The sequence below is a fragment of the Rhopalosiphum maidis genome, chromosome 1 (assembly GCF_003676215.2).
Source record: "Rhopalosiphum maidis isolate BTI-1 chromosome 1, ASM367621v3, whole genome shotgun sequence".
Lineage (NCBI taxonomy): Eukaryota > Metazoa > Arthropoda > Insecta > Hemiptera > Aphididae > Rhopalosiphum > Rhopalosiphum maidis.
Window position 1 is genome coordinate 46,045,717 of NC_040877.1, and position 273,239 is coordinate 46,318,955.

The 273,239-nt window shown below is 26.2% G+C and overlaps 18 protein-coding genes and 1 non-coding gene across 40 annotated transcripts; 11 read left to right on the forward strand and 8 right to left on the reverse strand.

Moving 5' to 3' along the window:
* Positions 1-15,876: 15,876 nt before the first annotated feature.
* Positions 15,877-38,334, reverse strand: LOC113550303 (hemocytin-like). The gene is made up of 51 exons (XM_026952031.1): positions 38,171-38,334; positions 36,562-36,609; positions 36,446-36,498; positions 34,516-34,588; positions 34,325-34,452; positions 34,079-34,244; positions 33,778-34,001; positions 33,110-33,307; positions 32,737-33,009; positions 32,533-32,681; positions 32,036-32,456; positions 31,712-31,952; positions 31,171-31,654; positions 30,524-30,926; positions 29,052-29,446; positions 28,584-28,762; positions 28,325-28,505; positions 26,624-26,745; positions 26,431-26,551; positions 26,222-26,365; positions 25,788-26,037; positions 25,566-25,685; positions 25,311-25,470; positions 24,933-25,248; positions 24,662-24,842; positions 24,527-24,592; positions 24,206-24,447; positions 23,679-24,121; positions 23,296-23,590; positions 23,038-23,233; positions 22,796-22,953; positions 22,565-22,723; positions 22,074-22,499; positions 21,116-21,998; positions 20,912-21,039; positions 20,705-20,830; positions 20,173-20,381; positions 19,799-20,004; positions 19,541-19,729; positions 19,311-19,441; positions 19,110-19,232; positions 18,744-19,047; positions 18,381-18,674; positions 17,947-18,315; positions 17,766-17,879; positions 17,474-17,686; positions 17,269-17,372; positions 16,891-17,205; positions 16,636-16,785; positions 16,281-16,557; positions 15,877-16,179 (listed from the first exon to the last, which is right to left on the reverse strand). Exons 1-51 carry the CDS (start codon positions 38,332-38,334, stop codon positions 15,998-16,000), a joined length of 11,496 nt encoding a protein of 3,831 aa, XP_026807832.1. The 3' UTR covers positions 15,877-15,997.
* Positions 38,335-47,007: 8,673 nt separating this feature from the next.
* Positions 47,008-47,091, reverse strand: Trnal-uaa. Its single transcript has one exon. It is a non-coding gene; the product is annotated as a tRNA-Leu (tRNA).
* A 901-nt stretch (positions 47,092-47,992) lies between these two features.
* LOC113550464 (mediator of RNA polymerase II transcription subunit 1) lies at positions 47,993-60,883 on the reverse strand. Of its 3 annotated transcripts, none has more exons than XM_026952295.1 (11): positions 60,835-60,883; positions 55,185-55,296; positions 54,906-55,048; positions 53,776-53,909; positions 53,526-53,661; positions 52,377-52,623; positions 52,091-52,283; positions 51,819-52,020; positions 51,158-51,335; positions 50,865-51,087; positions 48,273-50,805 (listed from the first exon to the last, which is right to left on the reverse strand). In XM_026952295.1, exons 2-11 carry the CDS (start codon positions 55,207-55,209, stop codon positions 48,273-48,275), a joined length of 4,014 nt encoding a protein of 1,337 aa, XP_026808096.1. In that variant the 5' UTR covers positions 55,210-55,296; positions 60,835-60,883. The 3 variants fall into 3 exon arrangements, with proteins under 3 accessions (XP_026808098.1, XP_026808096.1, XP_026808097.1); XM_026952296.1 differs by lacking the exon at positions 60,835-60,883 and adding an exon at positions 55,403-55,421; XM_026952297.1 differs by lacking the exon at positions 60,835-60,883 and having other exon boundaries at positions 47,993-50,805; positions 55,185-55,209.
* LOC113550465 (solute carrier family 2, facilitated glucose transporter member 1-like) lies at positions 55,321-73,304 on the forward strand. 2 transcript variants are annotated; one of them, XM_026952298.1, is made up of 12 exons: positions 55,321-56,038; positions 67,145-67,251; positions 67,385-67,489; positions 67,609-67,769; positions 70,406-70,530; positions 70,642-70,782; positions 70,913-71,050; positions 71,191-71,366; positions 72,366-72,584; positions 72,665-72,767; positions 72,837-73,005; positions 73,149-73,304. In XM_026952298.1, the coding sequence occupies exons 1-12, from the start codon at positions 55,990-55,992 to the stop codon at positions 73,204-73,206; spliced, it is 1,551 nt and encodes a 516-aa protein (XP_026808099.1). In that variant the 5' UTR covers positions 55,321-55,989; the 3' UTR covers positions 73,207-73,304. The 2 variants fall into 2 exon arrangements, with proteins under 2 accessions (XP_026808099.1, XP_026808100.1); XM_026952299.1 differs by having other exon boundaries at positions 70,466-70,530.
* Positions 56,075-63,251, forward strand: LOC113550467 (transmembrane protein 107-like). 2 transcript variants are annotated; one of them, XM_026952303.1, is made up of 5 exons: positions 56,075-56,185; positions 60,525-60,682; positions 61,634-61,701; positions 62,848-62,948; positions 63,033-63,251. In XM_026952303.1, exons 2-5 carry the CDS (start codon positions 60,590-60,592, stop codon positions 63,188-63,190), a joined length of 420 nt encoding a protein of 139 aa, XP_026808104.1. In that variant the 5' UTR covers positions 56,075-56,185; positions 60,525-60,589; the 3' UTR covers positions 63,191-63,251. The 2 variants fall into 2 exon arrangements, with proteins under 2 accessions (XP_026808104.1, XP_026808102.1); XM_026952301.1 differs by having other exon boundaries at positions 56,149-56,266.
* Positions 67,635-70,026, reverse strand: LOC113550466. The gene is made up of 4 exons (XM_026952300.1): positions 69,809-70,026; positions 69,451-69,706; positions 68,097-68,588; positions 67,635-68,005 (listed from the first exon to the last, which is right to left on the reverse strand). The coding sequence occupies exons 1-4, from the start codon at positions 70,024-70,026 to the stop codon at positions 67,823-67,825; spliced, it is 1,149 nt and encodes a 382-aa protein (XP_026808101.1). The 3' UTR covers positions 67,635-67,822.
* Positions 73,305-80,739: 7,435 nt separating the features above from the next.
* On the forward strand, positions 80,740-90,080 carry LOC113557423 (27 kDa hemolymph protein-like). 2 transcript variants are annotated; one of them, XM_026962934.1, is made up of 7 exons: positions 80,740-80,881; positions 81,499-81,559; positions 81,686-81,909; positions 88,406-88,527; positions 88,590-88,744; positions 88,893-89,043; positions 89,107-90,080. In XM_026962934.1, exons 2-7 carry the CDS (start codon positions 81,520-81,522, stop codon positions 89,339-89,341), a joined length of 927 nt encoding a protein of 308 aa, XP_026818735.1. In that variant the 5' UTR covers positions 80,740-80,881; positions 81,499-81,519; the 3' UTR covers positions 89,342-90,080. The 2 variants fall into 2 exon arrangements, with proteins under 2 accessions (XP_026818735.1, XP_026818744.1); XM_026962943.1 differs by having other exon boundaries at positions 80,785-80,871.
* Positions 90,081-96,334: 6,254 nt separating this feature from the next.
* LOC113561251 lies at positions 96,335-104,333 on the reverse strand. The gene is made up of 9 exons (XM_026967567.1): positions 104,234-104,333; positions 100,996-101,043; positions 100,634-100,798; positions 99,712-99,908; positions 99,077-99,197; positions 98,856-98,986; positions 98,649-98,780; positions 96,800-96,865; positions 96,335-96,516 (listed from the first exon to the last, which is right to left on the reverse strand). The coding sequence occupies exons 1-9, from the start codon at positions 104,331-104,333 to the stop codon at positions 96,346-96,348; spliced, it is 1,131 nt and encodes a 376-aa protein (XP_026823368.1). The 3' UTR covers positions 96,335-96,345.
* Positions 104,334-110,000: 5,667 nt separating this feature from the next.
* LOC113560802 (hippocampus abundant transcript 1 protein-like) lies at positions 110,001-124,375 on the reverse strand. 3 transcript variants are annotated; one of them, XM_026966884.1, is made up of 9 exons: positions 124,247-124,375; positions 123,941-124,052; positions 117,478-118,172; positions 114,601-114,967; positions 111,929-112,030; positions 111,686-111,823; positions 111,358-111,441; positions 111,114-111,270; positions 110,001-110,592 (listed from the first exon to the last, which is right to left on the reverse strand). In XM_026966884.1, exons 3-9 carry the CDS (start codon positions 118,066-118,068, stop codon positions 110,475-110,477), a joined length of 1,557 nt encoding a protein of 518 aa, XP_026822685.1. In that variant the 5' UTR covers positions 118,069-118,172; positions 123,941-124,052; positions 124,247-124,375; the 3' UTR covers positions 110,001-110,474. The 3 variants fall into 3 exon arrangements, with proteins under 3 accessions (XP_026822685.1, XP_026822686.1, XP_026822687.1); XM_026966885.1 differs by having other exon boundaries at positions 123,929-124,365; XM_026966886.1 differs by lacking the exons at positions 123,941-124,052; positions 124,247-124,375 and adding an exon at positions 118,316-118,364.
* Positions 124,376-124,542: 167 nt separating this feature from the next.
* On the forward strand, positions 124,543-147,250 carry LOC113560803. 5 transcript variants are annotated; one of them, XR_003406132.1, is made up of 9 exons: positions 134,454-134,569; positions 141,631-142,269; positions 142,911-143,298; positions 144,223-144,324; positions 144,438-144,575; positions 144,696-144,779; positions 144,901-145,057; positions 146,309-146,468; positions 146,721-146,861. XR_003406132.1 is itself a non-coding variant. In XM_026966888.1 (8 exons), the coding sequence occupies exons 2-8, from the start codon at positions 141,685-141,687 to the stop codon at positions 146,812-146,814; spliced, it is 1,548 nt and encodes a 515-aa protein (XP_026822689.1). In that variant the 5' UTR covers positions 124,543-124,692; positions 141,631-141,684; the 3' UTR covers positions 146,815-147,250. The 5 variants fall into 5 exon arrangements, 3 of the variants coding, with proteins under 3 accessions (XP_026822689.1, XP_026822690.1, XP_026822688.1); XR_003406133.1 differs by having other exon boundaries at positions 146,309-146,441; positions 146,721-146,831; XM_026966888.1 differs by lacking the exons at positions 134,454-134,569; positions 146,309-146,468 and adding an exon at positions 124,543-124,692 and having other exon boundaries at positions 146,721-147,250.
* Positions 147,251-152,855: 5,605 nt separating this feature from the next.
* On the reverse strand, positions 152,856-185,417 carry LOC113550313 (beta-galactosidase-like). 2 transcript variants are annotated; one of them, XM_026952051.1, is made up of 11 exons: positions 185,355-185,417; positions 185,034-185,200; positions 164,379-164,529; positions 162,476-162,539; positions 159,937-160,031; positions 158,593-158,788; positions 156,411-156,763; positions 155,375-155,638; positions 154,428-154,565; positions 154,158-154,370; positions 152,856-153,108 (listed from the first exon to the last, which is right to left on the reverse strand). In XM_026952051.1, the coding sequence occupies exons 1-11, from the start codon at positions 185,415-185,417 to the stop codon at positions 152,923-152,925; spliced, it is 1,890 nt and encodes a 629-aa protein (XP_026807852.1). In that variant the 3' UTR covers positions 152,856-152,922. The 2 variants fall into 2 exon arrangements, with proteins under 2 accessions (XP_026807852.1, XP_026807854.1); XM_026952053.1 differs by lacking the exons at positions 185,034-185,200; positions 185,355-185,417 and adding an exon at positions 171,257-171,375.
* Positions 169,755-179,717, forward strand: LOC113550311 (chorion peroxidase-like). Of its 7 annotated transcripts, none has more exons than XR_003405012.1 (15): positions 169,756-169,913; positions 173,567-173,696; positions 173,789-173,984; positions 174,053-174,244; positions 174,319-174,485; positions 174,798-174,993; positions 175,318-175,515; positions 175,576-175,708; positions 176,101-176,251; positions 176,317-176,493; positions 176,577-176,775; positions 177,902-178,004; positions 178,082-178,169; positions 179,199-179,352; positions 179,423-179,717. XR_003405012.1 is itself a non-coding variant. In XM_026952048.1 (14 exons), the coding sequence occupies exons 1-13, from the start codon at positions 169,864-169,866 to the stop codon at positions 178,140-178,142; spliced, it is 1,953 nt and encodes a 650-aa protein (XP_026807849.1). In that variant the 5' UTR covers positions 169,755-169,863; the 3' UTR covers positions 178,143-178,169; positions 179,439-179,717. The 7 variants fall into 7 exon arrangements, 5 of the variants coding, with proteins under 5 accessions (XP_026807849.1, XP_026807850.1, XP_026807848.1 ...); XR_003405011.1 differs by having other exon boundaries at positions 179,439-179,717; XM_026952048.1 differs by lacking the exon at positions 179,199-179,352 and having other exon boundaries at positions 169,755-169,913; positions 179,439-179,717.
* Positions 185,418-185,444: 27 nt separating the features above from the next.
* Positions 185,445-193,048, forward strand: LOC113550310 (peroxidase-like). The gene is made up of 13 exons (XM_026952045.1): positions 185,445-185,642; positions 186,589-186,707; positions 189,040-189,461; positions 189,956-190,150; positions 190,475-190,650; positions 190,866-191,061; positions 191,124-191,321; positions 191,562-191,694; positions 191,754-191,904; positions 191,999-192,178; positions 192,377-192,575; positions 192,671-192,773; positions 192,867-193,048. Exons 1-13 carry the CDS (start codon positions 185,607-185,609, stop codon positions 192,937-192,939), a joined length of 2,181 nt encoding a protein of 726 aa, XP_026807846.1. The 5' UTR covers positions 185,445-185,606; the 3' UTR covers positions 192,940-193,048.
* A 3,356-nt stretch (positions 193,049-196,404) lies between these two features.
* Positions 196,405-207,185, forward strand: LOC113549972 (peroxidase-like). Its single transcript, XM_026951524.1, has 13 exons — positions 196,405-196,602; positions 196,800-196,962; positions 200,340-200,535; positions 201,015-201,203; positions 201,310-201,488; positions 201,552-201,750; positions 203,653-203,853; positions 203,940-204,072; positions 204,688-204,844; positions 204,933-205,112; positions 205,192-205,390; positions 206,534-206,636; positions 206,700-207,185. Exons 1-13 carry the CDS (start codon positions 196,574-196,576, stop codon positions 206,785-206,787), a joined length of 2,016 nt encoding a protein of 671 aa, XP_026807325.1. The 5' UTR covers positions 196,405-196,573; the 3' UTR covers positions 206,788-207,185.
* Positions 207,186-210,572: 3,387 nt separating this feature from the next.
* LOC113549969 (peroxidase-like) lies at positions 210,573-217,640 on the forward strand. Of its 2 annotated transcripts, XM_026951522.1 has the most exons (13): positions 210,583-210,830; positions 210,952-211,114; positions 212,440-212,635; positions 213,162-213,350; positions 213,422-213,603; positions 214,133-214,334; positions 215,790-215,990; positions 216,086-216,218; positions 216,304-216,460; positions 216,615-216,836; positions 217,029-217,227; positions 217,291-217,393; positions 217,458-217,640. In XM_026951522.1, exons 1-13 carry the CDS (start codon positions 210,799-210,801, stop codon positions 217,546-217,548), a joined length of 2,070 nt encoding a protein of 689 aa, XP_026807323.1. In that variant the 5' UTR covers positions 210,583-210,798; the 3' UTR covers positions 217,549-217,640. The 2 variants fall into 2 exon arrangements, 1 of the variants encoding a protein (XP_026807323.1); XR_003404979.1 differs by lacking the exon at positions 217,458-217,640 and having other exon boundaries at positions 210,573-210,830; positions 217,099-217,227.
* A 1,296-nt stretch (positions 217,641-218,936) lies between these two features.
* On the forward strand, positions 218,937-224,251 carry LOC113549970 (peroxidase-like). The gene is made up of 13 exons (XM_026951523.1): positions 218,937-219,150; positions 219,307-219,472; positions 219,925-220,132; positions 220,309-220,497; positions 220,605-220,783; positions 220,842-221,043; positions 221,519-221,719; positions 222,552-222,684; positions 222,778-222,934; positions 223,030-223,209; positions 223,483-223,681; positions 223,752-223,854; positions 223,933-224,251. Exons 1-13 carry the CDS (start codon positions 219,119-219,121, stop codon positions 224,021-224,023), a joined length of 2,040 nt encoding a protein of 679 aa, XP_026807324.1. The 5' UTR covers positions 218,937-219,118; the 3' UTR covers positions 224,024-224,251.
* A 1,555-nt stretch (positions 224,252-225,806) lies between these two features.
* On the forward strand, positions 225,807-226,642 carry LOC113549974 (small nuclear ribonucleoprotein Sm D3). Its single transcript, XM_026951526.1, has 3 exons — positions 225,807-226,025; positions 226,120-226,306; positions 226,392-226,642. Exons 1-3 carry the CDS (start codon positions 225,900-225,902, stop codon positions 226,493-226,495), a joined length of 417 nt encoding a protein of 138 aa, XP_026807327.1. The 5' UTR covers positions 225,807-225,899; the 3' UTR covers positions 226,496-226,642.
* Positions 226,643-228,425: 1,783 nt separating this feature from the next.
* LOC113549973 (glyoxal reductase-like) lies at positions 228,426-232,195 on the forward strand. The gene is made up of 6 exons (XM_026951525.1): positions 228,426-228,719; positions 228,804-228,884; positions 229,206-229,313; positions 230,176-230,468; positions 231,155-231,362; positions 231,726-232,195. The coding sequence occupies exons 1-6, from the start codon at positions 228,647-228,649 to the stop codon at positions 231,866-231,868; spliced, it is 906 nt and encodes a 301-aa protein (XP_026807326.1). The 5' UTR covers positions 228,426-228,646; the 3' UTR covers positions 231,869-232,195.
* A 13,533-nt stretch (positions 232,196-245,728) lies between these two features.
* Positions 245,729-266,113, reverse strand: LOC113561202. 3 transcript variants are annotated; one of them, XM_026967493.1, is made up of 11 exons: positions 265,975-266,113; positions 254,016-254,083; positions 253,874-253,937; positions 253,683-253,775; positions 252,838-253,340; positions 252,009-252,185; positions 251,781-251,924; positions 250,006-250,269; positions 249,389-249,481; positions 248,106-248,301; positions 245,729-246,009 (listed from the first exon to the last, which is right to left on the reverse strand). In XM_026967493.1, the coding sequence occupies exons 2-11, from the start codon at positions 254,067-254,069 to the stop codon at positions 245,876-245,878; spliced, it is 1,722 nt and encodes a 573-aa protein (XP_026823294.1). In that variant the 5' UTR covers positions 254,070-254,083; positions 265,975-266,113; the 3' UTR covers positions 245,729-245,875. The 3 variants fall into 3 exon arrangements, with proteins under 3 accessions (XP_026823294.1, XP_026823293.1, XP_026823292.1); XM_026967492.1 differs by having other exon boundaries at positions 253,683-253,778; XM_026967491.1 differs by having other exon boundaries at positions 253,683-253,793.
* Positions 266,114-273,239: the final 7,126 nt, after the last annotated feature.

Consider the following 273,239-nt stretch of genomic DNA (forward strand, 5'->3'; position numbering starts at 1 on the left):
ACTACTTGCAATGCAGATACACAATTTGACTGCTGAACAACCGCGAGTAATATTTATAAAATATGTAGTTAAATTATAAACGACACGGTTTATTGTCTTCATTTGATTAGTGTACATAAAGCACAACCAGATATTTCATGAAATAACACCATTTCATACTTAAACGCTAACATATTATAGGTATTGTGCACGTGTGCGGTTTGGCTCGACTTTCCACCGCCGAGAATACAAAACGGCGTCGCGTGTGATGATATTATTAAATATACATATCATCATGTCATATATGAGTACTATTAACACTACGGATGTAATGTATCGCAATAATATTTTAAAGGCAACATAATATAGATAGCATCGCACATATAGGGGCTTTTGTGCAAAATATTCCTTCGGGAGTTCACGGGTGGATTAGTACTCTAATAATATATATATATATATGATATACCTACAATATGTACATTGTATATATTATTATATTATATTTTATTATGATATTATATTATATACATATAAACGCGGTCTGTGACCTAAATATTCTACACTACGGTTTGCTGTCGAGTTTTGACACGGCTTGCTTTGCACTATTTCGAGTTCGGTGAAAAACTATCGGCCACCGTGTGTGTGCTGTGTATTGTATAATATATAATATTATATTGTATGGGTACCGTAGTATATGGTCGCCTGTTGAAAACGACGGGAAAATTCACGTTTGCCGCTGAAGTGGAGGGGAAAACCCAATGGGTCACCGGGGGTTATTAATGACGTTCGTACTTGCATCGACCTTCATTTGTCAGGCCCGGCGCTGTGGCCCCAAATCGTTTTACTATTTTGGCGTTCCGGACCGTTCGTTTGGAAAACGTTTTGGCGCGCGTCAAACGCCACTGCTGTAGCAGCAGAACTATACGGCCATCGACCGCCATGGTAAACCTTTGAGAAACGGTTACTTCGATCATCATCGGGTATTTTCGGGACGTCGGCTTGTGCTTTTGTCGGCATTAATGTCGTCCCTTTCTCAAAAAATAAAAATTAAATCCTCAAAAATATTTTAGAAAGGAATGAAAATATGAACAAATAAAAATATATTTAAAAAAAAAAAACAATTATGAAATACAAATTTTACGCAATGAATTGTATCTTTCAAATATCACTTCTAAGACACCGATCAGTATCCCGAGAATTCACATCATACGGTTCAATGAGACGGGTAGATTAAATAATTTTTCGTCCCCGTGCTAAGTTAAATTTGCCAATCATAACTCTTAAAGAATTTCTGATAAATATTCGTGTATGTATTTACTTTTTTTATATTAACTAAATTTAAAAATCAACGATCTGATTCAAATACGGTTCAAATTTTAATCAAATAAAAATGGAAACTAACTTATATATAATATCACAAATGGAAAACATCTTAAGTAATTTTATTGTAAACTCTCATAATATACTAAGTTTTTTTTTTTTTTTTAATAATGATAGTTATTTTTCAATGTTCCTACCTATTTGTAAATGTTATTTATTTTGTAAATTAAGAGTTTTAAGTATTAAAAAATATATAAAATGCGTATTTTATATTAAAATGTATATAATAACCTCCGGAGTTTGATAAAATTGGTTATTCGGAAACTTGAGTCATAAGTACAATATGTATATAGTATATAGGTTTACAACAAATTATTATGCATTTATAAACATTTACTAATAATAATAGTATCTACGTGTTTTGATTTTCCACAAAAATCGTTTACATTTAATATTAAAACAATAATTAGTACAAAACAAAATTCCTAGGTCCCTGTTATGTAGTGGTAAAATTCACTAAACCCATTATGTTTTATATTTTCACCACTGATTTCTCACATAGGTTAGCTTATAATATAGTTATTTGGAGAAATCGGACTGTCGAAGAAATAATGTTTACGTGTTATTTTATTATTATATGACTTATAAATCAATGTCGTGCATACCCAAATATTATATCAACAATAGTATAAGATATCGTAATAATCTATCACTTAACAATATTGTACCCTACGACGTATCGGTAAAATTGTACATAATAATTTAGACGGATGACATTTCACGTAAATTAACACACACATCAAAATATTATATTGCGATATTGTTATAATATTATAATAGTAGACTAATATGATGGTAAATAGTAATCCGACTATCTACCAGAGTGGTCAAATTCATAACACGATTAACACAATTGCAACGTTTATTATTTTAACACATTATAATATTCACAGTAGATAAACTAATTTTATATCTCGTCAATGTGTCTTCAAAAAACGAACGTTAAATGTTTAACCTGACCTAACCTCATCACCGTGCGTTTGTGCACTTACATATTAATGGTGGTATAAAGATAAAAATAATTAAAACTTCTTGAAGCGATTTTCGTTTCTTTTATTCACATCGTTTAATAATATGAAAAGAAACACTTTTTACGTTCATTATAACCGTAATTAAAACTAAATTAGTCCATCATTTTGACACTTGAATAATAATCCTTTAATTCCCTGTATACGTATTCCTCATCTTAAATGTTGTTAAACTATATCTATATATATTTTTTTCAAATCAAATTAAAAACAAAAGTTTCATCCGTCTTCTTTCTTGTGAGTTGTGGTGATCGTAAATTTCCATCATAAATTAATTATAAATAAACAATTAGTGTCTCGTTTCCATCCCACCGTTGCGAAAGCCATGTAAAATATATTATTATATAGACTCATAAAAAATATAACAGATTTGTTAATGATTAGCGAGTAATCAACGTTTATATGATAATATAAGTATAACAATAAAACCGTTGGCAATTAGCAAGTCGTATAAACCAGTAAACGCTGTACCAAGACCAACTACGTATTTGTATTATAATTTTTAGGTTTATCGTTTAAATATACGTACAAAAACAGTGTGATACGGTATCTGATACTGATACAAAATAAAACGAAGTACACTTCGGTAAATTGCAATAATTTTCGATTTATAATTTAAATCAATGATACACCAACTGTCCGATAGAAATACGCGAAGCAAACTAATATTGGAAATATAAAAATCTTTTAAAATTTTTCTATTTTCAAATTATTTATTTATTTGAAAATAATAAAACGAGAGAAGTGAAACCGTTTAATAAAGTGTTCAAGTATTATAAATACTAAATAGTATATAATTATTATTTATTTGTTTATTGTTTAAATATACAGTGTTCACTTTTTTGTTGTTAGCCTTATAATGGGAAAAGATAAAAACGCTGTGGGCTAGTCTGTATACATTTTTTTTTTATATATATTGGGTGTCCCATAAAGTGCGCAACTTTTGAATCTGTCGCCATTTTTTAAATATTTTGTTTGCAGCCCTGTTTTTATCGTTTCTAGTATCTACTATTACTCCGATTTAATTTAAATATTGAATGTAAATATATAAAAATAAATACATTTTGATTGATACATAATTGTGTTATTAATTTTTTTAAAGTTGCGCACTTTATGGGACACCCTATAGTAAAGTTAAAGTATATAAGTAAAAACCCTAATCAACTTGTATATTATACAATACACTATCTCACCACATTATCAGAAATATTTTCTAGTTGAGTAAATATTATTAAAATAAAATATGTATTACCATCGAAAAGACTTATCATTTTAAGATCAATTTGAACAAAACATTCTCAACAGCCAAAATTTAGAAAAATACAGTTAATGTCAATTAATAATTTTTCTCTATACTTAATTCGCTATATTACTATAGATCACGGTGCTGTATGCAGTTTTTGTAGATATTGATATCATTTACAAATCAATAAACATATTGTTACAAGATGTATTCTGATTTCTACATTTCTAAATGTGGATCATTAATATAATTTATAACGTCAACTATTCGAATTTTGAGTAATTTTCGAAATTGTATTGTGTTTTTATTTAGGTTTGGTTAGATATTTCGTGAATTTATATTAAATTCATATAATAATTTTGTTGTACAACTAATGATATCTAATGTTGCATTAATATTTAATTAATATTGTTTACCTTGCTTGTTCAAAATACCAAAACAGAGATTTTATTTTTTGTATTATCCATAAATTCAAAAATGTTAAAAGAACGTAACGCATTTTTATTTTGTACAAATAAAACTATAGTTTGAGATATTTACACTGAGATATTTTACAGATAATGTTATGATACATACACTGTTTTATAGACATTGTATTTCAGGTGTTTTTCATAGTTGCGACAACGACGTCAGAAATTTAAAAAAAATCGATTGAAAAATATCATAATAGGAGTTTTTAGGTATGACAATATTATTATTCCCGTGAAGTATTTAACAATTTGCTATTGCACTAAGTTTAAAATGAAAAATCGGTTTCGGATTCCACTCACTGGCGTGTGATCATTAAACGGAACAACTTGAAACACCGTGTATAAAATATTCAGTATGAAGTGTTATATTGTTATGTTTGTGCAGTATGCACAGTACGAAAATATCTCAAAATAATTACGAAAAACAGCAGTCCTCAAAAGTACAAATACTATGATAATATTTGTATGATAGTAGGATATTATTACTTTTAGTTGTTGGGTTAATATAAAACACAGTATATGCGAACCCAAGATAAATCATAACGTAAACGTTTTATGTCCTCTCCCGTTTATTATGCATGAAATAGTTTTAATAAACGTTAATTTAGTGGTTTTCGCAAAGTTTTATCTGCTTACGGTTACAAAATTATCATTTTAAAAGAAGGAAAAAAAAACTTGAGATTTCACGTGTTTCCGATTTTCCACAACGTTTTACGACTAATGAATGCGAATATAATTTTCGTTTTCCTAATTGAATCATTGTTATGGTTGCTGTCGGTATTAATAAATAAATTAGTGCAGTTTCAAAGTGATGTCTCTAACAACCCGCGATATGTATTAATATTAATAATATTATTATATTGTCACATCAGCGGTGGACCTTGTAACAGCTGTAGTCTCTTTTTGAACTATTTTGATGTCAACGTCGTTTTAGGATTTACTGGTCTTTTTGTTCGAATTGAATTTTCCAATTCACCTTGGATGAACGCGTATTTCTCGGGACAAACTATATAATATTAGGATTATACCTCATGAATATTTTATCACGTTGGAGTGCTGAAAATTTAAATCGGTCAAGACCGGTGCTAATGAAAATTATATGCAAATTGTACACTATTGTTAGAATAAACAAATTAGCAGTCAAGGCATAATATTCCATAATCACTGACACTTGATGCCGATACGTTTTGCAAACGTGTATTCAAAGGAACTCACGTATTAGTCGTGCATTATAAAAGCTGTATACACTCACCAATATAATCGTAGGATTATATTATATTATTATTATTATTATTATTATAAAACTCAAGTAACAACTTTTAAATACCCAAAACTTTTCGGACAAACATTATTTACAGCTTTAAAATTAATCTGTAACCCATTGGAAACACATGGCATCACTATTTTTGAAGTTTGTTATTTATTTATATTCTTTTTGAAGTATTATACATCAAATATGCTATTCCCACAAATTCTAAGCACTTTGTACCAAGTTATATAAATATTTTATTTTTGATTATAACAATAAATATGGTATAATTTCAAAAAAATAATAATTATAAAATAAAACGTTTGCAGATTACATTATTGAAGACTGAATTTATGCAAATTAAAATAAATTTATCAAGAAAAGTAAATTATTTCAAAGGAAAATATAACATTATACAAACAAGCGGTAGATAACAAAAATTATATTTAAATATTTGAATAAAACGCTATCTTGAATTATCTAAAGTCTTTTGGTCTATTCACAAGAAAAAATTCCCATACAAAAATATCAAAGACCTTACACACTTAAAAAAAAAAAGAAAAAAAGTAATAAATTTATAAGATATGTATAATAATATATTACATTACAGTATTACAGTATTTCAAAAATGTTTAAATGAATATTTTCCTTGTTTTTAATTATTTCTCTATAATAATATGCCTTATGCAAATATATATAATATATATTGCAAATATAAGTATATCTCGTAATTTTCGGAAGACACTTTGTTAATACTGGTTTGGTTATCTTACTAAGTGATTAACGCGGCCTCTTTAAATTTACTTAAGTCGTGTATAAATGTAGAATATACACGTCAACTTATTTATTATTTGAATATGTTATTAATTTATTCATGTCGGCTTTACTATAAATACCCAATTGGTATTTTTTTTTTAACTCATCCATTAGTATATATAAATAAAATGTAATGGAAATTAAAAGATTATTCATTGGACTGCCATTACAAGGTTATTACATTAAGATAAATACACCCCAGCTGTTTTTTTTTTTTTTAGTGATACTTCTACTTAAATCCATGGAGGCGTATTAATTCAAAAATAATATAATAACAATAAATTATTCTTTGTACTGTTTACTTATTATTAGTCATCAATTTATCATTTTAGTCACAGCCAACGAGAAGATAGGTACGCGGTGATATCGAGAGATCCGGTTAGTCATGTTAAACTCCTATAATAATATTGTGACATGTAAACTACAATATATGTCCGTCCGTCGCGACTTTCGTTGACACGTAAGTTTAACGCAAAAGACATTATTTTAGACTCTTATAGGTATAGAGGTGTCAATGTGTCATTCGATATCTTTTTTTTCCGTTCCATTTGATTAAATTATCTGATTAAACCTGGGCTGTTATATCGAACGACCATCTTTTGTTTTTTGTCTCACGATAGTAGTCCGATGGTTCGTATGATATTTATACGCCTGTACCGTTTCAGTACTTATGTACTTTAATATAATGTATGTTTCAATACACTTTGGATTTAATCAGGTAAAATTGCTGAAATTGTTGATTACATAAACTTAATTATATTAAAACATTTTAATTAAATCATTAATGCAAGACATACAATGATCTAATAAAATACTTCACGATTTTACTATTGATACATTTACGTACAATAAATTATGATGTTAATAAATATTAAAACAGAAGAGGGGGATCGATAACTAATAGTTCTAGTTCTATACCAATACGTATTGAATTGCTGTAAGTGTAAGAATTTTATTATACAAAAAAAATAGTATTAAATAAAATGTTTTTACTCTTACAATATTTTATTGACTTTGATTTTGATGTCAACAATTACAGAACTATGATTAATTACATATTATAATGTTAGATTTAATATTAGAAAATTTCATTGCAAAATATTTTAGATTTTGTTAGTTGTATACTTGTATATAAATACATTTTTAAGTAACGAACTTTTTAAAAAAAAATGTGATCTACATAATATCAACATAGCTATACTTTTATAATACCAATAAAATATTGAAAATTTATATTATTTTTGAAATAGACATTTCAAAAAATATAATATTAAATTTTGCGTATTTACATAGTATAAAATGGTTACTAAAATAAAATATTCTAAAACAACACTCAAGAAATAAATAGCATTAAGAGTTTGAATTTTTACATACCTAATATGGTCATAAAAATACTACCATTTTTTAAAAAATAAATTCTAAGACATTTTTATTCATCAGATTGTTATTTGAAATAATAAAACGTCATGTTTCTTGTCTGTATGTCAACATATTTGTGGTTAATTATTCTATTGCAACCCAGACAGTCATAATTATTCCTAGCAGTGCCCTGCATCCCTACAGTATCCACAACCAAAAATGGTCTTTTACCTTTTAGAAATTAAAGAAACACCGAGGAATAAGAAATAGTATAGTTTATTTTTTTGCTCTATTCCATTCCGAATGTTGTTGTTAGGGCATTTTGAAGGCGGTAACCATTTGGGAAATTAGAGCGAACTACGAAAATGTATACTCAGCATTATTTATGGTCACTGATGAACCGCAACAATGATTAACGCTTCCAGTTGGTTAGGCCGCAAGGAGAGAAATGGAAATTTATAAATTCTCTTGGTGTCGTTTTTTAAATTATTATTATTATGATTGTTATTATTTTAATGATGTTTTCTCAATTAAACTACGGTAAGCACATTTACTATTAAATTACGTAATAAGTGTATACCCGTTTATATATTTTTATTTATTATTCAAGTTTAAAGGTATTTCAGTGCCACTAATATTATCAAATTTTATGTTTATTATATTATTTCTGTGAAAGTATATGTTTAGAGTAAAAAGTTTGATTGTTTAAATTAATAATTTTATCTAGCTGGTTGATCAATATTTTAGTAAAGAAAAAAGGTTATGGTTTTTATATTTTCAGAGGTAAGTACTTAAATAAATAATAAAAAAAAAAAACATTAATTTTTGTTACAAGTATACAATTTTTACAAAACTGATAAAATACAATTATCAAAATATGAATCTTGTTTTTTTAATATTATTATAAAGACTGTACGTAAAATAACTGTTTATCAAAAATTATAATCTATAGAGTGTAAACTATACTTTGTAGATCGAAAAATATTCTAATGTTTAACAATTGTTCAAATTATATTATATAATATGTAATATTAATATCGTGTTACAATTTCCGAACATACTATAGACACCTATTTGTTTTTATAGCATTAAAAAAAATTTTGTTTCAACTCGAAAGTAATATGTAAAATTCACTATTTGTTACAGCTGATTACATTATTTGAAACTTTGATTTTTAACAAATTATTTCCATTCTTAGTGTCCTACCAATCCTTTGTTACTTTACTAAAATGGTTATACGATAATAGCGTTATTTAGGCACAATGCGATTATATAACTACCAGCCGAGTTAAAAATATATAGTTATTTATACTTATTATACTGTTATTTTCGCAATAATAAGAGATAAGCGGGAAAAGTTTTGTATAAAAGTTGATCGAAATCTTAAAATGAAGGACTCGAGTAGTACTAGTGAAACTCCGTTAGAAAGTAAGTTTTTTTTCTTTCTGTTAAATTATTTAACGAAGTTCTCATGATTGTAAAACTAAAAAGCATGTTATATACTGATATCAATATTTAACGGAAAATTTATTTTTATTATTACGAAAACTATTCTCATTGCAACGATATCGCGTCAATACCTTTAACTATCTAACGCAAAAGTGGGTTTTGGGTGTTTGAGAATGTTCGGATAAAAATACGTAGTTCGTATGAGCACGATTTCAATAACCAATTTAAACTGGCTGTGTCGAGTAGTTGTCTTATTCAGGTACTTAGATAATTTATACATCCCAAATGTCCGTGATTATAAGATGTTCGAATTAGTTTATATTTATAGCCTTTTATTTCCAGTACATTTATCGTTGATTATACCTATTTATATAGTACATTGTGTAAATATACGCATGCATAAGGCATAAAATTCGTTTATTACGTTTGGTTTAAACATATCAATCGCCTTTACAAATTATTTTATTAAATTATAAAAGTACAAAAATTAAGCATTTGGTAGCAATTAGAAAAATCATTTGATTAATGATGAATACGAGTTTTCATTAATTAGAACTTTTAAATAAATAATACTTATTATTTACGATAGTTTAATTTAGAAAGTTAAAAATGCTTTTATAATTTACACAGAAATTAATGAAGAAAATTATTCAATTATTATTTTTCAAAATCTTCATTTTACCGCATATGTTTTTACATCCACGTTCGAGTAGACAAAAAAATCAAATTCAGATAACTTATGGTTAGGTGTTCATATGAGCTACAAAAATGTGCTCAAATAATCTATGGAAGTCTCAGTATAAAATGGTATCTGTTCTCAGACGAGCGACGCCATTGAATATTATGTCTAAATATCTAATATCACTGATTGAAATTACTGTCAATATTAATTAGTATAGTGTTTTGATATAACATATATTAATAACATCTGTTATGTACTAAAATATAGTAGAACGAAATATAACTTCAAACCCGGTTTGGTGCATCTAAACATGATTTCTAAGTTATTTATAAATAAATTATAAAATGACAAAAGCGCATTGAAACATGAAATTAATACTGCAAACACAGGCGCTTCAACTAAGGGTTCAATTTCAATTATTAGAATAGTTTGTCGTGTTTACAGGACCGTAAATAATAATACGAGTTTAGCTATTATTACTAATATTGGTTTTAATGGATTAATTGTAATTCCTCTCTAAAATTTTATTGTCTCAACAAATGTTACAATACGGTTTCGTGTAATAAAAATTTAACACGATTAAAGGAAATAAGATTTGCATGTTTTTAAGGAAAAATCTTTTGTATAAATTCATATTGAATCAAAGCAAAATACTTATATTATTATGATAATTGCAAAGAAAATTAAAAAAAAAAAAACATAAATAATGTTAAGTGAACAATCATGAGCACCCGGGGGGAAGATAGAAAATTTGCCACCCACATCCCCCTCTTGTACAAAAAAAAAAAATTGAAAATATTAACTTTTATTATTGATTACCTAAACGTTTCATTGCTATTTTGATTTAAGTATAGATTTTTTCATTGTGTGTTTTGCATTTGTTTTTTAATTTACAAATTTTCATTTTTTTCTTTTAACGTACATTTGTATTTGATATTATCATGTCCCTCCCTGATAAATTTCCAACGAGTGGCCCTGTTGGACAATCACATTTGTGAATAATAAAAAAATTATAACAATTTAAAAATATGATTTTAAAACGATTATTATCTCGCGGCGTTACTAATTTTTAACGAATTCTAAATTGAAATAGTTTTGAAAACTGAACTGTTTGAAACAAAATAAATAAAATTTGCTCCTATCTCAAAATTAGTTTAACAGCGCATTTTAGAACACGGACGAATAAATCAAAATATCATTACCATAATGTGCCCACTATAGCGTTAATCCTCATCTGCATTCGGAGAATAACTTGTCAACGATTTTCGTTTCCAAGTGTATGCTTTCCGCCATGTTCAAAGTAACATGTTCATTGGCTCAAGACAGACCTGCGTTATCCGCACTTTCGTGTCAATCATAATTTCACCATAGATGAGCTAAACCATTCAAATTATAATATCTCTCGCAGTTGAACTCATTACGTTTTTAACATGATGAGATACAATACTATTGAATGCGACACTGTAGCTAAAATAACGATTTTCGGTCAAAGTTATATCTTGGTCAAGTTGAACGTTTCAATTAAAATTTAAGTCATTACAATAAACAAACAATTTAATATACATAATAGTATAGGTATTATAAATATAATGTAATTATTAAAAGAACGCTATGTTCACGGTTAGGTATAATCATTTTTAATAATAATTTTAGAAGATTTACAATCGTAAACCGTATACATATATTTTAATAATATTCATTAAGAGCATTTTAAAAGTGGTGCCATGTCATTATAAACAATGGTTGTTGCGTGATTATGAGATTATAATATATATAAAAACGGTTTAGTGTGGAACAAACTTACGAGTACAATATTGACAGAATATTTACCATATTTTCACACTACATGAAAGAGAGCCTTTATCCGTGTTGTAGCATTTTAATATTTAACAAACTAAAAAATGAAAGAGTAAAAAAAAAATGTATGTTTAAAAATAGATGAATTGTATTGTGGTAAAGCTATCAAAAATAAAAAATCTACGACACAGATAAAGGTTTTCTCTGTGTATCATTGTGGACATTTGGTAAATTGACTGAAAACGGTTTTTGTGGATAAGTTATTATGAGTGGAGTCGCGTCTTTTTAATAATTGTGGAATGTTATAACATAGATATAGGTATATATATATATTAGGTGTCAACCAGTAAATAAAGGTAACGCAGCTACCACGAAATCCTAATAATATTTTACGAGACATAGCTATATATAATATACTATACACGATATTCTGCTTGCGAAGTGTATTGAAATATGACGTTTCAGACTGGTTTACTAAAATATATATCTACACAATATACGTACCAAAAATGAAACTACGACTTTGCGGTTTAAATGCTTTACGTGTCTAATACAATATTCCGATACAGACGGTACGGTATATGTTTATAATATATATATATATGTATAAATAAATTGATATTATGTATAGGTACCTATATTAGGTCGGTAAAATAATGAACATTAATGTGTAATAACGCGATTTCGCTTCCCCGCAATCCACCGAAAAACATCGCGACAGAGTATTTTGTCGTTGGCATAGATAACTATGGTACAATAAATGGCACGAATAACCAAACTCGGCCGAATATGATTTCAAATTTAAAACATATTTTAACTATTAAAAATATTAATATCGTTTCAAGTCTTACAAAACGTTATTATCATTCGTGTACACTACTGTATTGGGTACAGAGTATTATATAAGCATATAAATATAATGTAAACAATTGTAGAAATTTATTTTTATTGTTTCCGACTGCGTGTCACCATACATTGTCCGTACGTTTAACAGTTTTGATTGGACATTATTGGACCTATCGACACGCTTATACGACATATATCGCTTGTACTCGCTTATACCGTATGTTACATCAATAATTACGCTTTATACTTAACAACACCGAACACGCTCGCTCTATAACGTCTGCAACGCGAGATTACTATATATTATACAACCTGGGTAATTTTGTAAATAGGTTTTAATGTACATCATGATTTTTAAGTAAAAGTACGCTAGGTTATTAACGATAAGTGTATTTATATCGATATTTGTCGTAAATTTACGAATAATCGATGTAAAAGCTATTTAACCATTAAAATGACAAAAATGAAATAAGGTTAGTCTAATACCGATCGAGAACTCGACATAATCTCAAATAATTCTATTGATAGCGCGTGGTTTTATTAATTTGTTTGATCTTCTTAAACATGCGCTCAAGTTTTATTAAATATTGAGACTCCGGTTTAGCAAGTAGAACAAAATAATACGTCATATGTTATATATTTTTGCTGCATTTATTATGCACTAACGATGTTGACAGATCGACTGATATTATGCAGGTATATATAGTAAAATAAATGCGATTCTAGTGATTCTACTATTATTAATTAATGTAAATAACATATTAATTTTATATAATAAGAACGAATAATTGATTGGTATGTTGGTTACTACATAAAATCAATTACTGTCAATCCGACTACTCGTTTGTTTTAGATTACCTGAAATAGTAACAATAGGTAGTTAACAATATATACGACAATTGTTTTAAAATTAATTATTATCATAGGCGTGCGCACGTAAAACTTATCATGATTATAAAAGCTACAGATGTTATTGACTAGATAAATAAAATAATAAATAAATATTGCAATTATCTTAAAAATAGATTTTAGATCCAAATAATCAATGAAATATTACATATTTATATAACTTGGTAATAGTAATACCACTAATACCACTGATTAATATTATGTGATATAATGTAAGTAATGTTTATTTATGCATTATAATTTATTAAAATATGTACATGTCTTGTCATTTGTTAAGAAAGGGCCCAAATTAAGAAAAGGGTCCGAAAAAATTGTAGGCACCCCCGAAATTCAGGTCTGCGAACGCCTATAATTATTATGTATATAATAATCATTGGGTATATTATATTATATTTTATATGATTTTTGTATATATTATGCACAACGGTAATATGTAATATCATAGTTTTGTATAAATTCTTGACACAATGATTAATACAGCACACATTAATTTCAGCATATTATTTTTGATTTTTAGCTTGAATAAAAATCCAATTTTTTAATTAAAATTATTATTAATTTTTCACGTATTATATTTGAAATAAATATACCTATTGTATGTCCTTGAATAAATTATAATAATTCATAGATTTAGTTAATTAGGTATTTTTAACGTGAAAATATTTCTATTGAAAGTAAATTCATATGAGATAATGAAATAAATTCAAATAACCTTTAAAATGATTCAGTATATATTATGTATTTACTCAGTAGTCAGTAGAAACTTTATCAGCTGACAAATATGATTACTTTTTAATTATAAGTTAATGGTTTATAACACAGTACCCACTATAAAATTTGCTAAAGCTTAGAATATAAAAATAAAATGAATTTCTAAAAAAATTATAAAATAAATTATAGACGATATCGGTGTCGAAAATGTGTTACGATATCGATATCGTTGCCCATCAATAGTATTTAGAAAAAATTACCTGTCCTAAATCTAAAATACAGATTTTCAGACGTGTTCCATTTAAAACAAATTGTTACCTGTATGTATATATTTTCCAGGATACGTTTATATGTCTAGATGTTTATTAACGAAGTTTTTAAATCTCCAAAGTTCAAATTATGTTGACAACTTTTAAAATGAAATACATACTAAAAATTAATGTAGTAAAAAGCAATTCATTATAATTCTACAAATCTACAATATCATAAATTCCAATCAATTCCGACAGCTAACATAACTCATGAACCACTATAGTTGTCAAGCAAATCCATGAATATTGTACGGAGACATTGGAAACACAATATGCTGTTTTTTCTTTAAATAAATATAATTTCAAATCTTGAAATTAATTTTAATCTTCTTGATGCAACATTACGATAATAATATTTATTTTGTGTCTCAGTGGTATATAATATACTACATAACGCGCACCATTCTTGCATGCTAATGCATGTATACAAATTATTTGATCTGTTTGAAAAGACAATAAATATTGAATTATTACCACATATATTATACATACATTGTGGATTGAACATTATTATATTTTACTAATGCGTGTTCAATCGCATAAGACACATCCAATTTTAAATTATGCTACTTGAATATTGAGAATGATACTTATCAAAGTTATCGAATAAACAAAAATATATAGCATAGAAGTAATTTCTAGTTCGCTTAGAAATAAGTCTTTTATTTTTTATTAGATGTCTACAGTAATATTTTAAAACATTTTACATCAAACTAATAATTTATGATAAAAAAAAAAACTTATTTTTAATTTCTTATATTTTTTTGCAGTGGAACTGGGTTTTTATAAAATTATTCATTACAACTTATTTTATGCAGTTACTTTTTGATTCTCGATTTTAAAATTAAAAGTTAAAAACTATTGTAAAAATATATTTATAATCAAATACCTATAGATTTTCATGGTAACAAACTGAATTTTAGTGTAATTTATTAAACTAACAACAATTTAAATTCTATGTCAACCGTCCAAAATGTCTACGAAAGTTATGAGTTTCTATACAGTTTGTGAATTTGTGATCATTGCATATTTCCAAAAGAAATATATTTTAAGAATGCATAATATTATCTGAATAACCGGAAGATTCAAAAATAAACTTACTCAATTAAAAAGTGATCCAAAATATATATTATATTTAAACCAAAATTTAAAACTAAGCAGTTACGAAATTTTTCTAGAATAATACAATGATCATAAAAATTGTTTTTTGTTATACATATTTTAAATATCAATCTACAATTTTTCTAAACATTACCACTTTTAATTGCAAACTTACATTAAAACAATTAAAAAATATTTTTATGAGATATAAATGATATGATAAAGCAAAATGCAATTTATGACTTCGAAAAAAAAATGGTAATAAATATTGCTGACAAAATGATGATGCGCCATCAACATTTTACTCTTAATTAAAACTGTCTTAGTGTCCTTAATGTACAAGATAAGAAAAGTCAACAATTTCTTTATATCAAGTTTAATGAAACCTAATTTATACGATGTGTAATGTAGTGTACAGTGTACCTACACTATATTATATTCAAAGGAATGTGACAGATTAATTAATTTAGCTTATTTAAATTAATACATTGTAATATTAAAATTATGATAGTATTATAAATACAACCGTAAAAAAATGTACAAAAATAAAAAAGAAATGTCTTGTTTAATTATTTAGACATTAAAATAAATAAATGGCTTAAGTATTCGGTTAGGTACAAGCTCTAATAATAATTTTTCATTTAGTTGTTACGATTCAAGTATCGTTTTAAAGTTTTCTTGATTTTTTTATCGAAAAGCTCTCTCCGCCGCACGCTGTACAAGAACAAGCCGATGGTACTGACACAGGCTTGTTATACTGATAACCATCCTTGCACTTCAACACCACGGACAATTTATCGTAACGGATTGGCTGACAACATTGACATTTCGAATCGTGCCTTATTGTTTCTGAAAATATAAAATATGATCGTTTCCGTGTTAATATTTTACCATGCTTATGACACTGAACAGTCATGGAATCAAATTCGGTTGACCATCGAGACCCTCACTTTTATTGAAGTACGTGTACGAATCGCAAAGACCCCGACACTCCGTGAATCCAACTATGCCTTCAGTATTCATGCACGTGTCGTGGAATGGATTGTCTTCTATTACCAGACCGACTGTTTGATTGATGGGTAAGCTCTCTGGAGCACAAAGGCTATGGCTTTCTTTTTCAATAGCCCCTGTGGTGTTGCACTGTTCGCAACATCCGTCGTAATAAATTCTGTTTTCCGGACAGTCGCCGATATTCGGGCACGCGTGGTACGCCGGTATGATATTAAACTGAAAATTGTGTTTAATTTACGATATTATAATAAGTACCGAATTTTTTTTTTTTTTCATGATATACTGAACGCTTACTTCGTTGAATTCAGACTTTGAACAAAAGAACGATGTACAATTGTCATACGACCATGTGTCATTATCTGAATAGGTCTTATTTTGCATCACACAAAACTGTTGTATGCACGTTCCACAACAACTGTTTGTTGAAGGTGTATACGTCCACCCCTAGACAATTCACACAATAATCAATTACATTAAATTGCATATAATTTAATTATCATACGTATTATTTATCATTTATTTTTCTAACAGTCATAGAAGGTAATTTACCAGTGGGCACTCGGTGTTGCAACTTTTTATGGATTCGGTGATAAACGCTTCGCCATTGTTATCTAGTTTACAGCTCATAGATACGCAGGGATCAAATGAAGACCATTCGCTTCCGACATTATAAACCGTTCCATTAAAAATACACGACTCTTTCTTGTAACTTGGGCAACATTGACCATATTTTGTGTGTGATACTATCACGTAGTCGGAGCTTATTAACGGAGCAGCGCATTCAATTTTGTTACAAGTTCCTCGCGTAGACGTCATGTCGCAGTAACACGATCGGCAGGGACCGTCTTCCCAAGTATCGTTCAACTTAAAAACAAATGATTATAATTTTAATGTCTTACACATTATTTTTATTAACAAGAAATGTACCTGTTTTAAAACTACGGTTCTCTCGTTTTCAGAGCGCTTACGTTCTCCACCTTCCGTCGAGGCGATCCACTCATATTCGTAAATACATGTATTATTCGGCAATTCTAATTACAAAAAAAGCATTTAATAAAGTTTAGAAAATTATTTATTATTATATTCATAATTTATATTAATATAATATCAAGAATACAATAAATTCGCTTACCACACTTAAATTGTGGACAACAACTGTGATTATCAATAATAGATTGCTGGTAGTACATAGGACATGGTTTTGGTGTAGGACAAGTTTCTGGCGCACAGATAGCTTGGAATGAAGGACAACACCCTTGATTATTCATAACATTAACCATACCGGGTAAAAGTTCCACATCTTTGTCAGGTAAGCCCGAATAACATTCATCCTTAGGTTTGCATTCTAATAACGATTTGCATAATATACATTAATATAAATTAATGGCGATAAAAATAATACAACTATTACAGTCTATACATACCACAAATAAATCTCTTACAACCATTTGGAGTCAATTCCATTTTGACTACTTGATCTACTGCGCATACAGGCATCGCAATATCCGTACAGTTCTGAACGACATTTTCTTCTTGTACTAAACATAAACTCGTCTCGTTAAAAATAAAACTAAACGTTTATATACGATTATCGATTTTACTTACCACATTTATATTGTACACAACATTCGTCTGAGTTATCTTCATCCTTTACTGATTTGAAACCAGTTTGACAAATTGCAAACGATGATTGAGTGCATTGTTTTTTTTCACAGTGTACAGTTTTGGAACTTTTTGAACACGTGCACGTAGTGCATTTGTCAGCTAACCATGTATCTCCAACAAAATGATTTTCATTGTCACAAGGTTCACAGCGGTTTTCGTTTATACATATGCTATTATTAAATACTTGACCAGTTGGACATGTACACATTTCTGTAGGCAGATTCTTACACAATGTTTCCCCAGACCTTAAAGCTTTATAGTTATCACAGGTTTCTTCACATCCAGACGAACAAGCCTTATAGAATAATCCTAATAACATTCTCAATTAGACATCATAAATACATTAACTCTAATACGCAGGACTTTTTAATTACCTTTTGGACAAGAATAAGGACATAGGTTTGGAGATCTCCAATCTAAACAAACGCCAAACGATTGACATTCACGAACGTAAGCTTCTAACGAATGACAAAATGATCCTTCGTGGCCTTGACATAAAATGGAATGACATTTTTTCAAGTATAATTTAACATCGACAATAGCATGACATTGGCCAAATAATTTAGAATCCATTAACTTAAGACATGGATCTATATCTGGATTAGGAATAGTACACGTTTCTTCTTTTTCTTTTACTTCGGTTATGATGGCTTCACATTGTTCAAATTCTAATTAAAAAATAAAAAATTGCAATATATTAGTTTAATTTTATATGATTAATTTATGAACTTAATTACTAGTTCCATTTTCCTTCCAGCTTGTTACAAACTCATCAGCGTTTATCGGAATATTTCCATCTGGAGCTGCCATATCATCTGTAGAATCTCCATTACAGCTACCACACAGACCTTCAGTTTTATCATAGTATAAATGTGAAGGCATTTTTATTGAAAAACCTTGATTCATAGTCATGAATATAACTTCTAATTCAAGAATTGGAATACTAGCTGTCACAGATTTTCCAGGAGATTCTGTTATTGATAACCATTTATTTGTATATGGTATTTTACTGGCTTCATTCCCATCAACAATTGCTAATATCTATACTTGTTAAAAATATTTTTTTTAATTGTATACATTGACGTAATTAATTACAAAAATACCTTGGAAGCGTCCGCATTATAATATAAATGCAATTCATGAGCGGCATGGATGATAGTTAGATTTTGAACACAAACTCCATTTGAAAACAATGGATTAGAGCATTTTCCAGTAGTCTCTACAATCTAAAAAATAAAATGTATTTTTAAAATATATATGAATTAAATTAAATTAATAAATTATTAAATTTAAAAAAAACATACAGTAAACCCGGGTTTTAATGAATCATTTTCTTTTGTAGTTTTTACTAAAACATGGGAACAATTTTGTTTGTGAGTAAAGTCAACCTTATCAAATGTTGTATAATGACTAGTACCCGATCCTTCACATACACCTAAAAAAATATTAAAAATTAATATATATATATATATATATATATATATATATATATAATTTAACAAATTTTATTCAATTTCAATATTTGTATAGTTACAGTTTCTGCACTTAGATGGTTTTATACAAGACCCTAATTCTTTAATAAAACCTTCTGGACAATAACATCCCGGGAAACAAAAGCCAGGTAATTTTGGACATGGATCACTTTGAAGTAATGAATCACAAGTAGGCTCACACACTCTGTTGAAACATTCTTTGTACACCAGAGGCGCAGGACAGTTTACAGCTAGAAATAATAATATAATAAGCTGAGTATAATATTTCTATAATTTTCTAATTATGTATTTATAATTACGGCAATCGTGTAGTATACGCCAGTCAGAAAGTTCAACAGATGAATTTGTTATATAACATTGAGTAACTAATCCTGAAATTGCTTTGCATCTACATTCAGAAAATTCATTCACTGTGTTTTCAGAACATGTGCAAATGCTTTCTACACATTTCATCACAAAATCTTCAATATGCTCATTTTCACCACACTGGTTCAATGGTTCCGATCTAAAATATTTAATTAAATTAATATATATATTTTCATTTATTTAATAATTCATTATACTATATTCATTGGATTTATATTATTCATTAACTAAGGATATACCAAAAACATTTTGGCCAATGCATATCTTCTTATTAATATATTATAATTCGAATTAAATTATTATTTACCTAAATACATTACAAGCCTCGAGAGCCGCTTTTTGTATATGCAGTGGACATATTTTAGCTTCACATTGTACATTAGAATCAGCCCAAGAGTTTCCAAATTCTGGTGTAGTTGTAGCAATAACTCCATCACGCTTAAGCTTATCGTTTGCAGGGTTATTATCAAAAAATCCACAAAGACCGTCAACTCTTCCAGTATAATATGCATTGGCCTAATAGAAAATATTAAATTATAAAAAATTAAAAATCAATATAATTAATAATAAATTGATGTTGTGAAAAATATAAGATTATAATAAATATAAATAAAAGTAAGCTTAACCTATAAAATATCTTTGAATTAAAAAATACACTACAAGTCTAAACCTTCTATATAGAAAAAAAATAAAATTTTTAATTAATTAAGTAGATATACTCGATCATATTTAAATGTTATTTATTTTCTTTAACTCTATAATATGAGAAATGTCAAAAAACATCTGGTTCACTTCTTCACTTCATATTAATTATTAATCTACTGTGTATATTTTAATACCTTTATTTTAACTTGTCCATTGACTTGCCAAATAATATTAAAACCTAATGTACTGGCAAATATAATATAATCAGTTTGAACTTGTTTGACAGCAAATTGCGTAGCTTGACTTCCAATAACTTGAAGCTAAAATTATAAAAAAAAAATAGTTTAACTTATATTTTACAATACCTATACACTTTATCCACATATGAAATGAGATTTTACCTGATTAACAGTATAAGAATATCCATCATAAGTAGTTGTCATATTTGGGAAAAATTCAATAGTATGATTCAAATGATCTATCCACAAAGATATTTGACAAGCACCAATGTATGGACAACGACGGATTTCTGCAACATAATTTAAATTATTACGATAAAAATAAATAATGCATAATAAACACGTTGTTAAAATATTTATAATTACGTTTTATCATCCATTTTTTATGCACTCGATCTCTGACAACAATATGATCACAAATTTCATACTTGTATGTGACTCCGTCGAAGGTTTTAAATACTCTACCATCGATTTCACATTCACTTTCATCCAATGTATTCGAAACACATGTATAAACTGGACAAATGTCGTTGTCATTTGGCGTTATTTGTAAGAAATATCCCTCTTGGCATGTAATTGAAGGTGTATTACACTTAAATTGTTCTACTTGTGCTTCACAAATCCATTGTTTACATATTGGTTGTTGATTATCGTTTTTCACACCTCCACTTTTAACACCAAAATTAATACCTCCTTTACGCCGAATAGTTGTTCCTTTAGTACTAAAAAGTGGATCTTGATGGTTTCTTTTCACTGATGCTGCTAAATTAGTCATAGGATTAAACGGTGATGGCCATGGATCGTCTTCAATAATTTCTGGACTTCTTGTTTTTCGAGCAAATTTGATTGAATTGGTTTTCACTGATAATGTGTTTAAAATTTTTGCTATTTGTCCTTCTGGACATTTAATTTCAGGACATGGACCTTGCCCTCTTTTTTTTGGTGGAACAATTATTGGAATAGTTGTTTTAATTTCTTCTGTAACGGTTGGAGCTATAGTTGTTGTTGTCGTTGTTATTATTTCAGCTGACGTGGTAGTTTTTGTTGTTATTATTTTAGTTGGAGTGGTAGTAGTAGTTGTTGTAGTAGTTGTTAAGCAGTTAATTTCATCATCGGGGCAATCTTGAATCCCGTTGCACCAAAGAGATTCTTCAAGACATACATTAGATGTTGGACATAATTTTGTGCCATTTGTACATGGTTTACATTCGCATTTGCAACTGGATGTTGCAGTATTGGAAACCTCACCCTAAACATACAATAAGTTAAGCCAATTAAGGTATGCAATTAACTAAATTTAAATACTTAATGTGAGAGGACTTACTGGAGGACACGGACCACACACTTTTGGTGCACAGTCAGGCAATCCACCAAGAGTACATGTGCACTGTTGACAGTTTTCTAAATCGTACACTGTACCGACTTGGTATGTCATAATTCCTAGAACACATGGACATTCGGAACGTAGCCCACAATTCTCGCCATTCCACCACGTTTCTGATTGACAAGTGCAGTCATTATTTGTTAAGCCGGGACAAATATTACAGTTCGTGAGATGAATAGCCGGTTTTATTGTTGTCTGAATAATTGTTTCTTCGGTGGCGTAAGCTTCGAAGCATCCAAGAATTTCCAATCTCAATGCCGGCATATTGTACCATTTTTCCGGGTGAATTCTGATATAACGAGTTCTTATTGGAGTTTTGAAAAATACCGTATTTGGACTGTTCCCGTCAAAATTAGCTGAATAAATCTAAAAACAAAAATAAAAAGTTCATCGTAATACTAAATAAAGTTAACGCTAAATTTCATTAAGACCTGTTCAACTGAGTTGGAATCCAATATTTTATTCCAATTTATTAAATCATTGCTATACACAATTTTGTATGCTTCAATCCATGCTTCGCCCGTTTTGCTTTTTGAAGAAATACCTTTAGTTATAATACCAGTTATAATTCTAGGTTCCGTAAAATCTACCTGTATAATTATATAGTTAACATTTAATTAATTTATGTTTGAATTAATTAGCCAAATTTATATCAAATTTACTTGAATCCATTGGTTGGTTGAAGCTGTAAATGGTACCCATGCTGATTCACTCTTGAGTGACACATTTATAGCATTGAAATTTTCAAAAGTGGACGATGAAACCGATATCATATTGTTTAATAAGCCAGATTCGATTCCCATTGGATCGGAACAAATAGCTTTAAAAATTAATTATAAATAAATAAACTCAACATATTAGTCAGTGATGGCTGATAGTTTAAATAAATTTAAAATGTAATTACATTTGTTGGACGGCTTTATAGTTGATTGAATTTCATAACCAAGTGTAGTAGACGTAACTGGACATCCTAATAATGCGACTCGCATTGAAATATTATTGCGCCAGGTCATAGGTATAATTCGAACGTATTTTGCTTCAATAGGAGTAAAAAATATTTGTTTTTCTACTATGTTATGCGAATAAGGGCCTCGGAACACCTAAATTACGCAATATATATTATAAATATGATAATTATTTTATGAATAAAATTAAAAATTACTTCGGGTTGTCCATGATATGAAACGTGACTATAACTTATACCATCCAAGCTGTATGCTACATTGTAACTTGTTACGTATTCATCGGTTAGAGGACTACCAGATATCTCTACCCCATAAATTGTTTCCGGGTACCCTAAATAAATTTGCAAATATTCGTTTTCGGATGGCTTAGACGGTTTCCAATAACCATTTTCTTGTGAATATAACTGGGCGTACTGAGGTGCAGTAGTTTCGTCAAACCATGAACTAGCATCGAATGACAGTGGCTCTAAAGTGGCAGTTATCGGTTTGATTCTATAAAATCATATTGTGTTATATTGAATTAATTCTTTATATAAAGTAGTAGTATTATAATACAGTTTAAAATTAAATAAATATTTACCCATGTGAATCACAAATAACTATTGGCGGAGACACTGTAGAAGGTATAAAAATAATTTCTCTGGTTGTTGTTTTGTTATTTTTTACAGTAGATGATTCTTCTATCGGCAATGTAGTGGACTCAATCAAATAAGGACTAGAAGTACTAGTTTCAGGCCATTTAATTGTGCTTGTATACTCAGTTGTCGTTGTTGTCTTTGTTTCTGTTGTAGATAAAGGCTTTTCAGTGGTGTACTCATGCGAAACCGAAGTAGAATCATTATTAGTTGTTTTCGTGTATGATTTAGTGATTTCTTCAAGTACAGTAGTTTCATAATATTTTTGAGTTGTGAGCTCAATAGGTTCAGTAGATGGTTTATTTTGACAAGAAGAATCATCACAAATATAAGCGTTGTTTATACATTGGCATACAGTGCACCGATCTTCTTTGAAAACGCCACCGGGCTTGAAATAAAATGTATCATAAATAATTATTTATTTATTGATTTTTACAATCATATTTTATTTTTAAATAAGAGATTATCTAACCTTCACTTGAGTACCATTTCTAGAAAAGCAAGTGCAGTCACCTTTAGACACGCACGTGTTGTTGTCCCTCCACATGGATCCAACGGGACATGCTGTGTACTGTTCACTTTCTTTAACACAACCTCCAATACATGTTTGTGGATATACACATATATTTGTGTGTTTGAGTTGATTTTCAAATGAGTGGCACACTTGGTTACACATTACCTTGCAACCTTGCCATCTAAATCCGTCCAAACAAACTAAAAAGTGATAATAATGTTTAAAATAAACATTGGCCAATATTTTAAAAAAAGTTTAAAATAAATTTATCTATCTAACCTGTTTGAGTTTTATTGATTGTTCGATCCTCGTCAATAATAAGACCAAGATTTTCTTCTTCAGTGCCTTTACATATAAAATAATTAAATACCTAACCATGTTTTAGGTTTTACTAAAATGAATATTTATATTTACTTGATCCCTTATTACATTTACAATGTACACGAATCTCATAGTCATTACATTTACCATCACACACAAGTCCTTTTTTTATGCCACAGTCGACATTATTTATGGTATTTTTAATGCCTTTTATCACCTTTGACGGTCTGCATTGGATATTATCCATGTTATCATGCACACACATTCCCAGTGTCTATAATATAATATTGTAATTTGTAAATTATTAACGAAACTAGTGCATTTAGCAATCTCATATTTTCATTATTTATTATTAAGTTCTTACATTGTTTTTCAAGCCCACTTTTTCATCGTGTTCTATAGAAATCAGATCTTCAAATGTAGGCAAGTATTCAAATTTAGTTAAACTTTTGCTTTTTAATTGATTCACTTTTATCCAAGCGCTCCAACCGTTAGTACATAATACTTTGACTGTTTTATTAATATTTTGGTCTGATATTGGTTTACTAGTCGTAGTAGATGTATTAGTTGAAGTGGTTGTGGTGGTAGTTATATTGGGGAATTTAGTGGTCGTCGTAATTATTGTGGCTGGGGTAGAACAGGGTTGACCTTTACATATTTTCTTATTTCTTGAACAAAAGCTAAAATTAAAACAAAGAATGATTTATTTTCCATTAACAGAAATATATTTTTATAAACATACCATGAGTGACAGTTATCTTCAAAAACAATGTCACCTTCGTTAAATAAACGGTCAGAGCCTTCAATTTTACAAGGAATTTTGCATTTGCTTTTAGAAACACAAACATCAGATGTAGAATTAAGATAAACTTGACCAAATGGACAGTGATCCTTAGCACAACCTAAATATTAAGATTTTAGAATTATATAATTTATTATATAAAATATATAATCAAATTAATAAAATATCTATAGGTATACTGATCAAAATATTTACCTTCAATGCAAAATTTGTCGTCACATAATTCTGATGTTTGAGAAACATAGTCATCACACGATTCTCTAGAACATCGTGGTATGCAAGAATCATAAGTTGTACCATTTTCACATTGAATTGCTACACACAATATTATAATTTAGTATTTCTCTTAGGACTATTATATATATATATATATATCGTATAAAGTATAAACTATATCAATTATATTATTATATTTACGGCATAAGTCTTGAGATCTCCATTTTATGTAAACACCACGAATACTACATTCTTGAGCGTATGCTGCTATTGCTGTACACAAACATTCACAATCGCCTCCCTGATCACAAGCGCAAGTGTCAAAAATACACCTTTCTATATAATTGTCTATTGAAACATGTGAGTGACAAGGCTTGAATATAGAAGATTTAAGAACACTGCATTGATGAATTGCCCATTGTCTACGATGTGGATGTAACACACAAGCATCCTAAAATGTTAAATAAATATTACTCTCAAAAATGTATTAATTACATACATTACAAGTAAATAAAAATATTATTAATTATAAATGAAAACTACAAAATCCATATTATAGTCTAAAACTATGCGTATGTATTATCTTATGGAAAAATTTGTAAAGTTGCGATTAAAATGTTTTGAAAAACACTCACTCGTATTCCAGACGGTTGAGTACAGTGAGGCTGTAGCTTCCATGAATCCCCAAACAATAATGCTGATACTTCGGGTATACCCCCATAAGGTGTTTGGAAATCATCCATTTGATTGTCATTATAATTTCCACATAACCCTTTAACCTAAAAAAAAATGTTCTTATTTCAATATTATAGTGAGTAAACTTCTATTATTATGTTTATCTTACGTTAGTTTTCCATTTTTTGTCGAGTTGCAAATTAATTTTTGTACCTTTGTCCCAATATATTTGTATTCCCAAATCAGGAACTTCGACAACCACAAAATGTCCAACTTCTCTAACAATTATTCTAAAATATAAGATATATATTATAGATTAGATGAAATATTATTATTTGTAATTATTTTAATTTACTTTTCACCTTTTAGTATTGGAAAGAAATTGTTTATTTTTCAATTGTATAGATTCAACTTCATCGCCACTTCCAACCGTTAAAGTTATGGATTTTATACATGTTGCTCCTGTTGAACCACAAGGTACAACCTAAAAATATATTTTATTATAAGCTACTAAGAAAAAAAATGGTACTCATATAATGAAATAAAAACAAAACTAATAATAGTGTTGTTTATATTTCTATTTCCTCACTTAACTTTTTATAATTTCCTTATTCGCGAACAGTGTTTAAAATATTTTATAAAATAAAATAATTAAAATAATAATAACAGTTATATTTTATACACTATTATATTAAATTTATTTTTAATTCTAAGTAAAACATTTAGATTTATAAAAATAATAATATACAAATTTAATATTATGATTGTGTGTACAGTATATTTTTTATGTCAAAAGAATAACGCGGTCGATGGTGTTGGCAATCCCATCAAATATGTACCATTTCCTTTTCCGATATAACAATGTATACACACATAAATATAATATGTATTATAAATAATTTATTTTTTTAAATTTTACAACAATATTATTTTAGATTCAAAAAATACTTTTTTTTTATTGACAATATTATACTATATTAAGTTAACTTAAAATTTCGGTACGCGTAAAAAATTCTTAATAATAATTATAATTATTTTGGCAGTCTAAAAATAAATTGTATTTATTGTAATATATTATTATATTAATTTTTTCTGGTATACTGTGTTTATAGCAATAAGTAACATTCTAAAATTTTATTGAATTTTAAATCAATTTATTATATAATGGCTTTTAAACAAATAGTATTGTAAAATTATAAAATATAATATATATTATATTAATGATATCGAAATGTTTCTGATGAAATTGATCAATATCTCATTTAGTAGAAACGAAAACAAACTATACTTTTGTTGGACTTAGAAAGGTACTTACACTTTTTGTGAAAACATGAACTTGTATTGCCCAAGTTTTTAGTCGTTATACAAATATTCATGAGATAGAGAGAAATTTCTATCACGACAGTAGTTTAGTTAAATATAGTTATCAAATAGTTATTTTTTAAATTAATATAACAAAACATTTTATTATAAAACTGATTCTACACTACTAGTTTCTAAAAACAAGTCATATTTAACATATTTTTTATTTTAATTTCACAAATATTTAGATTATAATATTATTTCATCAAAAAATAAAGTAATTATAAATATATAAATAAATAATATGTATATTATATCATAATACATTATATCGATTGGTATAAGCACCTAAAACTATTGAAGATATTAGAAAGTTTGACCTAGAGATCACCGTATTAGTGAAAAATAAGATAATATTTTATGTTTTCAACTATAATAATCAATCAAATACATTAAAGTTACTAGGATATAATATCATGTATATTATATTTTATGTATATCTAAGAATAAAAGTAGTTTAAAAATAATAAATAAAAAAATATTTTGAACCATTAATTACTGATTTTCAACAGAGATCTAAATTCATTTTTTTTTTTAATTTGGAACTAGAATCAAAAAATTTAAATGAAATAATTTATTACAACTGACTTAATTGAAACGTAAAAAAAGTATTTATAATATTACTAGTAAAAATCTAATATAACTGTAGGTATAATAAGTACTAGAAATAAAAAAAAAAAAAAAACAAAAATACTACTCACTTCTATGGACGTCACAAAAGATTCATAACTAGTAAATGTTCCTTTAGATAAAATATATTCACATGCGCCTTGAAAGTCAAAATATCGAGAATCGAATGTTTGAAAATGTGAATCTCCCCAGACCGAACAAATTCCAGGACATTCGTTATTCGTACACTCCCATTTTCCCAAATTGCATTCGCTGTCAAATAATATTAATAATATTTAACATAAAAAAATACATTTCTAATTTTATTTTTTAATTAGTCAATGAACATACCATGTATTGCAACCTTGATAAAATGTATCATTGTTATTATAACTTTTACCACCGTGATGACATGGACATTCGTTTGGTAATACACATTCCTTTGTAAACGAATCAAGAATATACGGTTTTTTACAAACACATCCTGAATAACATATGGCTGGTGTTGATTGTGGAGGATCATGCATATTCTGTTACAGTCAAATATAAATAAGTTATTTAATTAGTTACGTCTTTTTTTATCTTTTTTGTTAAGCAACTTTCAATTATTCAATATTTACCTAACGTTAACTTATTTAATAGTAAATTAGTTATAATACACATATAAGTTAAATAAACAAGTTTTGTATAATAGGAAAGTTTCATTTAAATAAATCTATATACCATTTAACTTAATTTACTTTGAAGATTCGTTAAATAAAATGACTCATAAATAACTTTGGGAAAGTGGCTTATAATTAAATTATTGTACAATCTTACACGGCAAGTTATTGGTTCTGAAGGTTCGCATTCAGTAAATATCAAATGTTTTTGTCGACTGCACGAACTTTCCGATGTATCTTTCCACTTTGCTATTTCGTTTTTTTCAGCAGAACGACATTCCCATGCTGCACTTATGCACGTACAAAACTGTGACCCTTTGCCAGTAGTTTCGATTCTTTTTTGACCAGATTTAAATGTTTGACCATTATAATAACACGGGCATTCTGCAACGGGTATGCATTCACCGGAATCTGATAAGGTTAACCCCTTAGGACAATAACAGCCTTCAACGCAGTTGGACTTGCAAGTATTGATAGTGGAAATATCTTTACATGTCCGCTGGCAAGAATTACCACATGTATCATAATTTTGACCGGCTGGACATTGTACACCTTAAAATTTAGAATGATTAGTTAATATTATTATTATTAGATTATTAAAAAACATGTATTTGTGAGTACTCTATACGATGTGTAAAGTGATTTCGAATAATTTACGCCATAATTCATATTATGTTCTATACATAATACACATGTATACAAAATTATTTTATATTATTTTTAAAAAAAGTCTATTACATTTAACAATGACTAAACAAACATTCACCTAATTATGCAATATTTATTATCTTTTAATATTATTCTCCAATGTTTAAATCATTAGAATTACTTATAAATTATTTTTAAGTAAACTTTAAAAACTATACTCTCCGTACACACCTTCGATTTCATTAATACAAAAATGCATTCGGTTTCAAAAATAAATGCATTTTATTCATTGTATAATTAATTAGCATATTATTATGAGAAAAGTTTCAAAATAATACGTACATAAAAATAGCAAAAAAGATAAAAATTCACGAAAATTGAAAAAAATACACTGCAAACTTTTTTTATTTAAACTGTACTTCATGAAGTACGTTTATAGAATACATACTTAGCTATAAGACAAAATGCTAAAAAGTTTCTTTTTCAAGTTCAAGCTCTATCAATTGAATTTCGTAATACTTCCTTTTAAAATTAACTATAAAATGTAGTCCATGTAATAATTATGTATTTGCCTAGTGTTTTTATTTTGGCATTTTATAAATTATATCTATTTTATTCATATTATCGTTAATATATTTTATTTAATTATTAAATAATTAATACATAAATTTATGTATACAATTAATAATTTTTATCAATGTAATAAGATTTAAAAAAAAGGCTTACTAAATAAGTTTCTTTTTTAATACTAATTTACATGTACTTAAAAATTACATACTTAATTTTGTATTTTAATTATTTTTTTTTTTATTATTTCAAACAAATAAAAACGCATCAATCAATTATTAGACTAGACTTATTACTATACCTACAAAATACATATTAAAATTAATCTTCCCTATGAATAATTTTCCTCACATAAATTCGCCGTAATATTAATATTATATAATGGATATAAAATATAAACTATCAGATACATACCGCATTCTCTCACACCCCTTCTCCAATCTATGATCGTATTTTGGTGTGAACATTCAAGAGCATAAGAAGCTAATATTTGACAATAGCAACGTGAAAATTGACCAGGATGACAAGAACAAACATCGTAAAGACAATCATCGTAGTAAGGAATTGGGTCTACTTGAGTGTGACAATCTGAGAATAACTTTCCTGTGATATTGCTACAATAGCTTTCAGCTAAATGTTTATACTGTATATTTTCATCGCATGGATGAGCAGTTTTTATTACAGTTTCTAATTTGTTATTTGCACAACTCTCTTTTGTCTTCCACTTATTTGCAAAAGAAACGACGTTTGTCTCAATGTCCCCTTCGGGAGTAAACATATCATCTTTCTGGTTACCGTTATATGTACCACATAAGCCCTGTGATTAAAAAAAAAACCATAGTTGGTTAGTTTATAGATACTTATATTACTATATTCGTTTATAATTAATAGAATCATTGTTTAGAACTTTTTATTATAAATGTATAATCTAAATAAATATTCACAATAAAAATGTATGAAGTGGTACTTAATATTTTGAGGAGTTTATATAGATATTTGTCAATACAGAATCTTATCAAAATTTAGCATCGTTTCATATTATTTATCTGCAAAATGCGTACCTTAGTCTTTCCTTCGAGTTCTGGATCAGCATAAATATATGCACGAGTATCTCCGTCCCACCATACTTCAATACCATTTGTAATTATAATTTGAAGGAAAAATGTTGACTGTTCTCTAATGTAAGCTCTACCTTGTACATTTATCGGTAATTTTTCTACAATCTCACCATTAACGAAAACTATTTTTTCTTGGCCCAATTTAATAGTTGTGCTATTTCCGATTCGTATAGTAAGTGTTTTAGTGCAAGTTGCTTTTCCCGAAAAATTTGGTACTTCAAAACCGTGTTCCAACGACATTGTACCGTCACACGGGATATTTTCTGCTTCGATCGAAAACTCGGGCAATACAACGAGATAATATGAACAGGATCCCATAAAATTGAATTTCAGGCCGTCAAATGTCTTATAATGTGGATCTCCAATTGCATAACATTCTCCCCGGCATTTAGCACTGGTGCAACTCCACTCTCCGCCAATGCAAGTACTTAAAAATTAATTTAGTTAAGTAAAACGACAATGGAAACTAAACGTACCAACTCACCATTTGTTGCAATCTTTAGTGATTTCTTCCCCGGGTAGGTATATTTTATTTCTTAACTTACATGGACACTTTTCTTTGACTACGCATATACCATCGTTTAGAACAGTTCCAAATGGACAAACACATCCTTCCTCACAGTACGTGTTGACATTTTTTGTCTTTACTTCAGCTGCGATGGTGCATGTTTCTTGTACAACTGGTAAACACTGTGAATATACTTTTCCACTAGAACATCGGTAAGCTAAAAAAATTATAAACAGTATCAAAGTATTAATAAATAATAACTAAAATGTGTTATTCGTTCGACTATTAGTAATTACTAACGACATATATTATCATCTCTCCACGAAATCGTCGTTTCTTTTCCGAAACATTCCTCTGCAAAGATGACAATACTACTACATCCGCAATCAGCTCCATTTATCAGATGACATTGAATATAGTCCATTTTACATGCTTCAATATATGCTTTAACATTAAGATTTTTACTTGCACAAACGTTAAACCTATCATTTTTAATAGTAGAACAAAATTGTGTAGCTTTTTGCATAATTTCATAAGAAACATTTATGGTTTCTGTAATAGGTGATTCACATATTTCGTTCAGCCCATTCACTAGCCACTTGTTCGCAAAACTTGTAACACTATTATATGACAAATCGTTTGCCGATGTACCGTCCATTTTTCCACAGAGGCCATCAGTCGAATTCCATAACTCAACACCGGCGTCTATGATTAAAGCACCCTGAAATAAATGAAAACAAGTTATATTATAATATTATATAAATTATAATTCAAAAAATTAAATTGATTAAACTTACATTAGATTTCCACGTTATTTTTAAATTAGCAGTGCGTAAATTAATGAATACTGTTTGACCACTAATAATTTCAACACTTATATCTGATAACTCATTAGGTACGGCAAGTAGTTTACCATTATTTATTAACGAAACGACGTTATCGTCAGCTAAAATAAAAATGAATTGTTTATCGATACTATTATATTAAATCTATTATCTTACCATTTCTTTTTATTTGATACAGATTATCAACAATATAAACATTGATATAACTAATGATTCCCTGATCAAAACGTGCTTGAATATGAAATAAGTTGGTCTTAATATCACTAATTAGTGTATAGGTGCAATCACTTTGGAAACTATATATCTTTCCATCAAACGTCTTATAGTTTCCAAAACCCCAACGACTACAACTCCCCGGTCGACTTTTATGCGAATTAATTACTTCAACTTCGGTTTTAATAACATTTATTAATTTAGAAGGTTTTCCATCTGTATTAAAAATAAACACACAACATAAATTATTATTAAATATTACTTGAAATAAAATAAAATTAACTTTCCAATTTCTATCGTACAGAAATTAACTTACCAAATAAACACTGAGGTATGTGTTTTGGTTCATATTCTCCAGTTTTATACAGACAAGTATATTCGACTTCAGTTGTTTTAAATGGTTGAAGAACAGATCCTTGAGGGCATGAGAGTGTGCATACGTTTTTTTCCATATCATCAGAACATTTATAATTTCCATTAAAATTTAATTTTGTTACGTCACACGAACTTTCCGCTATAAATAAATACACGTAGGTTAGAAAATTGAACTGTGATTATTTGTTATGCTGAATTTTAAATAAATCCAGCATATTATATGCAAAGTAATAACAATATACTATTTTGCTAAAGTAGGGTAACATATTATTTTTACAAATTGCTACCGTAAGTGCCATTGCAGTTATTTCACTGTTTGGAACATAGTAAAGAGCCATTAAGAAAGGGGCCACCACATTCTTAGACGTGGTGAATCGAAATTATATAATAAATATTATTTAAGTTATATTAAATATCATATAATATTAAAATTATCTTACTCACGTAAAATATTTAAAAAAAATTTATTTTAAACTTTCGTTTAAAAAAAAAATGAATGGGTACTGCGATATACATATAAATATTTTATACATATTATGTAAAATAATAAAAATGTATTTATTATTTTTGTATTATTATTATATTCACTAAAAATACGAGAAAACTTACGGTATTGACATGTAGGGCCTCTAAAGTCAGTCGGACATTGACACTTCTGATATCCAATACAGTTACCACCGTTTAAACAAGGTGGATCACATACTGGTTTGCAGTCTGGAACTGTCGACCACTCGACTTTCCCGGGTATCCAAGACCCGTTTTTACAAAATACGTTTGTCACACTAGATGAATCTGGGAACTGATATCCATCAATACAGTTGATTGTACACGCACTGTATTGACGAATATTTTTAAAATTAGTTTCCAACTATACTCGTAAGCAATTAAAATTTCTTAGCATTATCCTTACTCTGAATTGCATTTCTTTTTTGAATTCATTGGTGTGTTGGGATAACCATGGCAGTACTTATGAACGATTAAATTTTGACAAGTCGGGCCATCGTAATTTTTCGGACAACTGCACTTGTTAGGTTTCTCACAAGTACCTCCATTTTCACAATATGGATTACAAACAGCTAAGCAAGTACACAATCCATTTAATGTTATTTTCTTATAAGCAATATTCCAATCATATGAAAAGCAATAGTTAACTTACGGAGACATATTGGCATAGCGAAAGAATTTGATCCTTTGACTTTGTATCTATTACCATCGCACACAAACGAAATTTTTGAAACGCCATTGGGAAATTTGTAACCTTCTACACAAGTAGCCTGGCAAATTCTTATTAAATATATTACAATTAGTTGGTACGGTTATGCAATTAAATTACTCTCTACAACTTACTTAGTTGTTGTAGAACATACGGAAATAGAGTTTTCAGGTGATTTAAAAGTTGCGATGCATGCTTCTTGATTTTCTATAATTCAGATATAAAATAACAATTATTCCAAAACTTAAGCTTAGGTATATGCTTTCATTTAAGTCAGAAATAGTATTTAATAATAATAGTTACGGTTACCAATAAAACCGACAAACCGATCTCGGTGTTAAAAAACAAGGTACACAATATGATAAAATGATATAAGATAAACATTAAATATACAGACAAATAAAATACTATCTGCTAACACTATACATTAAATTATTTTTAAAAACCACGTTTGTTTAAGCAAAGAACACTAATATCTAAAATAATTTTTTTGATTCAGTTTCATCTGAAATAAAAGTGACACAGTTCCACAGGTAACTTAAAAATATGTTATTATTACAACAGCTATATATAAAATAACTGTAATGCGTGTATTATAGTTTATATCATTGATTTTTTTCCAAATTCCAAATTTTTTATTTCTTTCTCAATAACATAATAATTATCATTATGATACACTATGATAAATAATTAGTGTTTAAATTGAAAATGAAAAATCATAGTAACATAATAAAAAATTATATAAAAATAAAAAAGAATAAGTAAATTATCTTGAAAAAAGCCGTTTGTCTCATTCTACTTATTTGATTCACGATTTATAGGTTGTTTTTTAATCAAATTTAAAAGCCTTAAAATAAACATTAAAAATTGAAATTGAAATTCAGTACGTTCAGTTATATTTTAAAAATCATAACTAAAACCCGCATTGTATTTTTATTTCATGGTATGATTAATGTGTATACATAATCATACTAAGCAAAAATACGTACTCAATTATATTGTTTAAATATTTATATAACTATGGTGTTATCTCTCTCATTTCTTAATGGAAAAATAAAATAAACATAGGTACTATTAAGATTCGCATTACGCGTAGGTTGCTACTTATTTATGAACTCGAAAATGTGTATCGCTACACATTCGCATTTTATTAAACCATCTTAAGCCTACAATTGTTGTTTTGAATTTGTGAACTAATTACCATTACTTGCTAGTCCTCGCGACCCATTTTACCGTATGGTCCTATTACAATATTACATTATATACTTAAATGTTTAGAGATAACATTTTTAATTCAATTTTATCATATATCATCTATTATATTTGAATTTTTAAACAAAAACAAATCTATACGAAAAGGCAAAAAGCCATGAAACATCGTGTTTCGGTATTTTATTTGATTAAAACCTTTATTCTTGAATTAGTTATGTACCTATATTGCCTATATATAACGCCGTACTACACAAAATAGTAACAAAACAATAGGAAAATATGACTCATCTTCCTTTGTTCATCACCACAGCACAACGTAGGAATAATAGTGCGTAAAGTTACTAAACATAAAAAAAGTAATAAGTCGTTAAGATGAGCTAAGCTCCCTGTAGTATTTAGAACATTTTTAAAATATTATAACTTCGCATAAATGAAATAGACAAAGACCATTTTACACAAATTATTAAGTGCATAATGAATAACCATGAAAAATATTAATCTCTTAAAAATATATATTTTTAAATTTGATAATCTTTTATTTTCTTAGAAAAAGTAAATTTTTTTATATCATTTGATAAATAATTTGTCTCAAATATCATACAAAACCTTAAAAATAAAAATATCCGTAAAAATGTTTTATACAAAATAATAAAATAACCATATTACTCGTATATTCAAATACATAATAAAAATAACCTGATTTCTATTAATTTAACGTCAAATTCATTACTAGTAATACTATCAAAAGACTCGTTATTATAACTCATAAATATAAAAATTGTAATTTTATAAATGTATACTCGTATTACATAATTTATTTTCAATTAACAACTATAATTTATAAGTACTGACCCTGTGTTTTGAGATTCGTGTTTTTCGTTGATTTAGTTCCGTAACTTGAAAATCTGAAATACAAAATATTCTGTTTGAAATTCATATTTACTAAAAATAACCTAACCAGAACTTACCTCGGCTGAAACTCAGAAGGGTTATTGGGATCATCGTTGACAAACGAGCTAGTTAACATAAAAATGAATAAAACAATAAAATAAATATATGTGTTTTTAATAATCTATGTATATTTTTTATAAAATAATAATTAAGTTACCAGAAAATTAAAAATTAAATAAAATATGACAACATTTTATTAATTTATATACATATTTTAAAACAATTTTTCATGGATAGTCATATAATTAACCATAAGTTATTTAGTTTTTGTTTTAAGTTGGATCAAGTCTTATTACTCAACGAATAAATTTTTGTTTTTACACTAGGCCAAATCTTACACATTTCAAATGTGTATCATAGATTTTTTTAGTAATACGTTCAAATATAACTCTTCATCTAAAAGTGAATGAATATTTTATATAACACTGAACAATGTTATCAAAAATCATAAACTAAAATTTGAACGAAAACTTTCTGGTATTAACGGTATTGTATCGACCGTGTATACATATTTAAATACATAATATGTGCATCTATGTAATATATATATATTACATTTACAGTGTACCATATTATAATATTACTAAAAATATGTTTTTTCGATTAACGAATTACTAATTCATAACATATTATGGATAATTTTACGCTATGCATTTTCCAAAACTCTTCATTACTATGATTTTGATAACATATGTGCATGTAGGTACAAGCACTGTCCGACATAATATCATTTAATCGTGTTTAGTAAACAATACAATATGTCAACAATGAATTTATAACTGTCTGTCATAGTCTATAGACTTTACGACCTGTTGTCCAAGTATTATAAATGTTTTATGAAATACCTCTAAGTAATGTACAATGTACATGTATTTTATCATGATTATCAAAACCCAGAATGCTTATGGTTTAATCATGTTTAACATATCTTATTTTATGTCTATTGTCTACTATAAATATCAACAAATTTCATTAAATAAAGCAATGTCTGTTAGTAGACTAATTTAAAATAGCCATATGAGTGTTTTATTTTGAATTATTAATTATTCTAACATTTATAACTTTCATGAATAAAAAAATAATGTAAATGTAAAATATTTTAAAATAAAAATAGCTAAACGCAATTTTATCATTGAGACAACAAATTACGACCTTATACATGGATTTATAATTAAGTACTTGTAGTATTTGTGTTGAAAATAACCACTGTATAATATGTAATATAGATGTCACAGAGTTTTATTTTGTATTGAATGAACCTTTTTCTACATATACCAGAAATATTTCAAAGCAAACTATAAAAGCTTTGATTATCGACATAATTTATATTATTCGTTTATTTTCTACGACTCTTCTAAATAGAAGGAAAAGTGAATACATTCTATTATACTTAAAGAATATATTATTTGACTTGAATATTTTCTTACAAAAATATTTTGCACCATATGAATTATTATTAGATTAATGGTCGGGAACTAATGTTAAAATTCTAACAACTCCATTAAAGTTCACGTTTACAATTGTTTTACCACATACCTACGACCAATTGTGAATAAACACGTTTTGAATGAGAAAAAATATCATTTTTTTGAAAAAAATAAAATATGGCAACTCTGATATACTCACGTCGAGTCGGCGGTGTCATCGGTCGAGTCGTCCAACAAATCGGTAGTGTACTTAACACGACTGCTGCTTTCATCACCTTGGGGCGATGACGCTCGGACGACCGTGGTCAGCAACAGGTAGCCAACGACCAGCCGCTGCAAGAGCTGTCTGAAGTTGACAGCCATCACACGTAATGTTAACTGCAGGTACTTTCGGCAACGATCGTCTTGATGTCGATTTGCGTTATAATGATAGTGATTGATACTATAATAATTGAATTAAATGTCGATGTCTGTTATGGAAAACAACGATACGTCTACGTGAACGCGAGAACGAAACGACAATGATTCGTAACTATGTTATCGGGGTGTAATATATACGTCATAAGACCATCAATTGTATGATATTGTAATATTATAATCGTGTCAATAGTGTGCATATTATTATCATTTATATTTGTCCGTATCGACGGACGCATTTGTGGGGGAAAAAAACCCGATGACACGCGGGAGTGGCGACCGTTTACATTGCGATGTTTCATATATTGTTATTGCATTCATTGATTGGTCAGTACATCCATTTTTTTTTTCGCTAAAAGATATTATCCGATACGCCGAACGTAGGAAAGTCCGTTTGCGTGGGTTTTTCGCGAACCAAAAGCGATAAAAATATTGCCAGTGCGTCGGCCGTGAACTAGTTAATATTTTTAAATAATACATATCATGTTAAATTATTGCGCCGTTTTTAGGAGCATCTCGACGGATATTCGACATCCGGGGACATGACGGCCCCGATTAACGCACAAAAACGTTAATAACTACTATAAACGATTACGTGGTACAAAGTACGGCCGCGATAACCGCATCCAACGAATACTACCTATGTAATGCGCACCTATATACGTATATTATCATGTTGTTTTAATACGATATCACTTGTATTCAAATTAATGTCACACGTAATATTATTATTATATTATCATTATTTTTTTTTTAAAAAAAAACCTCACATGCAAATATTGTAATTTAAAACGGTTTTGTTAAAGTTCCCAACCTATTTTATTCTACGCTTCTCTTGTAAATTTTCAAAAACCTTTCGTCTCCCTTTTAAATTAGAGTTTAGAAGATCTTTATTTTTGTTTTGTTGATACAAAATAAGTACCTTTATAATTTTATCCAACTAATGACATTTTATTTTAAAAATAAAATATAAATCAACTTAAAAATTAATAATATTATTTTTATATAAAATATTATAAGTATGATGTATTATAAATTATACTTCAAGTCCATTATCCGTTATCAGAGGCCAACAGATAACCATAGAATGGGGTCAGTTCAACCTGGTGATAAGAGTTCGTAAGTCGTAAGTCGTACAAATTTAAAGTTGAACCTATCAATATTAGATTACCTGCAAAGAGGTCAATCAATATAAATTAATACTCGTAAAATTCTTATCGATGGGATTAAATTATAATTTGCAATGTTACTAATTTATAGTAAAATGACAACAAATTTTTTAACAACAAAATTTTCATTATTTCATCATCATGACCTATATTTCTCCCATGTAGTATATTACCTTCTATAAGGGAATTTCCCCCCCCCCAACTGGTTAAGAACCACTGTATTAAACAATAGGTGTTATGTTTATAGATAGGTATGTCATATCATACTTTTTAAAGTTATTAAACAATCAGTTTTTATAGTACATCCTTAAATACCCAGTATGCTTAATATCGAGATAGTTCAAGTGTGGTACAATGGTACGTTCATACCTTACGATTCTTGATGAGCAGGGTTATTCGATTATCTCATACAATTACCTCATACTTACCGCGAATATTTCATTTTTTTTTTGCGCTCGCTCGTACAAGTCGTACATTTAAAAACGAAAATATCTCTTGATTTGTTATGCAACACCACCCCAAGTAAGCCTATAATAGTCAACTTAAGTAAATACATTTTTTAAGAATGATGGTCCAAAAACAGATTGGCAAAAATCATTTGTTATTAAATTACTGCTTCATGAAGTTGGCGATTGTACATATTTTACGCATTCGCACAATGGTTTATTTACCTATTATACACGGAATATAATATTTAAAAATTAAAAAAAAAAAGAATAAATATCAATATACAATCATGTACTGATAACACTATCCTATTGAGTTATTTAACATATTTACAACATCAGTGTCATAATTCAAAAACTAAATTTGACCGCTCGACTCTGATTGCACCATCGTTTTCAGCATAGAAAAAATTCATCAATGTGGTGGAAAAAAATTTAGAAAACTGCGAGGGCGCTAAACTAGATTTATACCAGAAAATTTCGTAAGGCTACTGTGAATGCGAATTCTGTTTCAGTATAAAATATAAATTCGTCTCGCTCAAAAACATTTTTGAAACATAGATAAATAAATGAAAAAATTAATTTAGATACATTTTTTTCTTCGATAGATAAATTATATGTTATGTGGCTCCCTTTTAAACAATATTATAAAATAAAAATAAATATTTGCATTGCGCACAGCGACAGCACGACCAGGAACACAGAAAATGTTACAACCGTCGTATGAAAAGACGACAAGGTTTTGGTGACGTCGGCGAGGGCACTGCAAAATCGTTTGAAATCGTTGTTCACAAGTCTGACACACCGTATGGCCAGCCGTCCCGAATTTGTATTTTATAACGATTTTATTACTGGCAGACAAAACGGCTGTTGACTACAACAACGCCTCGTCGTTCGAATTAGTCGGTAGGTACTATAATTAGAAACTACGCGAGCCAAACCTCGCTGACCGCAATCAGGCCGACGACACGTCATGAAAACTTTTTGATTAAGAATCGAACTCGTGACAGATCGCGGTTACCTGATTCCAAATATACCATAACCTAATATGCGATGTGTCCATAAAATGTATACCGTGGTACAGAGGCTAATAGCTCGTGGTGACCATAGTCATAGACGACTTACCTAATATGTTACTTGCAAACGATATAACCGCAATATTTTCAATTGGTTAGTCTTAAAGATAAACACCAACTTGTTTTTCCGTTGAAAATTATAATAATAATAATTATCATTATTATAGTTGTATTGTAGACGACCAAATCGCTAAAAATATATCTATGCCATCGCTAAGTCAGTCTGAGAAAAGCGCTGTCGTTGCTCGTGTAGATGTACGTGTGTTCTTCGGTTCTCGATTAAACCGCATTTTTTGTCACAGCTCGTGAATTCGTAACGATAAGATGTAATGTTGGTTAGTGTGACTACATATTTGAAAAACGTGCCTTTAAAACGGAATGTGTTTAATTTCTAACTCTATCACTTACCGATCCATCTAGTTCTAAACAAACTTATGAGGGTATCACTACAATAGCCTTAAGACTTATTACTTGTCTGCCACCAACTGCAGGTCGTATCTTGTATAATAAACGTGAGTAACCTTGTATTACGTGATATATTTAAAATAATAGTAACTACGGCATATGACCTTAGTATGGCCACCCACCTGTATTTTTAGGGAAAAGGGGGGAAGTTCTGATTCAGAAAAAATTTAATTTGACCTGGGAACAAGTAAATATCTACCTTTAAAATATACAATTTTTATCATTTAGCATCGCTTTAACACACAAAGTTATATGTCCACTATGTTTACGCTTGATTATTTATACCTATATTATTACAATATTACTTAATGTTATATTGTTTCAATTTATAAACACATACATTTCTCACATATGAAGACCTGAAGAATGGTTTCATAATTTTATTATTGTTATTGATAAAAAATTACAAAATTAACATAGTATAGTTTGACGTTGAATGTAATAACATTACAATAATATGTAACATAATATTATAATTAATTCTTATTATTATTGGTTTTCATATTTTTCGAATAGTCTTGTATAGTTTTGTTTCATAGAGTTAAATTGTCTTAAGGTCATAATAATTAATATCAAAAAGATGAGAGCAGTAGATAAGAGGTATTAACCATTATAGGTAGGTATATTAGTATTTATGAGTACACGAATTCCTAAATAGGTATTTAGTTATTTTCTCAAACATCGACCTAACATAAATATAATTCTCAAGACATAATATAAAGATTAATAAGTTAATGAGAATTTTGTAATCCGGTATTCAATCAAACACCGTATTCTATATAATATTATATGATATAATAAAGTTAATGATCCTTTGAAAGTTTGAAATCAGGCCATAGAAACTATTTAAATTCCAACTCGACATAATTTTATTGTAAGTATTATTGATGAGATTGAAATGTATAATTAATACGAATTTTAAATTTTACTAAAGGCGAAGAATGGATTATTGGTTTTATAATGATGCAAAAAGGATTTCATTAATAATTTTTATACATTTTTTTTTTTATATTAACTCAATAATTTAAAATTTTCCTAAAATTGAGTAAAAAATGTGTAGAAAGCAATAAATATAACTTCTGTTCTTATTAATATTTTTAAAATTAAGTTATATAGAATTATTTTTCTTCTATTATACTACCTAATACCTTTACACTTTTACTCAAAATAAAAAATTTAAGTAGTGGTTTCGTATTTTACAAAAAAAATCTGAGTGTGCCATTTGATAAGCCTATGTATTCATGAAAACAGATACGGCAGGACACCTCACAATTTATATACAGTCTTATAGAAGTATTATACATATATTTTGTTATTATAATAGCCGGTAGTTTATTAAATTGTGTACTTAATCGATCATTTGTGTAATCTTAAAATGTATAATTATATTTTATATTCTGTAAGATACTAATTAATTATACTGGACAATTAATTAAACGCTTTACAACTTGAGTTTTCAGTTAAAAATAATAATATACCTATTTTGTACTTAAATATATTTTAAACAAAATTACACAGTATAATGTAATTACTATATTTACTATATTATATAAATAGGTTAAACACTAAAATATTTTTACAATATTAATAAGTTATTGCATATTTTTTACATTCGTTTTTTTCCTTTTTTTATCGATAAATTTAATTAGATTTTTAAATACATATAATATAATATATGATATTGTAAAATACTTGATATTTTTAAATAGTCACAGAATTTTTTTTTTTATTTATCAAATTCCACAGAAAATAAAAGAAGATAACGTTATTTTAATAACATTTGTAATCGACAATTTTATAAATTGCTAAACCGGCGTTAAAATATTTATTAATTAATAATAATATAATATATTGATTTTATGCAATAGGAAATCCATATCAGTAAAACATAATGTTAAATTACATACACATACATAATATATATATAATAGCGATCGACCCACATGACACACATCTCTCGACAACCGTATTCGTAGTAGAGTATGTTATTATATACCGTTATCAATATTTGCAATAATAAAAAAATCCCCGTACCAAATACTTTTCAGGCGAATAACGATTTTTATATTTTTATCAAAATATTAAGGTTATAATAACAATAATGTAACACTTGTGTCCGTTCACGATAAATGATCAATAATACTTACAGATATTACCGAAAACGAACATTGTACATACTACATTTTAATACTAACAAGTAACAGACCACTTCCATAGTGACAGTATTTTTACAGTTTTTGTATCGTAATAGTTTCAACTAAATTTTTTAAACCATACATTTTCTAAAATATCCAATAAATATATTGCCATACGCTCATACAGTTACGTGTATTATTCAAGTATCTACATGCTGTTTTATTTTTAAAACAGTAATGATAGTTATTTAATTATTTTTTTTTTTTGTACTCCACAGAAAGTCACATAGGGATAAAAAAATGATAAGTAGATACTTGGTAAAATATTATTTCTTGTTTATTCAACATAATAATAATATATACAGGAAAATGAGCGCCATTTGGGAAGAAGCAGAGCATATACTTTGCAGACACCTCAATTATTTTTTTTTGTGTGTGCGTCTTATTTGCTTACCGTATAAAATTTACAAACGCATTGACGACCTATGTATAAAAGTTAGTAAAATATATGAAAATACATAGGTACAATATAATATGTACGGAGGTCATATTATATATTTATTATTAAAAGATATAGCTAATAGATAATATAAGAATAGATATTATTGTAGACCAGTGGTGGATTTAACGTCAAGCAAAATAAGCAGTTGCCTAGGGCGGCAAATGTATTCAAAAAAATAGTGATAGACAGCGCCGGATAGGCAAGATATCGGCCTACCGAGTTTTAGGATTTTAACCGGCCCTAAAAAAGTAAACGACCCATTTTTCAATAAGACAGACATCAATTCAGACTCAAATTTTAAGCGGCCCACCGAGTTCAATATAGGTAACTCGCTGGCCCTATCCGGGCCTGGTGATAGATTATATTTTAATATATATTGTATTGGTATACTATTTTCTTGAATAGAAGTAGAACAGTTTATGAACATATCCAATAATTATTGTTTAGTATCAGTCTTTATGGTTTATTTTATTAGTAGTTATGTATAAGTATTTAAAAATACGTTTTCTCGTTGATAAGTTTAATAGGGCAGGAAAATAAAATTTGTCTAGGGGCGGCAATTGATAAAAGCCATAGCCAACTTCTAACTTTCTAATTTTTTGAATTCGTTAAAATATTGAATATAATCTTTCAATCCCATATCATACACACTTAAAATATATGTATTTTCTAAAATAAATAAAAATAAGTGGCCTGCTTAAATTTTGAAAATTATAAGAAAAAACTCAAACTATTATTTTTACATACCTTCCACGGTTTCACATATAATTGAAATGTATGTAACAAAAATATTCGCAGATGACATAATGTTATAATATGTGATGCGTTGTAGTCGTTTATACATATATGCGAGTTTTAAATAAGATACGAAACGTTTAAATAGGCAACAGATTCATAGGTAAAACTGTAAAAGTATACTTTATAAGTAAGTTTTGAACTTGGTATAAGTTTAACCTCATCAATTTATAAAAAACAATATATATATAAAAAAGTATAAGACATCTTCGTTGAGCAAAGTATTACGATACTCGTGAAACACATTTAAATATTTTAAAAAATCTTACCTATGATGTATTTTTAAGTATTTTAACAGCAAATAAAAAAAAATCTTATTGAATTTTAACGATTTTACGTCGAATTATTGTATTTAGTTATTTCCGTATAAAAAACACACATGCACGTTATATATTATGCATGAATGCACAATACGTCTACACCTATATTATAACATATGTATTATGTATGAAGAGTCTCAAATTTCGAAGCAAAATAAATACTTAAAAAATTATATTATAATTGTTTGAAAAAAATATTATCTCAATACAACAAATCTTAGACAAAAATGCAACTATATAAAATATATTATATAATTTATATCTTATTAATTATTATTGTTATTATTTAATAATTATTTATCCTTTATACATTTGAAAACGATCATTTTTATGAAAAAATGTACATTTAAAATGTGCTAACACGCATACTATTATAATATTAAAACAAAATTATAATTAATTTTAAAAAAGAAAAAATTATAGATAACCACTTTGCTGTACATAGGTGCATTTGCACCTCGTCATTGAAAATAAATTACTATAAATGTATCTCTTAATACACGTGTTAAATTATTTAGAATATTAATACTTAATTATTAAGGAAATTAAAATTTTAAAATATTTAGAAAATTATATAATATAAGCATTTGGTGAAGAAAGATTTCAAGTTTCAACGGCTATTCGTTTTTGAATAAAATTACAATAAGTTACTAAATAAAAATCAATTTTTTCAATAACTCATTTTGTACAAAAATTATTATTTTTCTAATAATTAAAAAAAATATTGTACATTTTTTTACTTTTGGCCGTTAAAAGTACCAATAAAATTCACTTTTCTACCAGAAAAAATATTTAAATTTAAAATCTAGCTATTATTTTTAATACTCCGAAAAGGTATGAGGGACATAATCACACAAATAAAAAGCATTTACATATTCAAAAGCAAAGTAATATTGGTTTAATTAAAAACAAAATTAATCGAAATTAATACATATTAATAAATTATTATCTATAATTTTTATAACGGGTGATTTTACCCCAAGATTACTTACTCGAAAATATAAAAAAAAAGATTCACAAATGCATTTTGTGTATGTGGTGAGTGGGCCAAAAAGGAAAATAAATAATGCTCCGACATCCTCTTGAACAGGACTCGGAAAGACGGGAACGCATCAGAACACAGTTCCGGTTCGTCACTCGTTTAAATATAAAGCGTTCCACATTATTAAAAGTTCGATATCTTTAAACTTGGAAATATTATACATTAGAAAAACGGCAAATCGCACTTAATACTTATCAGTTATTGCCTATTGGCTATTACCAATATAGGTAATAAAATATTATTATTTATAATTCGTTAATGTCTCCGTATGGCCGCGTATAATATATAGTAGGCGGTATACCTAGTCGTAGTAGTTGGTTTATTCAAGGACCTTAAATCATAACTCTCTTGAAAAATAAAATTATTGACAAAACTCGATTTTAATACCCATCTTCAAAATATCAAAACTCTATGATTCATATATTTTTTTTATATATATATTTAATACACTATTTGAAGTTTTGTTTGTTAACGTTACCTTATAATATTATTTAATAACAATTTAAACTTTAACTTTTTTAGTATATTTGATTTAAATTGTTTTTACGAACAATAATAAAAATCAGTGTACAATATACATTAACGATTAAACAAAAATCAATGTTATGAAATAGTAAATACTGTGTGAGTAATAAAAAGAAAAAGAAAAAAAAGTAAAAAAATCGTGTTTGTCAGGTGTGGGGTTCGAACCCACGCTCCCGTTTGGGAACCAGAGCTTAAATCTGGCGCCTTAGACCGCTCGGCCAACCTGACTGATGAGAAGTTTGTGGTTTTCATATTTACTTAAAAATGTTTATACGATTATTTTTAAATTAAAAGAAAAATACATATAAAATAACTTTATTGATACAAAAAAAAATAATACAGCAAGTATTATGCTTTAAATTTGAAATAAATAACATTTAAAATACAAGTTTGAATATACCAAACATCTTAGTTTACATTATTACTTTATTATTGTATAAATGTATAATGTAATTACTGTGTTTAAATGTATTAAATCAGCGGTTCCAATTTTCTTAACCATTTAGTTGTGTTGACTACCCACTACCTAGACTACCAATTTTTTTAAAAAATGTTTGAGGCCCACTAATGACTAATACCACATCTATATACATGTATTTAAATATTATATATAATAATATTTTAAATATATAATGTGTTGGTAATGTTAATACTATGTGGTCCACAGCCCAATTTTACTCTGCCCGCGGCAAATGGGCTGGGAACCGCTGTATTTAACATTTTAAATTAAAAATAAATAAAATGCCTAATAAGTGTTCTAATAATCTATTAATTTTTTGTGTTTTTTAAATTTTTTTCTGATTAGCTTTTTTTAATCTCTTCTATTATATTTCACCCTTAAATCAAATATTTCAAAGAATTAAACTAAAATATCAACCACATTTATTGAACTGTTTAATTTAAAACAATAATAAAATATCTGAATGTACATACAATAGCAAGTAATTTAACTTAAGGTAAGGTTAATCAACTAAAACAAATTAAATAAATGGTTTAACTTTAACTCAAATATATTTGTTCTCAGAAGTTTTTGGAATTAAAATACAAAACATTTAATCACTTATATTCTTAATTTGGAATAATAAACATAATTATCACAATTTTTCAATAATATATAATTAAAGTTGACATTGTTTTTTTTATATAAAGTGTAAGTAACTTAATTTAAATAAAAATATTTAAATATAATATGCAAAAAAGGTAGTTAGGTAAAAGGACACTGATCAAAAAAATACAAAATTATTATGGACAATGATAACATAAGGAATACATAGTTGTATTCACCAAGAGATAAAATAAAATAAAGTATTGTACAGTATTTACATATTAATATATTAATAAATTGAAAGTTGATTATGTTTTTGAATACAAAAGCCAATCAGTTCAATTGGCTTTTGTATTATTGACAATCATTTACCAACACGCACAAATGCATCGTCAATGAGTTCTTCATCTGTAATAGAAGGTGACGCTGAATGTGGCGAAGGTACTAATAATGGTGATGGTACAGGAGATTTAAGAATATGTACAGATACAGAGGGTGTTGTTGCATATGTTGTCACAGGAGTAACAGGCTTTTGTTGATATACAGAGTTATTAGGTATTTCCTCTTTTTTTTGAGAATAGTCTTTACATTCTGACATTTCAACAGTTGTGTCAGCTTTCGGGGTATGGAAAGAGATTAAAGGCAAGTCAATTTTTAAACTACTCAAAGCAGATTCTTTTGGTTTAAGTCTTTCTTCAACCGTTGTAACTGTTATACCAGGTAATGAATTCAATCGCTCTGTTGTACTTTTTTTCTGACAAATATAATCACCCTGATTGTACTTTTTGTCCACATCACTTTTCTTGGCCAAATCCATGGGTTTAGAAGTATCGGTCTTTGTTTCAGTACATCTTTTTTCATCAGCGTTAGCTCGAGCAGAAAGTTTTGGAATTTGAAACTTACTTGTATCTAATTTATGCTTAATAATGCTCTCAACAGGATTAACTACTTTTAAAGATTCTTCATCTTTAGATGTTGGACTAGATTTTCTCATCTCAGCTCTAGCAAAAATAGACTTTTCGCTTCTTATTTTACCTGACCCAGACTTAACTTTAGTTACAGTCAAATTTGACTTATTTTTTGGTACACTAAATGATTGTTTAGATTGAGAAGAACTTGGGCCAGGTTTTGGGATTGAATAGGTAGTCTTTTTACTATTTAATCCACTGAAACTTCCAGATTTTGGTCCAGGTTTAGGAGAACCAGTCACTGAACTTTTTTGTTTTGACTCCTTTGTTCTTGTTTTATTTATTGTTATCTTCATTCCATCAGAGCTATGTTTTACCTGATAGGACTCAGGATTTTTCATATTTATATTAGTATTCAATGCTAATCCCTTATCAAAAGCTTTTGGAGTCGATTCTTTATTTTTAGGTACTTCAGAATCAACCGAATAATGTTGAGCAGTTTTGTCTTTAGACAAACGATCTATCACAGCACTTAACTTCCGGCATTTCATTTGAGCCTTATTTGAATCTGGAGGAATAGGAGTTCCAAGATCTTCAATATCACTTTTTTTAGAACTTGATTTTGAACTTTTAGGGCTTTGGCTCAGTGAAGAATTACTAGAAGCATAACTTCGTTTTTCTTTGTCCTTTGAAAATTCTTTACTTTTTTGCTTTGATTCACTTTTTGGACTATGAACAGACATTTTTAATGCAGACAAACTTGGTTTACCAGAGTTTGACTTAGGTGAAGTAACTGTATACTTATTAGAATTAGGCAACGATACACTACTAATAGATAAAGTAGGGGAAGTACTTTGTTTTAATTTTTGAGCTGTTGCCAACTTCATCATCATAGTACTTGAAGGTAACTGATTTGAAGCATAATCACTTGGCGATGATGACCGACTGGAATCTGACATTTTAAGAGATCCAGAGTGTTTTTTCAATTTCTCAGGTACATTGGTTTCAGTCTCCAATTTTCTCTTCCTTTTCTTTTCTATTTTACCTTCAATGTCTTTTTTATTTTTTTTAGACTTCTCTTCAGCTATAGTCTTAGCAGAAATCGGAGTTATAGTTATAGAGCTAGGTACATTTGGTATAGGTATAACTTCAATATTTGGCCTTCTGTCAACAGTAACTTGTGGTAATATTTGCGGAGAAGGAATAGAACTTAAATCGACAGCTGTTATACTAACTGAAGGCGATTGGTGTATTTTATCTGATTTAATGTCTTTTTTATCGTCATCTTTCATAGAAACTAATGCCACATCTTTGGCTGTCATTTTAATAAATTCTTGTACATCATTGAGATCATGAAGATCTGGACCATCATCATCAATTTCAAATAATGATTGGTTGGACTGTTCAACATCTTCATTAATAGCGTCAAATTCCCCAGACACAGTGGAACTACTTTTTTCAACTGAATCATCACTGGATGTTTCTATTATGACTTGACCTGTGTCTGGGGGAGGTTTTTCGTCTTCACCTTTTCCATTATCATCAGCTAATATGCTTATCAGTTCTTCGGTTTTAGTTGGAGAATTTTTTGGATCAGGTGGATCTTCTTGAAGGCTGGCATCCCTAAAAGACGACTGCTCTTTTTGTTCTTCTTGGTCTACATCCATTGGAAATTGATTAAAATCTATATCAGGCAAAAATGAAGGGTCTGAAATATATTGATCCAAATCCCTTTGAATCATAGATGCTGGAAAACAATCAAGAGAACTAGCTCCATCTAAAGGCTCAAGTTTGACATCTAGATCAGATGAAAAATCAGGACCTGCTGAAGGATCAGCAAAGTGTTGATTTAAATCAGAGTTATCTCCTAAATTGGTTGATCCTCCAGTACCAGATAAATTATTTTTAATGTTAGTTTCAAGGCTTTGTTGGTTTTCTCGTTCCCAGGTTTGGATAAGACTTCGCATAGTTATTGGAATTGAAAAACACCTAAAATAATTAAAATCAGTGAATTGTTTTCAAAATGGGTTCATTTTTTAACTACTAACCTTTGTAGTACTCTACTCGCAAATTCAGGTGAAGTTAAAACTGATTCGCCATTTGTTTCTGATGAAGACGTGTAAACCTGACATAGCAGTCTAGATATATCAGATAGATCAAATTCAGCAGTTGCTAAACTTTCTTCAATTGGATGTTCAAATGAGACAACTAAATGTTGCCAAGACATTTCTTCATACGCAGCAATTTCAAATACTGTTGTATTGAACATTTCTAAAAATTAATTAACTATTAATTAAAATCATTTATATTAACAAATAGAATAAAATGTTATAAAACTTACCCTGCTGACAATCGGGACGCACACATGAACGAATCAAACAATTGAACAATGCTTGTTGACGGAGATAAGCTATAATTCTAGTTACTTGAGATGGATGAGTAAATTTTATGTTTTGTATGAATACACCTTTTAAATTGGAATCGGTCAAAAAATAACAATGCTGTTGATCTGGTAATGTCTAATAGAAATAAAATAACAGTAATAAGTAATAGCAAATGTAAATATAATATTTTAATTAAAAAAAAAAATTAAATATTTAATAAATTAATTTGGTTATAATACAATAATAATCAATACACGTAGTTGATAAATAATTTAACTATTTCATGTTCATCTATTATGGACCTATTTTAACAAAACATTATGTTAGGTAACAGGCGCAAAGTATGGAAAGGAATATTCATTAAAGACATAAATTTATAGTTTTGTTGATAATTTCATTACTTTTTACTAGTTAAAAGATTTTAATTTTCAATGGCATTTCTCTATCTACTAACTTTAAAAGGACAAGTAGTAAATAAGTACTTATTTAGATACAAGAGCAAAATATAAAAAGAGGATGAGGTACTGTAGCAAACAATATTGTATTGTAAAATATTAAAATATTTTATGTATAAATAAAATTTAAAAGTGAATTATAATTAGTCTATTTTTAACTTACTACACTAAGAGGTTGTGAACTTGGTTCGATGATCATTCCCAGCAAAGATCTAGGTGGAGACATTTCTAAATCCATTTCAATTACAGATTTTATATTTTCAGCTAACTGAAGACAAATCGGCATTGGTTCGTTTAATCTCAATACAAATACTGCAGGAAGAGTAATACTATTTTGAACAGTAAATGGTACAAATATTGGTGAACTAAAAATAAAAATTTAAATATGATTATTAAATTTATGAATAATTAGTTGAAATAAATATATCAAAATACTTTATTCCAGTTGAACTTCTAGTAGCACTTAATAATGAAGTAGATTGAACATTAGTTGTGGTAGCTGCTTCAATACATACCGTGGCATAACAGCCAACATCAAGAGTTTCCTTGTCTAAATTCATCATAGTATTATTTTCTACATCCAACAAATCATATGGAGAAACAAAAAAAATTATTTTCATTGGGTGTCCTATAAAATTAAATTATAGTTTTATTAATTTTAATCAATTTAGTAATCCATACTTTATTGGTGTTGATTTATTTTATTATTTTATATAAATACCTCCTCTTCTAGGTTTAACTACTCCTAATGGAGTCTTATGTACCATTGATATTAAATCTTTATGGTAAGTGTAATGAACTTGGGCAAAAGTTTCTAAATCATCTTCTAGAGTTTGAAGAGCATTAAAAGCACGACACTTAACCATTTTATCTGCATTCAATTGATAAATAGATGCTAATCCTTCAAGTTGAGATGTAAAATCAGCAAAGTCGCACTTGGCAAGACTTTTTATCAGGTCAGCGCAACTCTATAAAACAAAAATATTTATTAAATTATTATTAAATGTACTTAATATATTATAAGTATTTATCAACATTAAAGGACATAACACAATATTTTTTCTCTAAAATTATTGTTGTAAACAGATAAAAAGATGATCTAAACAAAATTGCTTTTTTAAGCACAAAAATATACATAAAATAAAATACTAATAAAATTGATACCACAATTTAAAAAAAATGTACAAGATAAACAATTGTATGATGTCTAATGTAATCATGTCATACAGTATTTTATAATTCTCATAAACGGCATAAACCAATAAATAATGTGAAAAAATTAAAAACATAATTTCAATACCATTATTCTTATAATTTAAGAATTTTAAAACTAAAATGAATCATGATTTGTGTTGTGTACTCTAATATTAAGACATAATAATCATGTAGTAAATATATTAAAAATTAAATATTTATGTAGGCACAGACTTTCCATAATGGGTATTTGACTGCAGAAAATAAACATAAAAAGTATGGTATATTAAGTATAGGATTTAAATATAAAATTAAGGTTAAAAAAAGTTGATAGAAATTCATTGAGCAGTAGCAATCTTATGATTTTAATTTAAAATTTAAATAATAGCTAATAATTACATTATCGAATGGTAAAAGAGTATGTGTTGAATGTTTAATGAGAAAATAAACTGTATCATTTTTAAAATTTAATATTTGCACAAATTAATGCCAGAAATTTGTTCTTCACATCAAAATGTTAAGAAATCAGAATTTTATTATTTGTATTATTACATTTTACTTTAGTTCTGCTAACTTAATATTACATTCTATAAGAAACATAACAACTTTTATTAAATAAATATTTAATAGTATTAATATACTATTGAAGATGTACTAATAGTATCATAAATTGTACTTGTGGTTCTGATTTTCCATCGTGATGAATCTTTACATCTTTTACTCCTCCGTTATCTTCTAATATAATTTCTAAATAAAACATATCTGATGAAACGAATATGTCTTTACCAGAAGGTCCAACAGTGAACTTTAAACTAAAAAAAAAATAATATATACATAATATTAAATTCATAAATCTCTTGACTAACAGAATACTAACAATAAAATACCATAGAATATACATGACAATAATAAACAGTTAAAGTTACCCTAAATGCCTGCTGACACTATCCAAACGTTCAATCATGGTCTGCAGAGTAGTCACCTTGATATTTTGTTGTAATAGATCCAAAGATTTTTGAACAAGGCATTTTTCATTTGGGTCTACATTAATACGTTTTTCCTATGTAAAAAAGAAAAATAACATATATTAATTAGATTTATAAATTTGTTCAGTGACAAAATAAAGTATAAGCATAAATTTTATTTTAAGTACCGATTGGAAAATTAAATTACAAGATTATTAATCTAAAATACAGTCATAACATAGTTAATTTTCAATGACCATTCACTATAGGTAACTATCAATAATAAGTAGGTACTTAATGAGTTAAATTTTAGTTAAATAATTGTTTATTAATTTAATACATTTAAGATTTCAAACAATTATTAAATTATTTTTAAAACAGGTACGTCATTTATATGGTTAAAATAAAAGATTAAATTATATAAATATCTCATTACAAATTCCCACTGTAAAATTAAATTATATTATCAATTATTTAATTTTAGTTTAAGTATGAAATAAATTGCTTAAATAATAAATAGGTACTATGTTAAAAATAAATATAATTATTATAATATCAAATGAAACTTGCAGTTTATTAAATAGTTACAATGACTTTAATTAGGCGAGTATAGTTGTAATGTAATCACTCTTGAATAATAAGTATATTAGTGCAGTGTAATATTTTTGGGTAATATAAATTTAAATAATCATCATTAATAAGAACTAAATATGTATAGAATAATTAAATGTACAAACTGTAAGAACTCTTAACACTTTTTTCATACAATATTATAATATAGCCAATATAGGATAAAAAGAATCATATTATACATATTGTATGTATGATACACTTAAAAACATACCAATTATTTAAAAGTTTTTAAGTTAAGTTTAGATTTAACTTGATAAAAATGTTCACAGGTAATAGATCCCCAAATAAGATGTACTCTAGACCCCCGTTTCTATGAATCAGACCCTGACTGGCCTGACTCAAAAGACCCTAACAAAAATCATTGAATTTGTTCATAGACACAAAAACACTGTTAAGTAATCCATACTGGTGTAAAATTCAATCAAACATAAATACTTGATAACTATTTGTCAACTCACCAGTAAAGCCAGTTTGATGTTTTTAATAGAGTCCGTCAATGGTTTGTACTGGGATTGGAGCGCTTTGCTACGCAACTTTTCCATCATCAACTGCATTTGAAGTTTTCTCGATTTATCCTCCGATAACCCATTGTGCAACAGGACTGTGGCCGACATAAACACCAAATTATATATTATTTAATATCTCAAAATTTCCATACGTTCGTTATCGTCGACTGGCGTCTAGGCCACCGAGGTAACCGAAAAAATACTAACTAGAAATCTAGAATACGGTCTTACCTGCTGACTGTGTAGCGGCGTTCATGATCGTCGAAACTAGTTTCGAAGAGAAAGGGAATAGGTAATCGGCAAAATACTTCGACAAGCGAAACTGGGACACGATTTTCAGCAGCTGATAAATGTACAATAATAATAAATAACGTATTCGTAGAAAGTAATAAAATTGTATATGAGTTATGAGCGTATAGTTAAACACTTCAACACTAGTCACTACTCACTAGTAAAAATTAGTCTTGTACACTTGTACAGTTGTACTTCTTAATACTTGTATATAATATAAATATATATATATTATGGATTATTTTTTTTTTTTGTATTTCTTTTCGATAATATGATCTTTTTTATAACCTCAAACTCAATGTTTCTTACGAATGTAATTCTCCGGTACACCGAACCGAGCGCCCTCGTATGTAAACACTATTATCGCGTTTAGATTTATCAGCTTTTCGTTATCAATAATAATAATAATAACGAATAAAATTATAAAAAGGCAGTGGGTAAAATTCGATCGAGTCAAACTGGCAGGAGTGCTTAGGACTTGAGAGTTGAGACTGGATATCCTCAGCCACTTTAATTATTATTTGTTTTTAATATCTATATAGTTGCTTATCCAAATCTCTAAATAATCTAAACCGAAAACTTACTGTCCTCGGCAATTTCAAGTGACGCCATTATTTTACGATAACATTATCATAAAAACATACGCGTTTTTTTATTCGAATAACGAATTAATATAATTCACCGTGATTGACATAATAATATAGTGTTATTATGACATTTGTTTACTAATATTAGACAAGTTACCATGGCGACCCATAATAATATGAACAACGATGATCTACGAAGTCTATTAGGTAAAGTAATATTACATTTTCTGTTTGACTTAGTTCACGTATTTAACCATAATAGTGTTAAACAAAATAAAAGTTTTTCATAGATAGATAGCATATTTAAATATTTTACACTACCTACCTATATGGCTATGTATAATATATTTATAGGTAATGTAAAAAAATTCAAATTGAAACTTAATGTTTTATTAAAATTATTTTATTTTATTTGTACTTCAATGTGTTTTTCGAGTAAGTAACTTGTTTTATTGTGTTTACTGTTTATTGATTTATAATATATTATTTCATTTATTACGAACATTTGTAGCCACAGTGGCATCAATGAATTGTATATTTAATATTTACATAGACTCCTAGTGTTACGGAATGGAGTCGTAAGGGGTTACCCCGCAAAATGTTTGTCCACTAATCCGCTTGTCTAAACTTTAAATACGTATAACTCATTAACTATTCGCCCTAAATTCGATTTTTATGTATCATAATACTCAAAAAATTATTCTGCTTTGGAATATGAAATTAAAATTCTATGTTGTCTTTCAAAAAATTAAAAAACTTAAAAAAAATATTAGGATAAAAAATATTTAAAAATATAGTTTTTTAATAAAAACGTTGATTTTTAACAACTTTAAACTATGTAAAAAATGTTTTCAAAAACATGAATACTTTTTGAAATAATAAGTGGTTCATGATATTATAATGTATGCATTTTCAACAATTTTTCAAAATATATAGCCTATTGTTACATAAAAGTTGTACCTATTCATATAGCTATTAATTTTAGTGCTTCGCAAATAAGCATCTATTAGATAAAGTAATATATTGGTCTACAGACTACAGATATCTTTATATCTTTTTGATATTGTTTAAAAGAACGCTACACTCTCCGTCTTACAAACATTCAACTTAGCAAATTTACGTTCAATAAAATCAATTGTATGTTGTTAGTATTAATATTGTAGTGAGTTTATCTATTATCAAAGTTAAGGTAAGAACATTATCTGTGATCAGGGCGCTCAGGCGTTAGCTTTTTTCGATATTTTAATTTTTAAGTTATAGATATGAGCATTTTTAATTTGAAATATTTACAATACCTACTTATATCATGCTTAAAAATTAAAATATTGAAAAATGCCAACGTCTGAGCACAGGTAATGTTATTACTTATAATTTTGATCAAAGGAAAATTCACTGTAATATTAAAGATAACGACATACGATTGGTTCTACTGAACGCAAATTTACTATGTTGTACGCTTAACGTAAGACGGAGACAACATAATATGCAGGTGTATAATAGTGTCCTCTTAACATTGATTTAATATTTTTAAATAAATGCTATTACGCACGGTATATATAGGTACATTTTAATATTTCATACAGACACGCCTCAATTTTATATAAACAGATGTTTTAGGCTTTAAAAGTTGTTCGTATGTAACTCATAATACAAACATATATGACACAATGACACATGTTTACAGTATTAACTATATACTTTATAAACACTCATGTCACAATATCGTGCACATAGTATGGTTTTTGTCAAAATATTTGATATAGGTTCGGAAATGATAAAAATGTATACGTATGTATTGTGGGCCTAGTATCACTAGTAAGCTCGGAATTATATTTTTATAAATTGATAACTTAATATTAAATCTTTAATGAGTATTAGTAGATTAACTAAGAGGTTCCTAGTGTTCCTACAGTAAATTATGTTGTTTCTGCCTGCATATACATTAGCTGTTCTATATGTTTGTGACGTTTGTGTGCAAGTAGGATTATGATTTATGGAATCACATTTATTTAAATTTGTTTAAATGATTGTAATAATTATAACTTGCCTTTAATACCTTTATAAATTCTAATATAAAACTCATAATATAATACTTATAAAATATTATTCATGATGATGATGACATATAATGATAACAGAAAAATGTTAACCAATTTTTTTAATGAACATTATCATTAAAAATGTAAATTATTTGAAATTGGTTTTCACAACTGTAAGTTCTATATCATCATTAGAATATTACATTATAATATTTTAAATAATTCATTACTATATTTGTATATTGTATATATATATATATAATATATTTTCATTGCATTATTGTTTTCAACTATATTTCTTAATATATTATTCTAACTATAGTAATTTAGTTTTAAAACACCACCTTAAATTCGTAATTATATTTATATTATATTTAAAAATTAAAATAGTTGTGATAGAATTAAAAAACATGTGTAATATTTTTATTTTTATCCTAGATTTTCTAATAAATCCTTGTAATTTATTGATATGAGAATCAAAATTATGCAAGTATAAAAATCAATTCCTATATTCTATTATTATCACATAATATGTACATATTCGTGATTTGATGTAAGTTACTGTTAATAATATGGGGTAAATAATAAATATATTACAATTACATATTATTATCAAAACAAAAATTTTAAATTTTGTATTTACTCTGTTGACGTCAAAGTATTACTATCAAGTGACATTAGGTTACAAGGTTTTACATTTATTTTACTATAAAATGAGACCTAAAAGCAAAATATTCACATCGAATTTTATAATAAGATATGTTCTAAAATTAATTACATGATCAACATTTTACTTGGAGATTGTCTAAATGATTGATTTTTTAAGAAAATAAATAATTAAACTTGCAAATGTGTAAAGCAATAGTTATGCACGTATTATACTATCTTAGTACATAGTATTCCATTACATAACTATATTTATAAATAATATCACGATATTATTATTATATAAATTATTTAAAATAATCTAGGTCCAATGTATTTGTTTTACATATAGATATTATTTTTAAATTAGTTTTACTTCAAATGTAATAATATGTAGCAATTATATTCTTTATTTGTTGTTTTTATACTTAAATTTTATTATAAATGTAATCTTTCTGATATGATTTAAAATCGGTATAGCTACTCTCAACTGTCAATTTCAAAATTCCACTAAAATAATATTGGCTTAAAGATTATTAACGATTAGGTATTTGTATTTACATTTATGTTAAAATAAAAAAATAAAAACGAATATTAAAAATTGTTAAAATCGTGATTATAGCAATTAAAAATGGTCGGAAACCACTATTTTAAAAGCTTATTCGGGGGTGTGTATATCTTATTCAATAATAGTTTAAAAAAAAATACATAGGTATTTTAGGTGTGATACATTTATTTAACCTCCATAACTATACATTTCGAATATGATAAAAATGGACACATATACAATTGATATAATATGTCATACAGATATAAACTATGAACTATAAATGATTTTAATTAGCCCTACTACTTTAATTTATAACCTATTAAATTCTTTAAAACTGTTTCTGAATTATATGAAATCATATTTGAAAAATATTTTGAGTTTTTACTTTTTTAGTGCTGTTTACAGAAATATGAAATTTTCGTCTACACGATAAGTTGATAACATTTTTATTTACAAATAATAAACATTGATCATTATTATAGTTTATAGGGAAGGATTTTACTTAGGAAGTTGGATTATTGATGTGTTGGAAATAATTATAAGTTGAGAATATGCCACTGCACCACCAGAAATTGGACCCAATTTACGCCACTGCTGATAAAACATACAGTATTTTACCAACTTATAAATTAGTTTTGTTTAAATATATTAAAAATACTTTTCAAGATAACAGGAATAGTTATGTTTGTTGTGGTTGTTACCTTTGGATTGTATAATGGATCAAATTGGTAAATTGACTCCAACATTAAAACTAAAAAAACTAAGCATAAACTGCTGTTCGTAAATTTGTCATGTCATGTGATTGTAACAGTTGTAACACTTATACAAGTCAACGAATGCGATTGTTATATTTTCTAACGGTAATAAAATATTAAAAAATTAAAATACTACATAATTAGGTAAAATATTATAATTTATGTCAAAAATTTTTTGATGGAAGACCGTAATCAAATCAAATTTTATATTGGGGGGAGGAAGTGACACTTAACATACTCTCTTGATACGGCCTTATTCTGATGGCATATTATTATATTCTTTTCAAGTATTTTAAAATTACCACCGAGGAATAGTAGGTAATAGGTATAGTTTTCTCCTATAAATATAGTCTTGACTATATTTATGTATAGCCCCCTCCGAAAATAAATTCTATATAGACACGCCGCTGTATATTACACACACGCATCTATATTTGTCTTTTTATAAGTAGCTGACAATTACGTACAACGTTCTAGTGTGCCGAGTGACATTTATATAATATTATTACCTATCTATTCCCTATTGTATTTCCGTATTGGTGTCCGTGTTAAATGTTGTTTAGGTATTAAATACATTATAAGTAAAGTAAATAGTAATAGATGTCTACATTTCTTGTACACGTAGATTTTCAATATATAGGTGGCTAAGGAGATTTATAGACATTGTTAATTGATGTATTGAATAATTTGTTTTTGGTCTTTAGGGAAGCATAATATTGGATAAAACACGGTGAAACTAATTTATATAAAAATATATTATTGAGCCACAATGTCAACATTTTGTGCTGATGGTCTTATTCCAGCAAGATTTTTATGTCTTGTTGCTCATTTTATAATGCTAATCATGGCTTTAAACCATAGGGTAAGACATTTAATAAAACGTATTATCATCATTTTAGAAAATAATTATAATTTGTAACTAGCGTTGACTTGATGTCTTGATACCAAAATCCTTCATTAACTATACATAAACACAATTAATATTTCTACAAACCCTAAATTTAAGGTACTTACCCATCATCTTATTAGTTTTGTATGTTTCTGGTGTTTCCACATCGAATTATGATCAATCCAAGGTTTAAACATACTGTTTATTAATTTTATTATATTATTATTATTATTATTATACGTAAATACTGAAACCTACCGCGTTGTGCCCAACCACTGACGTATAGTACACCTTAGTGTATGACTGTTATAAGATATTATATCTATAATCAGATAAACTCGATTGGCGTAACTATTGACGTACATCGCAGCTCAGACAAAATAATTAAACTTTTTATTCAAGGTCTGCAAAATTAAAAATCACGAACATGACGTCATAAACCATTTACAAATTTTTTTTGGAAATCATAATTATATGACTTTTGAAATCTCACACTAATCTTGCTCTTTTGATTAGTAGTTTAAAATATAATAATATGTATAGATATGTAATAATAGTGTAATGTTTCGAAGTTATTTTATGTAACGACACACATGCTGTTGCTATTACCTCCAAGCCAATAGTTGAATTATATGTAAGCAACCATTTTTTTATGAAAATATACTCGTATTATATTATACAGATTACAGACACTTATTTTCGCGTGTAGATATGTGTTTTGGTGGCAATGCTTGTAACATTTTTAATTTAACACCGAAACATATCTAATAATCTGAAACCCATTCCTTAATCCGGTAATACGCAGGACTTCTCGTAGTTGTTTAGGTAATAATTTTGTCAACGCTACATTACTTAATTATAATTTGGCATCACGTGTAAAATAGTAACGGTTTAATGTAATTATGCATGGTTACAATTACTTAGGAGCAAAACGTAAAGGCCTGTCTACCATATGATTATGACAACTATCTTTACATGGAACAAGACAAAAGGTAAATTCAAAAAACTTATTGTACTTACCCAAAGACTAAAAGAGAATATTTGTTGACAATGTAGTTTGTTAATCTTTGTACCTATTGCGTTGATTAATGCGCTTTTTTGTATTGTATAATTTTTCACTATAAAGACATTAAAATATTTATTTTAATGAGTTTTTCGCGGTATTAGATCACGCCTCGTCATTATTCTGTGCTAGTTTGGTAAAAAATTGAACACAATTTATTATACATTAGGTAAAAAAATTATATACCTATGATTATATTGGTGCACCAGTAAAATAATTCTACTGAAAACAAACATTTGCATGCACTTCAATTATGTTTTGCACATAAAAAGACCTTCAATTATAAATATATTTTAAAATGTATTGAAACATAATCAAGTTATTCATTTTACGTTTTTTAAGTTGTAATTAATATCTAAACTGTAAGGAAATAAGTGTAACTATCGGTAATTTTTCATTCTATAATACATTTAAAATATACAGTAGGGTTTAAATAATCTAAAGACAAACTGATCTAAAAGATGCGGTAATCCAAACAGACTTGAAAATCACTATTATACTTATGAGTACAGACATATTTTTCTGTAAACCCGATACAATAATATAATCATTATAATAATTACGATTATAGTACATCATATGTGTACGTTCTAAGGATATATGATTGCATATTATGTTGATTACGTTTGTCAATTATACGTATGTCATACAACATAATATAATTATAATAATTGATTTAAAAATTAGGTTTTAATTTTAAATTTCAATAAAATTGGTTTTAATATAGTTATACCTATATAATTCTATCTAATCGGTAATCTGAAAAGGAGTTTTATATAATTTGCACCACCGTAGTTAGACAAAATTAGTATTTATATTTTGCACCAAAATTAGAATCTATGTATCTATTCAATTATTTTTTTCGATACCCTTGTTGATGGTTTTGTGGTAAACAAGTCTCGAAGACTTGAATGATATTATTAATTTTTATAAAATATTATTAAATTATTTAGTACGCACTTTTTTTTTCTTATTAAATGTCACTAACTTTACTTAAAATACGTTATATTGAATATAATAATGATTAAATAATAAAATGCTTGATTTTCTATGTTTTGATTCTTTACATCCATAGGTTGATGATTGGTTACACACTTTCAATTGGTTTCATTGGTATCGAAATGTTTGGATTTATGAGTGGTATAACCATGTTTTCTCCAACAAACGGTTTTATTTGTATCCTTTTCTTCGTATTTTGTGTATATTTTTAAATCGATAATACTCAAAAAATTTGTTTTTTCTTAACTTATCCGATCACAGCTATGATTTGTCATGGCGTAGCTACCGTGATGATGTTTTATTTTCTTCAAGACTTATGGAGTTGTGAGATGTTTTGGTCCGTATTTTTTTTATGCAGTATATTGCCGTGTTTGATCGAACTAATTATGATAAGCTATTCATTTATAATGAAAAAATGATGGCATATTTATAGACATTGTATTTAAGTTATTAATTTATAATAATATGTAAATTTTTATATGAAATGTGTTAATTAAAATATGACTTATCTTAAATTATTATTACTTTAGAAATATTATAAATATTCTATTAATAATATGTTAATGTTAGTGTATCTTTATTTTTTTTATTATTAACTTATAATATTAATTATTTAGTACATGATGAAAAATTAGTCAAAACCATAATATTTTGTTTTAATGCATCATTTTTTATATTAAGTACAAGTGTAAGATTTCTTGGATTCTTGGAATTATTTCAATTTAGAATAATGAAATATGGTTATTATTATTATTATTATAGTCATTCTTTCATTGTTAGGAATTAAAATTCATAATCGGACTGATGGTTGATTCATTGAATTGCGCACAGCATTTGTACTTGGTAGATAATTAAGACATTTTGAAATAATCCAAAGAATAGTTCACTTATTTAAATTATGATTTTTTTCTTCTACAAGTATATCTGTGTGTAATTCATTGGAAACAAAATCGTTGTATAATAAAATGTTTTTGAAATTATAGTTTAATTTCAGTTATAATAATTAAGTAGATAACATTTTCATTAAAATCGGTAACAATTATTACCTATTTTGTATTAATTTCGTCAATTCACAGGTTGGTTAATAAATAAATAAAAGTTAATATGAAATATATTAATAATGGATTAGTACTTATTCGAGGCCATGACCAAGAAATAAAACGTATTAAATTATTTTAATTATTTATTAACTAAATCATTATTTCTGTTATTATTTAATCCACTTCAATTGGCGTTCTTAAACAATAAGCATTAATCATTTCACGAAGACAGTAGTGTCAAATTCGTTGTCTTTTATATAGGTACTTTGTAACTGAATATATGGTTATCTGATTATTGACAACCATTGTTTCTTCACCAACATTTTTCTCAAATACCAAATAACTAGTTACTCTGATAATTGAATGTACGCTGTTATATCAACTTCAAGTCACATGTAAATGCGAATGTTACTGTAAATAAATTGTTCATTTATAACAACGTACATTTTGATAACTATTGTGTTATGATATTTTTTTTATCGCTTTGTTATAAACTATAAATACATAATATTAAAGTACATAAATATTTTATTGTTTTACTTATGGTATTGGTTTACCTTACGGCTAACTTAATAGGTACCTATAAAGGTACAAATTAAGTTTTAAAATTATTGTCTCAAATTTTTATACGTGGTTAAAAATCATTGGGGTATTTAGAATATCTTTGAAAGGGAAGATATGACTAAAATTGTAGAAGCCAAACGTCCCAGCATTTTATTATCTACTGATAAAGTGATAAATGGAAAAACAATTATTATCATATGAATATAAGATTTAAAAAAAGAGATCAAGGGGGGCGATAAATCTCTTTAATCCCCGTAAATATGTCATTGATGCAAAGTTAGAAGCTAATGAATCCTTCCAAAACAAATGTATTTTGTATATGCATTACATTTAGAGATAATCTCCGTTGACTTCTTTGTAACTTATACTTTCTCATTTAACAATGTTAGGTTTGTGAACTAGTCAGTGAAGTAAGTATATTGAATGTTTTATTAATATTTTCACTATTAACGATAAGTTATTCACTTTTAAATAATTTCCATTGACCATTTTCAACTATTTTTTATATATTAACCCCGTGTAAAATATGTTTACAATGATATATCATAGACATCTGTGTATAATCTCAAAGATAACATCTACGTTTTTCATCTCTAATATGTCAATCAGATGATTATAAAATTATAAAAATTACTTTACAAAATCAATACATCTTTGATAAGTATGTCAATAAACTAGTTTAAGTATTTCAGTATTTGGTACGTTTTCTTAAATAATTTTTTATATTTTAGAAAGATACGAGGATGATTGAATTTAATGAGCAATTTCATATTACATAGGAATAGGTAATTTTTAATATAAATTATCTAATGAAAATACAGTTAATAATTTTATTTTCTAATTAGTCATTGATCTACTTTTTAGATACCACTTATTATAACATAAAATATAAATCATCTATAATTATAATGTATTTTGTTCATGAACGTTTGTTTCAGTATGATTTCTAACATCATACAAAATATTAAGGTGATTATAAATGTATCATAAAAATTTTAAAAAAAAGATCAATAAAAATTGTTGTATTTTGACAAAATAAGCTTATACATAGATACATTTGCATGTATTTATATGTTATTATTGTATTATAATTAAATAAATAGTATTTATTTTAAATATTATGCGAATGACCTAATGTATATTGTAACTTACGACTTACCGCTTACATATTAATATATATTAAAATGTATATTTTCTACCTACAGTGTAAAAATATAAACACTTTAATTTGTCTTCATTGTGTACTCCAATACATTATTTGTATAAATAAATAATAAATATGTTTATTAATTTAATAATAAATTTGTAGAAAGGTATATATAGCCATATAGGTTATAGGTACTGGCGTACTATATGAATAATATGTACAATTTTATGTTTATTGAAGTATTTGATAATTTTGGAAATATTAATAAATATTTATAAGTTTCTATTTTTGTTTTATTTTTTACTTGATGGTTATTACTTAAATAATTGACATTTATTTAAGACAAAAACTGTAATGAGTAATACTTATGTAGTAATGCTTAGAAGCATTTTTATAAAATTTTGCATATTACCTGTATCAATGTTTATATTATAATGTAAATCTACTCTACTAGCTAATGGAACAATATAAGATAGATGAGTGTTGACTATGTACTTACGTCTTAAACTAACCTACGCCGTAAAAGCGTATTTCAACTTCAATGAGTTACGAGTGTGATCCTACAACCCAATGACGCACAGATGGATTACAAAGTAATGCAATTTCAGCATCTGTTCTCGAAGGGGGTGGGAGTAAATTACTAGTATCACATGGAAATCTACATAAATAATAATAATTAATTTATGTGAACTTTCGTCCATCAACACGATTTAATAATTTATTTAAATATTTAATCACAAAGACATAAAGTGTAAGCCATTTACACTATGTTATACATTTTCAATATAATTGGTAGAAACTTATAATATCTGTCATATTTTTTACTATTGCCAGCCGGAAAAAACCGACCATCTAACTGTTTAAGGTCTAGGGAGGTACTCAATATTTTATAAAATTTAATTTTAAATATGTAAATAAATGTCATATAAATATATTATATATTGAGGGCAGCTAAGTTTTTTTACATGTACAAAAATGGGTGATCGGATAGTTGAATAGTTTTGTTAGTATATTCTTAAGTTCGATCAGTGTAATTTTTGTAATCGATGTCCATATAATAATTAATTTCAATATTGTAGCTATACAGTATACATATTACATTTGCACTTAATGAATTTCCGTTTCAGTAAAATTGGTTCATTAAAACTAATACAAAATACAATTTAAAAAAAAATGAAAACGCTATAATATTTATAAATGGGTTATTTATTATAACATGTTCACGAAGAATTTAATATTATTATTATTATAAATTGTTTGACTATTTAATTACATTATTCATTGCTTAATTTTAAAAAAAATAACTTTAAATAACACCAATTTTAAAAATATACACCAGATAGGGTAAGTAAAAATATTATAAAATAAAAATAAATATTTTTGAAAAGTAAAAACATTTTCTGGAACTATAATGTGTAATAACTTAATATACATATGAATAAATTAATTAAACATTACATATAATATATTAGTATGTATATTATAACGATAGGTACTTACCCAATATTTGTTTATTTTAACACTATTTTTAAAATGATTTATTGTCACTATTAAATAGACAATAGTCCATTATGTTTATTAAACTATTTATGAAAAAAATCATGTATTAAACTACTTTTTAGGCACGTCTAATATGGAAAACAAAATGGTAGTAGACACGGATGATTATAATCAAAAAAAAGAACTAGATCCAAATTATTTATTAGATGATCGAGGACATATTAACAAAGTAATAAATATTTAATAATTAATAATTTACTTTTATATATATATATATATATATATGTGTGTATATTATAAATATGTGTGTGTATGTGTGTGCGTGTGTGTGTGACGTGTGTACTCATTTATTTTTGTTTTAGACAACTAAAATATCATGGATTCTAGTCGTAACAACAATAAGTACTAGTTTAGGCTGTTCAATTCCTGCCGGATACAATACCGGAGTTGTAAATTCCCCTGCAGAAGTTAGTATTCAAGTTTAATTGCACTTTTTAACATTTTTATTTTAGTTCTTATGTTCAATATTAAATTAGATAAGACAAAAATTATCAAACTATAATAACAAAACAATTGAAACTTATAGATATTGAAACAATGGTGCAACGAAACTATCATGGATCGCTATGCTGTACAATTTTCACCTGCTCAACTTGATGGTCTTTGGTCTATACTGGTTTCCGTATTCTTGATTGGTGGTATAATCGGTGGTGTAGCTGGTGGTAAATTAGCAAATGCATTAGGCAGGTTAGTTATTTTGAATATCGTATTTTTATAGTTGCGTAATATTACTCTGTCAATTAATTTTTATCCTGCTGTGGAGGTACGGATTTTCCAACTATAGGTGAAAGCATTATACTAGCACCATAACATCCTACCATGTTAACTACGTAATCCTCAAAGTTACTCTCTAATTTCCACAGTACACCATTGTTGTCAACATCTATATGTGTTATTGTACGGCAGTCTACACTTTTTTTTACCTAAAAATTAAAATTAATATTATCTTTGATACTAACAGTGATATATGATCGACATTATAAATAATGTAAACTACAACTGGTATAAATTTACTATTTTCATGTTTTCTTCTAAAAAACTTTCTTTTGTGTCCCAACTATATAAATGGTTCAATCCTTTTATTCGGAAATACATTACTGACCCATATGCAGAGCCTAAAACTACCATTTTGCAAGGTTTCCGTCCAACGTCGATTATACATTTCGGATTGATCCTTTTTTGTAGGTCCTTGGTACGTACTTTAAACATATCTGAGCTCGACAAATAGGTGAAATATATGAAATTGGAATTAAAATTTTCAATCAACACTAGGTAAAACACGTCTTCTGTAGAAAAATCTGTGCATGTTGTAGTAGAAGAATATGGCAATTTTACTCTGTAGCCTTCGTTACTTTGTACGTTCCACACAATAATTGAACGGGTACCTCCGTCTCCGATATAAATTATTGGTTTATCATTGTTTACATTATCATACTCGACGACTAGGTATTGTAGTCGACTTCGCATTCGACATATTAACGGTCTGAGTGGTATTCTATGTACTATCTATAATAATTAAAAAATAATAATTATCATTTTTTAAGCTTTGAGATTAAACTAAAAACTTGAATTGTAGTGTTACGTAAAAATGGCTTTGTAATATTTTTTTAGACATTTCGATAAGCAAATATTTAACATTTGAATAAGAGTGCAGTATAGGCATAATAGGTGTAATACGTTTACATAACATTACAAAACATTTATTTTTTTTACGTAAAAAATATATTTATTGATAGTAATAATGAAAGCAAACCGCATTGTATTGGTACTTAACGCTGATGTCATAGTATGTTGACATAAACAAAGAAAATAAATATGAGTGTAAAAATTGAAAGTGATATTTTTTATGAGTAAGATGTAAAAAATTGTAGCTGGTTATTCGTTATGCTCTATATTTGTGTAAGATTTAAATAATAATTATGAACTTGATTAAAATTATAATCACACAACATATTTTTAATATTGATTAAGATTGTGTTATGTAGCCTACGATAAATTAAAATACATTTATTTTTCTTCCAATCCTCAGATAAACCTTGATACATGATATAGATTTTATAAACATATTTGAATTAAACACTAACTAATCAGACAGTAACATGTTTTAATTTAATAATTAATTGTAATCATATAGATATTAAAATAATATAGGTAAACATTTCGATACTTTGTGGATTACTATAGAAGAATGTGGTGTTATTGAGGCCCATTATAATTACTAAAACCAATAACTTCAAAAAATTAAATCCCTTAAATAAGTTATCTTTTGAAACATTATGAACAGCGGGAGACCTATCGGCTATCCATAATATATTTAATATCTACAATAGAATAGTTAAATATTAGTGTATGTTATTTTGCGACCTACACGTCCATCTCCATAGTCAATCCCTAATATTTTAGCTTCGGATTCTCTCTTAGGGGTTTCTTCTAAGGTATTTACAATTCCTATATCCAACACCCAAACTATACCGTTTTGACCCATGTATATGTCTATGGCATTTACAATGGATTTATTTTCGTCTGTGGTGCTCTTCTCTAAACTAGGAAACGGTCGCACATAGTTGAAACATTGATCTTTATCGTATAGCGTTAATTGACTTAACGTGAATGGCACACCTTCCCTAAATCAATAGACTTTATAATTTATTTCAATATTAACATATCCTGCATAGTTTTCAATTTTTTCAATAGCATATTCAAAATATGTGAAAAATAAGTTTTACTTGTAACGTGGTGAAACCAAAATCACTTGATTTCCACAGATTTGAAACCTGGTGAAAATGATATTTTTTGGTATACATCGTTTTTCATGTAAATAATTGGCTTCCACTTTTTTATTTGGCCATTCAATATAATGTCCATTCAACATGTGTGGCTTAAAAATAGTTGTAACATTATTTACAATATTTTGAGAAAAAACATAGATATTGACATAACACATTATGAATAAACCAAAATAAAGTCTCATAATATTATCATTAATTTCAATATAAAGTACATGCTAATTGAACACATCGTATTTGTATATTTTGAATAATGTTATGATTACTTGGTGTTGCTTTGGTTACAAATCAGATTATATTAATCTGCAGATTAACTAACTTTTCAATCCTATATAGAATCCTAGAATCCTATATACATACTATATAATAATTATGGCACCTATTATAGGTACCTTATTATAATACATAATAGGTATTCTATAATTCTATATGATACATATATTGGTATTTTATATTCTGATATAAAAATTAGTATTTTGTAACCTTAATTGATAATAACAAACTACAGTAAACATGTAATATAATTTTTTTTTCCAGGAAAGGAACTTTACAAATTATATATCTGATTAATTTAGTATCTGGTATCATCTTTTTTAGCTCTAAATCATTAGATCGTGTAGAATTATTTTTCATTGCAAGACTTTTATCTGGTCTATCCGCTGGTAAGAATTATGATTAGTTGTTTTTAATATAATTTCGCATATTATATCAATATAATTTTAAATTGATTATAATACTTAATTTTCAACTAAAATATTAAATATTTGTTTTAGGCCTCACAATGGCAATGGTACCAATGTACTTATTAGAGTTATCGCCTTCCGATAAAAGTGGTGTATTTGGTGTGATGTTTACAGTAGGTTTGAACTTTGGTATGGTATTGTCTCAGTTTTTAGGCCTGGGAAATATTTTAGGTTGGTAAATATTTTGATTATTAAGATAATGAATTCAATGATATTATTTTATACTTTCTTGTAATGTATTCAGATTGCAATTAAAATATTAAAAAAATTAATAGACATACATTCATATTGTGTTTTTTAGGAAATGAATCGTCATGGCATTATTTATTTAGTCTATATGGATGTTTAGTATTATTAGCACTTCCTACTTTAAAATTTGTTCCCGAGAGTCCTAAATACTTATATACTGTACGCAATGAACATAACAAAGCATTATCAGGTATTACTTATATGATAATTTAAACATTAACAGAGCTATAAATTTATTATAAATATATTTAATAATTTAAGTTGTAAAATACTAAATATTTATTTTTTAAAACGTGAAACGTGATTTCATAAATTGTTCTTGATTTTTAGAATTAAGCAATTTAAGAGGAATGCCAATATCTGACATAAGTTGGGAATTAGAAAATTTGATCGTTTCTCCCGAAAGGTGGACGTTAAGAAGGGTTATCAATGAACCTTCTAGCCGTAAAGCCATTATAATAACCTGTATAATAATGTTGGGACAACAACTTTCTGGAATTAACGCAGTAATAATTTAATATTATATAAATATTAGTTCGACAAAGAGGAGAAAGATTTTGGTTCATTAATTCCCTTTTAGCGTTACAAAAATTTTCATTTTTCATCGCATTGTGACCTGCATTTTTTTAACCTAACTTTCCTTCAGCCCCCCCTTACTTAGAACTTCAGAAGTCAAGTTGTGCTAATAATTATTTAACATTTTAATATTTCTGTACTAAATGATATACTAACGTTTCTCGTGATAAATTAAATGTCTGTGGAATTACCCCTTTTTAAACCTCTTTAAACGTTAAATGTAAACGGCATAGATATTTTAACTCAACAGTTATTTATTTTGACCAAGTATAAAATACAAATCTGAAATTATAATCCTATCATAATGACAATTTTACTTTCTGTAATTAATTGCAACAATATAAATTTAAAAAAAACATAGATGTATAATGAGTCAATTATATTTAACATAAATATGCATTGAAAAGTAAAAAGTAGACTGTAATATTATAATATAATACTATGTATCTTGTAGAATATACTGACGTAAATTTTATTAAATTCGGTCGAAAACTATTTATTTTCTTAAGGTTTGTCTATGCCAGGTCTTTGATTACATATATATAGTTAATATCTGATCCTGCTATTATTTTGGTTTTTTTTTTTTTATTAAATTTAAAATATTGGTTTAAAATGATATTCAATTATAATAACTGGATACCTATTTAATTTTCTGTAATGAATGAAAACCTTATAAAGTTATAATTAATCAAAATAATATTCGTTTTTAGTGAGCCAAAAAGTACCTATGCGTGAAACCCCTTTTTAAAATGCAAAATTAAAAAAAATAACTGAGATGCTTATTCTCAGATAAGGATCAACCATGTACAAAATTTCAGAAACATGAGCGTGATCGACTTGGCTGTTGATCTCTTACACTCACACACACAAGCATTATTTTTTATTAAAACATAATATTGCATAATAACTGTATTTAAATAATTGTATAGGTGTTTTATTATTCTACGTCAATATTCAGAAATGCAGGCATGAGTACAGCTGATGCTCAATATGGAAATTTAGGTGCAGGAGTAATAAACTTTATTGTAACTATTCTATCAGCTACATTTATTGAAAAATTTGGACGCAAAACATTGCTACTATTTAGCAGTGCCATGTGTGTATTTATGCTCACAGCGTTAATGATTTCAATGCTTTTATCGTCTATTGTAAGAAGTAAAATTATACAAGTTATTGCCTTGATTATTCAATATTATATAATATCGATGTTTAAAATAAATGTGTTTAGGGTTCAATACCTGGAATATCTTATTTTTTGATAGTATTCGTAATTGGATATGTTTTATTCTATGGGTTTGGATTAGGACCAATACCATTCTTTGTTGGATCTGGTGAGTTGTATATAATATTTTATTCAAATTTTAAATATTACGAATAATAATCCGATTACTTCTTTTTAGAATTAACCGATGTTGGACCCAGACCTATCATAATGTCAGCAATGAGTGTTGCTAATTGGTCTGGAAATTTTTTAGTTGGACTTACATTTCCTTTCGTCAACCTTATTCTCAAACAGTACTCTTTTCTTCCATTCATCATGTTCACCATATTTTTAATTATATTTACATGGTTAGTATTTAAAATTAATTTGTATATATTATATCTATTATATCAAGTATTGGTTATATAAATTATGCATGTATTCATATTATATATATATATATATATATATGTTATAATAATATTATGTACAATTTATATAATCTGTACAGGAAAGTGGTTCCAGAAACCAAGCCATCTTTTGATCAACAGAGTATTGACAATGAATAAAACTAATAAAAGCCGAGATTTTATTAATAATGCTTAAATATTATATTAAAAGTTATTATTGACTGTGATTATTTATTATCTATAGAACGTATACAATAATACAATTGAATTTAACTAACGTAATATAAATTTATACGAAATTTGTTATGTTAATTTATTAAATGTTAGATTTATTTATTTAAGTTTAGACAATTTAGTACATATACTATATAGTTTAATACATAATTATTAAACAATATAATTACTAAGTACTATAATATGATGGATAATGATTATTTTAATAAATCTCCCTGAGCGGGCTGGGAACATACAATAATAATGCGCACGTCTGTACTCTCTACACCAAACTTACACTTTTTTTAATTACTTTAAAACCCACCTTTAAAGTATTGGTTTTTGAAAAAAAATTAATTAATGAACACTTGAGTCAGTAAAATGTTCATTTAAATTTTCCCTAGAATTTTTATGGTTTGAAAATTAAAAACATCTCCTATAAAAGTCAAAAGATAATTTTTTTTGAACTTCGCAGTAATATCTAGTTATTTTTAAAAACAAAAAAAAAAAATCAAGAATCATAATTGTTTGTTTATAACTGATGTAGTAAGTAAAGATAATTAACAGTTTTTAATGTTCAATAAATTGCATTTATATTTTAGTTGTCAATTATTGTCTAGCCTTAGATTATCATCTGAACGTATACTCATTAGTCATTATTTCATTTTTTATGGGATTAATTTATAAGAAGTACGTTAGTACGTATATTATCATTAATATTATAATATTATCTATACCTACTAGTTTTCATAATTTAATTATGCATTGAATTTATATATCTATTTTAAAGATTTAGAGATCTGACAAATAATAATATAAATTAAGAATAAACTTCATTGCCTTCAAACAAAATACTACAAGAATAATATACTTAAATAATAAAAGTATTTTTGTTTATTTTTCTATTAAACGTATTCTGTTTATATAGTATATAAATATTAAATATTTTTATTTATGTTAATTTATAAATGAATTTATTATATTTATTTATATGAATTTAATAATTCAAGTTCCTTGAAGACGCTACGCCTGGATATGTCGTCTCTGTCTTACAATAATAATTAATAAACATAACAAAAACATTTTTACTAAAAACTGTTTTACACAAACATAAATACAAAAAAAAGTTTTTATTGATTCAAAATCTATTATTTTTGTGTTTTTGAAACTTGAATAACTTTTTTGTAATTCTGTTATCTCAAAAATAAAACGATGTCGCGCAGTCCATAATCTCCTCTTTTTAGTATAAGAATTTGGTTGCTTAGAGGCTACAGCCCTTGCCCGCGTGAAATGGTTTTTATTATGTTGACGTTTGTAAGACTGAGACAACGGTGAAGTGTCCTCTTAACCCATTTAATTTTATAATTATTTCCATGTAATTTTGAAACTATACTTATTTAATATATTAATACTGTGTCATTGGACCTTTTAATATTATGTAATTAATGAATTATAATAAAATATTATACTATTTAAAAAAATGTTGTTAGTTAGTTATTATTTATTGATTTTATAATAATGTGTATCACCTTTTGGCGAAGTAAAAATGCTCAATTTTGAAGGTGGTTTCTGTTTTCAAGTTTGATTTAACTAGTAATTTTAGGTTAAAATAATTCCCAGTAATTTAGAAAATAATTAAGAAAAAATATTATAAAACAACACTGCAAAATGTTTCACAAAAGCAATTCTCGATAAAATCGATTTTATTCTTTTGTTATATTATTTAAGATTTAACTACATGAACAGTAGTAGAGACTCAAAATGTTTGCCAAATATTTATATTATTATTATTTGTGCTATTTATATTTTATATACTTGAAATATTTAGGTTTTTTCTATTTATGTATATGATATTTATCAGTAAAAAGCCTGACCCAAATTAGTTATCCTTACAACTATTTAAAAACATTGAAAAAAAATATTCACATTTTTTTTTAATAATTATTTGTAAGTACATTATATTTTGACAAGATCATCAGAATTACGAAAAAATTGCAATCTATATTGCAGCTAAAAATAAAGCTTGAAAATGTAACGGTTCATAAACAATGGGCACACATAATATACACTATTTAGTATATACATATACTTATACACTAAATTTGTAGATACTTTTTTATAGATATTTGAAGTTGGAATTTCGATGAAATTTAATATTTTAATATTTGAACGAAAGGAATGTTTTGTTATTTTTTATCTCACTATGATTTATATATAATATATTTATTATGAGATATTAATCATAAAATTAATATATTTCTGAACAGTTTTTACAACCTTTCTTTGCATAAATGCATTTTCTATAAAAAATTATTTATCTATAATTTACTGTATAGTGTTTACACAAATTACTTAAATTTGATTTCATAACAATCGTCAAGTATATAGTCAAAAATTGATCAATATCTCTCGAATAGTTAAATGTATTATTAATGTAATTGTAAATTAATAAAATAATTATAAATATCAACCAATGAGCATTACCAAAATATTAGCACTCGTGTGAATATTTATGTGTGTGTGAAGAATTGTTTTATAAAAATAGCTACCTTATAATATAAGAGTGTTATAAGTATATAGCCTTATTGTATATATTATTGTGAAGTAAGTTTAATAGTTACAAATGTACAATAGTGTCAACGCATGTTGAGCAAAAATGTCTAAAACGTAAAGCAAATTATATAAAACAATATCAAATGTTAAACGGGTTATGGAACATGATGGTATACAATAGTTTAGGAACATTGTAAAGTCAGAGGAACAAATTATACTGTTTAAGTACTGTGTTTATAATATGTACACCATATAGTTACATGTAGTTGGTTGGACGCACAGCAGTGGCCACCATAATTCTATTATAATTATAATCATAATATATAGGTCGATTTACTTGACGGCACCCTGGCATGTACTGAACACTAAACAGTAATATTAATTTACCCTTGAAAATGTTGTTGTACTACTATATATACATGCGGACATGATACATAATATGTATTTATTATAAAAAAATTAGGATATAAAATATACACGGAAATAATATTTTGTTTAAAAAAAACTAACGTCTTATTTAATGTCCTCACGTCTTATATAATGCCCTATATGCTATATATATATATATATACTAAATAGATGCATATAAAATATGTATATGATCCAAAACAATAATAATAAAAAAATCATTAACAAAATTTAAGCCTTTGTACTTAGATACCTCACATAAAATGGGGGTCTGTTATATTACTATTATATTAATACGGTTTAAATTTTAAAAAATAGCTTAAAGTTAATCTAAATATTTCAAAAATATCATTACTTATATTAAAATATAAAATATACGTAAAAATGTCAAATCCCCACAAATATATTTTCAACAAAACAACTAAAATCGTTATTCTTATTGTCTTAATATCAAATGTCATCAAAATTTAAACTTTATATGCTTCTAGAAACTGTTTTTATGTTTGTTTTTTTTTTTAAACAAAATGTCAGATTTTATATTTCATATTGAAGTTTTTATCATTTAAAAAAAAAAAAATAAAACTAAAAAAAATTCTAAATATCTATAATTTTCTTAAAATTAGTCTACGTTAAGGATTTTATTAAATATTGAAAATAATAATTTAAATAATATTATAATTTTTTAAGTTTTAACAATCAAGCGTATTGCTTTGAACTGGGTGTATTAAAATTAAAAAAACTTAAACTGTTTGATAAAAAATGGTGATTTACACGCGAATAATATCCAAGTTCAATAAAATTTAAACTTCAAACACTCATAAAAATATTTGTGGTATTACATTTGGTTTTTTTTTTTTTTTATAATTCTATTAAGCATATAACTTATGTGGAACTAACACAGGTATTTTCAAACCTTAGGTACGCATGTATGTATATTGAACTATAATAAAGTAGGTATAAAAAAAATTTTATTTATTTTTATTAGCAACAATACATCAAACATTATACATCTGCATAAAAAATTCAAAAGATATATAATATTATATTAAATGTATCATTATTTTCGTTATTTTATTATTAATAATTAATATGTATGACACGCTTCAAACTACTTTACAATACACGTGTTTTTCGATTTAGGTACATTGTTTAAATACGTACGTTCCGATGACATAATAGTCATAATATAATATAGTTAATCGCGTCATCACTCATCAGTCATATTAGAAGAATTACCATGGTAGGTGTATCATGCGATAAGGTTCGCATTTTTCGGATATAGCAATATCTAAATGGCTACATTTCATTGAGTATATACATTCCTTGATTATATTATAAATAAATAAATGTATCTAGGCACTTAAATAATTAAATTTATTACAAATAAAAAAGTTTCATTAAATAAAAGGTTTTAGTAAATATTAGCTAGTGTATATTTGTATGTTTTTTTTAGAGATTAAACTCTCTCAGAGGCTCAGGAGTCAGGAGTTACTAAAATTAACCTTTAAGGAGTCGAAATACTTAGCATTCAGCACCCCCAAGTACTTTGCTATAATAACTGTGCCAATGCACAGTACAAATTATATTGGAATATATTATGCATAAATGCATAATAATGAGTTATACCTGTTATCTATAAGTATTCAAGTAATATCATGTCTACGGTTGTCAGACGTTACTGCAATCGCGGGTCGTTATAGATATACTCGTTTGCTTTATTGAATTAGTAAAATTATTTATATGCAGTTAACCTTAATATACATTACCCTGTTTAACGGCTATCCTAACCTTGAGTTGGCTTCATATTCCATGGTCATAATAATACCAAGTACCTACCTATTTAGTATTTTTAGATAATAATATTATTCCCCGGTGTGGTGACATCTCAGACAAATTATATATATATTCAAATAAATAGTAAATGCAAGTTATTACTACTCCCTACTCTTTTTCTGTAAACAATGTATTATATTTTGTAACATCAGTTCGACTGGTTCGATGTTAGTCCAGTGATCAGCAACCTTTTTGGACTCTTGGGCCACATTCATTAATTAAAAACAGTTCGCGTGCGGGACAAAAATAAAAAATTTATATTTTTAAATTATTTACTATGAAAAAAAATACTGTTGAAGACCTTTAAATGATAAAATGATTAAAATATATATTAAAAAATTTTTTTTTTCTAAAATTTAAAACGGACCGTATCTATTTATACAATAGAGACGCGGGCCACCGGTTGCCGACCTCTGTGTTAGTTCAATAGGTATCATTTAATTCTATTTTTGCGATATTGACATTTATTTCCTGTCGCATTTTATTAATTAGCTTCCATATCGTAGGATGACTAGGATGCCAATACGTAAATCCCCAGCATCACAATGCACTACATCTAAGCATGATGGATACTTTAAAACTGTATATTATATAAATATATTTTATACATAATATATTTATTGATTAATTACAAAATGTCATTATAAATATATTTACCTCTGTTGGTAGTTAATGTACCAGAACATTTTTTCGATGTCTTCTGATTTCCATCTGATGCTATTTGTTAGTTTATGATGGATTGTATATGCAAATGCACCATAAATATTTTTTTTTATTAATTTTATACTATCCATTATATAATAAAGTATTGCTTTTAACTCTGCTATTGTTTATGACACGCGGTTAACAACAGTACTATTATGCTATATCGTATTAGGTACTAGAATACTATGTATTAGACAAGTACTATTAGTACTAATGTTATTAAATCTAATGTTATTTGTTAGTTTTATATGGAAATATCCTTAGTTGAGATTTGAGGTATCATTGTGTATAAGCATGTGTCTATAGTGTCTATAGAGCTATTAAAACATATTATTTAAAAAAATGACTATTTAATAATAAAACATATTTGTTTAGTAATTAACTAATTTTATTTTAATTTATTAATAATTAATATACATTTAAATGATTTTTTCCTAGTATAATTTATTATAATATGTAGGTATTTATTTAACAGTGATACCTACACTATTATAGTATACTTGTACAAACAAATATTACAAATACCCAAATCCTCTACATATACTAGCTGTACATAACAAGATAATATTATTATATTATGTGGATTACCCTTTACCCTCAACCCTGATACTTCAGTGTTCGATTTTTTTGATTTTTTTTTATCCATTAACTGTAGGTATTATAATTCGTAGTTCGTACCAATAATTTCAGAATTTGTACCTAAATATTTCCCCCTGAAAAATCAATTTTTTGGCTAGGACGCAATGTAATGTTATCCCAGCATACCGCCATATACGTCTATATGACTAAATAATGCATTTTATAAATATTTTTCTTTTTCATTAATTGTAATATAATTTGTAGATAACATTACTTTGTAATAAACACTATTGCACATTTGCACAATTATATTATATTTTATTTTGTGATGGACTATGGTACAAATATAAATCACCAAGTGGTCGAATATTACTATCGCAAAGTAACGAGAGCACACATTAGCAACATGGTAGTAATATTATAATACATAACTCTATGCCCCATATTATATCAATATCAATTGTATGCAAATATTTAAATATTATGTAATTATTTGTTTCCATGTTTGCATATATTATATAATTATATTACACGTAGATAGATACTTTTATTAAACATATCATAATGGTTGTACTTAGAGGTGCTTATGAAATAAACAATTTTTTTTTTAATAGATAAAATACCTACCTATACAAAAATATCATGCATTCATGCCCCCCCCCCCTTCACACGTATAACCAAATAATTACGCCACTGAATGATTAGTACACTGTACACCAGGGGCGGCCAAACGGTCGATCACGGGCAAACGATTTCAAAGTCGATCGTGTTAGAATTTATTTTTAAGCTACGCACACGAAAATTAATCATGGTGGTAGTAAAAAAAATTATCGATAAATGGAAGTCGATCCTCAAAGATGAACTATATTTTTAGTAGATCGCGGCCAAAAAAAGTTTGGCCGCCCCTGCTGTATACCATGAGGCAGGACGTCAGGACATTCACTGACTCACTAATAATCATATGCTCATGACTCATAACTCATTTCCGAATCCTGGGTACCAACTACCAATACTCGTACATACGTGATACGTCGTATTTGGCTGTAAGTTCACTAAGTTCTCTAATAGATTGGTCACCAAATATCAATCAACCAACAAGGATCAATGATGAAAAACGAATTAGGATTTAGGAATTAGGTATGCGTATACCTATATTATTATTTAACATTGACAAAATGTTATCAACAATCATCGACTATAATATTATATCAATATCACAAGATGACGTATTAATATGTGACATGATATTATAATATATTTAAATATTTTTAATTTATTCACATATCATACAGACCACTGGTGCACTAATCAGACATTTCTTATCTTATCACTTGTAGGAGTTATCAGTCGTTTTTTTATTCTTTAATCATTGTTCAATATTGTCATAATTAAGTGTAAGGTCTACTATACGGTTTACGAGTAAAGTCCTAACTTTATCAAGAGCATTATTATTGTGAATTGTGATTAATGTGATTGTTATTGAATGCTGATTTTATTTTCCTTACAACACAATTAGCAATAATTGAATAACGTGTAATATTAAGTAATAACAATAACAAATATTAATAATTCCGGATTGCGTCCACGGTCTGCGAAACACTTGACGTCTTGTATTAACGTTTTTCTCCTTTTCTCCTATTTAATAGCATTTATTATAGCACACGGTCGGTGTCCGTGTGCTATCCCCACTCCTCTAGAAACCTTTTTGACGCACATGAATTGGTTTATTATCGGCGGCGGTTTCCGGTTCACCTTGTGATTATTGTTGTAATAATAATAATGCAGTTTCGCCGTTTCGTGTACATACCTACCGACTAGTATATTAAATATATTTTTTCCCGTAGCTTTCCATTCGACAACGGTTGCCGACCGTGTCCTTTCCCTCTGCTATCCACCGTCGGTCGTGGCAGTCGCGGACAACGGCCAAACGCTCTTCACTGTTCACTTCGTAGTTCGTCAGTACCTGCACAAACGTCTCGTCGTGATCTACGTTGCTCGTTACGTTCGCGTCCGCTTTCGTATTTCATTATCGTGAAATCGTTTCTTTTTTTTTTTTTTTGTTCAATCCGCTTCCTCGTTGTATTATGCGAGTGTATCACAGTCACCGTCGCCAATCTTTCGAATAAACATAATTTTTTTACTTTTTTTTTTTTTATTAAGTTGATCACCACTGAACAAAACATGAACAAATTCGTTTTGCCGGCGCTATTCGTCTGTTTGGGTGAGTGTTCCGAATTCGCGTCATTGTGCCTTACTGTCATGAACTTATCTGTATAATATTATAATGTGCCTACTCGCTTTCCAATATTCTCGTTGTAATATGCCCTGTACCGTTTGTGTTTTTCAGTTATTGGCAACAACGTTAACTGGGGTGTCAGTGGAATCGAAGGGGACACGGATTTAAATGATTTACAAGACACCGTGAAAAAGAAGTTTGGCTCACTTGCTCCTGGTTTACCCAATTTGGATCAGTTTAATGAGTCCATACCTGCCTTAGACGAAGGTGAAAGAGTGTTGAAAGAAAAATGTTTAAAAAATAGCAATTCCAACGACTCTTATGAAATGACTGTGGTAAGCCTTTAGTATTGTTATTTTTTTACTTTTAATTCTTAAAATAGAAACATTAAAATATCTACTTTTATTGAAAATATAGAAGTGAATGAGTTATGTTCTTTGTACTAAAATGTGCTGTGTTAACTCTTATTGAAAATATTCATCGTTCGTTATAAAACTATTAAAAATATGTTTTACTAATTTTTTTTTATTAATCTTATGAAAATTGTAGATGCTACAAACTAGATTATCTTACTTGCATTAGGTTATAATTTAAAAGTTGATAACCCCTATAATCTATATAGGTACCTGCATTAATGATTTAATGTACCTTAATAAAAGATTCTTCATTTAATTTATAAACATTTTTAACATTTTTTAATTTAAATTTATTCTTATTTTTTTTTTTTTTTTTAAATACAATAAAGTTAAATGTGTTTGGACCCTCTGTATAATGACCTTATAACCTATTGCATATATTATGTAATATATGTACCTATGTAAATTTTTAAAAAAGTAACCTAACTGCTTATTAAGTGTATAAATAAATAAAATATTAACATATTTACAATATGGGTACCTTCTAAAAAGTAAAATAAAATAGTTGGATTTGATAATACTTAAAATTTAGGTAGGTACTTAATTTTTTTAACTAAATATTTTTAAATATTAATGTTATATTTAGTTATTGTTAATTATAAATATTTTTAAAATTAAAAATGGAGAAAGATTACCGCTCTGCTTTACAGTAGGTGTTGAGTACATCTCATCAGTGGTCATTGAATAAGTTACTGTCATGTATGAGTTAAGTTTGTACTCTTTGATAAATCATTGCATTTCATAAACAATTCTGAACAAAAGTATGTTTGTTAACCTATAAACTAATTATTAAGTATATACCATAACACTTTATGATAGGATTTATATTTATAATTTATATTAATATTAGAGAGAAACAACTTTTATTTTCAATTAAGCGAGCTGCTCACCATGTGAGTTGCCAGTAGATATAGTTATTTTTTTAGTATTAATGATATAGCATGTTGAATTAATTTTGGTCAAAAGTATTACATTTAAAAATATTGAAAATAAAATATAATAATATAGGTACCCACATAAAAATTTCAAGTCCTCACAGATAATATTTTTGCATTCTAACGAAATAAGTAAAAATTGTATTTTCTGTTTAAATATCTAATTTTGTCTTTTGAATTTGAAATGTCTATATAAAAAATAATCTTCTATATATTTTTAAACTTTTTTTATTTAGTGAAAAATGTTTAATCCATAGTTATATAACAAGGGATAATAGCATATGAAAATTTGCTATTAGAAACCATGCTCAAAATTTAAAATTAAAGCATTTTTATTGTTCCAAATGGTGATGACAGACTAAGAAAAAACACATTGTAAAATACTATTAATTGCTCAGAATCTAAAATATGTTTATTAAAACGACTTCTACGTGTGTCTAGCTATAAATTAGAATACATTTATTAGTAAATATTAAATAATTATTTATATAAATATATAGGTATACTAAATGTAGTTTATTTTATTTAAATTTGTAATATTAAGATAGCAACTTATATTATGATACAAAATTCCTATGTTTTGCTTTTTGTGTATTAGTTGCTTAATTATTTCATTAAATAAATCTAATAAAAATAATTTAATAAATATGTAATCCATCAGAAGTTGAACTATAAGTTTCATAATTTGTTGGTTAATATCTGATAGTCAATATTAATGTAGATAAAGTACCTCTACTAAGATATACTATTTTATAAAATAATCAATAATTCTGTGTTGAATACTCAATTTTTATGAGAACCATTGCAATTTAATTTGCTTAATCCTCCAATAATTAATCAAAATTAATAAATTTGTTTTAGTCATATATTCATAAATTATTAATAATTATAATTAGTCTTGTTTAGCCTATTGCTCAACACATTTTTTTAAGATCAGATTTAATTAAAAATGAAAATATTCAAGAAATATTAAATTATGAACCTATCTATATCTAAACATAGACATTTTTATAAAAATCATACAAAATTTTTAATCTAGGTACCTATAGATTAATTAAAATAATATAACTTAATTGTTTCTATAGGCATATTTGTCATTATTTGGTTAGTTAGTACTCAGAATAATCACAGAAAACAAGAAAAATAATGATTTACCACGATAATGCACTTATTTAAACTTATGGCTTGATATAATCTATATCCCATAATATTTAGAATTAAAAATAAATTCTCAGTGAACTTTACGTCAAGCTAATGTAAACAAAAAAATAATATATTTTATTAAATTATTGGTACCTACGTAAGTAGTGCTTAACAGCAAAACATTTATTTGTCTATCAGAATATAGTATAACCGCACTTTGTACTTCACAGTTTGTGACCTACAGTGTAGATCCTTACCATTTAAACTAAAAGTAAAGCAACATTACTTATTCTAAAAAATAATGATGAATACAATGTTCTGTGTCATAAAAATTTAGATTATTTATTTAGAATTAATTTTAAAATATTTAAAAAAATTAATTTATAGCTTTTTTACTGTTGCTTTATATAAATCTTAAGTATTTAGTGATTCCAAGTCCAAAGTTAAAAATTTTGCTATCTAAGTATTAATCAGGTATAAATATGAATAAATGTTTTGTAAATGGATTATAAAATGTACCTAGATGTACCTACTTATAATATTATATTTTACATTTAATTTTTCTTAACTAGTTCAACCATTTCCCATTCCTCCATTAAATTATATTTATTGCTGTTGTTACTATTAGGTATGTACTTGCTGAGCACAGATATATAAAATGAACTTGTATACATTTATTTGTATTACTCTTAGTAATACCTATGATAGGTTGAACTAATTTTTACCAAGAATATCTCATACCTATATCATATATTATTGTATTTAAGTAACTTATAAGTCAATACCAACATGGGTACTATAGAACCGTATAAGTATAAATGATTGCGATGTAAATAATGTAGAATTAATCCAGTATTTTAAAAATTTATTTGGGAATAGAAAAATATTTGATAATAATTAGTCAATAAGTTGTTTTAATAATAATTTTTGAATTACAGCAGTAAATAAAATCATTATTTTCACTTTATTGTAAAACCAATACATTCATTGATTTGCTCAGAATCTAAAATGACTATGTTATATTATGCCTACTTATAAAGATAGGTAATACATTCTATAATAACCTTGATGATTTTCAACAATTTTTACTCAAATTATTATTTGTGGCCTTCATTTTAACAGCATAAAAACATATAAATTGTCTGCTAGTGTAGACACTTAATATAATTATCACTGATCATGCTGTTAACAAAATTACCTATTACTGTAGGATTAAATTTTGGACACAATAGTCTGTGATACTTGAGAATACTTTTATGCAATCCATTCCTTATAGCTTCAAAACATATTTTGCATTATATTTTATCATAGTTGTAAAGTACACAACTCAGCAGGTAATGTGTTTATTAATAGGTAGCTCTTTATTATATGTGATGTGTCTGTTTATATACCAACATAGGTCATTGAATAATAAATAAATTCTTTGATTTAACACACATAGTAAATTATAAACAGCGAGAACAAAAAATCATTTTCTACACAATTTTTTTTCTTAACTAATATTTTTATGATCTACATATTTTTGTTATTGTGTAATATGCATATTTTGTTATTGTTTGTCTTAAGCAACATTTTCATCAGTAACGATTGATTTTTTTTTTACTGTTATAAATTATGACAACAATTACTTTTGAGTTTTGAGATTACAGAGAGCATTTTTAGTTTTATTAGCTAATAATATGTACAAACGGATTTTGGTATTTGAGAAGTCAGGAATGATATATAGTATGATGGCTTTATTTTCTTTGGTTTACAAATAAAAATCATTATGGATAGGTTTTAGATATTATAAAGAATAGATGATTTGGATATTAGATTATGGAACTAGCATTTTTTATTTAAATTCTTTTTTGTTTATAATGAGGTCTAAGTAAGACATGTATTGAATGTTATTCATAAATATTTACTTTTTTGTAGATTGAATATTTATATAGTATTTAAGGTTTTATTGGAACATTTTCATTCCTTAATAAAAATGTAATATACATTGATTAAGTTTCATTAACTTTGAAATACTTTTTTGTGTATCAATTAGCTAGGCAATATAAACGTGCCTGTAGGTTAATAATAAATTATAACAAAGTATTTAATAGCTTTAAAAAATAAAAATAATAATAATAAGCATTTTTGGTAATTCATTATGTATAGATTTCAATTAAGTAATTTAATATACTTTATGATTATGGTTAAAACTAGCATGTATTATTGTATATTGTTACTTAAATTATGTATATGATCTAGTTACTAAGTTCAAAGTATATTGTACCATAGATTAAATATAATTATTAAATCTTAAAATCTATGACTATACATTGGTCTGTTTATAATATTTTGTTTAATTGCATAATTATTATACACATATATTTTAATGAGATAGGTCAATTATATTTACACATCCTTAAGATTTCTGTATTTATGTAATTTTGTATTATGCAATTTAATAGAATATTTGTCATAACTGTGCAACATTATAATTTACAATAATAAAAATATAATATATTATTTTAGCACATCTCCTAGTTTTATTAAAATTACCTATAGCTTATAAATACAAATAACTAAACGATAAACACTTGAAGGTTATACTATTACAATACTAAGTTAAATAAACCATATTTATTTTGTGTTAAATTTGATTATAGACCTTCAATTCTCTTAATTGGACTGGATAAATTAAACATACATTTTATAATACCATTATCAATGCCATATTATTATATTGGATGAACATTTCATGATTTATATTTTTCTAAATATTATAAATATACATAATATACCATGTTTTATGTTAATTTTTCAAATATTATAATGACATTGAAAATGTAAATGTCAATAACATGGTTAATAAAATATCAATGTAGTTTTGATTAAATATTGTTTAATATATATTTAATCAGTTGGTGTATGTACATGTTACTTATACATTTTTTTTTCTTACAAAAAAATAAAAACAACATTATTAATAATAACAATTTATTGGAATTCTTATGAGTTTATGATATAAACTAAACATGCTTAACTTATTAAATATAGAAAACTATTATTACTGTACTAACAATGTTTTAACAATTTATATAATACATACCTACTTACATAATAATTAGATATCTTAAAATTTGTCTATTCAATTCTTTTATATTCAAAGAAATATATTATTCAATTAATAAATGTTTATCATATTCTTAAACAAGTTTACTTCAAGATGATTAAAGTAGCCCTGAATCACTCTAGATTCTATTATATTTTAACTAGAATTATAACTTATTTGTAGTCCAATTACAAAGTATCACATTTATTAAATTCAATTAAGCTTTAAGTATATATTTAACAAACATCCTGGTTAGGCTATTATTATTTTTAATTTTTTTTTTTACATATTTTGGTAAACATAGATTAAATTATTAATACTACTACTAACTACTATAAATAACAAAATTGAGTTTTTATCAACCAAAAAATTAAATAATTTTTTTCTTATATAAATTTTTCTTTCCTTTTTTGCTTTGTTTATCATCAAAGTCAGATTTTTCCAGAAAATAAGGTGGATTGTTAATTTTTAAAAAGATTTTTTTTACCATCTATCAAATAAAGTTTACAGAATAAAAATCAAATGTATTATACTTATAATGTTGTAATATGTGAATATTGATTAAACATTTTGCTTATTATTTTATATTTTTAATAGGTAATTTATACATTATATTTCCAAATACTTAAACACATTTTTCATATTAAGGTTATCAATAAATACATAAAATTACAAATGCTATTTGTCTAACTTAAATTCCAACTTTGAACTTTTAAATTATTACTAATAATACTTCAAATAATACTTATAATAAAACTAAAATATCTACTAATAATTTATTATATATATATATATATTAATATAAGTTTATAAGATTTTAATTTTTTTTATAAATACTTATTCTTAAAACCATATAATTATAAATTTTTAAGTGAACAATAAACCTTTTTATAACTTGTATATTATTATTAGTTCAGAGATATTGAAAATATTATTTGTATTGGATAAAAAAAAATCACTATTGCATTTATATATAAATATATATGATTACAATATGTTAAAAACAAATTGATATTTTATTGTTCCTTTTTGTGGTTAATAAAATATTTCAGAAATCATTATGGTAGACAGTGAACAAAATAATAATAATAATAATAATTAAACATTCGCTGATTTAAGTATTATAATTTTATTCTCTTTATTATTATAATTATTGTTATTCATTTATTTTTTTATTATTATTTAATAGTTGTAACTTTTTATAATATTTACACTATTAATATTTGAATAATTTAATTTTTGTTTTTAGGAGGCAAAGAAAGATTTTGAAGTTTGTGTAAAATCTCTAATTGATATTGCAGAAATAAAAAAAGAGATTAATGACGCCAAACCTAAAGGTGATCTTGATATGGTATTTAAGAAATATTGCAGGTGAGTGAAACGTAATAGATTAAAAGAGAATACAAGTTTATAAATTAATATTTATATTTTAGAAAGTCACCAGATTTTAAGGATTGTGTTTTAAACTTTACATCTACTATTGATGTATGCTTGGACGAAGGTGAAAAAGATAGCAAAAAAATTCTTCAGAGTGTCACGGAAGCTTTATTATCATTTGTGTGCCATGATGAGGGTGATCGTATAGCATGTAAGATATAGTTATTGATATATTATGTTTTTAAGAACTTGAATTAACTTTTTTATATACTTAATTAATTATTTCTTAAATTCATAACTGAATAGTAGTAGTTATTTTAATTTAAATAATAATGTGTTTTATACTTCTTTTTATTTAGTATTTTATTCAGAGGGCGGTCCAGATTGTATAATGGACAAAAAAGAAGCTATACAACACTGTCTAAATACATCATTTAGTAAGTATATGCCCAATGGCGAACCAAGCTTATCTAGCTTGCCAGCATTCAAATTTGAAGAAGATCAATGCAAGTATGTATCTTAATTAATATAATTTGTGATTAATTATTAACTAATGGTATTTTTATTTCACAGGAGTATGTCTGAGTTACAAGTGTGTGTAATTGCTGAATTAGAAAAATGTGGTGAACCAACACCTGCTAACATCATCGAATCATTGTTCGAGTTTGTACGTCGATCAACACCATGCTCAAAATTTCAGAGTGCTCAAACGCGTAAAAAATCTTCAGGTGTTTCGTTACATGCAACGATCTCTATTACAGCATTATGTAGTTTAACAATCCTGTTAGGTCGAATTGGATTCTACTAATGTTAGTAGTACTTACAGAATAATATAACAATTTTAAGTAAGGCTTAGAATCAAAATCCTTAATACATATTATATATTTAGATCTATGTTGAACTAAACTAAATTTATTTACTATTTATAAATATTAGACAGTAATATTTTTATTTTTGAATATTTGATTAATGAAGAATTAAGATGAATTATTGAAGAATACTCGGGCCCCCCCTTTTTTTACATATTTAATCTAAGAATAGTTAACTTGTACAAATCAATTTAAATAGTATACAAATGTTGATTAGTCAATGTATTTTTTTCAAAACTTTAAATATAATTTAAAACTGTTCAAATTGTATAGTTATATACTATATGGTTTTTAGTTGTCAATCAATATTTTTACATATTAAAATGGTATCAGAAAATACATGTAATTATGCCAATATAAAATAATATATTTTTTTAATGAAAACAATGTTAAAATATTTTGTAACATTATTTAGTTTTCAAAACCGTGGATTAGTTATTCTTAATTATTTAGAAGGTTGTAATGGCCTACAACTTTTATCTCAAACTGTTTGGTGTAAATTAATGGTCAATAAGTTTTGGTGTATAGAATAAAAGTATAACTTATTTTGTACACACTAACATAAGTGTGTATAAGAATTTTTTTAATTGTAATTTATGTTTTTTATGTTTACTATTTATTTTGTATGTATAACCCAAAATAAAAAATCATCTACTATTTAGTATTACCAATATAATATACTGCTTTGTTACCAACCTAAATATATAATATATTCAAAATATTCCTATTAAATACATTTTGAGTTAAATTAAGTTGTGTGATACAATCAATATTATTGTTAAATGTATTTTATTACAAATTATTAATCTCAAATACATATTGTTATGACAATACAATTTTGAGGTCTTTAGAGGATGTCTTACTGTCATGTATTGTCTTTATTTTACAAACGTATAATAAACCAAGTTTTTATTCATAATAATCTATTTAACTGTTATGACTTAATGAGCATTTTAAAAATGTAAGTTTTTGGAAATGTTAAAGTTCTCATTACTTTTTTCATTATTGAATTAATAGAAAAACCATAGGCACTAGATAATATTCTTACTTATGAATTTGGTTATAAGTCAATTCACTGCTGAATATAAATTATTTTTAAATTAAAGTTTTGTTCGTTATGTATTAGTAAAGTAAAGATAACTCATGCTGGTACAACATTATCTTGATATTTTAAACCTTTTGTTTGGCTAATTGAGCAATAAAAATAAATTACGTATCACTAAAGCCTGACAAAACCTTAATGTTAATAACATTGGTGCTAACAATAATGACGATGAATTCTAACAAACATATCAACACAATGATTTGTTTGTACTTTAGTGAGGTTTAATTTCTTTTACTCTATACTTTATAATCGGAAAAACAATCAAAATTTTAAGGAAATAAAGAGTATTTTTACACTAAACTAGTTGGTTTTTGACTAAATTGTTTAATTTATTTTGTTATAGTTCAAAAACAATAATAATTAATAACTACAAATATTTTAATTTTCACTTAGTGTTCATAGTGTTTATCCTATAATTTTGTATAGATAGATACAGTATGTCCCAAAAGTCCCGTATAACCTATAATATTTCCATAGAAAATCAATTTATTAAAATGTATTTTTTTTTACAATAATTAGTATGGAAATTCTCATTAAATATTTAAATGGCATAAGTTCAATTTTTTTTTAAAAATTATCAAAACAATTTTTTATGGAATTAAGTTATTTACATTTTCAGGATAGTCATTTTGCTGAACATAATTTTTAAAACAGTTTAAAAAAATAAAAATATTTAAATTGAATAAAAATTGACAACAATTGTTAGGCCAATAATGTTTTTGAATTCCTAAGAACAATAGTTAGTTATGTTAAGTACCTAGCAAAACAAAAATTGTGTGATTTAATCAAATTCTATTAGAAAGCTGATTTTTTTTTTAAGACAATTTGAAAGTATCTAATTATTAGTGAAGCTTTCAGTTATGATTAAAACATATCAATTCATAATAATTCAATAAAAATTAATTATTTATATTGCAATAATAAAATATTTATTTCAGCTTGACAATACTTATATATATATATATATATATATGTATATATCTATTTAAAGTTTATATTTTAATTTTTTAATTTTAGGTTAACTTCACGTTAATTATAATACTTAAAAAATAGGTAATTAGTTTCGCTGTTCAGCTTACCTAACGATTAAACACATCTATTGTTTATAGTATTGTTGTTTCTATATCAAGAAGGGCATCTCATGAAACGTATCTCGCCTGAAACAACGTTAATACGTGAGTGACAAAGTAATTACGCTAGTAATAACATTAAATTATAAAGCCTCCATTCCGGTTAAAAAACCGAGCAGGTAGCGCTAAGTTTCGTCAGGAGCTGCAAAAAACAAGACGTTTCCTAAGGGCTAAGATCTAAGGCGTTCACGTGGTGAACCAACAGAAAAAGATAATGGGAAGAGCGTATAAACGCTAAAAAATATATAAAATATTAACATTTATTTAAATTTCAAAAGGTTATAGGTGCCAAACTTGTAATTGTATTGTATCATGTACAAAATAAAAATTTAAAAAAATTATTTACTTTATAAACAGCTTAAAATTTTTTAATTAATGAGTTTTGAGTTTAGACACATAAATTGATCACGTTCATCTTATATAGGTAATATTCGTTCATCATCGATGTCCTGTTTATTTATAACGATATTAATGATAATAATATTATACTTGATGTAGCCAGTGAAATTCAATAGGTCGAATAATACTCGAAATAAATAATTTAGCTTACTAAATCATTTATAAGTGTTGTTTTATGAGTTTTTTAAAATTAAGAAATTTTAACAGATTTTAATGAAAGACATATTCAAAACGCGCTCAACTTTGCGTTTCGGCAATATTTATAGTTAAGACTTCGTTAATTCAGCGCCGTACTAATCATCAGTGGTTCCCTAGGGCAATTCAATTTGGCGCCCCAAATTATATGCGGACACTGGGGGGGGCTTCAGGGGGTCTTTTGCCGCCTATTAAAATATTGCTACTTTTGCCGCCCTGGGACACTTACCCTAATTAATTACCCCCATCACCTTTGCACGGCTCTGCGTTAATTAATCCATCGCTAATTATAAAAATCTCCTATATGTAAATTAAAAACGCTTTAGGAACTAAGACAAATGAAAATGAAAAAGAAATAAAATCAATATGCCTATATAGGTAAAATGAATTTTGGTTTCGCAAAATCCATTTTCCGATGCGCCTCATCGCGTTTTTGATATACCTACGAACATATGCACGTAATGTAGGTATATATGTATCACTATAATATCAGTGGTGTACTATTGTCGACTCGCGTAATAACTCAATAGCTATTAATAATGCGCAGTGACGGAATATTGTGTCGACGATTGGATGGTAATATTATGGTATTATAATAATAATGTTATTATTATATAAACGATGATGGTAGGTATTTATATGATATGTTTATTATATTATGGTATAGGAGTATATACTACAGTGCCGGCCCGATGGTTTTGGGGGCCCGGTGCAGAATTTTGCGGGGCCCCATATGGCCATATAAATTAATTTATTAATTATTTATATATACATTATACAATATACACATCTATATTTTTTTATTTTCTAGAGAATTACTTTAATTTTATATAATTTTATAAACTTTAAGCCCTTTAATTTATGTTAGAAACCTGAATTTTTATGTATAAACTATAATAAAATCCAATTCGCATTTTAATATTATATAAGACACAAAATAAGTAGGTTTAATGTATTTAGGTTCAATATTTAAAAACTAATAGTATTAACCATTATTATTATCTAATTTTTTTAAAGAGCACTTTTCGCGATTACGTATATTATTGTTATTATTATTAGCTACACCGTTGACATTAGTTAGGTTGATAAATGCAAGATTCATCAATAGGGCTGTGAATTCAGGGCCATCTCAACAATTTGCGGGGCCCAGGTCATAACTCTTTTAGTGGGGCCTACAAAACAATGTAGCGCATTGCGAACAAGGGCAATTATTAAACAATTTGTTTAATACACTACTACACTAATGTAAAAGACAATTCACTTTTAATACTTTTATTATGGTTGTTGACTATCGTAATGACGTAGTGTAGTCTTTACAAGTATTAGATTCTGAACGGAGTAATGAATGTATTGATTTTTACACTAATGTGTGTTTATTTTTGTGTCTGTCATCACGTTTTGGAGTAGTAATAGTGCTTTGATTTTTTACTTCAATCCCTCTGAAAAGAAAAATTCATCTAGGTGGTACTTTAGGGGGGTCAAAAGTAAAAAATGTCCAGTAGTTTTCAAAAGCGTCAGGAAAAATCCTAAAAAGTAACGAAACAACGGGAATTTTTACACATAATCAGTTTTCGACCAAATCGATTTTTTTATTTTGCTGTAACTCAAAAATGAAACATTGTAAATACTTGAAGTTTTCATCAAATGCTTATAGGTATTAGCATTTTCTATTTACGATTACATTTTCAAAATATTTTGACTTTTTTAAGCTATTACAGACAATTGAAATTTTTACCCTTAATAATTTTTTTTTTTTTTGAAATGCCGATAAAATTAATTTTTTATGAAATCGCGTAAGACAACCATATATTACAATTTAAATATAGCTAATAATTTAATATAATATCCTACCAATTATCCTAGATCAGGGGTGGCGAACCTACGACACGCGTGCAAAAGTCGGCACATGGATCAAATTTCAATGTCACACATGAAAAAAATTGAAATTATTAAAAATTATGCTATCTATAACATTTTTATTATAACTGTTATAAGAAATTCAAATAAACAAATTATATACATTTTAAAAATTATAATTTAAAAAAAAAAGGTATGCTAACTTAATACAGTCCTAGATTGTCAAATTATCTCCATTTAGAATCGTTTTTCGTATACAATGATACCTGTCATTGCATTCAAATTTAACACATCTGTTATAATGACCTATAATACAAGCAGAGCTATACCCACACTTGCCAATCCTTATTTTGTATTTGATTTCATTGAATTAATAATGTAATGTTGACAAATAAAAATTCAAACTTTATTTGTAATATGTATGTAAATCATTGTTTAAAGAAAACTTAGGATCTTACAAGTGCGTAAGCATGGGGCCCAAACGAGAAGTCTTAGCCGCGGGGCCCGGGGCTTGGGCTCTGCTCAACCCAGCTTTAGGACGGTCCTGCGTGAATTTGTAGGAAAGTGCATTTTTTTTTTTTACAGCGTTGTAAGTACATAATTTGAATTATGTATAACAACAAATCCATTTATGAAACTTATATTTTGCATTTTTTTACTTTTTAAGTTTTTAGGTCATTTTTTGCCTTTTTAAGTCATATTTTCCTTTTATAGTTCATTTTCCGGTATTTTTAATTACCCAAATTCCGTCAAAATAAATACATATAATTTTTTTTAAGGTTATTTAGTACATTAAAGTCATAGCCCTATTCATCATACTACACTAGTATTTATATTAGTATTAATTAATACTTATGATTGTACTTACTCATATTGATGAAAATAAATTTAAATAATATTTTAATACCTACACGAGTTTACATTTTCTATTTTATTATTTTTATTCAATAATTGAACAATTTAAAATATATAACATGTATAAATTATAAATAGTAAATATAAAATGTTACTCAGGGTGTATTACGAATTTGTTTCATTATTTTTTTCATACATGTCTTACCTGTTCGGGCACGCTTTTTTATAATGGCACGTATTTTTTTTGGCGACATTGTTCAACGGGAAAAAGAAATAGATGAAAAATATTATATTAATAAAACACTATACGTGATATCGTGATACGTTTATAATATTCTAGTACCCACTTAGTTAGTGATTGATACTATAATAATAATATAAAATGTTTTTCAAATTGTATTATTATAAGTTATAATAGTATTACAGACCCTCTCCCAGACGCCTTACTATTTATGTTTTTGCAGAATTATTAATTGTTTGTGTCTGTACAAATAATAATAATTTTCGGAAATATAATAAGTAATCGGCGCGATCGGTCTGGAAGGTCGCTGGCCGACAACACTTGCACGCCACCAACGAATGAATAATGGAGTGTGGATGAACGTTGAATGCCTAACGCGGCCGTATACATAATATGAGCGCAGCACATATCGATCGAAATAATAATTTATTTTTCTCTAAAACTGTTTTACGCGGGACTACTTTTCTCACACCATATTCATAGTAGAGACTCTAAAATTTCTGAACATATAACGTAGAAAATTATCTGTGCAACTACGTGTTTATAATTTAGATAAATATAAATAGAAACAAAATTATTTGTTTCCAAATATTTCATTTTTTTTGTTTTTTTCATTTACTTATAAAATATGGTTGGACAGTACTATCAAAAATTAGAGCACAACATTGCACAGATAAAGAGAAAAGTTGTCCCGCACAAAACACTTTTTATAATCAAATTACGGGTGGTGTGGCGTCCTTTTAAGGTTAAACTTATAAATTACAATATAATTTAAAAGTAACAATAAGAAATATATTAAATAACAAAATATAATAATAATAATATAATTATTAAATGATAATAGTATTAAAAATCAAAATATGTTTTTGGTACAAATGAAATAAACCTATCATAATATTACGAATACCTAACCTAGTAAAATAAATACTATCTTAGCAATATACATAAATGTGTCATGAATTCATATAACATTACTATGTAATTAAAAATTATTTATAGAACAGAAATATACATTATGATTATACGGTTAATATAATTTAATTATTAATAAAATGGATCTAATTATATTATTGTTTTAAATGAATTAACACTTAATTAATGATATTTTAGCAATAATATTGATGATAATATTACCTATTATAAATGTTTAGAGTTACATTATTAAATCGCTTTTTTATCTAGTTTAGGACACGTTGTAAAATCACATTTTTTCCATCCATCAATAATTAAATTTGTTACTGGAAATTTTTTACAACCACATTTGCACAGAAAATCATCTGCATCCAGATTTTCTATAAATAATCCACTGTAGAATTGTGCTACATAAGCTCCCTAAAAAAAAAAAAAAAAAAAACAATACAATTTTTTAAATAATAATTTATAATAACAATAACCAAATGCTATATCCTGTAGTTCAAACTATATAGATAACACTGACATGATGATGCAATTTCAGAATAATATTTGTATTCTAGAAAAACTATGTATTAAAATTAAAATTATTTAAAAAACTTTTAACTATGAGTAATTAAAAAGGCAAATGTATTCCCGGATACGTCTCTTTTCAAGATAGATTCCTTAGTTCCCTTTTGTTTATTAATTATAATATATTTACTTGGTCATATGAAAGTTTTGAAGGGTTCCCACACCATCGAGATGTATCCTCTTGATCGTCACAATACTGTAATTAAAACGAAAATGTAATTTTCAGATAAATTTGATAAATGTGTAAAATTTAAAAAGAAGATGCTATATAAAACACTACGATCTAAATACTATTTGTACGTCATACTTTGAAAACATTTATAGTATCTTATAAGTGGAATGAATTGGAACAAAAGTACCTTAAGTAGATAATATTTATCTACTTTAAACTCATCTAAGTTTTAAAAACCACAGCATAATAACTAGTTAACTATTCTTTCTTCATTCTAAAATCAAGGGAAAAAAATTAAAAGAATGATTGTAAATAAATTAATAAATTAATGTAAATAATTTAAGTAGCTTAGTATTAGTCTGTACTTTGGAAGATAAAGTAAAAAAATCCAGAACATTTATTTCAAAAAAATTGGAATACTAATAAATAAAAAAATATATCTGAGAAAATCTGGGAATTTTACATAAATACAATTTAAATCCAGAATAATAATTTAAAAATTTTTATTATTTTTAGCTATGTATAGATATTTTTAATTATAGTTTTTTATTACCTAATTTAATTTTTAATATTAAACAATAATTATAAAATGTTTAATTTATTTTTATAATAAGGTAACCCTTGAAAATATAATATCAAGTTTTTCATATAGTTGTCTGTTGTTGAGTTGATTTCCAAAATTTACTTTTTGTATTTGGCTAATATCGGGCAATTTAAAGGTATGTACGAGTTGATTCCCCTATTCAATTTTGGATCACATTTTAGTTGCACTTGGTAAAAATTTTAAACACATTAATTTTAAAAACTTCTTAAATATCATGTTCATCATTTCTCTCATAAAATCTTTTTTTTTTCGAATTTTTTTGGATTTTCTAATATATACATAGCATATTGTTTCTGCATTTCATAAACGTTTCATAGTTTCCGATTGTACTTTTAACAGTTCATCTATAAATTAATAAATATTTAATTTTCTACTACAAAAACAACTCATCTAACTCATCTAATTATTCGTAGTTCTGTTTATAGTAGTGGAGATCTAAGCCCATGTACTTGGTGGAATATTTGCTTTTTGGGAAATATGAATTTCATATTGAAAAATTTACACTACGAAAAGTACATATCCATGTAACTACACATTTATATTGAAATAATAATGATTATTGGCTATAACAATACTGGAGCACGCATAATATTCTTGAGTGTTCAACTATAAAAACTGCTATTTTAAATAAGGCGTCAGTCGTTTCCACCAAATCTTTTTCTACCTACCTGTCTAAATTATAGTTTGAGAACCATATAGAGTTACTCAGTTACCTATCAACTCGTACACACTTTTCAATAGCCAAGAAATCAATTCAATAGTAACGGTTTTTTTTATATAAAAAACGATAGTTTGACGATTTTGATTAATTTGTCAAAATTTTAACTTCAAATGTATATAAAAAAAAATAATGTGTACCTATATATTTTTAAACAGATATATATTTTGTGTGATATTGTATTAAATTTTCAAGTATTTCCACCCAGCAAATAATTTTTAAGCGACATTTATAAATGAAAAAGCTAAACGGTTTTAAAATATCTTATGACAAAAATAAAAAATATTTGAAACATTTTGAAAATGTTATCGTAAATAGAAAACGATAATATAAACATTTCGATAACATTTCAAGTAACTATAGAAAATCGAAGCATTTTATCTATAACTTATTGTGTTTATATACAGTAAAGTGGTTACCTCTCTCTCCCTTTTTAAATATGACCATATAATAAACTATTTATTGAGATATAAGATGATTCATACTTTTGAATACGTTGTGATGGTCAAAGCACCTTTTTCAACTAGATCACTTGGTTTTATAACACTTGCTTGTATCTTAGCAAACAATTTTGATTGATCCACTGTTGATTTAGTCACAATATTTGTAATTGTATCCTGAATAATTATTAGTGATTATTTTATTCTTTTCAAATTTTCAAATATTACCTATACTTAAATATAAGTACGTACTATGGATAACATAGTTTCACTAGATATTGGATCCAACCCATATTTTTTTGAATTTTCATCACAAGCGTTTAAGTTTGTAAGATCAATGACAAAATGATCTATTACTTCATTTATCAATGTAAAATCAATACCTTAAAGAATGTAATTGTTATAATAATTAGAATATAAAAAAATAATTTACGAAATATAAAAATATCCAATAAAAGTTTTATATTACTTACGGGTTTTATTTGAAATCTGATCGAATGCATAAAATTCTATACCAACTTTTAATCCATCTACTTCATTTTTGATCGAAGTGACAAAATCACTTAGTTTTTGTGACACATTTGGTATATCACCCTAAGAAAAAGATATTATGATTAATCAAAATAAATAATAATATATTCGTTTTTGTATAAAAAAATTATTTTTTTTGTGCATAGATTTTATTCTTTTAACCACGATTTTTAATGAGACGTTTAAGTATAATAACAAGTAGGTATACTGGTGCGGCATTATGTATAAATAACGCGCTTATACTTGGCCCAACCTCAGGTCATACATCAGGTATAATTGAAAAAATTACGGCTGCAAATCAACACAAGTGTTAGTCGGCAGTTAATTGAAGTTCACACGTCATATTCCAAAAGAAAAAACATGTTTTTAATAATACCGATAATGATAAGTTGCAAAATATCTTTATTATTTTCAATACATTATATTATATTCTTAAAAATAACCTATGGAAGAAACTATAAAATTTTGTTTGTTGTACTTTTACATGGTAAAAATTAACCATCTATATACAATTTATATTAAAACTTTTAAATACATAAAATTGTATGCGAAATTAATTATGTCTAATCTTACTTACATCTAATAAAAATGGAAACCACATAAAAAGACCACGAATGTTGTGTTTTTTTAAAAAATTGACTATTAGATCAAATTTTTGAGTCTTAACTTGATTTGCATCTTCAGGATAGAGTATTGAGTACCAATCTTGCTGGTATTTGAATCCAATGCGTAGGTAAACAATTTTATTAGATTCTATTAAGCTTATCATTGCATCTATATTTATTAAAATATAATTATAATTAGATAAAGTATTTAATATACAGTTTTTATTAGTTAAAAACTCACTTAATTTACATTCATAAATAGGTACCTACACAAACTTATTTAGTCACCATCACTGTCTAATAACTAATAACTGTGATATAAAATTATTCTATATTTTATCGATTTTATTAAGTTGATTTTTATTATTTTGTATTGTGTTTGTAATCAGTCATCGCCTAGATTGAGAATTAGATCTAATATTTCAAGTAGGTATTGAAATATTGAAATTATTAAGCTATTAGTTATCAATAGTGAAGTTAAAATTGTACCTCGCAACATTTTTTGTGTACAATAATTTTCCTATTTGTACATCGTACCACAATATTTGATATTTATTTTAAATACCAATTTTTAAAAAATAAGTATTCCATTTTAGATTATGATATATTATATACTTATATGTACCAATATATAAATATAATAATGGTTTCAAAAGTGAAAATAATGTTATACAACTCCTTATATTGGCATGAACCTCGAAATGTTTTTGAAAATATTTGTTTATATAATGATACATACTAAATTTATCATTATCACTGTTGTCTGTTAAACAGATTATCCTATATGTATTACAAGTAGTCATTTGTTCATCCCAAATAACATAAGAAAAGCGTAATCTACAATCAACCATATTATATATGTGTCTTTAAAATGTTTATAATTATTATTTTTACTTTCATCTTGTTTAATTATACCGACATCATCACCAAGGTCCATAGGAAATTGACCTACTATAAATATATCACAAGGTTCTGGCAATTCGTTTACATTGAATACATAACCAGTTCCCCGACTATTCCACATTTCTCCAGCTAAAAAGCAAACAACTGGTTTTGCATCTAAAACAAACGGATACAATATTAATAATTAAGCAAAGTAAAAAACATTTGTTTTAATAATTTAAATAATTTGATTTATTAAATTGAGATCAACAAAAATATTCTTACAGATGTACGTAATAACTATAAGCCTTTCTATAACTTTGTAAATGTTTATAAAAAAAAAAATAATAATAATAAAAAAAAAATTTAAATACCTTGTGTTAAGATTAATGGATAATAATAAAATATGCTCAAAATAAACACTAAAATAATTTTCATTTTAATAAATAAGATGTATGAGGTGTATGGGATTTTTTTCAAAAGATATAAAACTGTTTACTGTTGTAGACTAGCAGTTTATTGTAATAACAATTTTAAATGGATCGTAAAACTAATATATTATTTATAATTTTCTATTTACTAATAATGTTCATAATTAATACCTAAAATTAGAACATCTGTGATATAAACTCATTAAATTTATATTGTTCATTATGGTATTAAATTATAATTTATGCGAGTAATTAATACAATATAAAATAATGATCATTTAAATTTTAGATAAAATATTCTATTATTTATTGGTCGTGTTATTAGAACTAATGAAAATGTGTTGGGTTTTAATATTATTTTTTGTTGTATCAAAAATGTAACTATAATCTATAATTAAAGATTCATATATCAGCAATTAATTTAAATAATAAAATAAAATGTATTTTGACATCAGAAATATGAATTTTTAGATTTTTAGATTCTGATACGTGTAACCGGGTACTCGTTTAAAACCAGTGAGCGCTGGAACACAAATTAAAAGGCGCTAAAATCTAGTATTTTTCAGATGTTTTTTCAAAATTGTTGAACAATTATTTCTTTCGAAGCTATATTATTTAGCTCTTCTGGCTTTAAATTTTCAATAAACACTTCACTATTTCATTAACAATTTGATTATTATTTATGACAACTTAAATTGTTACCTGCACGTTGCATTAGTTAATTTGTCTACCTTATTATGTTCAATAGCTATGTTGAAATTTTGGGAAATTCTTTCTTTCTAAAATCGGTTTTTAGTTTTCACTGATTATTTCTAATAATCCATTTGAAACTTAATTGTTTGATGTATAAATAATAAATTAATACCTAAAATTAAAACATCTGTGGTAAAAATGCATTAAATTAAAATTGTACGTTATGGTATTAAATTATAATATATCATATATATGAGTAAATAAAACACTACAAAATAATGATCATTTAAATTCTATATAAAATGTTCTATTGTTTACATTTCGGTCTTGTTATTAGAATGGATATTAAATTACAAATAAAAGTGCCGTGTGTTTTAATTTCTTTGTTCTTATTTCAAAAACGTAACTATAATCAGCAGTTAATTTAGTCTTTACATAATAAAATAAAATGTATTTTGACATGTTTTGAGCTATTTACAGGAATGATAATTTTTAGATATTTAGATTCTGAGCGATTTTTTTTTATTTTTGTATACATGATATGTATTTGATAAAATTCTTAGATTTATAACCTTAGGAGGTTTTATAGATAGACAATAGATCTATAGTTTGTACTTAAGTGAGGTTAAAATTTCTTGTACTTTTCTTTACTAAAACATTAAAATAAATTAAAACATGAAATATTTGTAGTCCTTGTTTCAGTGAATCTTATAATAAAACCAAAATTATGATATCTCCATTATTTCAGGAGATATTTCAATGGGTAAGTCTTCACGGGACACTATATATCTAATAATGTATTAGCAGAAACGGTCTTTTAGCCTATACACTAAACATAATATGTTTAATGATGAATGTTTTTTTTTGACAAAGCTATGAAAGTTATTTATTTTACTTTTAGTTTTACGGTAGGTTGATATAATTTTTTCTGAATATATTGCATTTATTACATTATTCGTATTTAATTAGGTATTATGATAGTTTATACTCATAACATATTATATATTAAGGTATATCATTTTTTATAACTCGAAATTTAATACTTTATTTATATACCTATCATTGATAAAATATTAAAATTAGGGTCTTAGTATAAATACAAAATATCCTAAAATAAATCAAAAATGTTATTGTATATTGTTAAGTTCATAGTGATATAATATAAACGTAAGAGGTTTAAGTTCCCACAAATAATGTTTTTGATTTATAACGAAATAATAAACATCGTAAAATCGTTATTCATTTTTAAAATACGTAATTTTGTTCAAATTTGACTTCTACAAAATGTCTATAGAAAATAATAATATTTGTATATTTTTTAGATTTCCTAGTTATTATGCAGGCAAATATCCACCTTCGTAAAAAGGTAAACAATTCTAATCGTCTATAAATAAATCAAAAATGGTCAAAATAATTTGAAAATGTTACCATAATATTTAAAAAATTATAATATAAATACTTATTAAAAAAATTATAAAATATAAAAAGTTTTAAGTTTCTATGGTTTTTCATTTTTGAATTATGACAAAATAACTGTTGAAAACTGGTTAACGCAAAAGATATAACTTAATCTTACGAACATTATGATACTAAAATTTGAAAATTTGAAATTTTTTTATGCTTTTATCGAACCGTGACCTGCCACGGTGGTAATTAAAACAGTATTCATGTGTACATCACCAATACAAACAGTATTATATTACGCTCGACATATTTCAGCGCAAATTACGTATGTTAATAGATGTATATGGTACCGGCAATGTGTTGAATCTGGTGTTATATAGAAATCCTAGGTATTTTTTAGAATGCCGAAAACGAGCAGGAATAATATAAAATATAATACGATTGGTAACTAGGTGTTCTATATGATACGAGTTTATTATAAACTCACGATCGCTCCCAAAGTATAGCATCATAATATTCAATTCGGTATACCACATACGGTTCATCACCACGGTCTTGGACGATTCAAAGATACGATATGCATCGCCGACCGCTAATCAGTTAGGTGTAGGTTGAAATCTATTGAGATACGCTTGACCATAGATTTAATGACAAACATAGTCACGCGTACAACAAACGACTTTAACAGACGATACAGCAATAGTCGCCATATTATCACGTGTACAGCAAATCCTTTTTTTCAGAGTGTGCGAGAAGACCGTAAACCGCAGTATGCTGTTATTAGACGTCATAATGCATCTTATCATAGATTACAAATAGTATTTCCAATTGGTGGCTATATCCACTTACCGCTTGTAAGTTTTTCTTATTATCCTGCGTATTGGCTATAGACATTGCCGCGGTACGCAACGGTCGCCGGTACAAAGTACAGGTGCCGCAGCGACCGGTCTACGCTTTATTGCGAACTAAGATATTACGGACCGGAAACGAAAGTAAACCGCCACCACGGGCAACGACGGTACGACACCGTCGACTCTCCGAGGCACAGGGTGAGACGCGAAGACACGTCGGTCCGGACGAGTACCGGCCGCCGGTCTTACCGACAACGGCGACAACGTTGCCTGGTCGCAAGACCACGTGAAGCATAATTGTGCATTATCTTTTATGTCGTCAACACCTGACATAGTGACATTTGACAACTAGCTATTGTGTACCGTTGTTTAAACAACGAATAGTGACATTCGTGTTGTTCTCTTACACTGACAGGCACACCGCGGACTCGCCGAGCACCTATCGGTCCTATTGCCATGGCCGAGTCAGACACTATATAAAAAACGCAAACTATCTATTAATATTTTATATTTCACTCTATAATATATTGTAATAAAATAATAATAATAATAATAATAATATGCTGGCTAAATAATGTTTTTATAATTTCCTTTTAATAAATATAAGGAACTAATAAACTATATACCCATAAACTGTTTGTTTCTTATTATTCCAATTTCGTTCGAAAACATTAAATAGTATAATATACATAAGTTTTTATTTTCATAAGTAATATTTATCTGTCGTCGATTATAGTTTTTATTTGTAATGTATAAAAAAGTATTCATCAATTCTTTTTAACTTTCTTAGTTTCGTTTTACTCGAGTAGAATTTGTTCTTTTCATTTTAAATATTATAAATCATTACGCCGTTTCATAGATGCGCACGTCAACAATGAATGCAATTTTAAATTAACGACGATTCTTATTCTACAAAACTCAAATCTGAAATAGTTTTATTTACCTACCCTCAATGTTTTATAACAGATAAACGTACATTATAGAAAAATTATTGCAAGTTCAAGTGGAGGTGAGAAATTACTTTACTGTTTAATAATAAGTCTTGACAGGGCCAGATTAGGTCGACGAAATATTTAGTAAAACTCATCAGTTCAAATCACGAAGAGCCGCTGACCGAAAACATGTCAAGAGTAGAAAGCTGAAGAAACGAAGATTAAAATAAATCGAACTTGCACAGAATATAGCATATGATTGTAAGTTGTTGATATTAAAACTCGAGTGGACCGAGTTTGTCCAATCTGGCCCCGAGTCTTTTTATTGGCCAACACAGCTAAATTAGGTGCCTATAATTCAAGTAAAATAATTTTATATATTTTGTCTGTACTATATCATATAAGTACAGATATATAGACTTATTAAATTATTTTAAGTATTTATTGTAGTTGTAATGTAGTATATATGAGTAGGTATATTAGTTAAGTGACTAGAGGAATTTGGCGATTTAGTACATTCGAATAAAAATTGATCGTCTTCCATCATCTCTGTATTATTCGTACCGCATAATATTATTCTTGTATTATTAATTAATTTAGCTGTCGTTCCCTTATGCGTCACCGATCACAACTTTTTTCACAACACATTGACTATCGCCGGCCGGCCGGCAACACACAACACACACACATTACCCGCGTTTTTGATATTTTATATATTACGCAATACAATGTTGAAATTTGTAAAACAGCACAAACCATATTTTTATTTGTATTTCTAGGTTGTTTATTGAGTTAATATATATATTATATTATTGGCACATAGTTATTGTAATTATTTTTAATTATTTCCATGCATTCATATTATGTGTGCAAAACTCCACGGAATGTATTGTATTTTTATAAGGTGTATTCAATAATAATTAGATACACTTACATATTTTTAAAAATACTATTGTAATATGTATATTATTTTAAGTGTGAATTTTTTTTTAAATATATAGCTATATAGGATCAAGTGGATCAGCTGTATACATCATTTGGTGAGCAATATTTATTTATTTCAATTATTATATTATTAATGACTATAAAAACTCTAGAATATTGTAATTTTAATAGCTCAGCTCCAATACCTGTTTGTTTAATCTAATATTTATAATATAATATTATTATATCACAAATAGTTTTATTTATTATTAATTTATCTATTACAGAATATGCAGAGCCTACTATTATCATAAAATAATATTTATGTATTAAGATTAATTATAGAATTAGAAAAGTGTTGAATTTAAATAATAGTATACCTACATCTTTTATGTAACGTAATTACGTTTTTTTTTCAAATAACAATATTTTTGTTCAATAAATTTTATTTCACGAACACAAGATCTTGCAATGTATGCATTTAAATATGTTACCTATGACAATTTTTATTCAAAAACTTTATTAATTAATCAATAATTTAAAATGGTTGTTATTGTTATATAAAAATGTATAATATATAATTTTCTATATTCTAGTTCTGTCAAATTGTAATTTCAGGGAGTAAAAACGGGATACCCGCAAACATTTTTACGTTATTTCACACTTCCTTATACACAATCTACACGCAAAACCCGTAACCCATAACATTTTTACCCGGTTTTTAATAAAAAATCCGATAAGTAGGTACCCAAATAAACTTTAACCCATTTTGACTTCCTGAACTTATAATGCTACATGACTCTTTCATTACCTAAACCCTCGCTTATTTGTTTAGAAGCTAAAATAAGCATTTAAATTCAGTACTAGTAAGCTGGAATTGGGCAAATACTGCGATACGATAACATTAAAATTATAAATTAAATTTAAATTAACAACTTCTTATTAAATGTATAATTCGATAATTATTTTGTTTTTATTAGCGCTATACTATGTATCACTTATATTGGTGTATAAGATACATAATAATGTTCAATTATTAATCTGACTATTTTTATCAATTATTTTAATCGATCGACGTTCGCGCGTTCTGGCTTACGATGTGGATTAGGCCTACTGGGGGCACCACAATAAAAAAACGCGCCTTGTGTAATACCTCATAAGCAACACGGATGATGTAATTGTATGTCGTTTAAAAATAAAGGTGGCGAGGAAAATTACCCATCACAGTTATCTTATTATATTCTTAAAGTATTTATTAATACCAAGTAAATTATTATTGATAGCATTGGTCTTGAATAGATCATAGAGAGTAAATTATTTTATAGTTTACCATATAATGTAACGATGTTTAAATAGGTTATATTTATGCTATAAAATTATTTAAAAATTAAATTTTATTTCACTTTACATTCGTCAAATTTAATTTAATAGTTCATCAATTCATCATCGTTCATCATATACGAATAACGATTCTGAGTGATGACGGCATGTCATCAGCTTATATTACTAAGTATATTTTATGATGTATCGATATGTTTATTGATATTATTATTATTATAGTTATATATTTTACTATTATAATCAAGGTAGATTGATTACATTCTTTTTCGAATACATGTTTTTTAATTGAATGATTGTTGCGTACCGAAAGGTGTGAAACGAGTACATCGTTATTAATAACTATTGGCACAGTAAGATTTCACAGGAAGATTCAATATTTAAGGGGAATAGAAACTGTGCTTCTGTTTTTATTTAACACGCGTGCAATATTCAGAAAACAGATTTCGATTTGTCGTAATGTCTACTTAAAACTGATTTCCCTCTTATTTGAGATTATCCCACAAAATCCTAACAACAGTATAAAAAGTGTGGTTAAAAAATGACATATATACATTTTTAGGAAGTTAAAATCAAAAAACCAAGAATATGGGAACGTTGAAGTCAAGTTGACTTAACAAAAACCTTAAATCTATTTTCAGAACTTTTATCGCTTCGTTATATCAATCAGTAGGTTGGAAATAGAAACGTATATAATCATATAAATCCACTTCCATACTCTTATTTTTTTCATATGGGCCAAGGCGACTGTGGACGCTTTTGAAAAAAAATGTTTTTGTTGTTATTAGAGTGAAGGATAGACGTAAAGTTACTCCGACTTTTAAAAAAGTTGAGAATACGAATATCTAAATATTTACCACTACGTCACGCGGCTGGTAGGTATTCGGACGGTATTCCGCGGTAGTGGTCACGGCTACAGCTGCGGCCGTTGGGTACCGCGTGTCAACTACACAGGCATCGAAAATTCGTTTTTTTTTTTTTGTTAAAACTAAGTTATGTGGAATTCGGGTTAATGGAGTAAGTCTACGACTTTGAAACTTTACATCTATGATCAGTTGTGTTGTCTAAGCAATGTATTAGCGTCAAAACGTAAAAATAGTCAATTTTATTATTTTCATATGGGCCACGTCCACTTATAGACGTATTTAAAAAAAAATACAAATAAAAACTAGTATTTCGTCGTTTTTAGTGAACTACTGTCCTTAGAATTGTTTATCTTGGATAATTATTTATCACTGAACACAAATTTAACATATTAGTTTACAATGACTTACTTGACACCATTCTTCTAACAGAATATTATTAACTTTACAACGAAATATTCAATTTTTTTTAGTTTTGCTTTATTCTACAATGAATTTATAATATACTTATAAAGTTATATCTGTATCCGTTGTAAGTGTAAGTCAACGTGAATGCGTGAAGTAGATTGAAAATGGTAATGTTTTAATTATAATTTTAAGAATACTATAAAATTTGCATATTAAATTATCATTTCTGATAGTTATTAAAATTTTTAATTACATATCTATAGATCATATTTTATAATAGTTTATAATTACTTTACTGACTTTGCATAATCCATTTGTTTACGCTTGGTCCTAGTTTTTACTAAATTCATTTTAATAGTTTTTAATAAGTACATTTGAAAAAAATTCAGCCAACAGTTATACCATTGAGTACATTATTGTATATTTTTGATGTACTTAGCTTAACATTAGTTTTATATCACAATTTTATTGAGTTCAAAGTTTAATTTTTTTACACGGAACATCGCGAATGGTTTTATTTGTGATATTTCATATTTTTAATATTTTTATTTATTTTTCTTCCAAATATATAATCCTACATTCACTTAACTAAATATACCGATAAATATAAATATATAACGTGGAACAGCACAACTACTCAACAAATTAACTTTAACTTTCCTGTAAATGACTCCACCGTGAGTCGTGACATTTTTTCATAACCACTTTAAATTACATCATTAATATACTTATAAAAAAATTATAATCTTAACAGAATTTCTGTTATTTAAAATAAACAGGTTCTGTGGTTAGTTAGGAATTTTGTACAAAACAACGAAGTTTACATGGTTTATACCGGAAAACTGCTTCAATATGAATAATTACACTGTTGTATTATTTTTTTATTTACTTATCTTGTGCCACAGTTATGAGCTAGATTATTATTTGTTAATTAATAATAGAGTATAATTATTACGTTTTGCATTAAAATAAATCATCATTTTTCATATTTATAATTAGGTTAGTATTAAAGTGTTTATAGTTAATAACAACCAAGCCTATGGTGAGTCTCAAGTGAATTTATTGTGGGTCGTTAGACGTTTTTAATTATAATGATTCTAATAAATTTGTTTTCAAACTATACAAACATAAATTAAAAAATTATAAAGTATTATAAATCTCGTAATCCGGTAACCATATTAAGTATATTTACTTATAATTTTCTTTATAATTCTGTTATTGAGTCATTGATTTTTTTATTGTATAATATCTATTAGTAATATTTAACCACATACATTTAAATTGAACCACGAAAATCACACACCATAACGTGGTTTTTATAGTTATTTTATATATTTGGATTTTTTCATATAGTTATTCTTATTATTGGGATTAGGATGTTTAAATAACAATACATAGATCAATAAATAAAATTGGTTTTATACAAGATTTATATCAAGTCCAAAATGTTACCTTAAAAAAGGTTTTGTGAATTCGAGCCTATAAAATCATTGTTATTGTTCAACCATAAAATGATCATAGGTAACATGCCGAAATATAAATAAACCATAATATATTTTATTATATTTTTTGATCAATAACACGCGATTATACTATTATTAATAAATAATAACCATAAACTGTATACCTATATTGATAAATAATATTATGTATAACACATGAAATGTTGCAAACGCTCGACATTAATTTTTCTACGCAGTTTTACACAAACAATACTATTGTTAGAAACAGATTTTTATCACCAAATCTACACGATTAGCTTAAAATATTATATAATAACAGGCTTAACACTTATATTATTAGTATAGCTATATTGTATGTGATGTTATACATGTTTACTATGTAGTCAACAGATTGATAGGAACTTTTGTTGAGTTACACGAGTGGAATGAGAAAACAGCCCTGTCGCCTTGACAGTATGAGGCTGGTAGGTAAGTTCAATAAGTTCATATATAATTACTAATAGCTCGTAACACCCTTCATCCAATTAATAAATAAATAATCATCTGTTACGGTTTTATTGCGCCGTACTTAGTAGCAACGCCGTTCGAATCTTTCAAAACGTCAGTGTCGGGTAATTGTTCGTACGATTCTTTGGTTTCCTTTCTGTGCTGCAAATAGAGCCATCTAAAATAAAACAACGAAATTACACTTTTATACAATAATCTATCATTATCATTTATAATTCATTTATTTAATATATTAAGCGATTTACGGTTTTGATCACAAAAAACGATATTATTTAATTTCTATTTTTTTTCATTTAGAACATCCATAACTATAATCTGTTATCATTTTATTCTATTAGTTACACAGCAATCATAGAAGCAAAATGTGTCAGAAAATTCATAGGGTTCCGATAGGATTTAGAAAAAAACTATTAAGGGGCCGCTACACCAGCATTTGTTTTCTCTGTCTATCTCCCACATAATATAGGGACAAAGATACTCCGTATTTCCACGATTACGACTCTCTGGTTCAGTTTAGTGCAAAAGCACCTATTATATATTTTATAAAGAAGAATATTTCCTGTGCATTGACCGGATAGATTTTTAATATTTACAATTTTGAATATAATTATTAATGGTTAAAAATAATCGAAATTATTTTAAATTAAAACATGCTCATATTTATAAAATAGTACTTACAGATAGAGGAAAATAGTCGGGACCGTTATGGCCGCAGTAACTAGGAAGTAAGCGCTGGGGAAGAAATCCACTGTGGATTCATACACGTAACTATACAACGGGCCACAAAAAATGGGTATAACGTTTTCTCCAATACCCGTGACCGCGCTGACTTGGCCTACAGAAAAAAAAAGACAACGAAATGATTGTAAAACTGTATTACGATAGTTTAATACGTGAACTGAGTATAAGTGTTGATACTCACCGAGTTCTTCGGCCGGAATAATTTTGTTTATGATCGATTTCATGGAAATGATGGCCGGTCCTTGTAAGCAGTTCACAAGCGCCCCTGGAATCGAGATTTTTCGTTACATTGGTACAAATTTACAGTATTGTTAAGTATTATTGAGAAGTACAAAATAATGCTAAAAATAATATTAACGGTATTTCATGTTAATAGATTAATGTAAATCATTACGAATTGAAATGTATGATAGTAATATTATGTACTATGTCGATACTCGTGTATTTGCGCCGATGACAGTATACCGCTAATGTTTTAATTATTTTTGGCACACTACACTGCCACTCACCTGAATAGAATACTACTGTAGTAGCGGCGGATGCAAATATAAATTGCGATATTAATTTTCCAGTAGTAGCCACAGTACCGATCAACGCATCGTCAACGCCGAACTTTCTTACCACAACCCCGAGAGTCACAAATGTTCCTGCGAGACACGTAAAAAATATTCAGAATTTAAGTATGGCGTGTTTACAATGCCGACAAAACTGTGTGCCATTTAATACTGAGGTAAATGTTCAAAACTACTTACCCACAAGATTGATGCACATCGTAGTGGTCGAGTACACGCTGAATTGTACTTCGTTCCAATTGAACTTGACCCGAGTAAACAAATACGCAACTCCTTTGTCACCTAGAATTTCAACGAATAATATTATGAGTACTATATGGGTATGAGGTGGTATTAGATATTGTAGACACATATGATAAATGTGTATACAATTTGAAATAATATTTTGATGCATTCTGATTGCATAGTTTTGCACAAAGGTACAAAAATTGAAAATATAAGCACGTATTTGTATTTGATAAATAATTAATTTTAAAATTTAATTAACACGAAATAACAATATTATATAAATAATTTGATTTGTAATGACATCAGGGAACCTATAAAATATTCGAAAACATTTCAGTTGAAATTATTTTATTCGAAAACTATTTGATATGAAAATATTATATCTGATAATGATACAGCCATAAATAAATTGTTTGAAAGTATGCTTCAAGTGAAATATTTTCTGTTTTATTTGGTGTACATATTATTCGAACAAAATAAAAAAATATATACACATTAGTTGATTACGCTAAATAATCGCGTATCTCTGAAATTATTGTTATTATTATTATACATTGATATAATATATTATATAGTAATTCAAATTATTGTAGAAAAACGAATAAACATATGTATATAAAATAATAATATGTAAAACGATTAATGTAGTTATAAATCGAAGATGTGATATTAATAGTAAAATAAATATATGTTTATGGCATAATATATTAAACATATTAATTGAAATAATAAAGAAATAAATGTATTAATAATTCATTAATTTTTGGTTATATTATTGTTTATATTATTATTTATATTCGAAAATATAATTTTGTTTTACATTATAATATATTAAAAGACCGTATTAATGAAAAAAAAAACAAAACAGATTTATACGGACATTCCACTGTCTAGTTTTTATAGTAGAAAAACTAGAGACGAGATTTAAAATGACTTATCAGGACTCTTAAACTGGTTTTTAACCATGCGTGTTTATTTTGTCATGATTCTGGGATATTTACTATTACGGACATGTTGCGCAATATGATAAAATTTTTTAAAGAAATAAGTAAATAGGTAATTTTAATAAATTCTATCTTATAAATATAATACAACATAATAATCTATCGTAATAGTTGTTTTTATAGCAAAATAAAAATCTTAAAAACACATATATACAATATTTGCAATACACGTCTCAAGCTCAAATTAAAAAAAAATTTGGTATTTACTATTTTATCTTTCAGTAAGCACGTATATACGCATTTTTTTATGACAATTATAGATTTATTGACATAATTTTATCTAAGTATCCCGATTGATACTGGGTTTTTTCTCTATTTTACAAAGATATTTTTACGTATCTAATACTTAATTAAAAAAAAAATATTGTGTTTTATTAATAATTATATATTTAAAAAAAAAGTATGTATAAAAATATAAAGTATAAAGTACAACACGCGTCTGCTCGTGTAATAAATAACGATGAACGTGTAACCTGTAATTATTAATAATATCCTATTTGAATTTACTTTACGTAAATTTAACGATCAACGTTGTATTATACGTCTTTATATTTATTCATAAACCGTATGTAAGTACAAATATTAATATGTACAAAATTATATTTTAGATTTAATTCTATGGAGTGTCTATGTGTAGATTCAAGGATTGGTATCAAATCTATTTATTCAGTAATAGTAAAAAAGAAACACTATATGTTTTTATTTATAATTATTTTTAATATTGATATAGTCTTTTTAAGTAATCAAAAATAAGAAGCAAAGTTTACCTAGGCAAGGATGGCAAATCCATGGCACGCGAAAAATTAAAATATTTTTATAAACTAAATATTGGAATCAAGTATTAAACAAAAAAAATCACATTGAGAAAACAAATAATTAACAAATTAATGTCAATATATTATGCACCTAAACTAACCTTTTGTATACTAATAAATTAATTATACAATAAAATTACGATAATGTTTTTCTTATAATATTGGATATCTACCTATAATACGAGTATATATTATGCATAATATTTTTCATGGCACTCGAAAAAAAGGTAATTTTTGGCACATAGTGTTCAAATAATTTGTCACCCATGACCTAAACTATCCACTTTATTAACTATATTATCGATTGCCCTCATGCCTGTTTGCAATCAATTATATTCCGATAAAAATGAACGTATTATTACTTTATCGATAATCATTATTTATCATGGCCGTTTAATAAATCGGAAAATTGATTATTATATTATAGTAATATTACGTAATTTTATAATTGTTATTAATGTGTCTTATTTTAATGGGAATTTCAGATACTGTGCAATTATTTAAATTTGTTTCGTATAAAACTTTTTTTCTATTTGTTCAGGTTTTTATTGTTTTTAAGTATAACAATAATTCACCGCGCTGGGTAATATTTGTCTTAGAACCATTTTATTATTAAAATCGAGATTTCACATGCTTTATTTTAATATTAACATATTATATAACATTTAATTGGATTTTTAAAGATGTATTGGACGTTGAAATGATGTACTCTACTATGATAATTGTGTCTATGTATTGTAAAAACACAAATAATTTGTACTGTAGAACATAATATTATTTTAAAAACTATATTAATTTATTTTACCTTGTAATGGACCCATAATCCCAGTTATGAGCAACGTCAGAGCAATAACTTTCATTCTTCTATTGTTTTTTTCCTTTTTGAATGTAACTCTGAACGCCTCAATTATGTGAATTATGCTGAAAAAGAACTTGATACGAGTCCAATAAGAACTTTTATGTTTCTTACCCGAATCAAACTTAATCTGTTTTGTATCGTGAACGAAAATGTGAGCCATCCAAATACTGATGCAACAGAGTATCAAAGCTATGATGTATACTCCGGTGAATCCAAGTTCACGATATAATATACCGGATAAGCCAGTACCGATAGGAAGACATAAGGCCATTGTTGCGTTGACTAGACCAACTTTTAAGGTTTTATTTTGATCCTATATGTAAAAAAAGGTATATTAATGTGTATACATTTTAATTGTACATTTAAGTGCTTCTTAAGAAATTATTTTTTTCCAAAAGTGTACAGATTAAGGTGTTGATTTTTGAATTAAGTTTTTGGAACATTATTGTTATCATACATTTTAAATATAATTAATTTTGGTTTTTTCAAATAAATAAAATTATGGAGCTTTAAACAATTATGCACATTGCGTTAACATAATAATTGATCAATGAAAGAAATTTTTGTTTTTTTTAATTAATCTATAATATGTAACTATTTCCATGAATAGATGAGAACACTTTTAACGACAACTAATGTGATGAACCCATCAAACGATAATTTAGCCAATTTAGGCGAATATGCAAATAAATATGAAGTTACAAAGAATTTTAAAGTAAAATATTCGAACGCGATATAAAAGTTAGTTCAATACAGTCAATTTCTAAATTATTTTGAAGAAGGCAAAAAATAATACGTAGTCGTATAATAAAAATAAATCGACCATATTTTTTAATTTAAGCATTAATATGTAACCAAAACAACTTGAAAATTGTGATAGAATGTGAAGTTTAAGTAATAATCATATTTTTATCTTCATAAAATATGACCTTCGTTCAGTCATTTAAATACTTTCATAAGAAAAACTATTTATATATTTCTTCAAGTTAATAATTATAGGTTTTCATCATCATGGGGAAATGTTTGTGTGCAATCAATGATGATTATATAAATAAACACTAAGTAGTGTTTTACTAATAAATAATAATAGGCATATATTATTACATTTACTTAGTTGTAGTTAGGTAAGAAAAAGATGTTGAAGAACTTGATGTTGTTTGATATGACTTTATAGCTTATCTAAGAATTATGCTTACCAAGTACAACTCTTCGTATAATATATATTTTAATATAAATCGATGGCGTTAAATTAACGAATAAAACAACATTTTTGTTAATTAACTTTCACGAGCGAATGTGACACAATTTATCTGATATTTTTTTAAACAATTTTAGTAAGTTTGTTATTTAACAGTTAATTATAATATTATAATTTTTTTTTCAATATATCAAGACAAACTAAGTTGTACTATTCAACTGTCATCAAATATTATTCAGGGTCTAAGTGCATTTTTTTGGAGAATAGAATTTAATTATAAAATAAAGGTAGGTATACTTAATAATAAACTGAACACAATTAATTATTACCAACTAAATACACAAGATAATTCTTGTGTAATCTTTTAAAGAAATACACGGACTATCTTAGAAAAACAAAATATGATAATCATTATTCCTATTCTACCGGTAGGTGATACATAACATTAAGAAAATTATGTAATACTAAATGATGAGAATATATGCGATTTTATAAATACCTTTCGTTGTCGTTAAAGTAGATATTATATTTTAAAATAACCGTTGGCAATAATAATTTGTATACGCAACGTCTTAAAAGTTGTTTTAAAAATAAAATGTTCAATGATATTATAAATTGTTCAAAATACTTAATAATCGTTATATTATAATATACAGTTATAATTTGAATAAACCCAATAAAGATTCTTGACAACTGTTCAAATCAAAAAAATTGAATTATACTTAAACATGGGTACATAAATTATGTAACATATTAATATATTATAATATATAAATAAATTAATGTTAAGTTCTAACCAATTGAAAGTATTAAAAAAAAATGAATAAAAAACGAGAAATTTTAAACAAAAACCATTTGAAATCGATTATTTTTGTTTCAACTAAAATTAATAACTGTATAATTAGACTTGAAATATTAACTAAACACAAATAATTTTCAAAATATTTCGGCTCTTTTTGTGCTATTTATAGGCATTTTAAATATTATTTTATAAAGTTTGAAGTTACAAAATTCATAAAAATTGCGAAAACTTGCAAATTATTTTGTAGTTAAATTCATAACAATTTTATTATTCATACCGAAGGTTTGAAAACATAATACAAGGTTCTGTTTACGTTTTTATTTTAATATCTAGTTATAAGAAAATATCGATATTGTGATTTCATAAATATTTTTTAAGTTAGAATTTTAACGGAAATAAATATTCACACGTAAACGATAAATTATTCATAAATCGATTTTAATATTAGTTACTCGTACAATATTAACCATAAAAACTTTTGACATTCCAAAATTACCTATACTTTTTTAAGCGTTGAAAGTTCAGTTTATGCTATTGACTATTTACATTTAGAACCGTTCTACGGTACGACTATAGATTGTCAAATACGCCATTATTAACATCAGAAATATACACCAAAAACGGTAAAAATCCAAAACACGCGCTAAAACGTATCGAAAACATCGTAATTCGTATTTGAATGTCGCCTGCACTCGGGCCTAACAACGCTATGGCACGCAGGAGACGTATGGAAGTCCTCGCTCGTCCAGACCAACATGTGTCGTACACGTCACGTACGACACGCGCTTTTCCAGAAGACTACCAGTCACGCGCAACCGCTTACCGTGCTGTGGTCGCCCACGTACGAGAACACCGCCATGTACATGACCGTCCAGTAACCGGTGATGGCGATCGGCAGCGACTGCCACAGGCCGGTGGCGTTCATCGGCACCTGGTCGAAGAAGTAGACGCACGCCAGCAGGCCCAAGTTGCGGACCACCTCGCCGTAGACGGGCAACAGCATGCACGGCCGCCGCAGTCTGTTCCGGTCGCTCCACGAGCCCAGGAACAGCACGAACACGGCGGGCAAGCTGCTCTGCAGTATCGTCTGCCAGATGAGCATGTCGGCGACCAGCTTCTGCACGGCGATCTCGCTGTCCGTCAGCACGGTGCTGTTCTTGTCCTTGTTCTCCAGGTCGTTGCACACGTCCGTGCCCAGTTCCAGTTCCACCCGGCACGCCTTCTGGATGTTCAGGTTCTGGTTGGCCAGTATGACCAGAATGGACGCGATCAGGTACGGGAACAGCATGGGCTCGACCGTCATGTTCCGCAGCACCATCCGGTGCAGCGGTTCCTTCTTTTCGGGGCCGCTGTCCGGCTGTTCCGCGGCGACCAGACGGTCGGCCGGCCCGCCGTTGTTCGCGTCTCCGTTCATCGCGGTGCGCGGGTTTCGATGTAGTTGTTGTCTCGCGCCTTCGAATACTCTACACGAAACGTTATGGGTACACTGCACCCGTAGCCGCCGGTGTGGAGTTCTGCCTGTAACACATCATGCCGTACAATGATTCAAATCGTATAGGATTTATATTAACAGATTAGTAGATTTTCGAAATAACGAATCGCGTTTGAGCAAAACATCACTCTGTACACGATTACGGTGTATGCAAAAACTTAGATCTTACTTTTTTTTCGAACAGCCGAAAAATAAAAATACGAACCGGTCGGTGGTCATAAATTTAATTACTGTGCTTTTTTTTTTTTTTTTTGTAGTGTTCACAAAATATTTTACGAAATGCGCTACAACTTATAAATCAACGTGTGGGTATAGTTGAAATGTTTGAAAACCAAAGGTTAATATTTATTTTTATATTATAATACATAATGCATGATAAGATTATTGCCCAGTCAGTTTTATCTCGCAATAAGGTAACGTATGATTTATCGGTATAATCGGATTAAAAAATTATCATAGGCCGTATGTGCGGGTCCTGAACTCCTGACAGAATATACGAGCATTATATCCCTACATAGGTCCAAAACTTAAATATTCTTATTTTATTAGATTGTTAATGCCGATTTGCTTTTGTAAATATCATAAAAAACACATTAATCTTTTAATATAACTCATTAATCGCTGTCAAAAAATTCGTATTTTATAAGACATTAGATAAGTTATCTGACTTCGTATAAGTAGTTCATAATTATTAATGTATAATTTTATGAAGTAATTATATAAAAATATATATTATTTTCTAGGTTAACATTTATTACATCCACAAACTATAGACGTCATTTGTTTTTATAGTACTTTTAAATACGCATCGTCGTAAAATTATAATCAACTACTGGCAATGCATATTAATACTTGATAGGACATCCCTATATAATTTAATGATTCAATAGTAGCTAATAGGCGTTTTTTAATTTTGTATTATATGCACTGTAATACTATAACACGATGCGATAAAATATAGTACATTGTAATTTAAAAGTTGTTTAATTTTAATATTTTTAATCAATATGACGGTCAAAAATATTCTAACAAAAGCAGTAACATAAATATATGTATAGTTTATTAAATTCCCTGATAAAAATTGAATAATTGAATAATCCTGATCAAAAAAATAGATAAAGACAGTTCCAATCCGAATAACTATCAATTGATGAGTACTCTGTCTTCAGTTATAGAATTCTTTGAAAAAAACATACACTGAAGGTTAATTACTTATTGAAATTCAATAAATGCTATTCTGCACGATCGAATTTACACTGCTCATCAACTTTTTAGTTAACTGAATATAATAATATTTTGCAATATCTGCTAGATTTACTGTTCAATATCGTGACTATTAGCATCTCTACTTTCAAGTATAACTTGAAATTTATTGTTTTTTATGTTAAAAAATGTTATCATAAAATTAATAAGTTCAGATGACTTTATCGGGAAAACTTAGAAAATAAGTATAAAATAAAAATAAAATTCATCCAAAATTTGATTTTTATGTATAAAAGTACTCAAAAATAAAATAAAAATTACAATGATAAGAATAATAAAAATATAATTTTTTTTAGAAATAGCTCCAAATTATGTAAAAAAAATATTTTCAAAAACTTTAATAATTTCCCTGTGTATAAGAGCCTGATATTTAATATAATACTACGGTATACTGTTTTACATTTTACAATACACTAATAATAATATAGTGAAATTATTTAAACAAATAAATAAGTATATTGCGGTTGTAATCAATCCTGATCACTTTCAAAATTCGATAGGCTGTCTCGAGGTAGACGTTCTAGAAATTTGTTCACCCAAACTGACGTGGAAAGTAAACGCATCAGGATATTTGCACCATATAATTTTATGGATTATTATCTCGGTGATCATTTTACAGTGGTTTTGAACAATGATTCGCTAAGGAGTTTTACTCTACTTCTACTGTATTGATTGGATTTTATTTGATTTGTATAACAGAGTGAGTGCTTTTGTTAGGTTTAGTTTTTTTCTTACATTTTTAACTGGTTGTTAATTTAGGTTAAAATGTATAGTATTTATAATATTATATCGTTGTGTAATTATTTATATTACGCAGAAGCCACGAGGCTTTTAAATATGTTCTTAGTATTTTCTTTTTTTTTTTAGAAGAAGAAGAAGAAGAAGAATTTATAGTTTGTGTGGGACGCAGTATCTCATAGGTATGTGCAGTATAATTATGCAATAGTTGATCTTATTATAAAGGCGGAGAATATATTAACAGTCACGGTACGGTTTACTAAGTAGGGTATAAGATTTTTATCCGGTTTAGTTCTTTTTATTAATGTGTATTTTTCTGATCAGTTTACTACTATAATATAATTAAATAATAATAATGGAATTAAATCTCGAGGAGTTATAAAATTACAAGAAAAAAATAAATCAAATAATATATAATATATATGTTGACTATTAATGATATAATAGTGATCAAGTGAAGTGGAAAATATAATATGCTTGGATCTTGTCTGACAAAATTATAACAAATTTTTTTTATAAAGCTTCTCAAATTTCTTAATAACATGAAGTTATAGAAATACCTAAGTATCCCAACTACTTTATCTGGAATTTATATAGTAACATATTTGCATACTTTATTGTATTTAGAAATATTTACAATACATCCATAACGAGGAATTTTCTAAATCCACACGATATAGTATATTCGCATGTCGTCGGCAATACTGCAAACCTCGTAAGTTTAACATTAATTTTTTTTCAGTAGAGAAATAAATGTGTTAACATTTTTTTTTTTTTTTGACCTTACGAGGTATATTGAAATATTACACCAACAATATATGAAATAATACTTTTTCTAACTTCAGCCACATCTTCAAAAAAATGTGTTGAAATCGAATTTTCTATAATAAGTATAGAGATCAAAGAAGGCCAAAGTTCAAGAGATTCTTATCGTTTTTTTTTTTTTTGTTAACATAAAATATTTTAGGTATTCCTTTTATAAGTTTTTAATTTAACCAAAATTTCATAATTATACTAAAACTTTTTTTTGTTTTTGGAAATTTTGATCTTTAATTAAATAAGTTATAAATTTTCACCAATATTTAACTACATATTTTGTTCACAAACTTCGAATTTTATTTTAAGCCACATTAGAAAATAGAATAAAAATGTTTTTGTTAATAACAATAATAATTTAACAATGGAGTATACCATGAAGTATACCTAAGAAAAAGCAGTCATTTTTTATCATTATTACTATATATTGAGTAAGTGGTTTACTTTTAGATATGCTACATTACTAAGCTACTTGTCAATTACTTGCGCCTTACCATCTATTTCATTTTTATTCTGTGATGTTGAAATTGATATAATATTTTGAATAGTCGTCATTAGTAAAAATTAACACATACGTGGTAAATTTTTATTTGTATAACACAATAGTAGTACTACTAATTTATTAATTTATAATATAAATCATGGAGACTAAAATATTTTAGTCTTAATATTAAATACCTAACTAAACTAATTAATTTAAAAAAAAAAGGTTTTACCAAAGAGTAGGTATATAATAAGCATATTTTATTGTTATGTAAATATTGAATAATTAATAATGTTATCAACTACGAAATATACAATTATTAGTTATATACATTCTAATTGGCTCATCAATTTATCATACACAGTCATCACAGTTTATTTGTATTATCGTATTAATCATTATCATCCAAGATAATTTTAATTATTAATGATGCAACAAGTTAATTTGGATACACTGAAATATACTTTTAACCTTTTTTTATTAACTAATAATGGTAATAATATTTAATTTTATAGATGTGCTTGATTTTTATTTTTTTTTAATGTTTAGATTATTAAAACTAAATATTTTGACTTAGTATAATGTTATCTACTACTACTGATGTTATTAAATTTTAAATTTTAAAAATTAAATCACTATTAACGTTCGTGTAACATAGTTGTGCACAACATAATAATTATAAATATGTTGTTTATTTGTAGTAACTATTCGTTGATTTTATTACATGCCTACTACTACTAATATTACTATCTACTATTATAGCATATTCATCACCCACCCATAAGTTATTTAATAAAAAAAGATTTAGTATGAAATATTACAGGGGTGGCTAAATTGTGGCTCGCGAGCAGCATGCGGCTCTCTTCATCGTCGTATGCAACTCGTAGTCTTATTTATAAAAACCAAAATTTTAATTTTTTTTTACATACATTTATATATATATAAAAAAAATGTTTTTATTATTATTATTCGTATTTTATAATTTCATATTTCGTAATTTGATATGTCTATCGAATGTTAGCTATCTTTATTATTTTTGTGGTATAAAAGTACAAATTAGATAATTTGGCTCTTGATATAATTGCATTAATATATGTGGCTCGTGTACATATTCATATTGGTTACCACTGCAATATTATATAATAACTATAATAATAGCTAAATAATTATGATCTACAGAAAATATATTTATTTTTTTTAGTCTTACACCTTTAACGGTTCTAACTTTTTCGTGTAATTTGTTTGATGTTATTCTACGAGTATAGTTATGTTCAAATTATTGGACTATAGGTTCTAAGAAACATCATTTCCCGTTTCCTTCCACGTGTTAGGGGTGGAAGATAGTGGTTCTTTTCCTTTTAATAATTTGGCTAGCATCTGTCCTATGAAAAAAAAATCACCCATGACTGAAGTTCGAACAAAGGACATTTTGCATGGATCAGTCTATAAAGGTATTGATTATAAATTTTCTATAAACATTCAAACATTGAGATCGTGTGTTGATTGTATTTAAATTAATAACGAAGACGTAGTGGTTCAAATAGAAAAACAAAATTGTTAACATCATAGATATACACCGAAGCACGTGCCTACCAAATGCATTAAATAAAACATGATACGAGTTTATATTATCATTATTAGTTGATCAATCACACATTTGATTGTGTTCGTATCACCGGCTTACAATGTAGACGTGGGCATTATGATGTACACAACTACTGTCTACTATTATAATATACTTATAGGTATGTATAACTTATATGATAGTCGTGTATTCGTCTATACTCTATCGTCTCTATCTATAAGGTACTGCGTTTTCACGTTGGTTAAACTGTAGCCAAAAAGGTATCGAAATATTGCCAAAAGGTATGAAAGGATTATCTAGTCAGCAAAATTCAGATTACCGGCTTGCCGGCGATGATGACCGATGGGAGTGGGGAGCGTGACTACAACTTTTGGCGCAGACACGAGTGTGCGCGTCGCGAGGAGGGGCGTGCCGTCTCGGTCCCACCCAGTGAAAAAATATCATCATTGTCCTCGAGAGACCGTACCTATGGACCGTAATACCAAGTGTATTATAACATTTATAACAATATTATTACCTGTGACCTACGTAATGTGTGCGGGCGGGCAATAAGATTATTATAGGTTAGTTTTCAGTTCAACGCGCGAAATTTTTCCTGCCGCGAAAAAAACCGTAAACGCCTTAGATTTTCACACTCGCTTAGGTGCCAATATAATGTCATCCATCGTAATATCGCCGTAAGCGTATGATGCACACGATACTCTGTTGCTCGCTGTTGTGTAAAACGTGTGAACAGCACTCAACGGTATCCGCGGGCCATGTCGTTATTGGCAGCTACAACGATTCGCGTACCGGTGCTGATGTTGGCACTAACCGCAGCAGTGTAATACACTGTTTCGCAACCGCATAGGCGCGTTAAGTGGCGAAATATCAAATCGAAAATAAACGCGACTTACAAGTACACTTACCGGTCACAGCAGTAGGGCCCGGAGCGGGAGAAGGACGACGCGAAGAATGCGGTGATCGTGACTCGCGCAGACCGCGGTTTGGAGATGGCAGAGTGAATTGCCACGCACCGCACTATAATAATATAACATTAAAAAAAAAAAAACACGATTCGGTCCACCCGTCTTCGGATGATGAAAACCCGCGCGTCCGGTCGTCGGACTGATGGCGAAGCGACTGCGTAGTCGTCGCTGTATAATATTATTATTGCTCGCCGGCTCAGTACCATGAACGGGACGGCGTCGGCGGATACCTGTCTGCCTGCCTACCCTAAAAACAGTGTCCGGTGAACTCGGTCCGTTACAAACTGGTTATAATTCTTGATGTTATGTCCTCGACTGTATTATAGTACGGTTTATACGGTTTCACGCCGTTCACTAAACAAATTATTATATTACCTATTACGCGATGTTGAGTCAATGTCTGGCCGAAATCACATTATAATATTATTGAAATATCGAGATAGATAAAAGCGGACGGAACAAACGCAGATTAGCATTCTTATCTCGAGTTTAATTGTGGGTCAGTATTTCGTCAGTCATATCTCCACTGTACACACTAACATTAAAAACGTTGTGTTGTATCAAATACCGCCATTAAGGCGGATACTAAGGACTCACTCAGTAGATTCAGAATTCCCAATCTTCCGGTCATCAGAGCTCACCAGTTGGGTGTTAAACAGTAATCGCTTATCAGAATAAAAATTATAACAAAGGTACGTATTGATAGGTCTTTCGGTTTTTGGTTATTGACGGGTGTAAACAGCGCCCGAGGTACATGTAAACACAACATCACACATGCAAATTGCGCCCGAATTTTTATCAAGTGTAAAACACACATGTAAACTGCTCCTTGGTAAAAGTTCAAAAATGAATAACTATACTTTTGCAAAATCAAAAAAAATAAAAAAAATTACAATCTATAGTTTATATGAAATTTGTTACAGTCATATAATATGAATAATTAATAGATTAAAAATATATATATAATTTTAAAAAGTACTATGTTAGGACAAATAATAACATTATTGTTGATATTATATATATATTTATCAATTGTAGTTTCATCACTACTATTATATTTATTACTTCAACTTTGTATTTTTTCTCCCTTTTTTTTTGGTTTTAAAATTTTGATAATTAAATAATTTCATTTATTTAATGTTTCTATTTGAATTTCATTTAACACTTCTATAAACATAAACATATTTGGATGGGTTGTATAAAAACTAGAATTAAAATGAGAATGAAATAATTTGCAATATTTGCATGCATTAGAGTTGGCTCTATTAGTCTATTGATGATTGCAAAGCTCATATATCAAGTGACACTGAGATTTTTCATTTTTAATATATATCTACTAAATAATCCGAAAATCGTCGCTCATTCATTGTGAGGCTTTGATTTCATTAAATTATTTACAACATTTTCAGATACATTTTCTAGGCTTAAAAATGCATTGAAAGGAGTGGTTTACATTATACCTTATTTACATATTATGTAAGACTTCGGGCGTAGCTTACAAAAAAAGACCGTTTGCGCACAGTTTACGTTATATCCTTGGAGTTAGTGTTATCACAGTTATTATCGGCAGAAAAAAAAACGAATACTTAGCAAAACTTATTTAAATATTGTAAAGCATTTCAGTGTGATGTAGCCGGATGTAGAAACCGAGACAAATGGTTGTAAATGGTGAATATTATTTTACTTCGATGCGATAAATCTCGCGGTAAATTTATGTTAAATATTTTGTAAATCTCGTTTTATGTATAATTGAATAAATAGTCTAAACAGAATTTGTAATTCAAATTATGTTATATTGTCGCGTTGTTGTTGTGATTATTGTAGTTCGTATTCGGTGTATTATTTATTTAAATAAATAAAAAATAAAGTTAAGAGTAAAATGTATACTAATTTCGTTAAAATATAAAAAAAAGGAAGAATGTAGGTAACCGCTTTACTTTATAGCAAGTGATGAGTGTATCTCATCATTGATCAAGTCACTGTATCAATGTATCATAATGTATGCGTTAAATTCGAATTCAATGATAATAAACAATTGTACCTAAAAAACTATAATACTAAGTTTATCTATGATATATTTATATTGCTATAATATATATATATATTTTTTTTTTTGTCATAATTTATTATATTTTGGTAGTAATTTGGTAAATTTATAATTCATTTTAATTAATTTAATAATATAATTATATTTGTTTCATTTATTATTGAATTTTGAGTCGATGCCGACTTACCATAAAATATTACGTAAATAAGTTCATGGTATTAATTGGTAAAACTATAAAATTAATCTAAATGTTTTGAAAGTATTATTATGTAAATAAATTATAGTAATATTATAAAATAGACCTAAAATTTTCAAAATCTTATGAATAATATTTTTGAATTACAATAATATAAATAAAGTTATTAATCTTAATTTAAGTATACCTATACTATCGTCCTAATTCAAGTTTAAAATAGGTAATAAAGTAAAAAAAAATTATTATAATAGTTTTGAGATTTTTTGGTTCCAGTATGAATTATTTATGAAGAACTGTATTAAATTGTCAAACCTTAACTATAAAAATTGAATATTAATATTCATATACTTATTAACTACTATATAATTTGTTGATGAAAAACTTTGTTTTACATTTTTAAGTTTTTCGACTATGCAAAACATTTGTTATTGACATTATTGACAAAAAAAAAATAGGTATATAAATTAAAAATGTCTATGAATATTAAATAGTTTAAGACTACAGGTCATAATTGTTACAATACATAAACAGTTTTGTGAAAATGTGAAGTATCCGTGATTATTCGTTTTTGAATTACAACTAGGACAAAATAAGAATATCGATTTTGATAAAAACTAGTTTTGCGTGAAAATGTCTGTTTTTCCGTAATTTTAATTTTTTGTTTTCCCTATTATTTTGCAAAATATTGAGAATTTTTTATTTATAACTCACAAAAGTACCAACTAGATTCACTTTCCTACCAAATAAAATTAGATATTCCTGTAGAACACTAGACAAATTTAATCATATATGGAAAAAATTTAAAAAAGGTAAAATATTACGAACGTTCATATCTAAATTGCTCAAACAGATACAAAATATTTTGATAATTGTTATAATGTATAGAAATTTATGAAATAAATATTTAGTAGAAACCACACAAAGAGTGAATATTGAAGCATTTTTACTATTTCTAAAATTGACGCCAGACGCAGAAAAAAAATAAAAACGTATCATTGAAAAACCAACAGGTACCACCAACGCTCTACTCAGAATCCAAAATACATACTTTATTTTTCTTATCCGGATATACAACGAAAATATGGTATAAATGTATAATAGTCTACTTCTCTATGTTGTTTAAAAATCAGTATAAACAAATTCCACTGAATTAATGTTATAAATTGTAATGTTATTATTTAAATCATGAAAAATCTATATAATGTCCTCACCGGCCTTCATATATCGTCCAACCGGTACTCATTCCCGACGTAACTAGGTATTCATACTATAACCGTTTATCCTAGAGCTAATAATCATCAGGAGCAGTTAAACAAACAACCTCTATATTCTACTCCGTCTAATAACGTATATTATTTCGATTATTATAAATTATACCTATATTGATTTCTGTATCGGAGTGAACATAATAATAATTCTATACTCTAGTTGATTATTATACAATGTATACATGTTTCATAAACTAGTATCGGGCTACTAGATTACAATTACGAGACACAATACTTTTAGTTTATTAGAATTTTTTTTTTTTTTTTCAATAAATATTTTGTGAATTCACATGGCTATATATATGTATCATGTTACATAAAATAGGAAATTCTACCTAAAATTAGCGAATTGCAACACTGGAGCGTGAAATGTGGTTATTACTGTTTAGTAATTACCACTTAAAGTGAGATTTGATACTTCACGTATCAATAAATAACATACATAGTTTTAAACAAGTCTGTAAAGTTATGCATACAAACATTACATCATGGCCACACTAAATATTGTATATTTAAACATGTAGAATAGCTATTCTATTCTAATTATACTTATAATTTATGTATCTATGATATTGACAAGGCTTAAAGTTGCTCAAAATGGCAAAAACAACTGTGATCTCAATATGTGGTCCATGTAAACTAAAATAATTTTCATAATCTTCTTGAAATTTTTAATATTATTACGTTGACCAACCGATGGTGGAGGCCGGAGGGTCATTGTGTTTATAAGTACTTCTATAATCTGTAAACTAGCACACTATATTATTAATTTAATTAATTTATACATTTATCGTTCATATTATGTTTTTTATTTTGAGCTCTAGTACCACATGATTTCCTGTAGTTAAAATTATACAAAGATTATATGATAAAATATTAAATCATTGGTAGTTAAGTTTTTTTTTTATAATACAATATCAATAAAATAGAAGCAATAATTAAATTATTTTTAAGAACTCACTTACACAAATACAATACAATACAAATACAAGAACAAAAACAAATATTATAAAATAAAATATATTCAATTAATATTATGAAATGGAATAATAAAATGGTAAAAAAACCAAACTAAGTACTTTGTATAATGATATTTTTATCAATCGAGAAAATATTTAGTAAAATAACTTTATAAAACTTAAATGATAACCTTTCAAAAATTTTGAATATGACAAAATTAATGTCTTGAATGATGTATTTGCCAAACACTTACTTATTAGTGTTTGAATATCTAGATTCTATTACAACTTATTACTATCTACGAAAAAATCCATAACGTTTTATTTGGATAATAAATGTACACAATTACTTTTAAAAAATAATATTTTGATTAATTTTAAACTATTGGCTTGTTCATACCATGAACTTATTCTGTTACCGTATATATCCTACGTTTGTCTACATTAAATTGTTGACTGAAAAATTAATTCAACCTTCCGTATTACCAATTACAAAATAAATTTCTATAACAACAATATACGTAAATATATCATAAGATATACTTAACTCGTAATATAGTCGATTACTATCTCCGCTAATTATTTGTTTTCGTACTCAATGATTTATCGTCAATTTCAAAATTAACATATCCATTATAGCGGCCAAATGATAAGATGTAGTCGACTTTTACTGTAAAAATAGAGCGAATTTCTTAGTTTTTATTTTATTAAATTATGTTTAATAAAATAAGGTAATCCAATAATGCATATTATAACATTTTTTTATTTTGAATAAAAATAAATAAATAAATATACTATTGTTAGTGATTACAAAGTATTAAATAGAAGTCTTGTGTAATTTTCGTATTAAAATAATTTGAGATGTAATCCAATTCTCTATTTTTATTTAGGTATATTAGAACTGTCATTGGAGCAGTGGCAATTAATATTAGATCTGACGAATGAAGTAGTATAATAATTTATTTTTCTGATTAGGTATATTAATTTTTTATTGAAAGATAATATAAATGAAAAAAAATAATAAATTATCTAAAGTCGATTTCTGGTGATTGCATTTTATAGGAATATCGATTTTAAGTAGTGTAATATTTGCTGAGCTAGGATTGGTCCTACCACAGTCCTATTTAATGATATTATAGTGAAAGCAATTTATAGGTATGACTTTTCTACCTTAATTATTTTAACGTCTCTTTTATTTTACAGTGTTTCGTTTTATTTTTATAATTTTAACCATTGTATATTTACTTATTGTAATAAATTTCACTAAGCACATATAAACGATTTTCAGTATTACAAATAAATGTTTTTTAAAACTTTAAAAGGTACCAAATAAAATAAATTAAATAGATATGTGGTTACTATGTTTATTCTGCAGTTTTAAAAATTCACCAATCTAGAAAGTAGTAAGTGTTTTATTTTAAAATATTCAATTATTTAAATTTAACATCATGATATACATTGTATGCATTAATAGTTAATACATATTTTATTGACAATGCCAATTCGTTTAGAAAAATGTATTTAAGCGTATTTGATTTTTTACCAAAATCCTAAAGGCTAAAGTATTTAATATAAATCAATATGGATCCATAGTTATTATATTTGATCGTTTAATCTCATAATTAGACTATTTCTAACGAAGCGATGGAACCTACTTGTACATCCATTAAATCAAAATATTTTAAAAAAAACGTGTTAGGTGTGTTAATATATGAAAGTTATTTTTATTCTATAATCTATTATAAACGCAGGTATATTGACGTATAATGGCGCATATTTTATGTACCTACAATTTACATATACATTTACGATGAATATATAAGCATGTTTTTTTACAAATACTGTTAATTTAAAATTTGGAATTAAGTTATAGTCTTTTTTATTAACTCATTTTTATTAAGGTTTTTATTCTTTTTTCTTTGGATCACGAAATAAGATGTACGTTTCACATCATTATAATTTATATTTTGACAATAATATAGTTACATCTAAACTGTAGACAATATTATAATATGATTTCTACATTCATATAGTTTGATTTAAAGTTTCAACAAAAATATAACTATGTCAGAAAAATTATTAATACTATGGAATGAAAATAGTTTATTTTAATAGTGTAGGTATGTGTTTATAAATACTGGTAAATTTAGCAATAGGTAAGTAACGACTAATGAGTGACGACTGCATTTTTTTTAAATACTTAAAATATTGCTGATTTATTTGACTTGTATTAAAGGGTTAATGGCTAATTATCTGTAGTATAACCTTAGATTATTCGGTAGTATTGATGTTGAACTGTTCCTAAAAATGGGTATCACTTAGTGTAGATTGAATATAAAAGGTTAATTACATTACTATAGTGATTCTATTATAATATACTTACTCAATTAGAAATTATATAAAAATATACTAACTATTCAAGAAAATTATCTTATATTTTCAAGCTTCATTTGTTGATTTATTATTATTAACTATTTTGTAAAATACAATTTTGCAAATAGGCAAAAAACTCAGGATGGTTCAGTCTCCTAACTTTTTTCTACAAGTATTTTGTTTAGCTATATTACAACCACGTAGGAGAGAGTTAGGAAAAATATATTAAGAGTACGTATAAACTATAAAAATATAGTTTTCAGACATTTGGCTGAATCCAAACGGTCTATGTAGTCGAGTGACTGAGTGTTCTAGCCAACAATGTCAAAACGCCAACATGACGAATAGCTGTCATTATTATGATGATTTGCAGACCTGCAAAGACATCGATTATTTTTTTTTCGCTGCCTGCCAAAATTTGTGTTGTGTGAGAATTGAAGATAAAATACAGACACAAAATTCAAAATCAGGTGTTTAATATATTTTCAATTTTATTGGATCGAAATACTAATAATATTATAATTATATCCTGTCGGCTATCACTTATAATGGTTGGTGATCGTTGTCATGGACCTATAATAGTTAGTTGCAGTTCGTCACCAAGGCTAGTCCTTTGCCGCCAATTATAGATACGTATACTTGTATTATTGGCTTGGTCTACCGTCCCGCATGTCCCGTGAAGGGGTCAGGTGAGAGAGTCAAACGAGTGGGCAACAGCAATGTACGAACTTTATTCATTGATACTGGATATTTTGGCAATATTTTCCTTAATTTTACTATTATATTATAGAATACATCTTATTTCAGAAATGTCTTTGGTGGTGCAAACATAATTGGAAACTGTTGAGCTTTGTATTGCATTTTTTGTAATTTTGGCTGGTTTTTCATATAGTGTTTCTTTGGCTTTTATTTTACATAGGATATAGTTCAATTTATAAATGTATACATTTTTCTCGTAGTGATTGATGATTCATCACGGGTCTGTCAAGTTAAATTATTACTATTCGATAGTATCCATTACTAATATAGATATTCATTTTGGTGCAAATTAAAAACACTATTTTCGGCTACCTGTAGTGGTGCAAATTACAAACTCCCGAACGAGTCGCAGTGTTTGTGGACCAAAGTGGGAGTTAAAAGGAAAGAGCGACGGCAGTCCGCTGTGATGCTTGTACTTTGTACTTACGATTGCTACGGACCGCATCTGATGCATAATTTAACATGTACGACTGTAAAGGTACTCTGATTTGTAACTTAACGTTACGCAAAAAGGCCTATAACATAGAAACTTTGAAAAATAACTAAATAAATATCGAATTGCATTACAGAATTAGAATAGAACAGACATTTATGTAGGAGAAAATCCATAGGTCTAGAAATTCGCCGAATTTTTTTCAAGTACTTGTACAAAAAAACTAAATCTTTAATAACGAAAATAAAATATAATGACATTTGTAAATACGTGTTACTGTTATAAAACACATTAAGTACTAAAATACGACAATTTTATATATTTGAGTGGCGAATAGAGTCGAGAGAGAATGAAACATTTTATGCAATCCTGGCTAAAATAAGTAAGCCTCAATAGCATATAAACCATTTTCGTTTTAGTAATATGACTTAAATTATGGAAGTTATACAAATAGCAAACTGTTTGTGATTTGCTGTAAGTAATTTAAATGTCATTAATTAACAGTTTTTTGAAAGTCATATTTTTAAAATTGTGTAGAATATTTCTCAGTAAGATAAACTATTTTTTAAATATACATAGTATATTACTATAGGTACGTAACGTGATTTATTCATTTTTCAGGTTTTTAAGATATAATTACTATATAAAATGTATATATACGAGTATTATATGCAATATTTAATCAGTTTTTTCCTATATAGTTATCGGCCTTTTTATTTGATTTATTTATTATATATTCCGAACAGAACCGAATAGATCTCAGGTATATTGTTCTTATTACTTAGTATATAAAGTTAAATACCTTAAACACTACTCATTTAAATTTCGATAAATAAATATTTTCAATAAAGTCCATCTACTTAATAATTTACAAGAAAAAAAATAATTCTAATCTGAAAAAAAATGAATATATCTTGAAATACTATCAACGAGTTATAACATAAAATTACAACTGAAGGTGTTGTTTCAGCGTTGCATTTAATTTACAACGCGGCGAATTTTACTTTCAGTACATACAAAGAATTTTACATTATTAGCTTTAATATTAGAGTGAAATGACCTTTGATAAAACTTAAAATTGAGACTATTATCAGAGTTATTATAATATATCATTTTTTAAACGGGTTATGAGTGTTATGACTATTATGATTATTTTAAAATGGTATACAATATACATACACAACAAAAATAATTTGATATACAACAAGTAGAAACTAGCATTTTTTAAACTTCAAATATAGTAAGATTATACAATACATTAAATACAAATAAATTCTAAATTGAAATGTTGAGAATATTTAGTTATTTAGTGAGTCATACTTATACTTGCCATTAATAAAGTACTGAATAAGTATTTCAGTATTTTTATTATTGTATTTATATGCAACTAATATGTACTTCAAAATTCTGGAAAAAATGGATTTATTATTAGTTACAATTTTTCTTTATTTCATGACAGGTTAAAACTTTAATGTTTTAAGGTATATTTGTCTTACAATTCATGATGATATTACTAGGTCATAATAAATTATTTATTGGTATCTGGCTATTTTTAGTTGCTATAATAGCTTAGTTTTAAAAATTGGTTATTAATATTTTACACATTAATTTTTTTCATATATTTATTATTTATTATTTGATTTAAAACAGTTTCCAATAAATGAACCTATATTGATGGAAAAATTAACTATATACTGTAACCTTGTGAAAGTGATGGTATATCATCAAATAGAATTTCGTTGTGAAGAACTTCACAAAAAAAAAAAACAACAAATCAAAAAATGTGGTTTTGATACTACGACTGTGACTCGAAAACAATCCAATTATTATAGTTTTCATAACTATAAAAAATATTTTTTTTTAATTTGTTTTTTTTTTTTGACATTTTAAAACCTTTTAAAATAATACAAAAATTGTTATTTTAGATTAATAGTTATGATTATTACTTATTTGCAAAAATGTAAGTAAAGAGAGACAATTACGCACTACCAGGTTAGGCTTTAAAAAAGTATTTAAAATAATAGTTAAATAATTATTTACCAAGATATTCAACAAAATATTCAAATCTTTGACAACCACCATAACTACTTAATTATTTTAGTATATGTTTATTATGACATGTTGTTTTTATAAAACAATAATTTACATATTTATTTATATTTATTATTTTTATCTCCGTAATTACTATATTACACATTAGTGTATTGTAGAAATTTAGGAAATTTAATTTTCATACGATTTGTATTAAGTTTATTTTTCTAAAAATGTCTAGTAACTTTATATTAAAAAGATAAAAAGATGATATTAGAAAAATCCAATAATTAGCTGTTTGACTGAATGTTTGTGTTATATAACAATCCGGTTTCCCGCAGTGTTTACGCACCTACCTATATAACGAACTAGTGTGTGCCCATGTATCAAATACAAAGTTATAGCTGGCAAGACAAGACGCGATGAGTTGATAAATGTAGTGTGTTTTTCGTTTTTAAATTTGAAATAATGTTTTGATGAAGACAATTTTAAAAGAATATTTCGTAAGTAGATTATAATTGTATTTTCAGTTTTCACATATTATAATATGAGTATTAGAAAACTAATTTTTCGATATAATATTTTTTTTTAATAAAAATGGTATAATAATATAATTCAGTTATACCTAAACAACATTACTAATATTAGATAGAGATATTCAATTGTATTGCTTCAATTTAGATTAGTTCCACTTTACTAATTATTTTATTGAAATATATGCTTTCACGGTATATTTTAAAAACTATTAATTAGGAGTTTTAGTTATATAAATGATTTAAGTTTATATTATAAACACGGTCAAATTTAATGGAAAGGTTTTAGAATATTTTCCCAAGCGTCATAAATAATTTTGATACTACCAAAAAGTGTTAAAAATATAAAATTATGGTAATAAATTAGAACAATAGAATAGAATTAAAAATAATGAATTTATTTTAGTTCACAAAATTGTTAATTAATATATTACAATTAGCCAGTGTTTAATAAATTAATAATTATATTTTTTATAATATTATTAGTTATAATAATTTACACAGATTTTGTTGATATTTTCAATATTAAATATTAAATTGCAATAAAAACAGTAGTTATTATTATATTGATAAAATGATAAATGATAATGATTTTGTTATTTTTTACCATCAATTTTATTTACATGATAATGTTATTTATGTTTATTCTAAAAAATTTAATAAGATATCATTGAATGAATAGAATAGAATAAAATAAAATAAATATTTTATTGACAATTTTGGAAAATTATTTGAGTAATGCTTTTCGTAGATAACTCAAAAACTCGAATATTTTTCTTGTTCCTAGGAAATTCTTATACAATATTTATCGCGATAAATCATATATAAAAATTGTTGATGATCCAAAGTCAGTTATGACAAGCATATCTTAAATTGTATTACTTATTATCACTTATTATTTAGTATTATACTGTAGCTGTAAAATAATTGACTGTTACCACGTATCTTCGTTGTGTAGCGTGAACAAAATTTGTAGTTTATTTTACTTAATCATAATTGTAATTTTGCGTTATTCGTTGTGTCTCTTAAACATAAATTGGTTACATAACAATACTCGTATATGAAAAAGTGAACATGATAATTCAGGTGATTAAAAGTGTTAAACCTAAAAATGAAATTGGCAAACAATTTAATACTCCACCTAGTACACTCTTAACCTTATTGAAAAATAAAGACGATAGTTTATGAGGGTATGAAACTTATAAAGGGACAATGAGAAGAATGAAGATCTCGATATAAAGGTTAGTTTAGCTTGATTGGTTTATTCAATGTATAGATATTTACAACATTCATTAACATCCCAATTTTACCATAACCATTTTTAAAGGAGAAGGCTGATTTTTGCCATTAAACTTGGGCACAAACAACTTAAAGCTAGTCAGAGTTAGTTGAACATCTGGAAAAGTAGGAACAACGTCTTTTGTAAAATTTTGTAAAATATGTAGTTAAAACGCTTCAATTAACCAATCAATGTGTAGTGACTGGTTAGTATTATAATACAAAATATAGGAATAATTATAAATTATAAGTTATAATATATAAGAAATTAATTTTAAAACTTAATTTTCTAATTATAATTGTAGTTAATAAATATATGCATGTAATAATAACTAGCTCGTATTTATTTGTATTAAAAAAAAAAAAAAAAATTGTGCTAAATAACTCGATAAATCCTCGATAAGTCGAATTAAATTGTATTTCCCTTGAAATTTGAGTTATCGAGACTTGACTATATTTAATTACATTTTAAGATCAGAAATAATGTCGAGTTTTTGTTTAACTTTAGATTTTAGAAATTAAGGTTAAGTTAGCCGTTAGGTCTACCAGATCTTAGGCTATACTAAATATTAAGGATTTAAACTCTTTAGGGAAATAGGGAATATATATTTCTCTAAATTAGGTATACCTAATACATTCATATTTTATACAATTATTGTAATATAATATGGCAGTATTTAAATATAAATGTTATTTTAAAAAAGGTGAATATTACCAAAAATTTTCGTTTTTGTATAGAATGCATAAAAAACATCTATATTGAAAAGTAAATAGTTTGCAATAAAACTCACGTTCGTCAATATTAAGTCATTAATCTAAACATGTTATGAATACATATCAGTATATCACTATATCAGTCATCAGAGTTTTAAACGTTTTAGTATTACAATTTAAATTTATAATACGTTCATCAACACACGTATATTTCTAATCGGGCACTACGGGCTCGTAATTACTGATGATATTTTATTTTAGTTATAACTTTATATTAGTTTTCCTAATTAGTATAATTAAATACTAAAAAGCCGAGATAAATATTAAAGTAGCACCCAATCAGCCGATCGATTCATAAACATATTTAAAAATATATAAGAATTAATGACGATTACGGATAGTTAGTAGTTAGTATCAACCACAGGTAAACGTACTAAATTATATAATATAATATTAAAATTTACAATTTGTACAAAATATACAATTGGTACAATACGTAGAGGTCTAATTTTATAATTTATTAATGTATAGGTACTTATATATTATTTAAATTTTGATATAAGCTGTAATAATTAATTAATAGGTAGTAAATTATAGTTTAAGTATGTACATTGAACATAACGAAAATGTATACAAAATAAATACAGGTTCATTGCAGAACCTAATCAGTTTCGTCCAAATTTTATCTTAAAACAGTTAAGGAATTATATAAATTTTCTATGAAATAATATTTTAAAACTATTATTACTACATTCTCAATTAATGTGTATTAATATAATTTATACATATTATGTATCGCCCAAGGTCCAATATGAATAGTATAATTATTATTATTACTTTTTTAGATTACAAAATGGAATTTTTCTTTATTTTGCGTCGAAAGACATGTGATTTTAAATTCTAAATGATCGATGAATGTATTGATTTTACAATGATGTAAGTTTTTTTACATATACACGATACGTATTCTGAGAAATGCTTCAATTTTCAACATTGAGTGTAGTTGGATCTAGTTTGTACTTTAAAGAAGTCATAATCAAACGATCTCAATTTTTTTCAAAATAACCCAGAAGAATAAAAAAATGAAGGAAAAGTTTAGTTTTGAAAATTTAATACAAAATTCCTTAAACATACTTTATATTGGAATCATATAATCTAAATATATATATATAAACAACAATAAATAAATATGTTAAATTTTCTGTTATAATTCAAAAACATTTTACGTGTGGACTTAAAACTGTTATGTATATTATATTATTATGAATTTTATTATACGAAATAAAATTTTTGATTTATTTTATAATATTATTTATTTATTTTATGAACCAGTTTTTACTCTATTACAATATTTATAGAAAAATTATTACATTTTGAGCTATAAATTGATATAATATGGTATATATATATATATATATAATTATAATATATATTAATTAATTAAATTAATGCAATATTTTTGGGAAAAATTTTATCTATGTGTGATATAAGCTCATTGAATTTAAATTTAACACGTCCCCTACGTGATCTACTGGTTTTTATACTATTTAGTATCTCTCTAGGCACTCACTTGCAGCTATTCTTTAATTTTTATGGTTTATAGACATTTTCTAGCTTTTAGACATTTTTGGTAGAAAATTATCTATTATTGTTTGTTTGGAGGTAAAACGTAAAAATGTTTAGTACTTTCTCAATAGGTTAGGTTAAAAACAAAAAAAAAAAAAATTACAGAAAAACGAAATTTTATTCGTAAATCTGATAATAGGCACCTTGGTACTTATATATATTTTTTTTAAGCTAAATATTTTAATTTTCGAATTTTTATTAAAATGTATGTTCAGCTCAAAAGTTATGGAAATTTAAGTTTTCTCATATATTTGTTTTATTAAAATTTAAAAAATAAAGTTAAGTTTTTATGCATATTTTATGCAAGCCATAAGTACTGTCAGGAATTTATCGATTTTTTAGGTTAATCTGCAATTGAAAATCAACATAATATTTTTAATATAATATGTAATAAGTAGTACTTTACACGTTTTTCATTAGACGTCACATTACGTTCAACTCGTTCAAGGTTTTAAGTATGATCATCGGAACAGGGCAAATAAATTTACGATGTATAACGGGTCAAAGATGGTTACAATGATCTACACCAATCGCTATTCTAATTGATTTTATTAATTTCTAATATTATAATTTAATGCTAATTTAAGTATAATATATTATATTATATTAATATAGCGTGCCAAGATTCAAATTAAATAATTTAAATATTATACTGCACATCGTGGTTAAACATAATTTACGAACTATTCTACTGTCAAGTAAATTTCTACGCTAAATCGGTAATTACTAATTAATCTCAAAATGTAAGACAAAACATTAAGACAATAAGACCTATAACAACATCCATATTTTTATTCGACTTTAAATAAAAATTCGTAAATTTGGCAGTCGACCATAATTCACCTTAAGTATTTATTCTATCTTTTGCTATTGATAACCAAGTAACTGTGAAATTCAAATAATGCTATTTAATAATATTTTGAGTTTTTGAGAGAAACAATGAATGAACAGACAGAAAAATGTCATAATTTATTTCTGTATATCGTTATGATTGAAAAACAAATAACGATTGATATTCACCAATTAGTATTTATACTACAATTTTCCATGCATGTCTTTTGAGCTATTTAGACAGTTTAAATTTTTGTTTTTTTTTTCTAGAAATGTCAATAAAAAAATGTTTGATCGATCAATAAACATTCAAAAGGTTTCTCATAAGTTGTTATTAATATAAAAAGTAACAATAAATTCATCTAAAATGTTTATAAGTATTTAGAGCTTAATTTTTAGACATTGTGTACACACCCGTAAAATAACATAATTATTTCTCAAATGCTATTTTGTTATTTTGTCGTAATTTATAAAAAAATAGCTTTATATATTTGAATTTGCACCAAATAGTTATATTCAAATTTTCTATACATGGAATAGTTTTCAAAATATTTTGACAAATTTAAAGCTATTATAGACATGAAGAAATTTTCGACTATTTTTCTTTAAATATTGATAAAAAGTTATTCATTGGTTAAACATTTTCGAAGACAGTGAGGTTTCTAAAAAACTTTTTATATCTGTAAAAAAATATTAAAAATACATTAGAACACTGTTCTTCATATACCAAAACTAAAAAATTTAAAAAATAAAATAAAAAATTAACACAATTATTTTTTTAGTTTAAAGTTTGTACGCCTTATTCAAATCAGTGTATGCTACCAGTTAGACTCGTACTTCACACTTTACATAATTAATTAACATGTCTAGCTCCAGCCGCCAAGTCAGCACAGGGAGGTTAGTAGACAATAATTATACGCTTCTCAATGTCAAACGTGCCAGTGCAGCGTTCATTCCGGTTCACCGTAACTGCGCATACATTGTAGCCATTTTATAATAATATATCACCTAAACTCCGCATACAAGGTTTTTTTTAACACCTTAACTCCACACATAAGTTTTTTATTTTTATTTAAATACAATATATTATGTGAAAATAAATAATTAAATACAAATAATATCAGATAGGTAATACCAGAAACAGCATAATCTAAACTATGTATCACTAAGATTTATATAAATTATTTTAAATCCATAGGTAGTTACAACGAAAAACTAATTATCTAATAAAAATAATAATTGTCAATACATGCAACAAATATCGTCGTCGTCGATATAAAATTAAAATTAAATATTATTAAACGAAGCTAAACTTTTTACAAAATTATATCTATCAATTTCGTTGTCGTTACATAATTCTATTTTTTTATTTATAAATTTCATATTAGTTTTTTGTTGAGTTCTAATAATTATCTTACTTTTATTATTATTGGCAGAATTCATTCATATGTAAGAATCTGTGTGCGCAGCCAATATATTTTTAACAAAAACTGCAGTATTTGAATGTGCTGAAGTAAATAAATCACCAAATTTGGCACGAAAAGACTCACTCAATTAAATAGATTTCTAATAATTACTAATTTTAAATATACATATTAATATTTAAGTAACTACTAGTTAGAGAAATGATCAGTGATCACTGTCGATTCGTTGAATCACAGAAATGGGAAATTAATCGGTAGACAATAATTATTGTTGGTTAGACGTTATTGACTCAAAAGTTAATAACAATTAACAATAATATTATTATTATTTAGCAACAATAATATAGTATAGTATAAATATGTATAAAATATATATTATTGTAATAATGGAATATTAATGACATAATTCATGGAATATTTTCATAAAAAATTAAATGAACTCCCGTAATACTATTAGTAAAATAAACAGATTTAATCGCAACATCAAAATGAAATGTACTTTATAATGCAAGCTGACTGATCATCTACACTCAGAATTGTTTTTTGTATACAATGATTTATCATTAAATTCAAATTTAACATATCCACTTTCTACTCAACGTAAAAAAATAAAATTTTTAATGAATAATAGAGTGGTATATCAACCTGTATACCTTTTTTTTTTATCGATGAATTTACAGTATGAAACTAGATGCTAATTTGTACGTTTTTGAAAAAAAAAAAAAAATTACATATCGATTTTCATTTCATAATATTGGCTTAGCCTTGAATAATAGGGCCTATGTCTAGGGGATTCTTCCCTACACTTATATAAGTGCTGGAAAATATAATCATATACCAGATGTCCAGATACAAATGTTAAATTCACACTAGTATATAATATATAAGTATATAACTTGGTAAACTTTCTACATATAGATACATATGCAATTGTATACATACATGATACAATAATGTGTATAATACGAGATTATAAGTGCCATTATCTTGTTGAAATCTGAAATATTATACGATATTGGCGTTATACACCATATGATATTATGTTACACAATATCGTATATAAGTTACAAATTATCGAATTATTGATGTAAAACAGTATTTACATAAACGTAAAAATCGAACAAAATTAATAACTATTTACTTTTGACACGGTTTTAGGTTAAGTAAAAGTATGATATAAGTGAATACTGTTTGAAAATCGAAACCGTGACGATGAGCAAACACCAAGAAATGGAGTGTCCACCGGCTGCCAACTGTGATGCGGACGAAGACGAATGGAAGAAAATGAGCTTAACGTCAAAAGCAGCCTTCGTGGCCCGAAACGTGACGGTAGAACCGATGCTGGGCGTATTCCAGCTTTCCATGATCATGTCCAGCTTGACCACACAAAATCTGAACATGCAAAAGGCTTGCCGAGTGAACTTGAATCTGGACAAGACGGCGTGCTTTGCCCTGGAGAATAAAAACGCCTCATCTTTCCCGGCCGAAGAGGTGGCAGTGCAGCAAATGGTGACCAAGATGATGTTATGGCAAAGCCTCTTCCAGAACATGATACCGTGTGTTCTGGTGATGTTCGTCGGTTCGTGGAGCGACCGGAACCGGAAGCGGAAGCCGTTCATGCTGTTGCCAATAATCGGCGAGCTCGTGCGCAATATCGGCTTAATTGCTTGCGTGTACTTCTTTTACGAGTTGCCGATGGAGATAGCAGGTATTGTCGAGACGGTCCCATCTGCTATTTCGGGTGGTCTTCCAGTACTGATACTAGCCGTGTTCGCGTACGTGGGGGACATAAGCACAGTGAGTTTATGGCGGATTTTACGATTGCTCATTTCACAAGCCGTTAAATCTCTGTCTTCATATATAACTATATTATCTTTTATATTATATCTGATGAGAAAATGTGATTATTACGATTCACGGTAAAGTTTACGGAAGAAATAATAATACCCATTATTATTATTATAGTCGCAAAAAACTGTCCGTTTTTCAATTTTTAGTGTGTTTTTTTTTCAAATTTTATTTTTAATATACTTGAAAGATACACGTAATATCGTTATAGTTATATTTAAAATTCTACAAATTTGAATAATGTTAGGTACTAACATAATAATATACATTTTTTATTAATATAATTTTTTTTTAATTTTTTTTTACTTTTTTCAATGATAATAACATACATTTTTAATTTCATATTCTGAAACAGAATAAATTGATACATACAATTTGAAATTCGGACTAACAGGCATCGAGTAACTATACTATTTTATTATAACTCTTATAATAATTGTTTGATAAAAGAATAATCGCATTGTCTCGTTACTAAATTCTACTTTATTTACCTGTAAATAAATTATGTGTACTACAATATACAAAACAATATAAAATGTTTTTAATGCATACGATTTGTAACTTGTATATATTATATATCGTTGTTCTAGGTTAAAAACAGGACAGTTCGAGTTGGGTTTGTAAGTTTATTTTTTTCGGTCAGTGTCACATTTGGATCAGCATTATCCGGCATCGTGTTTCGAGATTATGGTTTTTACGGCGTGTACATTATATCCACTGCATTGTATTTGTTCAGCTTCATATACTGTATAATTGTCATCAAAGATATTAAGCCCGACGTAGAAAAATATCATGGACCCCATAGTGCCGTTGAACATTGCAAAAAATCATTTCTTCTCGAGATAACCGATTTCTTTGACTTGAAACATGTAAAAGAAGCGATTCGAGTTACATTTAAGCGAAGAAATGACGACAACCGAAGAAACGACATTATACTGTTGTTTGTTATCATGGTCATTATTTTGGGTCCTCTGAGCGGTTCGTATAATAAAATATTATTTTATAATTAATTATTAAATATTCAAATGTAATAAATGCTATTTAACTGTGAGTAAATTGAAAACGATATGCAAATAACCAAAAACTAAAATATGTAGTATTATATCTCAATTATTTTTACTTACGAATTCATAGTATTTTTTTTTATATTACATAAGTATACTAACCTCGCAATAAATATTTACTGCACATACATACTTAATATCATTGTTTATTCATAGTACCTACGTATATATATACAGTATAACTATCAACAATTATTTTGTATCATGTATTTATGCCATACCTTACAAGATTCTATATAATATTATAATTTTAAGTAAAATTTATTTAAAGATCAGTAAAGTTATTCATAGTAATAACACAGACAATTAATTTATACATTCAATTTACCTGTGAAAAATATAAATACATTTAAGCTATTAACTATAGATATCTTTAAATAAATACAACTAAAATGTATTATAACGTATGCATCGCATTACATATTACATGAATAAATAATCAAAACGAATAACTGTGTACCTACAGTATAGGTCTTATACGTCGAATAAATAATAATAATAATAATAATAATTGTGCGATAAATGTTTTATTTACAAAGTAAATGATCAAACTGTGTATAAAATTACATTGGAGAGACTATTTCATACAGACGTTACCATTTTGAGAAATAATTATTTCGTATTACACAGAATGTGTAAGTAGTTATAAAACCGTAGAAAATTGGTATTCTCGCCGAGGCGTCGTTACTTAGGCGTTTTATAAATTTCATAATGTATAGTTCTAATGTTATGGACCAAATATTTAAACTAATCGCATTCTTTTGTCGCGTAATTAAATAGCACGCGTTATTTGAATAAAGCGTATGTGAATATTAATGGACGTGAACGATTTTTTTAGGTGAACAAACATTGATGTATTTGTTGGTTCGAGTTAAATTCGGTTGGAATGAAGTAGACTTCAGTGTCTTCTCCACGTATTACTTTATTTGTAATCTCGTAGGTAAATTTTATTTATATTACTATGCCTACTATGGCATTATAATATACAGTTCAACTATTATAGAGGCAATAGTCGTCAATAACTAATAATAAATGTGTATTATTGAATTCTAGGTATTGGATTCGCATTGTGGATTCTGGTTAATCGTTTGGGTATTGACGACAGACTGATCGGAGCAATTGGATGTCTGAGCAAAGGATTGGCTTCTTTCGTTTACGCCTTTGCGCCGACCGAATTTTTATTCTACCTAGGTGAATATATTATGTTTTTATTATTACATCCATACAAATATAATAAAATGCGTAGGTACCTAGTATAGAAAATACGATTTGATTATATTAATAACCAACATTATTATATATTTATTTCAGGTCCGATTGTCGACATTTTTCACGGTACAGCACTTGTTGCATTTAGGGCGATACTCTCAAAACTCGTTCCGGCAAATCAACTAGGTATTGAAAATGAAATCCATAATATTATGAATTAAATTTCGTGTCACACGTAGTGTAGTTATTTTTTTAAATATATATATGCTTAACCATTCATATTTTATATCATACCTATTGTATGCAGGCCAAGCGTTGGCGGTATCTTCACTCGTCGAAACTATAGTTCCTGCAATATTCAGACCACTGTACAGTGTAATTTATTATAAGACACTACACTATATACCTGGCGCATTTTACGTACTTGGTGGAGTGCTTAATTTTTTCGGCATCATTGTTTTTATGTGAGTAAATGTAATAGATAAATAAATAAACTGTAAACATCTTAATCACATTAGTATTTCTAAGACATCAAATCATTAATAATTATGATCATCAACATCTAAAATGAGGTTAAATATCATTGTTACCAGGACCTTGCTCCTTATTAATTAACCGAAACACGAATAAAACATTCTGGACTTTTGAGTCCAAATTCCATTTTTTATTTTCAAAATCTTCATGTGATATATCATTTTGTCTTTATTTTGTGTAGTTAGTTGTTTAATAATAACAATACTATAAATAAGAATATTTTTACAATGATACAAAAAATATTTTCTTAAAATAACTTGAAAATAAAATCCAATTATATCATTTGATTCTGATGAAAGTCTATAAAATCCTTATAAGTAATTTAGAAGAATGAAAAAAAAATGGAAAAGTAAAATATAGGAAAACAAAACACAGTAACAATTATAGTTTGTAGAAAAATAATAACCATGAAAACATCCCACACAAGAAAATAATATTCAGTAATAAATTATGTAGGCGTATAATATACGCAATTTCTTGATAAATTTCTACTGGTTAAAATGAATTGTCAATTATAGTAATATTATTATATTATTTCTTATAACTATGATTTATTACTGTATAAATAAATCCTTATAAAGCCAATATAAATTATAACTATAGACTTGTATGGTCTGGTGTCGACAACTATCAATATATTAATAGTGATCAATCAATACAAATACCATACATCATAGTACACCTATTTGCTGTGACAATATCATATAATAATGCCAAATACTATTAAAAAAAAAAAATAGTAATAGATAAATATAAAATGTATGATAGGTACATAAATTTACATCAATGATAAGGATACAAATAAAGATCTTCCAATACAACTCTCTCCTATTAGTATAAATGGATTTAATTTATGAAATAATAACTAATCATTATTATCATGTAATATTTATAGTAGACCTATTAAGCTTACATTAATATTGATACAATTAAAATTTTAATTACATATTATGAATAATATTTTTTTTTTCTATGATTTTATACCTTTTGTCATTAACACGCACAGTAGCTGAGAATATTATATTATTTATTTAATAAATTATGCAACTATTATTCGTATAATAACTAGGTAGGGGCTGAAATACTTAAATGAGCATTGGAAAGTGAGAGTCATTTTATTTCAAATCCAATGAAAGTTGATAATAATAAGAAGAATAAATATTTACTAATTTTCTATTCAGATGGATGTACAACCGTACACAACAGAAGAGCGTAAAAACGAATGATTCAGAAATGCCAAAGTTGCAAAATTGATTTAACTCTAAAGTATCACGTCACAATGGATACCCGCAAGATTTTTATACTTCCCTTAATGTGAACTATATATATTTTTTTAATTAGGTATCATTTTATTATATTATTTTGAATGCACATTTTTTTCTTAAGCAAAATATTTCAATATTAATCTTTTTAATATTTAGTTTTACTAACTTGTGATAATTTTCAAAATGCATGGAATGTCCATTTATTATTCTTTAGTGGTGATAGTCTCGTACAGTTGTACATAATATAACGTATATATTCAACTACCATTATTAAAAATAATATTTTTGTTTTATCTATTATTAATACAATTTGTAAAATATTCTTCAGATTGATGTACAAGAAAAAAAAACAAAATGAAAAATGTAAATACGTCGAAGAGAAACAAGCCTTATCGGCAGAACCTAGAAGTGAGCATCCATAAAACCACATTGAAATTTGTTAAAATTATTAATATTGTTTTAAATTATTTTTACACGAAAAATTGTTTTATTTATACCCTATAACATTTTTTTATTGTTTATTATTTTACTAGTAAAATATACTATATTTACTACTGCCAACCTATTTTACTTGTATATTATAATTTATATTAGCTAAGTTTTACTTATTACTGGAACCTATTTTAGAGTGTTTAAATTAAACTCTATCATGCAGCGAGAGAACACGGTAATTCTGCGCATTCTTACGTAATATTCTGCCATTGATATCACTTGTACTATTGCAGGATGTCTCGTGAGAATGCACAAAAAAACCGATTTTTATCTCGATGGAGTGTAGACTACTTTATGTATTGTTTTTGGAATATTTTATAATTATTAAATTGGTACGGTTATCATATATTATTATTGTTAGAAATAGAAACGTATTATTTATATACATATATGAATATATTTTTTTTTAAATTAATATAAGTTATATTATATAACCATTTATTAAAAAATATATTGATATTACAAACATTTTGTAAAACATATTGATTCACCTACCTTCTGTAAGCAAAGCTTGTGTTGAGAGTAGAGAATTATTTTCTTAGAATCTAAAAACTATATTGACAATAATAGAAATGAATACAAAATACAAACTACATTTTTAAATTTATAATTCAGATGTATAAAAATTAGATGATGGTTTATTTATATTAATATTATTATTTACTCTAAAATATTTCTTGAAATAATTATTTAGACATTTGAAATATGTTGGCCCTAAATAATAAATACATTCCTAGCCTACATATATTTTTTTTATAGTTACATTTAAATCATATTTTAAAGTTTCGCGTTTACTTATAATATATGAATGCAATTACATTAAGAGTGATTTTTTTTGTAAAATAAAGAATATAGAATATATTTTACACAGCAAATTAAAAGAAAGTTCAATCAGTTCTTTATAATCATCTTTAGTATATCTGACCTGATTTGTCTTATAAAATACAGATAAGGGCTGTACTTTTTTCTAAAGAAATTAGAGATTTTAGCGTTTTTTCAGAGGCATCATCATATGTAATAATGTAAATAATGCCACATTTTAGAATAAATTGATAAGGTGAAGTATATTATACGATTTTAATTATGCCCGAGGAAAGAATTTTATTCAAACAAAATAGTTTATATATAATAATGCGTAGATGCATATCAATAATTGATAAATGATAGTTTCATCTCATATGCAATTTGACATCAAATCTAAATCAAGTGCAATATTTAACGTATTTTGATACATTATGAAGGGCATCAATAATCTCTAGTTATTTTCTAAATCCAAATTGAATTTTTACAACAATTTATTATCCTCTAAAAATGTAATTAATCTAATCTTTATTATTTTTTTTAACACTTAAGCAAAAATACAAATTATTGATATATGGGTTATATAGTCATATAGAATTTGTTTATCTCCATTTTTGAAAAATTAGAAAAAAAAATTTAGATATTACGATAGTGACTTTAAACTGAGTTGGAAAAACACCTTCTTTTAAACTTATCATACATACAAATTAATGAATTTGTAATATAAGATATAATGTTCTTGATAAATTTAATTGAAATATTGTCAAATTGTGCCACAGTTTCCCGTTTTTGAGAGCTGAACAGTAAAGTTGAATAACTCTTTCTATAGCTACATCGCCTACATCTTTGGTTAACATATTATCAAAGTGTTTGTTAAAAAGTTTTGGTGCTTCCATTATTACTATTTTAAATTTTTTAATCAAGTTGATTGTAATATCAGAAAAACACTTATTGAAAAGATTGCATACGCATACTTTTATTGGATAATTTCGACAATCTATTTTTACCTTGTTAATTTTTAAATGTTTCATAATTTTATTATTTATCAGTTTTTTACCGGTAATTTAATTTATAAGTTTCTATGTAGTTTTTAGATTTTTGAGGCAGAATTAAATTTAGGCTTATAATAATTAATTTTAGCTAGTTTTATTAAAGAATTAAGTTTGTTTTTGTAATATTTATAATGTGTTGCTAAGGATTGATTGAGTGGATATTTTTTTACTTATGTATAGATTCCATAGTATTACATTATTACGTAAGACATAGTTTATAACGAATAATTTATAATCCATTTGAAAAAATATGTTTCAACTCGTTGAATATACTATAAAAATAGAACTGGAATAATCATAATAGGTTTAGGTTATAAATTCGGGTAAAAAAAAAATTAAATTCCTTAAAAATAATTATTCCATGTTCTTTATTTTTTACAAAACATAAACAATTATATAATAACGTTCAAGTGCCAAGTATCCCTACTTAAAAATTTGACACTTTTTTCCAGTATAACGTACATGATGATATTAGGTTTATATTTATATTAGGTACACAGAAATTAAAAACATAACAGAGTTTAATTAAATTATTGTACATGCAATCATATTAAAGTTAATTTATTTTCAACAATATGACTATACAGTAGAAAGAAATTTTGTCGAGTCCTTTTATATAAAGGTTTAATTAATAACTTTGAATAAAACCAAATTGCAATCATCTTTGTAATATAACAGAATGAATGGACTATCTTATAAAGTACAATTTTGAAAAATTTCTTAAATTTTTACTCAATAATTTACCATCCAAAGATAAAAAATACTTATTTAGTATGATTAGAGAACCCAGAACCATTATATATCTTATCAAAGTTTAAAGCGTATTCATTTTAGATAAATATCATTTAAAGATATTTTTAAATAATAAATATTTTCATGTTCATATTGATATTACACAAGGTAATACAAACACTCAATTGTATTATATTGTTCTAAAATTTAAATCAAATTGTTAATTGTTATTTAGATGGTAAAGATTGTACACTTTTTCATCAACTAAGTTCCTTGTTTGTACCTACATCACGTTAAGTTACAAAAGATGACAGTGGAAAGAACAATGTGACAAAATACTCTATAAAGGATTCACAAAAAAGTTTTATTGAATCTGAAAACTATTTTTTAAGTTTAAAAATAATAATTTATCGATACAGCCTTTATCATAGTAATTGGTACACCACTAAAACCCGATCAAAATTTAATCTACTTTGATTCAATAAAATATAAAGTTTTTAATATTGCCCGTGCAATTGATATATGTTTTAAAATGTTTCATTTGTTTAACTTTGCAATATCCTTTGCAATCATGTGCAGTTTGGATGTTCATACAAAAATTTTATAATATATCTACTGAATTTGATATACCACACCAATTAGTAACTCAAGTGTTACACTGTTTAAATAAAATAAAATAATAAATTCAATCATATATAATTCATTAAATCTAATAGGTATATTAAAGTAATTTTATCTATGATTATATTAAAAATTTAAAGCTAATTTATACAATTTATGTATCTTTATTATACTAAAGTATCATATTGTTTTGTTGTATTTACTATTTTGATTTAAATCTATGTATTATATTAGTTAGGTAATAAATATTTATATCTAAAATTTTGTTTATAATCTTTTTTTTTTTATTATTATTAAATTTCTTAAGATTTTTCATCTTAAAACATCTTCAATGTTTTTTTTTTTAAGTTTTGAAATATTATAATTATCTGTACTTGGAAAATGATAAATGTATATTACTATATTATAATAAATAATTTTACATTAATGTGTTAACACATTTACTAGTTACCTATCTATGAAAATATCCTGGTTTCAACTCAAATCCAATATGTAATATGATGAATTGATTAAATACGTACAACCAGTTTTTTTGAAGTGAAAATATTTGTAAAATTAATAAAAATAAATTATATAGCCTAAATAATATTAATTATTAGTTAAAATGTATTTTTTTAAGATGAAGAAGTATTTATCAATAGTATTAAATTAAAATCATTGATGTAATAAATAATTTATTAAATTGATACAAATTCTATAAACAACTTTTCAATTAATTCAATTGACAAATTTTTATTTATCAATTCGATAAAATGTTTATGGGGTCACTATCAATGATATTTTTGTCAAATTAATGTATATTTTTATTATATTGATCGTTATTTTTGGTTGAGTGCATATTTTAGGTCAAAAGTTCTTTTAAATCTACGGAATTTATGATAAATATATATATAAAAAGTTAATAGTTTTAATTTTTTTTTTTTAATTTAGAATAAATTGGTACTTAAAATTATACATTTTTTTATTTATTATCTAAGATTAATTCAAATATTAATTTATAGTTTTTATTCAAAACATACAATACGTATAATGTTTATTATGCCTATATATATGTATGCCTAGATAGATCATGATTATAATATTGTGTTTTCATAAGTTTTATTGTAAATTTAAAATTTCTCTATTTTTTGCAGTCAGAAAAGATATTTGATCATGACTAAATAACTATTGGTTAGTTAGTCAAACAATGAAAAAAAAAATGTTTAAATTATATTATATTAATACAAAGATATTACATAGGAAGTTGACAAGTTGTTTACATATAATTTCAGTACCGGTTTCTCTTCAAATCTTAGTAAAACATGTATATAATGATAAATGACTAGTATGAGTATTGAGTATATTACACGATATGCACTCACACTGAAGTTTAAAGTTTTAAATTGAATATTGCGCATAAAAAATGTACACATCGATTTTTAAAATCATAATTATAGATTACTACTGAGTACTCGATTATTGTTTATTAGCAAAAATGATTATTGGATGATGTCTTATGATTTTGCATTAATAATTGCAATAATGTAGGTAATTTACTATAAAAATTACAAACATGATTATAATTTGCATTGGATATATAATTTTACTGAGGCAAAACGCTATAAACAACATAGTTATTATGTAAGCGACTTAAATTGTCTATCTTGGACGCTTCGTTACTATATATTTGCATTCAAGTATTGAAACCCTGATGATTTTATAGGCTTTGCTTTGATGTAAAAAAAAATATCAATTCCAGTTTCGATTAAAACTGTTTTAATTTTGTTTATTGATTTTTTTTTTTTTTTTTTTAAACCGATTAATATTATCTACTAATTTTCATGGAGGCCAGATAAGAATGTAAAATTCTAGAATGTTGCTAAGACCCTACTCTGAAACAAAAAAAAAAAAAAACTATGTTCTCGAAAAAATTGAAATGTACAACTTAGTATAAGTGGTAAGTCCAGTGTAAATAACGTTCCGTATTCAAACATAACCATAAGCTAATAACCTTGTAATTGATGCTAAGACATAATAATAAAATTTAAATATGTAAATTTAACGTTTATTTTTAAAAATACAAATGTTGTGAAACATTTCACAACATAGTGAAATATTTCAGACTTTCAGACTTTAAACATTAAGTATTTACAATCTTTATCTATTTTTATCTAATACTATCGTGTTATATGTTATAGATAATATTGTAAAACGTTAAAGTTGTTACCTAATTATTATGTCTAATCTATGTCTGGTTACTTGAGTTGCAGTTTTTGTATTTCTGCATAATAATTTAGTTTACTCGTGATGCCCGATTTTGTTTTTTCAATGTTCATAAATAAAAGGTCTTTCGTATTAAAATTGACTGATCATTATTATGTTTTTCATTACACAATAGTGTAGTACATAGCGTATGTTTCACGTTCACTGCTAGTTTTTAAACTGGTATATAATATATTACATAATGTTAAAAATAGATTTTAATTATAATTCCGTGTAATATAAATAATAAACTATACAATTTTAAAGTGTCTTATTTTTTTTTTTTGTATTACTATTACATATACAATTAATAGTATTATTTATGAGTTTAAATATCGTAGTGAATTAATAATAACCCATAATTACTTAACACATCCAATACACGATAGATTTAATAATAAACACGCATAAAAATAATTGTTTACGCAGATAAGTTGTACGTAGAATATAAATTTTAATGATTTAAAAAAAAATATAACCATATCTACTCATTAATTTATATAAAATGTTTATATATGAATATATTTACTATTTATATTTATTTATTCACTTTAACAACATAATTAAATGGAGTATTGTTTTTATTTTCTATTACCCATCCAAACGAGGTTTATCAACCAATTTGACGGTAAAATCTTCTGAAGCCCCTTCGAGTTCTACCATTACTATAGTGTTGAGTCCAGGAACTAAATATGGAGCTGGAACATATAGTGTGATTTGTGGACCTACTGCTGGCCAATATCTACCGATATTAATGCCATTGATAAACGCAACACCCTAAAAATAATCGATTTGATTAGTTATAAATTATAATACAATTTTAGTAAGTATTTAAATTATATGATTTGTATGAATAGTTTTAGGAATAGTATTTAGTTAGGTAAAATAAATGGTAAATATTATTTTATATTCAAAGCTTCTAAATACAAACAAGTAAATAATCATTTAACATTTATAATAAAATGTATAATTCAACATTTAAATCTCAAATATTTTTAAAACCAATGATAAAGTCATTATTGTATATTTTATAATACAAATTTTGTATAATATGAATTAATATAATGCATATAAAACATCATACTTAAATTCATTGTTTATTAATAAATAAACTGTTGTCTGTATAATGATAAGTATTATCTTTTATTGTTTTTTATTAAATAATAATGAATTAAACTAAATTGTTATTAGTACCATAATATACCTATGGTAGGATAAATGAGGCCCCAGGCCGTGAGATATGTAAAAAAACATATGCACATTCATAGTAATAAACTTATTTTAAATTGTATTATTGAAATAATTAATTAAATATATTTTAAAGTTTAAGCCAATGGTGATTATTCAAATTTTACGAAATTACGACCATTGAATTGTTTGATGTTCATTATATTATTTTGATTATTGCATGGCTAAATGGGTAATAATATTGTTAAAAAAAAAAAAACATAATATTTTCATTGTCACGCTAACGCATAAAAGCACAGGTAACTCATCTGTTATGTTTAATATTAAAGAGAATTTACTTATTATGAAATTAAAATTTAAAAATATAATCTAGGACCTTTACTCAATTTAAGATATGATTAAAGCATGAACATAAACTTACCTGGCCCTGGATAATTATAATATTTATAAAGAGTTAAATTATCTTTATTTTTTATTAAGATCTATGCTCTATGGGTAAATATTTTTTCATTTTAATTTTAAACTCAGAAATTTTTTTATTTAGCATGAGCATTGAGCACAAGGACCACCATCATGGACAACTTGAATATATATTTTTTAACTGAACGTTTAATGTAATTTTAAATTAATCAACAAACTTTTGTCCATCCAGATGTATCTAAAAACGTGTCCAATGGTTTTGTGTGTTTATTGTCTTGCGGTACGATAAAAACTCCCCTGTAAAAAGCTGGTGGTTTGACGTTCGGTTGAATATTTTGAGTTTCTAACCATGCCGTTTCATTCAATGGATATCCAGTCATTACCCACGGACCTAGGGTATATTTTCCTAACGTAACGTTTGACAAAATCCCCTAAAATTTACCTATTAATACATATATTCAGTTTAAAAACAGATGTCATTAAGGTACCTTTCTATCCACCAAAAATCTCTTGTCGTTAATCCTTCCTTGATTTTCGACGAGAATACTCAGTTTTTGATTACTGTTAATTACTGATAATTCCATTGTTGTATTACTATGAGATCTACTCATAGTTCCTAATTTCACCTAAATAATCATCAACAGTTTTTAATTTCACGTTTGAAATAATAGCTTATTAAATATCTTTAAATAAAAATTCAAGTTTAAGTACAATTTATATCTAAATAACTAATATTCACAGGATATCGCTATCATATAGTCTTATCTTCTATGACAGATTTTTTTCTTATAAATTTTATTTTAAATCTGGCTTATTGAATTACTGCTGCTGAGCTTTCTAATTTTTATTACTATTATATTAGTATAAGTGTACTTGACACAGAAAAAATTGTTTACAATTTATTTCTTTACTTGACATGCAGCAATGTCAGAATAAAACCAGATTTCAAACGAATCAGTTAGAAAACAGTAATTTATTGATATACACAACGAAGTTCTGTAATTATTAATGATTAGTTTTTTTTATCATGATATAAATGCCTTAAAACAAAAAAAAACTGAATTCATTTATTTAGGTTTTATAATTATGAAAAACCTATTAAGTTAGGAAGTTCTTTAAGAATATATGTATAGAAATAATAAATTAATTTAAATGTTTAAAAAATTTAAATCTTTAATTTTCCTTAAAATGCATTTCATAATAATGTGATATGCTTTAAAAATGTTGTAAAATAAATATGTAAACTTTTTTAGCGAAATTTTTTTATTTGGCTTTAAAGAAATACTTATTTTAGTATACATTTAAAACAAATGTTTTTTAGACTATCACAATTTTTAAGATACAAATATTAGACTCTAATTAATTATAAATATAAAAACGAATTGTTAGAATATAACAAAATAGTATATTACATATTATAATGTTAAATACTTACATTATTTAAAAAGATGATTGCTCGATCACCAAGTGATTTGATTACTAATGGTAATTTAGTCAATCCTGTAATCAATGGTAAATTAGTTTCATATAACACTAGCCCATGATTTATATCCATATCTTCAAAGCATAATGGTACGTCATTTAAGACCGGTTTGAGACGTCGTGCTACGCTATCAAATAAACTGACAACGGGCAACATATTTACAGTTCCATAATTGCCCTTTGGTGCAACTTTTGGAGTTGACCCAGTAGGAAAATTCTGTGAAAATTGTCTTAATATGAAAATGTTTATATATATTTTATAAATACTTCTAAATAATTATAAATTTTATTTCTATTCAATTTATTTCACTACAATTTTATGACTAACTTAATCATAATTTATTTATCTTTAACATTTGTTGACTTTTAAAAGTTACATTACTGTGAATCCAGACCAGAATAATGATATTCTTAATACTCAGTACAAAAAATTATATAATACGTATAGTGTTTATTTTTTGACCGTGTTTCAATCAATATGGGTATGAAAATTTTAAATATAACACTGTGCGAATATAAATAATAATGTAAGTTATATACAACTAACAGGGCTCGGAAGTTGTAGCACTAATTAGCAAAATAGCAATAAAACCAGTAAATATGCAAAAAATAGCAAAATTAAATTTCATGTATCGGAGAAGTGTGAAACATATTTATATTTCACTTTGGATGTTCTAGGATTAACCAAGAAAAATCGCTGACAATTAATAATAATAATTTCATTCAAACCAAATAATAATAAATAATCTATTAACTATGTTTCAATCAACTGTATTTCCCATAAAAAATCAAGTCATAAGATGTATTTTTATTAATTTAAAAATGCTTAAATATTTTGTTTTGAAATTATTTAGTTTATAGTAACTATTAAGTAGTTGTACTGTTATATATTGAAATATTGTATTTGAATCACATATTTCAATGTACAATCTACTAAATTATTTTTTATGTTCTTTTTTTTTTTTTACTTTTAAATGTATTTGAATTACCGCATTTTTTAGAGTTTGTTTAATAGCATGGTACTTTTCTGTCGGATCACCAGCTTCATCTAACGGAGCGGAAAAATCGTACGATGTCAATTGCGGTTGGTAGCCAGATTTATCTGCAGTTGTCCCGTTCGTATTAGCACCCGAAGTAAATCCAAAGTTGGTTCCACCGTGGAACATAAAAAAGTTGAAAGATATGTTGTTGGCCAAAAAATATTTCAACACTCGTATTATGTCCTTGGTATATCTAACCGGCCTCGGACTTTCCCAAAACGCGACCCATCCATCATAGAACTCAGAGTTTACTAATGGTCCTTTTTTTTGAACTTGTCTCAAATGATCAAAACACTCAGTTACTATAAAAAGTTAATTTATGTTATAGATGTACAAATATCATAATATACTACACATAATATACCAATTTAAGAAACACATAAAGATAACTTTATATGAAAATAAATTATTCATTTTCTTAAAAAAAGTTATATTTAATCACATTACATTTTATAAATTATAATTTTATAATAATTCAAATGTACCGGCTCTGTATATAGGTAAATCATGATGACGTATGATTAAATCAAAATAATTGTAAATATCAAACATTTGTTAAAATAGTTTTAAAAATATGTACCTAAATAATATGATTGCCCGACACTCGAATGCTCGACACTTCAATTGCCCGACAATATATTTTACATATTTTTATTGCACGTAATACGTATACGTTTATATACAATCTGTTATTATTATTATAATTATTTATTAATATAGAATAATTAAAAAAAAAAAAAAACAAAAAAACCAGACGAATATTTTATTATGGATAATATCGTTCTATATATATAAACATAAAATAAAAGTAAGATAAGTAAAATGTTGTTGCGTTGTCATTCACGAATTACACTAATGCTATTCACGATAAGGTTTTAATTTCTAAATAAACCGATTTGCGATAGACAGATACAACGACAATAGGTTTTAGACACGACGTTTGATAGTTCAGTACAGTACCGTTATAGCCGTATAGCAGTGACGGCCCGATGGTTTCGGGGGCTCAGTGCAGAATTTTGCGGGGCCCCATATGGCCATATATATTAATTTATTAATTATTTATATATACATTATACAATATACACATCTATATTTATTTTATTTTCTAGCGAATTACTTTAATTTTATATAATTTTGTAAGCTTTGAGCCCTTTAAGGTATGTTAGAAACCTAAAATTTTAATTTTTTTATGTATAAACTATAATAAAATCCAATTCGCATTTTAATGTTATACAAGACACATAATTAGTAGGTTTAATGTACTTAGGTACAATGTATAAACAATATTTTATTAATAAATATTATTATTATATTGAACATCAATTATAACCACGATGCAATGAGTATACATTTACTTAGAATAAAAAAAATTAACATAATATAATATTATTTAAATATTTTTTTCCGTGCTTTTTTGATGCAAACAGATCAATTGTCTCATAGTAGCTCAAAGAATCGGCAATACTATGTTTGATACTGATAATGGTCAGGTCCGATAACTTATGCTGTGATAGATTGTTTCTTACTGTTTTGACTATTCTTTGTCGGAGAATTTTGAAACGATTAGGTAGAATTTAAAGATAATGTAACAATTTTTTGAAAGATCCACGCAGTTTATTTAAACTTTTTTCCCTTATGTTTTTTTCTGTTTTTTTTTAATTTCCTGATGGATAACTTCTAATTTTATCCCGATCTCTAGATGACATTATACAAAAGTATTGTTTTTCTAAATAAATACCTGTGAAAAAATACTAACTATCAGTCTTGTTTTTAAAATTTAGATAGAATTATTTTAATGATTCTACATTGACAAAAAACAACACGGGTCGCAATTTCTATATTACTGTCTACGGGGACAATATTATTATGTTTATTTATAGATAAAGTGATATTCCTATTAGTATAATTTCTGGTCTGTTGGGCCTCGCACAAGCGCGGGGCCTGGTGTGATCGCACCACTTGCCCCCCCCTCACTTAAGGCCGGCACTACCGTATAGATATACATTTAGTATTAATTCTACATATTTTAATATAAGGAATAATTACCGAAAAGACCTAAAAAATGAATGAGCACCTCTCTAGGGGGTATTCATTTTTTAACGTAAATTTGAATGATTTGATCTTATCTTACCATTAACAATTGCAGCAAAGTCGACAGTAGAGTATACATTTGGAATCTGTCCACATTGCAAATAAGATAAGTTGCATTCGTCAGTTGTATAAAGTTGAGCTTGTTCACCAACATAGTACAGAAGTAAATCCCTAAGCCATAACTTAAACTCCATATCGCAGTTTCCTAAATCGTTATGCCCATATTCATTTTCTATCTAAATGAAAAAAAACCATAACTCAAATATTATTTTGAATAACAGAGTTGTATTAATAAGTCAACATTATAAAATTTAAAATGCATGAATTTATTATAAATACGATACACATTATTCAATATTCTAATAAAAATAATATGATACATTTATCCTTTAACGTTGATCGTTATACATCCTCACTTAATAGTCAATAGTTACTTAATATTTGATTGTGTATAACATTTTACTTCCTGAATTTGTTTAATTTTATTGCTTATAAGTAGAGCGCAGATTTTTATTTATTAAAAAGTATCAAAATATGCCATATAATAAACAGTCCAAATTGTAAAAGTATGCAATAAAGTTTCAATTATTTACATCAAAAATTTGTATATTTTAATATTATAAATTAATGTTTATTTTTTAAATTCAATTTATTATGAAAATGAATAAAAATAATAAGAATATGCAACAAATAAACTAGATAATTCTAATAATATCTGCATCACAAATTTTTACATTATTATTAAAAATATTAATAGATATTTACACTTAAGTATTGTAAAAAAGATATCATAAATTTGTAAATTAATACCTTTTTTTTTAAATTTCGCTACAATGTACATTACATTTTGAATTTTGTAAAATTATGCAATGACTATTAAATATACAAAAACAATGTCACCAATAATTTCAAACTAGTATGATATGCACAGCTAGATTACTGATAAAAATCCAAAAATGTAAAAAGGAAAAAAATACCTATGCAATTGCATAGAAATCCACTCTTCACTTAAAAGTTAATATAAGATTCTGGTAAACTACGGTGTAAGTGAACCGCGTTTCATCAATATTATTTTAGAGAGTACTGGGTTACACTGGTGATGAAGTTGATTACCAAATTTAAAACAGTTCTAACATAATGTGAAAATATCAAGTCCAGAAATCAATTTTTAACTTTTTATTTTTATTTTTAAACGGTACTTGGTGTAGCATAAATTAAAACACTGAATTTCTTTGAATGTTATAAAAAATAATCATGGTTACTAATGATTCAGAATTTATAATATTTATTTATATATTAGCGTGATGAAAATACAAAGATTGTAATCTAAAAGAAGCGTAATATTTAAAATAACAATTACCAAATGTTTTAAATGTTGACTTACCTGGACCATAATAATGTTGCCTCCATTCCCATATAAAAACGGAACTATTTTTGGCATCAATACTGAAAACCATCGTTTTATATACTTTGTGTAATCTGAAACAATACAAGAAAGTAATGAAATCGAATCAACCAGTTTGGTCGCTACAGTTTGTTGCACGTTCCTCAAATTATAAAATTCATAGTATAAATATTCTAGCTAGACTTTACTGTTTTCTGATAAAAAATATTTATGTTTAATTTTTTAAAATTTATTAACCTAAAAATTGCACAAACAAATACGTACGTATTTTTCACAATACGAGACATTTAGGGTTTAAACTTTCTAAACAACACTAATAAATTTAACTTAGAACAGTTGATATTTTTTCTTGATTTAAAATATAATGTGTATTAATATTTATACAAAAATATAAAGTTACGGTAAAAATACTAATACTGTTCACTTAAACTACACAAAATAGTTAAGTCAAACTTCAATTAGTTTTTACAAACGAGATTTGGTAATTATGGGATAAAAAATCAGTATTGATATAAGAGTCCGAAATTGTATTCCCTTGCTTTACAAAATTACATATTTAAACGATCAATAACGATGTTATTCAATTAAATTGTTATCTATTTAGTTTTCTATCATGATTTTTGTAAATTTAATTTGTATTAATTTTTCAGAAGTCTGGCTGGCTTTTTTATATTTGAAATAAGTTAGAGAATTGTCTGAGAAAAAAAGTTTGTGATTTGTACCTTCATGGTTTATTAATAAAGACTTACACACACTTACACTAGTATAACAATAACGATCTCTAATTAAATTTAAAGAACCTAATTAAATTATATTTATGGATTACTATTTTTAAATTTATTTAAATATACATTGTTAAAATATTAAAATTATTAAATCATTTAAGTATTAAATAATAATATTATAATTTAATTTAACCTAGCGCATATTTTTTTCTTTTATACGTTTCCCCTTCATAAGTTTAAAATTTATCCACTTTGAATAGTGGAAACCTTCAAATAATAGTCGAAATTGTGGTAACCAAAAGTGTCCGCTATTTAAAGGTTTTACTGTATATTAGGATTTGTATATTTTTATTGTAAAAACTATTATTTATTTGGTTACTGTATCTCATAAAGTAAACAGATTATTAGTAAAAAGTCGTGAGTGATTTTGTACACAGATAATAACAATTTCCTTCAAGAACTTATAAAACCACAGCCAGTAAGCCAGGAATTTGTGGACATTAACATTGAAAACATTATTTTGATCGACTTCCGGAATTTGAATTTTGATTTTTTTCTAATTAATACAATTGGATTTTTTTTTTTGTGTGATATTTTCTTTATTTTCTGGCTCTTTTTTTGTAGAGATTCTGTATGAAATTCTTCTTGATATTGCTTAATTGTTTATGTTTGCACTGTTATTGCATTTTTATGTCCCTTATTTCAACATCTTTAGTTTTTTGGTTTGTTCAGCTACTTCTACTTATACAAATTTTCTGTTTACTAAAGATTAAACATAAAGTTCCTTACAAATTCATCTTATTCTTCTATCTTGCCAACTTTTCAATCTTCTAAGTTCTCTTTTACTTAAAGTTTTAGTAACACATTTTTTTAGATAATACAACTTAAAATATCAAACCATTTAAGTCACTGATAAGGTATTGATTTTTTAATATTAATTTCTTTTGATTCTTAGACTTATTCAATTATATATCATATTTTTCACTAGTCATGACATAAAAATTGTTTTATAACTTTTCAGTTCTGCAATACCATTTAAATGTATATATAACTGTATTTTAAGTGACATATTGAACGTAATATAACATTCGCGATTAATAAACATAGACATGTAGTGTTAGCGTCTTTTAATGATAAAAAAAAAAAAAAAAATTGAAAATATTAATTAGAACAAAAGTAATTCCAAAACTCAGTTCTATTTGTTACACCTCGTATATAATATGCAATCTGATGTTTAACATTTTTAAACAATACACAAAAATCGTATTTTAAAATGTTGATCATGTTTTGTGAATCACTCTGTATAAAAATACCAATTGTGTATTTAATAAAGTATACACAGTATACTATTTAGCAGTATTTGTAGTTATACTCAATAGTAGTTACTTAGTTGTACCTATTACATACTTAATTTTTTTTTTGAAGTTAACGTATAATATTTTATTTTTAATTCTATAATATGTGTAAAGTAAGGGGAAAATATGAGACAATCAGAAAATAATTTTGGAATTTAACCAGCATTAATTATTTTTCCTAAGATTTACCAAATCTCGTTCGAAATTCGAATATTTTACTAACAAAAGTTAGTAGAAGAAACATCAAATAACCGGTATATATACTTTTACCTTAAAATTTTAGTATTATATATATATATACATTTTTTTTGTCATTTACAAAGTTTAATAATTAATAATTAATAAGTAAAACTTGATTAGGCACAAAGAATATCAATCAGTGAGGTTTATAGTTTTTAGTGTCAAATAATATGTACAATATTAATATTTATATATTACTTGGGTCACTAGATCTGAGATGTAAACTAGGTTTTTCTTTCAACAACCAATATGGATGTCCACCCTGCAATATTTTAAAAAAGAGTAATAACAACTAATTAAGTATACACAAGGGATTTTTCAGGTATATTAAACCCATCATCTGGAAAATATTATCATTATAATTCATAATGAAGTATATAAGTAAGTAATACTTACTAAGCATATTATTCACTGCCTATCACACTGCAATAATTTGAAAAAAAATACAATTTAATCGTTAAAAAAATCAGTTATAATGTTTCTCGTAAAACCTGTTTACATCGCTGTAAACAGATACTTTGGCCAAAAAATATATCGTATTTCCAAAGCTGTTTAAAAATATCCATGTCTATTAACTCTGAAAGACTTTTAATGAATATAAACTCTGAATAATGGTATACATTAAGAACGTGTTGATTTTACAAATTACAAAAAATTTATTGTTTATTGTTGTATGTTTCCATTAACACTATTTAAAATATCAAACGCTTTATAATATTTTTAAACGGCGTTATCCAATAAGTAAGGTTTTAAAATTTCAATGAAAAATAAAAAATAATAATATTATTATATCTAAATATTTATAGTACGTTAAATTGCAAAAAAAAATGTTTAAAAGTCGATTTATTGTATGAAACAAAAAATTAGGTATAATATTAATAATAATAGCCAATAAGGAACCATTTAATAAGTAATTAGGATTAGGGCTTTAAGTTATTGTATTTGCATGTTTTTTTGGATTATTAGCTTTATTGTTTAGTGAGCTAGAAATCTTTTCCTAGACACTACAAGAAAAATAACAAAATTTATAGTACATATTTTAACATATTACTATCAATATTTTCTGTGTGTCATCAATTTATTATTTCTAATCATCTATAACAAAACACGTTTAAAAGAAGAAAAAATATTTTTCAATACTTTTCAGTTTTGAAATATTTTAATTTAGAATTCTACCAATAAGGCACGGATTAGCATTCACTTTTTTCCCTCTTTTTGTAAACTGTACGGAATTGTTGTTAAATAAATTATACATTTTATTCATGCAAATATGGATTGAAATCTAAAATATTTTGGTGCTATTTTTTAATTTTTTTCATATATAATTGTATTTTTTTTATAATACTTTTTTAATAGTCTTATAAAAACTAAAATAAATATTAGGTAATACAGCTATCAAATTGCTTATATACATGAAGGGCATACATAATGTATGCATTTTTCAATACAATAATTGTTTACAATTTTTTTTTAAGTAATTTAATATAATATTTTTCCTGTATAATTTAAAAATCATTTAAAAAAACGGGACTTTGGCAAATCTGATTTTTGATAAAATGGATTTTATTATTTTTTTATTATTATAAGTCAAAAGAGAATTTATGTAGATACTTGAAATTTTCATCAAATGTTTATTCAAACATTTTATATCTACAATAAAATTTGTAAAATATTTAAACTTTTTTTACTTTTTATTGTACGAAATTATTTTTTTGATTTATTTTATATCATATTATTATGTATTTTATTATACGCACTGATTTTTGATTTATTTTATTATATTATCTATTTATATTTTATACTATGAACCTATTTTAACTCGGTATCTATTTATGAAAAGGTTAATACATTCTGAGTTATATGAGTTTATGTTTTATAGTATAAATATTAAAGATATATTATTATAATAAATAAATATAATTATATTAATTAAATATTTTCGTGATAAATTAAATAAACATACCATAATGCTATTATTAATTTACTAATATAAATTACTATAATTGCTTTATAAAAAATATACCATTTTATTATGTATAAATTTATAAATCATCATGCTATTGGAATTTACAGAATTTTTTACACTTAAGTTTATACTCACTAAGTCTCTTTCAGCTGAAATGAACGGTCCTGGTCTAATAAGTACGTTCATATTTTCTTGTTTGGATATTGTCAAAAAATGTTCAACGTCAGCTTGTCCTTCAAAATTATATACGCCTGAATATGGTTCATGAAAACTCCATTCAACATAACTAAAAATAATAAAGATAACATTTTTCAATGTGTACACAATTAAGAACTAAACAGTTATGGCGGTATTGCTTATAATTAGGACGTAAATCAAATTACTTAACTGATTAAATCAAAAGTGATATAAAGATGTTAAGACAAATTTATATTTTTTTCTGACATAAAATATAATATTAAATAAAGTACTGGCGATTTAATTTAATTGTATAAGTATTTTTTCTAATGAGACAAGAATACAAGAATTATACCTCAATAATACATCCTCAATCGTAATTTCACATTTCTTAAACTTAAAATTGTCTTAAAAATATTTATTTGTATTCCGTATTACAGTCTAATTATTTTATAATACAAGCATAAAAAGGTTTTTTTCTGTACCTAAAGGGATATTATTAGTCAACAGTTTTGCATGATAATTATTAATTTGAAAAAAAAAACTAGCATATCGATGAATAGTATGTACCATTGGTTATAAAATCACCAGTTATATAAACTATGCTAGTCTAGTTACTAAATTTTCAAAACTTGTATACATTTTATAATAATTCATGAATCATTATTATTATTCTTAAATATATTTTTTAATAGGACTATAATATTATGGTTCTATAAATTGTTACAAACATTATTTTTCAACTGACTTAATTAAAAAAAATTGTTTATTTATTTTATATTTTACTACTAATTGTTTTGCTTATTTAGAAAATAATATTGAAATATAAAAGAGATTGCAAAACATTTATAAATTATTTGTTAACTTAAAATAATATATTATTTGATTAATTTTGAACAATGTTTATTAACAAAATAAAGTTATGATATTTGAAGGGATGATTGTCCAGATAAAGGAGTTATTGGAAAGCATAGCAAGCGATTTTTGTATGTACGGGCTTAAAATGTATTAATATATGTTAAATTTTGCATACCCTAGAAAATATATCAAATGCCATGTTGAATAGAAGTACTAAATATAATTGTCACGTGGCGCCACTTCGCCAGTGATAGTGAGCATTACGAAACCGTGTGTTAATCGCACCATCATTCATTAATACACCGGGTTTATTGTGATTGTGATCAGTATATATTTTAACTGTGCGACGACCTCTCGTCTATTATCGTTGGCCAATAGTTCAAACTTAAGAAGATCTAAAGCTCCATACACATCACGTGTTCTATCCGTTTTCAAAAAGTACAAAATAGTAAATTTGTATTAAACTGATTCAATTTTGTGTAGTAAACTTTTATAATATAGTGAATTGACCTATTATAAAACTTTAAAGTAGGAAGGTTATTAATGTTTTTTTCGTGGGTTTTGTAAGATATTTTCATTTTTATTTTTATATTTTATTATGTTACACACTCATTATTTGTTTAAAAACTAAATTATCGTAAAAAAAACAAATAATAAAGCACAGATAATGTTCTTAATTTTAAATTTTATAACGGGAACACTTTTACTATTATTAAAGGTAACTAAAAAAATTTGAATATATTGAATACAAATTTTATTTATGTTGTACGTTTGTAAGACGGATACAACACAAGCGCGTGTAACTCCTTCTTAATAATTATATCTCTATAGAACTAACGGAGGTAAGAGAATGTGACCCATATGGAATAACTTAAGCATTTTTCTGACAAATAAAATAAACAATAATTTCAAAGTGTAAATCTGTATAAAAACCATATGAAAAACAGAATAATATACACTGATTATACAAAGCTATTGAATACTTTTATTTTTAGACCATGTACTTACTACAAATTTATAATAGTATTTACTTAGTGTATTATTATTAGGGCTAGAATTTCTATGCATTTGTATGTTTATTTCCTTAAGTCCAAATTGATTGGTTGTCAGATATGTCCACAATTTGGTTTATTCTCGATTAAATAGAACATTTTTTTTTTTTTACATATTTTTGCATATTTGGAACATAATGCATACAATTGCATAAATATAAAATTTGAGTATCTTGTTAATTTTAAATGGCATTTATTTAATGAACGTCTATAATTATTGAGTTATTTGTCAAATTTTCGTAAATATAAATTACCTATTTAAACTAAAATGGACTTAGTACTAAAAAAGAATAAGAGATTCAAAACACTTCTAAAAAATTGTAGCATTGTTAACGGTGAATATGAAAATTGAAATGTAAGAAAAATATGTTAATATTAGGTACTTTAAGTCCAGTAATCCGGCAAAAATTAAAAACTAGTCCGCAAAATGTTGGTATACTAAAAAATAAAATAAGTGGTTTTTTAAATTTTTGAAAAGTTTTTTTTGATTTGCTAAAAAGCGATTTGTCCGAAAAAATTGAAAATTAGTACGCAAAATTACACGAATTATCCGCAAAATAATGGTATACTAAAAAGTGAAGTAATCAAATTTTTTTATTTTTGCATCATTTCACTAGCATGTCAACAGTTTTTTTTTTTGATTTTCTAAAAACTATTTGTCCGCAAAAATTAAAAACTAGTCCGAAAAATCACGCAAATTATCCGCAAAATAATGTATATAACAAAATTCAAAAATCGCAAATGTACATGCTGTTGAAATGGAGCTGCTGACCATGGGCGGTTACCTCGTTGATCATAACGCGAAATCGCCAATGGATTGGAAATTCTGTTTAATAAAATCGATTGAAAATATAAATTTACAAACAGTCGATTAATCAAGCAAATTAAAAATTATTTTTTTATTGTCTGATTAAATTATTAGTTTCCAATGAATCTAAAACATTGATTAAAAAGGTGAAATAAATAACTGAGTGATAAAAAAAATGATTTATCATTTACAAAGAATCCGCGAACTATTTCCTAATAGTAACCAAACGCTTATTATTAGAAGCATGGTTATAGACCGATGGTTCTTGACAATAAAAAATAATGGCAATTAACGATATTTTACGACACGAAACGTTTTCATTGTTTTCAATCATATTTAGCAGTAAGCAGTGTATGGACTACGGCAATTGATAATAATATTGCAATTAATATAATATCAATATTCAATAAAGGGTAGAATTGTTCTATAATAATGCTTATTAATATAATTGTTTGTCTGCTCTCGTAAAGATTTTTCTTTTTCTAATATTTCTTTACATGGTCTTTTTGCTTTGCTTCTTAATTTTATAAATGTATCAGACTGCATTCCCAGAAGAGTGTATACACGAATAAAAATATTTGGATGTCCCGAATGAAAAAAAAACATTTAATTTTGAGTGAATTTCACTGTGTACTCGTAGATAGTAAAATCTGACATTTTATCTATACGTACTCAATTCAAAGGTATTAAGATAATAATCTGGACTCAATTCAAACACAATATAAAAGTAGCATAGACACAATTCAATGTCACAGGTGAGGGGGGGATCTATCCTTTATATCGACCTCTCCTCCGTAAATGCATCACGACCATTGTATAGAACGCTGTGAATAGTTTGTGTGTATAGTATTGTGCAATTAATAATTTAAAATAAGTTTTAATATTTCGAAATATTTTTGTATCAAAAATTATAATATTTTGAGTAATAGTTGAATGTTACAAATTTTTCCTTTATTTTTTGGATATAATATAATAAGTTAACGAAATTCGTTATTATCTGTGCTAACGCGTTTCTTGGCCTCTGGTAATAAACGATATATTTATAATAAATAAGATTTCAATTTTTTGATAAGCAAATAAAAAGTTATTAGATCAAGTAGTACGTAAAAATTTTCAAAATATTCAGATAGTTGGTGTATTTACAACTAATTTTGAGAACCCTGATCTAGACATGTTTCCAATATCACCAACAAAACATTAACGTTGATCGCTTATTATTATACACATAGTGTGTAATTTCCTATAAAAAAAAAGCTTATGAGCTATAAGGTAATTTTTATTCAATTTGCAAGTCTAATGTAAATTTAGAAAAAATTGCATATGACGTATTTAACTAAAAAATAAATTACATTTTTTCATATTTTTGTCGATTTTTCTACAGATTAGAATTTTAATCGCATATTATCACAGTCCTTACTAGTTATAGTTAAAATATGCATTTAATATTTTAATATCTATCTCGTTAGGTTTTGTTTGTTTAAACATAAATTAACCGAGTAAATAAATATAATATATAGTAAGTTATCTTCTATCTACAAAATATATAAATACGTAGGTAGGTAGTTATTCTTCGGTATGTGAATTCGTTACCGGTGCAGTACTATAAAAGTTAGATTTTGGTAAAAAAAATTTACGATTTTATGGTTGCCACGCGATCTTATTTGATTGCGTATTATATTGTATTATTAATTTATGCGGATTGCGGAACCCTCCCATGAATGTAGTGATATCAGTCCAGAAATATTCAAGCTACGACACCGCACACCAGTGTCGTCGTGTCATTATGCACTACCACCACTACTACGCAATACGTTGTTTTCCTACCGCCACACGTAAATAATTCCTTAATGCCCGAGAAGAAAATATAAAATAATAAAATGTATTTTGATCCCATTCTTTTTTTTTTTTTTTGTCATCAATAATAACACCCATGTTGTCAATAAACGTTTTTATTTTATAATGAAATACATTACGTTTACATTAGGTTAGACTGTACACGTAGACACGTGGTAGACCGCATTGTGGTCATTCGTGTATGCAGTATCGAAAACATCCAGGTAGAATTTATAATATGGTTTGGTGAGAATCTTTTTATGATTATATTATTATAATTTTCTTACGTAACCAGCGATTACATAATCTGTCTCGACGAGTATGGGGAACAGACCACGGTGCCACGATTGTTCCAGTGTTCAAGTCTACCAGATGGCCCGTTATACTACTACCAGTTTATATCGATAGCCGACTATCGATAATTCAGTTACACGATATTTTATGCAGCTTACACAAAATAATTATCTATATTGAACGAACAAAATCACGAAGTAACGAAATGATACTTTAATTAAATAATTCAAGTGATAACTGATTACTATTTAATTCATTACTATATTGTCCAATATCCAAATTATCAGAAATATAATATGATTAAATACCCATTCATTTTTGTATTCAAATGAGATAATCTTTATTAATAAATCTGAAAAAATGCATCGTAATCATTATCAATAAATATCTATAATTGTATCGACTCCGCACATAACGATGACAATAATTTAGTGTACCAAGAACACTATCGAGTAAATCCGATAGCGGTTATTAGTTAATATCGTGAGACCACGCACGACACTTTGTTACTTTCAGTTTAAATCCAGCTACACACGGATCAGCAGATCATTGCTCACTTCAATATCGTAGTTTGTTGTAGTTAATCGATTTATGTGAGATGGGAAATATTTTTAGAAGGAAGGTTAAGCTGTTTACAAATGAAAATTCGTGAGTATATCATTTTTATTAATAAGGCTTTTAATAAACTTATAAGCGTATAATATTTAAAAAGCTATAGTTAGAACTTGTAAAAAAATTGTTTTTATTTGGTTATTAATCAATACAAAAAAATGTATGTTTACATTTAAAACTTTTATAGAATTCTTTTCAAAAAGTTAAATATAAGTGAATAAAAATTTAGTGATAAATACGTTTATTTGTATTAAAACTAATAACTAATAATAGATAATTTTAATTATTATTAAAAAATACGACAAAAATAATTTATGGGAGGGAAATTAAGGAAAATAGTTATTATTACAGGTTACTTTGAGTTATAACAACTGACAAATAACATTGTCGTTTTTACCTGACATCTTTTCCCGAGTCGTATATTACAGATTGTTAGCATAATTATAATTTCCGAGAACAAATGATTAACTGCTCGTGGACGTATACATTTATTTTTCATTAATTTATAAAAGTTTCTATGAATCAAAAGAGAATATTATTACGAACAAACCGATGTTTTCATCTAAAAAACCGTAAGAGATAATTTTTAAAAATGTATTCATGTTTAGAATGCAATAAATTATATTATATTATTTACTTGAGAAAATTATTAAGTGTTTGTGGATTTATTAATTTATTTATAAATAATTTATAATAAGGTATTTTCATCTAAAAAACTATAAGAGATAATTTTCAAATGTAAGCAATGATGATTAATTAGTATAATATTATTCAGATATTATAATTATTTATAAATATCATACACAATTAATTTGTTATTGATTAATTAATTAATTATATGACCTTAGTTCTAAACATAATAATCATATATTATGCACTTCAAACAAGTGGCTCGTGATTTATAATTATGCAGTTCTGGTCGAATTGAAAAATAAAGTGAAATGTAACCCAGATCAAAAGATAATAAAAACAATAAACATATGTTGAATTCATATTTTATATAAATTTCAAATGTTGTTAACACTCTACCAAAATGAAAAATCCAATATTTTAATATTATTATATTATGTTATGTGTATCGTTTTTATGTATACAAAAATGTCAAGAATTTGGTAAGAAAAATGAATAAAAATTATTTTTTTTTTAAATTATTTTATTTTATATAGAGAATTTATATCAATATAATAATTAAATGTAAAAATATTTAATTTATTGTTCATGATGAATAATAACATAAATATTTTTTTTTTTTGTAGCTCACAGAGTTTTTTGTACAGATGTCGTATTTTTGTTCCAATAATAATTATTAAGAAATATTGTCGTTAACCTTTGAAGTTAAAGTTTTGATGAAATTGAATATTTAAATAAAAAATAATTACTTTTCTCCGACTGTTTTTGTTATTTTGTTGTAATTAAATAATATTAATTATGAGGATTAGTATTGTTTTCTATAAACGATGAAAATTTCATCAATATTTATATATTTTTACTAACGTTTTATACTGACTACTGTACGCGGTACTGATTTATAATTTATTATTTTAATAATATATAACATTTAAATAATAATTATTTATTATAACATGTATAAAGTATATAATATTTATAATTAGGTATGATATGTTTTGTATTCATATAAATACAGCGTGATTCTTTTATCAGAAAAAATTTTATCTAGAAAAGTATTGAAATTTTGAATATTGTCACATCATTTCAAGTCATTAAAAATAATGTTTTTTTAAAAAAATATTTTTTTTTGTCATTTTTTAAATTGTTCTATTATCTAATGAATGTATTCCTTATTCCAAAATAGAATATTTAACAAATGAGTACCTATAGTTTACGAGTTTAAGTTTTGATGAGTAGACTAGTAGACTAATATATTACGGGGTACGCTATGACCTCTTATGTATCACCCCTCTCCACTCGTATAGTGCCAGACAAAAAAGTGTTATTCTAGCTTATCTTATTTGAATGTAAAACCAATTATTATTATGATAAAGTAAAAATACATAGATCTAAAATAGATAGATTTTAATTGGACAACACTTTTGTTATAATTATATAACCTATGCAATATAGGACGTAGAATTTCTGATACATATGTGTGCAAAAGTGTGCAGTTTTTAAGTGTTTTAAATTTTTTTATTAAAAAAAAAAAAAAATTGGAAACCAAAACAAAGTTTTATAATTTATTTGAGGCATTGTTGTCCGAAAAATTGGAAGACATTTCATCTATTAAATTAAGAATACTTAATAATAATCTGAAAGACCTTAGTAGTTAAAAATCTTATCGTTCAAATACTTTTTAAATTATAAATATTGGAGGGGATAGCATCCGTCGAAAGGTACCTGGCTATAGAACGAAATTAATACTGAATCACAACAATTTTAGAGCTAACTTAATTTAAAACTTAATTTAACATCACTGGTTACCAGTGGCGTATATTGGAATTATTTTCATTATGGGCCAATTTACTACCAGCATGGCTACATGTACAACTGGAATATTTTTTTTTAGGTGACCGGGTGGTTTTAATTATAAAATAGGTAAATAATACAAATAGAGGAATTTTAATTTATAAATACATATTTATTATTAAATTATATGTACTTATAGTAAATTACGCAAAATGCATAATAAAATATTTTGATTGAATCCCCATCTACATACGCCATTTTTGATTACTATACCATTACCATATAATATAATATTTGGATTAATTACAATAATATTGATATATTTGATTAGTTGCTAAGACATTATTTAAAGATTCTTTGTACTTAGTTAATATTAACATTGTCATCGTTTGATAATATTTATGCAGCGAATGTCGATACTATCCAAATTTTGTCATGTGTCAGGAATACTTTTCAAAACGTTTATTTATGCATAACTACTAATCTAAATTCTAAATTTTTATTATTTAAACAAAATTAAATACTTGTTAGTATAGTAATAAACATTATTCTAAAGTGCATCACAAAAATCACAGTATATAATTTTATTCTAAATTTTCGAACATTATATTAAATAAGTAAATTTTTGAATGTTCTATAACTAATTTTAAGTATTTATAAACTTTTTTTTGCGTACGTCAGCGTGTTCATATTTTGTATAGAAGAATATACCTAACCTAATCCGATTACCAACGAAACTACAATTGTACTTATAAAATTATAAAATATTATTCATACAATATCGCGTTTATGTCGAACAAATTTAGATACTTAAAAGGGGAATTTTTTACATAGTTTAAATATTATACATTATTAAAGTTCAACACAGAATTTACATTATGACTAATTAATAAGTAATTTAGTGCATTAATGATTCAAGAGTCATCAAATCGTCAAAGACAACTACAAATCTATCCATACATTTGTGTACAGAAAATGGCATGACATTTTATGTATTGAATTTACTAATAACTAAATTTTACTATTTTTTTAAAACTATTGTATTTTGACTATTCGTTATAATAATTAAATGCCATGATTTTATCTAATTTTTATCTACTAATCTAATTCGTCCAAAATAATAATAATATATTGATACAAATTAAATTACTATTCGAGGCAATAATTTTCATATCAAAATATAAACTAATATAATATCAATACCAAAATTATTAAACAATTGTATTACGGTGACTAAATATTTTAATACTAAATCTTTATATTTTCAGCCCTTTAATTGGCTTTAAGTCGAAATCGAAATGGTGTACATTACGAAATGTGGCGCTCTTTGTGTCCTTTATGCTATGCATATTAATTGTCTTATATGCGTTGTTTTTGATATTCAATAAACCAATGACGGTAAACATACATTTTTTTAAATATCAAATCAATCGTTAGTTAAATAGCTTATAAATTATAATAGTAATTAAAAACTACTTTTTATATTTTAGAAAATATCTACTTTAAGATTAAATAGTGTGGCGACCATCAATAATGATTATTTTGAGAAATGTGCACCACAGATAACGTGTGACCCTAACGCAAAATACAGAACAGTAAATGGATCATGCAATAATTTGCAAAATCCTAGCTGGGGCGCAGCACTAACTCCTTTTTATAGATACATGGATCCGGTGTTTAGTGATAGTAATTTGAAAATAATGTTTAATTTTTTATATTTACATTATAGCTTAATCTTAATATTATGACTTTAGGGATCTCAGCTTTTCGGCTACAATCGGATGGAAGTCTATTACCAAATGCTCGAAATCTTACTCTGACGATATTCAAAGACATTAAAAGGATTTGTGACCATAAAAACAATGAAATCTTGGTACCATGGGCCCAATTTATCACCCACGATATGGCTTATTCTCCAGTTCGTAGTGTCAATTCATCTTTTCCTGGTAAAATTAAACTAGAATTTACGGACGAATCAAACTTATTTTCGATGTTTTAATCGCGTCGGCATATTATATAGCTGCCCTAGACCATTGTCAGGATGAGAATCCACCAACAGAGTGCTCGGCGACCATTCCATTATCTCCGGACGATCCAGTGTACGGAAAATTGAATATGACGATTTTAAAATTCATGCGTTTAGTAACTTCATCAGCCGATAATTGCTCCTTAGTTCCTGACACAGTTGTTAGTATTTTTATTATTATTATTACTAAACCAATGCATAAGTTAGTACCTATTTTAATTCAAATATTGTTTATAATATTAAGTAAATAATGATTTCTTATGGTAAAAGTTATGTTTCTGACAATACAATTATATATTTTTATATAATTATATTCTACAATGCGATATCCATAAATTGTATCGTACAATTTAATGTAAAAAAAATTTGTGGTAGTAGTACATTAATGTTCTCACTTCTTATTTTAAACATCAATATCAGAATAACTACCCATAACTTACTACATTTTTATTTTTTTGTTATTTATAATTTAGCTTAATAAAAACACACATTTTATCGACTCATCAAATGTGTATGGTTCCGATATTGATTTGGCAAATCAATTGCGTCTGTTTAAAGGAGGACAATTATTATACAATAAAATTGAAAATCAAAAATATTGTCCTCAGGATTCAAGCAAAGTTGTAAAAAAAGGAAATGAGACTCAAGTAACAGTTGCATTTGTTGCAGGTAATAGACAATTTTTTAAATACTAAAAATAACATTGTGAAGCTGGACTCGAGAATCTTAATAATACAAAAGCATATCGCCAAACATTACGTTTTTTTTTTTATTATATGTTTTAGTATCATATATTATTTTGAAATACCTATTAATACTTAATTATTAAGTCTTCATACGTAAATTATTAGGCTAAACAAAAAAAAAAAAAATATTAAAAATGATTATAATGTATCTTTTCCACTTTGAAGTTTCCTATGATTGAATTAATGTTTTTGTTAAAAGCATAATATATTTTAATTCAATTAATATTAAATATTTTTGTTTATAAAGGAGACATAAATGTTAACCAAAATTTAGGAATAGCCTTATTTCAAAATTTATTTCTAAGATTCCATAATTATATCGCAAACAAGTTACAAGAAGATCACCCTTTATGGACTGATGAGACTGTCTACCAAGAAACACGTAGAATCGTTGCAGCTGTTACTCAAATTATTACATACGATCATTTTTTGCCGATAATTTTGGGTAAGGAAGACTTAATATTTAAAAAATTAATAATTTTTTATAAATCGTATTTTATTTTAGGTGAAAATTATATCAATGAATATGGTTTAAATAACGAAACTAATTATGATCCAACGATAATACCTGCTGTGGCACAAGAGATGACTAGCGGTGCTTTCCGATTACTTCACAACATAATTCCTGCCAAATTAAAGTATATTAAATATTTTAATATCCTAAAGCCTTAACATTTAATTTTTAGTTTAATAGTTCTAATCTAAGATTAGAAAATATCTTTATAATTATTTATTTATTTATTATGTTATGCAAGTTTAAAATATTAGACTAGGTAATTTATTTAACAAAACGATTGAAAATAATTTTATCTTATTTTAACTATTGATACAAGTGAAATAAAAATAATAAATTCTCTCTATAACGGGAAAATGTGTTGGTCCCAAGTGATTCTGTCATAGAAAGGCTTTACTGTACTACATTGGTAATCGATAAACTGTGCAAAACAAATATGCAAATGCTACAAGTCCTCTGCCCTAGTTATTAGTTATTATTTTGTAAAGTAATTATTATTTTTGCAATATTTTACAGCTTTATGAGTGAAAATTACACTACATATGAAGTGGAAGAACCTTCCAAGTCATTTCTAAAACCAGATTCATTGATTGGTAACGTTGATGGATTAATTAGAGGCTTAACTGAAACTACTGGACGCGAACCGCAGTCATCGTACAATAACCTTGTAATTACAAATAATTTTTTGATTAAAATATCTATAAAGAATTTAATTTATATTTATATTTAAAGATTACAAATATTGTTATTGAAAGTCCATCAATCAATACTACTGGATTTGATTTGCTTTCTTATGATATACAACGTGGTCGTGACGTTGGTCTTCCTCCTTACACTAAATTGAGAAGTTTGTGCGGACTGCCACAAGTGAATACATTTGATGATTTATCGGATTACATACCATCAGAAGTAAGTACCTTACTTCGTCCAATTTATTCACATTTGTTTTAAAATATTTAAAAAAACTTTATCTAACTCAATTTTATGTATAGAAAATTGACCAGTTAAAAGATTTCTATTCATCGGTTGACGATATTGATTATTATGTTGGAATTTTATTGGAAAATAAAGCAAACGGATCCATGCTTGGCCCTACTGGAAGTTGTGTTATTGCTGATAGTTTTTATCGATTTAGAAACGGTGATCGATTTTTTTACGACGTCAAAGATCAACCTGGAAGCTTCACTTCGGGTAAGTAAAAAAATAAAAATAACGACTAGGTAATTCATTTAGCTTTATAGTAGGTATTAATTGTACATCATAGATCACTAAAAATATATATTTATATTATATATTTTGTAATAATTAAAAAACGAATAGCTCTAGATATTTGCAATTTTCACTAAACGTATACTAGAATCGTCTATACATTTTTTTAAATATTTAATTGTTTTTGAGCCAATTATTTTCTCTAAAAATGTCAATAAAATAATTTTCACTCATCAAAAAACTTAAAATTTTAATTCAAATTCTTCACAAATATTTAATTCTGGAATCAAAAAATTATAAATATATATTAATACTTTTGAAGTTCTAATTTAAAGAAAATCAGATATTTAAATGAAGAATAATGATTTTAATTATTTTGTTGTAATATTCAAAAATATATTTTTGATAGGTTTATGTAACTTTTTCATATATTATTATATTTTACATTCACAATAAATTGTTCAAGACATTAGAATAATTGTATGCTATTGCAGTCTGTTAAATGTTCTCTATGTAAATCGATATTGCCTTAAAATTTTACAACAAATAATATTCTATAATATAAGTATAATTTATATATTATTATACCTAATAGTTATATAGTAATGATGTAATAAACGCAATGCTTTTGGCAAAAATTCATTCAACCTGCCGTTTTACTGATATTTCAAAATAAATTACAAAAATAGCAATATATATATATATATTACTATAAAATATAGACTGACAATTTAACATATCATACATTACGGTGATTTATTCAATGATGAAGTATACTCGACACCTACTGTACATCAGAGCTTTTTATTTTTCTATATTCTATTAGTAGTTATACACATTTTTCAGTAAAACATCGCATACATTAAATTATTATAATATTATATCATAAAATGATAGATTATAGTTTTTAACTAATATCAATACTGACGCCACATATTATAATGGTGTAAAACGGGAATTAGTTTGTAACATTTTTAGCTTAAAAATAGAATAATTATTTTTGTGTTCAGAAAATAAAAATGTAACGTAAAATTTAATATCTTCACGATTATATTTTTTCGAATTATAACATAATAACTAATAATTGATTTGGATTTTTATATTTTAGATCAATTACAGTCGTTGAAGAATATTACTCTTAGTCATATTATCTGTGTAACGTCAGATGTAGAACGTATTCAAACGAATACATTCAAGTTAATTGATCACATGTAAGTAAATATTAATAATTATTATATTTTAGTTTTTAAATTATTATTCTAATATTCAAATTCATGTTACACCTTAGACGAATGATGAAACTTAAGCCCAACTGCGAAACATACACAATTGACTTAACTGCATGGTGAATGATTCCAAAACATACTAAATATAAGGTATAACAATATAATTATTATTCTTATTGTTTTAAGGGGATTGCAAATGGTCAGTTATTTAACTAAAATCATACTGTTAGCCCTAGAAATATTATTATATATTAGAAAATTTATTTGAATTTAGGATTATATCTATTTGAGGCTATTTTTTAAAATTTCGTTCTCCGACTCTCCCAAAAAATTGTAATTGAATATTTAAAATGTATACGATTTTAAATTGAAATTGTAAATCTTAAATATTATGTGGCTTGCTTGATTTCAAGTTGACATATTAGCAAATGCAAATCAATTTTCAGAAGCCTAATCGCAATATGAGGTTTATCGTTTAAATCGACAAAAAGGACATAAAAATGAGTACCGTTCACGCAAACAACGTCGAGATTGTAAGTGCGTAATTTGGGAGCTCTACCCTATTTATTGTACACTGTACTATTACAACGGTACACAATATAATGATCAATTATCACGAAATATGCATACTACGAAGTACACATAACACAACCTGTATACGCGTAAAGAAAATTACCTATGTTGAACGCCTTAAAAACTGCTAGTTTGCAATCCTTGAAAGGATGCCGAATCAGATGTGTTTCTCCATCTTACAATCGTACAAAATAGTAAATATTCGTTCAATAAAACCAATTTTGTATTGTTAGTTTTAATATTCGAGTAAATTGATTTATTATCAAATTTGAAAATAAAATACTATTTAAGGCACCTCGTAGCAATATCTTTTATTGATAATTAAATATCAAGAAAATTATATATATTTTAAAATTTTAATATTTTACATAGTTTTAGATACCTGTCGTGTAGTTAATATATCAATAGAATCCTATGAAGTGCACTAAATACCTATTAATGTTACCTATAATTTGATAATAATTCATTCCAATTTTAGAGCTATCACTATAAAAAATTATTTCTGTTGAATGCATTTTTAGTATATTGTACGTCTGTTTTGTATAGAATTCGGAGTTCACTTGAGAGGTCAATATATATATATATATAAAGTTTTTATACTTGCAGTTTTCCTCATGAATATATTTAGACAGTACTGTTTTTTTGAGATCGGAACTTTGAGCTAACAATGTGTAGATGAAGAAGAACAACTAGGTTCAGATTTATTTATCAAGTATAAAGTTAAATAGTATCTGCCTTTAGCCTTTATACTTTACACAAAGTAAAAGATATTATATATTTATTTTTTGTACAAAATTATTTTGAATTTAATAAAATAAACAAATAAAAAGTTGTTTTTGTGTATAGGAACCCTGAACTGAATTGGAATATGATTTCGATAAAATTTAATATTTAGATACAACAAAACAATCAAGATATCAAGTATAAATTATACTTTAGTAATTTATTTATGCAAAAGTACCTATAGGTATTTACACTAATATCTAAATAAAAATACAATATACAGTAGTGTATACTATACACAAGATACAAATAAATGGAATTTTTCTCTTTTATGCGTTATTATGATGTGGTATGATGAATGTATGATATTTTGAATAGCAATAAAAAATAATATCAACTATATTCTTGATACAAGAAAATTATTCTATTTTTATTGTCATTTAGTTTATAGGTTCTGAGCGGAGCAAATGAAAGTATTATATTTTAAGCTGTTCGCGTTTTCATAAAAATTCCTAGTACTTTTCAAAATAATTGTGAAAAAAAAAATGAACGAAAACGGAAATTTTTGACAAGAAAGATTTTGTTTTTTTTTTATGTAACTTAGAAACAAAATATAATCGTAAATAGATACATATATTTTCATCAAACGGTTATATAATTATTTTCTTTATTTAGTCAATTTTCGATCAAATTATTTTCAATTTCAACATTTTCAATTTTTTTTTTTTATTTCTTTAAATGATAACAATTTTATTGTTTTGTTAAATTACATGAAAATATAATATAAGATCCCACATAAGTTATTCTTATGGATACGTAAAAATATTTAAAATACATAATTTGATAAGACTCTATTGCGATTCTGGTACCCACATCCATCTGAATAAAGTATGATGTCATTATTACTCTGAGTTGTATTTTATTTAAGGCAATTTAGAGTTAAATGTTTAACTATTATAAGGGATGCGAAACAGATGCTTCTAACTCGCTCTCTGATTCGTCTCACCAATAATTTGAACACTGGTGTTCCGGTGCTAAATTAAAAACAGTTAATTTATGAACTTTCAACTTCATACTATAATACAGTGCACTAGCATTTAATGCTGGGCATAAATTGACTGCTTGCAAGTCCATGGTAAGTACATTTTTTTTTTTATATGCATGAGCATCAATTGTATCTTTAGTAAGCTCTTCTCGGGCTCTGTCGTTTTGTTTAATATGCTTTCGATGGTCATTTTCACTCGCCTGTTTTACACCATAACTTGAACATTTATTTTAACACACAAATCCTTTCTTGGTTGAAATATTGACATGTTTCATAAATGTAGAAAAAAGACTCCTACTTTATGGATTTCCAATAGCATCTTCAACACATTTTTGTAAATAAGCAGAGTATACTAATATCTATTAGTTATATGTATATCTATTTTTCTGTCTACAGTAATGATTCATCTTAGCTAAACGGTCAAACCATGAATTTAAGTTGTCATGTACCATTAAAACAGACCTCCGAGCAGAAACTTCATATTGGTCTTCATCAATATTGTCACTTTAACAGAGCCAATCTTTTTCAATTTTTTTTATTAGAACTCCATTAAGATAGTTAAAAGAATCTAGCCAATTTTTTATCATCCACTCATTTAGTTCTAATGTATTTTTAAACATTTTCTTGCTCACAACAAAGTTAACTTCTCAGGATTTTAAAAAATACATGTAAGAGAAGTTGCTTCTACTACATTCTCTAGTAGCTATTGATTCTTTTTCTTTTAACTGTTTTGATCCCATTTTATACTAAATTTTTTTTTCACTTCAACTAAATCTAAGAATTTATTGCAGTGTTGATCATTTGACTTAATAAAGTTTAATGAAGTACAAGCAAGTTTTTATGTTTTTTTTTCACGATTAGTGTCATGGAATATTGATTTTCCTTTCTTGTGATATCCTATGTAATCTTGTCCATGCATTATTTTTGTTATAGCTCGGTTTCTAGTCCATTGACATTTATCTGCAAACAATCTTCTTTTTTGTTTTCCATTTCTAACACAAATGGTATCTAAAAATGAAAATAATAATATTATACTATACTGTACATAAAAATCTTTGTTAAATTAAAAATAATACCTGAGGCAATCACATCATTATCCGCAGTAATTTCATTAAAATTATTCATATTAGATAATTCTTTATTAAAATCATCATAACATCATAAAGATCTAAAAAAATAATTTTTTAATAAATATAATAACACTACACATAATATAATTTTAGTTTAAATAATATATAAGGTAACCTAGTAATCATAACCATAGCTTCATTACCCTTATTTGTGCTATTGAATTCTTCATTTTGTCATCAAAAATCTATTTTTAAAAATTCTTAGGATCTAAAAAAAAAATATAATTCTGTTATTTATCTTAACGTACACAATAATTATTAGATTTGAGTAAAACATTATTACTTAATGAAGCTATATTAACATCTTCTATGATTTCATTATCATTATTCATAACATTTAATTTAGATAAAATAACATGTATTAAAATTTGATTTGTCGTATCTTCATGAGACTTACTTGCCAAATCCAATAATAATTTACATCTATTTGAATGAGAATGTCGATTCAACATGATCTACAACAATTACCTATATAATATAATGAATAGTACAGTATTACTGAAACAATTAAATCGTACATTTTCAAATAATATATTGTTATATGATCCTGTATTATAATATATTATCTAATACGTGTACGTAATATTATTATAAACAATATAAAAGGCTTACATACCTGTTTGATCAAAGTTTTATAGTAAAAAAAATAATAGTATGAACTTGGATCAAAAGATCCGTACACCACCAAACACAAAATAAAATTATACAAAATATAAGATACAAGGTATTCCAAACAGTGTATTTAGATACGAGGTATCGCCACAACCACATTTACTTAAGAGGTTATACTATAAACGATTTTTTTCAGAGGGAAAAATCACAATAAAATTTTTAACTACAGAAAAAAAAAATACGTTCAATAATACAATTTATACAGTGGTGCTAAAAACTAATTTAAAAAAAAAATTGAAATTAAAGTATGCCGGTAACGAAATGCACAATTTATTTATATGGGCATTTGAACAACTATACAATTGTTACTTTTATCACATATTCCTATTGTGTCTAGCTATTGATACAGATTATTTATTACTTGTAAAAATAAAAAAAAAATTAAAAATAAATATATATTTAATAAATTAAATATAAATGTATATATTTTTTGCCACTTAAAAATACATATATATAAATTTAGAATCATAAAAGATGTGAAAAATATGAGTGTGAATTTTATATTCCTCTAACACATTTGGTTCTAGTTGTCGGTTTAAATTGTTAAATCGTTTTAAACCTCAAATTTTTATCAAATTCGTTTAAGCCGTAGAAATATGTAAATTATTTTAGTTTTATATGTATGTAAATTTTTGTAAATAATTTATATTATCAATTGTTCAATTTCCAAAAAAAAAAAACTATAATCAATAAGTTAAATGACTTAGTCAGGAAAACTTTACTATAATAATAATAAAAAAAAATTGGAGTTAAAATTCGTAGTATTTTTAATTTAAAAAACAAGATTTAAAAAATCAGTATAAGACTTCTCATAAGTATTTTACTGAAATTAAAAAAAATAATAATCGTTTAATTACATGAATTATTGAAGAGCGTTTGAATTTAAAATGTTAAGAACATTTAATATTAAATATAAGTCCTCATAAAATTTATGTTATTCTTATTTTATTAGTATTAAAATAATAATAATAATAATAATAATAATAAATCGTAGAATCTGAAACCATTATGACTATTTACAACTTAAGTTATAATTTCCTGTACACATTAACATTTTCAAGATATTTAAACTAGTTGTATTTATATCGCACACTTACTGAAACCATTCTATGGTATATTATGATGATGGTATTGACTTATAAGTTTAAAGTGGTGGCAGAGCCAAATATTTATTGATGTAGTTACAATACAATAATTAGTATGGAAAAATTAACAAAAGTCACAGCGCTGCTCTAATGTGAAACACGTATTATGTAAATTATATAATAATAATTAAGTTTTCATGATAGCATTGTCATGTTGAGAAATAATTCGTGAAATGTGAACATTTCTGTTCTGCAAAGTACAAAATGTGTTAGTCGCCTTAACAATGATATGACGATTTCAAAAACGCTCAGACGACGTATTCACTCGCGCAATATATTATAGCACGATATACTCGGATTTAGAACATTATTAAAATAATAACTAAAAACTTACCTAATATACGGAGTGTTTTTTTTTATCATGAACCACTCATTATTTCAAAAAGTAATGATGTTTTTGAAAACATTTTTTTTTACATAGTTTCAAGTTGTTAAAAAATCAATGTTTTTATTAAAAAATTATATTTTTAAATATTTTTTATCCTTATATTTATTTAAGTTTTTTACTTTTTTGAATCACAACATAGAATTTTAACTTCATATTCCAGAGCAGAATAATTTTTTGAGTAATTCTATACATAAATATCGAATTTAGGGCGAGTAGTTTATGAGCTATACGTATTTAAATTTTAGTCAAGCGGAGTAGTGGACAAACATTTTGCGGGGTAACCCCGTACCATTCAACTCCGCACAACTAAACTTTAAATATTTATAACTCATAAACTACTCGCCTTAAATTCGATTTTTATGTATCAAAATACTCAAAAAAATATTCTGCTTTGAGATATAAAATTAAAATGCTATGTTGTCATTCAAAAAAGTAAAAAACTTAAAAAAAATTAAGGATAAAAAATATTTAAAAATATAATATTTTTTTTTAAAAAAACGTTGATTTTTTAACAACTTGAAACAATGTAAAAAAATATTTTAAAAACATGAACACTTTTTGAAATAATGAGTGGTTCATAATAAAATAATTAATTGGTAATTAATGGTGTTATAAAAATACACAGAATACCCAGAAACTTATTCAGATAATCCATACGGACTTTAGGATTTTTAATTATAATTATTATAAGTACCTGTTTTTAATTACGATTTCGATGTTTTTTATTACATTTAATAATGATTATTATATTTGTTTATGACGAATGATAATAAGGTTGTATGGATATATTATAACTCGACCTATATCTTTTTTATAGATTAGTATCAGTAACGATAAAAATAGAATGTAACATCCAATAAACAATTAGTTTGCGCACACTACACTAATATAATACAGAGTGATTTTCTAACGGGGAACCTCAAAAGTTTTAATGTTATTAAAAATATTGTTTTACGTAATCTGTAGACATTGCAATAAAACATTTAAAATGAAAAAGTATTTCTTACTGTTTTATCGTTATAGTTTTTAATACACTTTTTTAACGACACGTATATATTTTATATTTCATATAAAACTGTGCAGAATATTTTTTTTGAGGATATCGAGGTTTAAGAATATAATTTTTTAGACAAGTAAATAATTAATAAGAACTAAATTCTTGTATTTATGCCGAGATTTAGATTTTTGTTTTAATAGAAAGCTCCCTTTATGTGGAAAATATGTTTGAAAAAACGTAAATTTAATTATTTATAATTATTTTCTGTAATATTTTAAAAATTAAATAGACCGTGAAAAATATTCAAATATCCATTTAATTTTAATTTTTCGGGTACTTACAACGATATTGTATTAAGGCCGGCAGATTTCATTTTGCGTATACGATCTCTCCAATAGGGTCTGGGCACTCGAAAATAATGTAGTGATCCCGAAACATATCGAAATACATTGCCGTCTTTGATGAATTCATTTTTTTCGTAGTCCACATAGAACCTCTTGGCACTATTCTAAAAATTAATACAATAGATAGTATATTACCACTATTTTTACTGTTTAAAATACAAAATTGTATCTCTATATTTTAGTAGGTTATATATATATAGTAGATTATGTTAATAGTAGTTTATTTAAAGGTATATAATAGTTGTGTAAAAAACTTACTACATATTCAATGTGAAACGACAATAACAGCGCTAAACAACAATACACTAAAACCGTAGGCATTATAATATAATTAATATAAAAATCATTAGATTATCACAAACGTTCAATTGGAACTGCGTTAAATTTTCACTAGGATGACTAATATTGCAGTAAGTTATTCAACAATCCATAATATGTGATTATTACGAAACAGAAAAAAGAGTGGGAATATTCTACAGTACATAGATTCATTTTTCAAAATTTAACTAAATGCCAAACGAAACTCAAGTCCAGAAAATAAAATTGGTAAGACACATTATTATATTAAATCGAATGATGGGGTTGATATTTTATAATAATTTACATAGTTAAATAACATTTCTAGTAATAACATTACTCGAGATTTTTAAATTTTCAATCTAGGGCGATATATTTAATACGTTATAATATCACAATTAATTGCTATATTTTGAGTTATTCTAATACACTTAAAATTATTGATGAAATCAAATTTTGTTTGGTTGGTTATGCATAGATTTATTAATAGTGATTGCTAATCAATAATTGGAAATTCAATTTCAGACAAATTATAAATGTTAGTTCGTTTATTAACTTTTATATTATATATGCAAATGTAGTAATTAAAAAATATTAAGTAATTAACACAACATATTTTATTAAAGATCTTTTATATACTTAATAGTCTTTATAACACCCTAAAAAAAAAATTGTTTGTTCAAATTCTAGAGGTGTATACATTTATAATATAATATAATCTATATCAAAATAATAATATCAATAGTTTGTATTGTTTATTACTAAATAGTTTTACCGTTCAATCGATTTTTTAGGTTGATTTAAGTATTTTATATTTTCCATGTCTTTCAAATAATAATAACTTATCAATAAATACCAAAAATTCAATCAAATAAAAAACAATTATTCATAAAGTGTAACCAACTATGGCGAAATGGGTACCCTTCGGAATCTCGAAAATTATTTATGCTAATTTTCATTTTCACTAAACGATTTTTTATTAAACTGGCTTCGTGTACCACTTCTACACCGTTCGTCGATAAATAAATAAATTGTAATTTTTTTTTTATGATATCATATCAGCCTCTATAAATAATTGTTTATTTACAACATATATTAGTATATATATATTAGATGTGAATCTGACACGTGTAGCGGACTATGGAAGTACTTAATTATGTAATATTGCCTACATGCTCTTAAATCGTTTGTGCAGGTATTACAACCTACGTTTTTCTCTAATTCAGTCAAATCATATGATTCATTCCGATCGGTTTATTCAAAAATGGTTAATATTTTTAAAAAGGTCGATAACTCCAAGCCGCTTGAAACTGAGTGAGTATTGTCTATAATCTTCATTATAACTGATTTATAACATGTATATATTATATATTTTTATAAAAATGATAGGATGGAAAACACCCAGCTAACAGTACTAACGGTACTAGTACCGAACATTCGTATAGTGCGCCGGATTTCCGGATTTCTTTAAAATGCTTCGACTACATTACCTATATAGCTATTTATACGTTCCAATATAAACTAAATAGTAACAAAACAAAAAATAATTCTTTAAAAAGTGTTACTTGATATATTTATTGCAATTCTTGCACTATATTCTTGCAGAATAATTATTAACAGTAAATAAGATAATAATAATAATAAAAATAACAATAAATCATTGTAAGACGAATACATTGATCACTTGATTAAAATAAAATTGTATAAAATGTGTTTTTCGTTTTAAAAATAAACCTGCAGCACGTTTTTTATTTGCGTCCTCAAATCTGTGTGATAAGTAATAATATTTTGTTAGGTAAGTTTAAAGAAATATTGCCTACAGTTCATCTTTTTTTTTTGCTAAATGATTAAGTTAATGTATTATATTTAAATATCATATAAAATCTTTATATTTTCTTTGTGTTTTTATTATTTATTTATTTTTAATTTTAAAGTACCATTTATAAACATACATAATACTTTTTTAATTTAGTTTCAAACTTTGACTACATGTAATTAATTTTTCTTCTATATAAACTTATAACAGTAATCAGTTTACATAATATATCGATGATTTTGTAGAGATACGTTACAGATGACATAGTTAGGAAGCAAGAGGAGGGGCTAAGCCCATCAAATATTTTCATAGCACCCACATATATATATTGAATAATAACTAATAAGTCAAGAAAATTTTTTTCGCCGTTGAAATGGAAAAAATTTAAGAATAAGCTGTAGATTTGTTTCTCAAATTTGGCTATTCTCAACATTGAAATAGACGTTTTGTCGATTTATTAAAGAACGACGATATATAGGAATTATGTCACTTAAAAGAAAAATCGTAATATAATATTAAAATGCTTCAAGAATAAAAATACTGTGACCCGATTAATAGATACAATCTAGAGTGCTATTTTCAATTTTTATACCACGTTGAATATTTACTTAAAATATTTTAATTAAAAATTATATTGTTTTTATTGCATATTAATGGTATTGGCGTATATATTGGAGAGGAAAAACGAACAAATAAAATAGTATAAATAAAATAAAAATTTCAACAATATAACAATAATTACTAATAAGTATTTATGATACAATATTGATTTAGCGTCAAAATTCAATGCTTTAAATGGATAGTAGGATACGTAGTCGATCTAGCTATGGATATCGCTCTTATGTAATCATTATATTAACCAATTTCTCCAACAGATATTGTTTCTAAGCATTCTTCAATATTATATCAGATAGTATTAACCAGTACACAATCGTTAAAAGATGAGTCTACTATTCTCCATTTATTCAACGAATAATTTCATTGTCCTTGTTTGGTTCTTAATTAGTCGAGAGCGGTAAATATGGCACTTGGGTATTTAAAACTTACAACTGATTAAGTTATATAAGTATATATTTTAATTTATGATGTATTATATAATTTAAGCATTTTAATTTATGTAGATTCTATTTGATAACGTATTTTAAAATTCGAATAGTTATACGTTATTACAATCAATATACTTAGTGCTATCAAATATTTCGATATTAGTTGCCTAAAAAATAATAGTTACCTACAAATTGAGTTATCTCTGAAATGTCAGGTGTCAAGTATAATTTATAAATGTATGATTTTCAAAATGTAATCAATTCAGATTAATTAAATGCCTACTTTGTACTTATAGCATAATTTCAAAGTCAAAATTGTAATTAAAAATAATTAACGAATTATAATTATGTATAACTATTGTATAATCAGATCTTTATATATTATAATTATTATATAGGTTACCTATAGAATAGCAACCTAACTATTATAGAAGTATATGAACACTAATATTTTTTTAAATATGATTCAAATGAAATTTTAATTAGCAAGATAATTAATGTTTGTATGGTTTAGTAAGAACATTTTTAAAATAATTACATATTTTTAATAATTAGTCTTTTATAAGTATATACTATCTTAACTAAATAAAGTTTAAGACTTCAATTAGCTACTTATAACCAATATTAATTGTAAGTTCCTAAACTACCATAAAAAGTTAAATAAATGAAAAAAGAAATGCTTACAGTTATAACTATAATAACTAATGCGTACCTAATTATTTCTTAATAACATACATAATTATTTAAGTAATAGAAAAATAAAATCAAAATATTTATGTTCTAGTCCGTTGCTAAAATCCAAGGCAGAAAAACAACCATTTTGGAAGAAATCATGGTTTACCCTTTTTATAGTAATATTAATAATTGCTATTGCTACAACTGTTTTAGTATACATATTTTACCCTAAAAATGGTTCACCAAATACCATTAATTTTGTCGAACCAGAGGCAAATCGTGTTATATATAATGCAGCAACGTTAACGCGTGATCCTGTAAATGTCGAGGTCAAAGCACAACCAACCTCTAGGGTGACGAGTGTGGCAACAACTAATGGAGATTACTTCAAAAAATGTGCCCCATTCGTTACCTGTAACCCAGGCGATAAATACAGGACATATAATGGTTCGTGCAACAATTTGCAGAACCCTAACTGGGGTGCAGCTTTAACTCCATTTTACAGGCTGATGGACGCCGAGTTCAATGATGGTAATATACAGAAATATTTATAAAAAAATAAATTTAGTATACCTATTTATTGTACTTACTTTAAATATAATATTAATATTAATTGCTCTCTAAAAACTATCATTTGACGTTTATTTATGAAAATAAATAACAACCACAGAAAATAATGTATAACTCTGTAAAAACACACACATACACACACGCGCGCGCGCGCTGTTAATACATTTTTTGTTTTAATAAACTATTTTATAATACTAAATGGAAAATTGATACATTGATAAATTACTATAACGAATTGAATATTGCAAAATTGTAATTTTGAATTACAAACCAACAAATAATAAAATTCTAACGCTCATATTATATTAAAATTTAATAAAATATGTGGTTCATCTTAATTATAAGTATTCATAGAACTCATACATTTTTGAATTTTCTGCACACTTTCTGCAGTTGTTAAACAATGTGTGTATTATAAACACTAAATTTTAATGTGATGTGTTGAATTTATTCAGGTAATGAAACGTTTAGAGTTCAATTGGACGGAAAACCATTGCCTAGTGCTAGGCAAGTAGGTGTGAAATTATTTTATATGAAAGACATCCGTAACTTCGATCATGACAATAATGAGTTATTAGTTCCGTGGGGACAGTTTTTGACACACGATATATCGTTTTATCCTGATGATATTCGAAATTCTACTACTCCAGGTATTATTTAATTTGATAAAATAAATTATTACAAAATTATTTTTATAAATATATACGTTCTTTGAATTACTACGTAAACGAGAACTTATTTTTTTTCAAATATTTAAAATTTATATTTTGTGAGAAAAATATGTAATTGCAATAATACAGTAAGCTCGTTAAAATAAGTTTAAAAAAACAAGTTTTTGTATAGACGTAGCATTATGAATCCAGATGTATATATATTTTGTAAACATTCAATATAATATACATAACATTAGAAATTAGTATTACAATAATTAAACACCTTTTAATATATCTAATTGTGTATGATTATAATTTAAGCTGATTTGGACCACTGTTTTGAAAAAGACAAGACTAAAATTCCATTTGAATGTGAAACCGCTATAATGATAGCGAAAGATGACCCAGTATATAGCCAGTATAATGTATCACTGTTTAAATTTGTTCGATCCATGCCTTCAGTAAATTTTAGTTGCCCACTAACACCTAGGACTATTGTAAGTATTTAAATAATAATTTATTTAAATCTTCGTAAAATATTTAACGTAAAGGCACAATTTTACTAATTAATATTTACGTACGTCGTCTTATATTTAGAGTGTACTATTTTTATCATAATTTAATTTAATTTCTTTTTTTTACATTGTGTGATAATAGTTTATGAGATGATTTAATTCCATTATTAATGTACACATTTAAAAATTGTTTTTAGCTCAATAGAAATACACAATATATAGATGCATCTCACGTATACGGTTCAGACAAAAGTATAGCTGATAGTCTTCGAACATTTGAAAATGGTAAACTCAGATCACGGATATTAAAAAACGAAGAATATTGTCCACAGAATCCTGATTCAGAATTTAAAGATGGCCCATTAGGAAAATCTAATATTCAATTCGCTGCAGGTAATTTTAATTTGAAAATATAATGTAGTGTAAATCATAAACTAATTAAATCTTTTTTATAGGCGATAAAAACGTCAATCAGAATTTGGCTATTGCATTGTTTCAAAATTTGTTTTTAAGATATCACAATCATTTGGCTGATGAAATACAGACATTAAATCCATCGTGGTCCGACGAAAGAATTTACCAAGAAACACGCAGAATTATTGGTGCAATTATACAAGTCATAACATATGAGCATTTCTTGCCAATTATTCTAGGTAAAAAAAAAAATGTTATTACTTAATTTAAATTAAACACTACACTTTTATAATAATAAACAAAACTACAAACATATTAAGCTCTGAAAAATAATATAAAACTGTACATAAATACATAATACCCATCTGTTATAACTGCAAATAATCAAAAGCATATATGGTATTTAATAAACACCAAATAAAATAATACAATAATATGAAAGGATTCAAGTTGTTTAAATATTTTTTAACATATTTTAGGAGATGAATACATGAAAGAGTATGGACTAACAGGACAGACAACCTATGATCCTTCAATTAATTCGGCTTTAGCACAAGAGATGACAAGTGGTGCATTTCGAGCTGTTCACAACATTATTCCCGCCAAATTCATGTATGATTTTTAAGCTATGAAATAAAATAAATTAACTACTGACTTATCGTGATTACCAGCTTTATGAGTGCAAACTATTCAGTCGTCGATGAAGTAGAGCCATCCAAAGTGTTGCTGCAGCCTGACTTGCTTATAGGAAATTTCGATAACATGCTACGAGGGTTCTTGGAAACGCCAGGCCGAGCTGTACAACCATCATATAATAATTTGGTAACATTATAAAATAAAGTGTTTTATTATTATTATTATTATTATTATCATTATTATTATTTATATATTAATAAATCTCATAAATAAATTTCAGATTACAAATATCGTGTTTAAAATACCACATTTAGATGGATACTCAGGATTTGATTTATTGTCTTACGATATTCAGAGAGGCAGAGATAATGGTCTTCCACCATATAACAAAATGAGATACATTTGTGGATTAAAAAAAGCAAATACATTTAATGACTTATCTGATTTAATTTCTTTAGAGGTAAAATTATTACGTACATTTTTCAACAGATTTAGAAAACAATTGAAATTATTATTAAATTTTCATTAAGAGTACTTGAAATAAAATATATTTAATATTCAAATAATTCTATTTTAATAATATATTTTGTTTAATTAGGTATTTAAGTTTTTACGGTTTTATTTCACAATACTGTTTTTATGCATTATTTTCTTTTAGGATATTGAAACTTTGAAATCGTTATACTCTACTGTGCATGACATAGATTATATTATTGGTGCACTCTTAGAAAAACCCAGAAACGGTTCAATGGTTGGTCCATCGACTGCATGTATTATCGGAGACAGTTTCTATAGGTTTAAAGCTGGTGATCGTTTCTTTTATGATATTCTAGGACAACCAGGAAGCTTCACCCCAGGTACAGAAAAATAAACATACACATTTTAAACAATAAATATTATATTATAGCAACAATACACCGTATTAAAATTATTTTTTTTTTTATACTTACAGCACAAATTAAAACATTGAAAAAAATTACACTTAGTCACGTTATGTGTACATCGTCAAACTTGGGCCATATGCAAAAGGAAACATTTAGATTTGTTGACCATAAGTAAGATTATTTTTTTCCTAAAATAATAACATAAAATATTATAACTTATACTGTAGGTTGTAATAATATTAATATGTCTTCTTATATTATTAGGTGGATGTCAAGTATTAAGTATAACTGTAAATCATATAAGCTGGATTTATCAGCATGGAAGGAATTTTCGTAATAATTATTGTATCATAACATAACTACTTTTGATATAGTTTTACTTTTTATGAACATCAAATATGATAAATAAATGATTATGCAATAATAAAGTTTTAATATAAAAATAATTTGTTTTCCTTGTTCAAAATATACCTTGTTCAATCTCAACACACACGTTTATAAATATACGTATCTACATTTATAATATTACAGTTAATACACATTGTACATTAAATTATAAGTGGTGTGTGGAATATAATATATGTATAACGATGTTATTTTTCATGAATTATAATGTTTGAGGTGTTTAATTTAATTAGTTAATGTTATGAGCATCCATTAGATGAAAAAGGATAACATTAAAAATAAAATACATGTATAATAATATACTATGTAATCTGAAATCAATAAAATATGTTTATGCATTTTTTAATCTATCGATGCCTTTAAATGTATAATAAGAATATGTTCAAAGACATGGTCCACGGTGTTATAAAAATGCAATACAGATACATTTTATTACGTTTTTTATAATATATTGTCATTGACAAAACTTATAACTGATAATGGTGAATAGGCTTAAGTCAATATTACACGAAACTCTTTGAATATAAAATTTTCAAAAACATCTAACAATACTTATTGTATTACTCCCGTGTGGAATTTATATGTACTTACATAAAATATGTAATTAGATAAGTATTTGCTCGACAATACAAATTCTAAAACAATATTTGTATTATACATTAATTGTAATTGTAATTTTAAAATATATTTAAAATCTCAAAACATATTTACTTTTGATACTATTTATAAACAATTTTAAAAATATTCAATTGATTTTTGTTTGTCATGTATTTCGTATTCTTTAGTATTCTATAATTTAGTAATTATATAAACAAAAAATGAAGATTTTACTTATTTTTTTTGTAGTTAAAAAATATTTTTTATGGTGATTTAAAACATTTATCATTTATGGATAATGGATATTGATATATTTTGTATACACAATACAATTTTCAAAATAATTTGATTAATAATTGTATACTATTGTATATTTAAACCACAAATCTATTCACACCTTTTACAGTAAGTTTATGTTGACTGAAAATGTAATTATAATAATATATGATATAAATATCAAATAAATAATGAAAAAATCCAACGTTTTCGGTAAAAACTATTTCAACCTACTCAACTTGTATAACCGTATAACTAACTAACCTTACAAATTATTAAATAAATTATCTATAATTATAGCAACATAAATATCTCATAAAATGTAGGTACTTGTATGATAGGATGATGCTTATTATTTCTGGTCTTCCGCCAGAATCATTTTTTCTATTAAATTTAGCAAATATACTACAATATTACAATTATAGAGACTTATTCAATGACGAGGTACACTCGAAATAAATTGTTTAACAGCTAGAATGATTACCTAATTCACCTAATAATTAGTTTTTTTTAAATACTATAATTGGTATTTGAAAATGTATGTTGAGAATATGAAACCTATACGGTTTATTTAAGTATAAACGATTTTAGTCTTCCCAATTGAATAATTTCTTCAAAGCTTTGTAGAATTGTAAAATTATTGAAAATATATCATGTTTGATACTATTCATATTATAGCCAGCATAACTTTAAATGTATCTATACTCAAAGTTGGACATAATCTAGTTTTTTATTTTTAATTTTTCAAACTCAACTAGATAGTTAGATAGTTAATTTTCTAATGAAAAATTTAATAATTTAATTATTTAATTTTTTTTTTTTAAGAATAATAGCTATACGTTTATAAAAAAATTTTATATTTGACTAAAATGACAAGATATTTAAAAATATTTTATTTAATTTCATTGTAGGCAATGACTTTATACAATAAAGTAAACAGAAATATTATTTTTGATCCAATGATTTAGTAAATCCAAATTTAAAATTATCTAAATTATGCGATAACAATTTCGCAATCACGTATGAGTAAGAGTAATTTATTAAGTGAGTATGATAATTTTAATTAAAGCTTATTAAATGTTTTTTTAGTCAAGTTAATTAATAAATTTTTATCATATTAATTTTAAACTTAGAGTTAATTAAACTAGCTATATTAAGTTATAAGACTATCTAAACTAACTTAAGTTAATTGGCCACATTTAATAAATATTTTAATGACTAGGTAACAATGACGTTAAACACACATACACACACACACAAATATTAAAGCATAATACTTTGAAAAAAAATTGTATTATATTAATCTATAAATATATATTTTAAACAGGTGGGATGATATCTTTATGCCACTATATTATAATGTCAGTGGCCCCTTACTCCCTCTAGTTTATACCTTTAGTAAAGTTGAAGAATCAAGTACTCAGAAATGTTAATACTAATTAATGTTATAATTTTTAATGCTTATACATCATAATGTATTTATTTATTTATAATAAATATAAAAATTAACTAATAACTAATTTTAAATTTTATATTAAAAATAAATACATAATATACCTGTCTAATAGAAAAATAAGTAAGTATATATTTACAAGGTTAAAAGAGTTACAAGTAAATAGTATATTGTTTGAAAATCAATTAAAATCAAATAAATAAGTGTTTTTAGCATACAAAAATTTGTGAAGTATTCAAGATTTATAACTTCTGAATACTGTGAATTATGTACATAATTATTTGAACATTGCTTTATAGCAGTGGCGGCCAAACAGTCGATCGTGGAAAATTTCAAAGTCGATCATGTTAGAATTTATTTTTAAAGCCACGCGCACAAAAATTGATCGAGGTTGTAGCGAATAAATTGTCGATAAGTTTTATCTGTGTAATTTTCTATGGAAGTCGATCCTCAAAGGTGAAGTATATTTTTAGTAGATCGTGATCAAAAAAAGTTTGGTCACTCCTGCTTTATAGCATTAAAACGGTAAAGGAATAAAGGATGTAAAAAATATAAGTATACGCAATTATTATATAATATGGTTAGGTATATTAAGCAATTATAAACCATATAATTGTACCTGGTGCATTTAAAAATAAAATTGTTTTCATAGTTCATAGGTGATATCAGGTACAATGTACTAAATTATCAGGATGCAATAACTAACATTTTTCTAGACATGAAAAAGTATATCAGGTGAATTATTCAAGTTTCGTGTTCCAGAATCTGCGAATTAAAAAAATAAGAACTGATTGCGGTTCATATAGTCTCTGCGAACACCCAGTAGACTAATAATGCCTATACTTATTAGTTATTTCGTAATACATGTAAGTTGTAGTCGTTTTATTAGTTAACTATACGTTATATCATCATTAAATCAATCGTTACTGATCAATAATAAGGGCTATTATCGTTTAATCATAATAGAATCATATTAGATAACTATAATTATACGTTTGATTTCTAAGTAGGTTATATACATTTAATAAATAAATAAATAAAATAATTATTCAATTTATAAGTATGAGTAGTTTGATCTAATCCGTCCAATTAGTTGTGTTTATTTAATATTATAAAGAAGTACATCAACGTGTTTTATATATTATTGGCTTTTAAATTTTATTTTATTTGGTAATTGCAACATTTTCAGTCATTTTGTGTAATCATCGCTGGTTAACTCAACAGAATAAATCCCTATGAAATGGATTTTTCGTCTCGACATGAAGCTCAGTAATTATTTATTTATTTTATATTTATTTAAATTTTCAACGCCTCAAGGGCTAGGAGTACAGAATTTTATAATAATACAATTATTTCCTTTTTTTAAATGTACATAACATATTATGTATATACACAAGTAAATCATATCAACATTTAACTAAATTGAAATGTTGTTTATTATAAAATAATAGTTATTCTCATTTTAGACCACTGCTAAATCAAAACAAGTCGAATATAAAGTCGAACCGAAAACTGCTTAAGTGGCCTTTCAATGGAATTTTATTTGGATTATTATTCCTTGGTGCTCTTTATCTTTTGTATGTCTTCATTAAGTATGAAATACAACCAGCATCCAGTTACACCGCTAAGGTAATTTGATTAAAATTCCGTCAAATTCATAATTAGTTTATGGAAAATATTATGTTAGACAATTTGCGTAATAAACTCGAATAGAACTAGATATTTAAATATTTTTTAATAATATATTTTAATGTACACTACTTATACTAATAAGTAATAAATATTAAATAATCTAATAATAATAAATCTTTAATCACAAATAATAGCTAAATATTTTACATCTTTTTTTTATAAAAATAACATTCGATGACTATATACATATTTTAAAATAAAATATATTATTTTTATACGAACAGACATTTTTAACTGTAGAGCCTATAGAATTTATAAAAATAAACACATTTTTCAAACGAAAAAATACGTGTCTGTCGTATCGTTTGTTTTTTAACGTAATATAAATTGGCCGTTTTAGTCTTGCTAGCATTATTCACTAACCATAATCAATCGGGAAATTTCCAGAGTTGAACTGAGTTGAACTTTTGCTAACGACACGGCAGACGACGTAACTATAAACCTAGATTTATTTAGGAACATTTTCAACCATTGTATCATTTGTGGTAAGTGATAACTATATAATTCTATTTTAAAATAGTTCACTTACTTATGTTAATATCTTTAAAGTTTTAAAGTTTTTTATTGAAACTTAATTAGATACTTTAGTATAATATACCATATGGCATATACAATAAACATATATTAAAATTAAATTAAACAAAAACTTAAAAGCCATTCATAGTATTAACTAATTAGGTTCTATTATAATTTTCAAAAGAAACATTAAATACAAATTTATATTATATATTAATTTTATATTGATTACTATACGTAAAATAATAAAAATATGTTCATGTACCTATCTATACAAATAAATTAATAATTATTATTGTAAAATGTGTTTAGGCTTTTATTTTTTTACATTATTGTTGTTACAAATATAAATATTAGAAAATGGTTTCAGTTTTCATACACGAACACGTAAAATTAGTATATTTATTTATTTAAGTTTTAAACGGATCAGGCCCAATTACATACATAATAATAACAACATCCGATATTAACAATAATATACAAAAAGTAAAGTAATGAAAGACAAATAGACAAAAGACAATTGTGTATAATATAATGTATTTATAGCTATGAATTAAAAAGTAAGAAATTACAATAATTTTTGAATGAGTTAAAGTTTGGTGATATGAACATATCGATATTTAATTCATTTATAGTTTTCATGGTTCTATGATGGGGAGTATTGCTAGCATAATTAGTTACTACTGTTTTAAGATAAAAAGTGTTTTTAGACCGGGAATACGATTTGGGGCATGGAAGGAGAATCGACTTAGGAACTCAGTACAGTCAATATTTCCTGTAAAGAGTTTATACGAAAAGTACAAATCTAATCTCAAACGACGTTTTTCTAATGTTTCGAGGTTAAGTATCGTTAGTAGTGGAGTGTACGAAGAGTGGGGTTCTCTAACTATGGAATATTTAAATATGAAGATACGTAATAACTTTTGTTGAATTTTTTCAATGATATGCTTATGACCCGATTGATAGGGAGACCATATTATTGAGCCATATTCACAAATAGAACGAACCAAGCTGCAGTAAATGAACCTTAAAGCTAATGAATCATCAAAATTAGCACAGCTTCGACGGATAAAACCAAGTATTTTATTTGACTTATTAACAATGTTGTTAATATGACAATCAAATTTAAGTTTGGGATCAAAATAAATACCAAAGTCCTTAATAGGCCCCATAGTCCGACGTAGTGGTTCACCATTGACATTGTAATCAAATGAAGAAACTAACTGAGCTCTGGAAAAAGTCATTATCTGGCATTTCTTAATATTAAGAGTAAAATTATTGTTCGTGCATCACTCACATAAAGTATTTGAATCGAGCTGAAGTAAATCTGCCTCATTTTGATTATGAATTATACGGAATATCTTTATATCATCAGCAAACAATAATTTAGTACAATTATGAAAATGAATGTCATTAATAAATATAAGGAATAATATTGGCGCTAAATGGGATATTTGATCCCTTATCTATATATCCTTGATATATTACATACGTAATAAGCAAAGTTCCGCAGGGAGCTTATATCTAAAAAAATAACGTTTCCTGTAATCTCTCGACCATATTTTGCCTATAAAGCGGAGTAATCAATTAAACATTGTCTGGGACACTCTCGTGCAACTTCAACCACTCATTACTACTTTAAATACTTATAACTACTCATTTTAAAATTCAGTTTTTATGATGTTTCCAAAAAAATACTTTGCATTAGAACTTGAAATTAAAAAGATATATTGTATTTAAAAATTAAAATAATAAAAAGTACATTATTTTTATTACTTTTGTAAAAAATTATCAATTATGAATAACTTGTATTAAAAAAATCATCTAAGTATAAATATTTTAAAAACATACATATAATTATACCTAATAAGGGGCTGAATTCAGTGGCGTACGCAGGTTTAGGGTTCTAAGGTTTCAACCCTCCCCGAAATTTCTTCCTCCTCTCAAAATGTTTTTATATGTTAAATAATATGTATATTGTCTATGGACTATGGTCTTTTGAACAAAAACCTAGCTGAAATATGAACTTATTAAGATAGTGATCATGGCTGAATTAGCTCTGGCAGTCTAGCTATGCCTACAACCATAACTTACACCATAGACGATAGATCTACTTACAATTTTTTTTTTTTAGATTGCTATCACAGCAATATCGTGCCATATTCATATCAAAAGATAAATCATTATTCAAATATTTGATTAGATATAACATTTTTATTGAAAATAAATTATAGTAACATTAAATGAACTTAATTTTTATCAAGACACTTGAATGTTGACTTAACACTTACAAACTATAACTATAACTTATGACTATAAAATTTAAACTACCAAGTTATTGATATAGTTTGATATTTAGCTACTATTTATAAATAATATGATTGCTAAAAAAAAATATGTCTCAATATTAAGTTTTTTTTTTTTTCAAAAAAATGAATATTGCTAAGTTATTCTATTATACAGTTTATAGTATTAAACATGTATTATATAATATGTTTTTATAAAATATCTTATATTGTAAGAGAATAAGAGAAGACAATTAATACGAAAATAAGAATTTGAAAGAATTATTTTATGTCATAAAATGTTGGTGATATTTACTAGTTTATCTATAAAGTAGTGGGGGTGTGGAGGCGAAGCCCCCCACGGGTCTCTGATTAATCCATAGTTAAAACCGAACTAAAAACCTGCGTACGCTACTGGCTGAGTTGTCATACTTATTTTTAATTTTATTCTAAAATTATTACTTAGTATGTATCATGTATCATTATTATTATTATTATTATTATTATTCCTAGACACGGAATTCACTACATGTTTCAAGTATTGCAACCACAAATCATGATTATTTCAAACAATGCGCTCCTCAAGTAAAATGTGATCCATTCGCTAAATACAGAAGCCCAAATGGATCATGTAACAATTTGGAAATACCTTCGTTGGGAGCATTAAGAACACCATTTTTTCGTTTGCTTAATGCTAATTTTAGTGATGGTAATAAATTAAACTATTATAGAAATATTAATTAAGTTACAACTCTTACAAGTGGTAAATAGGTATTATATTTGTGCTGCATGTCCATTATAATGGCCGCATATCGTTTGGGCATAGTCTGTTTACCTGCACTAAATTATTGTACATCAAATGCGCATCAATATTCTAAACAATAAAAAGGTATAAAAAATAATTTTTTGTTAAAAATTCAATGATTGCCATAAACCATATGTAATAAAAAATTACAAACAATTAAAATAAATTGGGTTAATTCAATTGAATTGTAGTAGTATTTGTAGTATATTTTAAGGTGAGAAAATTAACTAAAATAATATTAATAAAAGATAATAATTAATACTAATGCATTGAACTGTATATAAAAATGATTTTTTTAACTTGTAATTATATAATTAATATTATATTAAAAATTTTTAATTTTAAAATTTGGTTAGGTTTAAACTCATAATTATATTTTAAAGGTTTTTATAAACTTCGATTACAATCAAATGGAAGTGAATTAACTAGTCCAAGAGTGATCAACATTGAACTCTTTCTGAATCGAGAAATATATAAGCCCGATGAAAATAATGTACTTTTAGTGCCATTTGGACAGTTAATAGCTCATGACATATCAGGTCTGTTCATTGACATTCCAAAAAATGATGACGGTACGCATTCAATTTTCAAATATCAACAACATAAATCGTTAAATTTCACGATTTATTTAAAATTATTGTATTTTAAAAAGTTAATTTGCGCTGGATTTTTGTACAGGTGGAGTAATAGATGGTTGCCTCGACGAAAATGCAAGAAAAACATTTACTCAGTGTCAAATGGTGGTCAATAACCCACCTGACGACCCTGTTTATAGTGAGCATAACATATCTTGCATGGGGTTATTCCGTTCGATGACGTCGAGAAATTACAGCTGTCCGTTATACCCCTCAACGTTTGTAAGTATACAGAGTTTTAACATTTTCGACGTACATTTATAATAACCATGTTGGAGATTTCAGATTAACAATAATACTCATTTTATCGACGCATCTGAAATATATGGATCGGATGAAAAATATTCACTGCATCTAAGAATGATGGAAGGCGGACGACTTAATTTCTCAATTAACAGCAATGGGCAAATGTTTTGTCCATACTTAGAGAGTAAAAATGTGGACCCTACCGTACATGATATAAAAGACATTGAATATGACACAGGTTAATATTAACTATACGTAAAATAAATGATATTATAAATTATTTATGCCATTCATCGATGTATAATGTATATAACATATTTAATTTTCATTAGTATTTATCAATTTTTTTTTAAATTTAAATTTATTTTTTATTTTTACGATTATTATAATTATTTTTTAAAAGTCTCTATAATATTCCATGAAATTTGGCATTCTGATTTTTCACATTTTGAGAATACTATCACCTATTTGAGAAAATAACATTGACAGGGCCGGTTTTTATGTTATAATACCAATGAACTCTCCGTTACCCCATTCAAGTAAAAAACAAATTTTAATCTTAGATAAACAAACATTAAACAAACGATATTCTAAATAAATTCACATATTTTTTTAGAATTTTTTTTTTTCCAATCGATTATTAAGACCATGACATTTGTAAAGTATCAAAAAGTGCCCCATCACATCAAAGCCGCGATGCGGAAACCTATATTAATTATATCTTATATTATAAATTACCAAATTGTATAACACAAATTATAACGCGCTTTTAAAGGTCATTTTTAAGAGAGTTTTTGGCTATTTAGAGCATATTTGTATGATTTTAAGGGCGTTTAAAGCTGAGCCCTAGTTATAACTTATAAGTTATAATAATATTTAAAGTTTATGTGAGAGGAGTTAATAGTAAACCAACATTCTGCAAGGTATCCCATACCACTCAATTCCGCATTACAAAACTTTAAATACCTACTATAACTCATAAACTAGTATTACAAATTTCGATTTTTATATATCAATACAACACTCAGAAAAATATTTTACTTTTGGAATATTAAACTATAAATGTATGTTGTCATTCAAAATAGTAAAAAAACTTTAAAAATTAGAACGATTAAAACCATTAAAAAATATATTTTATTTTCAATGAAAATTATGTAAAAAAAAATTATTAATAAAATTATTATTAAAAAAATTGTATTTACCAAAATATGCAAAAACGATTTTTTTTAATATTAGTTTATATTATTATTTATTAGTTATTCTTTATTACATTCTATAATTAAATATGTTTTTAACTTTTCAAATGTTAACAACCGGTGATTAAATAAAATAATAGATTTATATTGGCTGAAACTCCTTTCCGCATCACACGATGTTGTTGGAGCATATTTCAATGACCTGTAATGTGTGTGAATTTAACCTGTCCCGGATTGCTGGGTTTAAAGTTATATTAACATATTTTTCTTACGTTTCATATTCGGCTTTTATAATGCTACATATTTTTAGAATTTTTTTGAATTTTTTCTTTTTTTTTATTACCAAGTCCATTTTAGTTTATATTTAATAACTTAAATAACGAGTTCATAAGTTTATAAGCTAAAACTCGAAAATAAATGAAGACTGTATTTAACAAACAAATAATAACAAATTTAAAATTTAAAAAATGAAAACTCATAATTTTATAATTAGGACTAATACAATAAATACATTTTTGGTATACGATCCAACCAACATCATCGTGGTATCTCCTGAGTAACAATAATAGATAAAAATCCGACCCACTACACGAACTTAATATTTTAGGGATTGGGTGGCATTTCCCCAGCGCCGAGATTATCATAATTATCACTTGTTAATAAATTATTACACTCATATTTTGAATGATAAAATGTAGAAACTATATACAACATCGCAAAATTGTTATTAGAAAACTAAAATAAATAATATTAAAAAAATGTATGCTATAAGTTTACTAATATTATATACATAGTATTTTAATTACTTAAATATTTTTCTTTGATGTATATGTGTGAAAATTATTCTTTCCCTCACTTAAATTCCCACAAGCTTAACATTTATATTTATAACGTTTGTTGAGTATATTAGTATTTTATATTCTACAAGTAGATTCTGTTCACAGGTGATCCGGATAATGGAAATCAAAATTTAGGAATATCATCGATGCAGAGTTTATTCTTAAGGTATCATAATTATATTGCTTTTAAACTTTCAACATTAAATCCTTATTGGTCGGATGAAATTCTTTATCAGGAATCTCGCAGAATAGTCATTGCAACTATTCAACGTATCACTTATAAAGATTTCTTACCTATAATTATCGGTATGCATAATATATTAAATAACATGTAGCACAATAGAAATTTAAAAACATTCAACTATTCAGTTATGTATTTTTATTTTATATAGGAGAAGATTTTCAAGAAATGTATGGATTAAATGAAGAGAATATTTATGACCCTACCATTAATCCATCTACATCTCAGGAATTTTCCACAGCTGCTTTCCGAATTCTTCATTCACTTATACCCGTTCAATTCAAGTATGTAATAAATAAATATCATTCCATTTTGTGTATATTTCTAAAGATAATTATTGATACAAGGTGATTCTTTTATAGCTAAATACTAATTTTGTCAAAATATATTGAGGTTTTTGGAAATATTTTTTTTAGATAATTTATAGTCATCGCACAATATTTAATGTAAAAAAAAATTTTTTTAAATGACAGCATATATTTTTAATTTTATATTCTGAAATTGAATTGTTTTCTAAAAATAGCTATGCATAAAAATCAAATTGAAAAAAATATATTAATTAGTCATCTATGACTTAATTTATAATTGTTTAAAATTTAAATGTCCGGTAAATTAATATTTTACGTGGTTTATTTTCCTTACGTTCTGCTCATATGAAATTTAAACTAATTAGTTCTTCATTTGAAATTACAAAAATATATTCTTTTTTAAAAAAACTTAAAAATTATGATGATGAAAAATATAGTTTTTTTTCGTCATTTTTGTTTTGTAATGACTTCAAAATATCCAACAACAAAAAAATGCTCTTTTTGAATATAAGTAATTATTCTTAAAAGAATCATATTTTCTAGTAATCAAATTTATAAAATTTTAAATTAATATTTAATTGTTGGAAACAGTTTTATAAATAAAGATTACAAAACAGAATTTTCAATTAACGTAACGGATTGGATGAGAGAATCAAACTTATTACCTTTACAAAATAATTTTGATAAATTACTCAAAGGATTTTTGGAAACACCTGGGCGATTGCTTCAACCTTCGTACAATTTTTATGTAATTATACTATTCCACACGTGTCTATATTGTGTATAATATTATTTTAAATTAAATATTAAAATATATTTGTATTTTAAATTTTCAGATTTCCAACTTTATGCTTGCTAGATTTAAAGAGCCTCCATATACAGGGCGTGATTTACTGACTATTGATATCGTTAGGGGCCGTGATGTAGGCTTACAACCATACAATATTGTCAGACAATTTTGTGGACTGCCGTTTGCAAATGATTTTGAAGACTTAGTAGATCTGATACATATAAAGGTATAGCAAATCACCATGTATAATTTAATATATATATATATATATGCATACAATTTATCCTGATTTCAACTTATTTTAGGATATAGCAACATTAAAAGAACTTTATAACTCAGTAAATGACATCGACTTAATGGTAGGTATTTTATTAGAAAAACACAGTGATGGTGCAATTGTGGGTCCTACTTCTCAATGTTTAATTGCCGATGGTTTTTATCGGTATAAAGCTGGTGATCGATTTTTCTATGATGTACAAGGTCAACCCGGCAGTTTTACTAAAAGTAAGTAGATCGAATACACAAAGTACAATACAAATAGATATTTCTTCTTAATTATTTTTTGACATACATTAAAATTGAATTGTCCTGGAACGAATTAATACTTCGATTAAAGAAAACATACAGTCAGAGTGTTTAATCATATTATGAACAAAATTTGTTATAATGTGACTTTAAACCATAAATCACTTAAAAAAAAAAAAAATTTCCAATATTTTTTTATCAAATGTACTCCATGCTAAATTCACAAATATGAAGAGTTCATTTCAAATAACTTCAAGTCGAATTAGATCATTATAAGACATAATATTCTTAATATATATTATAATGAAAATGTGCTTATAAATATGTTTAAAAATTATACTTGTTTAATGTAAAAAAAAAAAAAATAATCGATACTTGAATACTTTTAATCGTTAGTAGGTATTTTAATGATACATTATTTCTTTTATGAATCCAAAAATGGATTATTAATTGTGAACGAAGTTCACTTTTCCATTGTGTATATAGCTAAAAATTTAGCATAGAAAACTAAGAGAGAAAAACTTTATTTTTCCAATTTGGTAATGTAATCGGATATAAAAATGATTATTACGTATGATATAACTAATTTAAGAAATTGTTGAATAAATTTAGTATGGTCATGTTTTATTTAAGCCTATATGTAGAATTAATGTTTGAAATCGTAACAATTACTGACCGTTAAAATTAATGGGTTTTTTTTTTTTTTGCTGAAAAATTATCCTAACAAATCGGCATTATAATAATCGAGCATAATAAGCAGCAAAAATGCGAACATTTGTTATTTATATTAGCAACTTTCCAGGTTATTAAATAACCTTTGTAACCTATTATCTATTTAAAAGAAAATTATAACGCACGGAGTGCATTATACAACAACAACAACAAAAATAGTAAATAGTAATTATATGCACGTGTAGGCTGTAGCTACGGACGGGAATCAAATTATTTTATTGTAAATAATCATAATTTTGTATCAATGTAAAATTTAAAACCGTATTTTTTGTTCCACGACAATAAATTTCAATAAGCAATAATTAAAACTAAATATTAAGATATAAAACTAAATACTGCATAAATGAAATAAAATTACATGGTTTAATAGATAAATTAAACGTTTTTTAGATCAATTAAAAGCGATTCAAAAAATTACTTTTGGCCACGTGATTTGTGCTACTACAAATGTGGACCACGTACAAAGTGACATTTTTAAATTAGTCGATCACAAGTAAATATAAATATAAACATTTATTATTTTTCATTGCTATATTGTTAATTTTTTTTATTTTAGTTTATACCCAACAAGCAAACTGAAATGTGATGATTTCTACTTGGATTTTGAGGAATGGGAAGAATTGAATGACCGAACAGAGTTGTAATTTAATCAAGATAAATATTTACTACATTTAATGTCTATAAATCTATTGTTTATTATTTTTTTATTTCTTGTTTTAAAATAATTTTCTCTAAATAATAATACCATTTATAATAGGTCTACATTGAACTTGAATATGTATAAATTATAAAAAACATTGATCAACTCGATTGATTTCTTAACAACATTTAAAAATATTTTTAACGTCAATTGGTATATCTGGGAATCGTTTTTTATATTATATCCGAGTCAAAACGATCATCAAATATGTACCAAATCATTAATTTAATATTTTATACCAACACAATAGTTTGATTGAATATTTGTGTGGTATGAATTCAGTGCAAATTATATCAAATTATATAATATGTCTATTACAGTGAATAAACGAACAACGGTAAATCATGGTGTAAACAAAAAACATATTATTACTGTAAGTACTTAAGTTATTTTTGTGATACATTATCTTTCATCTGCCGGGAACAATGATGATTATAAAATAATAAACAGTTTTATAACTATTAGTGAATATTTTGATATTATGTTTAAAAATACTTAAATACGAGTGCGATGAGTATATTCGTAGAATAGAATAGAAAGATAAGTTGAATCAGTTGAAAGTGTTATAGCTGACGAGGAATCACTATGTCTCAGTCAGGTTTAAAGTCACAGCATCTTGACCATGAACTCGTTCTTAAATGCTATGATCTCGTCGTACGGAATACCGGAATACAGCGATTGCAGCGCTATCTAAATTGGGTACTAAATATATTATTATATAATATATGTATATATTCGTATATTGTTGATAGTTGTAAAAACTGTTTTACACTATTTCAGAATATATATTACAGTAGAACCTCGGTTAACCGTCAGGCCACACTTGCTCGGACTACTTATGCGTTGCAGTAAATAATAATATATATAATTCGAAACTTTCCCGCAATATCTACTAGATACGCGGTAGGTACATATGTATATTGTATATACTATATATATTATGGGTGAGATAAAAACAATTAATTTCGATAGTGATCGCATTTTGTTTTTGAAAAGTCAGTTAGTTATATATTACACGTGTGTTCGTTCGCTTGACCGTTCGCATTTTTAGTCTCTTTGTGTGCAAATATTTTAAGTCTATCATAATTACTAAAAAATAATAATAAATAATATGTATGTATGTTTAAAAAAAAATGTTGTTGCTCGCTTTAACCGTCTTTTCGATTATCCGTCAAAGCTCTAGTCCCGAGACTGACGGTTAATCGAGGTTCTACTGTATGTGTAATACAATATATGTTTCTGTAGCATTTCAGTAATTTAAATGGGTTAGAACAACGAAACAGTACGTGTTGTACTAAAATATGACTATTTTACACAACTGGACGGACAGTCCAGCTGTTGTACTGAAACTCGGCAAGAGCGTTTGTACGGCGGTTGTACATGAACGAGCGACGACTGTAGAACGGGCCAAGTGTTTTGTTTTGTTTGATTTCAAACTGTGTTTGAACTTTGTTATAATCGTTTGACATTCCCGAAGCGTACGAGGGTAAGACTATCGGGTGCGTTTCGATGGCTCATACATTTTTTTCACTATTACAATTGCGTACGTTCCATCTACCCAAACGTAATACTGCGCAACCGCTTCGTTGTTCGTAATTGTGAAAATGTGTAAAATAACTTATTTCAGATATTTAACGGTAGTCAGTTGTGTTCCAACAAAATTTCTCGTACACGAGTTGTGTCCCAATGATAAAAGAGGGATACACGAATTGAGTCCAAACTGTTTTATATAGTTTTACACAAATTGAATGCTGTTAAATTAGAATCGAGAAATTTGTCCATAAATACCCACATATATTTTATAAGAAATTTATTGAGTACAATTTTTCGATTCTGCTCATTATTATTATCACGTGGAAATAAGGTATACATGGAGCTACGATGAATATGCGACTTTTTTGTAAGAACTTTTTCATTTTTCGTGTAAAATATTATAATATATAACATACTTTTAATTTTTAATAGACAAATTGACGATTTGAATTTATAAAAATTGTTGGACACAATTCGTGTAACCCGAAAAAACTGCGGGACACAATTCAGTATTTGGGACACAACTCGTTTGGTAAATAAGGCAAACCAAAAATAAGTTATCATTGTAATTTTTTTTTAATATTTGAATAGAAGTGAATTTTCTGTATAACCTTAAAAGTTTTGTTTTTATGATTTTGTGATCTTGATTTTGTTATTCAAAAAAAAATGTATACGTTATTAATATATATCAATGTGTGCGGTACTGAATGGTTTGATTTATTAATAATAATATTAATATATATTTGCAACAATAATATACAATACTTTTTGTGTTATAATTAACAAGTCTATAATATTGCAGCACCCCCTAAAAGCTAAGCTTGTGCTGGGGTAGCCATTCTTATCAATTTTATAAAAGCATAAGAGAAGTCAAATTTAAACAAAAAGAAAAAATAAATACATTTTTCAATTATCACTATACAATGATATTAATAGAAAGAATTAATTCTAATTTACAATAATCAACATTTGTATACATGATTTGGGGAAAACATGCGAGATTAATGTATAAAAATATGTGTGGTTTTGAGCGACGACCTTTTTTTGAAAGTGTGCGGTTATGAACAACGCCTCTTTTTACATAACATCTTAATAATTTAATTGACTATGTTCATTTTAAAATATTATTTTTTTTTTTTAATACTAAATACTATAGTAAGTATTGGATTTTGGCAATATTGCATTCATTTCCGTACGCAATTCTTATGTTTTTAAGGGTCATGAAGACAAATCGTAAATAATCGTGCTACTTAAAGCAACAAACAAATGTACGTAAACGCAATTGTACATCGCCGAGACGATCGTAGATGTAACGCATATCACTCAAGTGCAGATGATACGAAAATATAATATTTATATTTTGAATATTTTACTATAGAGTATGCTCTATACATTTTACCTGTAATCTGTTCAGTGCGTTAAATAAAAAAGTGTATGGTTTGGTAACATCGAAAAGTAACCAGTTTCCCCATAACCCACGGTATAAATCAGTGGTTTTCAAACTTTTTTAAACAGGACACGCTGTGCTCTTCGTTTAAATTTTACGGCACACCAACAACTTTTCACGATCTATCGATCTATCTTTCTTTCTTTCTTTTTTTTTTAAACAAAATATCTGGACACACCTAGAGAATGCTCGCGACACAGTATAGTGTGTTGCGAAACTCAGTTGGAAAATTACTGGCATACATTTACCAGCATCGGTAAATTATTATTCAATTGGCCAAGCAACTAGTTAGCTATCTTTATATTTAAACTATTAGATTCATTTCGATGCAACGTTGCAGTCCATTACATAAATATTTATAACCTAAATCATGATTTAATCATAAGTCTCAATATCCTTTATGTTTTTTATTATGAAACCAATACAAACAAAAAACATATAAATGTAGGTATTTACAATGTTCAAAGTGATCAAAGAAAATATGTTTATACATTTTTAACTCAAAACTCATATACCTATTGGTTTCATTTTTAAAATCTATACAAAGTAAAACAAAGTTTTTATTTTTAAAAAAACTTGTTACTTCTGATTATATTTATAATTGTTTTTCTCGTTTCAATATTCTCCATTAAAAAATAAAGTAACTTGTTTTTTTTTTTTTACATATTTTCATCGATTGGATAAATATAGTAATAATATTTTAATTTTATTCTCGAATAGACAATAATATAAATAAAACAACATTTCAATTATATAATGAAGGACAAGAAGCCTAAGAGCTAAATCACGCTATCAGTTAATAATTGGATTTCAGCCACATTAAACGTGTTTTTGTTCGAACAAAGAATATTTTTGAATATAAAGTGTGATTTAAACGAAAAAAAATTAATTTTTTGAGAATCTTTCCATTTTTATTTCTTTCAATAAATATTATTAATCTTTGTTTTTTAAAATTGTAATTTAACAAAATAAAAAATGAATTCATTTTCTCAGAGTGATGAAACACGGTGAGTAGAAAATTATTTTATAACATATCACTTTATACAATTAACATACCATTCAATTAGATACAAAAAAATATGTTTATAAGATTTTAAATAACAGTATTGATTATTTTTCTTGTTTCAGATCATTGTTAAAAAATAGAAATTTCAGTATTAAGTGGAATAATAAAGTGCTCAAGTGGATATTCTATAAAGTTTTGTTTGTCTTATTGTTACTAGGTGCTATATATCTTGTACACGTTCTTACTAAGAATAAAATTCAGCTAGAATCCAATGCAATTCCAAAAGTACCTAATATTTTATTGTTTTTTAATAATAAAATTAACTGAAATGATTAACATTTTTTTTCTAAAAAAAAGATTATCTAAAATACATTAGTAAATAATAATAAAAATCAGAAAATCAGTCTTACTGTATTTTAGGTGTCTTGTGTAGCATATACTTCATTAATGGAAAGACCATTTATTATCAACATAAAGATCAGTTCCGATATAACGGAGATCTGTATAAATTAATTTATGGTATAATAATCAATTATCTAAATATTTTCTAAATTATATTATGTATCTATAGCAAATAACAATATACAATGTGATAAAAAGTTATTAATTTCAATGGATAATATTTACGAAATTACTACAAAGTAACTAATAATATTATAAAACATTTTAAAATCAAATTTCATCAAAAATTAAACTTAAATAACTAACAATTACTAGAACTACAACTTATGATGGACTTATACCGATTAATGAATAACCTATTTCATAACTTTAATAAGAAAAACCTAAAAGTATAACATTTCTAATGCACATAAGAAATCTAAAATGTCTCCAAATAATTTGGTAATCCCATTTTGTATAGAAATAGATCATTTTAGTAAAATTTAAATAGCTCAAGTGTTTTCTTTAAATATGTTTTATAAATAATAACAGAATAGCAAAATACTGTTTCTGGATAAATTGATATTATACGTTTGATAACAAAAATTTTAATTTTTAATATTATAAAAATGTAAACTTTAAACACTTTTACAAAATCAATATTAGTTTAAATTAAAATTTTTTTTTTAAATTTGTATTAAGAAAAAGTTATGAGAAATATTTTATGCAATACCTATTACCTATTTTATTGACAAGCAAAAATGTTATCGAATATAAATCGAAAATAAACTAAAAAAGATCAACAATTTTAAATAATTATACGTAAGTAACATAAAATATTTTGAATTATAAATCATGTGTAGAAAATTATATTATGAATATTTGGTTAAATTCTAATTTTCTTAATTTCTACAGTTATTTATTTTTGAATTATATCAAATAGACAATTTTAGTATTATCAAAAACTAATTATCCAAAACCACACTTGATATTAAAAATGATGGCATTTTTTTCATAATTAAACGTACCAACAATGATAAAAAAAAAACTCTACTCGAAATCTAAAATGTATAACTATACTTTACATTACACCTATTATAATGTTAACTGTCATATAATTGTCATTTCTTTATACATTAATACAATATTTACTTATTTTTATATATTCAAAGGTATAATTTCCATAAATCTATCTATCAATTTAAAATCTAAATTTTATAATATTTCAGACGAAAAATTCACTGCACATCACGAGTATTGCAACCACAAATGATGATTTTTTAAAGAAATGTGCTCCTATAGTGAAATGTGATCCAAATGCCAAGTATAGAAGTGCAAATGGATCTTGTAATAATTTGGAGATTCCCACGTGGGGTGCTGCAAAAACTCCAATGCTTCGTATGATTGATCCTAATTACAATGATGGTAAGATATTGACTATTATTTACTTTAAACATTTGTATAACACAAATGACAATGAAATATTTAAATAAACTCACATGAATTTAAGGAGTTAGTTATACACTAAAATATTTATATCTAAAAAATTGTTTTTTAAAGAATTTTTAAGTCAAAATCGATCAAATAAATTTAAACATTTTAAACATTAATTATAATTTAGCTGTTTATCAATACCTAATGTCGATTTATTTATCAATTTAAATTTAAAATGTATTCATGCTTTTCATGACTCATATGTTAAAACACTTCATAATTTTAATTTTTTACGGATATTAAATTGTTCTAATGACAAAATTAAATTACAAAAAGTGCAAATCAATTTAAAACCATTTTAGGATTTTTATTATATATTATATAGGTCTTATAACCTATAATTAATTAACCAAACTAATTACGTTTAAATTTTGAAAATAGTAAACATAGGATGAAATGTATGAAACCATAAAAATAAGCTTAAAATGTGACATACTATCTATATTTATTTACATAGGTAATTACGAATTACGATTGCAAACAAATGGAAAAGCATTACCCAGTGCAAGAGTTATAAATGTAAATGTTTTTCTAAATCATGAAATATACCGTGCTGATGAAAATAATGTACTTTTATTGCCATTTTCACAATTATTAGCCCATGACGTATCTGGTATGCCCAATAATGTTATCTCAGAAAAGAATGGTAAGTTAATAATTTACGACCAATTCGATATATCATACTCATAATATCACTTTGTCAAACGCATGATTTAGGTGCAGAAGTTGACTGTTGCTTAATTAAAAATAAAATAAAAGAATATCCACAATGTCAATTGGCTATCGAATATCCACCAGACGATCCTGTTTTTAGTGTACATAATAAAACTTGTTTGACATTATTCCGAGCATTGACATCGAAGCATTATTATGACTTTCCACTACACCCCACAACGTTTGTAAGTAACATTTACTTGATTCTCATTACATAAAGTAATCATGATCTAATTTAAATAAAGAATCCAAAATAAGCAAAATAAACCTATATATTCTAATATTATTTTTAATATTATATAATAATTATAAATTTATTTTAAATTAACCACAAAAATATAATACACCTAATAAATAAATTAAAAGGTGACTTAATAAATGCACATTATATAGATACTTAATCAAAATTCCAATAAACCAAACAAATATTAAAAATTAAATACATTTTTTTTAATCTAAGAATTACATGTTTTATTATTGTGTATAATATTATTTATTCATAATATGTTAGTATGACTTAACCATGTACAATAAATATATAATTAACATAAGTATATACTTATGTAATTATATATTTAAATTTAATAAAAATACTCTAAATTTAAGCATTAAAGCATTAAATTTAATAGTTCTTGTTGGTATATTAGTCATTATCTAGCGCTAGACATGATAACTTCATAAGTACAATATTAACTACCTATGTTAAAATATTAGATCAATGCCAATTCGCATTACATAGACGCGTCTGAAGTATATGGATCCAACGAAAGTTATGCACTACGCCTTAGAACTATGGATGGTGGAAAACTTAATTTCTCTATTGGTGATAATGGTCAAATGTTCTGTCCATTTTTAAGCAATCCACACAAGAAATCATCAATTGGAAATCAAAATATCAATATTGAATTTGATACAGGTTAATATACCTAATATTAAGGGTGATGGTGCCGGTATAATTTTATAAACGTAAATTAACTTACAGGAAAACATTTACTCTTTATAAAACAATCAGATTTTGAAATTTTATTTTAAATGTGAAGACTTAACAAGTTATATTAGACACAAATTAAAAAAAAAAAATCTATTTTTCAGTATTTATTAAAAAATTGTAGCGTTATAAGTATTACTAAGTATATTTTATGAAATTATTTTTGTATTGCTACTATAGTAATTTATTTTAAAAATAGTAAAATGGTAGGTTAAATAATTTTTTTTCAAAAACATTTGAATTTAAAATAATATATTATATTATTGTTATTAATTAACTTTTGAATCAATTCAACATTATTTACTTATCGTACATTGGTACATTTATAAATAAATGTTTAGCATAAATAACCAATTGGGCAATAGCTTTAAAATATCTCAATCTAAATTTTTAAAAAAATTTATTACATAAAATATACATATAAATATAAATACGTATACGTAGACATTTTAATACCCTGAGATTTATATTTTAAATTACAAAATAATCACTAAATTTTTTTTTTTTTTGTTATTCAATAACTCAATGTTAACATTTTCGTAATGTGGCAACATTTGAACTTCAAACACTAATAAATGAAAATGGACATGTATTTTTAATATTTTTAACTTAGCAAAAAATGTGTAGTGTGGTTTTATAATCATATATTGTTTTTTCAAGCTTTTGAATGCTTTTAATTCATTAAAAACGTTCACTGTTACTGAAATTATAATTTTCAAAGTATTTAGACTAGTTTTAAGTTAAATATAAAATGGCATTTGAAATTTTCAATATTTTTAAGTTTTCTTATTAATAATGATCCTAATTTTTACACTCAATAAAAAAAAATTGAAAAGTTAATACTAGTACATAATATATATTAAGTAATTTTCTTAGAATTTTGAAAATATATAGGTATGCATGGTTTTTTTTATAATCATTTGAATCTCAAATTTTGACAAAATTAAATATTAAAGCGAATAATAACTGTAATTTTATTTATTTTATTGTAATTCAAAAGTGTTATTCTTGAGGACTTTTAACTTTAATGTACATCATTATATTTTATTTAAACACATAAAATAAATTATAAAAGTAATATCATTATAATCATATAACATACTTAGTAATATAGGCTGACTGGGAGAGACCGTCTTCACTCAATTTTGTTTCATAAGTATACATTAATTATTATCATTGAATTCAAATTCAACATATACATTACAATGACTTACTTATTAAAAAAAATATATGTTTATATATTAAAATTAATTTAACTGCAGTGTTCTGTATCTTTGATAACTTTATAGTTATGAAAGTCGTGTCTGCTCTAATATAACTTTAATTATCTGCATTGAAACTAATATCTTAACTTTTAATAAATTGGTTAGTTATTTTATACAGGAGATCCAAACAACGGGAATCAAAATTTAGGAATAACTGCAATGCAAACCTTATTTTTAAGGTTTCACAATTATATTGCTTCAAAGTTCTCGTCTTTAAATCCATTTTGGTCCGATGAAATCGTTTATCAGGAAGCACGAAGAATTGTCATTGCGACTATTCAACGTATTACATATGAAGATTTCTTACCTATAATTATTGGTATGCATAATATAATATTATAATATAAACAATACTTAAACATTTTAAAATATTCAAATATTATACCTACTATTTCATATTTTCATTTTTAACAGGAGAAGATTTTCAAGAAATGTATGGATTAAATAAACCAAATATCTATGATCCTAGTGTAAATCCTTCAACGTCTCAGGAGTTTTCATCTGCTGCTTATCGAATCTTACATGCAGTTATACCAGTTCAATTTAAGTATGTAATACAATAAATGTAGTGTACATTTTTATTTTATTTTATTAATGTCAATTTAATTAAACATTTAATTTTGATTGAAAAGTTTTATGAACAAAAACTACAAAATAGAAAACTCGGCAAAAATTACTGATTGGATGTTAAATGCAGACCTAATACCCCTTGATAATAACTTTGATAAATTGTTAAAAGGGTTTATAGAAACTCCAGGAAGAATGGTTCAACCTTCTTATAATTTTTACGTAAGCTTGTCGTAAATTGTTCATAATATATTGTACAATTTCTTTAAATGTTTCATTCTCTAATGGTTTATTCGTTATACATATAACACATATAATACAAATACAAAAAACAAAACTTATCAAATAATATAATATTTGTATTTTAATTGTTTAGATATCCAACTTCTTGTTTCCTAGAATAGACAATTATTCAATAAAAGGACAAGATGTACTCGGTTTACTTGATAATCCTAAGTACAATAGTCGTGATCTTCTTGCAATTGATATCTCAAGGGGCCGCGATGTGGGCCTACAGCCATACAATCGAGTTAGACATTTTTGTGGATATCCATTGGCTAAAGATTTTGAAGATTTGGCGGATCTTTTACACACAAAAGTAGGAAAGATAGATTATCAAAAAATTTAAATGATAATATTTTATTATCGTGTTTGACTTATTAATATAATATTTTTATTAAATTAAAAATATTTATACGTATACTCTTATAAATATAAATGTATTCCATAAAATAAAAATAAGAATTTAATGTTAAAAAATGAATGGAAGCTAATATTTTTTTGGTTTTAGGATATAGCAAAATTAAAAGAACTCTATAACTCAGTGAATGACATTGATTTAATGGTAGGTCTTTTATTAGAAAAACACAGTGATGGTGCAATTGTGGGTCCAACAGCGAGGTGTTTAATTGCCGACGGTTTTTATCGATACAAAGTTGGTGATCGATTTTTCTACGATGTACAAGGGCAGCCCGGTAGCTTCACAGAAGGTAAATAAATAACATTTAAAATTATTCAATAGAAACTTATAAAAACTATAAATTGTTTATTAGATCAATTGAAAGTGATAAAGAAAATTACTCTTGGTCATGTTATATGTGCAAATTCAAACGTAGACCTTGTTCAAAATGATATGTTTAAGACAATCGATCATAAGTAATAATAAAATAATCGTTATAATTTTCTCACATAGTGTTGAAATATATTTTGTGTGTTTTAGTTTATTCCCTACTCTCAAACGAAAATGTGACAAGGACTTCTATTTGGACTTTAAAAACTGGCATGAATCAAATGGTCGACCAGAGTTATGAATTAATTGATTTAGGATAAATATTTGTTGTTTTTAAAAATATATATTTTATTAGATGTTTAAACATTAATATATGGTAACATTTTTTTCAAATTTGTACTCCTACGATTTTGTAAAAAAAAAATCTCATAAAAATAAAACGTAAGAATTTCAAACCATAATTTAAATTTTAGAAAACATTGGAATTTACCACAGTACATTACAAACTATTCGTTTGTATGAAGTATCCTTTAAATTAAAACTTTTGTTATAGAAAAAAAGTTTAAATCATATAAATAATGTATACCGGTGTAGTTGCTAATCGTCTTATAATAATAATATACTATTAAACTATACCTATTCATATTTCTCGGTTTTTTATAAAATATTAGTTGACCAGTAATTGTTGCAGACACAAAACAAACCATGGAAGGTTTCTTTGTTGTATATTAGAGGTATAGTGTACTTATGCATTGATTACTTAGTAGGTAAAAGTTAATTCAATCTACTGCATTACTAATAGGTAGTAAAATAAATTACTTTACCTAATAGTGATAACAAAAAACATATCATGAAATGTGTTTGGTGGTGTTATGCTTATAGACCGTTTCCGATCAGAATTATTGTTTATACCTAAACAATATTATATATCATTGAATTAAAATTTAACACATTCGTCACACTAACTAGCTCTCATCGCTTGTCGTACTGCATGCGATACCCACTTCTTCGCATTTTTATAATTTATTATAGGAATATAATGGCCGTAGCCATTTTCCTCCAAAAACGAGATACCTAAGGTTGGTTTCCATTTTCCTCCACATTATTTTTGACTAAAACTATGACTATTTTCCTCCAATATTTTAGCCAGTGTCGCAGTGTTGCGTTCCGAATTATAAAAATATAATATGGTTAGGATCACAATTTGCGCGTATCTGTTGATTAAATTTTGGCCGCTTCATTTATAGGTATGTAATTACAAAAAGTAAGATAATTATTCATATTATGTCTATTTTTTATTTTATTTAAACAGTTATTCATAATACATAATACACCAATACATTTATCAGTCTATTATCTAAAAACAAACTTGTAAACAACATTTAAGGGGTTAATGACACAAATAATTAATATTTTGTTTCAAAATATATAAAATAACATTTCAATTAATTTTAGGTCGAAGTTTATGGACGATAAATATCGACTTATCTATTTGTAGTAACATATTGTTCATAACATAATAATTTTTATGATTATCGTTAGCTGCATTTAATATGAATGGAACTAAATATTTATTACTAATATTATTTTCTATTTTATCATTTTAAAATTATAGATAAACATGGTATTTTAATTTTATATTCTAAAATATCTAGTTATTTAATTAATACCTACTAATGTTATCGTATACTATAGTTGCTGTAAAAGTAATTCCATTCCGGATTTTAATGCAATACAATAATTATTGAGAATACTTTGATTTTTTTATATTTTGTTAATAAACTGGTCTTATATTTTCTAGGACCATTTATCTAAATAAATTATTTCTCGTAATTTTGTAGAGAAATCGTATAGTGTAATCGTCTATAAAAATGGATTATCTATATTCAATTGGTGAATCAAAGTAAGTTTTATAATAATAAGACTTTATCGACCGTTGTATAATATATTAATATTATAATATAATACACATACAAATGGCTCATAGTAACAATAAGTCAATAATATAATTAAACTAAAATGTTTTGTCTATTAATTAATTTTTTTTTACTTGTTTTAGACCATTATTCAAAAAACATAATAAATTTTTGAAATGGAACCAAAAACTGTTCAAGTGGCCTTTTAACGTAATTTTGTATGGCATAATGTTACTGGGTGTTGTTTATATTATCTTGTACATTTTTACTAACGATGACATACAATCAAAATTCAGTGATACTCCAAAAGTAGGTCTTATAAATATTATAAAAATATATTTTCTATTTTGTCAGCATAAACTAAAATTATTACTAAACTAGCAAATATTATAATAAATATTTATTATTTATTATAATATTTATAATCACTAAAATATCTTAAAAAAAAAAAAACGAAAAATAACTTAAATAGTTTAAAAATAAATCTATAACTACAAAGATATAAATAAGTGAAAAATATAAATCCCGATAAGTAAATTAATAATGAATTGAAGAGAATGTCCAGTGCATATATCTTCACCTTTTTTGGAATCGCGTGTTTTTTAAATTTTCTGATTAAGTCATTAATAAATATAACTAGTTCATTTTATGGTACCTACCTACAACATACAAATCATATTTTTAATATATCTAATTTATCTCTGATATAAATTATTATCCAACAATTGTATCAATATTAATTTTAAATCTAAATCATATAGGTACTATTACAGAAAAAACATCCATTACATATAACGAGTATTGCAACCACAAATGATGATTTCTTAAAGAAATGTGCTCCTATAGTGCAATGTGATATAAATACCAAATACAGAAGTATAAACGGATCTTGTAATAATTTGAAGACAAATACGTGGGGTGCAGCAAAAACGCCATTTTCTCGGTTACTTGATGCTGATTTTAGCGATGGTTAGACAATTAGACATAATATAATATGCTTCTGATTAAAAATGTTTTTATTAATTATTATAATATTACTTCAAATACTACGAGTTGATCGTTAGTTATTTTATATAATTTCGAAAAAAATGTTTAATTTTCAACCATTTTAATTACTATTAAATAAATATTTATCATTTTTTAAGATTATTACGAATTACGAGTACAGAAAAATGGAAGTGCATTACCCTACCCAAGAGTACTCGATGTTAACATATTTCTAAACCGTGAAATTTATAGAGTCGATGAAAATAATGTACTTTTATTGCCATTCGGGCAATTATTAGCTCATGACATATCGGGTATGCCCAATGATATAATTTCAGATGAAAATGGTAAGTTCACAGCTCGCATTTTATAACTATTTTGATTTTTTTTCCAAATTTATAAATTATAATCGTACTAAATATACTTATCATTTTGTCTTGAATGTACAATTTAGGTGATGCAATAGATTGTTGTTTGATTGGAATTAATATGGAAAATTATAGTCAATGTCAAATAGTCCTATTCAGTTTATCTGACGATCCTGTTTATGGTGTGCACAATAAAAGTTGTACGCCTATATTCCGATCGCTGACATCAAGAAATTATAGTTGTCCGTTATATCCTACAGAATTTGTATGTCAGATTTATTTATATTTTATCGAAAAATAACAATATAATTAAACATTGGCAGATCAATGAAAATTCTCATTTTATCGACGCGTCTGAAGTGTATGGATCCGACGACAATTATGCACTACATCTTAGAGCCATGGAGGGTGGAAGACTTAAGTATTCCATAAGCGACAATGGTCAAGTGTTCTGTCCGTTTCTAACCAATCAAAATAAGGCATCAATCCGAAATAAAAATGACCATCATATTAAATACGATACAGGTTAATATTATGGTATTAAATATAAATGTACATTTATAAAATAAATATTTTATAAGAATAGCATGTTTCATAATTATTTTGTTCTAAAATTGTATAAGATAAATAAATAAAATATAAAAACCTTCCTACATTATTTTTAGACAATTTTAATTTGAACAAATATTGTGATACATTATTGATTTAAAATAAAAATAAAATACAACCAGTTAGGTAATTATAATTTTAAAATGTTTTTTATTATTTAAATTCAATAAACATATTATTTATTTTTGAGAATTAAAATAATATTCTAAAAACAGACTAAAATATTTTTGTATAAATTAAATACTAGGTACGGTACATGTTAATTTAAAATAAACAATATTCACGACCTCTAATCTACTAATAAACAATCAATTATTTTAGCCATTTAGAAATATAATTTTTACATCATCATGTTATGTTATTTTAACCGTTATTAATACATGGTTTACAGGGGATCCAAACAACGGGAATCAAAATTTAGGAATAACAGCAATGCAGACTTTATTTTTAAGATTTCATAATTATATCGCTTTTAAGCTTTCGTCTTTAAATCCATTTTGGTCTGATGAAATTATTTATCAAGAGTCACGAAGAATTGTCATCGCAGCTATTCAACGTATAGCGTATGAAGATTTCTTACCGATTATTATTGGTAATTATTTAGCATTGTATATGTTACTACGAATGTCCAGGATTGGTGAGTGCTGACAGTCACCGGTTAATGTCGTCATACATCAAAGTCATTGGTGAATGTTGGCATATTGATTAAATTTTTACTGTTGATAAACTTTTACGAGCGAATGTCGACATTTATATAACGATATTGGTGAATGTTGGTAATACCGAAATTATTTAATCTGATCTTATCTAGAATTCTAGTACCTATACACGATGTAATTGCAAAAAAAACTGCACCACAAAAAAGTGTGGTAGTAGAAATGTTGGCATTTTATGCAGCTTAAAATGTCATGACAGTTTGTCATGTTGCAATAAGTAGAACAATTTTCGCTGTTATTTTAAAATAATAATTTTTGTATGGTAAAATAATCATAGTGTATATTAATAATACAGGTATAATATTGTTCAATAATAATAATCATAATTAATACAACTAAATGTTAATATTTATAGCTAAACATATCATTTCTATTTTATATTATTGTCTATACTCTATAGACTATAGTACTATATACTATAATATTATGTGCGAATACGTAACCTATGTTAACATTAACCAAAACCGTGTTGCGTATGTCAACATTGACCAAAATCCTAATGCAAATGTCAACATCCACTAGTACATGTCCATATTATTTTAATTTTTCAACATTCACCAATTTAATAGGTGTATACATTTACTAGGTTATTGTCAGCACTCACCAATTGCGAACATCCACAGTAACATATACATTGGTGATTGGAATACAAGATCAAGAATGTTTGCATTCATTAAAATGCATCTATAATTTAAAAAAAACTTTTAGGGAATGATTTTCAAGAAATGTATGGATTAAATGAAGCAAATATCTACGATCCTACCATAAATCCATCTACATCCCTCGAATTCTCAAGTGCCGCAAGTCGAGTTCTTCACGCTATTATACCAGTTGAGTTCAAGTGTGTAATATAACAACAAATCATATTTTATTTTTATTATATAAATATTGAGTGAATTTTACTAAAACCTAATTTTGAATTTTAACGTTTAAGTTTTATGAACAAAAACTACGAAATAGAAAATTCAGTAAAAATTACGGATTGGATGACTAAATCAGACCTCATACCTCTAGGCGATAATTTTGACAAACTGTTAAAAGGTTTTATAGAGACTCCTGGTCGAATGGTTCAACCTTCATTTAATTTTTATGTAAATTGACCTTATTAAATTATAATTTATAATACTTAACGCTACTTCGTTGCAAGTCAATCTTTTATAACATGTTTTTTTTTTATTTATTAAAGATATCTAATTATATGATTCCTCTGCCAAACAACCCTCCATACAATGGTCGTGATCTACTTGCAATCGATATTGCAAGGGGCCGTGATGTGGGTCTCCAACCATACAATAAAGTCAGACATTTTTGTGGGTATCCGTTGGCTAAACATTTTGAAGACTTGGCGGATCTTATACATATAAAAGTATAATAAATCATCGATTATTTAAAATTAAAATACTATATTATATAGAATTGTATTTACGAATATTTATGTTTTAATTATATCTATTTAAATTAGTACCTAATGTAACAAATTACATTAATAAGTGATCAGTAATTACAAATACCTACTAGGTTTTGTTACTTAATTATTTGATTGAAAATATGTATTTAAATTGTATTGACTATTCGGTATAAAAATAACAAAATAACAAAAAAAATATTTAACCAAGAGTAAAATTGTAATTTGTTTTAGGACATTATCAAATTAAAAAACAATTATTATTCGGTTGATGATATCGACTTAATGGTGGGAATTCTATTAGAAAAACACAGTGATGGTGCAATTGTGGGTCCAACAGCGAGGTGTTTAATTGCCGACGGTTTTTATCGATACAAAGCTGGTGATCGATTTTTCTACGATGTACAAGGGCAGCCTGGTAGCTTCACAGAAGGTAAATAAATAATAAATAACATTTAATATTATTCAATAGAAACTTATAAAAACTATTAATTGTTTATTAGATCAATTGAAAGTGATAAAGAAAATTACTCTTGGTCATGTTATATGTGCAACTTCAAACGTAGACCTTGTCCAAAAAGATATTTTTAAGACAATCGATCACAAGTGAATATAAAACAATACATAATATTATCTATACGATTTTATTATTTTTTCGTGTTAAATTGTTAAATTTTTTTTCAGTTTATTTCCAAGCATCAAATTGAAATGTGATGAAGAGTTCAATTTAAACTTTGAAGTCTGGGAAAAAGTAAACGATTCTCCAGAGTTGTGAATTAATTTTAGCTGATTAATATTTATTGTTCATTATATAATGTAATACAATTTACTATTTTAACTGTTAAGTCTATTAGAATTTACTCAGTTTGGATATGTAAGTAGGTATTACTTACCTAACTGTAGTATTTCAATTGTCATTGATATTTAGTTATATATAAACTATGAATACATAAATGTATGATTCCTAGTGGTTAATTTAATAAAGTACTTCCAATTTTTATTATTTTTAAATAGTTTTATATTCTAAGGTTTGAAATAGGTTAATGATATTTACTATATCCGTTTGAATAATCAAAATTAATAAAATACACAATACGCAATATATGACTAAGAATTAGAGACTTATAAGAGTTAGCATGTTTTTCAATAATCATTAAAAAATGAGGTAAGTAAAATATAAATTTGTTTCATAGCAATTGGCGTGCTCAGAAATGTTCAATGATGTGCGGAGGGAATGTTACTTAATAAATAATAATAATACATTTAAATGAATTGTGGTGATCCAACATCCAGACACAATTTAATAAGGGGCTTTATGGCTTTGGGTGAATAATTTATAAACAATAACTTATTACTAATAACCAAAAGTAATGATTTTATAACAATTTTAATATCTAATAGTTGTTTTCTGAAAGTCAACAAAAAAAAGTCGATTGGTGATTAACTCTCCCCCCCCTTGGGCATGCCACTAATAGCAATGCAAGTGTAGGTACCTATATTTTAAATTTATAATTTGCACATTTGATCATTTTTTATTTATAACTGCATATATTTGACAATTATTTATATAAAGGTGTAAGTTATACATGAGTTTATAAAAATAAAGTTAATTTTAAATAGATTTTCTGGACCTGAGATATTAGTATGAGGGTTTTATTTATATAAAATAAATGTTTTAAAATTAGTGTGTGTTTTTCTCGCACCATTATTTTTATTGTTACCTACTTATCGGTACACCCCACCCGGGTGATTAAAAAAAAACCAAATTGTAAAAGTAAAATAATTTTAAACAATTTATAATTTTGGTAATATTTTAAATACCTAATGTCTAGATATTGAAATAAAAAGATTATATTCAATACCCGTTATGATTTTTATTTTTTTTTTTTTTAATGCATATTCTAGTAGCACATTTAATGATTCTTTAGGGCTTAAACGCATTATGATTATATGTTAATGTATTTCAGGGCACGAAGTTCCTACCCCGACTAGCCATAATGACATTGTGAAATGTGAATATTAAAATATTATCTACCTACATCCGCAGATATAACCAAACATCTTAGATCATATTGGTATTAGGTACTATAAATAGTATATGAAGTATAATATTAATATATTATTATGATCTAAGATTCTAAACTAAACACTATTCGGATTCAGTGTTGTCGACGCCATCTAGTGTTTACAGAAGTTGTAAAAGATGTCCAATTTCGCTTCAATATGAATAATAATGATATATGCAAAAATATATCGTCTCCATAGTCTACAATTTTATTACTGTACTGCACGATTAAAGACTATGGAAGGTCGACTTGTACTTAGGAGTCGCCAGTCGGCCATCTGGTTATTAAATTTAATATTCACATCATCTGTAAAATAAAATAAATAATATTGAAACTTATGAAAATTTGATTACTTGGCAACACTGCTAAGCAACACTGGGCCTTCCATATCTTTATTCTCTTTGGTAAACATAATGTTTATTTACGCTACCATTTAATTGTTTTACGTGATAAAACGACAGCCGAGTGCCGACAGGATACTGGGATTGAACGTTTGAAATTATAAACCACTATTAAATAATTTCTTCTGTTCTTCTGTGAAACATTTATTTTTTTTACTTCAAACGAATAAATAACTATTACGTGATGTCTATCGGCGTTCCTATTAAAGTGTTGCACGAAGCTGAGGGTCATATCGTCACATGCGAAACAATTGATGGCGAAGTTTATCGCGGTAAGCTTATTGAGGCTGAAGACAACATGAACTGCCAGGTATTGTGTTAAAAAAAAATAATAATACAATTTTAGCTTTTTAAACATTTTATCGTGCATTTATGATGTATATTAAAATTTTTATGACAAATAGGTGTCGCATGTGACAGTTACGTACAGAGATGGACGCGTTGCCCAAATGGAGAATGTGTATGTAAGAGGATCAAAAGTTCGTTTCATTATACTACCTGACATGCTTCGGAATGCTCCTATGTTTAAAAGTAAAATGACTATGGGTGGAGCAGCAGGGCGTGGAAAGAGTGGAATGATACGGTCATCGGGTATCTATTGACATTTTTATTTTTTAATTAAGATTGAATAGTATAACTTGTATGATTAATATTAATTATTATCATAATATTTTAGTTGGACGAGGTCGAGGACGCGGTGGACCTCCTATGGGTCGTGGAGGACCTCCCATGGGACGCGGTGGACCTCCAGCGGCTGGATCATGGAATCAAAGACGTTAATATTATTAAATTACAACAATAATTGTAAACATAACACCTACTTCTCTTTTAAGGTTAAAAAAAGGTTTTAAAATATCTTTTAAGTTGAAATATATTTAAAAAAATAAATGTATTCAAATTATTTTGAAATAAATACTTTACTCAAAAGTCTTATATTATTTATGGACACAATTAAACTATATATTATATAAAATATTTAAAAATAAAAACTGTTAAAGCCGAATTCTTAAACAGAAAATAAATTCATTCATACTTATATTGTTATAAACTATAAAACTAAACAAATACAATTAATTATATTTTATATATTAATTATTATGACAATAAGATTGTACAATCGATTTATAGTCATTGCAATACTAAAAACTTCTATAAACATGTTTGAAAATAATGATAAACAAATTTTAATGCAAATTTCAATCTATTAAGAATGTTAATTAGTTGTATGTAGTGCAGTATTATGCTATATATCTCATTTTAAATTCTAAAAAACCTCTCATAATGCCTTAATTGGTAAGCTTACCAATTTATGAGCATATAACATAGATAATTTATACTAAGCTTCAATAGTGTTAATGTTACAGTATATAACCCAACTTATTGTTAAACCTTAAAGTAACATAATTGTTTGTAATTTTTATATTTCAATTTAAAAGTGTTTTACTCATATTAAATATTAAAATGTTAGTACTTCAAAATTAAAATATTGAAAAAATACCAGTTTAAAAAAAAGTTCCTTCGACATTTGTGATTCAATATAGGTATTTAATACTTACTTAAATATTGCTTTGTGTTCAAAGTATTATAAGAATGTAAGCAAACTGTTCTACTTTGATGATAAATTCAAGTAAAATATTACAATCATCAATAATGATAATACTATACTTCACAGAATTGTGGGTAAAAAGACAATTTTACAAGTTCTTTTAAATTTTTTATTTACCAATAACTCAGTGGTACCCATGTTTAAAAGTCAAGGTGTATATCATTACATTATTATAATACATCCACTCTTGTGGTACATGATGAATTATGTTTACGTATTGTACAAGTTAATAAGAAGGTAATTTTTCATTTCTCCCTTATTTTATAATATGTTATGAAAACAGAAAAATTAGAAGACGCTATGACCATTGGATAGCTGACATTGACAGTTGTCAGTTAAAGTTGTACAAGAAACTTTACAGGTGTTTAAATCATTTAATTTATATTAAATTTTAAATTCTATGATAAATAAGATAGCCATACTCATATCTGAATATTATTGTTAATCTGTAAGTAATTGTATTAAATGTGCATCTTTAAGTAAAAAAATATCGTAGATTTGAGTGTCAAACATTTCATGAATTTCCTAAAAATGTAAACTTTAAACATATTTTAAATAATATTGTGATGTGCATTGGTACAAGAAAAATGTACGAGGACCATGTTTTCGTTTTTGAATAGCAACAAATAACTAATAAGGAAATCGATTTCTGGTTTTGTATAGAAAATTCTTCTTTTTCCAAAAATACTTCCATAATACAATATTCAGTAAAATCAAATCAACAAGCCAGTAAGTACATTGTGTAAATATTAAATAGATATTTGTTCCACCACCGACAGTTATATTTAAAATTCTATTTGTTCAGATGTCTTTATACAATAGAATATTCCTTCCAGCTGGCAATAACCACTTTCTCCAGAAAACGTTTGTTCAACATTTTCAATGATAATTTGTACATTTGGACTTCATTCTTAATATGTTTGGTTTAAAGCATGGACTGTTTTTAACAACAACAATTATTGTTTTTTTTCTTTGGAACAAATGGTTTGTGGAATTTCTGCTATTGTCTCGAAAGTGTTAACACCTTATCAATCCACCAAGGTAGTTTGTTCCACGTTTATATCTATTTTACTTATAACCGTGGCTTATACTTTATTCACAGAATAAATTATTATGTAAATTGTTCTTAGAAGTTAGAAGCCAATAACTATTAACTATATATTATATAGTATAAAGCAGAGATAACTTAACTATGTGTATTATATAATAATTAATATTGTGTTTATTATATTAAGTAGCCATTTACTTCTTAGGACTTAAGGTAAATTCATTTTGTTGTGTTAATTTTCTACGTTTAAAATAAAATATAAAATACATTTGTTATAATGCTTCCTATTTCTAAAACATTTTTACCCTTAAATACACGAGGAGGAAACAGCAAACTGCCCATAATCGGATGTAAGTGATAAACATAATGTTCATTAGTTCATTAGGTAGTCTTGAATTTTAATAAAATTTTAATACATTTTTACTGATTTTTAGTTGGCACATATACAATTTCTGATAGAAAAACAATATTGAATGTCTTGGATGTAGCACTTGGCGCTGGTTATCGTCTAATTGGTAAATTAATTGAATATTACTATATTAGTATAAAAATAATTGTACATGATTATTTAATTTATAAATATATATATATATATATATATATATATATATATTAAACTAATATAAATGTATTAATATTTATTTAATTTGGTTTTTTTACTAATGAATATTATTTAGTTTTATAATATAATATCAATGCTCAAATTAATCTTAGTCATATAATTATTAAATAGTAGTAATATTTAATAATATTTGTATAACTATTTTTATGTATTATCATTGTCATTAAAATATTTCTTTTGCAATCAGTATTTTATTATATGATATTTTTTTCAGATACGGCAGCAGTATATAACAATGAGCAGTACATCAAAGAAGCACTTCAAGTGTTATTACCAAAGTACAATTTGAAACGTGAAGATTTGTTTATTACATCAAAATTAGGTATATAGTTGTGCAATAAACCTAACTTTTAATCTGTTAGTTAAAATTTGTATAAGCAAAACATAGATATTATTAAATTATTTTTATTTTAATGATAAAGAGTAAACCCAATATGATAATTACTTATCATTGTATACAACCTTAATATCTTGAACTTAAAAGTAACAAAACAATTTTTAAGATTTTAAAGTTTTAATTTGTCAAACTGGGTGAATCACTGTGCTATAAAGGGTAGGTTTTTCATTAAGTGTATCTCTTCATTTAGTAGTACATTTTAATTGATATGTTAAATTCAAATTCAATGATAAATCATTCCATATAATAAATAATTCTGCGTCGAGACACTGTCTGCCTATTTCTAAGGATATTTTATAATTTATTTATTAACTATTTATAATTAATTTTTCCATCAGTATAATAGTATGTTGAATTAATATTTTCCAAAGCACTATACAGTGGTTGACTGGACAACCGAGATGCCGGGAAATTTCCCGGTGGGTTGCTGCTCGCTGCTATCAGTTTCTTTTTTCTATACATTTTATAATGAAAACTTGTAACTTGCATTAATTTGACATTTATTTAATTAAAAAAGATAGTACTGTATTCACAAAATTCAATAAATAATAATATACTATTACATGTTCATAACTACATTGAAATAATTATTAACTCATTAATGTTCAATTTGGCAAGTTCATTAACATGTAAATATGATTATGAAAATAATTTCATTTGTTAAATAATTCATATTTATCATTCATCCATAATGACAATTTGAGTTGTATATTTTACATTATTTATACTTGAGTTAACAAGGATATTTTGTTATTCTTATTCTTATAATTAATTATTTTTTTTAAAGCTCCTAAAGACCATGGAGATGAGAAGCAAGTAACTGCAGCTGTACAAAGGTCATTGGATAATCTAGGTACTAGTTACTTGGATTTGTATTTAATACACTGGCCAGGAGCTGGACGTATTGATGCAAAAAGTCCTGAAAATTCTAAACTTCGTAACTTAACTTGGAAGACTCTTATGAAGTTGCATGACAATGGCAATGGTTCACTTAAGAATATTGGGGTATCTAATTATACCGTAAAACATATAAAAGAAATACTTGATGATCCGACTAATATTGTTCCTGCAGTTAATCAGGTAATTGCCTATGTATGCCTTATTTCCTCACTATGATTTGGATTATTTAATGTTCTATGATGACAGGTATTTATTTGGAGTTAATTTTTAAAAAAAATACGATTTAAGACTATTTGCATACAGCGTAAAATTATATAACCTGTACTAAAAAAATATATTTGAACATGTATTTGTTTACTTTTCCTTTAAATGATAATAAATATAAAAATTATTAATAAAATAGTAAAATATTAATTACATATCTATAAAAGCCTGATATGAAAAATATCTGATTTATATTAATTTTATAGCTCTATATGAACAATTTTTCAATGAAATATTAATACTTGATAATTCTATTTTATAAAACATAATACACTTTAAACAATGTGATTAATTTTTTATAATAATTATCAATATAAAAACTAAAGTTAAATTAGTTGTCAATTTATTTTTTATTTGGTACATTTGATTTTATTAAAAAAATATATATATTAATTTTTTTAAATATAAACTAAAATCTTTTAACTATATAACATTGTTTGTTTTTATGTTAAATTAAATTTAAAATTTGTTTTTTCTTAATTAATTACAAATGTATTAAGTTCTGTTACTTTATTATAATTTATAAGACATTTAGACATTTACTTTATACTTTATGTACATTAAACATTTGAAATATTGTTAATATTCATAATTATTTATAGGTTGAATTCCATCCATATTTTCAACAATCGTCAGAGTTCCATAAAGTGTGCAGAAATGCCAAAATTGTTCTACAAGCATATTGTTCTATGGGAGGATCTGCTGGTAAAAATTCATTGTTAAATGACGAAGTTATAAATCGTATTGCTAAAAAGCATTCCATAAGTGCTGCTCAAGTGTTATTGAGATGGGCTATTCAAAGAAATTATGGTAAGCTTTATAAATAATTAAAAGAATTAAAAAAAAAAAATGATTTATTCAATATGTTAAATTAGTTATAAACAAAAGGTTATTTTAGAAATGTTCAAACCTAATATAGGTTCATTGATTTTGTTTTCAGAGAGTTCTATGTACACAAAATATTCTTAAATATAATTGTTTTAATGTATTATGTACATATTCATATATTATAATTTAAAAGTTATAATTAAAATTTAAAATTAATAAATAATAATATATTATATAGAACCTAAAGAACTTAAAACTTAAATTCAATTAATATTATTAATAAATGGGATTTTATAATAATTATAATTATTTATTAAACTAATTTGTATTCATTTGTATGTTTAGCTATTATACCTAAGTCGGTTACTGCAGAAAGAATAAAAACAAACTTTGATGTCGAAACTGAACTCACTAAGGAAGATGTTGACAATATTAATAATATCCAGCACAAGGAAAAGTTTGCTTGGGAGCCTGAAGTCATTGCATAATCTTATAAATATATTTTTTTTTAATATATTACTATAAACCACATGCCATAATTAAGTATTACACCATTCTAGTATTGCATTTTGTCATGTTGGTTTTAATATTAGTTGCTGAATATTTTATCTTTTACTCTATACAGTTTAAACTCAATAGCTAAGCAAATTAATATTGGTGATAGGAATAACAAGGTAACATAATGTTCTACATGACGTCTAATAGATTTTATCAATAAGTTTACCAATGATACTATTATGAAAAGTATTGTTATATATTTTTTGTTATTTATAATTGTATAGTATTTGGTTTATTACAATTTTTTATTCACAATGTAATCCAATTAATTTTTTTTTAATTATGTTAATCATTTTTTAATAAAAATATTTATTTTAACACTGACTTAATAGTTCATTTTAATATTTAAAATCATATATTTTGATTTGTTTTTTAATGTTTGTTCTACTACATATTAAGTGATTAAAACAACATTAATAGGTATCATTAATTATAAGTTGCACTGTAAAATATTTGGTGGAAAACTGATAATAATGGATTTTTAGATAGAGCAATTGAGAATAAATTGTAATTTGTGCCACTAATGGTATAATTATAATGTACAATAATAAAAAAAAAAATGTATTAATCTAAAGTTAAGTAACATGTTTAACAGTGGCGGCCCAAGGTGCGGGCGAACCGGGCAGTCATCCGTAGCGCCTCCAGGATAAGGGCGCCGGAAGCGCATTCATAGGTGCTCAAATTGTAAAAACTTATGATGTTTTAGTAAGAAAAATTTTTAAATAATAACGGTGTGTAATAATTACATTTCTCTATAATAATAAATTGTTATATATCTAAGCTATATTTTTAAGGGCGCTTATAAAAAATTTGCCTGGGGCACTTTAATATTTTGGCCGGCACTGAATTGTTTGATATAAGTTTACATTTAAGAATTTTTTAAAGAATCACATATAAAAATATTTTTAGTAAATAAAAGTTAATAAGTTTAGTTTTTTTAAACTATTTTTATTCAATATGAAATTAATACCTATTCAATTTTATATTATTTGAAAATTATTTTTAAAAACTACAAGAATAAACATTTCAATGATTGAAAATCTATTGATAGGTAACTCATTCAAATTTTTAATAAGGTAGGTAGCTAAAAATATGTTAAATGTTCAAAAAAAAAAAAAAAAAATCAATAACCAACTAATTTACAATAAAAAAATATGGAGATAATATTTTGTAAACCAGAAATTTGTATTGCTTCTAAACACTTCTTAAGCAGTATAAAAATCTCAAGATTTGTAAAGTATAGTTTTTATGTTTATCACATTCAAAAATTTCAAAATTTAAATAAATTTATTACTAAAGGAAAAAAATTAGGTGATCATGCTTGGTGAATCACTCTGTATTATAGTTATATTTATTAATTATAGCCTATACGGTGTTGTCCGCGACGTTTTACAATACCAGTGGATTTACCCCGCCTTCAACTACGTTAAATGTAAGCTAGGTACCTACATTATATTATACTAATATGTAAAGGTATATTAAAGTATTTATTGTATATCTTTAACAGTTTAATACGGCTATTTAAATGGTCTTGATCAAATATAAAATACAGATATAAAATGTTATCCAACTATTTTGTTTACTGTGACCAATGGTAACCGTATACAAATAAAAATATATTTGTTTTTCGTGATGATACAGTTTGTGGAAGGGGGGGGGATGAAGTTTCAAAACCTTCTCCAAAATGTCACCGTTCATAAAATTGTTTTAAATCAAAATTTTACGGTTTATATTATTATACCTAGGCACTACATCTCCCGAAAAAAATCCTGTTTGCGCTATTGAATGCAATCGTTATTAAAATCTAGCATTAAAACTATTATAACATCTTGTATTAAGTATAAAGTATAACAATTCAAAACAACTGTATTTAGTATAATTTTTGGAATACAGTTTCAACCTATTCTATTAATATTCGCCTATAACGCTCTATATTTGTAAAACTTAACTTTTATCTGGTCGTTGAAATACCTACTTAAAAAGTTTTTTTTTTTTTTGTAACGCGTATTTTACGATACTTACATAATATTAATACATATACAATCGACTAGGTACATAGGTAGTATAAACTTTCCTTTTTACGGCGAAAAAAAAATGTTTAAAAAAAAAAAACATTAAATGACGGTTAGACCACACGAATTCATAGATACAACACGTCATGGCAAAATAATATAATATTACCATACAGCCAAAATCGTTTTTTAAAAATAGATGATTAATCGTTTTCAGATTTACAGCAAATATGAAAAATCACATGAGCATACGCTAACGCCCCCACACGCAATTTGTACATGTCTGAAATAAGAAGGTTTTCGGTAGTTAACTACCATATAAAGGACGTAATGTCTAGCGTAGAAGCGTAGGCCAAAAATAACGTTAAATAATAATATTTTTAACTACAGTATACTTACATAAGACGTAGAGGTATAAAGAATCAAAATACTTATTGCGTCGGTTACCGTAGTAACGAAAGTATAGCAACGGACGGATCCAATTATGATAGAATTGATAGACGAAAGTCAATTATATGACGCGTATGTTATTAAATGCCTACGTACATTATTATTGCGTTCTAATATGTGTCTATAAAATTAAAAAGAAAAAAAATATTACGTTAAGAGAAAAAAAAATGTTTTGATCAAAACGTTCACCTTTCACGAAACACATCGATTTCCACAGTTAAAATAATGTTTATAAAATCTCCTAAGAACCCCGTAGCTAATTATTGTATTATAGCCTATCATAATAATACCTTAGCTAAATGAACAATTATATTATGAATATATTGGAGTTAAAATTATTACACCGATTCAAGTTAATAATACATATTATAATTTTTTTAATTTTCTTTTTTTTTTTTTTAAGTATCGCCAAATTGTCATATATTGATGTTTTTATATATACCCACATAATATATAATACAAGTTTTTATTTTTGCAGTAGTTTTCCATTTTTATCGAAGCCGTCATAACATTATTCATTTCAAATGACGATTTATAATTCATTATTAGGTAACCAGGATGTAGTTTGGTATGGAGGTATCTATTAGGAAAACAAAGCTAGATTTTTTTCTTTATTTTTGAGTATTAATTTTTGTCCCTGCACACCACTACACAGGTACTTATTAATCTAACAAAAATTATTATTGTTATGAATCTCGTATTATATAGTATTTTTATTTTGATAGATTTCTCGAAGAATAAGAGTAAGTTGGCGAATGAACGATTGCCATAATATTTTATATTCAAAAGTTTCAAAGAATATCAGCGATGTCTGCCAATAACTGGTGATAAACAAGTACGTTTTCAGGAACTTACAATTTAATATCAAACGTTAATAAATAATAATATTTAAAAATCAAATAATAATAATAATAATATATTTTAAAACCGTAGAAATGTATATAAGTAAATTATTTCAAGAACAATCAATATAGGTATAATTTAAATTTAATGAGCGAACATACCTTTGAAGATGATATTGACGTATTTTCGATTTTGTACAGCAGTGGAATGCGTGCAAAAATCAACACAGCAGGATAATATCGTAAAACGTAAAAGTGTTTTGACTTACCTATTATGAAATTAATAATTATTCAGCACACCATTATATGGCTTACTTTAAAATAATTTTAATTTTATAAATAATAACATCGTGTTCTACTCCAACACAAGTTTTTACTTTTTTTAAGTATAGAGCTTATAAGCTTAAGCCACAATAACAAATGCAAATTATTAATATTTATAAAAGTTTAACTGTAGCAAACTATATACAGACAAAGTAGTTTGTGTCTCGATTATACTTTCTTCGAATCAATTAGGTATATTAAATTATTTTACATTTCCCACCTAAATGTCTTAATGGATTGAAATAAAAATCAAGTTTTTTTAAAAAAAAATATGGACACAATTAGCTATATAAAATATAAAAATAAAATCATAATTTATAACTTTCAATATAGTGTTATACAAACCTAATGTTTCAACATAATCTAGATAATTCAAACAATAGTATATTGTTTTTGCTGATCTAAATCACTTTTACTGCATGTATCATGTTTTTAAGATTTTATTTAGAAAACGGAAGAAAACTTTACTGAAATGAGGTTTGATATTATTATACGTATTAATGATACGTCCAGAGCTATAAATAGAAGGTAAACGTCTACGTAATACTTATTCTATATAAATGTTTATTTCCTTATAGTATAGCAATGCGTGCATTGCAGTGATTTGTGATAATTTATTATTTTATATGGTGGCAATATAGTGACGTTAGGTTGGATTTCCTTTGCAGATCTAATGCAGCGACGGTATACCAGATACTTATAATAGTACTACGAAGACACTCAATGACGTAGCTATACATTAAAGCGCCCTCGAGGCAAAATATGTTTTTCACCTCTGTAATAGAAATTATAATCTTTATACACCATAACCTTTATACGTTTACGTTGATTAAATTTTAAACATAATTTATTTACCAAATACACTTGACAATCACCAGCATCTCTATGTAATAAGTCCCTGCGGTTAGAACGCCACTGCAGGAGTAAAAAATTCACATTAACATTTTATTCGTATAATAATTTAATATACCTAGCATTGCGGACCGTTAAAATATATTATTTTGTTCTTGGCGGCGATCCAAATACCGGGGTGTCCGGGAAATCCAAAGGAATAATAAATCGGGTTTCTACTATTGTATTCGAATTAAGTATCATAATTTTATGACGTTTAAATTGAAAAAAAATCAATCAATACGTTATTGCAGACCAGCATTATAGGTAACAATCACAACGAGTGATGGTTTCTGGAAAGTCACAGAATCGTGATTGCGATTTGCGACTGTATGGACAATGATACTATATTGGACATAACTATATATATTATATAAGACAATAACGCGTACAAAGATTTCATCTCAATAATAATCGCATTAAAATAGGAAGTATAGTCTGTATTAATTATCAAACTATATACCGTCGACAATAATAGTAATCATAGTTTTTATTCACGATGTGATCTCGCATAAAAGTATGGCTCGGACTGCATGACGTACGTGAAATATGAATCAGATGATCAGATCATCGAGCAGTGCGGCCTATAGTTGCCTACGAATTTTTGAACCGACCGCGGGAAAAGAAATTATTTTCCAACGCCGCCGTAGAATCGTAGCAGTGTGTGTTGTCTTGCAGAGTGCGATTCGCTTGCAAGTTGCGATATTGTGTTATTACTACGAGAGATCGGTTGCTGCAATGCACGCGGCATATATATATTTTTCTACTCGCGTAAATATTGACGGTTTTTTTTTCGTGTACTTACGTTTTCCAAACATTTTAATTATATCGAAGGCTGCTCGTGGATTCAAGTGTTCGACCACGTATAGACCGATTAGACCGGACTGTGTGGTCATTACGCATTAGTCATTACTCATTAGGCACCGCAGAAAAGCCCATCCTTGTATTAGTGACTAATGACCGGCGAGCACCTACATTTCCTTGCAATCATTGACAGACGACAAGGGTACTCGAAACAATTGATCGTCTTAAATTTACTACGCAACAACGCATACTATAATATACCAACAATAAGATTTTATTATATCATAGTAATTCTACTGCAACGCAGTTATTTTTTTTTTCTTTATTGTCATTATTATGTCATTGAACAATATTTTTGAAGATCCATAATTTTGTTGACGTTTAACGTCTGTCTGAGACATATTTTAGTTTATTGAAATAGAATAAATTTCTATAGTATTTTCTAAAGGATATACGCAACGATGAAGGATTATTATAATCAAATAAAAATTAGTGTTAGTAAAGGCTTAAAAGACATGATAAGATTTAATGCGCATTTATCGTCAATAACATCAGTATATTTTAATCTAATAAATCATATTAAATATCTCTCAATAAATTAAATAATTTGTCATTTTTACTATGTGAGGTTTTGACATCGTGCTTATACTTCTTGGTTGCCACAAAATCAGTGCACAAACTTTAAACGGGAAAAAGAATTAAAAAAACAACTTCATAGATGTATATATTATTGTAGGTAGGTATATACCTACAAACAACAACAGTATTTTATAGGACGAAGCATCAATGATCCCCTGTAGACTATGCTCGATATGATTGACTTTACGTGACATATTCGAGTCACGTGTGCCATTTTCCAGAAAGTATTTTATATTTGGTTTGAATTTTTGACAAGGACAGAATCATGATAAAATTGACATTATCGACGAAGACATGATATTCTCTCACGGACAGCTACTTATAGGTACGTGGCAGTTGTTCAGAATGAAAAAATTCAGATCAGGGATTTAAACATAAAGAAAAAATATTATATTTAAAGCAACATTAAATCACAATTAAAAACTTATTTATTTTTGATACAATACACTGTTTTTTTTTTTTAAATTTGTATTGTTAACTGTATTACATGATTAGCGTATAGCGAAGTAAGGAATCTTTTTCATCTAGAAAAACAAAACTATATTATTTTTTCAGCCAAAATCTATAATCATATATAATATATAGAATGATTCTTTTATCAAACAGCACTCATTATTTCAAAAAGTATTAATGTTTTTGAAAATATTTTTTTACATAGTTTCAAGTTGTTAAAAAAACGTTTTTATTAAAAATTTATATTTTTAAATACTTATTTTTATCCTTATAGTTTTTTAAGTTTTTTTATTTTTTTTTTTTGAACGACAACATAGTGTTTTAATTTCATATTCCAAAGCAGAATAATTTTCTGAGTATTTTGATACATAAAATTCGAATTTAGGGTGAGTAGTTTATGAGTTATACTTATTTAAAGTTTAGACAAGCGGAGTAGTGGACAAACATTTTGCGGGATAACCTCGTCCTAAATTCGATTGTTATGTATCAAAATACTTAGAAAATTATTCTGCTTTGGAATATGAAATTAAAAATCTATGTTTATCATTCAAAAAAGTAAAAAACTTAAAAAAATTATAAGGATAAAAATATTTAAAAATATAATTTTTTAATAAAAACTTTGTTTTTTAACAATTTGAAACTATGTAAAAAAATATTTTCAAAAACATTAATACTTTTTGAAATAATGAGTGTTGTTTGATAAAAAAATCACTTTGTATATTCTATATCATCTAAAATCATAGATCGTGTATATAATATATATTTTAATCACAGAATTTACCAATTAACCTAACCTTGTATTGCGCGAAAACTATTTTTACATTATAGTAAGTTTAAGTTCAGTCAAGGTTATATTAATGTATAGAAAATGTACATTTAAATATATTTGTACATTGACAATCAGTAAAATTTAAAATTTTACCATTTTCATGTTTCACGTGTTCTAGTTTTTAAGTTTTTTTAAAACTCAAGGTGATAATATATTTTTATATAAAATTAATCTTGGCCATCTAATTTGCGTTCAGACCTTTTTAGTAACGATAAAGACTGCATGTGGGTTATGCAGTTTTTACAAAAAGGCATTTCTAAAATACTAATTACCACTAAGCGTTAATATAAGCAATACACTTCAAACATAACTCTGTGCATATAATTTGTGTGCGATATCAACTACTTATTATGTTTATGTTCCCTATATTTTCGAGAGTGTAACGAGCTTGTACTATTTACATAATTTTATATTTTGATGAACAATCCCTGTACAGAATTCGTTCCAAACTATATGAAAATAAAGAATATAAATTTTTGTTAATTATAAAATAATATCGACAGAAATTATTACTAAGTTCAGTTTAAATATAATTATTCTGACAAAAATGATCGCGATTAAATATTAAATTGTTACATTTATTCATCTTTTTTTTTGTTTTTGCCATTAAAAATTCGGATTTATCCCAATCACATTGATATAATATATAATCATATTATAATATACACGAAACACATACCTATTAAATGAATTAAAACTACACATTTGTTGTGAATGAAAATAATATACATGAAAAATACATATATTCAAATAAATTGTATAAAAAATAACAATTCAATACCTGCAATGTAGATAGGCATATACGTTTAAGAAACTCAAAATAACTATTTTTAAAGTCACACGGGGGAAGAAAATCAGAAACCAAGTAGTGTAGAAGATACTCGTACGTTATTCTTTAAACATAAGTATATAACTATAAAAGCTTAGGCTAGTGTGCAAGCGTATATATGATTATTTATTTACATTGCAAGCAGTGTAGTGTATATTCAGTTCTAGTAACGCAATTTAAACATGCTGAACCCAAGATTAATATTTTACATTTTTCCATCCACCTCGCTCCGAATCTTCTAATCTATAAAATAGTAAACACTAATCACTAGTTCTAAGTTCTATGGATTTTTTTTTGTTGTTTTGTATTCTGATTAAAATAACATATTTATTAGTTATTAAAAAGTATACTCTTAATAATATTCGAAGTTTATTAGCGTTTATTAATTTAACTGCTTTTAAATGCTATTGTTTTATTTGATGAATACGCATTATTCCTTATTAATATTAATTATATTATTTAGATTGATTTTTGATATTATTAATAATCATTAATCTAGACTATGTAGTTAAAATAAAAAACATTGATGCAAAACAATATTTATTGTTTATTATGTTTAACAAAATAAATTTATTTATTTGGATTTAATCTTGATTAATTTTATTATTTCTACTATCGATTTCATAATAATTATAGTATATAATAAAATGTGCGCTTATATTAAATTAATTATAATAATAATTAAGTAAAACTTTTAATTGTATATGTATTTAATTTATGTTTTGAACATTGAATGAAATTTTAATTCTTTACATATATATTTATTAATATTTTAATAGTTATAATCAATATTTAATACTATTTTATTATACAGTAGCCAATAAGTAAATTTGGTAACAAACTCGAAAACAAAGACAATTACAGGTCATAGATATTCAGACTTGAGGTATAATATTCTGAATAATTTCATAAAATACTGTTTCTTAAAAGTCTTTTGTCGTGTATTCCGAAAACTTTCATAAAAATGTAATTTTAATAGTTAAATATTTATTGTTATATAGTAAATTGTAAATGATTATAATAATATATACAAATAGGTACTATATATTTTAACATGGATTATTGTTACGCGTATGCTCGATGACAAGTATCAAAAAATGTATTCAGACAAATAAACATAAATATTTACAGACATTTATTATTATGTATTTGCATATGTGTACTATATATATATATATATACAAAAATGATATGTTCTTTAAAATAAAATAGTAATAAAATTTTATAAAAGCCGACTTGCTTTCATCCATTGATTGGTATTAAACTATTTCTCTCTCATTTTACAAGGAGGGATTTTTTTTTGACAAAACCCATTTGTGATTCACTGAAATGAGAAGGAAAAAAAATTCACTGTACGTGCTTGTTTATATTACACGTAGGTAATATAAAACCAATCGTGCTATCGACAAACATTGTTATTTGGTGTTTAATTTCTTGAAAAAAGGGATCACTTTCTTCAATGACGTTATTTTTACTTATATGATACTTTTAGATTTGTTACATCAAAATTACCTTATTATTTTTAAATTTTAAAACTATTATAAGTTTAATATGGTTTTTTTCCCATGATAATATTTAATTTGTTGTTTTCTGAGCAGAACAAAGAGCAATATTGCAGATTTTTAATATTTATGGAAGCCCTTTCGAACCCTGTTTTTCAAGCGCTTATAAGAAAAACATATTTAATAATAAGTAACACGTGCCATTTTTTTGAAAATCTTTCCAATCAGAATCGTTGTATAATATGAATGCTTTAATAATTACTGCCACATCTATATTTAAAATAACGATCAAACAGATGATTTAAGTTCCTTACTAGTTACTCTCCAATCACGTTTTTGATAGTTTAACAAATTAATTTAAATGTTAAAGAAATTATTTAATGGGAATTTAAAACTTTAAAAGTAATTTTTATTCAATTTTTGGTTGTAATTGTACACGATTTAATTTAATTACATTTTTATTCTGCACTGTGTATTATTATATTATATATGTACATAGTATACTGTATAATAACATAATAATACACGATATTCAATTTTTTTAAAACTACTCAAGTTTATTAAATATTATATATATTTTGTTGGTTTTTTAAATATCTACTTTTAAGTTACTTTGAATAATACGTTTAAACCAAAAACTTCACGTGTCATTCATTGTTTTTGCTGTCGTTATTATAATCTGTCTGTGGTTTACGATAAAGTTTAAGTGTTTTTTCTTAAATTAAAAAGGCACTCTTGGTTGATGAACCACTTGCGTTTGTTATTAGTAAAGCATATTTTGTGTAATTGCACTTATTTATTTTTTCAATAAAATTTCCCGAATAACCTTATAGTTCATAAAAACGGATCTTTTGCAATCTCGAAACCAATGTCCGTTTGTATTTTATTGTTTTATTTTATATTTGTGGTGCAATAAATGTATGGTTGTGTTTACTTTTTCGAATATAATTTTGAATATTAAAAATAAAATCGGAATTTATGTATTTTTGAAGAGAAAATGTAAAAACAATGTACAAGGTTTTTAAAATGGACATTTGAACTGTTCGCAGTTAAGTAACTACGGGGTAGCAAGGGACATTAGTTATCACTGTAATGTAAATACAGGAATGGCACATTTATTACTTCGATCTACAGAATATGTTTTAATATAAAAACATTAGAAACTTTTAAAATTTCTAAGATTTGAATCACAATGAAAAATAATAGATACTCTGGTGCCGTAAAAGTATTATATACGGTTAAAAATATAATTTACAATGTTAGTTATTTATTTATTAAAAGTAAATGTATATTGCGCTGCGTTAGATTATGATTGCTGGTTTACGTTTTAATACAGTTTTTTTTTTATGTATTTTGTTAATTAATTTTGCTTTGGCTATGAAAAAGTACGAACAACAATCAAGATATTTTGTATAGAATAAATTACTACGAATGGAACATTTAAATATTTTAAAATGTTTGGTAAACTTAAGTTTTTCACGGTGTGTTGAACTTTATTAAAGTTTGTAAATAGTAGATTCCTAAGCGAAAAAACAAAAAAAAAACCATAATCATACCACTGGAAATGTTTTCTAATCAAGACTTGACATATTAATTTAAAATATACTACTGTACAGCGAGATTCAAGTACTTACCGAGTAATAGAACGAGCGTTTATATTGTTTACCATTTCATCCTTAAAATGTTTTTGCGTACCGACGTTTTAAGTGATTGTTGTTAATATCGTCAGTTGGGGTGACATAATAATAATTAATTAATAATCAACCGAAATCAAAGATTATGCATAAATATTATTGTATATCTGACAATTAAGTTTGATATCTGTTGATTATCACTTCAATTCACGTGACACGCTCAGCATGTTTTTATATTTTTTATAGGTAATTACGTTGCGTAATATTCCCATCGTGACGGGACATAATTTTTGTAAATTTCGAGTAATCAAACCTGAAAGTATTGAATATTCAAAAAAATAATAAATATTGTCGGTTATCTCGCAGTCTAGGTATTAAAAAGTTCCTCTCTAGCTTATGGCCGATGTTGCAGTACCTTTATGAATTTAATATTCCAAATTAAAGGCGCGACGTCGAAGCGACCGTCCATTTTGATAGATTGTTCGCACTATTGCAGTGTCGAGTATTTTATATTAAAACGTAGATACACGTTAAATTGTTTTACCTTTTGGAAAAGTTATATCGTTTAGTATTGTAACCGATATGTATGACGTAAATCCATTATGAGTTGAACTTGAATCTGTTTATGTTTATATTATAATATACTGTGTACTATGGTATCGTGCTAATTATCATTGGTGCCCAAGAGCAATCATACATAATACCCCTATTCAACATAATATTTGATATAATTCTAGGGAGGTTAAGATTTAATATAAAATTAATAAAGCTATATCAAACTCGATTACTTTATATTATGCTTGTGAATAAATTTGTGTAATAGTCTTATATTTTCGATAAACAATGACTATTATATTAAAATTTAATCAAATTACAATTATTTAACTGTACCTGTAATAAATTAATTTATATTTTTATTGACCACATGTTTATTTTTAGCACAATAATTTTTAAGCAAACAACACAGTTAAAAATAAAAATAAACAATTTGATTAAATAGGAAAAAAAAAATGCATGGCCACAGTGAGAAACATATTTATATTTTTATTATATTTTCCAGCTGGCATTAGAATGATATGGTAAATAAATAAATATGTAAATATATATATTAATATATTAATATATTTTTCCTAATTAACATTAGGAAATGTTGAATTTAAGGTACGTTCTTAAAGGTATTTTTATATTTTATGTAGAAACTTATTAATTAAATTGATTTTTTTTCCAATAGATTTTTGGTATCAAAAGAACTCTTACCTAATTCACGACATAATCTGTATATTATGTCGCTTTTATTTCAATTAGTTGATCAATTATAATCAATTATTGCATTAATTATAAGAATAAAATATTTTATGTTCTTAATTTTGTAACCTTATTAGGAAATATAACTAATTTACTACTGGGCTATTCATCAGGAAAAATATGTCGATATTTAATTTTAATTTCTTCACGAGAAAATGCGTTTACGACATTTATTAAAAAACAGTTTAGTTGATTTTTTTGATTTTTCAATAAAATATAATTATGACATATAGGGCATGATACATGACAAACCAATATTAATTGGTTGAAGATTCTTTGAAATATTTTGAAATATTTCAATGTGCGTTAAATAATTTAAAAGAAAGACAAAGACAGCAAATGTCAAATTAAAATTGATTTATTTAATTGGTAATTGGTTTACGTTACTCGTAATGACATTCGTTTACTTTAAATTGGTAGATAGAACTCCAAAACTTCAAGAACTTCAAAATATTCAATCTTAATATTGATTTGCATACTGAATGCCGTGATTGACATAAATTGTTTTTTAAAAGTATGATATTGGGGGTATTTTATTTAACTCTTTTTCGTGAAATGTTTAAGATGGACAAAAATATTTAATAACAAAATAGCATTTAAAATATTTTAATTTGAAGTCTCCGACACTGTCCAATAATAAACCCCTTCTCCTTTATAGCATGACCACTCCATGTGCAATATATGCAATATTGAGTATACGCTATATACACTATACACTATGTACACGCATAATTTCACGACGTGTTGCGTTTGAAGAATTCAATAGACTTACCAGTTACCATTGTGCTTAAATTATAACAGTGTTATGAATATTTATATAAAGGAACTGTTCTGTTTTACTATACAACAAACTAATAACTATCATAAACTATAACTATAACTATCATTAAACTTCATCATATTATACACAAATATTATTGTGCATTAAACACTTAATAAAAACAATGTACCTTGAATTAATTTAGGTAACAATTTGATTATTTAAAATGCGGGTTTATTATAAAATTCAAACACATTACACATACAAAAATTCTTCATATTATATACATTTCATAATATCTATATAGTTTATACTATAATTAAAAATTAGAAATTAAGTGCTAAATATATAGTTTAGATAATAATATTCTAATGTAATATAATTTACAAATATATAAAACGTTCTATTTATTGTAAAAAATGTAAAAAAATTTGTAAAAAAATAACATATATTCCATTTATAAAATATATAAACACATTATACACTTTAAAAATGTTTATAATATGCTTTTATAATTTAACTATCTTAATTTATCGATTATAACTAAAACAAAACAACTGATAACTGTTTTCTGTACGTTCACGCATATTTTTCAAGTAAAAAATTAAAATTCAATCCCGAAAAAAGTAATTCAAACATATTTTCTTTATTTATAGTGACTATTTAATCTTTATAGATTTTACGTTGTAATCGAATCCACAGGATCATGCTCATTGCACTCGATATTAATGTCACTGCGACCATAAACGAATACGTCATGTAGAACTTTTTTGATGAGATGCACAAAGTTCTGTCGCCTGCAAACAGATGGAAATTGACAATAATTTATTTTACATAAAAATATGATAATCGTCATAATATTAGGTGTTACGATGTACAATTGTGTGTAAAAGTATGTATATATTCATAAGTTACACTAATACTATTATGTGTAATCGTTATTATACTGCGAAAATGTTATATGAAACTAAGTACTAAAATACTATTGTATTATAAAACAATGAGATAAAAACTAATGATGTACCTAAACTGTATACACAATTAAAACTGTTAACATATTCCTATAGCAAAGCTTTTATTATTATTAATATTATTATGATTTAAAGAAAAAAAAACCTAAGGTATTTGGCTTTAGTGTAGTTACTATAGTTCGATAGTTAGAATTGCATAATAATATTATGATTTCGTGTTTATCCTAACCCTATATTAAACAGTAAAGTGAGCATTAAAAAGGAAAAAAATTGTTACGTCAAGAGCTTATGGTAGTTAACAGTATTTACGCTGAGTTGAAAATATATTTTAAAAAAGACGTAACACTTCAAAAAAAAAAAAAATAAATAAAAAAATACTTTCTTATTTTATCAACATCTATCAGGTATGAGTATATCTATATAATATTATAATTTGAATTATATTATAAATAACGCTCATAGGAAATACCTATAGGTGTTTATCTTTATACGTATAATACTCACGCATAAAAATTAAAAATTATACATAATTAATTAATCTTAACGATAATATTAATTTGACGGGAGTGAAATAAAACCAATTGCGCACTTCCTATATTAAGTCATAAATATTAGACATTATCTTCTTAACAGATTTGCGTAGTATATTATTATGTGTTTTAATTATATTTAAGGTGAAAGTTAATACTGTTGATTTTGTAAATAGAACACTTAACGTTTACTTGATAATGGGCAAGATTAATAATGGTTTTCAATAAATACCACTTATCATCAAATAAATACATTTTTAAGAAAAAAATAATATTAAATATTATATTATTAAAGAAGTCTATTTGCTGTTAATTATTGACTTATTTGTGAACGCAGTTTCACGTTTTAACTATTGTACCGTGGCTATAAATATCTGCGGAGTTTTCAAGTGATCAGTTGAAATCGTCTAGATCTTTTAAATTAGTGATTGCGTTGGTGGCGAGTAGTTAATTAATAACACAATCCGATAAAATTACGTCTTATAAATTAGAGACAGCGCTTTCAACTTTGAACACAGCGTAACACTTATTTGCAGTAACAAAGGTTATCTCTCTTTGGGAGTACTGAACGACGACGCTAAAGTTTAATTATTTATTTGCTCCGTGATTTTATCGACTATAGGTGCCATAATAATTGCTAGGTTTTTACATCATTACATGTGTCTATGGTCGTCAGGATGGTTTAGTTAACAGAGGATGAAAGTGCTGTATATGTGTATCAAATTTTTAACTGTATGCGGAAGTTTTTGAAGCAACTCATATACATTGTTATAATATAAAATACAAATGTTAAATCAGTGTGCGTTGTTTATGTTGATGTCATATTATAATATGAAAGTTAATTTATATTTTTAGTTACGATAAAAAAAAAAAAAAATAGGTTCTATTGGCTAGTAGAACGATGCGCGTCGTCAAAGAATCGTTTACGCTGTTATGATATACCAAAAAATATCAAAATGCCGTTGACGATGTTACATTAATAATACCGCGAAATTGTTTTAATTAAAAATATATATTTTATTTCGTTGCAGTTATATCGTATTCATTCTTCTCGGAACAATATTAATCGTCGTCGACCGTCTCTATCTGGGCGCGTATATATGATCACCGTTACCCGCATAAATATCAGATGGAACATGATATTGTTCAACCCAACACGGTACACGAAAACAAACAAACCGATTTGGACGTGTACGCGCGCAAAGGACGACAATTTTTTAACTGCCGCGTTTATTAATGACAGAATAATTAATGTCACATACTACTACTATACCTGGGTACCCGTAACACCGCCATTGTACTACAATATTAATATGCATTTTCGATATTATTATTATTATTATTATTATCATCATCATCGTCATTATCGCAGTGGCCGTTTTGTTATATTACCCGTCGTGAACGCTTGTAGCGGATCCAGCACGTCGGTGGCGGTCTGATTGAAATTGTCGGCCAGCAGGTCGTCGGGCGAGTATACGTGTACGCGGCCGACTAACATCATGGAATCCGCACTGTCGTCGAACGTATTGATCGTATCGTTCGTCGCAATATTGTGCACGTCTCGTCTTTTACGACCGGGATCGATTTTCTGCGGAACAATTATTATTGTTATTATTATTATTATTATTATTATTATTATTACTGTATGCGCGTGATCGTGACCCGTGACATCCACGCGAGTGAAAGCCCAGCCGGCCGGCCGGCCGGTCGGTCGTGCGGCTTACTGCAGCCGTCCCGTGTCGTTTATAGATAGGTGTACATTACAGTGTACGTGAAAAATTATTTAACAGACTGCGAATAATAATGATAATTAAAAAATACCGATTTCGAGGGAGAACGGAGAAATTGGCGAAAAACAAAACATATAACCAGCACATTATCTCTCGATTCCCGATGATTAGTGTTATGCAATGATGTATATTATAATGATATCGATACATTCCGCGTTTTACGCGCGGTCGGTTTCGAATAATTGTCGATCTTCCGCGGAATCGCCGAAACAACCGGCAAAAGTCTCCGGTGGACATCTGCGCCGCCAGTACAATAAGTATATATAATTATATATATATATATAGGTAGGTTATAATTATGTAAATTACAGTTTACACGATCTGGTAGGTGCCTACTTGTCTACAATACTATGCAATTGCGTATATCGCACCGCACGACACATAATTACAACGTATGCGTATTATGGCAGGTGAGCGTTTATCCGGTGATTCTATACACGGGTACAATGCGTAATATATATATTGTATTCCGATCTTTGCACGCGGTTTCGTTGGATTTACTTTCTCGGGGCATTTCTACGACGGCCGTTGTGCGATATCATGTATAACATTACGATAGGGAACGATGAATGCGCACACCTTTCGACGACCCAATCTACCTATGTGTTCTATCGGACACGTAAAAAAGTCATCGAAGATTCAAAAGCCATTCTAAACGTCGATTAATCAATACACTACAGAACTGTTTATTAAGCAAATCGCGTTCGAAACATTGAGCTTGATAAACGTTAATGGTCGTATGGTCGTATTATTATAAGTTGACAGGTTACTTTCGCTACTTCAACAACGTCGACGAGACGTATTATACTATTAAATTTATCGTTGAACTTGTGCGTTATCGAAATTATCATTATATTGTATTACATATACGTCAATTATACGTACTTGATTCGGATCTGAACACGGCTGGCAGTTGAACTTGCACAGCTCGACGTTGCACTCGATCAACAGGTCCATGACGTCCGGGAATTTGAATGCCTATAAATTATTAATAATAATATTATGCGACAAACTATACATAACTCGCAAGTTATATCGATATCAATATATTATCTATCACGGGTGTCGACATATAGTGGCAGGACGATGTCAAGTTGTTGAACGTGTGGTTTTTTTTAATGGTTAGAAATCGATAAAATATAATTTAAGTACCTAACATGAAAAATTTTATTTTTCACGGATAATTTTTTTATAGCAATCTACAATATCATACATATAATCATACTATAATCATTATAATCAATATATAGAAGTACAATAGTGTAATACTACAAATTAAAATACATTATTAATTAACATTGTACATTGATAAAAGTTTTCAAGCATTATTCTATTGTTCTAAAAAACATCAAAAAATGTCTGAGAGATTTTATGCTAATATAGGTACTATTCATAGCCTCTCTTTCTAGATTGTCGAACGAATACAAAGTATAATATATTGTTCAATAACTCGGTGCGGTACAGTACAATTTACGCTTACTATACATTATATAGATACGTACTTGGAAGTATGCGTAGGCTATCAACGACCCGGTAGCCGGGTTCGTCGTCGTCTGGAAGCTACCGAAAAGTTTGGGTTTTGCCACGCATCCTTGAGCGTCAGTTAGCTGCAGTTGATTGCCCGACTCGGGGTTGTTGTCACGGGCCACGCATTCTCTCACTAAGACGTTAAATCCGGGGTCACCATCGACCGTCACGACCAACGTCATGGTCTCGCCGATTTTTACCAGACCGTTAGCGATCGGAGCGAATGGTCCTTTGCCGGCCTGCAAGCACACCCGTCGTAAATGGTGTTAGTAAAGAAAAAGTTAAAATGAAAAAAAACCAAATAAATAATAAAGTAAGGGCGTAGTTAAACTATAGTAATACTATATAGTATTTTGTGCAAATATTATAGTACTATAGGAATTTAGAAAAAAAGTAATCATAAAAAAGTATATTGATATAAAAAGTAATGGCTAAAAAGAGTAAAACGCATACAGAAAAAAAGTATACTGCGACTATATATATATTCTAAATTCTTAATATTTGAATCAAAGTATTAAAAAAATAAATATAGTAAAATAATAATAATAATTTTTATTATTATTTTAATAATAACATAATTTGATAATCATAATTCATTTTTATAGTAACAGTACCTATTTCATAAAGAGTCTGCGTTTTAATGTTGCACAGACTATTATGATGTATAATAATATCCACTAGGCACCTATAGTTTGTGTTTAATAAAATCTACATTAAGTAGGTAATCTGTTAACTAATTTAACTCTCACAAATATTTTTAAATCATTTTCATTTTCATATTATTCTTATTGGTTTACTCATTACTATTATAAGCAGTTATACTACACAATATGTCGACAGTTTAAACAAAAGATTAAATTATTGCATTAATAAGATTATAAATTATGTTTATTTTTGTAAGTACATAGTCTCTTTGTAATTGGTTTTTTTCAACTACTTAATTTTTTACTTACTACTTTACTACTTACTTTTTAGACAGTACTTTCTATCATACCAATGTTATTTACAGGTAATATCCTACTCTGTTTCTAAATACATCATACATAATACAGGTACCCACCGAGAAACTGTATTATAAATGTATTATGTAATTGTATTGTAAAATTCATTGTACGCCACTTTCACAACGAAAATCGAACATACATTTTTAAGTAGATAATACAATAATTTATATTTAGGTAGTTCGCTGTAAAAAAATATATTATTTATAATGATTTGGTTAGGTTTATTAAAACGCGTAAGAGTTAAGTATTTGATTGAAACGAGCTTCAAAATAATAATAAAAGCTACCGTGATAAAGTTTGAATTAATTATTAAAATATAACATAATAATAATGTACAAACGGTGGCTTGACGTATAATTTTATGTATATTTCAATCCATTAAAGTTTAATATTATTTTTGCTCAAAAATTAATTACGTGTTAAATTTTTTAACGGTTTTTCTGTTTAAATTAAATTTTATTTTTACAATTTTACCAAGTATCTTATAATAAAGAATAACCGACAGTGTTTTTAAGTTATTATAAACATAGATATTATTGTCATCCCATTGATTTAATAATTTAATTTAACACAACAGCTTTACACTGGTTCGTTTTGTAAGGATTTAATGAAAAGCACATTATTTATCTAAAAATATTTCGTTTGGGGAACACATTAAATTGTTTGGCTTTTGTTAGTCAAACGTTAGTATATATATATATTGTTATTTAAAAATATGATTAAAACAACAATATCGTCGTTATTACTTGGATATCGAGTCGGGCAGTCGCCGTATCTCCACTGAATGTCACCACTTCCTGGTTCAACATACCGATATTCAACGCGATAGACAGAGCTTTGTTCAAATTACCTTCCCACAGACATCTGACACTACGTATGACGTCCCAGACCTAAACGAATTTTCATGATTACGAGCGTACAATAATATTTTATGTACATAATACTGTACGAAAAGCGCGATGGCCGAGACTTACTTCTTGTATTCCCGGTTCGTTTTGTATGACCAATACGTTTTCCAAGTATGCCTGTTTGCCCGAAGAGAAATCATCGACGAAACGTGTCCCACAAGAGTTCAACATCACTTTGAACGAATACTTCGTCTGACCGGAATTCGGGCTCACATATCTGCACTCCGGTGTGTTGTAGAACCCCTGCGTGGAACAATAATTATTATGTGTTTATCAGCACTCGGCAGAAACCGAATATATAATAATGACATGTTAAAGCGCTCGGTATTTCACGCGGGCGGGTAAATGGGGATTTACTAGGAATTTGCGTGCGCCCGACGACCCACCGGACGCTATGCACGGATCCTATACATTATGCAATAAATAATAATCATTATTCTGCCAGCACAGCGGCCACTAGCCAGTGGCAGATTTTTCGGAATGGTGTGCATTTATACATAGAAAATAAAAACTGTTGTTATTATTAATAGTCTACAATAGAAACTCGCAAATATTTTTTGATGAAAAAACCTTAATTATATGACATATCGGTATCAATGATGGCAATAGCTTAACTAATTGCTATAAATAATATTTTTTTTGAAATCAGTAGACAGTAAATAGACATTTTAATAAAAAAAATGTTTCATTTAAACATTTCAGATTTAAATAAAAGTAAAATAATTTTCACTTATTATGAATGTAAAAAATTCAAAATATAAGTACATATTTTTTTAATGGCTAGAGGTACTCAGACACGTCATAGAAAGCTCTTGATTACGCCATTGCGTCAGCCATAAGCTAAAAATAAACGGTTTTGATATACCTACATAGAATAATAATTAATCATATTAACCTTTGAGTAAACAACGCCATCGTACGGTCTGTTGAACTCGACGTTGATGGTCATCATGTCTTTCGAACATTGCACGTTCATTTCGTGTATGTGTGGTGGATGTGAAATGTCGTTGGTGTTGAGTTGGAAGCTTTGTGGATTTTGAAATTGTGGTCGCAGTGGCGGATTAGTGGCTTGAAAACTGGTCGGCACGTCCACGAAGCCTGGAGTTTGTGGCGAGGCGTCTGGTGACAACGAGGGCAGTGATTCCTCAACCGGTGCCAGAGACTGTAGCGGCGTGTTCTCCGAAGATAGTGGGGGTGGTGGCGTCTGACTGGGTTCAGAAATGAAAAATGGGTTTAAGGTCGCGGGTGGAGTGCCGGTGGGCTGGTATTGCGATGAGGTCGTCGGTATAATGAACTCCGGTTGGGGTGGTGGTTGCGGAGGTAGATAACCTCGGTAGTCCGATTGACCGGGAGAGACCACGAACGGGCGAGGACGCTGTTCGTTGTTGTCCTGGCGAGCTAAAATACGTAATAAATTTGTTATGATGACACTTCACTTAGTTGGTATAGTAATGTATAAAACATTAACTTTTAAGTGTCGTATAAAATGATACATTGTACGGTCAAGTATAATACCGTAAATCGATCAACGTATGATTACGATATAATAACTGTGTAGATCGAACGATAGGTAGCCGATTGTCTTATGAATTTCATTATAAAATTCGTTCAGACCATAAATAATACATAGGATTGCAGATGGATAATTTAAAACGAATTGTTCACATTCTTTACGTGTATATATTATATAATGTCAAGACGATAAATCCATTTAATTATTTTATATAGTAATTCAATAACCTGAACGCTGGTTTTGATGATTTTGATATCTTGTCTGTAACCATGTGAGTATATGGTCCACCGTCTGGTCCATAGAATTTGGAGCTATTTGAGCTACTTTCGTATGTATTTCTGAAATTTAGACAAGTCAAATAAAATATATTAATAATGGGCAGTATGCCCATCGTACTTTCCACTTTGTCAGTGTTTACCTCTTGCTTTTCGTATATCATCGGATTTGACGAATAGAGCTCGATCATACTCCACGCCCAATACCTGAAAGACAATTACGTTATATTATGGTAATAATGTTAGCTATTATTATTTTAAGTGTTGTCACTCAGTTTCTCTTACTGCGTTGCATATCTGTCCAATGATTAACAAGCTCGTCGCCCAATGACGGGTCATCGTGAAAGATTGATCTATAAAGATACATAATATAAATGTATATATGAATTAATGATCTTAACGTGTATTGATATATACAGATATATACATACATTTACATATAGAAATAGTTTTTAATAATAAAATATAGATCGAATTTTCAAGTGGTTAGAGTGGGAACTCGAGTTACCAACGTTTTTATTTGAATTTGATGGATTATCTGTACTCCTTTCACCTGGGGTTTTTTTTAAGAATTCGTTTTTCTAAGATTAATAGTCGAAAAAATTACGTGGTTCAACACTTTTTTTTTAAACGGAAAATATTTAAAACGAGACTAATGCCAGTAGTATATCTTATTATAATAGTAACATAGTAATAACAAGATTATTATTAGAAAATAAATTGGAATTTGCAAGAAAGAGAATGGGTTACGAGCCCGTGGGAGCCGATGTATTGTAGGCACCCGAGGAATAATGATAATTTCATGAATATTTACCATAAATACCACTGTGCGAGATTCTACATTGTTAATTATAGATATGTACGAAAGTTTCTAAGGTATTCGATTCTTTTTACATCTAATAAAGAAAGTGTAAGTATTCACAATAATTTTTTAATACATTCAAATAAACATTTTTTACCGGCAATTCAATATCAACCATAATTTATTAACTAACCACCAATCATAAAATTAAAACCATATTTATCAAGTATAAAATTATATTGGTTTACCTACTGTTCTTACAAGTTAATCGAGATTCGAGTTTCGTTAGAATAATTGAATTATACATAAAATAAATATATATTTGTGATAATATGCCATACATAATATTTGTACGAATCTTTATATTCGTTTAGTTTGTTGTTTTAAATACCAGAATTAAAATACAATAATAGCTATTATAAGTTGTAACATTAGTTTTATTATAGACTTTAGTAATAATATATAGTTTGATATTGATTTGTTTGGAATAACTTTACCTACTGTTTATAACAACAACAACAACAACAACAACAATAATAATAATAATAATAATAATAATAATAATAATGTTTTTAGATATTTTAAATGAAATAATAGTTTTTTTTTGTGGTTACTAAGTTGTACTTAAAATATTTATACTTAATTTTATAAGTTTTAATTATAGTATAATCATTTATCAAGTATGAAGTATTTTTATTTGAATACAAACAAAATTTAAACGAATTTATAGTTGAAAGTAATTTATTTACTTTTTATTGGATACTATGTAACTTACGCATATAAGTACTCCTTAATAATTTATAAATACAACTTTTTATTATAATATTCCATTTTCTAGAGTAGATTGTTTGAGCATTATTGCTTGTTAGGAAACATTTATTTATTTTTATAGCTTATAGATAAATTAAGGTTTAGCAAAAAATAGATCTATCGCGTACTAGGTATACCTTATGTAGTTTAATTTTTGTTTTCATAAAAGTCTGGTGAATTAAAAAGTATTTAAAAACAAGTGATTAATTATAAAACTAGGTTCTTTTTTTAAATTTAGGAGACTCGGTGACATCTATAAATGATACGTTTCCAATATATTGTCTTATTTTTAAATATTCAGCAAGATGCATAAAATTTATTCGTAAACTTTAATAATAGTTTTCTTTAAATATAAAAATGTTATTATCCTAAATCGACTAATTATTTTTATTTTGTATTATATTAGTCATGTTTTATTATGGGTTGAATTAAATTAAGATTGAGTTTAAAACTAAATAAATGTTGAATTTTATATTAAGTAATTATGTAAATTATTCAAAATATTTAATTAAAAACATTTTATATTCAATTATAAAATATTTGTATGAAAAAATATATCTAATATTTATGCTTATATTTAAGGTACTAAATTAATTATTTGATTTAATTGGATTACATCAATTATTAAACATCGTTTCATAATACTACCACAAGAACCTTTAGAAATAAAAACTTCCCGAGGAGATTGTTATTATTTGATTATTTTACGACGGTTTTCGGTATAAAAATATAACTAACACAGAAAGGAATGTTAAAAAATCCTGCAAGTGATTGCAGATCATTATCAGAAGGAGACTCATTACATCATTTTTTTTTCTAAGATGAGGAATATTCTTTGCGTTTGGGATCATCATTTTAAAATGAATAACCGCCGTTATTAGTAGTACTCTTTCTCTATCGTGAGGTCGTTCATTAGCATTTCAACTTAATTTTATTTCTTTTAGGCTTATATTATGTATACATTGTGGCTTGGTATTTCTCTCGGGAGATACCAATGCAAATTATACCAACGCAGTCATGCCGATAAAAAAAGTACATTATTATTCAACCTCTGTATGCGTTCAGTCTAGGAAAAAAACCCTAAAAGCCCATTCCCCGTTCTCACGGTATTTTTATTAATTTAATAAACACGATATTATGCTTATGTGTGATATATGTAAAATACTAAAATGAGTGCATTTTACCTGTGCTAACATTCGTTTTAAAGTATATTTTCAAAAACATTATCATATACTATAATTATATATACATAATTTTTCAATTTTGTTCATTATAAATAAATATGCATTATTATGCATTATATATATATATTATATATGTTTGGATACATTTATAGATATGTCATATATTTTAACATCATAACTATAAAACTAATAATACACGATAAATAAATAGGAAATGCGTTCAATATTTATATTTTAAAATTAATTAGAATTCCGTTTGTGTAATATATCGAATATATCATATATTTACATTATATAATAATAGGTAATAATATATTTTTTATTTATAATCATTTTTAAATAGCTATTTAGCTCTTTTAATTTTCCAAAAGGTTTATTGCAAAATAACTATATACATTCGGTGCTCTAAAAATAAGATATTGATATGTATATTGATACAATTAATTGTTTTATTTAATATTTAGAAAAAAACCACGGAGACGATGGAAATTTGCTGTCATAAATATGATGGATTATATTAAAATACCGCAAGAAAAAATATTTGAAATTAGGATAATAATTTGTGTGTTGGTAAATTTTTATTATTAAATTATATAATTATATTATAGTGATGACTTATTATAAGTAATTATTTTAATTGCCTTTATTTTTTTTTAGGTATTATATATTATGATATAATTATTAACTATATTTAACAATGAATAATTACGATTGTATATTTGCAATTTATATAGGTACATAAATTGCAAAACTTAAAGCCTCAACTATTTTACAAATATATTCTGATGTACAATTATTGTTAGATTTTAATAAATAAGTAAAAAAAAAAAAATAGTAAGTACTCGTAAATTTTAAAGTATTTACTAAAACAATTGTATAAGCCATATGGCATGTTCAGCGATGATCAAGATATCTAATAAAAGTACTTCGACATGGACATGTTAAGATACAAGATACGTCAATGTTGACCTCTAGATAAAATACATGAAACATTTTTAAAAAGATACTATATACGATTTTATATATATGTTTCGAGAAATATATTTTTAAATGTAAAATACTTCAATATATTGTATATTCTCTAATTTTCATATTTACCGAGTGTTGGTTCAAGGTTAATACACTTTATTTCTAGACGCATAATGATATAAATAATATCACGATTGATGAAGAATATTAAATTTTTGAAAGACAATTTTATTCATAAATTACCATGAAAGATTCCACTACAATCAAGAATAAATAAAACATTATAAAATCTAAATAAAAAATTAATTTCACATAATTTCAGTTATAAAAGAATACTCTTGGCATTATATAGCAAAATATAATAAAACAAATTGTTGTAATTCAGGCAGTTTTAAAATTTTTACTATCTCCGTTCTAGTGAAGTGTATTAAATCTTTTCGAAGCTTATATTTTGTCACAGCTATTATACAGTTATATTATTTTAACAATGTAAGGAAGTCATAGAAATATTATAAGTTCTTTCGTCGATCCGCGGCAGTGTAACATTCATCATGTTTGACGAAATTTTAATGGTACCTGTATGCATATTTTTACGAAGTACACACCATTCACACGTACATTGTGTATAATGATAATAACAATAACAACGTGTATACCTTCAACAGTTGAAATAATTTATGTGGGTGTAAATGTGTAATCGTAATGTATATAGATGTGATATAATTTACTCGTTATATCACTTGCATTTTCGTAGGATCACTATAATTTATAATTAAACAAGACACTATATACATATAATATTACAATAGTGCGTACCTATTTTTCATTCGACTAATTCTACCGCATAACGTAATGTAACACCGTGTTATAAGAAAGGAGGGGTGAAAAACCGTGAGACGTATTTGCGTACGGTGTAAAGCCATTTAATTACTGGACACTCTGGTTTATTGTTATTTAATAAACCTATTTTTAATTTCTCGTGTTTTCGTCTTACGTTTTTCGTACATGGAAAATTTTCAGGACAACAATATTTAGCAATCGCCCGTGTAACAAATTACTATTAACTATACACGTCCGCGAGCGAGCGCGCGCGTGCACACACACACACACACACAACAGTTGGCCGTTAAACGCGGAATTCGTTAGTATATACTTAATAATATGCCGAATACTATGCATCGCGACGTGACGAAATATAAACGACCATCGTTCGAGTTCGGAGTAGGTACCTGCGCGTTGTGTATTTACCAAACAAATAAACGAGGGGCTGATCTTGACCGAATAAATTAGTTTTTATCGCGTGCATGCTTTTTGCGTTTTCGCTGTGAGAAACGAACCGACTGGTCAGAAAACCCAAAGCGTTTCCTAACGTTTCTTTTCTTTTTTTTTTTTTTTATCATCTTTTGTTCCGTCGTACATTCGTACCTACCGTATGCGCAACGATTAAAAACGCCAGTGAACTAGAGCAGTATATTTTCGTTTTTCAAAATAACACGTGCCGCCGCTATGCAAGACAGTCTTGGATTATAAATAATAATAATGATAATACCTCTACCTACGTGGCTACGTAGCCTACGTACAATAAATATTGTAGGTGGGTAGTAGGTACTTTTACAGATATTCTCGTAATAAACGCGTACCAAGAATAACGAGTGTCACATTCTCAGTGCAAAATAAACGTTATAATAAAGCTTAAGCAGATTTTTGTATATCTTTTTACTGCGAAAAATCAAGAGAACCCAGAAGAATAAAATACACGTTTATTTTTATTCATACTATCCGAATATTTTCAACACGACATTTTCGTCATCTCAAAAATAACTTCTACAAAATTATTAGTATGCAAATATTTTTTGTTTACCCGTTTTGACGTATAAACAATTTTTTTTTTTTTTTTTTAATCAAGATTAAAGTGTTGATTTAAAATTTCTACGAAATTATAAAGCCGATTCCAGAGAAATGTAATGTACGTTTAAAATATTCAATATTGACATACTACCTCATTTAATATACACTTTAAAACATATTTTATATTTTTATTATTGATTTATAATACAAAAGTCTAATACATTATTTTCATGATAGGGATAAGCAGATCGTATTTTTCTAAATGTTCCAAGACATTGATTTTCAAGCACAAAATTTATTTTACATATCAAATAATTTCAAAATTCAAAAATTAAATTTTATTAGCATTTATTTTATTATTTTAGTACATTTTTCGTTTTACAAAAATGAATTAAGTTCAATAAAAATTCGCATAATAGCTATTGAAAAAAAAATAATTGTTTTATTGATTTAGATTTTATTACATAATAGCTAGGTAAGTCATTCTTTTAAGCTGTATTATATTATAAATATTTATAAATTACATTTATAAAGATATTTTTTTTTTTATTTCGAAACATTAAAATCTACGCCTAATGGCTTATTAGATAATATTTTAAAATATATTTTTAAACTTATATCGTAAAATAATTAATTTTATTAAAGTAATGTATATTTAAAATACTTGAAAAAGTTTAAGCTTTATTTTGATGTTTTAATATATAAAAATAGCACATCGAATTAAATATGTAATTAATTTTTAAAAATTTAATAATTTTATGTGGAAAATTTAAATTATTTGATGTTTGTAATGTTTTTTTTATATTATTATACATTAAGTAAAAGCATATTATTATGAAATATTATCTATTTATTTAGTGTAATAAGTTCAAAATTACGTTTGCAATGATATGAGAATTTATTTTCTAATGTGTTTATGAATAATACCTAAAACCATTCGACTTACGCATCACATTTACAATGTTTACTATAGTCTTGAAATTATAATTTTGTTTGTAGGTCATTTAAATAATAAAATGCAACACGTTTCATAATTTGCTTTTCATAATTCGGCTGTGAGAATTATACCAACATTTCCTCTGCAAGAATACATCTACACCGCAGCTAATAATATGAAATCCCTAAATTAAGAGACGCTATATTATTATATCTTTAATAAATATTATATAAATTAACGAGATGTTTTGGCAAGATGTGCGCGCATAACTATAATACACTGCAGGAAAAGTATACGAAATAATACTGCAGGTGCTTATATTATACCTATAGAACACTAATGGCTAATGCACCCGATCGTAAACTTGATTCGTTTGCTCTATAGAAATGCCAAACCGTAAGATTACTTTCAAAATAAAAAAAATTCCTCAAAAACTCTTACAACAGTGATTTTTTCGTGAATATAATATGTGTACACTGTACAATGCGCATAATATTATTATTATATCGGCATGTCCTAAGTGTCCTAACAATCAAATACTTTAGAAAACGATCGTATTGTATAAACATTAAATTAAATTAAACATTGATTTTATAATCAAAAAAATAACACTGCAGTTATCAAACAACTGTACTATAAACGTGCATTTCTTGTACATCGATAATATAAATATAATATAATGTGTAAAATGATTATAACATACCTTCAATCACGTTTTAATAGAAAACTATAGCCGACAGTGCATCAAGAATATTTGTTTCGTTTCAGACGATTTTTACATATTATTACTATTTAAATAATACACGGACGAAATTATCCGTTTTTGTTATTATGCAAATATTATTAAAATATAATCTCGTACGAAAAAACACACAACTGCTTATTCGTGTGTATATAATACGTATGTACATAATAAATTATATAAATAAACTTCACATTATACTGTTTTGCCGTATATGTACAATGTACATTTCGTATAGCGGCGCGTTTGTTTTTATTGCGCGCGGGGAAGTAAAGCAAAGGAAAAAGTGAAAATGCATAAGTCACTTGACCCTCTCTCCTACCCCCCTCGGCAAAGGTCATTCGTCGTCGTTCTGTGAAAGTGTCTTCGCGGATTATCACGATCCACCGGGACCAATTACGTCGCAAAGATGGTTATTTCGTAACGTTTTGATTTCCGGCCGGCCGACGACGGTAAAGAACTTCACACTCGAGTAGCTTATTTATTATATTACGAGGTAAGTGTATAGGTACACTTATAATATATAATATTACATATATATATATACAAACACACACACAATATTATATTATACATAGCGGCTGTGGTGTGTGCGCATTATTATAGTCATATTTCTCCTTTTTGATTTGTCATCAGCTTAGAGTGTTTAATTTTCAGGTGATCGTGATCCGGCTATTTTTGTCGGATTTGCATACGAATGGATGAGCGATGAGCGACGCGTTTTTCGGAAAATTCGCCGACAATGTTTGCTCGCGGCAAACACGCGAAACCATTCGGGAGAACAGTAACTATATTGTTGTATGCTCTATAAACCGTCTTACGCATTGAATCGTTTTATTAATATTATTATTACCTATTACCTATATAAGGATCACACGAGATCGATGAGTCTGCAGTGTTTTCAGCGGTTAGGTCGCGCGCATATCAAGGTCGACGATGAGTGACGACTCACAAGACCTGTGGATACAATCGTATTATGCGGGACGACACACTCGACAATTAACGATTTACCCGCCGTATCCACCTTTGTGCACAGCCTCCAGCAATGGTCCGAGTATAATTTATTGGAAAACCGATCGATCGATGATTCGGCTATTAAATGCAACGCGGAATTAAACCCGTCGACGATGGCACGGCAAGTCGTGCGCGGGCGCGGAATATCTCACGGCGATTTCGATGGACTTATTTCTGCAGTGTCGTCGTTGATCCGATCCTTTGAAACACTTGTCGAACTTTTATGCCGACATCTCGTCGGGGGGAAAGTCTACTACCACACTACTACTGCGCACGACTCGATGATAAGTGAGCGGCAATATGGTTCGTGTGCTGCGGGGACGCAGCGTTATTATCACGGAAGATGTCAAAAAACGCGATTTTCTCCCATCGATCGGCGTAAAATCGTTAGCCGCCATTGTAAACTTGTTAACGATAATAATGTAAAATATTAATATCGTGCTCCGTTCACATAACGATATAATAGTTTTATTGTAATGTTTTACTTAATATCGTGGTCTCAGCTGCAGTATCCGTGTTCGCAGAAAACAATAGAAAAAAATTTATTAAAACCAATAATCGAGAACGTTTCTGTTCACAACGGTAAAAGTAAGAGAATATCAAAGTTATAGACACAAACGCCCAAGTGCTTGCGTTTTAGAAGGCGCGTGACTTCTTATCGTAATTCGTAACGCGCTTCGAGGTATGAACGTAATGTTGTTATAAGATATTTAATAAATATTCATATTTTGATGTAACGAACGATTTTTTTGAAAATAAAGTAATGGTTCATCATTGTTTTCGTACGGTATTTTAAAATTATTAGATAACCTACTCTCATGGGAACATGAATCATTTATAAGTATAATTCACAAGGAAAAGTTTAAGATTTGGCTATTTTTATATATTGATAATTTAACTATTATTCTATTTAATATACAAATGGTTGAATTATTGCACTAAGAAACAATAAAAGCTACACAATTGTGCGACGGATATCGAAAATGGGTCAGTTTATCAAAATTGTTCTAAATTGAATCGAGATGAAGCTAAATCGAACCCTCCGGAAAAATGTACAAAACAAACCCTTAAAAAGAATTTCCACTAACAATACAGACATAGCCCGTAAGAAATATCATTGTGTGCGTTTTGAAAAAAAATGTGAGTAGATAAGAAAATAAATGAAAATTCTATGGTACGTTTTCCTGTACATTCTGTGAGTCTTTATCAAAAAGGAGTATTATAACTAATTATATTATATAATTATAATATATAATATGATAACGTTTTTATTTGATTATAATTTACAAGTGAATACGTTATATGCAGTTAAACACTTTAATATAAAGCCTTAATTAAATTATTTAATATTTTTAACTACAGCAATACCTACTGTATGGATATTTAGAAAAATATTCGAATGATTTTAAAAGCTGTTCTTAATAAATTCTCAAATTTTAGAACATTTAATTGTTTTTGAATTATGCTAGGTTATATAATCAATCATTAAACATTTAATGAATCAATAGTGAGAATACTTAAACATTATTTAGTTGTCCATAATTTATTGTACCATTACATTTTAATGAATCATTTTTTTTTATGCAACTCAGCATTAGTATCTTAATATACAATTGAACATTTAAACAAAATGAATACCTACGTAATTTAAAAATTATTTACCATTAAATAATAACATTAATGTTAGACAGAGTTGTATAAATATTATTTGTTATTATTATTATTTTCATTCATTATCTAGTTTTAACGAGTCTTCGTAATTTAAGAAAAGCAATCAAGGTTGAATAAAAAAAAATAATGTCTATAAATTTATAAAATTATGTTTACGTTTTTTTAGCACTAAAATACTATAAAAACTCAGTCTTTCAAAAAAAAAAAAAAAATAGATTGCTTAGTTTCATGAAATAAAAGTATACAACAAAAACACGATAATAACATTAACAGACTATAATAATAATTATTGATTTAAAATCAAGAAAATATAATTGTTGGTATATTTTAATATTTATAACTTATATATTGATTTATATAACGCATTATTTGTTAAATTACGTATCTGTTTTGTTATAAACATAACGAATTTAATTCAATCACCACAGTTCACAGTAGTATAGTTACTTACTATACATAATATAATGTATAATATTATTATACAATTATTATAGTTTAAATATGTTAATTTATTCATTATTGATAACCAATGAAATAATAAATATTATTTTATAAATATTAAATAAATGTATCATTGAAATTTGCAAAAAAAATCTAAATATTTTTATACGTATATTCTATTCATTAATTTAGGGTTATTAATATAAATACATCATGATAATTATAGATGAGAAATAAATTACATTAGTAAAAAAATATACTTGGATTCAATCTAAAGAAATTTGTAAAATTGAGCCAATTAGGATTAATATTAATTCGTATAACATTAATTTTTCTATAGTTTTAATTAAATAAATAGTTATAGAAGTACGTGATTAAGCAATTTTTTGATAAAAATTATAATCACCATTATTGTCAAAATAATTATTGATTTAAAACACTAAAACCTAACTGGCTGTCTTAAACTCACTAACAAAATATAAAAATCAATTGATAATAACCCTGTGCATTTAAATGTATGTTAATAATAATTATAAATAATTATTATACATCGTAAATATTTATTATTATTAACTTAATATCTATATATTTTACTTAATTTACTGATGAATTCTATAAAGTTTGCCTCAATTAAAATAACATATTAAAAATTATATTTGAGTGAAATAATTTGTTTTTATAAAGTTAAAATGTTATAATATCACAAAACTATTTAATTTATCATATTATATTTTATTAAAAGGTTTTATATAATGTGGGATTTTAATTGACTTAAAACTTAGTTTATCCTTGTTATTGTTAATAATTTAATAAAAAAAATATTTTTTAGTCAATCGCATTTATAATTTTGTATCTATACAAACATGATACATATAATACGATTACTAAATAAAATTAACTATTTTAAATAATAATAGGATGAATTTAAAGTTTGAATTTGAAATAAGGAATATACTCGTATACTTTGGTATTGTAAAGTTAGTCTCCAAATCTGCCAATTTTAAAGGGGGAATTTTATTTTAGAACATAATGCTTAAGTTCAAAATGTTAGACGAGGCTAAAAAAAAAGTTTAAATTAATTACATTATTATCATACATTTATAATATATTATAGATTATTAAATTGTTCAGAGTAACTACTTTAAGAAATTAAAATAAGAATAAGTTATTGAAAGAAATATTGTCAAATATTTGTATTTAAATGTTTAATAATGTATAAGAATGTGTATTACATTTTTTATTTTCAGAAATATCTAATATATACAAGAAGAGATTATTTCACAACTACACGTTATAGTTTTTGTTTTTAAGTAAAGAAAATACTTTCCAGGTATTTACACTACGATGTAAATCTAAGTCATAGTGAAATATATTATACATGTTTCGCTCTGCACAAACTTAATATAATATAAAACATCGGATTTCTATCTTAAATATACCTATAGTTGCGTGAAAAATTCTTTGATTGACTAGCAATGTGTAGCACGTTCACATTATAGCCAAGTAATAATTTTGGTTGTTTTGCAATTGTGCAAAAAAAAAAAATCATCCCTTTAACACAATTATTTTGATGTAATATTGAGAATCTAATATTAAGGGTATTTTTACTAAAGCAATAATATATATGAACCTTAAAATTATTTATTTTCACCCCGATATACATGTTTGATTGAGTGTGGTATTCAAAATTTAAGTTCCAAGAGATATAGTGATTTGTAGTAAATTATTTAGTTAACAAATTATTTTATTTAAGTATATCGTTTCTCGTGTGATGTGGTTTTAATGAAAATGTCGTTTGATTATTTTTTTTAAAATTTCTAACTTACCTTATTTTAGAAACTGTTAGAAGCAACTGTGATTCTGACAAGCACAAGCACTATTTAAAAATGGTTAAATAAATTCAAAAATAAGTTTTTAAACACAATATTATTGTTGAAAAACAATGTTCTCCTTTGCATTCACCTTCACAATTGGTAGGATCCAATTCGCAGACGTCTGTTTTTATATAGCCATCTCTTAAGATATGTTTTTAGTGGAGTGGTATAAGGACTTTCATTTTTCAAGTATTTCTCTACATAATATACGAAAAGCAAATAGTTGTTAAACTTTTTATCCACTGTCATTGCTAGGTACAGTAGGTATATTGCGTGGGTTTTACAACCAGTTAAATAAATAATACTACATAACAATAATTAACATTTTTTTTAAATTTAATTTTAATGTTAATAATTTATAATGAACAATAAGTTCTTACGAGCAGGGACAAATATCGATCGTGTTTCGTCGTCATATATCAAGTAAAATAATACAAACAAGTTTTATTAAGTTCCTATAAAGCATATTATTACCAAAACACTATAGATTCTCATAAAAAAAAAAACAAAATATTGGTGTTATTCCTATAGAAATGTACATATCAAATAATTTTGATTTTGAAAATGTGAGGATACTAGATATTATTTATAGGTAATACGTATAACGAGATTAAAAATAATCAAAGATCTAAACGATTGTTTTCGAGGCAAAATTAGGATAAAAAGCAATTTATCAAAAAATTATACACAATATAATATCATAATAATTTATAGGTACACTTTACGAGTATATTAAACGTTATAAACATTAATTGACATCAATTTTATGAACGGTGGGTGTATTTTCACATATTTTACATTTATAAAATAATGTTAACATCATTTTCTGTATTTTTATTTCGTTTAAATTCTATTTATTTGACGTTTATTAAATTAGTTAAAAAAAAATAAATAAGCACATTGTTGAATTCCAAACATTATGTACATACGAAACATGCTTCGTTTGAAATAATGAGTTTTGGTAAAATATTACAGATAGCACATATTGATTATAAAAAAAACCATCTCTATTTTAAAAGTACCGTTGCATTTACATATTATATTATATTTAGAGTCTATTCCTAATAAATATTATTGGATGAACTGTCTTTTTTTTTTATTGTTTTGGTTATTTTCCTATGATTTCTTTACATCTAATCAATAGATAATATATTTTAATCTTGATAACCCTAAGTTTTGACGATATAAAATACATCAGAATATATATATTATAAACTATTGATATTATCTATTGAAATACCTTTTTAGTTTATTGAAATCTTGTATATTAATTGTGCAATGTAGTTATTATCAGCGTAATTACTAATTTTATACTAACTATTATACTCGACGCATCATATTTTGAAGAAAATGGTCAGTAATAATAATTTATTAAATAATTGATTAAAATTGAATAATTGAGATTAAATTATACCTATCCTACATTTATTTTCGGATGTAAAAGATATATAGTTGTATAACTGTCTGTACCTATTCACATTTTAGTTAATCCTCCTAAAATGTTTATTTTTTTTTTATATATGAATATATTACAATAATCTAGATTAAACCATACATATAATATATATTATATACTTCTGGAAATTAAATTATGAAATTTCGTGTTGCAATGAAACTTCGTAAATAAAATGAGACGACTGTGAGAAACTAGAGTTCGAAAAGATTATCCAATAGGAATAAACATTATAGTAATGAAATGAAAGTTATACCGAATGGACCAATTTTATCATACAAAATTAATTATTATACAATTATAATATTATTACACATCATTTTTATAAAATTGTTTTCACTTCAACACATACTTCCTCTCCAAAGGTCAAAGTAACAATATATTTATTATACGATGGGTACACGTCTAATGCATAGATCACGGGATATATTATAGTCTTTAAATAATATACTATGCATTTTATATACCTATTAAATAATGTGCAGAAAATAAAAAATCAATGGACGTTATCGGTTTGGGTAAAAAAACTTGGTTATCAATTTCAAAAAAAAAAAAAAAACTGCTGGGAATTCGTTTCTACTGTATAGTTTTAATTTTTTGAGTGTATCGGTGTTTCGGTATAATGATGAATTAATTTTTGTCAAAAATATTGCACATAACTTATAAAATATAAATCAATACCGACGTACCGTAAAATGGAGCGTATAGATTAGGTAGAAATAATTTAACCTTACTTTAAATATTATGAAAATATCACTGTGTATAATATTAAGTGATAATATATACAATAAAAATTCCATAATAGTGAACAATGTCAAGTTTCTATGGTTAATATAATTTATAGTAAAAATAATAAATATTAAAAATAAATAAAAAATAATGTATATAATATATATATGGTATTATATTTAATATTTTCCAATTGACAAAAACTTTTAATTTGAATATCCAATATTTTTAATAATTTGAACTTGAATTCCAATATTGTAAATTAAATAAAAAAAATTGTGTTGATGAAATTTTGTTTTTTATTTAAACTTCTATATAAATTATTTAAAAGAAACTTTGTATAATATTTTCAAGCTTTTTAAATGTTAATACATTAATAAAAATATTTGTTGAAAATGTTTAAAGTAATTACGGTAATTAATTTTTGAATTAAAACAAAATAAATTTAACAGAAAATGGTATGGCATTAATATTTTTGTTTTTTTTTTATTTTTATTATAACTATAAAAATTTTAAAAATTTCTGGGAATATTTTACTTTTTATTTCTGAAAGGAAAATTCAGATTCAAATTTCAACCATAAACTACCATAAAAGTCTAAGATGGAAGTATTTAGTATATATACTATTCCAATAGGTTATTAACTTAATCATTGTGTGACCGATAAATCCATTGCTTCGATAAAAGTCTAAAATATTTGTATTTTTTTAAAACGATTATTACCACTAGATAATTATTTTTAACAATATTTTCAAATCCAAATAAAAATTGAAATACCTTTTGACAAATCTATTACTTCTGGTTAAGCAATACAACAAGAAAATAATATCAAAGTCTGTTTGGTTGAAAATATTTGAGTAGGTAGTAAATGTAGTATTTTACTTTTAATTCAGGCAAACCAACTAAAACTACAGTTCTACAATATGATTATATGAAAATCAATGGAGAGTAATTTCCAGTTCAGCGTCTAAACTACTATGGTATCCATAGTATTGTATACCCAGGTATCGTAGGATATTATAAATATATTTATATTTTAATAGTTGTATTCTACAAAGTTCCAAAACAGTCAGATGGTTGGCATATTTATATTTTTTCTTCAAAATTTTCAATTTGATGTATAAATAAGAAGAGAATACTTAATTGGTTTAGTTCATAGTTGTATCAACATTTTCGTTAGAGTACTTTATATAAAATTACAATAAAACTATGTTTGTATTATTTATATTATACATTTTATAGACATAAGTATTAATTGTTGTAGTATAAATCAGTATTACATAATAAGTAGTCGAAATTTCAAACCATTAAAAAGTAGATTAAAATGTTTTATATTACTTTTGGTGTATCACACGGTATTACTTTGTACGTAAAATATCTGATATACATTGTGGTACCTACCAGCATGTTGATTTTTTTTAAACAAAACATAGGTAATTAAAAATGTATTAAGTGCTTTTTAATAGTTTCTCTGTATTTAGCTTATTTCAGGTTACGAGTGCATAAGTATATTAAGTATTAATGATAGTTCCTAGCTTCTAAATTTTTTTTTTTACATTTTAAGTTATTGAATGTTCACTTAGAATAGTGGTGCATTTCGTAATATATTTTACACTATTACACAATTGTAGTTATACTCAGTATATTTTTGAAAATTTTAAGGAATTTAAATTTCATCTGAACGTTTTACTTCAAATTTCTTCTATGAATATTTTATTTTTTAAAGTGTTTTTTATAAAAGACTATAAAAATAAATAAAATATAAAAAAAAAAGAAATTTATAACATTTTATAAAACATGTAATTTTCTTTTATTTAACTTAGACTTAATATTGTATTTAGATATTAATAGTAAAACAAGATACATTTATTGAATTATATTAAATAAAAATATAATATTTAGTAATATAGAATTGTAATTATTATGATAATAATACAAATTGTACGAGTATTTTGCGCCATTGAGTTGACGAATTGTATGGGCGTATTTACTCGTATTTACAATATTTACATATTAAATAGAAAGCGATTGTTATCGCGTTCGAAGTATGATTTCAGTGAACAACTAAAGATCGTTTTAGCAGTTTTTTAAAAAATTATCGTCACTTCAAAAACAAAAAATGCAAATTTACTCGAATTGTGTAAGAAATGTACAAGTATTTTATGAGTATTAAACTAAAGGAGTTTTTATATTTAAAAAGTGTTTCTTTAAACACTTATATTTAAATCGTTTAATATTTATATTTCTGTAGAGATGTTCTTAATTTAATTGAAATTGCATTTAACGAAAGTTGTTTGAGTATATAAAATATAATAACAAAAATCGTTATTCTTGGTTGAAAAAAATAATGTTTTTACTTAATACTCATTTATTAAGTGAGTATGAAAACGTTTTAAGTCAACAAACATTTATTAACATTTAATTAGTAAATAAGTAAAAATTGTTATGATGAATAGCAATGAATTATTAACAATTATTATTTAGTTTTCGTTTTTATCAAATTTACCTTGTACAAGTAGTAGAAACAGAATAATTTTCTAACTTTGTCTAAACTGTTTACCATTGAAATCTCTTAATTAATTTAAAATACACTTGGAAACATTATAAGTATTTAGGGGCTAAATTGAGAGCTCAGGTTTCGTTCAGCAAACAATTAAGTACAGTCAACTAAATACAATTTTATTAACAAAATTGTATCATTTTGGTTTTATTTATAGTAGTTATTTACAATAATTTAATCGACCATAGACATAATTCTCCGTTGTATTAATTCAGATATCACGATCATAGGCATGCGCAAACCATTATGACAAGAAAGGCCAACGGTCCTAGCTTTATTGATGATTAAGATAATTGAAATAAAAACAATTAAACTATTACACTTTTAACTAACCTACTACTTGAGACGAAAATATAATCAATTATAGGAATAGTAAGAAACAATTTTTTTTCCAATAGTCTTAGTGAACAATTACTTTTTTAGTATATTTTTTGTTTACAACCCAACAAGCGAGAAAACAGGCAATTAATTAAAATGCAGAATATTTAAATTTATAATGACGATAATATAAGTATGTAGAAATCGATAAGTTCATAATCAAAAAATTAAACTTAAAATTTAAATTTTATGAATAATAAATTGTAAATTAGTTACAAATAATTTACCGTTTATCGAGGTGTGTATAGTTATCGTCTATCCATAATTCGCACGACACTCCTTTCCGGCTTTCCCCGTAAAATGAAGTGAAGTACATGGAGACGGCTATAGATAGGTATATTATAATAATAAATTTAAACGATTACAATTTGAAGTTTAATTTTTAAAATTGCAATTTATTTATGTAATATTTCTTAGTATACCTATAGTATCTACTTGTATAAAAAAATCAATAATGTAATTTAAAAATGTATGGGCCACGGGAACGTAGTCTGATTGTCGTTAACAAGTAGGTATCGACTTCGCAGCGCGTGCTACAGATCTCATAGCTGTGTGTGTGTGTGTACCGTTTACTGAGTGCAGCAGCATTGAACTAAAAACATTATTTAAACGAATATTATAATGTATTTAGTCTGATGAGTGGGTGGTCGTCGGATTTGCCTGAGTGATGATGAATTTGGTGAGTGCACTGCTGCGTGTGTAATGATCATTGATCGTTGATGTATAATCAATAGTATATGATATAGCCACATAAGTGTTTGTTTTTGTACTCTTGTAATATCTGCGTATATAATATATATTTTTAAAATTGGAACAATGGTATTTTGGGAATGCGTTTCACTGTTGCCATGCGGCGTGCACAACGATATGGTAATAAACCAACACAAATAATATATTCGCAAATAAATATAACAAGAACCTTAGCCTTTGTGACTCAGCGATAATTATAATTAAAAAAAGTCCATTGATATAGAATAATGCATTAATATATATATATATAGATAAATAAAATATTGTGTGGAAACACACACACAGACAAAGCGCGCAGTCTCTTCCGGTCAGAGCAGTGCGTTGCCTAAGAGTCTGCATAAATCGTTCGTTAAAAATATAATACGAATATAATATTGTGATTTACACTTATCGCGAATTGTGTACCCGTCTGATGATATTATTCTATATAACAATCGTGACGGTCATCAGCGCGTCTGTATGTATCATCCGGCCGACGCACTTGCATCGTACACCCACCGGAAACTGCCGGGTCGGCGTCTGCTGACACATATTTTGTATTCCCTCGAGCAACTCACCGGTACGGTCTTCGCCGCAGATGATAATCCGCCATCGCCGTCGACGATACCGCGGTCGCGTTCTTGCCCGCGCCGTTTTGGCACCGCTGTCGTCCGTCGCGCCGGAAACGCTATCGGCCCGCACCCCCGTCGTCGGTCGTTTCGCGCGACCGAAGCCGCCGAGCCGCAAGAGTGTCTCGCATATTATTATATTATTATTATACACCGTACGCGGCGTCACCGGTCGCGCATTCCACATTTCCACATTTTTAGGTAGATACGTACCTACTATTTAATATTATAATATTATTATCATTATCGTATCCGCGCGGCGACGAAGGATCCTGCACCCCGCGATGCACCTACAATATCGGTCTTAAGGTTTATATAATATTATGATCTTTTCGAGACTGAGACCAACTATGCAAATTAAGTAATTCCGGAAAGATTTTTAACGACTCTTTTGTAATGCGAAGTGGTACTACGCCATCAGTAAAACGTTGCTTCAAACTATTATGAATTATTATTGTACTAAAATTAAAATATCCGATAATAGTTGGTACTTGATAAATCCAATAGGCTGAATTAAAAATCTAGTATACGAGTATAACTAGTTTATTCAGAACGAATTTTACAACAGCAAAAAAAGAGAGATTTGATGAATAGTAAATAATATGTTTACATTCGAGTTTACATTATACCTATATATTATGCGTATTGGTGACCCCAAACAATTTGTTGGCGACCGACCCCCGGGTTGAGAATCGCTGATATATATTATATTCGGTTACTATTTCGGCGGTTTCTGAAAC

Bases quoted from the DNA above. Each gene is read 5' to 3' on its own strand.
- LOC113550464 (XM_026952297.1), bottom strand. From the start codon at position 55,209: ATGAACGCCGCTACACAGTCAGCAG. The intron at 53,910-54,905 runs GTGAGTTGACAA...TTTTTTACATAG, and splicing joins ACATCAAACTGGCTTTACTG to GAAAAACGTATTAATGTAGA. The intron at 52,021-52,090 runs GTATTTTGATAT...TTTTATTTTTAG, and splicing joins AGAAGTTCAACTGGAATAAA to TTCACCAATATTTGTACCAT.
- LOC113549969 (XM_026951522.1), top strand. From the start codon at position 210,799: ATGAATTCATTTTCTCAGAGTGATGAAACACG. The intron at 211,115-212,439 runs GTACCTAATATT...ATAATATTTCAG, and splicing joins AATCCAATGCAATTCCAAAA to ACGAAAAATTCACTGCACAT. The intron at 217,394-217,457 runs GTAATAATAAAA...TGTGTGTTTTAG, and splicing joins TTTAAGACAATCGATCATAA to TTTATTCCCTACTCTCAAAC.
- LOC113550466 (XM_026952300.1), bottom strand. From the start codon at position 70,026: ATGTGTTATGTCAATATCTATGTTTTTTCTCAAAATATTGTAAATAAT. The intron at 69,707-69,808 runs GTAAAACTTATT...CTATTGATTTAG, and splicing joins TTGGTTTCACCACGTTACAA to GGAAGGTGTGCCATTCACGT. The intron at 68,006-68,096 runs GTAAATTTATAC...TTTAATTTTTAG, and splicing joins TAGAAGAAAACATGAAAATA to GTAAAAAAAAGTGTAGACTG.
- LOC113550465 (XM_026952298.1), top strand. From the start codon at position 55,990: ATGGCGACCCATAATAATATGAACAACGATGATCTACGAAGTCTATTA. The intron at 56,039-67,144 runs GTAAAGTAATAT...ACTACTTTTTAG, and splicing joins TGATCTACGAAGTCTATTAG to GCACGTCTAATATGGAAAAC. The intron at 72,585-72,664 runs GTAAGAAGTAAA...AAATGTGTTTAG, and splicing joins CAATGCTTTTATCGTCTATT to GGTTCAATACCTGGAATATC.
- LOC113549973 (XM_026951525.1), top strand. From the start codon at position 228,647: ATGCTTCCTATTTCTAAAACATTTTTACCCTTAAATACACGAGGAGGA. The intron at 228,885-229,205 runs GTAAATTAATTG...TATTTTTTTCAG, and splicing joins CGCTGGTTATCGTCTAATTG to ATACGGCAGCAGTATATAAC. The intron at 229,314-230,175 runs GTATATAGTTGT...TTTTTTTTAAAG, and splicing joins GTTTATTACATCAAAATTAG to CTCCTAAAGACCATGGAGAT.
- LOC113549972 (XM_026951524.1), top strand. From the start codon at position 196,574: ATGGATTTTTCGTCTCGACATGAAGCTCA. The intron at 203,854-203,939 runs GTATGCATAATA...TATTTTATATAG, and splicing joins TTTCTTACCTATAATTATCG to GAGAAGATTTTCAAGAAATG. The intron at 205,391-206,533 runs GTAAGTAGATCG...AACGTTTTTTAG, and splicing joins ACCCGGCAGTTTTACTAAAA to ATCAATTAAAAGCGATTCAA.
- LOC113550311 (XM_026952048.1), top strand. From the start codon at position 169,864: ATGGGAAATATTTTTAGAAGGAAGGTTAAGCTGTTTACAAATGAAAAT. The intron at 175,516-175,575 runs GTAAGGAAGACT...ATTTTATTTTAG, and splicing joins TTTTTTGCCGATAATTTTGG to GTGAAAATTATATCAATGAA. The intron at 176,776-177,901 runs GTAAGTAAAAAA...TTTATATTTTAG, and splicing joins ACCTGGAAGCTTCACTTCGG to ATCAATTACAGTCGTTGAAG.
- LOC113549974 (XM_026951526.1), top strand. From the start codon at position 225,900: ATGTCTATCGGCGTTCCTATTAAAGTGTTGCACGAAGCTGAGGGTCAT. The intron at 226,026-226,119 runs GTATTGTGTTAA...TATGACAAATAG, and splicing joins AAGACAACATGAACTGCCAG to GTGTCGCATGTGACAGTTAC. The intron at 226,307-226,391 runs GTATCTATTGAC...ATAATATTTTAG, and splicing joins TGGAATGATACGGTCATCGG to TTGGACGAGGTCGAGGACGC.
- LOC113561251 (XM_026967567.1), bottom strand. From the start codon at position 104,333: ATGTCAGGTGTTGACGACATAAAAGATAATGCACAATTATGCTTCACG. The intron at 101,044-104,233 runs GTACTCGTCCGG...AAATTATTTTAG, and splicing joins GTCGGTAAGACCGGCGGCCG to TGTTTATTTTGAGCATATTT. The intron at 96,866-98,648 runs GTATGAATCATC...TTTTAATTACAG, and splicing joins CCATCACAACGTATTCAAAA to TATTGTGACGATCAAGAGGA.
- LOC113561202 (XM_026967491.1), bottom strand. From the start codon at position 254,069: ATGACCCGTCATTGGGCGACGAGCTTGTTAATCATTGGACAGATATGC. The intron at 253,341-253,682 runs GTTATTGAATTA...TACGTATTTTAG, and splicing joins TCATCAAAACCAGCGTTCAG to CTCGCCAGGACAACAACGAA. The intron at 251,925-252,008 runs GTAAGTCTCGGC...AAATTCGTTTAG, and splicing joins ACGAACCGGGAATACAAGAA to GTCTGGGACGTCATACGTAG.
- LOC113550313 (XM_026952051.1), bottom strand. From the start codon at position 185,417: ATGCCTACGGTTTTAGTGTATTGTTGTTTAGCGCTGTTATTGTCGTTT. The intron at 160,032-162,475 runs GTAATATATAAA...GTATTGTTTCAG, and splicing joins TCTCAGATCTAGTGACCCAA to ATTACACAAAGTATATAAAA. The intron at 156,764-158,592 runs GTAAGATAAGAT...AACTTTTTATAG, and splicing joins CTTTGCTGCAATTGTTAATG to TAACTGAGTGTTTTGATCAT.
- LOC113560802 (XM_026966884.1), bottom strand. From the start codon at position 118,068: ATGAACGGAGACGCGAACAACGGCGGGCCGGCCGACCGTCTGGTCGCC. The intron at 114,968-117,477 runs GTAAGCGGTTGC...TTTTACATATAG, and splicing joins ACGTGGGCGACCACAGCACG to GATCAAAATAAAACCTTAAA. The intron at 110,593-111,113 runs GTAAGTACTATT...GTTTTATTTTAG, and splicing joins CCGACTATTTTCCTCTATCT to ATGGCTCTATTTGCAGCACA.
- LOC113549970 (XM_026951523.1), top strand. From the start codon at position 219,119: ATGGATTATCTATATTCAATTGGTGAATCAAA. The intron at 219,473-219,924 runs GTAGGTCTTATA...TAAATCATATAG, and splicing joins AATTCAGTGATACTCCAAAA to GTACTATTACAGAAAAAACA. The intron at 223,682-223,751 runs GTAAATAAATAA...ATTGTTTATTAG, and splicing joins GCCTGGTAGCTTCACAGAAG to ATCAATTGAAAGTGATAAAG.
- LOC113550467 (XM_026952303.1), top strand. From the start codon at position 60,590: ATGTCAACATTTTGTGCTGATGGTCTTATTCCAGCAAGATTTTTATGT. The intron at 60,683-61,633 runs GTAAGACATTTA...ACAATTACTTAG, and splicing joins TCATGGCTTTAAACCATAGG to GAGCAAAACGTAAAGGCCTG. The intron at 62,949-63,032 runs GTATCCTTTTCT...ATCCGATCACAG, and splicing joins TCCAACAAACGGTTTTATTT to CTATGATTTGTCATGGCGTA.
- LOC113560803 (XM_026966888.1), top strand. From the start codon at position 141,685: ATGAGCAAACACCAAGAAATGGAGTGTCCACCGGCTGCCAACTGTGAT. The intron at 144,325-144,437 runs GTAAATTTTATT...ATTGAATTCTAG, and splicing joins CTTTATTTGTAATCTCGTAG to GTATTGGATTCGCATTGTGG. The intron at 145,058-146,720 runs GTGAGTAAATGT...AATATTCTTCAG, and splicing joins TTCGGCATCATTGTTTTTAT to ATTGATGTACAAGAAAAAAA.
- LOC113550310 (XM_026952045.1), top strand. From the start codon at position 185,607: ATGCCAAACGAAACTCAAGTCCAGAAAATAAAATTG. The intron at 192,179-192,376 runs GTAAAATTATTA...ATTTTCTTTTAG, and splicing joins CTGATTTAATTTCTTTAGAG to GATATTGAAACTTTGAAATC. The intron at 192,576-192,670 runs GTACAGAAAAAT...TTATACTTACAG, and splicing joins ACCAGGAAGCTTCACCCCAG to CACAAATTAAAACATTGAAA.
- LOC113557423 (XM_026962934.1), top strand. From the start codon at position 81,520: ATGAACAAATTCGTTTTGCCGGCGCTATTCGTCTGTTTGG. The intron at 81,560-81,685 runs GTGAGTGTTCCG...TGTGTTTTTCAG, and splicing joins GGCGCTATTCGTCTGTTTGG to TTATTGGCAACAACGTTAAC. The intron at 88,528-88,589 runs GTGAGTGAAACG...TTTATATTTTAG, and splicing joins GTATTTAAGAAATATTGCAG to AAAGTCACCAGATTTTAAGG.
- LOC113550303 (XM_026952031.1), bottom strand. From the start codon at position 38,334: ATGGCTGTCAACTTCAGACAGCTCTTGCAGCGGCTGGTCGTTGGCTAC. The intron at 34,589-36,445 runs GTCAGTACTTAT...TCTGAATTATAG, and splicing joins CACGAATCTCAAAACACAGG to AAAATCAAGAAGCATGCATC. The intron at 19,730-19,798 runs GTAATTATAAAT...TATTATTTCTAG, and splicing joins GCGTATACTACACGATTGCC to CTGTAAACTGTCCTGCGCCT.